General features: G+C 40.2%; 2 protein-coding genes across 9 annotated transcripts in view; one reads left to right on the top strand and one right to left on the bottom strand.

Moving 5' to 3' along the window:
- Nucleotides 1–36,485, bottom strand: part of VWA8 (von Willebrand factor A domain containing 8) — a 278,034-nt gene extending 241,549 nt beyond the window's left edge. Inside the window, exons 1-3 of one of the 3 annotated variants that reach the window (XR_012688656.1) lie at nucleotides 36,330–36,478; nucleotides 35,535–35,687; nucleotides 16,693–16,770 (exon numbers count right to left, since the gene is read on the bottom strand). Coding sequence is in view for 2 of the 3 variants with exons in the window: in XM_075199773.1 (XP_075055874.1) it covers nucleotides 16,693–16,770; nucleotides 35,535–35,676 (220 nt within the window). In the remaining variant the exon portion in view is untranslated. Of the gene's footprint in view, nucleotides 1–16,692; nucleotides 16,771–35,534; nucleotides 35,688–36,329 lie in introns of all 3 variants that reach the window. The other 2 variants (XM_075199773.1, XM_075199771.1) reach the window with 2 other exon arrangements.
- A 74,956-nt stretch (nucleotides 36,486–111,441) lies between these two features.
- On the top strand, nucleotides 111,442–268,726 carry DGKH (diacylglycerol kinase eta). Of its 6 annotated transcripts, XM_075199767.1 has the most exons (31): nucleotides 111,442–111,728; nucleotides 130,389–130,550; nucleotides 184,743–184,853; nucleotides 191,984–192,064; nucleotides 205,890–205,994; nucleotides 207,940–208,072; nucleotides 214,404–214,510; nucleotides 215,165–215,290; nucleotides 217,325–217,427; nucleotides 217,823–217,985; nucleotides 222,791–222,899; nucleotides 223,663–223,802; nucleotides 226,391–226,478; nucleotides 227,084–227,175; nucleotides 227,653–227,752; nucleotides 230,619–230,898; nucleotides 232,170–232,298; nucleotides 235,101–235,241; nucleotides 237,414–237,531; nucleotides 238,727–238,837; nucleotides 239,173–239,269; nucleotides 239,933–240,040; nucleotides 242,562–242,675; nucleotides 243,396–243,530; nucleotides 245,799–245,965; nucleotides 249,933–250,038; nucleotides 251,782–251,874; nucleotides 252,504–252,623; nucleotides 253,805–253,913; nucleotides 257,157–257,287; nucleotides 264,136–268,726. In XM_075199767.1, the coding sequence occupies exons 1-31, from the start codon at nucleotides 111,672–111,674 to the stop codon at nucleotides 264,223–264,225; spliced, it is 3,726 nt and encodes a 1,241-aa protein (XP_075055868.1). In that variant the 5' UTR covers nucleotides 111,442–111,671; the 3' UTR covers nucleotides 264,226–268,726. The 6 variants fall into 6 exon arrangements, with proteins under 6 accessions (XP_075055868.1, XP_075055867.1, XP_075055866.1 ...); XM_075199766.1 differs by lacking the exon at nucleotides 111,442–111,728 and having other exon boundaries at nucleotides 130,252–130,550; nucleotides 235,107–235,241; XM_075199765.1 differs by lacking the exon at nucleotides 111,442–111,728 and having other exon boundaries at nucleotides 130,253–130,550.
- Nucleotides 268,727–288,358: the final 19,632 nt, after the last annotated feature.

Raw genomic sequence — 288,358 nt, 5'->3', positions numbered from 1 at the left:
AGCGGATGCATCTGATATGAATAATCAGCTCTGAATGCGCTGTACACTTACGTGTAACTTCTCAAAATGCAGTTACGCTTAAGTTTGTGTTCCACTCTGAATCAGGCCCTCAGCGTGCTCCACATAACAGCTTGTTTTTACAGTAGAGTGCCTGGATGCTCCATTCAGGGCACATGGAGGTGCACTCCTAGAGGCACCTCCACATACTAGAAGTGTGCCAAGTGTGTGTAGAGGTGGTGCACTGTGCAAACATCTAAATGTCAAATCAATGACTAACACCCAGCACTATACAGCACCTCTTTTATACATCAACATTTATTTATATAGCGCCACTAATTCCGCAGCGCTGTACAGAGAACTCGCTCACATCAGTCCCTGCCCCATTGGGGCTTACAGTCTAAATTCCCTCACACACACACGGGTCAATTTGTTAGCAGCCAATTAACCTACCAGTATGTTTTTTTGGGCGTGTGGGAGGAAACCGGAGCACCCGGAGGAAACACACACAAACACGAGGAGAACATACAAACTCACAGATAAGGCCATGGTCATAAAACACTACTCGGTGTAGCCTCATTTCTGACAAGTCCAAGTGGACACTTGGACTTGCCTCTCCACCCAATAATCAATAGGCAATAAAAGCTAACTTTGCACTGCACCTCACCTGCTTTCACCTTGCAAATGGCTTCCATTGTGCTCAATACGTATATTATACACACATTCTGTCCCAGATCTACACCATACATCGTCCATAAATGGCCTCGCACCTACACACATTTTGAGTCTCTTACACATACACACTAACATATACTAATGCATCTGTCCACACATATAAACATATATACATTGTGTCCCATACAACGTGCCATCTCCTCCAGCACACATACATCATATACACTCATTCTGTCCAATGCATACATATATACTTCTAACTTACATGCACTCTGGGCATATATGTATTATGTAGGTACATGGATATCTTCCACACATGTGCATTCACCCCATAAATAGGAATACTGCCATATATATATATATATATATATATATATATATATATATATTATTAAAGTAATTCTATCGTTTTCAAATAAGCATTGCATAGGCGATTGTATTGTGTTTCTAACGCACAAAGTATTTATTTTAGCAGATGTAAATAGTTAACAATTCAAGACATTATTATATTATGATACAGTACAGTACAGCCAATACCAAAAGATACATACATACCGCTTGCGCTACGCTGCGCTAACCACGGGCACCAGTGAACAGTAGTTCACCTTTGAATTCTGTGATCAGTGAAGACTGAGCCTGATGCGGGTGCAGCTATGATTATATATAGTCAGTGTTACACAGTGAACAATAGAGATGACGTAGCTTGCTTCTATAGGTCCAGACCATGGTGGTTCCAGGGTAAACAGGTCATAGGCTGATTCAATCTAAGGAATCCAAAGGTGGGGGTCATCTGTCCAGGGGATGTGCTCCAGTTCATTAGCATATCACATTCTGATATCAATCTGGCTATTTATTCCCTAACATCAATAACTAGAGTAAGCAATATGCGATCTCTTCGAGGATGGAACCGGACAGCTGCTGATGAATAGGGGAATAGTATGATATCAGACATGACATTTCCCATAACCTGAACCTTAGATAACACTAAAGTGTACATATAATCATAATATATAAACTAATAATAAACCAAATACTGTCTGCTCATAAATTACTGTGTAATGGATCCATTAAGAATATGAATTACATAAATAACTAAATGTTGTAATAAAAGTGTGTGCGTGCGTATTTTACCGTGCGATCGCCGTATGCCACGTGTAGCGTGGCATACTGAGTGCAATCGGCCAATAAAACAATATACTTTCGTTCATCCAATTATGCGACTTCGACAAATATATATATATATATATATATATATATATATATATATATATATATATATATATATATATGCCAATACATAATACAGCCATGAATTCTCCTCGCTACAATCTCTGAATCTTACCTGAGCCCTGACAGCCAAGGCCACAGTGCTCATTAATCTCAATAAAAGCTGCAAATGTGAATACTATACTAAGGGATTAAATTAAAGGTTAATTAACATTATAGGGAGATTGCAAATAAAAGATCATGTGAATAATCTAATTAAGCTATATTAAAGTATCGACTAAGGTTATTTAAGGCATTGGGAAAAATTGCATTATTGACTGATGAAATAATCAATTATGGAACACTTATGGCTTTGAGCAAAATTAAATTGAAATAACTTTCATGCAGAACACACTACATCTTGCAACCCTTTAAGATGTTTCTGTGATTCTCAGCTACTCTAGAGACCAGTGATGTATCCACTGTATCCCCTGCAAACAGCAGGATCTGGGCATGTACATACCATAAAGTAGAAATGAGTGTAGGCACTTGTCCTCACATTTGTGAATGTATGTGTCTTGTTAGTACAATAGCCATACAAGTTATTATTAGAAAACTTTGAGCGACATGAATGCTCTACATTTCATGCGAGTCCCTCACTCATTGTAGACTAAGGAAGCTGAAACAAGACAAAATCATTGGCACTTATTCCAAAATCAAGTAACCCTTCACATGCAGCTTATCAGCTTAGACACCACTTATTATATTTTATTGGCGAGATTAAGTTTGGGAACCCTTTTTTTATTGCCGTACCTTAAAGTAATATGGTAAGCTCACATCCAGCTCACCACTTTAACCTTACTCTGTGTGTTTTAAGATAACCTTCTTGTCCTGTGTTTACTTAAAAACTCTCTCGTAACTGACAAATAAAGACTTGCTACCCACTTATGTCGTGTTAAACACCAGTGCCTCTGCATGTCAAAAGCATTTGGGTGAACGTCCTTCACCAGTGCTCAGCGTAAGGTAAGTTCAGGACACTCCATTGACCAAAATGAGTTCATATGCAGTGAGCAGAAGTAAAGGGAGCATGTAGCATCCAAAAACCAATGCCCAAAGGCAGGTGCTAAAGCTAGTGGATGTGGGGGTCACTGGAAGCAATGGGTTACATTCCCATACCGGTTTCCTTACCAGAGATTGTAATGCAAATATAGTATGTCTGAGCCAGCAGTGTAATGTATGCAATGGTGAAGCAAAGTGTCCAACACAGATGTCAAAGGATCATTGGTACACTGGCCTGGTAACCACCTAAGTAAAAGGTAAAAGCTGTCTATCTTTACAAAGTGTGTTGGCTAGACACGAACCACAAATGTTTCACACACATACACACACTAGCTTGACCAGAGACAAATAAAGTAAAAAAATAAATAATACGGTTGCAATACATTTATGGTAAACGTACATGGACATTTATAGACCTTGCTTTTCACTGTGTACAACAAATTCCACTTGGAATAACAGACACAGTGGTTGCTAAGAAATCTACTGAGAGGAGATGTATAGAAAATAGAACATCTGAGTTCTCTTGAGAGGATGCATTTAAAAAATTCTAAAGATTCTAAACATAAATTAATCTGTCTCAGAGCCTAAGTTTGGAATAGGCCTCGAAGCCCAGCTCTAGATAGACTTACCCCCAGAGAGGTGCAGAGTCTAACGGTAGAGAGGTATTCACCAGGGATCCCCACAAGGGAATATGGACTTAGCTGTTCTCTAGCCACAGGACGCGATCCTCTAAGAGGGATTAGAGCAGGGTGAGATGGAACCGTGGAGTGGAGCAGAACTGTTGGACGATAAATGCAGAGATTCAGGTGAATGGCAGTGAACCGAAGCATTGAGGTCTTCAGAAAGCGAATAACTTGAGGATGAGACCGATGATGAGGCACGAGGTTCTTGCAATAATACCACAGGTCTGGATCGTGGAACAGGTAACACAGGATACCAACTGAGAGGTGGTGAACTGCAGAAAACTGATGCACTGAGATCCCTGGAAAGCGAATAGCTTGAGGACGGGACCGATGATGAGGCATGAGGTTCTTGCAATAATACCATAGGTCTTGATTGTGGAACAGGTAACACAGGATACCGATGTGCAGATGGGAGCCAGAGAGAACAGCATCCTAACAGATAAGGAGACCTGAACATCTGGCAGCTTAGTAGAGAAGCAGGTGCTTTAAATAGACAGAGCTGACATGCAATTAGCCAATCAAGAGAATGCAGGAAGTTTTGAAAAGACCAGGTGTGCGCATGCTCAGTTCAGACCAGCAAGTGAAACAGGTAAGAACAGTAACAAAAATGCAGGTTGGCTGGTGCTATGTGTGACAATCTTTTTCAGGCAATGTCTTTGGGTTCTCAATGTGATTGATAGAAAAATAGTACTTTTGAAAAGTTCTCCATGTGATTGATAGTGGAGTTTTTTCAATAAAATAGAGCTCTAAATGCCATTTCTCAATGATATATGTTTGTTATGGTCACAGACAAGTTAATATGAAAAATGTTTTTATTGCCTCCAACAATCCCTTACATGGCTTCACATAACTACACATAAGAGCAAAACCAAGTAAAAAATTATAATGTCAAAAAATGTCATCTTCATATTCCCTCTCGCAACACTTGCTCCAAATAGACCAACTCCTCCTTAACCGCAATAACAAACCTGAACCACTTTAAGTAACTCTCCTCACACAATATTCACTGTCCTGTAAAATTTCCTTCCCTTCTTCTAAAAACACTCACTCTTTATATTGATAAATGTTATCAGTCAAATCTAATAAATGTATTATTTATGCATAAGCAGACGTCACTTAAGTAATCCTGAGCATGTAAGCTTACCTGTTATTTATATTTTTTATCTATGTCCGTTTAAAATCAAAAGTTTTATAAAAATGATAACCACACATGCAGTTATTGTAGACCTTTAAAATCATACATTGTAACGTGTGGGACCGCTAAAACAACCATCTGTACTATAAAAATCTGATCACATTTGATTGTGCAAAGGAAAAAATTCCAATCAGCCAATGATCCAAACTGCCAGGTCATCAGCCACCCAGAAAATATAAGGCACTACGTCATCTGCTCACTTGGAGATTGAGTAAAATGAATGTTACTTATGCAGCTTGCTGTGTTTATAATAGGTAATACCCATGTATATGAAAACAACAGTCAGCATATCTATTACCAAAAAGACTAGCAAAAAATCTCACAACTATTAACTTCCAATCTTTTTTCATCTTTAGACATATTCGGTAGAATGCTAGAAACATTTAGCTGATGTATGTTATTTAGTTCAATAATATTTCATGTATGTATTAATGACAAAGGGTGGTTATACTTGTTTTTTTAATGGTCGCATATATGCTGGAAGTAAACATTTGTGTGATGATGTAAGCACTGCAACACAGAGTAACAATAGATTACTCGTAGCACAAAAAACATTTTTGTAACTGTAAAATCAAAGAATGAAACAACAATAAAAACTTTAAAGAAACATTGTACTGTATGGGCAACACATGTTGTACTGTGGAATCTGTTGCAGACCGAACAAATGTACAGTATTCAGGACCATAGACAGCACCTTAATATGCACTGTGAATATACTGATTTCATGGAATGCCTTTCATCCATTCATTTGTGCCTATCCAGCTTCATGTTACTTGGTGTTTATTGCGCATGTATTAATATAGCAGATACAGTGCATCAGCAAGAAATGTTAAAGAAAGAACAGAAGTGAAACAGCTGCTCCTGCAGTACAATAAAGAGTCGTCTTAAAGTGAATCAAGTCTGGACTCTTCACATAAACTCAACCACAGCTACTATATGTAATCTTATAACAGAGGACCCATTTAATCAATTATGTATATACAAGTAAATATTCTAAAGATGTGAGTTGAATTAAAGAAAATGACAGTTACTTCCAAAAAGTTTCCTGTCACCTGACACCATGTGGAATGTATTTTAGGTTTTTCTTTGTAGAATTAAATAAAACTACAGTGCAGAATGACTGTAGTTATAACGTATTACCATGATATGCGTCATACGGCCAAAATATAAATGTAATTTTCAAAAAGTAGGTATATTGTATTGGAATGTTATTTTGAAGTGATTCTCAAAACAATTTCAACAAGAAGGAAGATTCAGAACCTGACTGTTTAAGAAACGTAAGTCCTGTTACGTGTAGCATTTTGCGCATGCTCAAAAACCACCTACACACCAGTGGACGCAAGTGCCTGCAACTCAAGTTCAAACGCAAATGACAATTCCGACTGCCTACCCTTTGAAAGGCAGAACGGGGGAGAATGGGCAATGTACAGTAAGAGTATTCCAAAGTCGAGCGCACGCACATGCATTCGATTCAAGCTCTAGACATGTCTAAGGTACTTTAATTGTAGCTGTATCACTTGCACCAGCTACAGGTCGGGTGTAAGTGCCAAGTGATAGTGATGATAGTTGCATATACATGCTAGAACATGTGCAATTAACAGCAACTGTAAAAATGCATTTTTGTACAGTAAACATTTGTAGTATCTTGATATGTATTTCATGCAAAAAATGTATGGTTTTTTTCATGATTACAGTATTAACAGGTGTAAATGTATATAATTTTCTTCCGTGTATTTTGATGGAACTTTATATATACATATGCATTGTGTATAGTGCAGTATATTGTGTCTGTTTGTATATGGCAAGAGCGTTCTTACACCCGTATACAAATGCAAACGTTTCCTCAGATCCGCTTGTACTATGTGTGTGCAATTTCTGTCTGTTTTAAAAAACGTAAATTGCGTTCACTTTGTGTTCCTTCATAAATCAGGCCCTCTATGTCCTTCTTCTATTGAGCATGTGTGGAAGAAAGTGCTATTGCAGTAAATTAATTACAAGCTGGGTGGCTTCTTCAAATAATGTGGCTTTCAAAAGTATATAGTTTGCCAGGGCTACCATGTTTCTGAAGATTTTCTAGATAACCAATAGTGGTTATGTGCCTAAACGAGCACTAATCTAACAAAGAACATAACCTATCACTGTTTAGGCCATAAATGTAACCAAACAGAAGCTGACCTATAGCAATGGCGGTGGGAATGTCCTATAGTAAGGTGAGTCTGGCTTCAAGTCAAAAAATATGCGGACAATGACCTGAGAAAATTATGACCCATTTACCCCACAGTGGGTAGTCAGTCCTTCCGCAAGGGCAACTGATTATCTTCAATTTAAGAATATAGTTAAGGTTCACTCTTTTTCCTCCTGCCCCTGTGAGCACCAAGGTTATAAATATGACTGTAAGAAAGTAGCACAAAGTACTAATTTTCTTTCAGAAAGTCATTTAGACCATCCTAAATATTACATAATAATTAGAATCCTAATAATTATTTATCACATAGCATGTACTACTTAGATAAAACCACATATTCTGCTAGCAAATTGTCTGTAACCATAATTTGTCAAATTGTTATGTACATTTATGTGATGTCTGCTTCAATAAAAGTAAATATATACTAAAACAATTAAATTTACGTCAAGACATAAACAGCAGAACTTGCACTGGGCACATGAGAAATGGTGTTTTAAATGTCTGGAAACTAAAAAAAAAAAAAAAAAAAAAAAAGAAGCGTGTTGGAGCCAAACAGAAAATAGAATTGCATAGGCACTAACAAAAGATTGCATTTTTATATGTTTTATGATGTATTTGTTTCCCTGTACGGTATGTGTATACTTTATTAAGCATAACAGGCCAACAAAAGTAAAAATGATCCTGCATACAGTACAAGCATAGATAATGCTGAAAGGACAGAAACAGAACAGAAAGAGAACAGAAAAACAAGGCACAAAGTTTGTTCGGCCCATACAATCCACTACTGTTTTATTTGATATGCTTTGGTAAGTGAGGGGCCTCTTTCCTTTAAGCATAATAATCCAGGTGCCTCAGGAGTCTTAATTACAGTAAAACCAAAATTTGGAGATATAGATTTCCAGTGTAAGGTGGTATTTCCTTTAAATGCAGTACTGCTCGGATGCAAGCACTGATAATAATTATGGTTCACATTGCAGTAATGCAGTGACTCATGATGGGACCAAAGATAAAAAGTGTAATTTGTGAAAATGTAACAGTTTAAAATGTGTTAAAACAATACATTTATTCAAAGACACTTATCTGTAGTAACATATCATTAGGCATTGTAAACAAGTGTTACAAGCTATAACAAACAAATCAGACAATAAAGCAGGAAGGAGCTGGGGGCCATAAGTGAAGGCTCGGAGGGCCACATGTGGCCCTAGGACCGCCTGGCGCCCATCACCGGTAGATTTCCTGTAAACGTTCTTATAATAAACTCTGTTGTAAGACTGTAGCAACCAACCAGATTCTAGTTATCATTTTCTACATTTATACACTGCAAGTGTCCTAATATATTTGCAAGGAAAAAGGTCAAAAAGAATAAAATTTTAGGTCACACTGCAAAACTTAATGATACAGAAATATAAGTCTGAGCTTTAACAGTAAGCTCACAAAAGAAACAGAATCCCAGCACGTCTCCTCAGAATAATGCCTGAGGGCTGTACCTGACTATCCCTCTTCTCTATTTTCATGAGAAGCTTGGTTAGAAGCCTATCATATATTTCTGATTAATATAACTCCATACTGATTGTGTCTGTAACAACTCTCCCATTTAATAGCTGCCAATTTTCCATAAACAAAATTTTTGGCCTTGAATGTTCCTTTTTCAGTACTAACTAAATGATCAGATTGAATTTTTAAACGTGCCTGTTCTTGTTTTATAGGCAGTGCAATTTTTTTATCTATAACATCTATGTTACCATCATGTCCACAGGTGATGACATATGGGGGCGTTGTCTATACAGAATGTACTGTATGCGACATGTAAATAAGCACATTGTGCAGTAAGAGAGCTAAGTCCTAAGTGCTTTAAGTATTTGTTCCCTGCTGGTTACATATGAATCATTGATATTTATATACTTTAAAGTACCTCTTAATTAAGCCTCACTTACAGCATTGTCAACAATAGTATTACTCTATATGTTAGTGGCATCATACAACAATTAATACCAAATCTGTATCTGAGACTGACCGTGATCCAACAACCAGATCAGAGTTTGAAATAAAATTTGAGTTTGCCTCCATTGGCAGACTGTGAAGAGGAAATCTGAGGATTTATGTAAATAATGACAATGCTTTATCCTTGACTATAAAGCGTTTTTACCGTATCCTATCCAATCACCATTGAGAATTCTTGTTATGGAGCGGTGAGAGAGGAAGATCAGTCCTGCAGCAGCATTTAGGATGGACTGAAGTGGGGAGACATGGGTGGTGGGAAATGTCAGATAGCAGAAGGTGTCAGTAGTTAAGACGGATGATAATGAGAGAATGGATAAGAGATTTGATTAGGTAAGAAAATGGCTTATTCTGGCAATGTTTCTAAGGTGGACAGGACTGGGAGAGAGTCTCGATGTGAGGAATAAAGCAGAGGGTGGAGACAAGTGTGACACCATGGCAGCGGGCTTGGAAGACTGAGGAAATGTGGTGTTATTGACGAAGAAAGAGATTTGAAGGGAAGTGGTGACTCTGGGAGGAGGGAAGATGATAAGTTCTCTTTCGGACATGTTTAGATGCCAATGAATATAGTTAATTTTAGAAGTACTATAAACTGGCGCATCATGCATGGACTTTTCCATGAGAGGGTGGCAGGTGTCGATTAGAGATGAATAATACTGGGCATCTCTTTACAAAACAAAAAGCAGAATAGACCAATGCAAATGACTCATTCATTCACCGACCCAAATGGGACCAATTCCAGCTGGTGGTTGCCTTGGCACACATATAAACAGAGTGTTTGAAAGGTTAATAAGGGGTGACTTGACCTGCAAACAGATTAAAAGAAATAGGCTGGTACACACTACAGAAATTTTCTCCCGATGCGATTTAGTTAACGATTTTACCAATGACTGAAAAAAAAAACAACATATTAGCATGCCGATTCATGTGTACACGCTAGAAGATTTACCTTCAGATCTGTGCTCTTTCTCTGTCATAACCATTGGCTGAAAATATTGTGATTCTGCGCACTCCATAGAGATCTATGGACACTGCCGGTGCTGAGTGCGCACACACTGCAGAATTGGAATAACGTTGTTGCATCATTGATTGAGATTTTTGCTTGGTTTAAAAATCAAATCAAATGATATGATGAGCTTTGGAATGATAGTCATTCATCATTGGAGCGGACACACTAATGCAATATGGGGCCGAACAGTTGTCTATCGTGTGATTGGCCCGATAATTGTCTGAAAATCCGGTAGTGTGTACCCAGCCTTACTGATTGTGTTCCACCTTTACCTTAGGCCTAATCTTTGTGGTGTGTCATGGAGACTGAGAAATAAGAAAATAGCTACATAGAAACGAGGAAAAAATTGACGGCAGATAATAACCACTTGGCCCATTTAGTCTAGTTTATTAACCTATGGTAATCTCAAACCCTATTTGGTCCTTTAATCTTTGTAAGGATATCCTTATGTCTATTCCAAGCATGTTTAAATTGCTTCACTGTATTAGCCAGAGCCGTAACTAGGGAGGTGCGGGCGGTGCCGTCGCCCAGGGCGGAAGCCCAGGGGGGGCGCAGCCGCCCGATACCTGCCTCTATACCCAGGCTCAATTGATTCACAGGTGCCACAAGCAACAGCTCATTCCCTGCATCAGAAGCAGTCACCTTAAGCAGCTTGTTCGGCATTTGGAACGCATACTTGCGTTCCAAATGCCGAACTTCCTGCTTTAGGTGACTGCTTCTGATGCAGGAATGAATTATAACCTCCCACAGGCGCTCACTCAAGGAGGGGGGGGGGGGGGGGGTAAAATTGCCAAGAAACCCCTTTCCCCTGTGCTTGTATCCCTACCTCTGGTAAACGGAGGTTTTTTACATTTTTTTTAAATCATTATTTTATAAAAGTGGGCGGAGCCAGAACTCATCATGACTGTAGGGTCCGTGCAGCCTATTACTGCAGCTCAGGGATCCTACTGACAGCCCTGCAGGAACAGAGGAGATCGTGGCTGCCACACACTACAGGAAACAGCAAGAGGTAAGTGAAAGTAATTGCTATGTAAGAAGAAGAGACAGAGGAACGGAAATGGGGATAAACTAAATGGGAGGGGGAGTAAAGAAAGGTAGAACTTAGGTTATAAGGGATATTTTGAAATGGGAAGGGGTTCCCCCTTCCTTTATACTTTCATCCATGTTTGCTAGTAAATAGAGCAGATCCACTACTCAGAGTAGCAGATGCCTGTCCTCTTTTAAACTTTTCAGCAGCCCAGTCCTGACTCCTGTCTCCCCCCCATGTTTGTGTGTACTGTGTATCAGTGTATCTTGCCACTCCCCCCTCCTAGTGTGTCTGTCTGTATCAGCTTCCTCTATCCCTGGTTGTGTCATCTCTTTATCCAAATTTGTATGTATAGCCCTCTTTCTCCCTATGTATTTGTGCCCCCCCCTCCCCCCTCCCTGTTTATGTGTGCATAGCTCTTCTTTTTGTGTGTTTATGTCCGTTTCTGCCTTTCCATTTGTGTGCCTGTGTCTCCCCATGTGTGTTTCTCTGTCCCCCTTTTGATTATATGTCTATTTCTACATTGTGTCCCCTTATTTTCCTCCCCTTTGTGTGTATCTCATTTTGCCATCTCATTACATATGTGTGCCAGGTGGGCACTTAGGGGTATTTTACAGTTGTCCAGAACCCCCTCACATTCAAATCAAACCACCCTGAAAGCAGTATCTGCATATGTATGCTGAAGCTGTCTGCGGTCGCAGAAAGATCAGCAAGAAAGAAAGGGGCGCATGCATGATTTCATGCCCGTCACGTGACGCAGCCTGAGCGTAACACAGCAGAGGTGGCACCCCTTATATCCCCACAACAGGGGCGACAGCATTTCTGCTGAGAGGTGAGTGGCTGTTACTATGCTATAAACTATATTTGAGACACTGGGGCCTATTTACAAATAGGGCCCCCAGTTCAGCAATATGTAGGAGTTTTATAGCTGTAAACTATACTAAGTGTTTAGGGCATTCAGTTACAATACTGTGGAAAAAAATAGGTTAAAAATATATATATTTATTTTAAAACCTTTTATTAAAAATGTTTTATTCAAAGAATAAATAGTTTTCAAACTATATTAATCTGTTGTCTCTATCCTGTGATGGCAATAACAGAACAGGTATTGTGGCGGTGCAATTACCACCATGATGCTTGTTAAATAGGCTTCCCCTTACAAACATTTGGAACCCCCCCCCCCTTTTGAAATCCTGCGTTTGCCCCTGCAACTTTCTACAACTTTCTAATTTACCGGTACCAGTGACTGCAATAGACAACTACTGAGGTTGGTACTTTTTTACCTAATAATGATTGGTCCTTACAGAACTAGCAAAGGCCCAAGAAAATGGCTGGCTGCACAGAGGGCTTCGGCTAGGAGGAGCAGCATGTTAGTGGAATGTTTTCAGTATGGTGGCACTGCTATTGTAAATATGTATTTTTGTTTTACATGCATGTTTTAACCTATTATTGTGAACAATTCAATTTGGTTTAATGATTTTAAGGGGACACAATTTATAAGCTTATATTAGTGATTAGATAGTACAGTACATACATAGTCTGTCACACCAGAAATAACACTTCTACCTTATAATTGTTTGAATTTAGGGAGATTTTTTTTGATTGGACCTCTGCAGTTTTGCACCATTTGCGATGTGTACAATCTTTTTTTTTTTTTGTTTTAAATTGATTTGCTTCTCCGTTGGGGAGAGGGGGGAGTGACAGTTGCTAAAGGTTTGGGGTTTCTCCAAAGCACTCTTTGTAAAACTATTTAAATTTACTGTTTACTATATGTCAGTATTGTCATTGGTGAGGAATAAATGTAGCTGGTGTCAATTTTACATCTTCAGGATTGAGTAATGCTTCTTGTAAGGCCAGAGCCGTAACTGGGCAGGTGCAAGCAGTGCCATCGCCACACCCCCCACATTAGGTTGGCCACACCCCCACATTAGGTTGGCCACACCCACTCCTTAAATGTCAATCCCATTTAGATGGGGGGCGCCGGTGCCCTGTCTCGCCCAGGGCACTAAAATGTCTAGTTACGGCACTGGTATTAGCCTCTACCACCTCTGATGGAAGGCTATTCCACTTATAAGTGGAATACCTTATTCCAGAACAATTCAATAAACATCAGTTTACATTTTATGAACATTTTATGAATATTATGCTCAGTCATTTTATCTATTATTCTGTTGCTTTATATCATCTATTCTTACACATTATTTCTAAATATGGCGATTATATTAATGATTGTAGGTGTGTAAGCCAAGTCTATGACGAACCAGAAGTGACATCTCGGAACTACCGGAAGTACGCAATTGATGCGTTCCAACACTCGTTGGGAACTATGAGGGCGGGAATTTGTTCTGGATTTGATTGGTCTAATAAGATGGACTCTACTATTTAAACCCATCAAACTATTATGGATGAAATTGACCCCTTGAAAAAGTCTTTGTGAAGACGAAACGCGTTAGCTTTTTTCGATTGAACTACGTCTGGTCGTTACTGCATACTTTTTCTCCATAAGGAGGACAGATAAGTGATTGTTTTTATATTTAATGTACGGACATATTACTGCTCTCACTGATTTTTACTCCTTATATTAAAATCTTTTAGTATTTATGAGCTTGAGCATTATTGAGATTTGTACAACCAGTGTTAAGGACATACTGCACTATTGTGGTTATCCTTTTGAGTTTCAGTATATACCTGGATTCGCTTCCTGATTAGGAGAACAAGGTTTCAACATTTATCAGATAAGCGGTTTATTAACTATTTCTTGGTACGGGTCCTAATTGGCACTCCTTCACTTCCCAATTAGTTTTAAGAAGAATTATGCTATGAGTGGCGCTACTTTTCCTTTTTGCTTTTAAAACATCAGTTTAGTTTAATAAGAATATAGCTGAGGAGACAATCTTTCCTTTCTGCTAGCAACTGGTAAATCTGTAGACATCATCCCCCCTCTTTGTACATTGAATATAACTTCTGGCGCCACATATATGAAAGTCAGTAGTTATGACAATCTAAATAAAGTTCATAATCCTTTAATAAAAATCTGTGTTTCACATTAGTTTGCACATAAAAAATGAAACCAACAGGATTCACCTGTGAGTCTATTGTACCAAATTAGGATCAATTGAATCAATATTGTCTCTAATATGCACACACACTCATCAGTGTTGTGCGATACTGAATGTCTTCGATTCATATACACGGTTTATATAAATCCTGTGATTACTCACATATAGAATGACAAGTTAACCCGTGCATGATACTCATGCATTCTAGTCAAATCAAGCTACTTAAGGTGTTAAAAAGGTTCTTGTCATGCATTTGGGCCATAGCCCAGGCCTCCTCAGGGGAAGAGCGTTACTTCCCGATGTAAGCGCCCTTTTTTAACATGGTTTTGTCTACATGTCACCATCTCATCATTCTTCTCCATCACCTCATCCTTCATTTTCATCGCCACATCTATCCAGATGTCTATCCAGACACAGGAATCTTTCTCAGCGGTCCTGAGTATCACACCACTCTCGCTCTGTCACCCCCGGCAACCACCAACCACTCCCCACTGTCACCCCCGGCAACCACCAACCACTCCCAACTGTCACTTCTCCTTCAAGAAATATATATATATTTTTTTAAAATCTTTATAAACACTTAACAATTAACAAATTAAAAACATCTTAGTATACCAAATTTCAGCCCTTTCTGATTTTTTTTTTACACACACACTAAGAATTTAGTAGGTCGGTGTATAACTCCGCCCAGCAGGTGGCGCTGCAGCTTGGTTTTATTTTTTCCACACACAGACAGACTAACACACGCCACTAAGCATTTATATTATAGATATTTCTTATGATGTCCTTGCAGAATCGCAGGGTCTTTTCCAAGCAGTTAGGGGCTATATGTCTGTCGTCCCATGTCTATTCGTAACAGTGTACTGCTGGATTGCATCGGTCCAATGCACTTCCTATAGTTTGGCGCGCACCCTGCATTTCAATTTCCGAACTTCCGGTATTCGCTGTAGTGTGTGGAACACACGCCAACTTTGGCGTTCCACAGCAATTACATGATAATTAAAAAGCTCTGCTTATCATGTTCTGTCAAATATTATGAGCAAGATCTCTTATTATCTCCAATATTCACTGTGCCATATAGATGGCATACGTAATTTGGCGTTCCACAGCAATAAGATGGTGGGGGAAGTTCTGCTTTTCGTGTCTTACAGTTATAGTGCAGTCAAAGAATGTATAGTGGAATCTCCTATTTCCAACGTATTCACCAGATTGGCTTCATCAGGGATAGGGATTCTCTCACGTCCTCTTCCTTAAATAGCGTTCTTGTTATCTATCAACCAATCTCTTTGGGGCTTGTCTCTGACTCTTAGATTGGCTTACCCAACAGCTTTTGTCTCCTTGCATTGCATGTATTTTACACATAGATTGCTGGAAATTTCAATTCAATATATACATAACAATAGAATAAGTATGAGTTGTCACATTGATTGTTAATGTAGAATAATAATTAACATGAACATTAGTAAATGTCACAAACATCTCTAATTTCACTGCCTCTAGCTTATAAATATACGTTTTGAATCTTTAAAATAATAGTCTCCAGTCATAACCTCCTCTTTTTTTGTGATAGCTATCTGTAGTACTTTCTTTTCCAGTATAAAGATAAGTGGATTAGCTAATATTTTGATAGATTTTCTATTATTCTAAAAAACTGTCTAATTCGAAATCTAAATGTAACTCCTTTGGGGCCAAGGTGGACATTTCAAAGATCCATTTTGTTTCCTCCCTTGAAATCCCCTCCTCTCCAGGGTTTGGTGATTCCATTTTTTAATAGAAATTTAAGGCTTGATGGATCTTCATTATGTTTTTGTGCATAATGATTGGATACATTGTGAATTTTATCTTTATTTAAGTTAGTGTTCACCAAGTCTCACTTTCAAGCTCCTAATGGTGCGGACAATGTATTGTAGGCCGCAGGGACATTGTAAGAGATAAATCACCCCTACAGTGTTACATATGATTTTCTCTTTAATAGCACATTTTCTCCCATTTGAATTAGACAAATTCACACGTAGGTTTTGTGCTTTTAACATTAGTAGTTTTACATGTATGACAATGATTACAATGGTAAAACTTGCATTTCTTTTTTTGTAGCCAGGTCCCTCCTTTATCTATTGGTTGTACAGATCTTGTTTTAGATTTTGACTCTTTCTGAACACTAGGTAGGTCTTTCTTGTATTATGCCCCCCACCCTCTTCGCTGTGGGGACATAGAAAACCCCTATATATCAACTGTAGCTAGGACTACCTGGGCAAATATGGGATTATCTACAGTGATTCTAATTAACCCACAATATGCTAGGGCTACATTATATTAAGAAATAAAGTACATATTTTTCTAATTTGCCATAATAATTTGCACAATATTAAACCTCAGAACATAAGGACTGTATAAATTTCCAAAAATCCATGCAAGCAATATATTCCACATACTCTGTACTTGTATGCTTATGAAAACTGATACAAATATGTGGGTAGAAGAATTAAAATGTACACAAAATCAAAATATAGAATAATTCTGTTTCAAAAACATTGATACTTCATATAGGCACTAAGTCTTCTGACTAATACTGGGGAAGAGAGTAGAAATAATGTCTTACAATAGTTCTGAGGTACCAGTTCCGGGTTCCTTGGGGCCTTCAATGTATAGGATATGTCTCCAATGTTAACAGTGTCACCTGTATTATAAAAAACAAACACATATAACATTTTAATAAATACATTTAAATGCAACAGAAACATTATATTCATATTTGGTGCTTTCACTAGGCAGATAATTTAGCCGCATTGGGTTACATTTTCTGACTCAAAGTCTGCGTGTCATGTCAACTGTCATGGAGAGTATATTCGCTGAAGCATCTTACCTGGTTGTCTATTTTTAACATTTTTAGTTTTCTTTTTCTTCTAGTACTCCTAGTTGGGATTTGCTTTGATAAAATCTTTTTTCAGGGGCCCAAGCTTGTTATTAACAGAAAAGCTTTTTCCATGTATAAGGCATAAAAAGTTAGAAAATGAATAATTGCTAAATTCTGCACTAAGCTTATTGTCACGATCTATGAGTCTAACGCACCCCGGTATCCATCAGGGAAGGGAGTTTGGGCTACGCTGCAAGAGGGTGCGCAGGTCGTGGTTCTCTAAGACAGCCACCAGAGTAGTAAGAGTGGACAGAGCATATTCAATCAATCCGGGTCAGAACCAGCCGGGAGGCAAGGTACAAAAGCTGGGTCAAAACTGGAACAGGGTCAGGACACTAAACGAGGTGCTGGAGCTGGGTGAGACCAATACTCTGGCATCCTAATGGTGCTAGAGACTCCTATCTATCCCCCTACGTGGTCCCCGATAGGTGGGTGGATTTGCCGGAAGCCGCCTGACGTCCTGTTGACGTGGGAGTAACTGCACATAGCGGCCAGAAGTAGAGAAAGCGTCCTGTTGCGACGATCGGAAGACCACAGATGGCCGCCTCTCACACCTAATGTCAGTGCGGTGGCGGCGCCTGACAGTACCTCCCTCCCCTATCCCTGGAATAGAACGATTAGCAGACTGGCCTCTGAGGAAACTGGAGAGAAAGCGGGGAGCGTGTAGATCCTTCTAGTCCACCCAAGATCTCTCTTCTGGGCCATAACCTTTCGAATGAACCAGGAGCGGTGTCCTACCTCGAAGAGTATGGGAATCTAAGATTAATTCAACCTCATACTCATCTCCCAGGACAGATTTGATGGGAGGAGAAGAAAGATGACTCTTAGAAAATTCATTAAGTATTAAGAGTTTAAGTAGAGATATGTGAAAGGAATTGTGTACACGGAGAGAGAGATGTAACCGGAGTGTGTAGGTAACATTGATGATGTGTGAGATCTAGAAAGGCCCAATATAATGAGATGCAAATTTTTTGAAGAGGGATCCACAAGTGGAAAAGGTGCCAGTGGAATCTTTCTGGAAAAGAACTGCCTCCACACCGACTGAAGAAGCATCTACTTTAAGATAAAACGGTTGATGCTAGTCCAGTTGTCTCAGAATAGGAGCAACAGAAAAGGCCTGTTTCAGGGATCTAAAGGCGATGATAGCCTCCTGAGGCCAGTCTCTCAACTGTGCTTATTTGCGAGTGAGGGAGGTGATAGGTGCAATTATGGAGGAGAAATTTTTGATAAACTGTCAGTAATAATTACAGAAGCCGATGAAACGTTGAGTGGTCTTGAGACCAAAGGGTTGAGGCCAATCAAGAATAGCTCCTGCTTTCTTAGGATCCATTTGCAATCCTGTACCAGAAATTAAATAACCAAGGAAGTGTTCTTGTGATTGTTCGAATAAGCATTTCTCTATGCTGTAATTTTGCAATACAGAGGGTTCTCTTGAAGGCGAATTAGAACGGCTTTGACATGTTCCCGTTGCAAAACAAGGTCTTGTAAAAAGATCAGCCTGTTGTCAAGGTAGACAACCACGGATGAATAAAGCAGGTCTCTAAAAATCTCGTTAATAAATTCTAGGAAGACTGCCGGGGCATTGCAGAGCCCAAAGGGCATGACCAACTACTAATAGTGCCCATCCCTGGTATTAAAGGCAGTCTTCCATTTGTCGCCTTGACGAATCCCAACCAGGTTGTAGGCTCCCCTTGACAAAGACCCCAGCCTGGGGTAGAAACGCGTTGGCTTTTGACTGTGGTACCATTGGTCCGTTCTTTGGCACAAGGAAGGAGTCTGACCCGTAGGAGTGGTGTTTAACAGCTGATTAACTTCTATATGCCTTTTTACTTGGACTTTGTGGTACGGACAATATCCTCACCTGTTTGAGGATTCTATTTCTGGTTTTATTTGTTTCTGTATTTACTACTTTTGAATTAAAACTTTAATACACGATTTAGTGTTATTTTCATTTTCATGTTGGCGGTTAAGAAGATGTTCCTGTAAGGACATTCATTATTTCCCTCAGATTGTACAACTTAAGTATAAAAGAATTTATCTTGTAAGCACATATAATATAGGATTTCCATTTAAAAAGTTTGGGTGTTGAAGATCTATTGGATTTCCTCACTTCTTATACTGGGAACTTTTGGAAGCCTGAACAATAGGGATACCTGGTTGCAACCATATTACACTATATTATTGTTTTTTCCTTGTATATGCCATCTGTTTGGTTGTAAGAAAAATCTATCACTTATGTGAACATCCATGAGTGCCTATGTACGTATTCCTTTTGTATCCCCTGAGATCTAGTTTAGTGAAAACTTGAGTTCCATGAATGCGATCGAAGAGCTCCGATATGAGAGGAAGGGATAGTGGTTCTTTATAGTTGAAGCGTTCAATTTGCGATAATCGATACAAGGCCTGAGAGACCCATCCTTTTTCTTGACAAAAAAGAATCCGGCACCAGCGGGAGAAGTAGATTTACAGATAAAACCGCGTTCAATGTTTTCGGAAATGTAGGCCACCATGGCCTGAGTCTCAGGTAAAGATAGCGGAAACACTCTGGCCCTGGGAATCCTTTTACCAGGAAACAGGTCAATGGGGTAGTCCCAAGGATGGCGAGGCAGAAGAGATTCCACGGCTGTCTTGCTAAATACATCCAGAAAATCTGAATAGGCTTTAGGGACGATGGGTTGAGAAATTGAGGCAAAACAAGAGATCGAGGTTCTGGCAGGAAGTACCGAAGACAGACATCTATGCTTGCAAGTGGGGCCCCAGGAGATGATCTGAGCATGGTGCAAGACAAATTGAGGTGAATGTGCCCTGAGCCAGGGTAGTCCCAGAATTACTGGGTTAATGGACTAAGGAAACGTATCCATTCAGAGTGGAGATCTCCTATCGACAGCCGTAATGAACTGGTAATGCTATCGATGGAGCCGTTGGTGAAGCGGTAACCATCTATCGCAGTCAGAGACAAAGGATGTGGAAAAGCATGAATGGAGAGATGGAGCTTGGAAGCCAACTTGGCGGATATGAAGTTTACAGCGGATCTAGAGTCCACGAATGCTGACAACTGTTTGGGACTATCCGGTGCAAAGAGAACTACAGGCATGAGGAATTCGCCATCTCTTGCAGAATAGGGAGTAAGGGACCTGGATCCTAGGATGAATCGCCTAACATCGCCAAGGATGGAGCATTTCCCGGTCTCTTGGAACAAGGGGGGAGAAGGTGACCAGATTCGCCAGAATAAAGACAGAGATTTCTGATGCGTCTGTCACGTTCCTCCTGAGAGAGACGGGATTGGCCAATCTGCATCGGTTCCTCGGACATGAAACTGAGGGGCCAGACAAGGAAATGATCGACGAGTGCGGTCCCTCTCCTGGTTACGTTCCCTGTGGCGTATATCTACTTTGCTAGAGAGAGAGATTAACTTGTCCAGGCTGGACGGCAGATCACCAGAGGCCAAATCGTCTTTGATACGTTCATTGAGCCCTTGCCATAAGGTAGCCACGAGTGCATCATTATTCCAGCGCAGCTCAGGCTAGGGTCTGAAACTGAACTGCATATTGGGCAGCAGTTAAGGATCCTGGATGAAGGGCCAGTAATCCTGAAGCAGCAGAGTCTCTTGTGCCAGAGACTCCTATTTATCCCCCTATGTGGTCCCTGATAGGTGGGTGGATTTGCCGGAAGCCGCATGACGTCCCGTTGCCTAGCAACAGGAAGCGGAAGTAACTGCGCATGCGCGAGCAGCGGCATGCACAGTAGAGAAAGCGTTAGTAGAGAAAGCGACGATCGGAAGATCACAGATGGCTGCCTCTTGCACCTAATGTCAATGCGGAGGCGGCGCCTGACACTTATACAAAGTTATCATGACAATAAAAATGGTCCTCTAGCAGGGTAAATCTGTAACCATAACATTGGTTCTCTCCAGGGCTAACAGTTGTTTATGGAGCTTTTAATGCTGCAGTCTTTCCTCCAGAGACAGGAAAAAGAAGAGAAAGCTGACTGCTCCTAGTGGAGAGTTAACTAGACCAGGACTACATGTCAGGAGCAGCTTTTTCAGAGGGATCAGATCATGAAGACATGCAGGAATGACAGTTCTGGAGTTAAATTATTAACTTTCCCAAACCTTAAAAAGGATTGATCAACAAACTCCAGCCCTGTGTCAACTTTTGCTGAGAGAGGTACAAATGGTACTACTACAACTTGGCCCTCTAAATATATATGTCACATCATTTTACAGGTAATGAGAAACCACTTAAATATGCTGACTAAATGTGATTGGAAATATATGTTAACTACGCTGTAATTGTAAATGAAAGAAATTAATTCTAGATCTATACTTTAGTAGTGGAAGGAAAAATATATAACTGGGCATAAGAAAGAAGGGAAATTCTGCTTCAGTTCTGTTCCAAAACTTGAGATTAAAGTAAATGTTTTACTTCATACATTTAGTGCACAGAAAGAAACCTCTCTTGATAGAAGCAAGAAAAGAAAAAGAGGCAAACTGCTTCATAATAAGGAATGCCTGAAATCATATATTCCACTGGATCCATGATTACATTGAAAAAATCGTTTATAATCCTGTATAATATTGGTGTCACTGTCTGGGTTTAAATCCTACAAAACATGCTAAACTCTTATTTGTCCAGCAAAACTAGCGACACTGTAAAGCAATCAATTTTATTGTGTCTTCTAAGAGTGCAAAAACTGAACTCAAATGTCAAAAATACATCAAGTGTATGATTTAAGTAAAAAGTACTATCAATCTACTGTAAGTATTATATGAAACTTAAGGTGCTACTCAAAACTAAAATTAATAGGAACAGGATTTTTAGACAACAGAGAAATACAGATAAGACTTAATAGATACAGCAAGTTATCTCCTTTTGAAACTGTTTTTCACTAATCACGCGCTTAACTTCAGTAATGGTCTGCATATGACTTGTTATAACTTCCTTACATAATTAACTGCTTCAACTGTGAAGTGGTTTTAAAACTTTCAAAGCTTTAAATCTATTTTGTTTCACTTATTTTTAGACCATTCATATGCTTAAAAAAAATGTAATAAAACTACATATGACGGAAGCTGAAAAAAATACAGTAATGTGGATAAATGATACAGGTTACCTATCCCCATTTGTACCCCTTCACAAGCATCCAGATGTTTCTGTCTGTTTCCTAAATTGGACGTAATCATAAAGACCAGTGTATTCCTGTAAGATGGAATGATCTGTGGCATTATAAAGTAAACTGGGTTTTTGTGAACACTGGTCCAGAAAATGTCCCATGGATTGTGCATTTGCTATACTTGTCTCTCTTTAGCTATTTGAAACTTACAAAAAAAGACAGTGTTGTGCAAAAAGTTAAATTATTCTCAATTTAACATATATTTATTTATAGCATAGTGCTATAACCTACCCTCCCCAGCAAGCTGCCATAAACTAAACACATCACTTAAGAGGCGAGGCAATTTCTATGATGGCTGCATTTGCCTGGAGCTTGTAAAAGTTGTTTGGCAGGTCATTTATTTAAACTCTTCATTTACAATTTTTCTATAACTTTTAGGAAATCTAATAAACCTATGGCACACTAAGTCTAATGAGTCTTAAAAACTATAATCTCAAATTACAAATCATGTACTTACCAAACATAAAACTACATATAAATATTAAAAATAATAGCGATAATAAGATTAATAAAGTATATATAACATAAACACTAAAAACAATGTAGATTGAAGAACCACAAACCAGCTATAATGAGCCAGAAACGCTGCTGGAAAGAGGCTGTGAAAACCACCTATAATATGTGTTTACAAAAACAGAAAAATCCAGCCCTGAAAATGGCTCAATATTATAATAATAATAAAAATATTAATTATTGATACAGTGAGAGACGCTCAATAATAGCAATACAATTTATTAGAACATTAACAAAAACAGGTAAAAAAAAAACTATGTTATTGAAATCACAGCTTGTAAATCTATAATAACATGCAAAAAACTAAATGGAATGTATGTATCAATAACAGGCAAATGGATCTGATGTCAATTTTAACATTTATAAGTTTCTAGAACCATCCCAAAGTTCTGATACAATCCTGTTTGGAAACATTGTGTAGAATTTGATGGAATGTTAAATTTAATTGCACTGAATGCTGTTAATGAGATATGGTCAAACGAAAGAAAAACACACAAGACAAGCTGAGCCGGAGGATGACCGCTCGGAATAGGCAGCAGTGGAGCAGCACCGAGCTGATGTACTTGGAAGGTTGTACTTGAACTAAATGAGCAGACTTACAATTCACTGAGAGCTGTCATATCAGACTCCGCCTAGCCTCTGATAACAGCCGTCAGGGTTCTAGTACCAAACAGCGGATGATACAAATCCTGAGAATAGGTGCCCGAAGGTGAAAACTCCTCCTATGTTGTAACCATATAAGCTCTTAGGTCTTTATGAAACTAACAGTGAATAAAACACATATGATCGTGCAAAATGCACAAAAGTGTCCACTTGACATAGGGTGGGATATTCCAAAACAAATAAAGTAGATTGCATAAAATCCTGACGTGTTCTTCAGAGGGGAAAAGGTCTAACCAGCGGTATGACAGCTTGTTGTATGTACCTCCTACAAATACCCATTAAATCATAAACCACTTAAAGCAGCTGTGACACTTCTAATTGCAAGCTGTTAAAAACCATCAAATATTATATATATATATATTCTAGAATACCTATCCAAACAAAAAAACAACAAAAAAATATTTAATGGAAAAAAAAAAACCTTATAAATTGACATTAAAAAGTTTACATAACGAAAAATAAGCTAAAGGTACCAGAGCAAAATCAGTAATAATGATTGTCAAGGTATTCATTTACAAATATGCATACAATATAAAATATCTATTCCATAACTTTAGGAGAGGAAAATAAAGAAGAAGTCGAAAGACGATTTATATTTCAAATCAATGTACAAAACAAGAAACACAAGTCAATGTGAATATATTTAGGTGCACCAATAGAAAAGAAGTGGCCCCTTCACTTCACAGAGAACAATGCACTTAGATTGAGGGGAAAATATTTTAAAATAAAACATGAAACACAAAAGGCAGCCCATGTCCTGGCTAAAACTAGTCCTAAAAAACCAGTCTTAACAGCAGTCACCCAGTCCAATATATCACAAATTACCAGAGGTTTAAGGGCTGATTTTACAGCACACAGCAAAAACAGAGGGCAATCGCATCAACGCGCTACAGCAGATGTTTTTCTCGATCTTGCAGTTAAGGGACTCTACTTAGAGTCCCGCGGACTCCCTGCACAAGCAATCGGGACTGAGACGCGGCTTCCTGAATCACAGCAACTGCTTTATCCAACCACTCGCTCCTGCGCCCTAATTCAGGCTCTTAACCGGCGACCCTCACCTGTAAACCAACACAGGGGCATACAGCTGCCACACCGCGAGGTATAGCAAACCACCCAACACCAGGAAGCTCCTAACACTAACAGCACTAACTATCATTGTGAGCATACACAAATTTAAGAATAATATTTTTGCAATAGTACATTTAACACCTTCAGCATTATAGAGTCTCAACTTGCTATATGCTTGTCCACCGAGGATTCTTAATAAGATGACTGGCTATATAACATAATAGCCATTATGACCCAAATATTTTAAATGTTGGGTCCCTGGGACCCACAAAATTATGCCCTCAGTGCGATCACTAAGCGCTGATGTGTAATCACACACCTCACCCAATCAGCTATCATTAGCCAGACTTCAGACAAATAAAACTGCTATAGTATTGATTGCTAAGTTTGGGGAAAGAAGGTATTAATATCACCTTAAGCAGTCTGCATCTCTTTCTCACAAACTGTGGACTATAAAAACATATACTTGTTCTAGCCCTCTGGTTCTCCATATTTGTCAGTCATATTTAAACTTGCATATATTCTATGTGAAAGTAGTTAAAATGTCAGCGCCAGAATGGTTTTCTTGCAGACTAGTCCATTGTTTCAGCTAGGCAAAAGGATTATTGTCCACTAGTCCTGTATGAATGTACATCACACCAGGGGGGTCTCATGTATTAAGATAGGGAAAAGGTCCACAGACAGAGCTCTACGTTAAATTACAGAGGACTACATAGTGTATTCAAAATGCAATGTGTCTGGATTGCAATCTCTCCTATTTATACAAACTCTGCTGTATAGCCACAGAACAATGCCTATCCTTAATTATATCAAGATTGGCTCATCTGCTATTCCTTTGTCTGTATGATTACATGTGAAAAGGAAAACACAGAAAAGGAACAATCAGGCAGGTCCTGAAATTATTGAGAAGGTAATTTATGGCTTTAAAAAGGAGCTCCAGAGAACAGCAATGGGGCATTCACTACCCAGTGATAGCTGAAGTCAGGCTGGTGTTGAGGTCTAGATCTATGCCCTGACAACAAAGGGACAATCGGTCCCTGGAGTACTGACTTGGCCCTGATCTACCTCTCCAGGTCTTGGGGAGCTGTGTGTCCGGCAAAAGCGGAGTGACAGTGACCACTACCTTACTGGTAGCCTCAAAGGAGAGAGGGGGAGAAGTTTGAATGGATAGACTGCAGTCCCTGAGAGTGGCTAGGATACTGGTGAAGTGTTTTCATTATACCCTGTACGTTGTCTGTGCCAGACTGTAGTGTTATTTGTTGCAAGTTATTATTTAAATATGTTTATTGCTGTTTGGTGCTATCATTTTGTTAAATAAACTTATTTATTTTATTTTGGATATTTGTCTGGGTGATCTTGAACCTTGGATAGGAACCGGGTAGGCCAGCTGTACGGCACAGAGGGTTACATTAAAACCGGTATCATCACACTAAGTATAGTACTTATTTCTTCTTTAAATACGTTAATAAATAAGTACCTTAAGAGTCTTTAGGAACAGACTTTGGAGAAAAGTGATTGCTATTAGAACAGGCACACACACAAACTGATAGACTTTACTGACTTAATAAAAAAAAAAAACCTCTTGCAAAAAATATCAAATAAAACTCCTGAGTATGGAGTGAATACATTTCTTTTATATAGTAGAAATGTCCATAGAATGAATTACAAATGACTTTTCTTGGGTCACATTGGTAAGTGAACTGAAGCATACTTCCTTGCTTTCTGCTTACATAAGAAGTTGGACTGATTTCTGAAGCTGTATGGGATGACAAACCACCAGCCACTGCCCTCCACTGAATATGCCACCAGCCACTGCCCTCCACTGAATATGCCTATGATCTTTGCACTGCACAAGTTTAAGTTTCACCTCATTGTGAAACTAATGATTTATGTAACCATCCTAAATTTGTACATATCTTGGTTTCGGCTGTAACTCATCATCTTTGATGTAACTTTTATCTACAACATCTTTGGTATGAAAGAGATCGGGAACTCTACGACTTTTATTTAGAACGTTGTTGTATAAAAATGCATCTCACTCTTACACTGAAACTGCTAGAGATATTTTACATTAATACTTATTTCAGGTACACCAACTTAAAAAAAAAAAAAAGCCACAGTGATAAGCATTATACAGAGAGATCATCATCATCATTTATTTATATAGCGCCACTAATTCCGCAGCGCTGTACAGAGAACTCATTCACATCAGTCCCTGCCCCATTGGAGCTTACAGTCTAAATTCTCTAATATAGGTACACACTCACACACAGACAGACATAGAGGGAGACACTAGGGTCAATTTTGAAAGCAGCCAATTAACCTACCAGTATGTTTTTGGAGTGTAGGAGGAAACCGGAGCACCCGGAGGAAACCCATGCAAACACAGGGAGAACATACAAACGCCACGCTGTAAAACACACATACTTGGTGCACCACAAAAGAAAATTATGAATAGTTTCTTCACAACATACCTGTGCAAAAATATAAACACTTTTTTTTTTTCCTACTAATCTGGTTTTAAACATTTGCACAGGAGAACCCCCATGTTGGGCTATCGGTGTTCACCGATATTCTATCAATTCCCTTCAATGTCAGTCAGATCTCCCTTGAATTTCAGTCGACTGGTGAACAGAAAAACACACAACACCTGTATGATATAATGCTGAGTAATTCTGATTCTGTTCCAATCAGAGTTTCCTTCAGACTCTTTATTCATACAGTTAAATAATAGGGGTATAAATACTACTTGAGAAATTGTGGGGAAGTTGGTACTCTTACACATGTTTTTTGGAACTGTCCTAAGCTACAACCACTTTGGGTTAAAATTTTCCAGCTAATTACTAAGGTCACTAAGGATGATTTATCCCCATCCCCGGCTATGGCACTTTTACACCTATATCCCCCTCATCTTCAGCGTCATAACCACTATGTGGCTGGGCACATTCTCATCTCAGCCAGAGCCGCAATAGCTCAAAGCTGGAAATCCCCCTTGGTTCCATCTCTTACAAAAATCATCAGCAAAGTACAAGACTGTTATGAGATGGAAACCATAGGGTTTAACTACACCTCAAGGGCTTCCTCACCCCTGTTTAAATGGTTTACATGGTACGAATTTTTCTTAGCGTATAGACCTGTGTCTGCCACCTAACTCTCCCATGCTGTATACCCCTCTGGAGGGTAGATGTCCTGTTTTCAAAATTTATTTTTATGGTTGATTGGGTTTAATACGGCCAGTCTCCGACTCTTGCCCCCCTGTCTGTCTCCCTCCCCATCCCCCTCCAAGTCTTTGTCTTATGTGTATTTGAATGTTTCTTGTGTTATTGTTTGTTGTTTCTTTTTTGATTGTTTGTTTATGGGCAGTTCTGACAGATTTATTGGATCTACATTATGCACTGTACTCTGTTGTAACTGCCATGTTTGTTACATATTATTTTACTAAAATCTTAATAAAAACCTTTTAAGTTAAAAAAATAAAAATAAAAAAAATAATAGGGGTATAGTAGTTCAACTACCAATTATAAGGCAGTAAATCATTAGAGGTATAGAAGCATCACAACCAATCATAAAACAGCAATTAAAAACAACAACAAGTTAATTATGCGTACTCTGCATCTTTCTCATTTATGTTTTTATCTTCTCAGGCATTTTGCCATCAGTCTTGTTACTTTTACATAGAACGGTACGTTCAGTTTGTGCACCCTTGAGTTGTTCATGTTCTCAGAGAATATCTTGTTGTAACATTGTTGCAAGGCTTCAATCTTTTTCTTTTCTAACTGAGTAAAATATCTGCTAATTTCTTTTAAGGCTATAGCACATTGCTTTCTAAAGTTTAGCACATGATAGATATTAAATCAATAATCATACAATTTTACTCTAACACCCACAATGATCTCGGATCTACTTGATTACCAAAGTGCCCCATGTTGCTTACACAGGTGATGCAACTAGAGGAGAACTCTTAGTAAACAACATGTCCAAAGGATCCTGACAGTGAAAAGAAATCCATGAGTATGCATGCAGATCACACTGTCTGCCACATGGCTGTTACTGTGTTACTAAGCAGAACCATTCATAACAATTTGCAAACAGCAGACAGTGTTCCAACCAATTCAAAGATTTACTGTCACACTCTAATTTGCATGGAAATGAGTATCAGGTTAATACGGGTTACAAAACATAGTTGTGCAATTCACACCATGTTATCAAAAAAGTATAGTAGACACTTTGGGCCTGATTCATTAAGACATGCAAAAGAAACGTATTGTGCGTTTTTTTGGGGCATACATGTGTTCGTATTCAACTACAAGCGGATCTGAAGAAACGCCTACGTTAAATACGAATCTAGGTATACTCTGCTCTGACAAACAGACACAATACACTGCAGGATAAGTTCAATATATAAGAAGAATATAAAGTTCCAGGTGATTGACAGAAAAAAGAAAAAAAAAATATTGTTACCAATAAATAATAGTCATTAATGAAAAATCATTAAAAACTAATATTTTTTTACAATTTACCAAAACAACTCAAGGCTAAGAACAGATTTGTCTTCAATGAACAAAGACTAAACTATATGCTTTTCTGGGACCACTTCACTCCATATACCATACCCACTTACACACATCTTATAATGACTGCATACCAAATCATTTACATCTTCTCTCAACCATATTATTTTTCATTCTTCAAAAGTGCAACATAGAAAATGTAATTTTCATCCCTCTACTTCCTAAGTCTAACACTCCATTTTCATGTGCTCAGATATGTAAATTACCACTATTCATCACCTCTTTATATCGAACGCTCTTAATCTGAGCCTTACTCCTCTACTACTCCTGCTGCACTCTGCTATACATTGGAGTGACACGTCTAGACCTAACAGACATCAATGAGGTGGAGTTGTGTTCTCCTGTCTCCATGCTGCTCATACTAACCTCTACCTCCACCACCCTCTCTTTCACCTCCTTTACTGTCAACACTATTCTTTTTACCCATTTCTATTCATGTAGCTGTCACCTATCTCCCTCCTGGCCTTTTATCATGTTTCGCTGATGATTTGACTTCCTGGCTCCATTACATCCTCTCTTCTGATATAACCTCTGTCATACATTAACATACGGTACTTATTAACATTATTAACCTTGCAGCAGAACATGTACATTTTATTAAGAGATTGCTGTTTTTAAGGGAATTTTTATTTAAGTACCCTACAAATCTGCCAGCTTTTGGCATGATGAGAACTCAGGACATTGGCTGTATAGCCTGCTCCTTAGCATATTTGCTTTTAAGGCTAGTTTTGTGACTCATGCTTACCTGGCATCTGTATGTGATCAGTTACTGTGTCTTAATGAGTCCAGGTACATCATGTTTCCTGTGTCATCCCAACATCATCCAGCCCTAAATAACAACTTCCCTGACGCAATAGCTTTTCTTCTTCAGCGGAGCTTAAGCTTGGTACCATTCTACATCTTTGGTCTGCTTTATTATGCGCTTTCTGTCACTTGTCTTGAGACCTCTGTTCCTTTTTTCCATAAACTTTTTCATTGACTTGCTTTTGCTTCTGTCTAGTTCTTGGTTGGTTCCAATAAGAGTGACTGCCTTCTTTTATAACCCTGTCTTGTTTTGGCTTCAGAGTCCAAACTCTATTTTCTTCTAGTTCTAATCTTGTTTCGCATTAGCTATATTGTAATTGTTTCCTGCGTCTGTGGTATTGCCCGCTGATCATTCCTATTCCTGCAAGTAATTGCTAGCATGCTGTCACGCACCAGACACTCAGGTCCTGTTACTTGTCCCTCCACTGTCTTTCTCGGCTGTCCCTGCGGTCCACAGGCTCTGCTAGTCTCAGATCTCTCTGCAGGATGCTGCCCAATCTGTCTCTACTCCAGAGATCCTTTCAAAACCAGTGCATGGGCGCCACCATCTTGTATCCTGACACATGCTCCCTCTCAGCCAGTAAGAGTGCTGCTTCACTCAGCTGACAGGAGCCTCCAATCAGCGCATAGCAGTTCCTATAAAAGCACTTCCTGGACCTTTAACCCATTGCCAAGCAAAGTCGATTCTTCAGACGCCAATCTGGCAGTCTGCAGTCTTCTCACTTAATACTGCCCAGACAATGCAGTCAGCACGTTCCAGTCTGGTCTCTCCTGTTACATCTGATCACCATCTTGTCCAGCGCCATTCAAATGTAGTAATCTCCTGAACTCTCAGCAACCTCAAACTACACCAGTTCTTTCCCTCTCATGCAAAGGAAAGTAATCAAGCCACCCAACTTTGTGTATATAGCCACCAAATCTGGTCCAGAGACACAATCCAGTCCAGGAACAGGAAAATCGACCAGATGTGACAGTTTCCACTAGTCATATGGTTTCCATCGGTGGTCTGCCACAAGGAGCAGGATCAATGCAAAGCATGGTGAATCGCCTTGTGAGACAAGAATCTGCACAGAGACAAATCATGCAGCTCCTTCAAGAGTCCTCTTGCCTGGAGAGCATTCAAACTACTCTCAGTGGTTCAGGTGACTCTTCTCTTCCTGCACAAGCTCAACAAGTTCCTTGTCTTCATCTGCCAACTTCTGACAAATTCTATGGAGATCCAAAATTGTGCATAAGGTTTCTGAATCAGTGTGAGATCCATTATGAGCTACAGCCCAGTAATTTCTTTACGGAGAAAGCAAAGGTTGTATACACTATCTCCCTCCAATCAGGACATGCACTAGCTTGGGCATCTCCATTATGAGAAAGAGCACATCCCCTGCTTTCTTCATGTCCTGGATTCGTAGCAGACTTCTGTTGGAACTCTGAGTCAGGCAGAACCACTTCAGCATCCTTAGATATCCCACGCCTTTGTTAAGGCTCTCATCCAGTGGGCGAATACCTGGTTCAGTTCCAAATACTAGCTTTTGGGTTGAAGTGGAATGATGAGGCCTTGATCGCAGCCTTCTGGAGTGGCTTCTCCGATGAAATCAAGGACTAATTATCCACTTGTGATCTGCCTTCTACACTTGATGAATTAATTTCTATGTATACCAAAGTTACACTTTCGGGAACGTTCCCTGTAGAAAAGAATAGCTGAAAGGGTTAAGTCGCAACACCAACTTCGGCCTTAGCCGCCCTCAATGCTGAGCGATGAGCCCATGCAGGTAAACATTCTTGCTTAACCCAGGAAGAACGTCAGAGAAGCCAACTGACGAATTTATGCCTTTACTGTGTAGCTTCAGGACACTTATTTGGTTCCTGCCCTAAGCGTCTGGGAAACTCCTAGAGGGCGCACCTACCCTCTGTCATTGAGACCAAGTCTCTGTCAGGATATATCCAGGAAAACCTTCAGAAGGGGTTTGTCCGTCCGCCTTCCTCACCTACCAGAGCAGGTCTCTTTTTTGCAAAGAAGAAAGATGAAGGACTCCGCTCCTGCATTGACTATAGAGGTTTAAACGATATCACAATTAAAAATCGTTATCCTTTTTTCGCTCATCACAGAACTGTTTGATCGTATCAGTGGTGCCACCATCTTCACCAAACTAGATTTAAGAGGGGCTTACAATTTAATTCAAATTCATGAAAGGGGCGAATGGAAGACAGCTTTTAACACTTGTGGTGGGCACTGCGAGTACCTTGTCATGCCTTTCGGACTGAGTAATGCTCCTGCGGTTTTCCAGCATAATGAAATTTTACGTGACCTTCTCTATAAAACAGTTGTTGTCTACTTGGACGACATTCTTATCTTCTCCAACAATCTGGCATCTGACAAGTGCACATGTCAAAGACGTTCTCTTACAATTCCGTACCAACCAGCTCTTTTGCAAATTGGAGAAATGCACCTTCGAAGTACCATCCATCTCTTTTTTGGATTACATTACATCTGGTACTGGCTTACAGATGAACCCAAAGAAGCCCAAGGCGATTCTCAACTGGCTCTTTCCAACCACTCTCAAGGTGGTTCAATGCTTTCTGGGCTTTGCAAACAATTACAAGATATTTGTTAGAAATTTCTCCACTCATGTGGCTCCTATAACAGCCTTTTTAAAAAATGGGGTCTGAATCATGCAATTGGTCTGAAGAAGCTAAAGCAGCATTCCATTGCGTCAAACAACTTTTCATTTCTGCTCCAGTTCTTTGCCAGCCTGATATGTCCTGACCTATTATCCTGAATGTGAATGCATCTGCAGTAGGTGTAGATGCTGTTTTATCCCAGCATTTCGAAGATGGATAACTTCAATTCTGTGGCTACTTTTCTCACTAATTTATGCCGGCAGAAAGAAACTACTCTATAGGAGATCAAGACCTATTAGCCATTAATATAGCTTTGGAGGAATGGAGACATTTGTTGGAATGTTCCACATATCACATCTCTGTCATCGCAGATCATAAAAACCTTCTGTATCTAACATCAGCTCAGTGTCTCAATCCAACACAAGCTAGAAAGGCCTTGTTCTTTTCCAGGTTTGACTTTAAGGTAACCTACTGGCCAGAATCCCAGATTTGGAAGGCCAATGCCCTTTCTCATTCTATGGTTCAAGATGAAGATCTTTGCCTCACCAAAAGAAGCCCCATCATCTATCCTGTGTCCTTTTCTATCACTAAAATTGTTCTTACTCTGCCTACGAGGAAAATTTTCGTAGCTTCGAGACTTCGCAAGAAATTGCTTCAATGGGCCAATTCTTCCCGCTTCTCCAACATTCAGGAGTTTAAAAACCCTCAAATTTGTTCAAAGATCCTATTGGTGGCCTACTCTCAAGCAGGACATCCAAAAATTCATAGCTTCTTGTTCCAAAAGTGCCCAGCATAAAATACCTCATCAGACACCTGCCAGTCAAATTCAACCATTGTCTATTCCTCACCAACCCTGGACTCATCTGTCCATGGATTTCATTACAGATTTAACAGTTTCTAATAGATAAAGCACCATCTGGGTTGTAGTTAACAGATTCTTAAAGATGGCCCATTTTACTCTCCTCACTGGACTACCCTCCACTCCAAAACTGTCTCAATTGTTAATACAGGAGATTTTCAGACTCCATGGCTTAGTATGAAGTAGAAAGCATACTCAATTCACAGATTCGCCATGGTCATCTTCAATATCTTATCGATTGGAGAGGTTACGGCCCAGAAGAACGAGCCTGGATTAAATCCACTGATGTATATGCTCCACGTTTAGTCTGTATTTTCCATGCAAAATTCCTCAGATGCCAACCTAGTTTCAAGCAGTCTGCAGTCTTCTCAGTTAATTCTGCCCAGACAATACAGTCAGCACTCCGGTTTCAGTACAGTCCAGCATTCCAGGTTCAGTCTGGCCTCCCCTGCTATATGTGATCACCGTCTTGCTATTCTTGACTATTTGCCAGTCTCCAGTGCCATTCAAATGTTTCAGTAACCTCCACCTGCATCAGTTCTTACCCTCTAGTTCAAAAGAACCTACTCAAGCCACCCAGCTTTGTGCACGTAGCCACCAGTTCTGTTCCAGAGACTCAACCCAGTGAAGGTATAGACAAATACTTAGGTGTGACACATGCATTCAATCATTACAAGATTCCTTGTCTTAGTCCATTCTCTTGTCCTATTCCCAAAGCTGATGTAAGCTCAAAAACACACTAAGAACAGCCCCCTGTTCTCTGTTAGTGGTTGTGTGCAAGACATAGTCCTCTGTCCATGAGTCCTGTTAGTTATTTGTAAGAGTTGTCTGTTAATTCATTCTGTATCTCTGGTTGGACCTCTTGCTTTGTCTGATTACCCACTCTGGTTCCTTGAGCCTTGGTTCTTGATTCAACATAGACTCCAGCTATCTTTCCATAACTTGTTTGATCTTTCGCTCTAGTTAAACTCTGCCTTTACCTACTCTCTGTTACTTTTGGTTTCTCTGCCACTGGCATCCAGTACAAGCTTCAAAGCATCACTCCCCCACTCTAGCTTCTGGTCCTTTATTAATTATCTGCCATCAATAGCCTTGGATTCAAAAAAATAATTGGGCACACTTCAGTATTGTGCTGCGTGTGACAAGTGCCATCCAAAAACTTAGCACTATGTGTGATATTACTACAGTATGGATTAGCCTCTCAACTCTCCTAGTTTTGTGTACAATTACTCCATATATACAAATAACTTCCAATGTCTTCACAATTCCAGTTTACTTGTTTGTTTTCATTTATAATCAAAGATTTCCTTCTATTGCTGTAAAATAAGTTTTAGTGAGCTATTGTTTACATATAAGCTATTTTCATACTTAAAATTATTCCTGTCTACCCTTCACAGATCAGTATGGTTTCCAATCAGATATGCAAATGGTTTGCTTGCCAATAGAACAACATAGGTGGACACAAATGTTTGTATGTTGCAAATTTGGTTTAGAACAAACCACAAATATTGACATTTCATGGAATCAAAACTTTGTGTACATCTAACAACAACAATATTAATAACTGCAACGGTCCAGTTTTTAAACACTAAAGTTTTGAACTGTTATCACTATTCGGGACATAATTCATAGACAAATATACAGGAGATAAAGAATCTTTGCTGTAAAGATTATGAAACATCGCAGAACATAATAAGTGATGACTTGACTTGGTGGCAAATGAGAAGTATGAAAGAGAGACAATTGTAAATAATATCATTCCTGATCAATGCTGTCCATTTATATATACACACAACAATTTTTTGGAATTTAAAAAAAACAAACATTGAAATCATAGGTAGTGATATCATTAAATATATTCTATATGCACAAAAAATAGCTAAATATAATAATAAATTTTAAGCATACACAGAAAAATTAGAATGCACAATCTTTCCAAAAAAACAGCAATAGGTTTGTGTTCTAATAGGCTATCAAAATGATCAAGCTTGAATGACACATTAGTAAAATATTACTTTAATTAACATTGTTTCAGATATTTGTTGTGCCACATACCCACTCATTGTTTGTTTGATCTAACTGAACCAATTGCATCACAAGTAAAACATATTACATATGTGGGCGCATTATAAGATACTAACAAAACAAAGTACAGTGTTGTGTATAGAAATCTGCATGTTTTTAGTTATTAAGACCCTGTTCAACCTTAAATTAAGCAAAAGGTGTTATCCATAAGCATACTGGTTTTCTTTATTCAGTACCTGCAGTTGTGGTGTGACTCTTGAGTAAGACTGGTTGTGGGGTAACACCACGATAGTTTAGTAACTGGTTGCACAGACACCGGACCCTCCGTAGAGAGGTGGCTGGGAGAGTCCCAGAAGGCAAACGAAGTAGGGACTGCATTGGGCAACGAACTGGGTACAAGGATAGGCAGAAACGGAGGTTACATAATGGAGATGATAATGTCTTTTACATTCAAAGAGATATTTATATCATATTGAACATGCAATTATTTTGAGGCGTTACTCGCATTCGTATTAATGAGTGCATTTAAATACAAAATAATTTGTAGGTAAAATGTGAGCGTTTGTTTTAATTTTGTACACACAGTATCATGATAAATAATTACGATACTTGGAATTTCCTGGAAACATGGCCACAAAATCTCAATATAACTCACTCTAGAGTCTCTCACAATATTTTTACTGACTTTCTCCTGTTAACATTACTTAACTTGTAATCATCAGTTAATTTATGAAGTACATAAATTAATGATAAAATAATGATGTACAATTATTATCTGTATCATGTATATTGCAAAAGGAAATATTTATGTATTATATGTACATTTATTCCAAGCATACCATCATTTCTAGTTTTAGAACCAGAGATTCTAAGAAATAAAGTGGGCTTTTTTTCGCACTAGAATAGGTATAAGGGTCAGCTTGTATGTACATTTCCGGACATGGTTATTTAATCAATAATGTTGGACTGGTGACATTGATCCTGACAGCTGACAACAGGGACAGAGCAGTGTGTGCAGAAGTGACAGCCACCTTGTATCCCGAGTGTGTTACTGCATTATAACCTCCCCAGCCACTGCTTCTCACGCTGTCACTTTCCGTGTCCTCCAATACGCCAGCTGCTGTGTGACCGGCGGATGAGCTGTGGGGGAAGGAAAAGACAGGTGCACACTGTCCGCCCGGAAACCGTTCCCTCTATCGTGTGAGATAGGAAGTAATGAGAGACTGTAGCGGTATCTGCCAGCCTTCAGCCTTTCTCAACGTCATGTGACCCGACACTCCAGTGACGTCACTGGCACACGTGCTGTGCTATTACTGACGTTTCAGCGGAAAGATTGAATGTTGAGAGGTAGAGGGAGGAGGGGGCTTATGGGCTGTGTGATGTTCTGGGACAGGGTGCCATTTAGTAGATATACAGTGGTATGGACATGTAAGGAAACTTCGTCAGATAACTGTAGAAAAGTAGTTGTTGCCCATGGAAACAGTCAGTGTAGCTTTTGCAACTGTTTCTCTAGTTACATATGGAACAATTTACATAAATAACCCCATTGCATCATTTTGATATAATGGGTGGGAGGGTGGTTCATACAATATTCATACTGTATGATATTTGGATTGTTTGATGTACTTTGGTTGCTGTTTATGTAATATACACAGGCCTTATGGGATGTTTCCAGTATGCAGTGGTTAGTACCTACCAAAAGTGGCTGAAGGATGGACAACCGGAGAACCGGCAATATGGTCATGGGCGTCCAAGGCTCATTGATGCACATGGGTAGCAAAGGCTAGCCCGCTTGGACCAATCCCACTACTGTAGCACAAATTGCTGATAAAGTGAATGCTTGCTATGATAGAATGGTGTCTAAACACAGTGCATCTCAACTTGCTGCATATGCGGCCGCAGACCGGTCATAATGCTCGTGCTGACCCCTGTCCACCAGCGAAAGCACCTACAATGGGCATGTGAGCGCCACAACTGGATCATGGAGCAATGGAAGAAGGTGTCCAGGTCTCATGAATCACGTATTTGTCACACGCCTGTGCTTCAGTCCCACAGTGGTATCTGCCCTGCAGGCTATTGCAGCTCCACCATTCCAGTGGTATCCATCCTGTAGACCGCAGACAGTTGCCTCAAGTATCTCTTGTGTTTCTCTCCTATTGATTACTCCCTGCAAGTCTCGCCAAGTACTCCCCAAGAGGGCCGCGACTAAGTCCAAACCTCCTTGCGGCAGGGGTGGATCTAGACTTTATGTTTAGGGGGGGCGATTTTGCATAATCACGCCCCTCCTTTGCTCTAATTGGCTGGCCTGCGTTAACCCCGCCTTCCACCCGCGATTGGCCCCGCCCCCTCCCGTTGTGGTCGCCGGCTGGGACCACTCTGATTGGCTGGCCCACATTTAGCCCCGCCCCCCGCTCGCGCTTAGTCCCGCCCCTCCCGTTTTAATCGGCGGCTGGGACCTAGCTTTTTGCTGCTAGGGGGGGCGAATGCCCCGATTGCCCCCCCCTGGATCCGCCACTGCCTTGCGGGGGTCCCTGGCAAAGACCTGCTACGTTAGATTCCGCGCCTCTGCAAGGAATAGTTTCTAACTTGACAGATCAGGATCCGATTTCCCCAGGTACCGTGACAGTATTTCTTTACATCATGTGGGCAACCGGGTGCATATGCACGGGTGACAGCCTGGGGAAGAGATGGCACCGGCAGGCACTGGGAAAAAGGCAAGCTGGCGGAGACAGTGTGATGCTCCGGGCAAACCTTGGATCCTAGCATTCATGTGGATGTTACTTTGACACATACCATCTAACTAAACATTGTTGCAGACCAAGGACGCTGATGGCAGTGGCCTCATTCAGCAAGATAATGCACCCTGCCACTCTGCAAAAATTCTTCAGGAAAGGTTTTAGGAACATGACAAAAAGTTCAAGGTGTTTACTTGGCCTCCAGATTCCATAGATCTCAATCCAATCGGCCATCTATGGATATGCTGGATAGGCAATTCTGAGCCATGGAGGCCCCACTTTTCAACTTACAGGACTTAAAGGATCTGCTGCTAATATCTTTGTGCTAGATACCACAGGACAGCATCAGAGGTCTTGTGAAGTCCATGCCTTGATGGGTCAGAGCTGTTTTGGCGGCACAAGGGGATCTACACAGTGTTAGGCAGGTGGTTTTAAAGTTGTGTTTAAATATATATACATGTATACTCAGAATGGTAAAGTAGTAGTCAAAGTTCCACACACTTTCTGATCACCCTAATACTAAATTAACAGAGACCTGCTCCCCGTGACAACAGCCGACTTATTCAGTATTGGTCACACTGAGCAATGAAAACAGGCAGGCTTTTATGCCCCTTCCACAGCAATAGCTTTATGCGCAGGTGACACTTCCACCTTCCCTTTAAAAGGGAGTTCTTATCAGCTACTCTGCTTTTATTGGTCCGACTGCAGACACACCATGCTAGCTTGCTGCATCTGTGGGAAAAGACATTTTCAAACCATGTAAGTTAAATTAGACTCTATACTATTATTTTGTCACACATATGTCCTCCACCTGTTTATCTTTACAGTAGGTGCACTGTTGAACAAATGTGTAACTCTTTTTGCATCCTTTCTTTGCAGATTGCAGCTAAGTACCTCCCTCTATTACTATATATGTATGTATATAGACGAGGGCTGTACAAAAAATGGGGAAGGAGTTGTTGGTATGTACAGAGGGTCTGTGAGAATAGGCAACATACCCTAACTACCTACAAAGAAGAGGTTTTGAATTGGAGCTAGTATCAGGGTGAACTCTTCATCGACGTCTCCAAGCCATGTTGATCTTATATAAACTTGGACCAGTCAGCAATGTCCAACCAGTTCCATGGGATCATGATACTAGATATTAAGGAGTTCTCGCACAAAATGTTTCTTCCCAACCCCCCTTTTGCCTTCCTAATCCTTTTGTGGCTGTGAACTATGGGCACTAACTCACATCTAGGTTCATTGTTGTGCATCTGATTAAGCTTTTTTTTTTTTTTGTACCATCATATGTTAAAGATGGAGTTTACTTCAAAACCTGTAGATTTCCCTATGATTGACTGTCCCTGTCTTTAGAAGGTCAGCTTATTGTATGCTGAGCTCATTAGTTATTTGGAATAAGAACCTTATTTCTGTTCTACTATACTTGTCTAACCTAGTGTCACTCTGGGATGTATAAAGTGCTTTAAACTTAGCAACATTTATTCCTGTTCCTATACTGATTATTGAGCATTGCAATGGTAAACTGCGGGTTATGGAAGCTTTAGTCTTAGCAAGGCATTCCGCTGCCTTACGTCACTCTTAATCAGTTTCTATTGTTATGTAACAATATGTTTCTGGAACTCAGCTGTATTTAGCATTTGTTTGTTGGGACCTGTGTTTTATATGGAGGTGTGTTCTTATTTTTTCTATATTGACATTTTGCTTTATGTTAGTAATAGTAATCATTTTGTTACAATGTTGCAGGACAGGTTTAGTGTATATACCTTATAGGTAGAAAATAGTTATTTGTAATATGTTGATATCTGGATAAACAACTGGCCTCTATATATATTAATCTTGTCATTCTAAAATGTCTCTTTGCCTGAAGGGAATATCTCTGAGCAGAGGTAATGAGGTATTAAAATGCACACACATTTACCAATATGACTACTTTGGACTTTCTAGGTCCGTAATTGGTAGTCTGGGTGTTGGGTGGGAGGTAATCTTCTGAGGGTTGTCAAGTGAGCAAGACACAGTGCTATGTGAATAGTAAGAGAAATGTTCTCATCATTCAGGTCTCTCTAGTTTAGAAACGCGCCTACTTAGGTTTGGCATTGGAATGTTCTTTCAACACTCCCTACTTCATATTTATATTTTTGTGTGGTCACCATTGCTTCTTTTTTATTCAAAATGAGGAAAAATATTCACATTGGATGAGTCAACATAAATAAAACTGGAAACGTTCTCATGCAATTGCGAAGAAAATTAACTTTAAATGTTGGGAACATTAATTAGCCTCTTCACCACTTTCAATTGCTGGCAAGGTATGCTGGGAGTTGTAGTTTCACAACACCTGGAGAGCCACAGGTTGGACAGGCCTGCTATAGAGCCTCCATATTAGAATTATGTAGAAAAAAACAATGTTTTGCTATGGAAATCAGCGTCATTAGAGATGTCCTGTTATCACACATCTCACCGGTTTAGTTCCATTCTGAGCCTTGTATATATGGGTTTCCCGTGGTTGTACAGCCTGGAGTTCCTCTATCCTTACACGCCATCTTGCCAAGCATTCTGCACATGTGCAACCATGGGAACCTTTTAAAACCTCTGCTTCACAGTGATAGGAGGATCACCAGCCAGTTCCCTTTATAAGGGTCCTCCTCCTTTCTATGGGTGTCAGATCATCAGGTCTCCTACCTGATAGGAAGTATCTCCTCTGACTCCCGTCCGTGCTCATACTTACCTTTGTTCCTGTCTTCGCAAGTTAGGCCGTTTGTTCATCGGCAGCAGCATTGGTCCTGTTCCAGAGTTATAACACCTGTGTGGATCTCAGTGCTTTTGCGCTCTCCGCAGTTCATCACTTTACGGCATTACCTGTTCAGCTTATTCCACAGTTAAGACCATGGCCTCTCTGCAGAGCATTGCTCATCATCGGTTCTGTTCCAGAGTTATAACACCTGTGTGATCTCAGTGCTTTTGCTCTCTCCGTAGTTCATCGCTTCACAGCATTACCTGTTTGTTAAACTCCGCACCTCTCTAGGGGTAGCTATCACTCAAGCAGAGATCAAGACCATTCCAACTATCTGGCTTTCATGATACCTGTAGGAGTTACTAAAGCTGAGTAAAAAGAATAACATTGTTATCTTTATAGAATCTATCAAAGACAAATTTTACTATGTAACAAATAAATTACAATAATTAAATATAATATTTCAAGGTGTGTGGCAATTTAATATAGAATAAATCAATTATCAATGTAGCACTGAGTTATAAACATGATAATATTTTAAATATTAATAGTTTTACACATATGGAAAAATATAGACGTGTGTGTGTGTGTATGTGTATGTGTACATATATATATATATATATATATATATTTATATATATATATATATATATATATTTCTCTTTCATCCGGTCTGGGGGACACTGCTTACCATGGGTTGTGGAGGGAAGCACGGGAGTTGGCACCTAGCTAGTTAATGTTTAGCACTGCTGACAGACCCCTCCCCTCTACAATTCCCCCCGCCTCTTCCTCCTCAGTGTTTTTTTTAGGTGCCCATGGAGTTGGGCTAGTTTTATTTAACTGCTGTTATTTTACTTTTTATTTATTACTTTTTCTCCTTTTGGTGGCAGACCAGGGAGTGTGTTCTATTATAGACAACACACTCCCAGCGTAGCAGCGCAGGCACTACCCTGTCAGATGAGAGCCAGAGGCTCTCACTGACAGAGAAGAAGCATAGGGTGCCTGAATAGCGAGTGACAAGCGGTCTCCCCGGACCGCTGTCACTCCTGGAGCCTCCCCGATAACCGGCGCTGCCACTGCAGGCATAGAGCGCTGGTTATCGGAGATTGCAAATGCGGGCGGCCATCTTGGATCCGCGGAGGACCGAGAACACGAAGGAGGCAAAACCAAGATCCCCCCCTCATTATAGGAGGGGGCATTGGGGTGCAAACCGCTGCGGAGACCTCAACTCGAGGTCTCCACTACTCTGCTGCATACCATTTCTTTTTTTAATTACAAAGAAGACAGACGATACATCGGAGCTGTAAAACAGAGAGACAGCATATCAGAGGGGGGGGAGCTAAAGCATATAGAGCTCCCCCGCTCTCCAGAGAGAAGTGGACTAGCCCGGTCTGGCGCCAAGCAGAAGCCGGGAAAAAGGACACATCAGAGGGAGCAGGCACCAGAACACTGCTGATGAACTTCTCCCCTGTTGGCCTATGAGCTAAGTATCTGACCCTTTTAAACACAATTTTTACTGTTTTTTGCTGAATACAAAGTGGGCTAGTAGAAGTTATTTTGTAGTTCTTCTACTTGCCAAGATATTATATTGTGTTTTAACATATTAAAAGTACAACTTTTATGTAAGATTAGTTGATTACTTGTTTCTTACACTATTCTCTCTACAGTGTCTCTCTCCCTCTCGCTCTATAACAGCTAAATCTTTCAATTTAAGTCTGTGTGTTTAGTGTGCCTTCCTTTATAAAAATGACAGATAACCTAGAGTCTCACACGAACTGGCCTGGGAACGTGACTTTGGTGAAACCCTTTTGAGCGAAGAATGGTCAGAGATTTATGAGAATGCTGCCTCCAGTTCAATCTGCGTTAAAATAAAGGAGAATGTCTATAAGGTATTGTACCGATGGTACTACGTTCCCTCCCGGATTCATAAAATTCTCCCAGACTCTTCTGATCGCTGTTGGGGGGGGGTGCCCCCATGAGGGTAATTTTATCCACATATGGTTGACTTGTCCCAGTTTAACAAATTTCTGGGCAGAGATTAAACACCTGATCCAATCGATTCTCCAGGTAGCGATACCATTAGAGCCTAAATTTTTTCTCTTGCCCTTGGGAGCTCCCACGGCGACTCGACACGAGAACAAGCTGGCTAGACATATCTTGTCGGCAGCTACCTGCCAAATTGCAGCAGACTGGAGGCAGCAATCTCCACCTTCGCTTCAGGCCGTTATTAACAGAGTTTGGCAGGTCCAACGCCTGGAATACATGACCAGCATCATCAATAGGACGTCAAGTACGTTCACTAAGGTTTGGACCCCATGGCTCCTATTCCCCTTTCACTTGATTTTATATTTACACATGTCTGTCCTCTTCCTTCTTTTTATTTTTAATTTTATTGTATTTTACAATCCCTTTCTTCCTTTCCTTTTCTGTTCTGTTCCTGTTTCTCTCTTCCCCTCTTTTCGCGTCATGCCCCCCTCTCTTGTGGCATTTCGCTCTCTCCCTCATTTCTCAAAAAAAAAAAAAAAAAAAACTCGGGTCAATATCGATGCACGTAATTTGGCCCCTCTGTATTGTTTCTTTTTTTGAGTTTCTCGCGATTTTATGTTGATCGTATATCATGCTTTTCAGTGAGTTGTATAAGGTCACTTTTACTGTATGTTGGTTTTGCTTGTTATTTGACCTCCCAAAAATAAAAGTTTAAAAAAAAAAAAAAAAGACAGATAAAGGAAAGGGCCCTATTGCAAAGTATTTCACATACCTTGTGGCCAGAAAGACCCGTTGGCGCTCTGCTCTGTCTGCGAAGCAGGGGTCCCCCCTGCGCAAACCCAGCATATTCCAGCCCCACTGACATAGGAAGCGGCCTGGGTAGCTTCCCTGACACAGTCGGTTTCCTCTTTGGCACAGATGGTCTCCCAATCGAATCAATTGTGGTCTCATGTCGCAGCGTCTGTGACTAATAATGCTATTACTCTGGTGGGGCTCCCTGCTGCCACGTTTTCTACTGAAACGTCTGTACCAGGACCTTCCCCATTGCTTACGGACCAGGCCCCTGTTCCCACAGAGCCGGCATGGTCCGCAGCATTTATAAAGGGTTTGGATAAACTAAACCAGTTACTTGAATCCCCAAACATTCCGCCTGCTAAAAGAAAGCGGCCTAGATCCGCTAATACCCTTATGATCCTTTCAGACTCTGAAAGGGTTTCAGAGGAGGAGGGGGAAATAAATTCTGATCCTGACCAGGTTCAACCTTTGGAACAGGAAGAAAACACTTAAAGCCAATTTATTGATGATTTGGTTTTAGCGGTGAGACAGGCGTTGGACCTCCCAGAACCGGAGGATCCTACTCCTAGAGACAGAAGTCTCTTTAAGAAGGCCAAAAGGAAGGTTATCCGTTTTCCCCCTTCTGTAGAACTCGGAGTTATTGCAGAGGGAGCCTGGAAACAGCCTGATAGAGGGTTCTCTGTTCCCAGAAGGTTCTCTTCCCTGTATCCATTGCAGGAGGAAGACGTGGCTCGCTGGGAGAGTATTCCTTAGGTGGATATTCGAGTAGCCCGTCTGGCCAGACACACTTTACTACCAGTCCCAGGTCCAGCAACTCTGCAGGATGCATATGATCGCAGAGTGGAATCCCAGCTGAAATTTATATTTGTGGCTACGGGTTCTTCCTTTAGACCCACATTTGCTTCAGCTTGGGTTGCTAAAGCCATGGAAACATGGGCAGACCAACTGGCAGAGGCCTTACAGGACTCTGACTTACTTCCCCTGGCTTTGCATTTGAAAGAGGCATCAGGGTACCTTTATAAGGCGGCCCAGAACACAGCGTCTCTGTCCTCCTCTATTCAGGCTGCATCCATTTCAGCAAGAAGAACGTTATGGCTGAAATCCTGGGAAGGAGATTCGCAATTAAAAAAGTCAGTTGAATCCATTCCTTTTTCAGCAGCAGGTTTGTTCGGCCCGGAATTGGATACTATGATTTCCCAGGCAACTGGGGGCAAAAGCACTTCCTTGCCGGTATTCTCAAGTAGGGGCCAGGCTCCTCGGGTCAGCTCCTTTCGTCAGCCTTTTAGTGGGAGCTCCTTGCCTAGAGGTCAGTCTTTTAGAGGTAGACAACCGAATGCTCGAGGCTCCTCTGTCAGGGGTAGATCCTCCTTTGCAGCTAGGCGCCAGGCCTCCAAGACACAGGAGAAGCCTGCGTCCTGACGACCACTGTACTCTGCCGGAGGTGGCGCCAGTAGGGGGACGTCTGTCTCTGTTTCGGGAACAATGGGCAGTGTCATCCCAAGACCCTTGGATTCGGGGCATTATATCAAGGGGGTACATGATAGACCTGCTGGGTCCGGTACCACATCGTTTCTTTGTAACCCCACTACCCCGAGATCCAACAAGAAGACAGGTGATACAGGCCTGTGTCACCTCTCTTCTTTCGCAAAGAGTCATCTGCAGGGTCCCAGATAACCAGAAGGGAAAAGGGTTTTATTCAAATCAGTTTCTGGGTAAGAAGCCGGACGGGTCCTTTCGACCCATTTTAAACCTAAAGAACCTCCAATGTGCACTTACGGGTGGACAGATTTCGAATGGAATCCCTGAGGTCGGTAATAAACGGCGTAGAGAAGGATCAGTTTATGGCTTCCATAGATATAAAGGACGCATACCTCCACGTCCCCATTTGGAGCGACCATCAGTCTCTCCTAAGGTTCACAGTGGGGTCCTCCCACTATCAGTTTTGGGCCCTTCCCTTTGGCCTCTCCACAGCTCTGAGGGTCTTCACGAAGATTATGTCGGTCATGGCAGCGTGTCTTCACTTAAAGGGAGTTCAGGTCATGCCTTATTTGGACGATCTGCTCATCAAATCCTTCTCAGAAATTTGCTTACGTCAACACTTATCACTCACCATAGCGGTCCTCAAGAGCCATGGGTGGCTGATAAACTTAAAGAAATCCCAGATGGTTCCATGTCAACGCATGCTCTTCTTGGGGCTTATCATGGATACCATTCGGCAGAAGGTGTTCCTGCCTACGGAGAAGATCAGTTCAATCCGGACTGTAACAACTCAGGTCTTGTCCTCTCCCAATCCCTCAATTCATTTGTGCATGCGGCTGCTTGGGAAGATGGTGGCCTCCTTCGAAACAATCCCCTTCGGTCGGGCTCATTCTCTATGTTTCCAGTGGGACCTGTTACAGAAATGGTCAGGATCCCACATACACTTGGATCTCCAGAGGATCTCGCTGTCCCTGGGGGCGAGAGAATCGCTCCAATGGTGGCTGAATCAGGATCACATGTCGGTGGGCAGATCTTTCGCTCCATGGTCATGGAGCATAGCCACGACAGATGCCAGCCTGAGAGGTTGGGGGCGGTAATCTTGCACCTCCGGCTCCAGGGACTTTGGTCGGTTCAGGAATCAGCCTTATCAATAAACGTGTTGGAGTTGAAGGCGATTCTTTTAGCCCTTCGGGGGGCCCAATCCCTCCTTCAGGGCCACCCTGTCAGAGTTCAGTCCGACAATGCCACGGCTGTGGCATATGTCAACAGGCAGGGAGGAACCAGGAGTGCAGCCGCAATGAAGATTGCAGCTCAGATTTTTGTCTTGGGCAGAACAGTATGTTCCAGCTATTTCGGCAGTATTCATTCCAGGAATAAAGAACTGGGAGGCCGACTATAAGTCGAAATCAAATGTTGCCGGGGAGTGGTCACTACATCCGGAAGTATTTCAGTCTCTAGTTCAGAGGTGGGGTCTTCCGGATATAGATCTCATGGCCTCCAGACACAACAAGAAAGTTCACAGGTTTTGCGCAAGGGCAAGAGACCCCTTAGCGGTGGCAGTGGACGTAATGACGATATCATGAGAATTCAGGTTAGGATACCTGTTTCCTCCGATTCCCATGCTTCCTCGCGTGCTCAGACAAGTAAGACAAGGGGGTCTTCCGGTAATTTTAATAGCTCCCTCATGGCCACGCCGAGTGTGGTACGCGGACATAGTCTCGATGGCGGTAGGACAAGGATTTTGTCTTCCGTCACGAGACGACCTTCTTCTTCAAGGTCCCTTCCGTCACCAGAATTTACCTCAGCTCAGTTTAACGGCATGGCTGTTGAAGCCAGCCTCTGGAGGGCTCGGGGTTTTTCCTCCAGTGTAGTGAACACTATGATGCAGGCTCGAAAGCCAGTTTCGGCTCGCATCTATCATCGGATTTGGAAAGCCTATATCAGGTGGTGTGAAAATAGGACATGTCACACGTCTTCCTTTCGTCTACCTCGCTTATTGGCTTTTCTTCAGGATGGGCTGGTAGCAGGGCTTTTGTTTAGGTTCCCTAAAAGTTCAGGTATCGGCACTTTCAGTCTTTTTTCACCTGAAATTAGCGGGTTTGCCAGATATCAAGACTTTTCTTTAGGGAGTCTTACATATTCAACCTCCCTACGTTCCACCTACAGCACCATGGGATCTTAACCTGGTACTGGATATGCTGAAAGGGCCTCCTTTTGAGCCTTTACTTGAGGCAGATTTTAGGTGTTTGACCTGGATGGTTGTTTTTCTTTTGGCAATTGCATCGGCAAGTAGGGTGTCGGAATTGGGAGCTTTGTCTTGCCGGAAACCATATCTGGTTTTTCACGAGGACAGAGCGGTTTTGAGAACATTCCCCTCTTTTGTTCCAAAAGTAGTGTTGTCCTTCCATTTGAACCTGGAAATTGTAGTTCCCGTTTTTTCATCTACTTCCCATTCTGATCAACAGTCTATGGAAAAGTTAGATGGGGTTAGGGCTCTCCGCATTTATGTCAAAAGAACTTCTCAAATTAGACGTACAGATTCTCTGTTTGTTCTTTATGATTCTAACAAAAGAGGCTGACCAGCCTCAAAACAGTCCATTGCAAGATGATTACGGCAACCATTAAGCAAGCTTACATTAAGGCTAACCGTCATGTGCCAGAGAGACTTACGGCCCATTCCACCAGATCGGTAGGGGCGTCATGGGCAGCAAGAAATGGGGCTTCTGCTCACCAGCTTTGCAGGGCAGCCACCTGGTCTTCTGTCCACACATTTACTAAATTCTATCAATTTAATGTATTTGCATCCGCGGATGCAAATTTCGCTCGTAGTGCTCTGCGAGCGGGGCTTTCAGAGCGGTCCCACCCTTAGGGGGCTGCTTTAGAACGTCCCCATGGTAAGCAGTGTCCCCCAGACTGGATGAAAGAGAAAAGAGGATTTATGTACTTACGTTAAATCCGTTTCTCTGATTCCGTCTGGGGGACACTGCGATCCCTCCCTTCTGCCTTTCCTCTGTATGCTCTTGGTTGATTGTCCTATCTCCTTAGGGCTTTTTAAATTAACTGAGGAGGAAGAGGCGGGGGGATTGTAGAGGGGAGGGGTCTGTCAGCAGTGCTAAACATTACCTAGCTAGGTGCCAACTCCCGTGCTCCCCTCCACAACCCATGGTAAGCAGAGTCCCACAGACGGAATCAGAGAAACGGATTTAACGTAAGTACATAAATCCTCTTATATATATATATTACATAAAAAATCAAAAAAGAATAAGAAATGGTGATCAGAGTCATTTCCATGGAGTCCCTGAAAATACAGAAAAAACACTAATTGTCAGTCGACTTTAGTCATCATGCAACAAATTCAGGGATTCATAAACCATTTGAAGAGGATCTATGCTTACATGTAAATTCCACAAATGAAATTGCAATGGTCAGAATGCAGACAAAATAGTGTACCTCTATCTTCATACTCAACATATATATTTGACTAAATATTTTATCACTCAGATATTAAGTTCAACCATGTCATTCACACCCTGTGGAGCAAGGGTCTTCATCGTAAATATCCAATATGCTTCTCTCGTGCCCAATAAACATAACAGTCCCCCCCCCCCCTCTCTCAGTTACTTGAATTTGTTCAATGGATTTCACTGTGAGACCCTTCATATCTCCATTCTGGTAGACTGTAGTATGTCTGGGTAAACTGTGTTTTAATTTTCTTTAATATAATACGTTGGTGTTACAGAAATCGTATATGGCTGGACCTAGTTGTCCATCCTATATTTTGTGCCCCACACTTACATTTGATTAGATATATTACATAGCTAGAACGACAATATTTCTCAATATAAAATGTCTTTTTGGATTTATGTGAAATAAATTCATTACTTTTATCATCAGCATAAGTACACATAAGACACTTGACCCTACCACACTTTGTCTACTTGATAACCAGGTCAAACTTATATCTTTATTATTGTTCCCCTCATCTCTCCATTAAAAGAAACTAGGAGCCAGTTTCTGTTTCAGACTCCCTGATTTTCTAAAGATAATATACCTATTTTTAGTAAGTGGTCCTATTAGTTCATCGAACTTCAGCAATGTTAAGTTCTTCTCTGTAGTCCTCCTAATTTCTGAAGTATATGTATTAAATTGTGTGATAAAAGCATTAGATCTTTCATTCTCAGTTTTATTTCCCTTATGTCCTAATATATTATCAAACAAAGCATCTCAATCTCTCTTCTGTACCTCAGACTCCATAGGATGTGCAATATACAGAAGTTACCAGACTTCTACCTTTCCAGAACAGTTTCAGGAAGACAAAGTGACTTTTCATTCTTCCTGGAGGATCCCGCAATGGATGTGCTCCATCCAAACTTACTTTGGTAAGATGGATTAGAGATGTTACTGCACAAGGGGAACGGGTGTTAAATGCCTGAGATGGTAAAGGCACATTCTACAAGGGTGGTGGCTACTTTCTGGGAATGCAAAGCTCAGGACTCAATGGACAACATCTGCAAGGCTGAGAGACCCATCTCTTCACAGCTTCACCAGACATTATCTTAAGCAAAGGAAATTAAGCTATTCCACAACTATACCAAAAAGTGCCGATAAAAAAAAATTGCCAACATGCCATTCTACACACGCAGTGGCAAAGAGAATGAGGCCTTCACCTTTGGCTATTAGTGGCAGATCCTAAAAAGTTACCGAGCCTACAATTGGTGCGCAACTACTGTTACGCGTCAAAGCCGAGCTGCAAGATAACAGTAAGGCATTAGAGGATAATGTTTGCTCTGATTCACAAATGACAAAAATCCCTGTGGAGAGTCCATCCAACAGTGGGATGTCTAATCGTGAGCATTCTGCTGATGTGTGCCTTAATAGCCCGAGTGTAGCCGGTGATACACAAATTGAGGATGCCACTTTGGAATTAGAAGAGGTTGAGGGGGAGATTTGTGTAGGCGACGAGGGCGCTAATGAGGATGTGGATGAGGTTGTTTGTGTAAGTCCTGCACCAGTGGCACATGACAAGAAAAAGGCCATTGTCATGCCTGGGCATAAAACAAAAAAATACACTTCTTATGTGTGGAATTATTTCTACCCAAATCCAGACAACAATTGTATAGCTATTTGTAGTGTATGTCACGCCACAGTCAGTCGAGGGAGGGACCATCTCGGAACCTCGTCTATGTTACGCCATTTAACGAGAGTTCATGGCAAAGTGTTGGGAAAAGCTGAAAGTTCTTCCCAAAAAATTACAAGCACTTCATCATCAGCTAAGACCCTCCGCTCACCGACATCCAGACGGCTACAAAATACACCCACCACACCATCCTCATCAATATCCTCAGTAGCGCTCGGAGTTAGCCCGGCATCCCACTTAAGGCTGGATGACTCCTGCACTATTATTGATTCCTCTGAAGAAAGCGTTAGTCCCACTGTTGCTGCTGCTGGGGGTGAATCGTCATCCCAGAGGCAGGTCAAGAAAATCAGCAGTCCTACATTTAAGCAATTAACTGTGAAACAATCATTTGTGAGGGGAAGCAAATATAACAGCAGTCACCCAGTCGTCAAGCGAATCACAGACGCCATGGCTGCTATGTTAGTATTAGATCTGCGTCCAATCTCCACAATAAACGCAGCTGGTTTTTCACAGTTAATTGAGGTTTTGTGTCCGCGTTACAGAATTCCATCGCGACACCTTTTTTCCCGTAAAGCTATTCCACAACTATACCAAAAAGTGTGTACAAATGTAGAGATTGCGCTGAAAAATGCCATTCTGCCCACTGTCCACTTAACCACAGATATGTGGACAAGTGGAAGTGGCCAAACCAAAGAGTATATGACTGTGACAGCCCACTGGGTTAGTCATTCACCATCACCAGCAGGAACAGCAGCAGCATGTACACCACTACGTAACATTTGTCACAGGCAGGCCACACTTTGTATCACCGGCTTCACTAACGGGCATACAGCTGACAATTTGTTACGCAAACTGAGAGATGTGATTGATGCATGGCTTATACCACTTGGACTCTCCCCAGGGTATGTCATTTCTGATAACGCCAACAATATAGTGCGAGCATTACAGCTGGGTGATTTCCAACACATTCCCTGTTTTGCTCACACCATCAACTTGGTGGTGCAGAGCTTACTACGAAATAACCGTGAGGTGCAGGAGATGCTTTCGGTGGCCCGTAAAATTTCAGGCATTCAGCCACAGCATGTAGGAGATTACAGTAGCTTCAAGAGCAGTTTAACTTGCCCTGCCACCAACTTAAGCAAGAGGTGGTAACTAGGTGGAATTCCACCCTGTACATGCTTCAGAGGATGGAGGGACAGTGCAAAGCCATCCAAGCATATTGCACAAGCCATGACATTGGGAAAGGAGGGGGGCATGTATTTCACTCTTGCACAGTGGGGAATCCATTCAGTGCTGTGCAAGGTGCTGAAACCATTTGAAGTTGTGAGGTGAGTGCAGACTCTGATAGTTTGAGCCAAGTCATTCCTTTAATTAGACTATTGGAAAAGCAGCTTGAGAAAATGAAGGAGGCGCTGAAAGCAAGCAATTCAGCAAAGTGTTGGCCTTGTTGATCAAGTACTGAATTCGCTTCACAATGATCCTCGAGTTATTAAGATCTTGAACTCGGATCAGTACGTTTTGGCCACTGTGCTTGATCCAAGGTTTAAAACCTACATTGAGTCTTTACTTGTAAATGAGCGAGATGTGAACTTTTGCAAGGAGCTATAGCTCAGCAAGTTGGCCGCTGAACTGGGCCTCGGCTTAACGACGTGTCCTCCTTTAGTTTCTCAAGCTGCTGCTGCTCGTAAAAAATTTAATTTCCCAAAAAGAAGCAGGGAAGACGCAGGGGGCAGACCAGAACAATTTAACATCTGGGCTGGTTTGAAGGATTTTTCAAACAAATGTGTCACTTTGCCCATAACTCCATCCAATACGAGTATAAACATGCAAAGGATGGTGGAGGATTACTTTCAAGAGGTAGTTGATATGGAAATGTCAGACAGTCCCTTTCCTTACTGGGAAGAAAAGCAGGCCATTTGGAAACCCATGTACAAACTTGCTTAGCAATACTTAAGCTGCCCACCCTCCAGTGTGTACTCTGAACGAGTGTTCAGCACAGCAGGGAACTTAGTGATCTCCATAGAAGGTTACTTCCCAAAAATGTGGAGAAAATGATGTTTATAAAAATGAACTACATCTTCCATGAGGAAGGCCTTCACCATCCAAGACATAATTTTTTTGTATTTTCGACAAGTGGAGGGGGGCCTTTAGAGCCAGAAACCAAACTGGCTTTGTCCATTTCAGTTAATATTGTACAGTCTATAACGGCTGAATTTTTTGTTTTTTTAAACAAGTGGAGGCAGTGCCGTAACTAGACATTTTAGTGCCCTGGGCGAGACAGGGGACCGGCGCCCCCCATCTAAGTGGGAGTGACATTTGCCAAGTGGGTGTGGCCAACCTAATGTGGGGGTGTGGTTAGCACTTTACTGAATGAATTCTTTTGTATTGCTGTGTAGTTGGTAGCCTCAAAAATACAGGTGTAACCTATACAAATTTCTCTCACTATAGGGAAGAAATATAAGAGCCCTTGGCTACACCTGTATTTTTTGCAATAGACACTATGTGGAGGAAAATAGAAATCATAGATTATGAATATGAAAATGACAAATTTTCTATTTCCTGTACTTTACACGACATACACTATATAAATTTGGATTTTTAAATACATATAAACCCAGTGCTGGAAGTGGGCTGCAGGATGACAAGTAGGAGGAATAGGGGAGAAGATGGTGCAAGGGGGTAGATGAGAGGGACAGGGGAGAAGGTGGGCCTGGGGACAAGGTGGCACAGAGGGTGTAGTAGATGAGAGGGCCTGGGGACAAGGTGGCACAGAGGGGGGTAGTAGATGAGAGGGCCTGGGGACAAGGTGGCACAGAGGGGGTAGTAGATGAGAGGGGGTAGTAGATGAGAAGGCCTGGGGACAAGGTGGCACAGAGGGTGTAGTAGATGAGAGGGCCTGGGGACAAGGTGGCACAGAGGGGGGTAGTAGATGAGAGGGCCTGGGGACAAGGTGGCACAGAGGGGGTAGTAGATGAGAGGGTGTAGTAGATCAGAGGGCCTGGGGACAAGGTGGCACAGAGGGGGGTAGTAGATGAGAAGGCCTGGGGACAAGGTGGCACAGAGGGGGTAGTAGATGAGAGGGCCTGGGGACAAGGTGGCACATGGGGGGGAGTAGATGAGAGGAACTGGGGAGAAGGTGGCACAGGGGGGTAGATGAGAGGGACTGTGGAGAAGGTGGGACAGGTGAGTAGATGAGAGGGACTGAGGAGAAAGTGGGACAGGGGGGTAGATGAGAGGGACTGGGGAGAAGGTGGCACAGGGGGGTAGATGAGAGGGACTGTGGAGAAGGTGGGACAGGGGGGTAGATGAGAGGGACTGGGGAGAAGGTGGCACAGGGGGGTAGATGAGAGGGACTGTGGAGAAGGTGGGACAGGGGGGTAGATGAGAGGGACTGGGGAGAAGGTGGCACAAGGGGGTAGATGAGAGGGACTGGGGAGAAGGTGGCACAGGTGGGGTAGATGAGAGGGACAGGGGAGAATACATAAATGCAAAATACCAAAAAATACAATACCAAAAAATAATCATTATACATTTTCATGTCCCCTGCCCCCATAGCTTTTGCTTCCCCACTACACTCCCTCAGTTTTTGCTCCTGGATGGAGCACCCTATTTCCTATTTTTTTTTTTTAAATATAAATTTTAATTACAATATAACATTTACTTACCTATTTTTCTTCCCTCCTGGATGGTCAGCATAGCAGTCAGCAGTAGATGCAGGGTACTCACTCTCTCTGCTCAGCAATGGCCGCTCCTCACTTTCTTTTCAGAGGGGGGGTGGAGCGGAGCACAGCATCCTGGAAGGGGAGGGGGCGGGTCCTGACAAATAACTTTATACACACTGTCTGAGAGACAGTGTGATCATTCTTTGACCAGCCACCACACTAGCCCCTCCCCCGACTCGCGGCACCCGACCCCCCCTCCCCCGACTCGCGGCAATCGACCCCCCCTCCCCCGACTCGCGGCACCCCCCACCTGCATGAGTCGCGGGCGGGGGCCCCAATATTTTTTTATTTTATTTTTTTTATATATTTTTTTTTTACTTTGTGCCATAGAGGGGAAGGTAGCGGGCGGTTGCTGCGCCCCCTCGGGCTTGCGCTCGGGGCGACGGCACCGCCCGCACCACCCTAGTTACGGCTCTGAGTGGAGGGGGGCCTATAGAGACAGAAAGCAAACTGCCTTTTTCCATTTCTTTACATATTTAACTATAAGTGTAGGGGGTGTAATATACATCCAAAGACGATGGCTGCATTGCCAATATGCATAGATGGAGAGGAAGACAATCTGTTTTGTGTGTAGAATAAATGAAGGCCTACCTACCAGGAACTAAACTGTTTTTTGGATGATTTATTACCTCTACAATTACATTACTTATCTATGAAACAGTTGGAGCACTAAATTGGGTTATTTTAGGCCCAAAAACACTGATTTTCCAACAAAATAGTAAAACAAAACCAAATTCAAAACACGATGGTAATCCAGATCCAAAACCAAAACACGGGGGTCAGTGATCATCTCTAATATTTATACACACATTTATACATACACACATATTTTTTGCAGGAATGGATTGCAAGAGGGGTGAGGACCCGGAAACAAAATCTTGCCCCATGATGTCTTAATCCAACTCTAGTATGAGAAGATGTGAACTGTCTTATTTTGACAAGTCAATGTGGTTTTATACCATTAGAATAGAAGCAATGGAAGAAAGCAAAACATTGATATCAGCTGATGATCTCTGAAGAGCAATGGCTAAATACAAGTGCTTGATAAGATGGAAAATCAATCAGTTGAGCGCATGTTTTTTTTTCTGTAATCCCAAATTCAGAGTTCATTAGTACTGGAAATTGCATGCATAATTTATAAGTAGGCATCTAAAAATATATTTAATGTGTAGGAAATAAGAGTGCTTTGATTCGCACCACAACCGTTACAAGTTTTCTACAGCTTCTTTATTTTAAATCAGACGTAGGTAAACTGTAGCTCTACGCCTGATCTGGAACTACAAGACCCATTATGCCCTGTTGGCCAGTGTTTCAGTCTCTGTTTTAGGTATTGTGCTTTATGTGGTTGGATGTGTGTGTGGGGTCTGCACATGGATTCTCCCTGTGTGCATTGTCTAGAGTTAGAGAAGATTTGTAAGGGACCATAGTGCTTTTAAGAGACGAACAGTGGGGCAAACAGCATAGAGAGATATAGAAGGTAGACCAAATAAATGCAAATATGAAAGCAACGAGTAGGAGCTCCCTGCTCATGGGTGTGCTTACAATCTAGTGTGAAAAGGGAAGAGCAGAAATAAGAGTAAGTGTAGTTCAGGGTGGAGATTGTAACTGTAGCAAGGGTATACCAGTGTGAGTTATATAGATAGGAATAGGGTAGGTTCTACTAAAGAGATTGGTTTTCAGAGAGTGTAGGCTTGTGGGGAGTCTGGTAAGGCATGGTAGGGAATTCCTGGATGACTGCGGAAATTGTGCTTTGTTGGCAATAGGTAGCCTATGTACAGAAACTAGTGTCCATGCAGCATGCCAATCAAAGCAAATTATATTAGCATCCCATTACGTTCTCTGTCCCAAACATCTACATGTGGACTGTATGCAGGTAGAAAGTATGGATCATTTACTTCGAGAATCTTTTTACAAAAGTATGTTTCCTAAAAAAAATGTTTACTGAGTGGCACATACAAGGTTCCATGTGAATCAATCATACATGGCAATAAACCACTTTCACAAAGGCAAAAGCACAGGAAAACCACTAACAGTCCAGATTTTCCTTGTGTAAAATATGTGGTCACTGTGAATTGCAGGTTTGAATAAGGGACGTGGCCAAGGTTTTACAAATATTCAGCTTAAGAGTTGTGTAAAGATCTTGTTTTTTTATGTAGTATAGAACAATGGAAAAAGTGTACACAATGTGGTATATCTACCATTTTATCAAATAAATACACTTAAAGGTGGCGGGTATGTTGAATAAACATTTTTTATTGAGTTTTACAAAGACAAATACCGTTTAACTGGTTATAAAATGAACGATTGAGCCAGACATACATGAAAAAGGTATCACTTCGAGGTGCAAGAGACAGCGGTGTATATTGACTAAACTGCGGGATTGAAAAAGTGGAGATGTTGCCTATAGCAACCAATCAGATTCTATTTCTCATTTATTTAGTACATTCTACAAAAATGACATCTAGAATCTGATTGGTTGCTATAGGCAGTTTAGTAAATATACCCCAGAGAATATACACATATGTGAGGCATCAAGAGATGCAAACAAAGTTATGTATGATCAATACTGCAATTAGAGAAAGTGAAAGGGGGAGGAAAGAGAAGAGAGAGGCAGGAGTAAGGGGGGGGAGTTGCTGTTCACTATAGAGTGTATTGGTATAAGTGAGTGATATGAGCAGAGTACTGACTATGTAAAGGGGCAAAAGGTCAAAACGAGGTGGCGGGTATGCTTTCATTGTATGAACAACTTGGATGTTAGTTCAGTTTGTAGGCAGGACTCCAGAAACGTCCAGTTATTTCATATGAGCTGCACTGCACAACTCAGAAGAGGGTTAGATCCAAAGCTCAGTAAATATTTTGATGTTATCCGTTGAGAAATAACAAAATTTGCATCTGTGACCGTGCAAATTAGTAATCCGTGTCAGACTTTGCCCCTCCTACCTAGCTTTAAAGGAGTTAAATTGGTAGTGTTATTTCCATTTAGTTCTGATACTGTCTTACTCTGATCACCCCTGAGAGCCTCCTTCCAGTATCTCTGGCCATTAACAGACCTGAGAATAAGAAGGATGCGTCTGATAACATTAAAGCTATTTCAACACTGAAAGCATTTCAGGTTGTGTTCAGGGAATATAAGATTTTCAAGTAGTTATTTTAGATAGCACTGTAAAACCTCTCTTATGCCAATCTTGAAATGGCATCAGTCCAGCACCTACATTACTCAATGATTCAACTAATCTAAATCACTTTATCATGAACACTCTTAATCGGTTTTTCCATTACCCAACCTACTTTCCATGGCTTATGAAAGTAAAAAGTGATAAAAAGGCTGCATGTTCTGACCAACTTTAGAAACCAGGCAACATTATACCATGCTTTTCTCTATGTTAGACAGGCTACGTACTACTCTGGGGGGAGATTCAATTGCTGGCAAAGTGGCACGCGGATATCACTCCGCGCACATTGCCACCAATTATGGTAGAAATCTCTGCTCATTTTCCGCCACACCTCAATGTGTGCGAGGAAAAATGGAAACAGGAAGTGGGGCAAGACACCATTGTCTAGATTGCCCTACTGCGCATGCGCCGGCACTACAAACCAGAAGTTCGGCTTTGCGCAGTTACTTACAGCCAGATCAGTGTTGGGGACAGTCTTAGCTTAGAGTGCTACGTGGCTACATAATATAAAGTACCCTAAAGTACCTCAAAAGGTGACCAGAGGCTCCCTATGTATAATAGGAGTCTGTACCCACACTAGCTAAGTACTGCACGGATGTGCAGCATATACAAAGACCTGCAACTACATATATGTATAAGAGTGCATTACAAGCAAGCCTGCATCTGTATACCAGCTATATACAAGTGTCTACTGCATAAACCTGTATTGTCTGATTGCTGCAACTGTACTACAAAGTGATGTGCCAACTGTCAGTACCTGCATAAATCTGTTATTCAAGTTCAATAAACAGAAACCTGTTTAAGTTCAAAAGCGTTGTGGCTTAACATCCACCATCAGAAGTTAACCAACAGATTATGTGCCAGGCACTGTGTGTTAAAGTAAACGCTTAAACGTAAAGAACGATAACAGAAGTACACAAGAATAAAAGGAAACTTATATACTACAGAATTGTCCTTTATTCAGTACACAAAGAAAAATGCACATCACAGGCACCAGTATGAACTTTGCAAAATTAAAAAGGTCTGAGAATTATGCAACGTGGAAATTTTCAATGCAAATGCAATTAATGCCGGAAAAGTTGCAGAAAATCACAGTAGATCCAGACACCAGTCCAAATGCTGATGAGGTGAATAGAACCATGGGAACCATTGGCTTAGTTGTAGAACAGCAAGTATACAATATCATTAATGATAAAGATTCAGCAAGTGAGATGTGGACCACTCTGAAAACTGCATACGAGGACAAAGGTCTGATGAGAAGGATAAACTTGAGGCATACACTGTAGAGGACTAAATTAAGTACTTGTGAGAACATGTATGAGTACATAGACAAATGCTGTCAATGTCCCAGCAATTGGCATCTGTGGGAGCACAGGTGGACGATGAAGAAGTCGCAATGGAGAACTGGTTCTGGCTGGGTAGCAGCTAGGTAGAACACTGGACTCAAACCAGGAAAATTGAGAAAGTGTTAGGTCTAATCTGTTGGTCACAGGAACGAAGCATCATCTGTGCAGTGAAGATATTTCTGCAGAGTTCCTTTGAATATTACCAAAGCTGCTGTGAGGGTCCCCGTTCACACTGGATCACCAGGGTAAGTGGTAACTGTATTTATCAGGTGGCCTGGTCACAGACATTTACTAGGATTAAACCCCATAATTTAAGACTACAAAATATAATGATTAAGATGTGCAGTATATTTATAGGTGTTAGACTATAAATCATGTTTGTGTATAGCCCTCCCTTCCTCCCTCCCATAAAACATTACCTCATTTTCTTTTTAAGAAGCTTTAAAATGATTTTTCAATAATTGTATATTTGAAAAAAAAAAATGTTGAAGTTTAACAAAAGGGATATTACAAAAGTTTTACAGAACAAACGACCATTAGCGTACCTAGCAGTAAAGCTACAAGACCAGGATATTAAAAAAGAAAAGTATTCAGGGTTACTGTAAAAAATGCAACCTGTGAGTCATGTGAGTAAGAAATAAATCACATTAGCACTGTTTTATTTAATAGTATAATATTTCCCTATTGATTTCTATTTTCCATTGAAACTAATGGCTCCACTCTAAATCCATTGAAAGGGTTCTTTTTTTGTCTGGTCTAAGCTGGCAAAACTTTTCTAGTGAAAAAGTAAATGATTCCTGATGATCTGCGACTTGATCACTAAGTGCGTCCTACAGTCACTACTAGGGCACTGATACACAAGGTAATGAGGGGGAGAAGCCGGGGACAGCACGGGGAACAGCTGGAGTTATATAAAATGTATTTTAGTAGAATTAAGGCATGTGCTCAAAAATACTGAAGAAATCTTATTTGGAAAACCCATAGGACCTAATTTATAGTAAGAAGCAAATCTAGCTAGAAGGGGCAAAACCATGCTGCACTGCAGGGGCAAATTTAAAATATGCGGACAGATTTAGAGTTGCGAGGAGGAGCGTATCCCAATTCAACTCTAAGGGGCTCATTGCGTCAAAAAAGTAAGCTCTAAATAACTGCATGTAGAAACAGTATGTTTGCACTCATGCTTAGTCGTACGCATCTCATGATGCCTCCAATTCTGCACCAGGTTATATTAGACATAAACACAATTAAAATTTTGTAATATTTGTTTTCATAGCTAAAAATACATTTACTATTATGAATATAATACAGGAGATTTAATACAGAAGTGGAAGTTCCTCAATCAATTTATAGGTAGGTGCTTGAAAAGGGTGGGTTTATACAGCAAGGAACAAATGAAGAGAAAAATCCCCCAGCACACTGCTATAACCAGCAAAGGAGCTGCTATTTCTACTTGTACATAAAAATGCAGAAATCTCAGTGGCACACCAAATGCATGGTAAGCCACCTGGCACTTCACGGCGCTCCTGCTAAAAGGGTGCTCCAAACTCTAAACAACGAGTGTCTCTATTTTTGGGCCATACATATATGTGTTTTTAAACTGAGAGCTAACTTACCAAAGGGTATCCCAAAAGGCCTCCAATGGCAATACAGCACGGGAGATATAATCTAGTGTACAATTAAAAGTAGCAGGAAAATCATTCTAAAATACGAAAGCAGTGAAGAAAGCACCTAGCAGCTTGGGAGGTGAATGAGCAATTAGCCAATTTGAAGCAGCTGGCACCAGCATCTCTGTGTGGTTCCACCTTGGTTTGCAGTGTTATAATTAAGCTGTCTAATATTTGTGTGCTACATGTACAAGGGCTGGTACTTTCCCTGCACACACAAATAATTGTGTTTGCACCTCAACATAGTTTGTCCAGTTGCATATTTGCAACCATTAGCTGGATTTGCTCTAAATGCGGCCCATAATATACAATTCAGTTTTAATTGATGATACCAAATCTGGTTACACTTCACAATAAAGTTATTCCCAGTGTAACTAACATAAGCAAGAATATTAAGTCCGGTGGTGTAACAATAGGGGTCACAGTAGTTACAATTGCACCAGAGGCCCGAGGCCCTAGAGGGCTAACCCCTTTCCTGTAAACTGCACTTCTATACCTATCTACCTGTTCTGACAACAGGGATTTCCTTGGAACACAACAGGAATGATATGGTGACATCATCCTACAGATATTTCTGAACCATTCATCCTCACTGTGGTCAGTAGAAAGAAACATGTTTCACTAGGGCACACACAGAGTTGCCATCAGAAATTGTGGGGTCCAGTACAGATGAAACAGACAAGGACCCACTCCAGTATTGAAGTGCCCCAAGGGAGGGGTGTGGCCAGCATGTGGAAAAGACAATAGTGTTTATCTAACAAACATCAGCTGAAAGACAATAAAGTTTTCACTTACATAAAGATTAATGGTTAGGCTCTGCTCTTTGTCCATTAAGTTGATCTCACTGTCCTGTGGAGTGAGGGTAAGATTGGAGAGAAAGAGGAGGAATGATGGAGGCAGGGGGGGGGGGGGTGAGTAAGATGTAAGGTAGATACACAGCAGGGGAATGGAAAGGACACTGAAGAAGGTGAGAAATAGAAGACAGCAATGGAGAGCGGGAGAAAAGGAGTAAAAGAGAGATTGAGCAAGAAAGGTTAGGAAATAAAATTAGGATGGTAAACTACAGGGCTGTTGTTTTCCCCTACCTGCCACTGCAGCTCCACAATCTGGTCCTGCTTCCTTGTCTGGATCCTGGAATGTGAGGGCTTCTTTGAAAATGTATAGTTACATGAAACATGGAAAGCCGAACAATAAGTGAGCATAGTACATAACACAGATCACACAGTATATAATACATACATCTAACTTCAAAAATGCTGCACATTACCCTTAATGTTCTAAATGAAAAACCACCAGATGCCCAACACACCTCCTTACATGCCCCCCAGAACTCCTTACATGCCCATCAGTCCACCCACATGCCATCAGAGTGTGTGTTAATAATCACAAGTGGAGACTCCAACACCCTCTGACTGTCCCGGAGATGATGCAGCCAGCAGTGATGCTCCTTCTTTCTTTTCACTCTAACACAAAGTGTTTATGCAGTAGCAGGTAGATGTTAGTGTGACATCACTATTACATCATCAGAAAAGGGCTCCACTATCATTACCATGGACCTGCCCTCCCGCTCCAGGGCTGGTGATTCCATCTGTCTGTGAATCAACCTAAAGCAGTTTGTGGCCGTTATATCTGTGATACTGCTGATGTGCAGCATTAGCCTATTATGATGGTGAATTGTGCTGGACGGCGCCCTCCATCATTGCCAAAACTCTGGGCAAGCCGGTGCTACACATTTTTATTAAAAATAAATAAATTTAAGGGGGGAGCTGGCAGGTCATGGCAGTTTTCATAGTCACTCGGGTCCCTTTAAGCTGTACCCCCCAAACTCCCAATGTTGACCGGGGCATATGTACAGTGAAAAGGGCTGAGGAATTTATATCACTAAAACACTTTAAGGTAAACTTGCTAACCGCCCGGTCCGATATGGCAAAGACTGGAGGGACACTGGTCAAGATACTTTTTAAGCTCTTCTGTCCTCTCAGATCCCTGCATTTCTGCCTCACAGCACTGGAGTCATGAGTTCGATTCCCGACCATGGCCTTATCTGTGTGGAGTTTGTATGTTCTACCCGTATTTGCGTGGGTTTCCTCCAGGTGCTCTGGTTTCCTCCCACACTCGAAAAACATACTGGTAGGTTAATTGGGTGCTATTAAGTTGCCCTTAGTCTCTCTTGGTCTGTGTGTGTGTAAGTTGGGGGATTTAGACTGTAAGCTCCAATGGGGCAGTGACTGATGTGAATAGGTTCTCTGTACAGCGCTGCGGAATCAGTAGCGCTATATAAATTGATGATGATGTTGATGATCCCTGGATATGTATTAAACCCATGCATTCATTATGTATATGGTTAAACCATGGATTATATTATGAATGTATACATTGGTTGTTAATTCATGTCTGTATTATTACCTGGTGTGGAAAAAAGTAATAGTCTGCCAATAGCTTATTGTGGAAGATTGAACACAATAGGTCAGATATAATTAGCTTCTTGTATCAGATAGGTAGGGGGATGGTGTTTTACCAACCATCACATTCCTGACTGAATACACGCCTGGGGGATCCTGTGTAGAATAGTGCCAATTATAGTTATTTGCTAAATTACAGATTACTGTATCTGTTTTTATATTATATTGTTATATATTATTTGAATCCCAATTTTAGATAACTCATTGCTCCCTGTGATTAGAGCTTCTCTCCAGCGCAACACAATAATATGTAACAATCTCTGTGTTATGATATGCTGTTTGTATGGAAATGAGATCCCATTCCTTGCAAAGCCAGGGAAGAAATGAACATAACATACTCATAAAGGCCTTGTCCGTTGGCCCAATCAAATCAAATCCTGATATGTTGGTCCAGTGCAGTTTACACCCTCTCCTAGATTGGCCACCAGGCTCAATTATCCACTAGGATTGGTGCAGTATTTCAAGTTCTTATTTGCATTTATACCAGGGATGGAGACTGGTTTTAGCTCTATATAAAAGCACATGTTGCTGTATTGGTGTGTATCACCTTATACAACTATGTGTTTGTGAGATGGATGTCAAGACTGGCAAGGGGTTATGGCTCCTACTGGACTGACTGAAGAATCAGAATGCTACATAAGGTTTACGAGGATCAGCAAGTCCTCTTCTTTTATCAGGGACTTGTGGATCTGTGTGACCTCTGAAAGTGCAGTGACAGGGAAGCAGGTCTGCTGCCTTGTCGGTAGCAAGAGGGGAGAAGCCAATGCAGCTTTGACACAAGCCTGGATCGGGTACCAGGGGTGGCCAGTATGGTGCTGTACTTTTATGTCTGATATATTTTGCATTTACTGTATTATGACTTTACTTCCCCTTTCTTAAAGTGCTATAATTGCTATATTTGTATTTACCCCTATCCCTAATAGTGCTTTATTCACAGTTGGTATTCCTTTTATTAATAAACCTTGAATATTATTATTTTGGAAATTTGCCTGGGTGTAAGATATGTTCCCTCATCCACACATCTCTAGTAGTTGGACTTTCAGAACATCGGGATAAGATTCTTCATTCAGGGACAGATTAATGGCCACATGGGCCTGGGGCTGAAAATTATAAAGGACCTGTTGTGAGAAGTGCCGTCCCACTGGAGGTGTGGCCAGTGATGTGTGTGTGTGGCCAGCATCATGGAGGGCACAGCTTCCACTTCCATCCGGCCACCTACATCTTACTCCCATCCTCCCTTATATAAAGAGTGCTGCACTAACTGGTTCACACAGCATGTATGTAAAGTAAAGAGTAGAAATACATCCCAGCTGTTCCTCATGCAGGGACAAGCTATTGGCTAATCAAGATAGTCCCCTAAAATCAGGACTATCCTGATGGAATCGGGACAGTTGAGAGGTAAAGGTATGTTATTTTATTGACCAATAAAGACAAAAATACAATGGTTGATTATTTTTATATATAAAGTACTTTTTTTTTTCATCAATATTTTTTATTGAAGTTTTTGATAAATATTTGGTGTACAGAAAAAAGAAGGAATCAACAAGATGGGGAGGGGGTTGCTCAATGAGTATTACAACAAATATAAAACCACACGATCTGAAAATAGAAAACACAACAAAACAAAAAAACATTGCAATGCACAACATTGAAACATAGAATGTCCAAAAGATGCTGTGGGGAGAACCACTAATCCTCCTGGGGGAAATCAATCTATATACAATCTGTGCCAATGTGACTTATGGGAGATATCATTGGTATACTACCTTATCTAGTCTTTTTGACAGGTGGATATTTTTGCATCTTAAATTCATGTCTGCTTTCTAACAGACCCAACACAGAATAGGCACAGGGAGAGAGATATATATATACATATATACCTATGCCTATAGTAGCGAATCTGTTTATTAAAACAGTAACCACAGACTATATAGTATTTGAATCCCTCTGTCACACGCCGGTCCCATAGCTAGGTGCCGGCATTGTGACTTTCCCTTTAAGAACTATGATTGTGCTTGCTTCTGCTTCAGAGACATTACTTTTTCGCAGCTGTTCCTTGCTACCTTAATTGGGACCTCCTCCCGAAGCTTATAGGTTCTAGAGTACTATTTTAACCTCCTGTGATTATGGACTCATTGCCTGTTCTTCGTTTTACTCATGCTGCAGTGGGTTCTGGCTGTATACCTGGACTTTCCGTTGTTCATTACCTGCTCTCTGGATATTACCTGCTGCCAAAGTTACCTGTTATCGTTACTCTTCATCGGCTCAGCTGTATTCCTCCCTGCTGTTCATCTACAAGCTGAAGTTACTTTCTGCTATTCATCTGCACACTGAACTATTTCGTGAGTTGTCTACTACACCTGTGCTTATATTTGTTGGCTCAAGTACCATTCTATCCGGCTGTCTATATTGCTGCACTACGATATTGAACTACAATCAAGTTGTTTGTCATCTGTAGTTCTACGTCTGGCACGGCTTATTATTACTCTGCCGTTTACTTATTGCTGGACTTTTACTATGAACTGTTTGCCGAGCCTGTAGCCATTTCTTCAGCTCAAGTTGTGTGCTCCTGTTCAGCTGCTGCCTATTGTAGTGAACTCACCTTGTACCTGTGAACCAGATCACCTGTGACCTGTAGTTCCACGCACGGTTCAGATACTCTTCACCTCGCTGTTACTTCTAGGCAACATCTTATTGCATGTCTCTATCTACACCCAAGTCTTTGGATGTCGTATAACGTTTACTGTTCCGCTAGATAAGAACTATTGTGATACCCGTAACTACATGCTAGTTGAATCATATTATCATTCCGGATCAGCCAAGGTCTACATACTATTCTAATTGGACTTTAGCTGTATCAGAGATTCACGTTCATCTGCTGTGTGTTTCCTATTGGATCCAAGTGTTCTACTTATTATCTCTGCGTTGAACTGTTATATTGCTTATTTCATGCTGTTGCCAACGGTTACCAACTTTGAAGTAACATCTGTGATTATTCCTGTAATCTGAGGAACTGCCGTGTGCTCAGCTCTGCTGGGGGGGGGGGGGGGGGGTGTGTGTGTGTGTGTGTGTGTATATATATTTTAATTTATGTTGTATCATCAACTAATATACTATGTTGCAATACTACCACCATCTCCTGTGTTATTGTTATCCGTGATGCTTACGAGTTAAGAACTTTAACCTGTGATTACCATCACTCTGCATGCCATCGTGCTCTATCTCCACCATCCTCTGCTGATACCATCTAAAATAGAGGCAGGGGATCCACAAATTATTCTGAGCCGTGACACCCTCATACCTGCATGTTAACTACATTACAAAACCTCTGTACCATATAGTCCATGGAGGGATTATATAGGTGTCAGTACATGGTGCATCCAGCCTAATTTTATTCTTCTTTGTTTTATTGGTAATATATTATCCTCTTATTTCGCTTTTTTAGATATCATTTAAGAAAAGTTATGTTTTAGATGGATGGCCTTAACATATAATAATCATTACTAGAGGATTCTGTGCACCTTATCTCTTAGAAGCTTTTGCTTTTTTCTTCTCAATTTGATATCATGTTTCAAGGTTGCACCCCGGTCACAAATCTAGTGAACAGTTGATATATAATCATCTATATGGGTAGGATTATCTACACTGGGTGATAATCCTATAGTTGGTGCGGTAGTATAACCTTTCTTTGCAGGAATCAGGTAAAGCCAGGAGCGAGTGGGTGGGCAAGGAGGAAGATGACCCTCTATTTGCACCTGCTCCCTCTGTAACATATACTTGCCACTTGAACCACTTCATGATAGGGGCCAAAGCAGAAGTGGAGTATGGCATGTCTATCATCTCCATTTCATAATTCGAGCCAGCGTAGGGGATTTATAAAGTGCTATAACGGAAACATACATGAAAAATGCTCATTTTCAGGATTTTAACATTGAACAAAGTACATGGTGCTGAAAACTTAAGAAAATTAATAAATAAATTTAAACTTGAATCTAAGTATAAATATATATATATAAAACACTGTCTATTGTATGTATCTATATTGATCACATGTTTTCTTTCTACAAACATCCTATTGGAACCTCTTCAATCAGGATTTTGCTCTCAACACTCCACAGAGACTGCCCTGACTAAGGTTGTCAATGATTTGATCACAGCTAAAACTAAACACCATTACTCTCTTCTATTTCTCCTGGACCTCTCTGCTGTATTTGACACCGTTGCCCACTCTCTCCTCATACAAACGCTGCAATCCCCAGGTCTTCAGCTTCAAGACACTGTCCTATCCTGGTTCTCATCCTCCCTAGCTAGTCGCTCTTTCAGTATTAATTTCTCTGGATCCACCATCGCTCCGCTTCCTTTATCAGTTCGACTACCACAAGGCTCAGTCCTAGGTCCTCTGCTATTCTCTATCTACATCGCTTCTCTTGGAAAACTAATAAGCTCCTTTGGATTTCAGTATCATCTCTATGCGGATGATACACAAATTTATCTATTCCCTCCTTATTGGTCTTCCCAAAATCAGACTCAAACCCCTACAATCTATTTTGGGCGCAGTGGCTATATTGATTTTTCCTTGCAAATCATCCTTCCTCTGCTGAACCACTTTGTCAGTCTCTACATTGGTTGCCTGTATTTCAACGAATCCAATATAAAATTCTTCTTCTCATCAACAAAATTGCACCAACATATATCTCCTCACTTGTCTCAAAATATCTGCGTCTCTTTTCCACTCTCATCACATCCTCCCATTCCCGCTTACAGCACTTTTTTCGTGCTGCACCCACTTTGTGGAATTCCCTCCCTCGCACAAGAAGACTTTCCTCTAGTCTTCAAACCTTCAAGCGTTTTCTGCAAACCCACCTCTTCAGGCAAGCTTATAATATTCCTCAACTACCCTCTTAATCCCAGTAGGTTACCATTTTACCACCCTCTACACAGGTAACACAAGATGAAAAACCTCTGACCAACAATGTTGTGTGACTGATCATACAGCCCACTAAATAATTTTCATCTCTGCATTCTAGCTGGACCAACATGCAATGTGATGTATCTCTTACCCTTGTTTATCAAACTCCCATTGTCCCATAGATTGTAAGCTTGCGAGCAGGGCCCTCTTACCTCTCTGTCTGTATTGTATATACCAGTATTGTTTTATTACTGTTTGATCCCAGTTTTAAGGTGCTACGGAATCTGCTGGCGCTATATAATGTTGGTGAGTGTGTGTGTGTGTGTGTGTGTGTGTGTATATATATATATATATATATATATATATATATATATATATATATATATATATATATATATATATATATATATATATATACACACATTCATTGTACACTTTGGCTGATTGGATATCTACATTAACCTTTCATGTGGAACAATCTCAAAGCATAAAATCGTGCGGACATGGTCAAAAAAATTCAAAAATTGCAGACCAAACACCAGAATAAAGAAGGAATGTGATCTAATACCACTTTCATACTGCCGCCCCGGCAATATCTCGGGTTGTTAACCTGGGATATTGCCGGGGCACAGGGCAGTATAGATAAGAAGTCGGGTGGGTTCATACTGCACCTGCCCGAACTGGGTTTTAGAAAAAAAAAAGTGAAAAAAAAGATTTTAATTACTAAAAAATACAAAACAAATGTTTACTTAACTTATTTTCAGCCAGCGGTGTCTCCGGTGTGTTGCCGGCTGTCAGGGGGACCTCTGGGTACTAAAATGATGTCATTTTAGTACCCAGAGGTCCCCCTGATAGCCGGCAACGCACCGGAGACACCGCTGGCTGAAAATAAGTTAAGTAAACATTTGTTTTGTATTTTTTAGTAATTAAAATCTTTTTTTTCACTTTTTTTTTTTTTTTTAACTTCCCAATTTTTTATTTTTTTTTACAGTATGAATGGTGAGACCCGGGAATTACACGGGTTGCACCATTCATACTGCAGGCGAGCGGGGTCCAACACGGGAATTACCCCTCGCAAAATCCTGGGTCTAAGTCCCGGGATTTTAGACCCGAGATTTTGTGGTTGGACTATTCATACTGCACCAAGACCCGGGTTTTTCAGCGTGCCTCTGCAAAAACCCGGGTTTTTGGTGCAGTATGAATGGGGTATAAGTGACTTTTATGGTGGAATGATTGTTGGTGTCATATGGGTTGTTTCAGTACCTCAGAAACTGCTCAACTCTTGGGATTTTTACACACAACAGTCTCTAGAGTTTACAGAAAACGATGCTCAAAACCATTACCAGGATGGCGACAATAACTCAATTAATCATTGGTGGTATGCAGAAGAGCATCTCTGAATTCACAGTACATCCAACCTTGAAGTGGATGTGCTACAGCAGAAAAAGACCACATAGCACCCTTGTGACCGCCACACAATACACTGCACCCTTGTGACCACCATACAACTCATAGCACCCTTGTCATGGCCACACAATATAGAGAGCAAACTTGTGACCTCCAAACAATACATAGGACAGCCATGACACCGCCACCCAATACAGAGAGCAAAATTTGATTTTTTTTATTGTTACAAACAAACTGTGCATTTAAAGTGTGAGAATGTGATTATCAGTTGTTGGTCATTTTCATACCTCCAAACACCTCAAATGGCCAAAGGGAAATGTCCAAGATTTGTTATATATAACAAATCTTTCTTCAAGTGTTCATACATCTGTGCAGACTTACACAATACTAATAGTCAAACCCAGTTAACTGTGAGTGGCACCAGGACATAATCTCTATTGAAAATGTTGGTAATTTTGTTGTAAGAAAAGGAACTTATCCCTATGTTAATACACACGGGCCATTCACACATGCATATTATAATGTCACATATCCCCTGTTGGGCCTGATGTCACATACCCCATGTTGAAAATAAATTGTTTCTACCTGTTGTGTTGAATGCCGCTGACCTCCGTCTGGGACTGGGTGGAAGATGGTACAGCACGAGTCACACACAGCCTCTGTAGATACAGCACCCACTCCACTCAGCAACAGGCAACCTCGCAAATGGCTGCCTGTTGCTTTCCAATGCCAGAACTGCCCCCTTCCTACCAGGGAAGCCTCTCCACACCAGGTGCCCTCACACAGAAAAATAATTATTTTTTTTTACTCCTGGCTGGCCTGGGCCTATCTCTGTGGAGAGGCCTGGGGCTACAGCCCCATCAGGCCCATTATTAATCCAGTCCTGACTGCATGTAGAAGATGGATCAATAGTGATTTCATGCAAGAAAAAAAATGAGAAGTTGGTTTAGATGTAGAAGGGAAAAGGCTAGGGACAAGGGAACTATCACCCCTGTAATTGTGTTGATTATTAAGTACACTTCTGTCCAGAAGGGTTTTTAGCACTTATGCCACAATTAATTTATTTATGCATAATATATTTATACATAGAGACCCTAATTTTTATTTTAGTTTTTGTCTGTTTAAGCTTTTATGATGTTTAAAAATAAAAGACTATTTATTTTTATTTGTTTAAAAAAACTGACAAAAGAAAGCTCTATGTTTCATAAAAAAAAAAAAACAATATAAAATTCCCTCTGATATCCCAACAAATAAAAACAAAAATAATATTTAATAGTTTGACCAGCAAATGTTACTGGTAAAAATGCAAAAATATCCCGGTCATTGGGAGTTAAGCGTTTCTCTGAAAATAAAAGTAGCTCAGTGTTAAATAATATGATCAGCTTTAATGCTGGGTCAATTTGAAACCACTTGAAATGGATACAAATGTAAATTCACATTAATATACATGCAGGGATACACAAGAAAAGATACACGAAGACATAATTGACACTTGTATACATATACACATTATTCAATACATATAGACACGCTTGCTACACATACGGGTTAGATTGGCGGTTCCCAAACTGTGCGCCGCGGCTCCCAGGGGTGCCGCGGCGCTGTCACTGGGGTGCCGCGGGCCAGCCCTAAAAAAAAGAAAGAAAACAGAAACTTACCAATCCGCGCGGCGCCGGGACCCAGCAGCCTCCTATCTCCTGCAGCTGTCACTGAATGACGTCAGTGACAGCTGCGGGAGAGAGGAGGCTACTGGGTCCCAGCGCTGCGCGGATTGGTATGTTTCTGTTTTCTTTCTTTTTTCTATGGTTGGCGCCTGGCGCGGGGCAGAGTGAGAGGGATTGTAGCAGAGGAGGGGGACAGAGAGCAGAGGAGGAGGAGGAGGAGGAGGAGGGGGACAGAGAGCAGAGGAGGAGGAGGAGGGGGACAGAGAGGAGGAGGAGGAGGGGGACAGAGAGCAGAGGAGGAGGAGGAGGGGGACAGAGAGCAGAGGAGGAGGAGGAGGGGGACAGAGAGCAGAGGAGGAGGAGGAGGAGGAGGGGGACAGAGAGCAGAGGAGGAGGAGGAAAGAGGGCAGAGGAGGGGGACAGTGTGAGAGAGGGCAGAGGAGGGGGACAGCATGACAGAGGGCAGTGTGCCTGGATGCAGAGGGGACAGTGTGCCTGGATGCAGAGGGGGCAGAGTGCCTGGGGGCAGTGTGTCTGGATGCAGAGGGGGCAGAGTGTCTGGATGCAGAGGAGCATTTTTATATACAACTAAATAAGTAGTTCTGTCGTGACCTAAATACTTATTACAATTTTTTGACCCAACTACTTCTAAAACAGGACTGCTCAGTAATTATTTTGGAGGGATGCCTTGAAAAAATTTGGAGACTCTAAGGGTGCCGCGAACTGCAAAAGTTTGGGAACCACTGGGTTAGATTCATTAAGGCATGCAAAACGAACGTACATATTGAATGCGCAAGTCCGTATTCAACAAGGAGTGGATGCAAAGATACATCTGTTTTTGAATACAGGTATAGGTCCATTCTGCTCTAACAGTGAATACAATGCAGGATACATCCAATATATATGTGGAATATAAAGTCCCAACAAAACGCACAGAAAGAAAAACAAAAAACTATTAATGTCACCTGTCACGAATATAGTCATCAATAACAAAATATCTTTTAAAAAGTTTTATTTTCTCATTAAGATACATTTATTAGGATGCTATTAATGACTACTGTATATAAAATCCATTTTTACAGTTGATCCTGATTGCAAACACATGTCCTAGCATGCATATGCGACCATCATCACTATCACTTGGCTCTTACACCGGACCAGTAGCTGGTGCAAGTAATATAACAGAAAAACACATATGTTTGAGATGCCCAAAGCTTGAATCGGATGCTGTTTCCTGCGCCCGAGCTGGGCACGCTCTTATTGTACATTGACTACGTGCATACGGCCATTCCCCTCCCTATACTGCCCATCAAATCGTAGGCTGCAATTATGGTCTTGTGCATTCAAAGAGTAATTGGATGTTGCTGCGCTCACTGGCATGTGGTCCTGTTCTGTGCATGCGCAGAGCGATTTAACGCTACATATGGCACATATTGGCATTTCTGTTCCTTAATGAATCAATAATATACTGTACACTACACATATGAGCATTAGCATACGCTAACAATAGGGATGACATCGTTTTTGACAATACGTTAAAAATTTTCAGCCACAATATCATACCAGGCATGTCCAGGTTACTTTGCTAGCAGAGATACTACTATATGGTACTTCTCATTTGAAGATACCATGAACGTGTAACATAAGCTTAGTGAGGGCTGAATAGAGACACAGATCAATCATCACCTTTCATAATTTCTAATTGTGTTGATGCAGAGGAAGGTAATTGCCCAGGGCAATTGCTGCCAAATTATCTCACAAAAAATCCTCCCAGACCCCCAAAAAGGCAATCATGAATTCCCTGGATTAAGCAGCGCCACCTCTTATAATTTCTACTAAGATTAGCCACATATGTCATTTCTTCTAAGAAAGGCATCAAATCCATTTTTGAATTTTGTTTTTCCATCACTGCCTCATGTTATAAGTAAGATGGTGAAACATGACTTCCATTCTCCACTGATGACTCCTTGTTCTCTGTAAGGTCCTTGGTACGAAACGTTTGCTAGAAAAACTTTGCACTGACCTATAATATATTTATAATATAATAATAATAATAATAATAATAATATAGTCATAAGTATTAAACCACCGCTAGTTTTTTTCAATGTAAATAAACTATAACTTAAACTGACCTTGCTTAAATAACTAGATTTTTTAAAATATTACTCTTGTTTCATTTGTACAGTAAGCATATATGTCAACCCATCCAACGAATACAGTTTATACTAGAGGAAAGATTAATATTTCAGAAGCTGTCCATATAAATCTAAAATAGGCAATAAAAGAACAAATAGGGAAAAAAATCAGCTTTACTTGTTTTCTTCTTTCTCTTCATCCCATCCAACCCCATCCAATTCTTATGCTGTCAACTGAAATGCAAAAGTACAGTTATATAATCATATAGGCGTCAATACACATTTTTTTATTGTTTTCAGATTGAATATGATAGAATGATGGGAATATGATAGAATAATGGGAATTATAAGGGACACAGCAATAACAACATCTGATTTTAAAATGTGATGCAATGTAACAAAATGTGCCAGACTTCCTATCTGAATTTAATTGCTTACAACTTTCACATGAAAAATGCTCTAGCCTACCTTGAAAACATCATTAATCAAAATCATAGCAAGACATCATTTGTGTCACAGAGAAGAAGAGGCTTAGCTTTACGTGGCAACAAATTGAATTTTGCTGAAAAAGAAAGACTGAAACATAAACTGTTGATGAAAGGGCAAGTAAAACCACTAATCGTCTATATATATGTAAATATATAAAAGAAGAAGCTTGTTTGTTTGTAGACAAATAACTTCGACACCCCTGCACCGATTGGGATGAAACCAATGCAAGGTGGTCTAGTTGGATCCTGGGCAGGTTTTAAGGGGGTTAGAGTGTCAGTTGGACCTCCCGATGGTGTAAGCTGGGCCGAACTTTGATGCAGGGAGCCTGTTCTGAGCTTTCCACTGGATGGATTTGGACGAAAACGTTACAGACTGGTAACATTGAATCCCGGAAGACATACCAGGGGGTTGTGGCACCGGTCAGACCTCCCATTGATGTGCGCTGGCCAGAACTTTAACCCAGAGAGCCTGTACTGGGCCGTCCACTGGATGGATTTGGATAAAATTCAATATGAAAACAAAAACAACACTGGGCAGCCACCTCATGGGTGTGTTGGAAGAGATGTTAAATATTTTTAAAATGTTTATAATTACATCCAACTCATTAATAACTTGAAGATTTAAACCCGGAAAATGCCGGGCATTTCAGCTAGTGTATGTATGTATATATATATATATACACATATATACAGTGGTCAACGTGGGCTGGTACATTATGTTGGTATGCCATACTGCCACTTATCCTACTGCCTTCATTGTATACTCAAATTCCATTCACTTACATCTTCTATACCGTCACTTATATATTTCCATTTTGACCACTGTATGCATAGCGGGATTAAGGCTCTGGGGGCCCCAAAGAACTTAAGACAGGGAGGGCCTTATGACATAATATGATTTAATTATAGACAGGCAATACTGTGAGCACTACTGTTAGATACACGCAGCTCTGCCTTCACGAGCAGTACAGTGTGAAGCAGGACACACCTCCCAAATGTCCTTGTAGTCGGACCAAATCCTGACTAAGCAAGACAGTCACCCAAATTTGGGACTGCCCCACCAGATTCAAGACAGTTGGCAGACTGTATTGCTCTCTCCTACATGTCCTTGTAGATTTTACCTGGTACATGTAATTTAAAAATCTCCAATTACCCCTGGTGTTAAATCAATAGCACCCACGTTTAATAATTAGGCCTCCCTGCAGCCCCAACATTAAAATAACAGTATCCACATTTGATAAATAGACCTATTTATCTCCAACCAGCCCAAATCTTAAGTTAATAGTACTCCCATTTAATAAATAAACTTGCTTGTTTCATTTCAAATCCATTATGGTGGTGTATATGTCACGGGCACTAGGAGTCTTTACCCAGGGATCACCAGGTGGTAGGCTTACCAGAGCAACGTAGGTGGTAATAGGGTACTCTGGTAGCAGGGTGATCACGGAACAGTAAATAGCAGATGATGAGATGCTCAGGAAAGTCTATGACTAGCAACACTGGTAATATGGAGGTGGTAGTACACGAGGAACTGTATGGACAAGGACACGTGAAGGTAGTCAGTGGTCTGCGATAGCAAGTTGTACCACTGCTATAGTGAGGAGGAATGTCCAACAGAAACGAGGAGGTGATGAGAGTCAGCGGTCTGCGGATAGCAAGTTGTACCGCTGTCTGAGTGAAGGAATGGAATCCAAGTGGAGGTATCCGGGGAGTCAGTGGTCTGCGATAGCAAGTTGTACCACTGCTATGTGAGAGGATACTGGAACAGGTGAAACTGGAAACAGGGATCAGTGGTCTGCTACTAGCAAGTTGTACCACTGAATATATATGTGAGGGGGTGCACGGGGACAGACTGCAACCCAGGGTAAACACGGCACCTTAACACGATCCACAGTAATATGCACAATATAGATATATGAATGACTGAACAGCACTGCGAATATGGAAAGTCTCTTGAAGTAATCCGGAACAAGATAGTACAGTCAATGATGGCAACAGACTCAGCGGATAGCAGACTCCAGAGGAGAACCAACACAGTCCAGCAAGATATGCAATACACCAGCACAGTCAATGAGAAGTATGCATACCGTGGTTCAGAAGCAGGCAGTCAGACAGGAGTGCAGCGATACCTGAGCGGCAGGAGGCCGGCAGGATGAGAAGTCCCTGGATGGATGAAGCAGAGGTCTAGTAGGTGCAGCGCACAGGTAAGTAAACCAACAGGGACACGAATCCACAGGAATCGGTAGAACACGGAACTGGACTCTTGGCGGACCCAGGAGAATGGTGATGATCTAGCAGCAGGATAGCAGATGAGACACGAATCCAATGCTGACAGGCGGGTAGAGACCAGCGGGACACAGGAAGGTGTGGAGAGCGGATCAGCAACAGATGGACGATTAGCGCTGGCAGCAGGAGCAGGACTCTGCGGACACACGGAGGTAACCAGTAGCAACCAGCAGGTGCAAATAGCGATGGAACACGGGTGAGCAGAGTAGACCAGGAGCTGTTGATCACGGGAGTAGCAAATGGCAATAATAGCAGCAGTCTCGAGGAAACACGGGAGAGATGAGATGAAGACTGCAGCACACAGAGGTAGCGGATAGGAATCAGCTCACAGTCACGATGTTGAAACACAGACGAGTTGCAAGCTGGAGTCTGTAGTGCACGGAGGCAGCGGATAGGAATCAGCTAACAGTCACGATGTTGAAACACAGACGAGTTGTACGCTGGAGACTGTAGTGCACAGAGGCAGCGGATAGGAATCAGCTAACAGTCACGATGAGGAAACACAGACGAGTTGCAAGCTGGAGACTGTAGTGCACGGAGGCAGCGGATAGGAATCAGCTCACAGTCTTGATGATGAACAGGTGAGTAGATGTGGAGAGTGGCTGAAGTGCACGGAGGCAGCGGATAGGAATCAGCAAACAGTCACAATGATATGAGATAGAGTTGAAGTGGTTTAGAAGACTGTAGTGCACGGAGGCAGCGGATAGGAATCAGCTAACAGTCACGATGATACACTTGATGGTAGAAGTGGTATGGGAACCACAGTAGTAGAAGTGGTTTGGAAACCACAGAGGTAGAAGTGGTTTGGAAACCACAGGAATCAGCAGCGCTGAATACACGAGGAAACACAGGAACACCTTCAGAGACTCATGGGGAATGAGACTCCAAGATCAGGCCACGTGGTGTTGACCACAGGTGCTTAATATAGGGAGTGTTGCCTGATCTGCCAATTAAGTTAAAGGGACATACACTGAAGGGTAGAAAAGGGCTGCGCATGCGCAGACCCTCAGGATGGAGGACGGCCACGGTTCCTAAATGTCCGGGAAGAGGCACTCACGGTCTGGTGAGTGACAGTACCCCCCCTTTTAAAGGTGGGCACAGAACGCCTGGAACCGGGCTTGTCCGGATTTTTGGAATAAAACTTCTTCAAAAGGGCAGGAGCATTAAGATCTTCAGCTTTGATCCAAGAGCGCTCCTCAGGACCAAAGCCCTTCCAATGAACGAGGAAACGCAGGACTCCTCGCGAAATTTTTGCATCCAATACCTCAGTAATCTCGAAATCCTCCTCCTGGTGAACTTGAACTGGCTGCGGAGCTGAGGGAGGAGTTGAGAAACGGTTGATGATAAGAGGTTTGAGTAAAGACACATGAAAGGCATTGGAAATCCGAAGATTCTTAGGAAGAAGAAGTTTAACACATACTGGATTGATTATTTGAATGATCCTATATGGACCAATAAAACGAGGGGCGAATTTCATAGATGGGACCTTCAAACGAATATTTTTGGTAGATAACCAGACACGATCTCCAATTTTTAGTGGTGGAATAGCCCGCCTCTTCTTATCTGCAAAAGACTTATATTTGTTAGATGTCTTCTTCAAACAGGTTCTGACCTGAGACCAGATATTTTTGAAGGTCTGACAAACAGTCACCACAGCAGGAACTTGGGTGGGCGGGAGGGCAGGAAATTCCGGAAAAGACGGATGGTGACCGTAGACCACAAAAAATGGAGTTTTGGATGATGACTCATGGTACATGTTGTTATGGGCGAATTCAGCCCAGGGAAGCAATTCTACCCAGTTGTCTTGATTGGCTGAAGAGAACATCCTTATAAAAGTCTCAAGATCTTGATTGACTCGTTCCGTTTGTCCGTTAGATTGCGGATGGTAAAAAGATGAGAGTGCTAATCGTATGCCCAAGGTTTTACAAAGAGCTCGCCAGAATCGGGAAACGAATTGTACTCCTCTATCAGACACAATCTCCGACGGACATCCATGGATACGGAAGATCTCTTTAATGAAATGTTCAGCCAGAATAGACGAGGAAGGCAAACCAGACAGAGGGACGAAATGAGCCATCTTCGAAAATCTGTCCACCACCACCCAAATAGTATTATGATTCTTACTAGGTGGTAAATCAGTAACGAAATCCATACTAATATGGGTCCATGGTTTGGACGGAATGGGTAGTGGTCGCAGCAACCCTGCTGGAGTTCTGCGGGAGGATTTGAACTGGGAACATAACTCACAGGAAGCAATGAACTCTTTGACGTCTCTCCTCATTGAAGGCCACCAGTAATTTCGAGAGAGAATCTCAAAGGTCTTGTGTTCACCGGCGTGTCCAGAAAAACGGGAGGCATGGAACCACGAAAGGATTTTCCTCCTTAGAGTAGGAGGCACAAGGGTCTTCCCAAATGGTAGCATTTTGGTGGAGGAGGCAGCCAGTGAGATACATTTGGGGTCTAGAATAGTATGGTTGGAAACCTCTTCTACATCAGAGGACGTCACAAAAGCTCTAGATAGAGCGTCAGCTTTTTTGTTCTTGGCAGCTGGTTTGAAGGTTATAATTAATTCAAAACGGGAAAAGAAAAGAGACCATCTTGCTTGACGAGGGTTCAAGCATTGGGCAGACTGGAGATATGACAAGTTCTTATGATCCGTGAAGATCGTCACCGGATGGCGAGCTCCTTCCAATAAGTATCTCCATTCCTCTAATGCAGCTTTGATAGCCAGTAACTCCTTGTCCCCGATAGTATAATTCCTCTCTGCGGGCAGAAGACCCCGAGAATAGAAGGCACAAGGATGGAATTTTTGCTGTTCCGAGCGTTGGGAGAGGATGGCTCCCAAGCCCACATTAGAGGCATCTACTTCTAGGAAGAAGGGAAGTGTCACATCAGGCTGTCGAAGAATTGGAGCCGAGGAGAAGGACTCTTTGAGAATTTGAAAGGCTTGGAGAGCCTCAGATGACCATTGCTTAGGATTAGCCCCTTTCCGAGTCAGGGCCACAATAGGGGATGCAATGGAAGAAAAGTCTTGAATGAAGCGTCTATAGTAATTGGCAAAACCTAAAAAACGCTGGATAGCACGAAGAGTAGTTGGCTGGGGCCAATGTAGTACAGCATTCACCTTGTCTGGATCCATCTTCAGGCCAACTCCGGAAACTATATACCCCAAGAATGGAATCTGGGGCAATTCGAATGAACATTTTTCTAATTTACAGAACAATGAGTTTTTCCGTAGCCTGGAGAGGACTTCTGCCACATGTTGGTGATGAGAAGGCAGGTCCTGTGAAAAGATCAATATGTCGTCCAGGTAGACGACGACACATACGTATAATAAGTCCCGAAAGATCTCATTGATGAAGCCTTGGAAAACAGCGGGGGCATTACACAGCCCGAAAGGCATTACCAGATATTCGTAATGCCTGTCTCTGGTGTTGAACGCTGTCTTCCATTCGTCACCGGAACGAATTCTAATTAAATTGTAGGCACCACGAAGATCCAACTTAGTAAAGATACGGGCTCCCTTGATGCGATCGAACAACTCAGTGATCAGCGGAATGGGATACCGATTCTTGATAGTAATGGCATTGAGTCCACGAAAATCTATGCAAGGGCGTAATGATCCATCCTTCTTTTTGACGAAGAAGAACCCAGCTCCAGCGGGAGAGGTGGAAGGTCGAATAAACCCACGCTGGAGGTTCTCCTGTATGTACTCAGATGTGGCTTGAGTTTCAGGTAACGAGAGTGGATAGACCCGGCCCCTGGGAGGAGTCTTGCCAGGTAGAAGGTCGATCGGACAATCCCAAGAACGATGAGGAGGAAGACGTTCAGACTGAGCTTTATCAAACACATCAGTAAATGAAGCATACTGAGGAGGGAGTCCCGATGAGGAAGATGAGATGGAAGATTGCTGTACTTTGAGAGGAATAACTTGGGAAAGGCACCGATGGTAACATTCAGACCCCCAAGACGTAACTTGAGGAGTGCGCCAGTCAATCTGGGGAGAGTGACACTGAAGCCATGGAAGGCCTAAGACAATCGGACTTGTCGTAACTGGAAGGATTAAAAACGATATTTCTTCATGGTGCAGGGCACCAATCTGAAGTGTTACTGGAGACGTACTCTGGGTGATGAGACCGTTGATGAGACGTGATCCATCTATAGCCGTCACAGTAATGGGTGTTCTTAACGTAATTACTGGTAGAGACCATTGATGCACTAATGATTTGGAAATAAAATTTCCTGCTGCTCCGGAATCAATCAATGCCTGTGACTCAAAGGTTTTGGTAGCAAAGGAAATTGTAACATCAAAAGCGCAGACTTTAGATTTCATAGAAGATGGAGAGGACTCCAGGGACCCTAACTTCACCTCTCCAGAACTAGTTAGGGCCTGGCATTTCCCGATCTCTTAGCGCAAGAGCTGAGCATATGAGTGGGATCAGCACAATAGATACAGAGTCTATTCTTGACTCTTCGTTTCCTCTCCTCTGAAGATAATTTGGAACGTCCTATCTCCATGGGAATCACAGAGGGTGAAACTGGACGAATTTGAGGGTTTGAACGAAGAGGTGCTTTAGCAGAAGTTGTTTTTTCAGCCTCTCTTTCACGAAATCTCATATCAACACGATGGCAAAGAGAGATCAGATCTTCAAGTGACGAAGGAAGCTCCTGGGTAGTCAGTGCATCTTTAATTTTATCGGAGAGCCCCTGCCAGAAGGCGGCAACTAGGGCTTCAGTGTTCCACTGAAGTTCAGAGGCTAAGATCCTAAATTGAATGACGTACTGGCCTACTGTATGAGATCCTTGTCGCAAACGGAGGATGCTGGAAGCAGCGGAGGTCACACGACCTGGTTCATCGAACACACTTCGGAATGTAGAAATGAATTTGGCACTATCTTGCAATATTGGGTCGTTTCTTTCCCACAGAGGGGAGGCCCAAGCAAGGGCTTGTCCAGAAAACAAAGAAATAAGATAGGCCACTCTGGAACGATGGGTAGAAAAATTTTGAGGTTGGAGCTCAAAATGGACTGAACATTGGTTAAGGAAACACCTACAAGTTTTGGGGTCCCCATCGTACTTTGACGGAGTAGGCAGGTGAAGCGTGGAAGCTGTAGACACCTGGGATGGCACTGGGGAAACGGAGGAAAGCACAGGAGCCTCAGTAGTGGCTGTCACAGTCTGTCCAGATGTTCCTTGGGAGGTTAATGATTGATAACACTGAAGTAACAGCTGTTGGCGGGCATCCTGTTGCTCCACACGGCTGACCAGATGCTGCAGCATCTCTTTGGCGGTAGGTTTCGTATCTGGGTCTGTCATGGCCTGATCTTACTGTCACGGGCACGAGGAGTCTTTACCCAGGGATCACCAGGTGGTAGGCTTACCAGAGCAACGTAGGTGGTAATAGGGTACTCTGGTAGCAGGGTGATCACGGAACAGTAAATAGCAGATGATGAGATGCTCAGGAAAGTCTATGACTAGCAACACTGGTAATATGGAGGTGGTAGTACACGAGGAACTGTATGGACAAGGACACGTGAAGGTAGTCAGTGGTCTGCGATAGCAAGTTGTACCACTGCTATAGTGAGGAGGAATGTCCAACAGAAACGAGGAGGTGATGAGAGTCAGCGGTCTGCGGATAGCAAGTTGTACCGCTGTCTGAGTGAAGGAATGGAATCCAAGTGGAGGTATCCGGGGAGTCAGTGGTCTGCGATAGCAAGTTGTACCACTGCTATGTGAGAGGATACTGGAACAGGTGAAACTGGAAACAGGGATCAGTGGTCTGCTACTAGCAAGTTGTACCACTGAATATATATGTGAGGGGGTGCACGGGGACAGACTGCAACCCAGGGTAAACACGGCACCTTAACACGATCCACAGTAATATGCACAATATAGATATATGAATGACTGAACAGCACTGCGAATATGGAAAGTCTCTTGAAGTAATCCGGAACAAGATAGTACAGTCAATGATGGCAACAGACTCAGCGGATAGCAGACTCCAGAGGAGAACCAACACAGTCCAGCAAGATATGCAATACACCAGCACAGTCAATGAGAAGTTTGCATACCGTGGTTCAGAAGCAGGCAGTCAGACAGGAGTGCAGCGATACCTGAGCGTCAGGAGGCCGGCAGGATGAGAAGTCCCTGGATGGATGAAGCAGAGGTCTAGTAGGTGCAGCGCACAGGTAAGTAAACCAACAGGGACACGAATCCACAGGAATCGGTAGAACACGGAACTGGACTCTTGGCGGACCCAGGAGAATGGTGATGATCTAGCAGCAGGATAGCAGATGAGACACGAATCCAATGCTGACAGGCGGGTAGAGACCAGCGGGACACAGGAAGGTGTGGAGAGCGGATCAGCAACAGATGGCCGATTAGCGCTGGCAGCAGGAGCAGGACTCTGCGGACACACGGAGGTAACCAGTAGCAACCAGCAGGTGCAAATAGCGATGGAACACGGGTGAGCAGAGTAGACCAGGAGCTGTTGATCACGGGAGTAGCAAATGGCAATAATAGCAGCAGTCTCGAGGAAACACGGGAGAGATGAGATGAAGACTGCAGCGCACAGAGGTAGCGGATAGGAATCAGCTCACAGTCACGATGTTGAAACACAGACGAGTTGCAAGCTGGAGTCTGTAGTGCACGGAGGCAGCGGATAGGAATCAGCTAACAGTCACAATGTTGAAACACAGACGAGTTGTACGCTGGAGACTGTAGTGCACAGAGGCAGCGGATAGGAATCAGCTAACAGTCACGATGAGGAAACACAGACGAGTTGCAAGCTGGAGACTGTAGTGCACGGAGGCAGCGGATAGGAATCAGCTCACAGTCTTGATGATGAACAGGTGAGTAGATGTGGAGAGTGGCTGAAGTGCACGGAGGCAGCGGATAGGAATCAGCAAACAGTCACAATGATATGAGATAGAGTTGAAGTGGTTTAGAAGACTGTAGTGCACGGAGGCAGCGGATAGGAATCAGCTAACAGTCACGATGATACACTTGATGGTAGAAGTGGTATGGGAACCACAGTAGTAGAAGTGGTTTGGAAACCACAGAGGTAGAAGTGGTTTGGAAACCACAGGAATCAGCAGCGCTGAATACACGAGGAAACACAGGAACACCTTCAGAGACTCATGGGGAATGAGACTCCAAGATCAGGCCACGTGGTGTTGACCACAGGTGCTTAATATAGGGAGTGTTGCCTGATCTGCCAATTAAGTTAAAGGGGCATACACTGAAGGGTAGAAAAGGGCTGCGCATGCGCAGACCCTCAGGATGGAGGACGGCCACGGTTCCTAAATGTCCGGGAAGAGGCACTCACGGTCTGGTGAGTGACAGTATAGAGCCCAAAATATGAGAATTGTGTCGATGTCCCAATATTTATGGACCTGACTGTATATGTATATATATATATTTACAGATAGATAGATAGATATAGATGGAGAAAGAGATCGATCAGAGGCTGTGTATTACTACATATGGTAAAACAAGCGTGCTTATCATAAACATGTCCATTACGCTTTGTTTCCCGCCTCTGCAGCAGAATGTCATGTTAGCAAGTAAGTGGTTCCCTAACAAAGCAGGCACACAATGATTTACAAGTTTACAAAAATGTGCTCTGTCTATTGGTTAATTCATACAAAGGGGCAGGGCCAGTAATATCACAGTTATAACTTTTTGACCTGTATTAGATGCTATCACGGATGTGGTAGGAGTTGTAGAGTAGTGGGAAGTGGAAATGAGGTGTGTGGTTTATTTAAATTTTGTCTTAGTGCACTACAGATCCCAGCAGGTCATGGGTGCCAGGGCATGCTGGCACTTGTGGTTCCCCAAGTGACAGTCACAATGGACCTCTTCCGCTACCCACTGCCTTGGTCACTCCCATGATCTCGTCTTCTCCCACCTATGCAGTCTTTCTGACTTCTCCATCACTCCCTTTCCACTGTTTGATCACCATCTCCTCTCATTCTCACTCTCCTCTACTCCTGTACCCCTACCCACGCCCAAATCTACCCAGCCCAGACGCAACCTTGACGTCCTTGATCATGCTGTTCTGTCCTCTTCTCTCTAAACACTTTTTGCAACAGGGAAAGAAAAATGTTTTCTTGCTGCTTAAAGCTTAAAGATGGCTTTTTGTCCACTGTCTGTTTATGGGAACTTTTAATTGGAAATGATAACATTTGAAGTGGAGCTAAACACAGAAAATTAAAATACATATTAATACTTAATGGCCTTCATGTCTGTGAAATGGATAAATGCATAATGTATTTGGGAGTTTTATTTTCCAAGACTTTGTCAAGAATGGACATAAAGAAGTATAGCATAGAATAACAGTATTGTACAATTCCTGGATGTAAAATCAACAAAACAGGGTTGCTTTATACATTTGCTCATAGATTTACAGACATTAACTTACTCAGGTTTCACTTTTAGGGGGTAATTTAATCAAGTTGAACCTGAATCAGGCGGTTATTGGACAAAACCCCCACTGCTTTAAGTGAGTGTTTCCGGCTGATAACATCCCATAAAGCCACTTTGGTCATTATTAAATTACTGCCTTAATGTGGACAAGACACTGCTTTTTCCAATTACACATAATAATACTAATTGGAATCATTCTTGAAACATGGGGTCTAATGACTGCCTTACATTACTTTCAGTTTTGATGAAAATGAGAATTTCTCATGCTGCATACAGAGGACTGACATTGTGTCACAATGCTGAGTATCTATTGTCTAACTTTTTTTTTGCAACACACAATAATTTCCTTGCCACTTCTGAGTGGTGAGCCGAGGTCTCCTGCAGGGCTCGGGCAATGAACTGACAATACATATGTCATTTTAACCATGACCTGTCAATTACCCCTTAATTATAGCAAGTGTTAAACAATCAGCAGCACAGGCCAGCAGTCGCTTCCTGCTACAGCACTGTGTAACAGAGTCAAACTGTTGCTTATGTTATGATTGTTACATTTAAATATGAACTGGTGGTTATATAATTGATTTCATGACTATTTAAAGACAGAACTAGGAATTTTACCTATATCTTACGGACAAATAATCCAACCCTGTTGCAGGACACATATGCACAGTTTAATATGACTCTCCGAGTTTATCAAGACCAGCACAGAGCCTCCAACATGACAAAATGCTCTGCTGCTGTACTGCGCATATAATATAATGGTGACCTGTGCTGTATCAAGTCATTGGTATAAATTAAACACCCTTATAATCAATTAATTAATTCAGCACTGGTAGCAATAATACATTTATGGGTAAGCTCAGGTACAAAGCATTTAGTACTGGGCAGAAGGGGTCACATTGGTGGCTCTGTGTTGGTCTGTGAAGCTGGAAAAGGCTATTTACTTGCTGTGTATTACCTAATTCAGTGCTGTCCTACCTGGACCCCAAAGGTCCTTAATGAAGCACATACTATGGAGAAAATACATAAAAAATGTTAGCTTATGATCTCTGGCGAAGAAATACCAAGGACTGTTGATATAGTGGTCACTCAGTGGTCTTAGTAAAACATAATAATCTCCACACAGTATTTTCAAATGTATCCAATATTGCATTAACTTTCTTTCTTACTTTAAGAGATTTTATCCAACACTCTACTGATTCCTGGTCAATACACTATTTTGTTGAAATATATATAGTATGTAGTGGGGGCCTTGGAAGGGGGAAGGGAGGGCAACTCAGCATTATCAACACTGCTCACCTCTGACCCCAGGCTACCACACTTCCTCTCTCACCTCTGACCCCAGGCTGCCACACTTCCCCTCTCACCTCTGATCCCAGGCTGCCACACTTCCTCTTTCACCTCTGACCCCAGGCTGCCACACTTCCCCTTTCACCTCTGACCCCAGGCTGCACACTTCCCCTCTCACCTCTGACTCCAGGCTGCCACACTTCCCCTCTCACCTCTGACTCCAGGCTGCCACACTTCCTCTCTCACCTCTCTCCCCAGGCTGCCACACTTCCCCTCTCACCTCTGACACCAGGCTGCCACACTTCCCCTCTCACCTCTGACACCAGGCTGCCACACTTCCCCTCTCACCTCTGACCCCAGGCTGCCACACTTCCCCTTTCACCTCTGACCCCAGGATGCACACTTCCCCTCTCACCTCTGACTCCAGGCTGACACACTTCCCCTCTCACCTCTGACTCCAGGCTGCCACACTTCCCCTCTCACCTCTGACCCCAGGCTGCCACACTTCCCCTCTCACCTCTGACCCCAGGCTGCCACACTTCCCCTCTCACCTCTGACCCCAGGCTGCCACACTTCCCCTCTCACCTCTGACCCCAGGCTGCCACACTTCCCCTCTCACCTCTGACCCCAGGCTGCCACACTTCCCCTCTCACCTCTGACCCCAGGCTGCCACACTTCCCCTTTCACCTCTGACCCCAGGATGCACACTTCCCCTCTCACCTCTGACTCCAGGCTGCCACACTTCCCCTCTCACCTCTGACTACAGGCTGCCACACTTCCCCTCTCACCTCTGACTCCAGGCTGCCACACTTCCCCTCTCACCTCTGACTCCAGGCTGCCACACTTCCCCTCTCACCTCTGACCCCAGGCTGCCACACTTTCCCTCTCACTTCTGACCCCAGGCTGCCACACTTCCCCTCTCACCTCTGACCCCAGGCTGCCACACTTCCCCTCTCACCTCTGACTCCAGGCTGCCACACTTCCCCTCTCACCTCTGACCCCGGGCTGCCACACTTCCCCTCTCACCTCTGACCCCAGGCTGCCACACTTCCCCTCTCACCTCTGACCCCAGGCTGCCACACTTCCCCTCTCACCTCTGACCCCAGGCTGCCACACTTCCCCTCTCACCTCTGACCCCAGGCTGCCACACTTCCCCTCTCACCTCTGACCCCAGGATGCACACTTCCCTTTTCACCTCTGACCCCAGGCTGACACACTTCCCCTCTCACCTCTGACTCCAGGCTGCCACACTTCCCCTCTCACCTCTGATCCCAGGCTGCCACACTTCCTCTTTCACCTCTGACCCCAGGCTGCCACACTTCCCCTTTCACCTCTGACCCCAGGCTGCACACTTCCCCTCTCACCTCTGACTCCAGGCTGCCACACTTCCCCTCTCACCTCTGACTCCAGGCTGCCACACTTCCTCTCTCACCTCTCTCCCCAGGCTGCCACACTTCCCCTCTCACCTCTGACTCCAGGCTGCCACACTTCCCCTCTCACCTCTGACCCCAGGCTGCCACACTTTCCCTCTCACTTCTGACCCCAGGCTGCCACACTTCCCCTCTCACCTCTGACCCCAGGCTGCCACACTTCCCCTCTCACCTCTGACTCCAGGCTGCCACACTTCCCCTCTCACCTCTGACCCCAGGCTGCCACACTTCCCCTCTCACCTCTGACCCCAGGCTGCCACACTTCCCCTCTCACCTCTGACCCCAGGCTGCCACACTTCCCCTCTCACCTCTGACCCCAGGCTGCCACACTTCCCCTCTCACCTCTGACCCCAGGCTGCCACACTTCCCCTTTCACCTCTGACCCCAGGATGCACACTTCCCCTCTCACCTCTGACTCCAGGCTGCCACACTTCCCCTCTCACCTCTGACTACAGGCTGCCACACTTCCCCTCTCACCTCTGACTCCAGGCTGCCACACTTCCCCTCTCACCTCTGACTCCAGGCTGCCACACTTCCCCTCTCACCTCTGACCCCAGGCTGCCACACTTTCCCTCTCACTTCTGACCCCAGGCTGCCACACTTCCCCTCTCACCTCTGACCCCAGGCTGCCACACTTCCCCTCTCACCTCTGACTCCAGGCTGCCACACTTCCCCTCTCACCTCTGACCCCGGGCTGCCACACTTCCCCTCTCACCTCTGACCCCAGGCTGCCACACTTCCCCTCTCACCTCTGACCCCAGGCTGCCACACTTCCCCTCTCACCTCTGACCCCAGGCTGCCACACTTCCCCTCTCACCTCTGACCCCAGGCTGCCACACTTCCCCTCTCACCTCTGACCCCAGGATGCACACTTCCCTTTTCACCTCTGACCCCAGGCTGACACACTTCCCCTCTCACCTCTGACTCCAGGCTGCCACACTTCCCCTCTCACCTCTGACCCCAGGCTGCCACACTTCCCCTCTCACCTCTGACCCCAGGCTGCCACACTTCCCCTCTCACCTCTGACCCCAGGCTGCCACACTTCCCCTCTCACCTCTGACCCCAGGCTGCCACACTTCCCCTCTCACCTCTGACTCCAGGCTGCCACACTTCCCCTCTCACCTCTGACTCCAGGCTGCCACACTTCCCCTCTAACCTCTGACCCCAGGCTGCCACACTTCCCCTCTCACCTCTGACCCCAGGCTGCCACACTTCCCCTCTCACCTCTGACCCCAGGCTGCCACACTTCCCCTCTCACCTCTGACCCCAGGCTGCCACACTTCCCCTCTCACCTCTGACCCCAGGCTGCCACACTTCCCCTCTCACCTCTGACACCAGGCTGCCACACTTCCCCTCTCACCTCTGACCCCAGGCTGCCACACTTCCCCTTTCACCTCTGACCCCAGGATGCACACTTCCCCTCTCACCTCTGACTCCAGGCTGACACACTTCCCCTCTCACCTCTGACTCCAGGCTGCCACACTTCCCCTCTCACCTCTGACCCCAGGCTGCCACACTTCCCCTCTCACCTCTGACCCCAGGCTGCCACACTTCCCCTCTCACCTCTGACCCCAGGCTGCCACACTTCCCCTCTCACCTCTGACCCCAGGCTGCCACACTTCCCCTCTCACCTCTGACCCCAGGCTGCCACACTTCCCCTTTCACCTCTGACCCCAGGATGCACACTTCCCCTCTCACCTCTGACTCCAGGCTGCCACACTTCCCCTCTCACCTCTGACTCCAGGCTGCCACACTTCCCCTCTCACCTCTGACTACAGGCTGCCACACTTCCCCTCTCACCTCTGACTCCAGGCTGCCACACTTCCCCTCTCACCTCTGACTCCAGGCTGCCACACTTCCCCTCTCACCTCTGACCCCAGGCTGCCACACTTTCCCTCTCACTTCTGACCCCAGGCTGCCACACTTCCCCTCTCACCTCTGACCCCAGGCTGCCACACTTCCCCTCTCACCTCTGACTCCAGGCTGCCACACTTCCCCTCTCACCTCTGACCCCGGGCTGCCACACTTCCCCTCTCACCTCTGACCCCAGGCTGCCACACTTCCCCTCTCACCTCTGACCCCAGGCTGCCACACTTCCCCTCTCACCTCTGACCCCAGGCTGCCACACTTCCCCTCTCACCTCTGACCCCAGGATGCACACTTCCCTTTTCACCTCTGACCCCAGGCTGACACACTTCCCCTCTCACCTCTGACTCCAGGCTGCCACACTTCCCCTCTCACCTCTGACCCCAGGCTGCCACACTTCCCCTCTCACCTCTGACCCCAGGCTGCCACACTTCCCCTCTCACCTCTGACCCCAGGCTGCCACACTTCCCCTCTCACCTCTGACCCCAGGCTGCCACACTTCCCCTCTCACCTCTGACTCCAGGCTGCCACACTTCCCCTCTCACCTCTGACTCCAGGCTGCCACACTTCCCCTCTAACCTCTGACCCCAGGCTGCCACACTTCCCCTCTCACCTCTGACCCCAGGCTGCCACACTTCCCCTCTCACCTCTGACCCCAGGCTGCCACACTTCCCCTTTCACCTCTGACCCCAGGATGCACACTTCCCCTCTCACCTCTGACTCCAGGCTGCCACACTTCCCCTCTCACCTCTGACTCCAGGCTGCCACACTTCCCCTCTCACCTCTGACTCCAGGCTGCCACACTTCCCCTCTCACCTCTGACTCCAGGCTGCCACACTTCCCCTCTCACCTCTGACCCCAGGCTGCCACACTTTCCCTCTCACTTCTGACCCCAGGCTGCCACACTTCCCCTCTCACCTCTGACCCCAGGCTGCCACACTTCCCCTCTCACCTCTGACTCCAGGCTGCCACACTTCCCCTCTCACCTCTGACCCCAGGCTGCCACACTTCCCCTCTCACCTCTGACCCCGGGCTGCCACACTTCCCCTCTCACCTCTGACCCCAGAGGCTGCCACACTTCCCCTCTCACCTCTGACCCCAGGCTGCCACACTTCCTGCACCCCTATCTTTATGTCCCTTTTCACCTATTTTATTGAATTCCTGTCTCTCTTACCCATGATGTGAGCAAGCTAAAAGTGCTGATTGTTCAATATAATGTAATCTGTATGTTGTATAAATGTTAAAAAATTTTTTTAATAAAATATGTTTAAAAAAAAAAAAAGTGAGCAGTACAAGTTCTGTATTGCACTAAGACAAAACACCCAGCAGAGCTTAATGTAAATATGGAGCAAGATATCTGCAGTTCCAAAACAACTGTAAATTAAGAAAAAAATATATTAATAATGCTCTAAGGCCCACCCACATACCCATCTGAGCTTATTTCCAATGTAGCTGCACACAAGTCAAACTAATTGATTGATCATTTTTTAATGCTAGGAACACAGAAAATCCAATCTGAGTTTTAGTGTTCGCATGCATAGTACTTCCACAGTGAGGGATCCAGCAAGGCCAGAGAGGCTTCATCCCATAGAAAATGACAGGTAACGCCATCCTGAGATAGTGTTTCAAAGCTTGATGCTTTGCAAAACGTCATAGTCCTCATTTATGGGGGCTGCGTTAAGAAAAGTTAAGTGGGTTATGGCAGGAAAAATGAAAGATTTCTCCAGCTAAAAACCCTTGATACATTTCCGATTGCCATTTTACAGAGAAAAATACTGTTTTCTCAGTTTTAATAGCTGATCACCGTTTCATACATAGACCCCTTACTAACAAAGTGCAGAAGTGCAGGTATGGAGTAACCCATAGGAGCCAATCAGTCATATGATAAATTTAGTAGGACTTAGACAATGAAAGACAAAACTTTGCTCACCCATTTACAGGTGGTTATTTTTTTATTTTCATTCTTGTTTGTTATACTTGTTCCATATGCTTCATAGTAAAGCTGTCCACATACCCAGCAATCTGGTTGTTTGGCACAATGTCTAACCACCAGATCAAAAAGGGCTATTCATTTACATTGCTCAATAGTGAAAATGTGCACTGATCAGCTATTAGCTTTGATACAAGTTAGACAATGAAAGTAAATATCTTATTGATTGCTAAGGTGTGAGTGCAGATTCACACCTGTGAGGTTATTTGTTAACATTATTCAAAGTGTGGCAAAAAAAATTCTAATACTCCTATATGGTAGCTTACATTGTTTGTCCCTGATCTTTCAGTCATACTTTATCAAACCAGATCCATTTTGATAAAGACTGCCCAACCAACATCTAATCAAATGCTCAGATATGGAAATTTACTATGGGATGGGCATACCTTGTAATATCAAATGCAGGTAGTATGTACATGAATATTTATCAAAATTGTTTTTATGACACATCTGCATAAAATTACTAATATATAACATCCTTTTCAACACACTAGACCATCCAGACCACATGTGGCTCTCCCACTGTGTACGACAATACAACTACAGACTGGCGCCTATCACGGAAACAGCCAAACACGCCACGTGCGACTGTTTTCCTCCACTTCTCACATGAAAGGAGAAGAAGGACACACAGGATCTGACTGAGCCACAAATAGTGTCACCACTTCTTCACTTCATAAAGGTACATCCAACAACCATACATATTACCCATTTACTATGGTAAGGAGTGTAAAAACATATAACAATACTTCCAGGTCATGACACTTCTATGCTGATAACCGCTGTGTAGTGACAAGGTTTACATGACCCATTACACAAGTTAAATCAGTGGCCACTGCTTATCTATTTGTTGTTTTTTATTCTTCTTATTCTTTTATTGATTTTGCCCCAGCAGTATTTTATACGCTGTAGTATTAATATTTATGTATGTGTGTCTGTAAACACACATACTGGTGCAGTTATGCCTTGTTGTGTCACTTTACTACATTATTTCCATCATTATGGTGGCACATGGGAGACTGTAGTGAGGGTGTCATGTCTGCCCTGAAAATTGACCAGCTGTGTAACTCTTCATACATAGTTTAAATATTTCCAATAATGCTCTACTTGAGGAAGTGTTCCTAAAAGCATTTTACTAGAGACATTATCAAACATATATAAGGGGATATGCCTTATGCCCACAGTTCACTGCAATGATTACCTCCCTAATATGGGACGTATTGATAGTATTAAATAATTTAAGTGATTTGTGTCTTCCTACACATCTAATCTAGAGAAGCAATACTGTATTATAAAGTATATTTTAAATGTAGACTGTGGCTTGGGTTAGCTTGGAGCCTATATGGATGACACAGGAATATAACATGCTGCAGTAGAGGAAAAAGATGTTTCTGAGATCGCCAAACGACATCCGTTGGCTGACTGTAACTATGAGACTTAATGGAGTAAGGATTCTGAGTTTGCATGGATTTCTTGTGGCCTGTGGATGGACTGATCTTTGAAAGATTTTTATGCAGAACATTAGTTAAAGCTGTGTTTCTAAGAAGTCTAGTATCGGTGGTCTGAGAGGAGATTAAATTATACACTGCCATCAGTAAATGGAAATGGATGCCATATTAAAGAGGAATTCCACACACATACAAGCTTTTGATATAAGCGCAGGGGTGTTTTTATTTGAAGAACCACTTTAACACAGCCCACGGCTGTTCTGTGTTGCTGACCTCAATGGAAATGTCCAGCTACTGCATTACTGTGACGTGATATAGGACAGGCCACTTTATCTATGCAGCACTTTTCGTGATAATCCTACCTTCAACTAGAATCTGACCTTACATGCCCGCTTCCTTGGTAATCAACCATAAAAGGGTCATTATGTTCCATTGTGAGTTTCCAGCATGAAAAGCACTTATTGGACTCTTTGGGCTAGATTTACTAAGCTGCGGGTTTGAAAAAGTGGGGATGTTGCCTATAGCAACCAATCAGATTCTAGCTTTCATTTATTTAGTACCTTCTACAAAATGACAGCTAGAATCGGATTGGTTGCCATAGGCAACATCCCCACTTTCTCAAACCCGCAGCTTAGTAAATCTAGCCCTTTGTTTTGAATCTAGAAGAAACTTACAATTATGATTTATTAAAACAGGGCAACTGGTGGTCCTCCTAAGCTTTTTTGTAGTCCTTTAAATCTCCATGGACTCTGTTGGGTGACATTATTTTTGTGCCCTCTTCATGGAAATACTTGGACAGCACTAACTTAATACATAACCATATAAGAATTCGGTAAACACAGTTTATCTTTTCATAAATATACTTATCATAGTTACAAGCGCTTTTGTTAAAGAAGATATTGCAGCAGATTTTTTACACTTACATTCCTAGATTTCATTGCTTGAGAAGATATTGTTAAAGAAGATATTACAGCAGAGTTATTGCCCTTACATTCCTCGTTTCATTGCTGACTATAAAGCAGAGTAGAACTGGGTTAAACTTCTGCAAAATTAGTGTAAATTAATCACACTTCATCCCTCTCTCAGCAAAGATAACATGGATGTTTTCATTATTTTAGTTAATGGAAATATAATAGAAAATAATGTGAACAACGATGTAATTGGATATTTAGCACACATAATGAAGAGACATACACTATCTGCTTTTACTTTATTGCAGTTTATTTTTCTCCCAATATAACAGACAATCATTTGGCAGAGGACTGCTTAGAGAGAAGTAGAGGGATGTGTCAGGTGAGCTAATGCCAGCAACATATTCGTTATTATTAATAACTTTCCATATCAGACATTTTGAAAGTGCATCAAGTGGAAGAAAATACATTTAATCACATAAGAACATACATTAAAAGCTATACATTGCCTGTTATTGCCAGTCTGACAATCCCAAAGATCAGGCAAAATTTGCTTTTACAATTTCCCATCTGGTCCATACGTATATTTCTTTTTCATGGCCCCTGCTTGACAATGTTAAATGCCAAAATAGAATCAAGGATACAGAGTATTACAGCTTACTTGAAATGATGTGTGCTGGGGGAATTTTTTGTGTGTTTGTTCCTTTTAGGATAACCTCACCCTTTCAAGCACCTGCTATGAGCCTATAAATTGATTGAGCAACTTCCACTTCTTTACAAAAACACAATTTACTTACATCCATGTAACATCTATTTATAATAATTGATTTAATCAAAAGTAGAAATGCAATCCCTGATGGGGGGGTTGGATCAGTTGGTCATGGCTTGGTAGTCAACTAAGCAGGATGCTTGTAACAATGGCTCCTGCAATTATAAGCTATATCTGTTGTCTCCCCTTACCTCAATAACTGACTCAGCCAATATAGTGGTGTTCATTGACAATTAACACCTTGAAATTAAAAGAATATTCTATCAGGGGTTTTATCCATTACCTCCCAGGACAAAGTCGTAACATATACTAGAAAGGCACAGCCCAGAGATTGGATCCCCCAGCAGGCACGCACCCATTGGAGGTTTCCTGGTGGCTGGAAAACCCTTACCAGCTCGGGGCGCGTCATGTTTGCCTCTCCCTTGCTGTGTGTACACAGCCCCCTCTGTCCCAATGTGCCCCCCTCCCCCTAACCCCTTTGTCCACTACTGCAATCATGTGTAGAGTAGGCAGCAGGAGACAAAGTACAGCAGCAGATGAAGAAAATAAGCCTGGGGTTGGGGGAAATAAATGTAAGAAATGTAGCTTGGTTTTGTTGTGATCTTCATAAAACAATAAAATAGGTAATATATATACTTATGTATGTACATTCCAGTTAAAAGTTATGGTTCCAGGGTTATTGTGGTGAAGCTGTATTAAAAATAGAGTCTGGCTTGGAGGAGCTTATAATGTAAGTGTAGAGGGGGGGGGGGTTGTCTTACTGTGCTGTGGGTGAGGTGTGAGATATTCATTTTATAGTAGGGTGAGAGTGGGGGCTAATCATTTAATGATGGGTGAGAGCTTTCAATTTATTGGTGGGGTGATGGTGGTGAATATTTATTTTTTGGTAGGGACTATTTAATTTGATAGAGGGATTGTGGCAGACCTATTAGTTTAGGGTGGGGTGATGGGGCTATTAATTTAATAGTGGGGTGGTTTGGGTGCTATTGTATGTGTGGCTGAGTTTGAGGAGAAGGAGGGTTATTTCTTAAAAGTTCATGCTAATTAATTAATGTTTGGGAGGAAATAGGTTTGTTTATTAAATGTGAATACTATTAATTTAATTTTTGGGTTGTTTGGGAGGAAATAGGTCTTTTTATTAAAGGTGAATGCCATTAGTTTAATGTTTGTGTTGATTGCAGGGCGGCCTAATTATTAATCATTGGCACTTTTGATTTAATGTCAGGTTGCTTAGGGAGAGGTAGGCCTACAGTGTTCAATCATTGCTATGTTTTCTATTTCTCATATACCTGTCCCTTTTCCATCAGGGACCCAACATGCCAGGATGTAGACGAGCAGCAAGTGAGCTTAAGACATGAGCAGCAACAAGTAGTGAAAGCAGCAAGAACAGGTAGGAGAGAGCAGTACAGTCTGCGAATTGTCCTGATTCTTGTGGGTCAGCCTGATTTTGGGGACTGACGCACTCAGTCAGGACATTGTCCCAACTACAGGGACAGTTGGGAGGTATGGCCCGTTTCACACAGCTCTGCTCCTGAAGGGGGAGCTGCATGCACTTAACAGTAGTGCGCCAGGCATTGCCTGTGTATTTGAAGGGGATTGGAAGAGTTGGAGCACAGCCTAACACTGTCTAAAATGATAGCCACACCCCTATGCATGCTGGTCATGCCCTCTCTTGGCATGGAGGGGAAACCCCTCTCTATAAATCCTGCGTTTGCTTCAGCCGGACTCATTCCTGAAAGATTCTTGGCCGAATCTTGGGTCATAGGCACTGCTTGACTCCCTTGCCAAGGTCCTCAGAGACTTTCCTACCCACCTGTCTCTGAAAAGCAAACTACAAGTTGTTTCAGCCGCTATGGTCTTTATCCAGTGTTTTAGCAATAAAAGGCTGGATATTTTAAGGGTAATGCATCAGGTCTTTTTTTCCTTTTTTTGTGCATGATGCATCACCTATATTGGTTGTTAAATTGTGCTATTTCTGGAGTCTGTCATTGCTCTCAGTTGGCACTGACGGTCCAATGGTGAGGTAAATATGCTAATAACCATTTAATAACTAATCTCATTAATTACCACTCACAAAGGGCAGTTGCCAGTTTAACCTAAGATATAATGATTCATTAAGGAAAGTAAGGTAAAAAAATTAGTTCATAAGTTAAATACTGTCTGGTTTTTTCATGTAGCACACAAATACTTGATAGATTTATTTGTACACTGAAACTCAAAGTGGATCTAGGACATGCCCTGCCCCAGGTAGATATCTGCCATCACATTTTAAATTTACATCCCCCTCAAATGCAACATGGTTTTCCCAAGGTGCAAAGTTACTTAATTTTTTCGCTTCACTTTCCTTAATGAATCAGGCTCATCTTTCTTATTTTTCCCTAAATCCATAGGACCAATATTTATATAGTAAACTTATGGTTATATTTTCAAGAAAGACTGCACGCAAGATGTAGCTTTATATGAAATGTTTTGTATTCTTAATTAATATTCTAATTGTAACACTCATATATTATAAACAGTTTCAATAAACAGAGTATATTATACAAACTCAGTAGGTTTTGTTTACACTATTAGCATAGGTGGTATAGCATAGATGTTCACACAATACATTACATTCTTTGCCTGTTTAATAAACAAATAAGTTATATAAGTTATTGTGTGTGTGTGTGTTAGCTATTGTAGTAAGGGTGTGTGTATATGCTTGTATTATGTGGTGGAAGGGTGTAGTATGAATAAGTGCCTATTGTGAAGGGTATTTGATGAGCTCTTGTGTGTGTGTGTGTGTGTGTGTGTGTGTGTGTGTGTGTTTATATATTTCACAGATTTAGTTACAATTCCTGTGTTATCTAGATTATTTTGGAATTTCTACATGATCGCAGCGATGTCCTAGCATCACAAATACAATGGACATCAGTTGCATCCAATATCATATCACTACTCACATATACATATCTTGCTTAATACAGTGTAACCACTGCCAGTGTACAACTCCTATCAGACCACTTCTCATTGCTTAGTAACAATAGTAAAACAGTAAAACAACAATGCTTAGTAAAACTTATTCTACAGACAATAACTTGCCAATGCAACATCACTACTTAGTAAAACTTCCCAGTGTAAAGTCGCTGTCAAGTGGCGTCCCTGCTGTTCCTCCACAAAGCGGGGACGGCCACCTGACGAATCAAGCTGGGGCGTCCTGTTGCTAGGCAACAGGCACGCAGCGTGGTAAGACCAAGTTCCTTGTACATTGGAAGGGCTACGGTCCAGAGGAAAGATCCTGGGTGGATAAAGTTGACCTCCATTCTCCTCGTCTCCTTGCTGAATTTCTGGAGAAAGGCAATCCTTCCTTGGGGGAGAGAGGGGGTACTGTCAGGCACCGTCCATGATGTTCCTACATGAAGCGTGGATGGCCGCCTGACAAATCCGACAGGGGACATCGTGTTGCTAGGCAACAGGCACGCAGCGTCCCCGGCCGTCTCCACGCCGCCGGGCACATGCGCTTTGCTTCGTCCCCTTGCTATGCAATGGGAAGCTCCCCTGCTCTCCTCCAATCACCCAGCAGCAGCTTCTATTTAAAACCTGCTCTGGCACTATTAGAGTGCCGGAGTATCAGGTTATCTGTTCTCCTGCTGCTTGTATCCTGCTCCTACATTTGGTTCTAACCTGGCTTCCCTGACTTCCCTTCTAGATTAAGTTCTGTTCCTGTTGCGACCTCGGCTTGGTTTGACTATGCTTCTGGATTCCGCCTCTTGACCTCCCGGTTTTGACCCTGACCTGTCTGACTGCTTTGTGGATCATCCATTGGTACCGCCTGTCTCCGTTTGGCTTCTGACCCGGAACGTCCTGACCATTCTACACTGGTAACTGTCCTGGAGGACCGCAGCCTGCGTACCTTGTGCAGCGAAGCCCAAACCTCCTTGCAGGGGGTCCCTGGTGAACACCAGCGGAATGTTAGACTCCGCTCCTCCTGGTTCAGTGGCGCTAATACCGGTTAGTGATTTCCCTACTTTGAGTCCTCGCTCCTCGTGGCCTGACAGTCACTACTTCATGTTGTCACGTATCACTGGGACGAGATGGCAGGCACCTACCAGCAGTTGTCGATACTGAGCAAGGAGGCGCGGAGTCTAAACATGCTCCTGGTTTTCTCCAGGGACTCCCGCAAGGAAGAGTGGGCTCAGCTGCAAGTAGCATGCAAGTCTTGGCCCTCCAAGTCAGTTGCTGGTTAGGTAAATGGTGAAAAGAGTAGTGAACAAGCCGGGTCAGTAACAGGTATCAATCAGGTCCAGTCAGCAGGCAAAGGATAGTGAACAAGCCGGGTCGGTAAAAGGTATCAATCAGTGTCCAAATCAGTAGGCAAATGATAGTGAAGAAGCCGGGTCAGTAACAAACGCAGGAATAAAGTAATAGTCAAGCCAAGCTGGAATCAGGAACCAGGATACAGGTGCTGGAGCAGGTAATGAACGAGTACTCTGGCATCTACATGCTGCCATAGTGAACCTTAAATAGAAGCTAAAGGGTGCGTTCAGTGACGTCACTGACCGCTGAAATGCTGGCCAGAAGTGTGTCCCATTGCTTAGCAACGGGAAGGCATGTGCATAGGGACCACCCAGCAAGCGGAACGGACAGCCAACAGTAGCGTATCGTTGCCTGGGCAGGGCAGAGGAAAACATCCATCCCTGCTGAGAGGTAGGCAAGCGAGGAGGGCGTCTGACACATGTATATTTATCATCCATTTTTTCCATACATTATATACACAGTCCCACGATTATACAGCCTTACAGGGTTTAACAAAGCATGGTACGATGTTGACCATCTTAAACAAAGCACAAGGCCTAATGATGGCCATCTTGTCTATTTTCTGCACACAAACTTATTTATTAAAACAAACGCACACATTATGCAATATTTAGCGCAGTATTTATACATTAAAATCCTAATTGCCTGTTTTATCTCAATATGAATCCAATCAGACCACTCAAGGTATTTGGGTTCAGTACACAGCATTTCAAATACAGTACAAATGCAGTACTAATCTACAAAACAAGAGCAGTATAACATTAACCCTTTATGCAGAGCCACGAAACCAGCATATTACACAATACAGTCCATATTAATCTATACAGCCAGTATTAGCAATATTACTACGAAAACTGTAACAGCATACAGCATTGCAAGGGATAAGCAACAAGCCCAATTCTTAATAAACTCCAGCCATATAGATTTACTGAAATCCCAATAAACCATATATTTCATCTTCTGCAAAACATCTATAACAGACTAAAGTAACAAGCAATAGAGTAAAGTACTCACAAGTCCACAGCACATCGGGTCCCTTTAACATTCCTTTGTGGGTAGGGGGAGCGGAGTGTCTACACATCTTTGTAAGACTACATTTTGTACATAATCCAGGCACATTGGGCCTGATTCATAAAGGAAAGGAAAGCAAAATAATGAGTAACTTTGCACCTTGGCAAAACCATATTGAATTGACAGGGGAGGTGAATGTAAAATGTAGGGACAGATTTATAGTTAGAGTAGGGCATGTCCTAGATCAAGTTTAAATTTCAGTGTAAAAATAAAACTATCAAGTATTTGTGTGCTACATGAAAAAACAGACAGTATTTAACTTATGAACTTGCACCCCTTGCATTACAACATGGTTATGCCCAGGAGTAAACATACTTTTTTTTTTGCCTTGCTTTCCTTAATGAATCAGGCCAATTATTTGCACAGTCAAACTGCTTATTCCAAAGTACAATGTAACAATATCACTTCTACTTCAATATAATGTATACATCACATAAATCACTATAGCCACAGAAACTATTTATATCATCCGTGAACATATAAAACACTTTACTATTAAACAATCTTTAACACAGTCTAACATAAAACACAAACACTGTACACAACACATTCACTATATGCTATTTCATCATGTTTAAATATTTAACCTCACCTCTCTCTTTCCATATCCCGTCACTCCCTTCACTTGCAGTTGATTCCTCTACTCCCCATTGTGCCTCATGTCTGTTTGCCCTCCCATTAGGATGTAAGCTCCCACGAGCAGGGCCCTCTTCCCTCCTGTCTCCCTACCTATTCTCCTGCTCCATCTCCACTATGTAAGCCATGTTGGGAGCTTTGAAGTCCTGGTAATTTTTGTTCATTGTTGTTTGGTTCTACCCTGTATGGTTCTCTGTCTGTATTCTGTACGGCGCTGCGGAGACCTTGTGGCGCCTTATAAATAAAGACTAATAATAATAATAATAATAATAATTTATCCATTATATATCCCTTCTTGATCAAATATTAACACAGCCCAGAATTGCCTGTCCATGGTGGTCAGAGAGTGAAATTAGTGTATGTCCATATCCAGCATATCTGAGAAGTGACCAACAAAAAGATATTCAAATTTGTTTTAAGAGATGTTAACGACAAGGGGCCTGATTCATTAAGGATCTTAAATGATGAGGATTCTTATTTCAGTCTCCTGGACAAAACCATGTTACAATGCAAGGGGTGCAAATTAGTATTCTGTTTTGCACATAAGTTAAATACTGACTGTTTTTTCATGTAGCACACACATATCAACTTTAAATTTCAGTGTACAAATAAGCTATCAAGTATTTGTGTGCTACATGAAAAAACAGGCAGTATTTAACTTATGTGCAAAACAGAACACTCATGTGCACCACTTGCATTGTAACATGGTTTTGTCCAGGAGACTGAAATAAGAATCCTCTTCATTTAAGATCCTTAATTAATCAGGCCCAGAGTTCTCAGTAGACGTAGCCCCTGTACAGGATTTGAGCCAGGCCTATTCAAATGTACCCAAAAGGTCTTTTAGTCAAAAACTCATTTAACAACTCTGTTTGGACAATGACCAGTATCATGCCATATAAGGTGGGGGAGGAGAATAATGTCCAGGGATTTACATGAATGTCTGCGTGGAAAATGAAATATTATACATGCTGCATTGGTCCGTATTTGTGATATACATGTTCCTGTGCATTAAAAGGAAGTAGAGTATATACTTCTAGGAGTGAGATAAATACACACACTTAGTAAGCACAAGCACAATAGGGTAAGATAATTAGCAAACCTTAAGTGTGTTGGGTAGCCTGTTGGGATCTAGACTTTATGAATATTTACTTACATTTCTCATATGTGCAGGTGAATATCATTATGTGGAAAATTCTACACTATATTTCTCTTTCATGTTTTTTTATTCATTGAGGTGGATTTTGAAAATACTGGTGAAAAGTCACACAAAGAAGAATTTCCAAGAGTTAAGTTTGGAAACTTTGATTTCATCTTTTTGAATGTAGTTGAAAGGACTTGTAGAAAGTGGGCATGCCAAGACATGTTCCTTTCTTTGTATGCTTGTATTTCAGTGGGATGACACTATTTGTTTACGTAAGACAGTACCTACAGTGTACCTGGGAAAGTTTATTGTATTCAAAGACAAAAGAGAAAACTATGTATATGTCAGAGGTGCACATATCTGGAAATCACTTGTAATAGCATTGTTGAAATAACTGACACATTGTATACGATTTCCACGATCAGGAATAAATTAAAAAAGTTCTTTATTGTTTATTCAAAACTTTGAATCATGATGCCAGCGAATGATGATTAAAATATGTAGGTGTAGTGTTTTAAAAGAAACACTAGAGACTAAATTTGATCAATAAAAAATGATAGTACCCCTTATAATAATTTTTATTAAATGACACTGATCCACTTAATTCTTGTCTTTAAAGAACATATGTGTGATCTGAAGTTAAGCATGAATATCGCGCTATATATATATATATATATATCAATGTAAGGGTTTAAGGGGTACATTTATCAAGCTGCAGGTTTGAAAAAGTGGAGATGCTGCATATAGCAACCAATCAGATTCTAGTTGTCATTTCTTTGGTACATTCTACAAAATTACAGCTAGAATCTGATTGGTTGCTATAGGCAACATCTCAACTTTTTTAAAGCTGCAGTTTGATAAATTTACCCCTAAATTAGATCAGTGTCGATAATAAGTATAAATGAAGCTATCAATGCTCCATGGTTACACAGAGTGTTTGAAAAATATTTAATAATATAATAATCCCACAAATATCTTCTTTAGATTTAGGACTCATCTGCCTTTTATATTTGCTTGTGTTGTATGATATATAACAACACACACACTGCAAAATGGCATGAGAGCTCTGCTCTGATGTCGGGCATTGAATAATTAATGCTTATAAGCAGTAAGTCAGAATGCTTTCGTATGTTGAAATATTGTAGCATTGTGCCATATACTTTCAAATCACAACTAAGTACTAAAAAAAAAAAAAATACAATTGTAAGTGTAGAGCTTAAAATTATAGCTTTTTATTTTCCAAATACAAACTGTGAGGTCGTGTAAGAGATTTTCTTATGTCAGGCAATAAATACTGAATGCCTGTAAGATAAGAAGTTAAATAACTTACAGGAAACAAAAGCAAGGAAAGAGTGATTGATATTATAGCAGAACACGGAGGCACTTTGTCAGGCAGCTTTTAATCATAACTTGATTTAAAGAAACTGATTATCTGGAAATGTGCGGAAAAGGTTACTATCTTAGTGCAGATCGGGACTTCTCATTATATAATTTAAGACTAGTTAAAATATTATCCAAATAGAGTAACTACCTGTCAGTATGTGCAGTTTTTTACATCTTTCAGTTAAATAATTGTCAGTCTTAATCTAATGAACTCGAACTGACTATTTGAATCTCAAAAACAGAGATACATTTTTTGAAACATGTTTTTCACATTTAGGGGCACATTTATCAATGTTCCCATAAAGTGAAAAATAATTTTCAATCCTTATCGCATTGACTATTTCTCAAATTTATGAAGAACCCAACACAGAAACAGCAGTTCTGATAAACTGCTGTTTCTGTGATAAAAAAAACATACTTACCCCGCCTCTTCGGAATGCACTGTCTTCGGATCTCCTACTTGTCCTCTTCGTTTTCCTTCATACTGCAATTGCGCATGTGCAGTTCGAAGAACATGCGCACAAACATCTCCGCTTGAGAGCGGTGAGTGACAAGGAGGGATCATGTGATCCCTCCACACATGCTCTTCGGAGCAGAGCTGACAGCACTGACATTTTTCAATTATGATAATGTACGCCAGCTTCAGCAGTCACCATACTATTGAATGGTGACTGCTCCCAAAAACTAAGCAGAATACAAAGCAGCAGATATCCACGATAACTGCTGCGATGCACCTTTCATAAATATGTGGCACACTCCAACTTGCGTTGGAGTTACGAAAAGAGAGTGAAACTGTGCTAGCACCACTTCATAAATATGCCCCTTAGAAACACATTTATTGATATTATCCACTCATTCTAGAATCGATATTAGTAGCATGTTCTGATATAGATAATTCTCAGATTTAAAAATATCAAAAGTATATTTGAAAACCATACTGAAAATGAAAAGAGGAAAGAAAAAGAGAATTCTACATAGAAAAATAAAACAAAATATTGCTGTGAAAAGTAATTCCACTTTATTTTATTCAAATGTGAACAGAGATAATTCTGTCATTCTAATTATTACAACCTAAAGTAGTGTACTGGGTACTGAGATTGTTCATCACACAGAATATGAGTGTGTGTGCCTGTGTCTGTATTTGTGGCTTTGTGTCTGTCTGGCTTTTGAGCCCGAAGCACGATTTGCACCATGCGCTCAAACAAGCCCTTTGTTCAAAGGATTAAGTCTTCAACAGCCATGACGTTCTAAACCGAGATGAAACATGGTCCTTGACTTAATAGGTCTGGCCAAAGTGGCAGATGCCTCGTCTGGCCAAACGCCGTGGAAAGAACTTTGGTGTACGAGGCCCGCTGAGGCCAATCTGGTGCTACTATAATGACTGGAATGCCTTCTCTCTTCATCTTCTTCAAGATCCTCGGAAGCATGGCTATCGGAGGGAACAGGGAAACCAGGTGAAGCCGTCAGGGAAAGGACAAGGCGTCTACCAAGACTGCCTGAGAATCTCTTTCCCTGGAGCAGAAGAGATCGACCTTCTGGTTCAACCGAGATGCCATCATGTTGACATTCGGTTGACCCCACCTGTCCACCGGATGTAGAGACCATTCCCCCGGGGTGAAGAGTCTGCCTGTTCAGAATATCGGCCTCCCAATTTTTTCGACCCTGGGATGAACACTGCCATGATGGACTGAACATGAGTTTCGGCCTATTGAAAGATCCTGGGTGTTGGCTAGTGGACTCCTAGTGTTGCCCTGGTGATTAAGGTATGCCACCGCTGTGGCATTGTCTGACTGTATATTCACCATCCTGCTCTGCAGCAAATGTTCTGCACTGAACAGAGCGTGGAACACCACTCACAACTCCAGCACATTGATTGGGAGCTTGGATTCCTGGAGAGTTCAAAGACCCTCAAAGCGGGCGTGAAGACACACAGCTCCCCAACCCCGAAGGCTGGCATTCGTCCATTCCCAGATCAAGAATGTGCAACCACTGCAGAGACTGTCTTTCTGCAGCCACCAAAGGAGTGGCTGACACACCCGAGGGGAAAGATGAAACACCTGACTGGAAAGACCCAAGTGAGAGATGTTCTACTTCAAAAGCAGTTCCAGCTAAAACTCCCTTGCATGATACTGAGCTAACTGGACCACCACAAAGTCAATACCATCTTGCCCAGAACCTTCATGCAAAAGTGTGCAGAATTCTGTCTGACAGCCAATAGAGATGTTACCATCTTCTATAACATTGAATCTTCTCCAGTGGCACGAAAACCTGCTGTTTGCGGGTATAGAAGAGAAAACCCCAAAATATCATCTGTTGGGACGGAGTAAATTTTGGACTTTTTGAAATTGATAATTCAACCATAGGAGAGTCTGTGCCATCACCTGGACCTGGGACAGAAGCATCGATGGCGACTCCACCTTAATAAAAAGATTGTCGGGGTAAGGGATGATCAAAACCCCCTTGGACAGCAATAGCACAGCCATGACTGCCATGATCTTGGTGAAAGCACGTGGAGCCGTGGCTAGACCAAAAGGAAGAGCTTGGCACTGGTAATGGTCCAACTGAACAGCAAACTGGAGAAGGGTCTGAAGGCCCTCCCAGATGGGAACATGCAAATAATTAAATAAATAAATATATAATAAAAATGGCTGCCTAGCAGCCTTAAAACAAAAATATGTCCTGACATGCTGGGGCAGTAAACTAAACTGAGGCCTAACCGTAGAGGGGTATAGAGGGGGAGGAGTTAGGGTCAAATGGCAAGTACTTAAAAGTGCCCACAAGCCTGGATCCCCTCCACTATATCCCAAAGTTCCCGGTGTCCCCCAATGTATGCTGACAAAAACTATTTATTAAAGTTCGGTAGATTTTTGAAAAATTGTCTTTATGTAACTGATTTTAAAATAAGAATGAAAAAAACCATTTTGGCTGATAATAGCCCTCCAAGCCCGGCATGTCTGGTAACAAAGGCATGCCAGGGTTGGGGTTGGGGGTATGGGCATACGGTGCCCAGAATCCAACTTAAGATCAGATTTAATGATTAAACTATGAAAAGAAACATAAGCATGCAAAACAATTACATTTTTATAGGGTTTTATGATCTGAAAGCTTTTATGCATATAATATTTTTGATTGTCAGATTTTGGGTATCAATCTGTTATTGAGAATTGCACAAACCTTCCAACCTTTCCTCAAGTGGCAGATTACACAGTGTACTCTTTCTGTGTTTTGTTTCTTAAAGAAACTCTTTTGCTTTTATATTTAAGTGTGTCAATTTGTAATCACCATTTTTATTCAATAAGCATTGTGACTTTGTCATATTAAATGACATTTAATAATGTTCAGTTTTTGTGTTCTTAAATAATTCACATGTGAAATAGGCATGGTTTTATAATGCTACCTTTATGCAGGGAATTGTGGTTTACGGTATCTTTGATTAAATTAGATTGTGATTGCAGTTTAGGATAAGTTAGGAAGTAACTTAAGACTTCCTAAAAGTGCCAGTACTGGAACTTAGTCTTAATGATGGCAGTACTTGGTGTTCAATATTGAGTTATATTTTTGGGGGGATTTTAGTTAGTTTTAGACCAGGTTGTTAAATTAACACTTTCACTGGCATATGTCACGCAAGCCCAGATGGGTCTTGTCATGACAGTGATGTTAAGGATAAGATATAAATATGTAGTGTGAAAATGTATATGTCAATGGGAACTTAAATTTAGTAGTTGCTGGGGGCACGTATCCTCACCCAGTTCCCTGAGGCCACGAGCATCTCAAAAGCGGGCTTGCATGGCTTTAAGACAAGAGGATGGGTCCCAGTGTGTGACAGGCATGCATCCCTTGCCTTGCTGGAATAAATCACACCCCTTCTATGGAGCAAGAGGGAGTTGGTTCTGACAGGCATCAAATAAGAGGGCAAGTTATTTGTGTAGCTTGCGCTGAGTCAATCTGAGGGGACTCGAAAGGAGCAAGTCTAAAGAAAACCAAGAGTAAAGACACGTATTGATGAAGATATTAAAACCTGTAAATTAAAAGAGACAAAATAAATGGATCAGCAAAATGTTTTACAGAGATTATAAGGAAATAAACATATGAGACTTTCTTGGGGGAGAATATATAACAATGAGAGCCTGAGACAGTTTGGAGAAAACCAGGCAGTGTTTCAGTGGTTGAGTACATGACAGATATTGTCCCTCAATTGAAAGAGAGGTTAATGTGCATTAGCAACAAATTAAAGTCTGCTTATCATTCCGTCACATAGATTAAAGACTATAAAACTATACAGCATCTTCTATAGAGATGGTATAGTCAGTATGAACAATAGACTGTGTAAGGATACAGCAGCATAAAAATAGATGGTATAATGTCAGTTACATGAAGAATAGACTGTGTAAGCAAATGCCAGTATATAGAGACTGCATTATGTACAGTATAGATTGTGTCATTTAATAGCAGCATCTGTAGTGTCTGGAAACTATTTAGCAAACATTGAGCAAAATGACTGCACTGTGTACATAGAGTGCAAGCACCATTTAGACACCAGAAGCAAAGGAGCAGTTACTGAGAGCACTAGTGTAGGGAGCTGTACAATAATTACTCTGCAAAAGGTAATTGTACGTGCTAAAGCTAGCCAATGTTACGGATTATTATAAAACAAACTTAGACTGGTATTCCGGAATCTATAGATTGGCTTACTGGTGGGGTTTGTAATGTAGTTTATTTATTTTTGTTAATATTTATAAGGGGGTGTGATTGGGAGGTATTAAAGTAATTCTATCATTTTCAAATAAGCATTGCCCAAGCGATTGTATTGTGTTTCCAAAGCACAAAGTAATTTATTTTAGCAGATGTAAAATTTAGCAGTTCAATACATAATTATAATACAGTACAGCCAATACCAAAAGATACATACATACCGCTGCGCTCGCTTTCGCTAGCTGCGTTCCCACTGGTACTATCGGACAGTACTTCACTCCAGAATACTGTGGTCAGAGAATGACTGATTTGGTATCAGTTAGAGCTGTATTATATACACTCAATGTTACAGTGAAAACAATGCAGATGGTGTGGCTTGCTTGTATTGGTGCAGGTATCAGGAAGGTCTAGAGTGCTTCAGGTCATAGGCCAGTTCAAACCAAAATATCCAAAAGTGGGGGTCATCTCTCCAGGGGTTGTGCTCTGACTTTTCCCGCCAAGACTCCAGTTTCAACTAGTCTATTTAGCATTTTATAGCTGGTATCACTCTGATCATTTATTCCCTAACATCAATAACTAGAGTATGCAATGTGCGATCTCTTCGGCGAATGAACCGGACAGCTGCTAATGAATAGTGGATTAAAATGATACTAAACATGACACATTTCCTGCAACCTGAACCTTAAATAACACTAAAGTGTACATATAATCATAATATATAAACTAATAATAAACTAAATACTATCTGCTCATAAATCACTGTGGAATGGAACCAATATAAATATGAAATATATATATATATATAACGAAATGTTAGAGTGTGTGTGTGTGCGCATTTTACCGTGCGATCGTGCAATGCGACGTGTTACGTGGCATACTGATCGCAATCGCATGACAAAACAATATTAACCAATATACTTTCGTTCATCCAATTATACGACTTCGACAGAGGATAAGGTAACAAAATATACTGTTATGTATTGATTAATGGGGTTGTTAATTAAGCAGATGTTTGTATATGGTTCGTTCCAACATTGGAGAGGTAACTTGACATTTAAAAAAAAAGAAAGATCAGTCAGTGATATTATATAATATCCCTTCATAATTCACTAAGCTAAATGCACTCAATAATTGAACATGTAAAAAAATAGTTATTCATCCAATTTGTGTGTTTTTTTCTGGGACATCTTGTGTGTGTTTTCCTGTCTCTCTGTGTGTTTAGGGTGGGTTGTGTCTCTCTCGTCTCTCTAGACAAGAAGAAAACTTGCAGAACAAGAACAAAGGATCTGAAGAAGGAAGAAGTTACTAAATGATTAGTTAAAATACCACACCCATATTCAAATTTCTAGTCTCCTGCTGTGAGGTTGTTATTTTATATACACATTACACCATCTCCATTACCAGGAACTAGGTATCACAAAAATAATATATGACAAATTAAATGGCAGTGAGAAAGATAAATATATGCGTGAAAAGTAAGGTAATTATTAGCTAATAAGGAAACAAAATGAATAGGACTATAATATGATTATACAATATCATATGGATGTCAGAATGAATATGAGTTAGGAAATAATTATAAATGTATGCATGATACGGTGTGGGGTTGAAGTTAGATTTTGAGTACAGCCCAGGGCTGGTTTAACCTACCACTTTGGTCCCTTTTATTACTATGTATTAGTGATTCAACACATGTTAATAAGGCAGCATTGTAATTGCTTATGTGACAATACTCTAAACATAGCTTGTTCAACTATGTTCAGTTAGTTTAGACGGAAATTTATTGTGAAACCCAGGACCAATGTATCTTGGTTGGAATGGTTCATTATAGCAGGCATATATTAAGTGTAGCTGTAGCTTAGTAGTTGTAACTGGGAAATGTTCAGCACATGTTGACCATACTTGTTGACTCTACAGGAATATCTGGGAGGATGCTTAAATAGTGGATGATCCCCCAGACTCCCAAGAGAGACTGGCAATCCCTTGTAGGTGTAGATAAGTGGTGGACGGAGCACAGCGTGGTGACGCTATTGTTTACACCACCACTTTTCGGCCATCACAGAGGAAACACTGGAGAGAATAAATACTGACTACATCAGAGTGGCAGACATTTTGTTGTAGAGCACCTTGTCCTTGTGAATAAACTTTATCAGGCACTCTGCCCCCTCTGCATCCAGACACTCTGCATCCAGACACACTGCCCCCTCTGCATCCAGACACTCTGCCCCCTCTGCATCCAGACACTCTGCCCCCTCTGCATCCAGACACTCTGCCCCCTCTGCATCCAGACACACTGCCCCCTCTGCATCCAGACACACTGCCCTCTCTCACACTGCCCCCTGTCACCCTGTCCCCCCTCCTCTGCCCTCTCTCACGATGTCCCCCTCCTCTGCCCTCTCTCACGATGTCCCCCTCCTCTGCCCTCTCTCACGATGTCCCTCCTCCTCTGCCCTCTCTCACGCTGTCCCCTCCTCTGCCCTCTCACGCTGTCCCCCTCCTCTGCCCTCTGTCACGCTGTTCCCTCCTCTGCCCTCTGTCACGATGTCCCCCCTCCTCTGCCCCTCTCACGCTGTGTCCCCCTCCACTGCCCCTCTCACGCTGTGTCCCCCTCCACTGCCCCTCTCACGCTGTGTCCCCCTCCACTGCCCCTCTCATGCTGTGTCACTCTCCTGTGCCCCTCTGTCACTCTCCTGTGCCCCGCTGTCACTCTCCTGTGCCCCTCTATCACTCTCCTGTGCCCCTCTGTCTGCCCCGCTGTCACTCTCCTGTGGCCCTCTGTCACTCTCCTGTGCCCCTCTGTCTGCCTGCTGTCACTCTCCTGTGCCCCGCTGTCACTCTCCTGTGCCCCGCTGTCACTCTCCTGTGCCCTGCTGTCACTCTCCTGTGCCCCTCTGTCTGCCCCGCTGTCACTCTCCTGTGCCCCACTGTCACTCTCCTGTGCCCCTCTGTCTGCCCCGCTGTCACTCTCCTGTGCCCCTCTGTCACTCTCCTGTGCCCCTCTGTCTGCCCCGCTGTCACTCTTCTGTGCCCCACTGTCACTCTCCTGTGCCCCACTGTCACTCTCCTGTGCCCCTCTGTCTGCCCCGCTGTCACACTCGTCTGCCCCGCTGTCACTCTCCCTCTCACTCCTCTGCCCCGCGCCAATCATAAAAAAAAAACAAAGAACACATAAACTTACCAATCCGCCTGGCGCCAGGACCCAGCAGCCTCCTCTCTCCCGCAGCAGCTTGTTACTGACGTTGATATTCAGTGACAGCTGCGGGAGAGAGGAGGCTGCCGAGTCCCGGCGCCCGGCGGATTGGTAAGTTTATGTGTTCTTTGGGTTTTTCTTTATGTCTGGCTCGCGGCACCCCAGTGACAGCGCCGCGGCACCCCTGGGAGCCGCGGCGCACAGTTTGGGAACTGCCGCTCTAGACAGTTATCCTAAGGAAACACTGGGGCATAGTAGACTGCTCTCTTGGAATGTCCAAGAGACTCTGGAATATTGGGAAACCTCCTGGACTTTTGGAAACGTAGGCATATTGAATGATCAGTGGAAATGAAAGAGTGAAGGGGTGCAGAGAGGGAAGGTGGAGGAGATAGACAAATGGGGAGCAGGGGCTGAGAGAAAAAAAAGAGAAGGGCAATAGGGGAAAAGAAAAGAGGTGAGAAAGTAAGAGCGGGAGGAGAGGTAGGAGTTAAGGGAGGAATTTAGAATTGGTGGTATGGAAATTTGAAGTTCGGTATGAAAAAAATGTAATGAAAAATTAAGCGAATGGAATTTGATAGTTTTAAAATGAAGGCAGTAGGAGAAGTGGCGGTATGGTATACCACCGTATACACCCAGGGCCATCTTAACAACATTATGGGCCCCCTGTCGAAGCAGTGTACCGGGGCCCCTACATGTGTATACATATATATATATATATGTATAGAGATACAGATATAGATATAGATATATAGAGATAGAGATAGATAGATGTACTTGCTCAGTGACTCTTGAAGGTTTTTTTCTTTTGCAGGATTATTTATTCTAATTAGGAGCCCTGCCTATGGGGCCCCGGGCACCTGCCCATCGTGCCCAATGGAAAAGTTGGCCCTGTATACACCCCCACTTTGATATCTCTCTCTCCTCTCTCATGATCCCTTCAGCATTTAGCAGCTCTATGTGCAGTGCCTAGTTCTTCCTTGTACAAGTAGTAGTAGGCAAGTATGATATTGACAATTTAATTCTACTCTGCTACTATGTTTCCCAATTAATTCCAATTGCAGTCACCTGCGTTTAATTAAGTGATTTACTTGGAGAAAACATCCACACTCATTCACTGGCACTTTTGGTTACAATAACTGTTAAATAGATGGAGAAAATGGAAACAACCAAGTAATCAAAGAAATGGGTCAAGTTGGCAGATGATGTGATTATTACAATTATACAGGTCTCTACGTTCAGTTTCTGTTGAATGATATATATAATAAGTTTGGTTTCCCCGCACCCAGTCAGGATTTAGCCAGGCAGTGCTTTGCAGAGGGCACAGAACAGAAGTGAGTGCAGCCTGCGATGTAAGGACAAGTATGGGGAAGCACAAGTGAAGTTGGATATAGGTGGCAAACAGGCAGGAAGCGACAACCAGTGAGTGGACGAGCGGGGGAGAGAGGCGTGGAGACGGGGGGAGGGAGGAGAGGCAGCGGGTTTGAAGAAGGGAAGATGATGTGAAGGAGTTTCAGCATTAGACTGGTAAGGAGTGGAGAGCGGGAAGCACGGAACGGTGCTGCCCCATATTGCCAGTGCTGTGCCCGGTACAGAAGACGTAACACGCACCATATCCAGGGATCGCTGCAGCCACTGTCCCCTTCTATTATCCCACTGTGTTGCCGGGACTGTGGCAATTGTTTCTTCCTGATCCCTTCGGCGACTTCCTGGGGGGATGATGGAGCATGCATATCCTTCCTACAGTAGCCGGAGCCCGGTGTGGGAAGAAATGGTGGGTATTGTGCACGACAAGCTAGTACGGGGTATGTGATCGTCCGTGTAGAAGGTGCAGTGTGCAGGAAACAATGTCTCCACCACCTCACATACCGGTACAGGTCATTTCATGGCTGGTTAATCGTGTCTGCTGATAGCCGCTGTCATACCAAGTTTCTTACTGTTTGTAGCCTTGTGATGGCAACTGACAGCCAGGCTGTTGTAAGATCGTTACTTGGAGCTCAGTTGACCTAGTTTTGTCTGCAAAGGGCGGCTTTCCCTGATAACTAAAGTAATGTATGAGAACTCGGCTAAATCACTTCTTACATGTTCCATTGTTTTTATTGGTACATTATGTGGAGTTACAGATCTGGTACAGATCTCTTCCTTTCATATATGTGTTTCTACACTGTCCATGTGACTGTTAATACATGTATGTCAGTTGTTTATAGCACAGACCAGCAAGGTCTGTAGTGAAGTAGAATGATCCTATAATTACTTTGGTTTAACTGCTCATATAATACTTAACCTGCTAGCAGGATTTTTTTTAAAAAAGTCTGTGCTATTCTTGAGGACTGGACTCAATGCAATTTTACATTAGCAATACTAAATAAGATCCATACTGATAACATTAGCAAGGGTGTAATGATAGTGACTCCCTATACTAAAACTAATATGTATTGTCAGTTTAACAAGATGACTTCTCAAGTAGTCTATCCAGACTTGACCTTCTTATATATGAGCACCTAAATTTTGTTAAGTGAGGGTAGCAAAAGAAACTAAATCTATTAACGTAGCAATGTGAGACGTTTTGGTCCCAATTTTCAGATATTCATGTACTGAGCATGGTCTATGTAACAAGAAAATAACACATATTGTGTTCTTTATTAGCATTATAAATTATTGCTTGTGAGAAACCTATCTGGTCAATCCAATTGTTATATGAGGAGAAGAAAGAACCCTGTAGTCTCTTGGATCCCTAGGGCTGGGAGTATTGGATGGGATGTAAACCCTATGCTCTGTGATATGAAATGCAAAGCTGTTAAACTTCTTTACTTACAGCCAAATATTGCTGATCTATTCATCTGCAATTCTGATACAGGATTATATATGTAGACCAAGTATATCTGTGGCCACACCTGCTTTATTCCATGTAATGCCAGCTCCACCTAACACTGTGAAGATATACATGCCTGGAGGAGGAATTACACATTCTCTTAATACAGGTTCTGACATACTCCATAGTAGTATGTGAGAAGCAGCTCTTACAAACACGCCACAAGTGGAGTAGTTGGGCCCCTCCCTCCCTCTTTTGACACATATTCTCCACTTATACCTGCCCGTGGTGCACTGTTCATTGCAATAAACTCTCCTTCTACTGTATAGCTGTATTCATATTTTAATGTGTCCAAATGTGTCTGATGTTAGTATCTACTGGTGATGAGCCTGGCTCGGCCGGATGGGAGTTGTTGTCTATTGACAGTTTAGCTTTATAATTGCACATAAAAGGTTTATGTAGTATGTGTCAGTATTTGCCCCATTCATTATGCAGGATCCTGAGCAATAGACTTGTTATGTGCTGGTGATAAATGCCAGTGATCCTTCACTTTCAGAACAAGAACAGGTCTCTCTGTATTTCAAATGGGGAAGCACAATATGAACTGAAGGGAAACTAGAGACATTGTTACATTTAGACACTAAACAAAGTATATGTTAGGTACAGTTAAACATCCATTTAGTTCTTTCGATAACCCCTATATACAAGACCTAGAGCACCTCACCCTCTGACTGGGTCAGAGTGAAACCACAAGAGGGTCTCAGGACTATTATAAAACCCCAAGTCATCTCAATATTTGGAAGGATTTTAGAATACAAATGTAAAATCCCTTTAAAGATGCACTTTAGAAAACAAAAGGCACCTGTTTTTAAATCAAATGTCTCCTCCCCATAATACATCTAGTATTGTATGAGATGGGCCAGGAGGGGATTGTTTAAATCAGGCCTGTCCAACCTGCGGCCCTCCAGATGTTTGTGAAACTACAAGCCCCAGCATGCTTTGCCGGTAGACAACCAGTTGATAGCTGGAAGGGCATGCTGGGACTTGTAGTTTCACAACACCTGGAGGGCCGCAGGTTGGACAGGCCTGGTTTAAATCTTTAGTCCATGTGTCCTTAGCCTTTTTATTTGTTTCCTTTCAGATAAATCTGTTTACGGTAAAGGATACTTTCAGACACCTTTTCATATTTGAAGCCTTTTGACTTTCAAATTCACCACTTAAACATATTCTAATTGACTGGGTTTAAAAAACAAAACCCTTTTGCCTACATTTTCACCCTGCTGGATATTAGTGGGAAAATGCATGGGATGTTTTAAAATAGAAGCCTCAGATGATATATAAGATATGATTACTTGTAAGGTTATGTTAGTACTGGGAATTGTACATTCATTTTTTTTATTCTTTAAGTCTTTTTTCCCCTTCCTTAATTGCTGCAACATAGCAGTACTTTAATAGAATGCATAGAGTATAAACCAGTAAATGTACTGTTGTTTGAACAGTAGTACTGTTTGCTGCTCTGCTATTTTATCAGTAACTGTTACATAATAGGAAGTTGCTCATTGCTGGTACTCAGAGCAGCCTGAAGTCGTTAATGCATGAACTGAACAGTTATCAAGTGTGGTACACTGGGGATGCGGCACATGTCAACTCCAGTGTTCCATCGTGTGGCAAGTTAGCTGGTGGTGGTTCTCTACACCAAGTAGTCCTTTCCAGGGGGTAAATGTATCAAGCTGAGAGTTTTCCAGCGGGTTTGAAAAACCAATCAGATTCTGGTTATCATTTATTTAGTACATTCTACAAAATGATAGCTAGAATCTGATTGGTTGCTATAGGCAACATCTCCACTTTTCAAACCCGCCAGAAAACTCTGAGCTTAATCCATTTACCCCCAGGACTCTACAAGCCTTATGGCATGCAAAATGATCTTATTAAAAAAGTCCATTCACAGATGGATACACTGACATTTTTTTTTTTGCTGGGATGCTAGTGATCTGCAGTGATGTTTAGAACCTGTTCCTCTGCCATCATTTAGTTATCAGTGTACCACAAGAACACACTCTGCATTATTACACTATCACTGTCAGTCTGCATTGTTGATACCCAGCAGGTTCTTCCATGAACTCCTGTAGTTTTTAAATTATCTCATTATCATGAAATGGGAGGGAATGACATCTGTCAGTCAAAGCAAAGTTTTCCTGATATACCAGTGTTTTTGTTTGTAGAAACCGTGTTCAGCTGTTATTTGTTTCCATCTGCCACTTTATCAACTGGCTGTTTCAAAATATGACCAATGTTGGCCGGATGTTATTTGGATTACTGTCCATTCTCAATACACCCATGATACTGTTGTACATAAACAGCCCACCAGTGTTTCTTACTAGTAGTGATACTTCAAGCGGAGCTACTTAAATGACCTATTCTTCCTCCGATGGGTTGTCTGCACATGTTATGCTATCAATTGCATGGTTAGGGATAGTCTGCAAAATAAACTGACCACTCCTTAATAATATAACGGCAAATCTGAAACCACTATAGGACATATGTTAGAGCTGGTTTACTAATTCCTTCTCCTAATAAACATTTATATTTTATTTATTATCCTATATTTATAAAACACCAACATATTACAGAGTGGTTAACATAGAATATGTAATTGCTTACTGTACCCCCTGCCCATTTACAGTGTAAATTCTGTACCACATGAACACACACAGCACAGTGTGGCAGCAATGGTATCTACTGTATGCACCATTCAACTAAATCTGTCCAGTTGTCTGTTCCATCCCCTTGCAGTTAAAAAAACAAAACACAAACACTTCTTTACCTCATTTCACTTTACAGAAGCTTGACTTTTAGTGATGGGCTTGTCAGGCTTTTGATAAAAATATCTGTGGATTCATATGTGTGTTTAGTGATATCCCTGCATGAAACTGAAATGCTATTATTTGTAATATAATTTTGTTTCAATAGCCTCTCATTGGAAATGGAGGGGGGATACTAAACCTCTCTTAGCTTAGATAAGCAAATGAAGAATAGGGTAAACATGTCTACCATTGTTAAGATTTAGGCTACTTTAAGAAAAAGAAATGTGTGGCTATATATGTATGTATATACTGTGTGTTTGTATATATGTGTGTTATATATATATATATATATATATATATATATATATATATATATATATATATATATATATATATATATATATATATATATATATATATATATACTGTATATTCCTTTGCAGTAAGGTGAAATGAATTTCCTTGTAGCTTGACTGGCACATACAAACAATATTGAATAAAGGTGTTGGCTATACAAACAAATCAAGACATGCAGAGCAACCAGAGCATAGTAAAGTGTGACCGCAGAGCGCACTGAAGAATTTTCATATTTGCATTTTAGTCAGTTATATTTTTGTGCAGTGGACAGTTGCAGCAGGCGTATAGGCCATGTTAACAGAGGCTGATAACAGTGCTGCATAGTATTGACAGAAACAGGAAATAAATGCAGATATGTACATATTTGTCAATTGTTTCGAAAGCCTCAGTAGACTGAAGGTTTATTAATATTAGATAGAACCTTTTATATTTCTGAAAAGTTTTTTAAAAAAATTGTAATACATTCTATATTCTGTGCAAGCATTGAGTAAATAGTTTAAATAGCATTCACGAACAACTGGATTTATTATTTGATTATAAAGGCTTAGAGGTGTGCAAAAAAAGTTGCATGGACCCTCACCCTACCCCCCCCCCCCCCCCCCCCAAAAAAAAAAAAAAAAACAACAAAAAAACCCCAAAACTAACAAACTTAGATTGCTTCAATTCAAAATTTGTTTTTACTTTAAATTGGTTGTCCACTTTTGGACAACCCCAATCATTTTATATCATACCACCCAGTTGAAGCAGTGCTCTTCTCGGTGTCCTTTCCATGTACCTGGTTTCAGCCACTCTTACCAGGAGAAGGTTCAGAGTGGTAGCCAGACCTGGAGAGATCTAAATCTATCTATAGCATTCATTGCTGTGGACCAGGAAGTATAGAATTAATGCTGCTTGTGACTGGACAGCAGCTATAACCAATCTAATGAGCTGCTGTGTTCATTAGACATCTCCTAGCCCAGAGATGTGGATGTATGGATTACCTGCTGAGGCTTGGCCATCATGACAGAAGCTCTCTGCCCTTCCTCCTTATTCCAGTTCTGCAGTCAGGGAACGGTAAGGATCATGCAACTTCTGTTCATCCTTTTTTTGTATTTGTGTAGAGTTGCTAATTTCATGATGCCTAAGGCAGCCCCAAATACAGGACAGATATAGGGATGGCATTAGTTTTTCTGTACAGTTTAGTTTGTGTTACCGTTAAACATGAATAAACTTGTTTTCGTGGATTTGTTCAATTTCACAGTCTTGGGCATAATGTAGCAAGCATCGCATAGTCCCTGACTTGCTGAGCAAGTTAATTATGTCTAAGCTTCAGTTTTCTAAGTTGTGAAATTGTCCTGTAAATCCAGTGTGAGTGAAACCTCTCTTTACAAAGCTTACCTTGTGCTCTGACACTAGTGCTTTTATTAGCTGAGCATCATGCAATATGATTGCACATAAGATAATTTTGTTGTTGTACACATGAAAGGCATACTTTCTACCGTGCCATGTTCTAGTTTAGGAAGTGTTGTCCATTAACTGTGGAAAGTACAGTAAGATTTTCATTGGAAGGTGGTAAGGTGAAATTGTCACTTAGACACACAAGCCTTTGTGCGAATATTGGCATGCTTAGACATTGCGGAGTGCAGTGATATGCAACGAGTAAAGGTTACACAAATGAATAGGTGTGGTTATAAGTGTCTTTAGAATATAATAATATGCAATAAGATGTTTACATTTCTGTGTTGGGTACATACCATTGCTGCAGGCAAACATAATTCTACAATTGGACACAACGCCTTTTTAATAGCTATGTCAGAAATATTATACATTCATTTCTAGTTATTTATACACATAGAAAAGGAAAACAAACAGTTTCTATGTCTTCAGTCACATGCCCACAAATACAATGGCATATTTTAATAATGTAGATTTTTTTTTTTTTTTTTAACCCTGGTTTGCACCAGGTAAATTTATAAAAGGTTTAATTATTTACTGTTAATTATTCAAATCGCATAGACAAACCTGTCAGCCATCACACCGATTATATTTAATCACTGCTTTGTGCCATATAAGGTAATATACCTGCTGCTTAATCCTGACTGAGTAGAATCCAAAATGGGCTTCCAAAACACTATTTCCTGCTACCATTTCTTTAATTGGCAAATATAAAAAACAAAGCAATATATAGGGAGGTATCCCCACCCCCAGCAGGAGCTCTAAGTGTACTGCGCCCACGCTCACTCCTTTCATTAGCAAAAGGCAAATTGTGAAAGACAGGTCTGGGTAGGGTGTGTTGCCATATATAGACCAATAGGAAGTCTGGAAGAGGCTCATTGGGCAGACTTCCATCCACTAGTAACCAGCCGGATATTGCAGATGCTTTTATCCTGGTACATTGCAGCCCTGGGGATAAAGCTGTCTCTTGGTGCACGTCCTGGACTTGGTACGGGCCACAATATGACAATCTGTTCCGCCTGCCTTGTTAAATATAGTGCTTTGTCTCTTCATGATGTTTGCCACAGCAGACCTTTGACTCAGTAGACTCCAATGACACCTAAGTCAAGGTATTATATAGGGGATGCAACCTTCAAAAGTTGCAGGAACTATTATGGGGGCAGCTATATTTGTGATTTGGCAACTTCTGAAAATTAAAGATTATCAGAACTGGTGCCTGATGGCTGACGCTATCTGGAGATGGTGTTGGGCATTGAAGTCTATGGAGAGAGCATTGCAGTAGAGAGATCTTTAGATCCCTCACCACATCTTACCTGCTCTCTCCTCCAGTGACGATCACAAAGGTGGCCACCATCTCTTCTATAGAAGAGATAGGCGATAGGTATTCACAGCAGGGACAGCGAATTTATTGTGACTTGTTCCGACTGAACACTTTTAATAAATGGTCATGATCTTTCATTCCTTTCCATTGTTGTAAGGAATGAAAATGTTTGTGGAAAAAAAAACGCATATTGTTAAATATGCCCCATAAGCTCTACTGGAACAAACATTATGTCCAATACAATGAAAAAGTGAGAAGTTTGAAGATGAAGAGTCACTTGTTCCATACAGTTAGACTGCCACACCAGTGGTCTCTGAGACTTCTCTACAGGAGGGTAAGACTCCCACAGTGCTCCTAGTGTTGGAACATGTTAGCACATGCTATTGTAATAAGAGTGAAAATGTGAAGATAAGTTATTATAGTACTAATCAGTTACAAACACACACATTTTCAGATACACTTTATGTGCCACATGTAACCCTAAAAATGTAAAGTCAGAATAAAATCTAATATATTTTTAATTGATTTATTCTGCTAAAGTACACCTCCAAACTGTGATTTTAGTCAGTAGAATAATAGATGGAGGTGAAAGTAACTATGGAAAGAATGAGAACGTTTATTAAATTCCTGTTTTCACTATATTATGCTAAAAATACTCCATTACTATACTAAAAACCCCATCAGAATTGGGAAAGTGAGCATATTCCCCTTTCAGGCTTTGCTGATATCCGTACTGGTGCCTTTTCTGCCGGTCTGTACATTAATTTCTGTTCTGTAGTAAGCTGCAAACCAATCTCAGATTAATTACGCTTTAGGCCACTCAAAGGTATAAAACAGGTGAGGAATATAATATATAATTGAGGTGACAGGAATACAGATAAGAGAAGTGCACTAGTGAGGATAGCTGTGCCAGGTCTTTCTTTTTAATGAGGAAATGTTGTTCTAGTGCTCCAGGGGACAAGTATTTTAGCTGTGACAAAGCATTAAAGACAAGAGCTCCATGGAGAATATAAAGATAGGGATATAGTGGTACGGAGCTGATCCCCTCCACAAAAAGATTCACAAAGCTAATAAACAATTTCTCAGTGGAAGTATCATCATCATTTATTTATATAGCGCCACTAATTCTGCAGCGCTGTGCAGAGAACTCATTGATAACGGTCCCTGCCTATAGTCTAAATTCCCTAATACAGACAGGGAGGGAGACAGGGAGGGAGGGAGGGAGACAGACAGGGAGAGACTACTCTATGGACCGCAAAACACTTTTTCTTTTTCTTTTTTTTATTTATTTTTAAGCCCAAATCCTAATTCTAACAAACTTGGCAGAGCCCCAAACCTGCAGATTCGCCTATAGCCATTCCTGGGTTTTCTACAGGCCAAAGAGGAATCTTCTATGTTCATAGTTTTGTACTTTTCATTAACCCCTCTTGTCACTCTTCAACTTCAATCTCAATTGAAGCAAATTCTGTACATATCCTTATATTTAAATTAACTAATTCCCAAACCAACTAGGAGCAGTCTTAAGCCCTCCAATTGTTCACTCATAGACTGGATTTTATCATCCAGCCCTAGACAAATGCTTAGTGGCATTTATAGTGACCCTGCAGTAGTGTATTGTATATGCAAAAACTAACGTTAAAAGCCAAGTCCAAATATCCTTTACATTAAACCATTAAAAAAGTTCAGCCTCTAAAACTTTCTTCATTTCCTTAACATAAAATCAACTTGATGCCTGACTGATTCTGCATTTTTTTTTTCTTCGTCTATGTTCCTAATCTATGTGACAGCAGTGCTTGAAAGCATTGAGTCAGAGTAGCCAGAATCTTATTATCTAAAAAAACATGCAGAATACATAGATAAGGAAAACAAGACAAGAGACCAATTTTACTCTGACCATTTTTAATAAAACCTTTTCAATTCGGCATGAGTCATAAATCATTTATTTGAGATCTTCTACAGTAGCCTATAAAAATCATAAAGAATCATGTGATGGCTAATACTGCTTTTGCTATTGCATTTAGCTAATACTTTGTGGGATGTGCTATTTTAATGGCCAAGCATATCGTGACCTAAGATGTGCTGATTGAGTGCACCCTTACTGCCTCCCCAGAATATACTCCTAAATTCATGTTTAATACAGTATGTGAAAATTTTGAGCCTCAGATGCTAACCGAGATCCAATGTGGGCCAGACCTGTTGCAATAAACGTTTCTGCACCTGGTTGCCTTTCCGTCACTGATGAGCCTATTGTTTCCTTACTAAACTTGTGTATAATATTTTATAAACTGTACGTGTTACATCAAACCTTGGTTGGATGTCCCTAGATTTCAAACACGTTTTACAAAAGATGCCCAAATATCTGTCCAGACTCCTTACACCTGGATGACTTATCACCTTTGATTCAATTCCGCAACATGATTCCTAAATTTAATAGACAATCTGGTTGTTCTACATTTACCTACTGGGCACAAAGGCCCTGATTCCTCATGGCATGTATTTTGTGTGTTTGTTTAAAAACACATATAAATCTGTTTTCGTACTCCTGAATTCAACAAGGAATAGATCTGAAGATACATGCTCTGATGAATTCGGGTGTAGGACATTTTTACAGTTGCTCCTGTTTATAAACACATGCTAAAGCATGCATATAAGACTGTCATCACTAGTACTCCGGACTAGTCCTGTAGCTGGAGGAAGTGATAAGGCAGAAAAAATGAGTAACTTAGAGATTCCCAGAGCTTGAATAGGATGTGGCTGCGTGCACTTGTGTTTGGCACACCCTTTGACTACGACCAAACGCCCCTTCCCGACCCTTTCACTTCCTGAAATTGTAGACTGAGCAGACATGCCTGCATTTACTGGTGTGTTGTCCGGTTCTTTGCATGGGCAGAGTCCTTTTTCGTATGATATGCCCAAAATCGATGTATAATCAGGCCCAACATTTCTAATCTTCATTTAATACTATAAATGTGTGTAATTGTGTGTAATTATGTACAATTTGGATTGTTTGTAACCAGAGAAACTTTATATGATGTACCCACAACTTCCATACTTGGAACTAATGTCTTCTTTAGGCATCTCATTGCTGAATAGAACAAATACATGTCCAAAGAACATTCCACTATTTTTCCAGCCAGGGCACTGTTCCACTGAAGATTATGTACGGTATTTAATTTCATCTTGGCATGCCATATGGCAAATCTCACATTAATGCAAACATACAGACGGATATTGCAGAAATGCTTATGTCCATATGCTTTTCTGAAGTTTTACAAAATGGCATAAATCAAACAAATTTATTATAAAAAATTTTTGTTTAATATTTTAACCAACGGCAAATTTGGGCTTGGCGACTACCAGCGTATAGATATATAGGGCCTGACACAATGTCCGAACTGAAGTCCATTTGCGTTCAAAGTCTTGAGTGAAATCGTTCTACGCAAGCACCAGAACGTGGCTTATGCCAATGAACATGCAAGCAATTCATGTCCGCACACAAATGATTTGACTGCCTACGTCTTGAAGGGAGGGGCGGGAAGGCGTGGAGGAAAGCAGGCGATGTATAGTAAAGCCACATTAAGGGTGTGCCACTGCAGATGCGGCTGAATCAAGTCCTGGACATCCATCTTTTTTTAGCTGTATCGTTTGCACCAGCTGCCGGTGTAAGTGCCGACTGTCAGCGTTTGTATTAAAAACTACACGTGTACTACAAGATACCGTGTATGCAGGTAAAAGACTATAAAATCGCATTGTGTATATACAGTGCGCACTAAGAACATCCTATTTTATGTATATAATGTTAAAAATTAAAACATAATTTAGGTTTTTTTAAAGCTCATTTGTATTAATGATTATAGTATTATATGGTGTTCATTTATTTGCAACATTTTGGGAAGGGAAAACGTTTTCTGATGTGACTTTACATTGGACATGTGCATACCGTGCACTCTGTTCTGTCTAACATGTAACGTGACTTCTAGAAAGAAAGCACTTGCACTTCTCTTTGAATCTGGGTGTATCTCAGGATCTGCACGGACTTGAATATGGACGGAATTACGGTCAAGGTCCATGGCCCTTCTGTCTAACTACAAGTTATGTTTGGATATGAATCTGGCCCATAATTTCATGAATTGTGAGGATCCCAATTTGCAACTAACTTAAGGGCTAAATGGTCAATGATAGAAAGTGTCCAAAAATAAGATGTGGAATGGCTAGATAGAAGTTGTACCCTAAAATGTACTCACTCCAAACACCCAAAATATTTTATTGATTGTACAAAAATCACTAAAAGCAAGGTAAAGAAGATGTGGGAAAATACACACATAAAACTAAAAGTCAATAGTATGTTCAAACATTACTCCAAACACATCTGATCTTGTGGCACATCTGCCATGTTATGTCATTGTTCCATGATGTTTTTACAGTACATAAAACTGAAATACTACTTACTAGAGTATAGAAACCCTTCCCTTTACCCCGGAATTCTTGTGACACAGTCAACCTGGTCTTGTGGCACACTGGTTGGCATCACAGTCTTCTAGCCTCACGATGTTATTACTCGTAACACAACGATGAATACTGGGTAGACTGCAGCCACTATGGGAAGCCTAGCCAGGCACTGGTTGTGTATGGCTGGTTCTCGCATGGACAGCTGAACTAGCTAATTTTTTATTTATTTATTTTTGTTTAACTTCATTTACTATTCCTTTTACACAGTAGCTTACATTCAGCTAAAATAAATACTGTAAATTTTATAAAACATTTACAATGCTTTTGAAGCTTCATAGGTTGCAAATCTTAGTGTCCCATATACATCATCATCAACATTTATTTATATAGCGCCAGCAAATTTCGTAGCGCTTTACAATTGGGAACAAACATTAATAAAACAATACTGGGTAATACATACAGACAGAGAGGTAAGAGAACCCTGCTCGCATAAGTTGTATATTTATTGCACATTATAAACGTTAATAAATGGCAAATAGGATAAGATCAACATTTGCCTGTTGAGGCAGCCAGTGAGCATCCTACTTATAGTCCTTTTTTAAGTCCCTGTTCTTGTCCACTATCATCATCATCATTTATTTATATAGCGCCACTAATTCCGCAGAGCTGTACAGAGAACTCATTCACATCCGTCCCTGCCCCATTGAAGCTTACAGTCTAAATTCCCTAACACAGAGAGAGAGAGACTTGGGTCAATTTTGATAGCAGCCAATTAACCTACCAGTATGTTTTTGGAGTGTGGGAGGAAACCGAAGCACCCGGAGGAAACCCACGCAAACACGGGGAGAACATACAAACTACACACAGATAAGGTCCACTAACCTCTTTGTCTGTAGCATTGATTGGAAAATAACTATTACTATAATATTGTGACGTGACCACAGTCTGTATTTTTATCTTCACCTAGGAATGACACAAATTAACTAGTAACACAGGGTTAATGATTTAAGGGCCTTCAGACATTTTGGCAATGCCCCCTCTCCCTCCAAAAACTGGTTATCTGCTGAATGCGGTTCCTTTGTCTTAGACCTTCCCTTCAAACTTTTACATATTTTCTTGTAATTGTCATATGTATCATGTATTTACTAACCTGTTTAACTGCATTATGCAAACCAAATAATGCACACACAAGAAGCATGGTAGGTAACTAGGGAAATGAGGGACACATTTGCAAGTACTTGTATTTAAAGACGCTTTCTCATCTTGTAGCATGTATACTATTAGGGAGTATGTAGATAGACAAGGGATACTTAAGCCTGTTAAATCAAACTCAAAATAACCATAAAACACATTCATACGATTTTAAATGAGGGCATTTACAGACATAATGGAGTGCTTGGGATATGTACATAGGTATTAGAAGTACTTAATGTAAGGTGTATTATTTTAAAATAAAGATATTGGGAAAGTTTTTAACCTGTGGGTTGTGGCCATAAATATGATTTCCCAATGGTCCCATTTTGATCCTTTTCTTGCGAAATGACTGTAGACGACCAACCACAGTTGTCTCCATAAGGTACTAGTTCTATAAACTCTCAAGTAGTGAGTCTAACTAACAGATATATAGAATAAGGGTTATGTTTCCAATTAAGCTGACCTTATTTATTTATCCTTTATTTTATTAAATTAAGCATATTAATAAAATCTGCATATGCTTCTCCGTTCCTTGTTAATCATAGAGGAGATTAGTTAAAAGATGATGGGCCGGATTCATTAAGGCACTAATGGAAGTTGTGTTTTTTTTTTTTTAATAACACGCACTTAAATCAGGTATAATAAGCGTATATGCATCTTTCTGCAGGTCTGCATGAGCCACGTTTGTGCAACGTACATCCATATTCAACTAGGAGCAGACCTGATGTAACATCTCTTGTTGAATACAGGTCTAGGTACACTCTGCTCTGTCAGACACTATACAGCAGGATACAACCAATACATATGTGAAGTAAAACTTCCAAACGCAGAGAAAAAAAATAAAAGTATTCAATAATTGTTACCTGTTAATAAGTCATTAGTCAAAAGGTTGGTTTTTCACTCCAAAACATTTATAATATTAATAATGTCCACTGTATGTAAGATTTAATATTAGTTGCTCCTGATTGCAAACACATGTTCTAGCTTACATACATACATAGCTGTCATCACTACTAATCAGCACTTACATCCGACCTGCAGCTGGTGCAAGTAATACGACAGAAACAGACTACCTTTTGAGATGCACATAGCTTGAATCGGACACTGCTGCATTCACTCAAACTTGGCACTCTCTAAGTGTACATTGACTACGGCCATTCACAGAGAAGAGAAAAGAGGCGATAGTTAGAGAGTGAGGTGGGGTCAAGATTGGGTTTTGAATGAGTGAGACAAGAGATTGTTTAAAGGATAAGGAGAAGATTCCAGTAGAGAGGGACAGATTAAAGAGGTCAGCAAGGTGGCTGTAGACAGTGGGGGAGAGGAAGCAAAGGAGGGGAGAGGGGATGTGATACGGGGGCAGGTTGAGGGTAGAGGGGATAATATAAGAGTATGGAATTTATGTCCCTGCGGAAAAAGCACAAGAGGTGGTGGTTGGAGGTTGGTTTGTTAAGGGTGGCAGAAGAGTGATGGGGAGGAGGATATTTTTTGTCTGATGACCTCAATTTTAGAAGTGAAAAAAAAGCAAAGTCAGTGGCAGTAAGGGAACGGGGGGTGGGTGTATCAGTGGGGATTGGAGGACTGAAGAGATAAGAAACTTGAATCAAGAGCATCAAGGAGGCTGATGATCTTGAAGTGTCATAAACCAGGCGCATGTAATGCTGAAGTTGCATATCAAGATGTGTAAAGCTCTATTTTTTTTTAAACGTAATCTACTCCCATTTTGCGACCAACTCTTCATCAGCCCCTATGTGCCTTATAGCACAAAAATCCAGCTTCTTTTAACTGTACTTCTGTATTTAAGTAGATATGCATTAGAAGTATCTGTTCCATAACCACAAAAAAGGTAGATGTAGAAAGTAAATTTTGTTTTTGTAAACAGAGACTTTCATTGCAGTTTAGATATTTAATGTTCTCTTGGTACAACAAGGTATATAGTAGCTCATCAATATCCGCTATTTATATAGCGCTACTAATTCCGCAGCGCTATACAGAGAACTCACATCAGTCTCTGCCCATTGGAGCTTAGAGTCTAAATTCCCTAACATACACTCACACACATACAGACAGAGAGAGACTAGGGTCAATTTTGATAGCAGCTAATTAACCTACTAGTATGTTTTTGGAATGTGGGAGGAAACCAGAGCACCTGGAGGAAACCCACGCAAACATGTGGAGAACATACAAACTCCACACAGATAAGGCCATGGTCGGAAATTGAACTCATGACCACAGTGCTGTGAGGCAGAAGTGCTAACCACTCAGCCACAGTGCTGCCATCACAACACCGAGAATAATTTTTTTTTTTTTTTTTTTTTAATCTTTTTCAATTGTATTATTATACTTTAGTTGTTTTATTGGCCACATAAAGGAATCTACTGGTAACACAATGCAATGTTTTTTTTGTGCTTACAACCTGGAAATAAATAACTTAATTAAGGCCAAGTATTTATCATTCACACTTATATTTAGATGCAAATATGCTAATATTCATTTCATAACTTGGTACACAGCACTAAGCAAATAGAAATAAATTTACTTAACTAAAATGCTTATTGAAAATATTTATATTTTGTAAAAGCCTTTATCCAGTGAACCATATGGTGGCAGCAGAGAGTATGATTGAATATGACTAAAAATTTGCCCTGATAATGTAAGGTGCACCGTTCAACTACATATTTAACAACACTGTAATCTTCAAAACAAGGTCTTGCATACGTGATAGTTTCTTTAAAACAAGAAAAAGTTTTTATAATCTGATATTTATCCAATATAATTTATCATGCAACCTTGCCTTGTGGGTGAAATAAATTAATTGTAAGAAAAGAAGCATTTCCATTTATAGTTGTGATTGTAGAAATTGATCTTGCCTGTCGGTTTACCTTGATTTATCTATAGTTTCAACTTATTTTGGTGTTTCTTTTTTTTCCTTTTTTTTTTTTTTAATATGCAATGAATTTTTTTTTTATAGAACGATGTCTTAATGTCTGATTTGCTATTATGCCATTTCCTCATTTTAAAATATGTTTTTCTAAAGACCTTTCTTTGTTCCTAAAAAGATGTTTTGTGAAGGTTGTGTTGCTTGCTGAAGCTGAGGAAACATTGCTTTTGATAATTTGGCCACGAGGGCCAGTTTTTCACTAAGGTTTGGCCATCAGCAGTGCACTAGTTCCAGCTCATGTTAACACATTTTACAAAGTAATGACCTTACTTATGTACAATGACTTATAATACTCATATGATTTACTGAAAAACAAAATCCACGTATTAAAAAAAACAACAAAGTGATTTTCTCTAATCTGAGCAATCAGTGTATGTCTCATGCATGTACATAGACTATTTCCCCCACTCCACCACCCATAAGGAAATATTTCCCACTCTCTAACCATTGTACCAGACCATTTAAACATCCAACCTTGAATGAGGCTTACTCTTGAGTGGACTGCAAAGTTATTTAAGAAAAGATAGAGAAAACCCTCAAGGCAGAGTAACAATTTTTGGTCACCTTGATCTGCTCTCCACAGTACTCTCCAGATAATATACCAGCTTTGGCCAAATTTTCCCCCCATGTTGCCTAGGAATGTGTGTGAACCCAGCAGGGGCCCCTGGATCTTCCAGTACCCAGTCCAATACACAGCAAATGAGATGATGCATCATAAACAGAGCCTTTGGTGCTGCTCGTTGCAGTGAAGGGGTCCAAGGGCCACACAGTTGAGGTTGGAGTGGGCACTGTGTTACTCCTAAGTTGGAGGACTACAGAAATCCAAAGTCTGGAACTCTTTTTGTTTTTTGTTTTTGTTTTTTTTTGAGTAGGACTTGGCCATGTAGCCTGAGAGAAGAATCAAGAGCTAGTGTTGTGGGTTATTTATGAAGACGATGGCAATAGGATAGATTTAATTCTGTAGGGAAAGTTATGCTCTGCCGTGAGCATTTATCAAATATTGCACAGCTTCAATATTTCATTTTTATTTCTTTGTGTAAAAGACTCAAAAATGTTGTAGATGTTGTGGCCTTTTGAGACGCGTTGACAGCTCACTGTCTACTGGTGATATACACGATAAAATCTCTGCCTCCAAACACTAAGGTGAGCGTGCACAGCTCTGACCCAAATCGCTCTCTACTTATTAATACCAACCGTGCTCTTCCACTGCTGCAGGCCCGCACGCTACCAAAAGAGAGTCTAGAGTGTCTTGTAGGTGATACCACAAGACCTTGTCAAAATTGTGTGTAATTTACATCTAGACACATTGATGCATGCCATTATTTTGTGTTAAAATCAGGACAAAGTGGAGTTGGTGAAACCCTTTATTAGCTGAATAAATTTAATTTGCACACTTTTGAGCCTACTCAGGTCTCTCTGTCAAGTGTGGACTCAATTTTGCAAAAAGTACTCAATGTTTACTATTTAACATAGGTGTGGAATTAATGTTATCACTAACTTTACTCCCTTGGTTTCAGTGACTTGTGTCATTACATTGTGCTGGTAAGGTAGCTTCATTGTAGCAAGGTGGCTTATAATATTGTCAAAATTTTCTTGATTGAAGCGACATGATTGGTGATGTTTCCAAGTCAGTTTAGCTGCTCTGCAAGGATTTTATTAAGACAATGCAACTGAATATGTAGTTTATTCCAAATCAAGAAAACAGTGAATAGCATTACTTTGACATTTTTAGTTTTTTGAACCTTGGTACTCATGGACAACACTCGGACATGGGAATAAGGTGTTATGCCTTTAAATATACTGTTTCATTATAATTATGCTGGAGCAAGGTTTGTTGCCTAATTTTACTCTTCCCAATATGACATTTAGCCAGATTCATAGGACCTTGGAGCTTGGATTTAATACCCTCTGTAGTGTATATGACCCTTTATTTGCTCACAGAAGACCTATTCCTTGTTACAACATCCATGATCTAGTGGTGGATCTCTGGGTTATAGTTGTTCTTGTTGAGTAATAACTTGATAGGGGGAGGATGAGCTCTGCCTTGGAGAATTCTGCTGCATGTAAAATGAGGATCGCACATGGCTATCTAGTATTATCTACAATGCTAGTAAATGTAAGATGATTACAGCCTTTTTCACTCCTATTAGATTTGCCTTTTAGGTGACTTTGCGTGCATTAAACAATAGTTAAGCATAGATATCATTATGCTCTTCTGCAAAGCTCTGCCGGACCAATAACCCCTCACCCTCACTCACCAAAAAGCAGGTGCAAGACATTTATGTATGTTTGTGTCTGGTTCCACTTTGTGTGTCCGTGCTTCGTACAATTTTAAGTCCCTACTAAACAACCCTTAAGAAACCTCCTATATAGGAAATGTATTTGTGGTGTTTATGGACTGTTTTGAGAAGCCACAAAACTATATTTAGTTGAGAAGACTTAATTCTACCCCGCGGTAAAAATGCTTCTAGAGTCTGTTCATCCATCTCCCCCAGTGCACGGTGCAGTGATGGCCAGATACAGTCATAGGTCATGTACACAGCACAGGACCGTGAGATTATAGGGTGCAGCGGTAATCCCCATACAGATTGTTGGTGTAAAGGCTGTGAGTGTGAGTGTGTGTGAGTGTCACTCAGGGTGTATGTGCCGGGGAGCAGTGTGAGCCGGTCTAATGTCTGTGTAACCTATTCAGGCTATTTATAGACGTACACTGTTTACTTCTGGCAGGGCTGTGATGCAGGACACAGCCATGGATGTGTCCATAGAGGACGGAGGAGCGGGCAGTGTACCCCTGTACATATAGGAGGCCGGGCGGGTGACATGCGGGGGCACAGGCTTGTCATGGGGGTGTTGGAACGGGAAGGAGCCGTTCAGTGATCGGGTGTGATAGTTTAGGGGCGGGGTAGGATGATGGAGGGGGAGGTATTGCTCTCTGTGTATGGTAGTACGGGGAGGAGGAGGTGGTGTTACTACATGGAAGGGGTACGGGGAGTAGGAGGGGGCGGTGTCGGTGGAAGATGGCGGCCAGGCGCGCCACTGTGCCCGGCACCTCCACTCTAGCTCCTGCCGGTAGGAGACCATTGGGCAGCCTGGCTGACACGGATTGGTTTGTTTTCTCCCGACAGGAGTGTGACAAGATGTCCGGGAGCGGTCTGATGAGAGATCCCCAGGCTGGGACAACTTCAGTGACTGCAGCGGGAGAGGAGTCCTCTGACAGCGAGGGGGAGCATGAGGGTCCCCAGAAGCTCATCCGCAAAGTGTCCACCTCCGGCCAGATCCGCAGCAAGGTATGAGCTTTACATGGTCATCTGTACAGCGAGCAGCTGGCTGCACGACTGATACATACATACACACCAGCTGCTGTCATGTCACATGTGTGTGTCTGTCAGGTGGGATTGTCATGATCATCATCTAAATTCACATGTTTCAGTTCATGGTGTCCTAGTTACATGTACAGTGCTTGTCAATTGTGGATGACATGCACATGTATGCAGTGCTGTCACTTATATACACCTGGTGTGTGTGGTGATGTCCCCAATCTGAACATGTAAATTAACTTGTAATTTCTTAATGGTCGTGTCAATTTAATTTGCACTGTGTGATAGATGTTTATATAGAGTTACAATTACAGGTAAATGATGCATATACCTATCTAAATGTTTGCTTTTTGTTTCCTGCTTTCTGTTTTACTGAGAGGATTAAACATGCTGTGAAATCTAGCAACAAGGGCTGATGCCTTTTTAAATCCAGCACAGGATCCACGGTTGTAAGAATTTAAATTAAGATTGAGTGCAAATGTTAATCCCGGAGAATATCCAACTCCAAACTAGACTATGGGTGGGAATTTCTCCAGTTTTTTGAGGCAAACTCTGTTTTGCTGATGTAAAAGTGCCTGAGAGTACAACACTAAATGTAATATTTAGAAGCTCCCGCCCTGCTACTGGCTTTATTATTTCCCACACATATTATTACATGACCACAATTTTAAACAATTGAAGGTTTCTTTTTATTATTAAACTTCTAACCATGCTTGCAAAAAATATACTGTGTATATTTTTTTAAATATAGTGTTTGCTTAGTACTGTGTTCACATTAAGGATTTTTATCTAATGCAAAGCAAACTTCCTGTCTTAAAAGGATCATCACAGGTAAAATAGATTATTATTTTTTTTATGGACCCTTCTGCACAAAACCTTTGTGCCCCAAAAGATACAATTAACAAATAATAGTTTCTAGTGTGACACCAGAACCTATTGTATTGTTCCAAGGCACACCACAATGAAGATCACAGCGCCACATTCCCGGTAATATTCCCTCTTGCTTCTACCATAAGGATTTGTGTCCACATGTTTGTTTGCAGTCTTACTTCAAGGGAAAATAGAGATTCCAGAATTAAAATGTATACATACCGTATTTTGTTTCAGGGTCCAGTAACTGCATTCAAACTTGTACAGCTATTTGGATCTCCTGTAATTTGGGAGTATAATTGTTTTGAACTCGTTATGAGTAGACCTATGTTTTGGGGAGAATCAAAGGTGGAAAAGTTCAAATTTGCTTGTAAAAATTATAGAATGTAAAGTAGTTCCCAATGAAAACAATACATCTCCAAAATCTAAAAAGTTGGTGATGTCAGCTTGAGACAAAAAGACTCGGATCATGAAGTATTTCAAGTGTACTTTATACATAAGTATTAGCAATCTCTTAGATCTTGGTAGCAGTTGTATAAATGGAAGCTGCACTGTTTTGAACCCAGATTCCACTGATGAATATATCCCTGTTCTCTGTATAATAATGCTTCCAGGAAGGATCTTTCAGCACAGGCTGTATTTGTGAGGGGTCTGGCTGGGGTAAAGGTGGACCAGGCATTTTTGTCACGATTCAATTGAATGTATAATATTTGTATTCTCCCCCCCCCCTCCCTGTGCTTGAAACCGTGTCTACCCTTGCACTATTGTACAGTCCCAGGATTGTGTCCGATTCCTCAGTGTTCTGTGACTTCTCACAGGTCAGCACATACTAATATATAAACAGTGGCTCCTTCACCTCACCTCTGATCTCTCTCCCTGCGGGGTAAATCTGCTGCAGGCAGGTCATGGTCATCTAATGACAGACTATTCCACTGGTGGACATCCTATGAAGAGAGACGAACTGCTGGTCTTGTACCAGATTTACCAGAAAGGGAGAGAGATCAGAGGTGGGGACTGATTTGGCTTTCTTGTTAATAGAACCAACCAGTTTATCTCCTAGTTTGTCTCCTGTGACTTCTCACAGGTCAGCAATGAGCAGTCCGATGTGTAGCTGTATATTAGAGAGAGAAGACACAGGGCTTCAAGCCTGAAACTAATATTCACCTGCTCACCCCATTTTAATGGTTGGACAAGTATTTTTACATGACTTATAAGTATATTGAATTATTGGAAGGCAGTGGAAAAGTAAATAAATTGAAGGGTTTACTTTATTACAACCTGTGCAGCTGCCAGCCTAAATATTTTTCTTTGGAATTGTCAGAGAGGATTTTGTCAAGTTATAGCTTTTGTTCTAGAATGTAATATTATGGGGTAAAGGCATCGTGCATCTAATAAAATAGCAATTTATTATTTGACTTGCATATCTAAAATTGACTTCCACATGAAAGTTTGATTGTTTTATTTTTATAAAAAGAGAAAAATCAGATCCTGATATTGTAAATTAAGCCTATTGGTATTGACATACATTATAAGGATGCACATCCTTTGGGATAAGGAGCAAAAGGAAGTAAAATGAATAAAAACGGCAAACAAACTTCCTGAAAGTTTTAGTTGACTGATGTTACCTCACCCCTCCTCCTCATGTACTCTGAGAGCTGAGTGAGTCTAAAGAGGAACGTTTCAGTCATGTGTCTATATTTTTTCTTTTTTTTCTTTCTTAAATGCCATTGTAATCCTTCTATTTAATGTGCACCATTACATGTACTATTTTTATCACTCTGCATGCTTATTTAGGGATTGCAAGAACATGTAGTATGCTCTTGTTAATCATATAAATGTACACTCAATCTTCAGTTGTCACTAGCATGTTTACACGATTATAAAAAAGAAGGGGGTGGGGATTTTATTTTTTTCCATTAAAGTGCGGAAATGAAAAGTTAGATTTACATATTGTAATCCTAAAATATAAACCCCAAAAAAAGCTAGTGGAGAATAAAAATAAGATGACCATTATTGATTTCCAGAAACACTTGTTACGGCCATTTTGTATTTAATGTTATTATTGGATGGGGTAGACGAATCTCTAGTTGTTAGATAGCCGTGGAAATTAACTGTTGCACGTAGCTAACATAGATGTTAAGGAGTTTCCGCACACCATCATCATCATCATGTTTATATAGCGCCACTAATTCCGCAGCGCTGTACAGAGAACTCATTCACATCAGTCCCTGCACCATTGGAGCTTATAGTCTAAATTCCCCAACACCCACACACACACACAGACTAGAGTCAAATTTGATAGTAGCCAATTAACCTACTAGTATGTTTTTGGAGTGTGGGAGGAAATCGGAGCATCTGGAGGAATCCCACGCATAAACGGGGAGAACATACAAACTCCTCACAGATAACGCCATGGTCGGGAATCCACCCCAGTGCTGTGAGTTGCTAACCACTAGATCACTGCAACTTTTAAAAGTTGACCCATGTATTTCATGGCTCGCTCCTGCACTGGAATAGATCCACACCTTTGTCTTGATCTATACTAGAATCTCTTTAGTTGTACATTTGTTTTCAGTTCATGGCTGAATGCTAGTTCCAAATACAGACTTCTTGTGTTGGAATGTGCAAACTGGAGTCTACTGAAGCCTCTCCATATGGTTATACGTGGTAAAGTTTTACATAGTGTGAGTACTCTTCCATTCCCATAGCCGTGTCCTGTACACAGCTGGAACATGACGGGTCTTAAGAAAAATGGCGCCTCTTGTTCTGGGAGTCTGTTATTGGAAATCTTTGCTTTATTGCACTTCAGACTCTAGTAGGATAATTACCGAGATTAAAGCCTTAGAAAATTTCACATCTTAGTTTCACGCAGTTTTCTTTATTTAAAAAAAGAGAATTCTACATTTGTGTTAATGAGATTAGGAAAAGTAAATAATAAATACTTAATGCAGGTCTTGACAACCTTTCATAAATCAGTTTAATTGTTAATCACCCCATATATTCCATTGTCATTGAGGCTTGTTATCCCTTCAGGGGTTTATACAGAGTCTCATGTTATTAGATTGGTTTACTTTTGTTGAGTGCTCAGGCTCGAACCCAGGTCCTGATGACACTCTAACATACATTTTTTGTTAACGTTATGACTAGAGTAAAACTTTAGGTCTCCAGCAGTTACCTGGTTATCATGGTTGCCTGTTGTCCTATATTTGTTAAACCCAGACCGTATATTCTGGTTATTTCTGTCATTAACCCTTCATTGTCTACAGTCAGAAGTGTGTCAGCAAACCTCTCAAAACTGAGGATTTTTCACACCAATAACGTGTTCTCTTTCAGCATTTTATCCAAAAAATAGCAAAAAAAAAAGCATAAAGTGGAATGCTCTAGTTCTGGCAGTGTGGTCAGTCAGCTGGTCCATACATGACTTGATGACGTTTGCTGTACAGGAAGGTAGAACTGTATCAAAGCCAAGAAGTGATGTGAAACCTTTAATAACTGTTAATTATGTTAACATGATACAGTCTACTGCTATTATTACCCTTCCTCATTTATATTTCCCTTTTTTGGTACATGGCACAATCAATATTTTTTTCTAAAAAAAATAAAAAATAAATAGTAAAAAATTATAATGCTGATCTCCGCATCCATAGTGAAGTTAAAGCGACATCCTCATGAGTAAGTCTTGTATCAAAGTACTTATTAAATAATGATTTCTGTTTTTGTTGTTGTAAAATCAGTATTTACTGTTGATCTTCAGTAACAAGCAGAGCAGACTAGATCTCGCATGTGCAGACTTTTGTCATGATTAGAATGTTTGACACTTGTCTTTTGGCTCCTTTTATTAACAATCTTTTGCATTACTTTCACATTTAATGTGTTACAATGAGAATTATACAGAGGATGCATATCATACTAATTTGTTCCACTAACATCTTCATTTCAAAATATTGAGCGATAAATCCATATCAGGTATGGGATATATAATATATATATATATATATATATATATATATATATATATATATATATCTCTATCTCACAAATGTTCAGAACATTGTTTGTCCTGTAATTTTAGCACCATGACTAATATATAGTAAATTACATTAAAAAGATTGTGCTGCTTGCCATGATCCCCATAGTATTATATATTATATTGTTCAGTCATGTCATTGGGTACTGCCGCTAAGTTTCCAGGGTGCACACTTTTCTTTATACACTGTTAAATTGAATCCCAGCGTAGTATTTTGTTTGTACATAACTTCTGAGACCAGCAGGCTGTTTTGGAGAATTTTAAATTCGAGGTAATTCACACCATCCAGGCAACAATATAATCCTCTCACATATGATGTAGCACACCCAATAGATGTCATTCATATAGGGCCTTCTTCTACACCGCTGTACCGAAGAGATGAGCAAATGGTATAGCTTTGTACACACCATTCATTCTATACATTTAACTCTCGTTCTTAAAGCTTATTAAACACGAAAATAGTCCTAAAATAATTAAATTAATGGATCTGTACAAACACATTTTCTGTCAAGTGTTTGCTTTGCCTTGAATTTTTCATGTCCATTTCAACATTGACTGCATTGCTAAGAAGTCTTACTGCTAGTTAAAATACAATTTACTTCTATAGGGACGCTGAATAAGCACATTTATTTATATAGTGCCTACATATTGTGAATGAGTAAATATTCTCTGTACAGCATTATTATTGCATATCGGTCCATTGGAGCTTACAGTCTACAGTATATTCCCTACTACACAGACGCATACACTGGGGCTTTATTTCCCAGAAGCCAATAACCTGCTGGTATGTCTTTGAGCACCCGGAGGAAACCCAGGCAAACACCATGAGAACAGATAAACTCCACAAAGATCGGACACTATGCTGCAAGGAAGGTTTTCAGAAGTTTTTATGAACACCCTTCAAATGCTCTGTTAAAGTCAGAACAAAGTACAATGTTTTTTTTGTCCGTGCTCCCACCTTTTATATATTGACATGTTTAGAGAGTTCTGCCTTATTGGGAAGCTACTTCTCTATTCTTGCCAGGTGGGTCCCAGAGCTGTTCTTCTCCATGGTTACCTCTACTATTGTTAAAATGATGCTTCCTGACAGTTGCTGCAGGAGATGCTGGCCTGATATGTTCCTTGTTCTGATCCTTGTCCAGTCAGCGGTATTGCCAATAATAGTTGGGCAAAAACGATGGATTCTGCTAGATTGTGCAACAACTGCTCAATAGAATGTCCCATCTGCTAACATTGGGGCACATTCACAAAACGGAGAGTATGACACTCTGCGCTGACCTCTCCAAAAACAGTCTGACACCTGACTCCAGGCCTTCCAGTACCAGATGTGGAATGCTAGATTGTAAGGTCTATTTGGAGAAAGTTTTGGTGATTAGGCAATATCAGAAATAGAAAACTTGGGATGCCATGTAGTCTATAGATGAACACCGAGCGCATATGAAAGGCTAACGGACACCAGGGCAAGGAATAAGGGACCTACAGAAACCTAGAATATGGGTGAGGTGGGCAAAACAAAAATGTACTTAGTGCTTTCTTTTTACCAACTATTTTGTTTTCATTTTTCTGGTCTACACCATTCACTTAGTTATCACTGTACAGGACATGCTCTGAAAAGAGCTTAGTTGGATGAACCTTGCTAACTTTCATCTGCTTGTAACAAAAGCAAACTAGTAAATTGGAAGCGGAATGTAGGAAACTGATATTTAGATAAAGATCACAGCACACAGGTCTGTTTCATTCAGAGGGTGCTGAATGAAAACAAAAGCAAACATACTCCTTCACTTTAGTTACAAGTCATATCTTTTCTGTTAAGTTAATAAGTCTGCTAAATAATGCACTTGCACTTTATTTTATTGTTGCCAATGTATTATTTAAAGAGGTTTTATTTTTAGGCGCACAGTTCCTGGTCATGGGTGGTGTATGTTTGCTATTGTAGCATAAGTGGATACATGAAACCACTAGTAAAGCAAAGTGCAGCAGCCAAACGGCCTCTTCATTTTATTTGTTCTTAAGATCTTGTAACCCTTTGTGGCCCGTTTTATGTTGGTTTAGTCTATATTGGTAAGTTTGTTCCGTTTTGAAAGAAACCACTTTTGAAAGCAAGTGCTGCTAAACATTTAAAAGTAACGTCTGGTATGTGCTACAGGTAGCAGAACTGGGTTGACATTTCGGCTTCTAGAAGCCTGTTTGATTTATGATGGGGTTTCAGAAAGCATCATTGTTGGGCCAGTATTGATAAAGAGCTTCAAGGTAAACCCAACATTGGGGAAGGGGAGGAAGGTTGAAGAAAAATACCTGGAATAAATTGATGGTTAGATACTCTCTACAGTGTATCTAACGACTCCTATGAAAACATTTCTTAACGAAGGAGATTAAAGGAGTATAGAATGTGCTATTCTTCAAACCAATTCGGGTTGCAAACGCTTATTGCGTAAAACTACTGGCACTGGATGAAATGCTTACTGATGTCAAGAAAATTCTGTTATTGAATTTGGATCTTGAAAATGAAAATATACCTTTTTCATTTTGCCTTGAACAGAAAGTAAAGGGCCACTATTAGAAGAAATTAAATAGTATATTTAGCCAGAGAGTTGTGCTATATATATATATATATATATATATATATATATATTTTTTTATTTTTTTTTTAATTCGTTTTTTTTCTGTTTTGTTTCTTTCATGTTCATTATTGAGCACTTTTAATGCTACGCCCACAACTCTATTTGTTACATGAAGTAGGCTTATTTATATAGATGGGCTTTGGACAGTCTCTATAAACTTGCCTTCTGGACTTTGGAGCTCTTCACAACATGCGTTAGACCACTTTATATTACAAGGGTGTCCACACTCAATAAAATGTTTACCCCTGAATGCCTGCTGATATTTCTATGCATAGTTTGTGTGTTTCTACCAAGCTAGTTAGACTTTTTTCCTTTTTTCTTCTAGTAACATTTATTTTAAATATTCTCTGGCAGTGTAGCCATCCCTTGACAATGCTCTCATGGTACAGTTGTCAACACTGCCTCATTCATTTTATTTTGTTTGACTGTCCCCATCTGTAAAATGTGGTCATGCTGGTAATAAGGAATTAATCCTATGGTCTTTCTATAACCACAGTCTTTCCTGCTGCAAATGGTAAAATAAGTGCTTCTGATGCGCAGGACATTATTGTGCCTCATACTGACTAATCAGACACCTAAAAAGCCCCTGTGTGTAGAAAATACTGAATTTCAAGAGTCAGTAGGGAACCCTGAATGTAGCCTCATGTATTTGATACATGTAGCATGAGCACGTTTGTAGGTATGATAGTGAACTTTTGATCTGTATTTAGAGCCTGTGGGCTAACTCTGGATAACGCTAGGTAATACCACATATGGGTTCTACCAGTTCCATGGGTATTTAAACATAACTTTTTGCCTTACTGCAATTATGGGACCATTTGTTAAGGACCTGGAAAAGCCTTTGTAGGACTGTAGTTTTTATTCTTTGTGTGCTCTTAAGACCATCATACTTGCTGTTTGTAATTTCCCTTCTGCAGATTGGAAGGGCTGCCCGTAAATCTAAATGGAGGTATCTGTATCTTAAATACATAGGTAGTGTTCAACATATAGCAGGAATAACACAGATTACCCCAAATTTACCTGAACCCCCCCCCCCCATCCTATGTCACATTGATGCTTGTTAGACATTTTGCTTTGGACAACAATAATTTGTTTACCGTAACTGGATGAATGTTTGTCTATTGTACCATAAGAAGAAAACACTTCCATACATCTATATTAATAGAACTCAAATATTCCATAAAAAATATTGTGATGGATTTCCAGTGTGCTGTCTCTGTATTTGACCTATATGTAATGGATGCATAGGGCAATTTTATTTAATTAAGTCTCTTAAAATGCATACTTGCGGATATATATTTTATGGTAATTACTTTAACATGGCTGATTACTCGTTGCAGCCTACACTGTGAAATAAACAGCACCAAACATCTACTAGGTTAAATGACTATCTACACGCTAAATAGGGAAACTATTCAGTTTGGTTTTTTCCACCCTTTCAACTGCAACATTGATGTTCATTTCTGTCTTTAAAGTAGTTTACAATGCACCACTTTTTAATGTACACTGGTTTAATTGAAGTGGGTCATGTATAATATTGCACTAGTTGTGTAAAATGTGTATGCTAGAATAGTACACAACTAAGCTTGTATTCCATGGTTGGTAGCTATGTAAAAGCATTGTTAGACATGCTGACACGTGTGTTTAGAATTCCTACCGCCTGAGTTTAACTAATCACTGAACAGCTAATGACATGTAATTTGGTGTGACGCTTCGGCATTTAACTGTTGGCATGAATATTTTTGTTTTGTGTAAAACCTTGGTGTCCCTAATCTTGTCAGATTACAGTATATCAAATTGCATTGCAGCCAATTCTAAGAAATTCTATTTCCTGAAGGAAATGTTCTTCCAGGTAGTTTCTTTGGTGCAAGTGCCAACTAATGTGATATTAAACTTGATCTATCGTCGTATTACTGAATGTTTTAAGAGGATCATAAATCACCTGCATATTGTCTTAACTGACGGCCACTGACTTGCAGTCGTGATATGACTTTATTTTAATGGAGTGGGGGGGGAGGAAATACTCTCTTAATAATGCTGCACTACAAGTTCAATGAGTAATTGAAAAATGCATTTTCCTTTTGAGCTTATAATATTAAAATGAAAACATTTGGTTTGAATAGTCTGTTAAAGCGTGCCTATCCCCTACACAAAACTGCGCGCTAAACGTATCTAAGCAGGCATCAATTGCATTTGAATGTGTGTTATTGCTCTATTGTTTGTTCTGTGTCCACATTTGTACATACCAGCATGAAGTTGGCCAGCTATACATGTGTATAAATGAGTGTGAGCATCCAATGTATGGATTGGAGCACATCGAGCATGCTCCAATCCAAACATTCTGTGACATCATCACGCTGCAGAAAATTGTTTCTGCAAGATAAGATTGTGATACCAACAGCGCTTGTGATGCAGAGAAAGGGGCACAGTGTTATAGCTGTCCCTCCGGCTCTTCATCCCATCATAATCATCATCAGCATATATTTATAAAGCGCTAGCAGATTCCGTAGCGCTTTACAATTGGGAGCAAACAGTCATAAAACAATACTGGGTAATATAGGCAGACAGATGGTAAGAGGCTCGTTAGCTTCCAATCCCAGAACACATCTTGTCATACCTGGCTACAAACCGTGAGGTGGTTGTTGTAAAGCTGCACAATTCTCAAAATGCAAAATGTAACTTTTTTTTTTTTTTTTTTTGGTCCTCATATAAATTGCTTTACTTGCACTAGAGAAAGTCCATCAAACTGAGACAATATCTTGGAACATCACCACAATGTAGATTTCTCTGTAATGCCAAGAGGAAGAGACCATTTGTGAATAAACCATACATATATGTATATTTTATGTCAGGCTTGTGAAACTACAAGTCCCACCATATGGTACCAGACTGTGGAAATTGCTGCACACTACTTAGTCTTTCTTTTCTAGCTGAGCTGATCTCCTACTAAACCATGTAAGTGTATTTGTTATTGACATTTATTGATCAGTTAGTAATTGTGTTTTATTGAATGAAGTGGCATTTGCTTGCATAAAGCTATTTATTTTGGGGATGAATTGTAGCTTGTAATTCATTCCCTCTTCTCTTTATATTTTTCTTCTTTATCAATATACTTGGGCACTTTTTTTATTTTTACTCTTGAACAAAGTAAAATAATAAATCTTGCTGCACAATAAAACTGATGTGACCTTACTATGTTGGTCAGTTTATTACATAGCGGCTTCTAGTAAATGGTGTTTATATAGCGATCCCTGTATAGCACAAGGCATACAGAACAAGAATATACAGGTCATTCCTAGAGAGCGACTGGCAGAATTGCAGTTCTGGAATTTGAGTAGCGGGTCATTAATCACATAACCCTGCTATTTGTATCACTAAGGAAAATGTTTAGTGTGTATTGGCCAAATAACATGCCCTGTCTGTGACCCTAGCACATGCAATCTGGAAGGGTACCCAGGGTAAAAGAATGGTGTATGTATATTGTGTGTGAAACCGCTCAACACTTCCATTCATCAAGTCTGTGCTAGGTAGCAAAAAATTGCATATAAAGTCATATCCCATAAATATTGTTCAAACCAGCACTCCTTTCTTTAAGTATATACTGCATTCCTTTATGAAATTGTTTCATCAGCGCTAAATAAAGATAAATGTACTCATCTTAGAAGCACGATATGGGCAGCACAGTGGCTCGGTGGTTAGCACTTCTGCCTCACAGCGCTGGGGTTATGAGTTCAATTCCTAACCATGACCTTATCTGTGTGGAGTTTGTATGTTCTCCCCGTGTTTGCATGGGTTTCTTCCAGGTGCTCCGGTTTCCTCCCACACTCCAAAAACATACTAGTAGGTTAATTGGCTGCTATCAAAATTTACCCTAGTTTCTCTCTGTTTGACTGTGTGTGTGTGTGTTAAGCAATTTAGACCTTAAGATCCAATGGAGCAGGGACTGATGTAAATGAGTTCTCTGTACAGCGCTGCGGAATCAGTGGCGCTATATAAATAAATGATGATATAAAGCGATTGTGTTTCGGTACCACTCAAGCACCTTTTATTAAGGGTATATACGCCTGTCACAAACACGTTCCCGGCTCCCGTGACTTTGGGTGTTTGAATGTTGGAATCATATGTAACCCCATACAGTAGTCTATCTCTTGCCTATCACACAGGTTATAGACCTGCTGAATCTCCCCGAAACAGCGCTCACACACACTTCAGTTTGGCTGCTACCTATTGAATAAAGGCAATAGTACCCCCAATATACTGTTTCACACTGGCACACTATGCTTCTTGATGTACACAGTTTAGCAAGGCCCACACCAGCAATCAAAGGTTTAACTTTTTAACTGTTACACAAATGTAAATGCAAGCACCCACTAGGCTTGTTAGTCAAATGTATTAATTCACACTGGTATTCAAGGGGTTAACATGGCCAAGCTATATTCTTCCTAAAAGGTTAATGGATTTGTTATCGTATCAAGGACAGAACTTATTTTTTTAGATTTAATATACAAAGGTGCAGGGCATTTAGATATAAAAATAAATAGCAATCAACATATAAAATGCAGTTATAAAAACAAATGGGATGAAAGTACAGAACATAACTTGCGTATAATAATCTGTATGCCTGGGGCAGCAGAATAGATGGACAGTCCTTCAATTAGATTGATCCCCAAGAGCCGATCCTTTCTTGTAGCTCAGGTCTCGGCTTTTTAAAGACACTTTCACCTTTCTCCACCTCCAGGGGGGTTATGGTCTTTGACACTGTTTACAACCACAATTTGCATGTTCCCTGATTTAATACACAATTCTACTATTTGACATAACTTTCCTGTGGAGTGTCATGCAGATCCAATTTTATTTTTAATGCATCCACTACCAATTTACCAATTTATTGATCCCAAACAGGCCTAGGTCCAGTGTATTAGTTGAGCTTCTACTCATTTCCTCAACTTCTTTGTGTACAGTATGCTTTATTTGACTATAGGTTGCTCTTCATCATGTTATTTATCAATATGTGGTTGATCACTACTATCAATTTTAAGTGATATTTTGGAAACTGAAATATATTTGCCTATACAAAATACACAAGGAGACCACGTGATGAATTGCTATAAAACCACAAGCTGTGAGCAGCTCCCTCCCGTGTGTCCAAAGTCTCTTAAGTGTCAATAAACCCTCCTATGTCAGGATGTAGCTCACCCCTAAAGATGACAACTCTTATCCAGTGACACAGGGGTGTGCAGAGCCACCAAATAAATACAGGTCATTTGAGAGCAGGGCTCTGCTTTGAAGTCATTTGTATTTGACTTCCAGAGAAAAAAAATAAATTATAAATGACTTCATTTGATACACCGTTTTTTTTTTACAATGCAGTTATGATTAGGCCTTATTCCCCACAATGATGTTATGGGTTAATCCTTATAACTGTAATTCCTCTATGTTCACTACAACGCCAATCAGTCACAACATTACAACCACCTGCCTAATATTGTGTAAGTCCTCCTTGTGCTATTAAACAGCTCTGACCTGTTGAGGCATGGACTCCTCAAGACCTGAAGGTGTTCTGTGGTATCTGGCACCAAGATGTTAGCAGATCTAATCCTGTAAATTGTGAGGTGGAGCCTCCATGGCTCGGACTTATTTTTTCAGCACATTCCACAGATGCTCGATCGGATTGAGATATTTGGAATATGGAGGCCAAGTGAACTCTTGTCATGTTCCTCAAACAATTCCTGAACAAATTTTGCAGTGTGGTAGGGCTCATTATCCTGCTGAAAGAAACCACTGCCATCATGGAATACAATTGCCTTGAAGGGGAGTACTTGGTCTGCAACATTGTTTAGGTAGACGATACATGTCAAAGTAATGCCAGGACCCAAGGTTTCCCAACATAACATTGCCCAGAGCATCACACTGCCACCGTCAGCTTGCCTTCTTCCCATAGTGCATCCTGGTGCCATCTCTTCCCCAGCTAAATGATGCACACTCACCTAGCCATCCACATGCTGTCGAAGAAAAGGTGATTAATCAGACTAGGCCACCTGCTTCCATTGTACCACAAACAACGGAGGCCTATACATGCAATGCCTCAGTTGTACAAGAAATCTGAAACTTCTTATGGCATTTACCTCTGGTGTTTTCAGGTAGAATGCATACACATATTATACTGTTTCTTTGAAACAAAACCTTTCTGAGAATCAATTTCTGTTTCTCAAACAAATCTGTCTCCGATACTTATAAGTCTCAAGGTATTATCAGTCCTCAGTCATGGTCGATTCCTCCATTGTTGGTTTACTCACAGAGGTAGATGTATTTCCACAAATTGTGTCCCACAGTCAGAGCTGCTTGTGCTGCTCTTCATCACTCACAATTCCACCCGTGTTGGAATCTCCGAAGAGTCAGGGATCGTGTACCCCACTTGAGGTTAAATCAAACCTTCTTGCTCTGGTCCGCGTGGGAAATCTTTCAAATGATTAGTGCTGATGTTATACCTCCATTCCATTCCAATAAAGAAAATATTTGTAGTATTTATTAAAATAATTTTTTTCTGATGCGTCTTCTGATGAAAGCCTCTTGATGTTTCCACTGATCACGTTGCACCTGTGCTGAAATCTCAGTCAGGTCTTGAATTCTACTGTGTAACCCACAAAATTCTGATATTCCTTTGGTATGTTAATCTTTCTGATATCCGAGTGGGATAATTTTCCAAGCTCTTATCACTGATAGTGCACCCAAACTCGATTGGAGATACCATCCATATGAAAAAAAATAATAAAAAAAAAATGTCCCAGTCGTCTAGCCATCACAATTTGGCCCTTGTCAAAGTGTCTCCAACCCTTACACTTGTCAATTTTCCAACACATCAACTTCAAGGACTGACTGTTCACTTGCTCCCTGATATATCCCATACCCAGACATGTGCCAGTGTAATGAGATAATCAATTTTAATCACTTCTCTTGTCGGTGGTCTTAATGTTGTGCCTGTCTCTCTCTCTCTCTCTCTGTGTGTGTGTGTGTATGTATATGTGTGTATATATGTATGTATGTATGTATGTATGTATGTATGGATAATCTCTCTTGTATGTCTGTCTGATTTCCCACTGCAAGCAAAGGGTCATATATCATTCTTCCCCGTAGGCTGTAGTGTGTGTTACTTGTTTTATGTTTCACTGTCACACTGTAAGTTTGTGAATATGTCCCTCTTATGCCGGACATTTCTTCATGGCAATGGCAGTAACGGATTGTTGGCTATGTAGATTCTTATGGGTATTGTAGAACGTTTTTATGGTTTTCCAACATAATAAGACAAACATGAGAGACTGGGTTAGCTACGCATAGATTATCATATGTTTTAATCACTCTTTCAGCAAGTGTGTAAAACATTCATTCATTTCCATCCGCCTCCAATGCTTTCGTTTAAAAAGTAGGTTACAGTATCTGGTACAATGAAACAGTTAGGATCCATAATTGTTATGTGCCTCCTTTCTACCTTACCCCACTAAAGGTGAGAATTGGTGTGTTCTGTGTTTGCTGATGCAGCTGTTACATGTATAGTGCCCTCTAATCATGACTGTACAGATTGCTGCTTCTCCTGAGGTCGTTATGTTTCTGATGGAGTGGAGCTGGAAGGATTGGGGCCTGCAGATTGAGTATAGATAAGGAGTGGGAACCAATCATTTGCTGGTAGTTACAATTATGGAGGAAACTGCAATTTACCGTATTTTAGGTTTGATCACATCTAATTACAGGCGGTGTCTGTTTGAACTCTAAATGGTGTAAAAGCTTGTTCTAAAAAGAGGGATGCATTAATGGACATTAGGAAACTGTAGGAAAATTCAATTAGCAAATTACATTTGCTGTGCACATCACATATACTCCAACCAGATTTAAAAGTCAGATGATGTCAAATTAAATTTAGCCACATATACATTACTTGCCTTGTGGACAAAGCTCCAGATTTGGGTGCGAGCGGAGAAACTTGGTGTTCCTCATAAATCTCCCTACAGATGAGACTACTTGGCAAGACTTTCCCTGCTCACTCTCTGAAGTTAGTGCCTCCCCATTTTGGTCCTATGCCAGCAATCCTTAGTATGCACGAGCCGGTCCTTTCTCATGCTGCTTCCATAAAGTACTTGGGCACTGCTCAGAGTTCCACATAAAGCTCCGAACTTGGGGCATATGTAAATGTGGGATCAAGCTATCCTTTTCTGGAATTCTTCCTCCCAGTCGGTCAATGTTTGCCTTGAGGTATGTAGTATGTAGTGGTATCTTCTTGATCAATGGCAGAGCGAAGTTTCTGCTCTGCAATTTGTACTACATCTCTATTGTACTGTTGCTTTTTATTATCCAAATATGTTTACTGAAATGTTGAGCGTCCTTTTAGGAGACTATCAGTCACTGTGCTCTTTATGCCTACTGTTTGCTCAAGTGTCTTTATTTGTGCAAATGAACAAGCCAGTCTGTATAAATTTGTAGAAAAAAGTTGTATGCCATTTTACTTTGTTTATATAGGAGCCCTATTTTGTATTTTTTGTATTTTTTTGGGTATTTTTTTTTTTTTTTTTTAGACCTGTTTTGAAAAGAATCGCATTCAACTAAATGTCCTACCCTCTCGTTTTTTCCTGAGCTGTAACAGCAGAACTTGAATTATATTTAATGAAATCTGGATGCCATATACATATACACTGCAGTTATGCTTCTTTTCCAATTTGAACTTAAGAGATCAACTTACTCTGGTTTGAAAAACTCCTTGATTTTGTGGAATTTAGATAATGCTTAAAAAGTGCTAGATTAACATGCTGTCAGATATTTGTAAAACCGATTGTAGTATGAGGAGGTAGAATAGTTTACTTTTTTTTTTTTTCCCAGTGCGATTTTAATAACTGTTAGAAAAGCATGCGTTGTCGGCAGGTTGGCTTATATAAGGCGATCATCCTCTACTAATACTACTTTTTTAAATCAATACTGTAATATTATTAAGCTGATAATGTTCTGCTATTGCTTTTAGTCTGCACAAATCTGATTAGTAAAATGCTACAACTGCATGGGAAAGACAGCCTCTTTGTGTTCTGAAAGAGGAGACATCAGTATAATGTAATTGTAATTCCAGAAAAAAGAGACATACCACTTCACTAACCTTTTCCTTACATATACATGAACTCTGGAACAATTTCCATGTATATACATTCTGTTGCCCAAATGTCAGGTCTGTGCTGTAACTCTTTGGAGTACTAGCGGCCGTGATATTGGAGTTCAAATTATATTGATCATGGTGCTTCTGTGCAAACTGTGCTGTTGTGCGTTTCACCCCCTCTCCTTATAAGCAGTTTTACAAAGTCAACCTACTTGTTTCTTTTACTCTGATCATGACCGGTGTGAAAACATTTTTCCCGTATATGGTGTGTTTTACACCATATTATTCCAGCAGAACTCTATATACTATTATTTAGTTTTAGTAAGAAGACTCCCATGTTTGGGCTCAGCGTGTGTTTGAATATTGATGTTGGGATAACTCCGCCACTTATTAGAAGGTAGCACATGCAGATGTATTTCATGCTTGTCTTCAGAGATATTACTGTAGGTTTTGCCCGTGGCGGTGAATGAGTGAGTCTAGCCATCTACATGTTAAAATACGTTTGGTATATTCGATAAATTGATTGGATGCATAAACGTAATATTTTTTTTTTTCTAGAATTGCAAGTTGGTTTTTACATATCTCCCCAACTTATATGTGCAAGGGTGCTCAGAGTCTTATCTATCCATCCTTGTAAAGTTCTGGGGAGATCACTTTTGAAATTGCTTAAAACAGGTGGATTTTAAAGATTATTGTTAAAAATGAATTTAAGATATCCGCCCAACATACTACCATTTGCTTAAAGCTGGAGCTAATTAGAAGGTAATGAAGTATGACAGGAAGTGCTTCCCAAATAAATAGCATTTTTAAAAATCCGACCTTCCAACATGCCTCCTTCTACCAGGTACAAAATGCTCTGCTCCCAAACTTCACGCTAAATTTACTATTGTATTTCCCAGTGCTGAATGACTTAATTGGAAGAGTTAGTGTGCTAGTTGTCTACCTGCAGTGCGTGCTGTCATTTTTGTAGGCTAACCCAATACTTTCGGTCAAGCTACAGAAGCTTCCTCCATTGTGTTGTAGACTGGTTTACTTTACCTAGCTGTTGTAAAAGTGTTTTTATTTAAACAGCTGTTTGATTTTCATATCTCTTTCAAGGAAGTGTCGTTCTCTGGAATTGTGTGCCGAACATTTTAGTTAAACCTAGATACTAAATTGAAGCAAAAAATATCCACTATCGTCCTTCAGCTTATTACAAACGGTGACCTCACTATGTTGTGATACGTACTCAGATTGTGCTTTTGATATTTCCCCTTGAACCCCTTGGATTTCAGCTGGTGCAGATAAACATCCAGACTTCTATTTAAGGAAGTAAATGGTAAAAGTCATGAAAAGCAACTAAAAATAGTAGCAGCTAAAACTTTCTTTTCAATCCAAATACAGATGAAACTTCCTTTTTGTATTTGCATGTCGATCTAACTACTGGAAGATAGATTAATATTCTAGTATGTAGCCTATATTGTTTCAGTAGTATGGTAAGATTTTTTTTTAGCTCTCCCCTCGTGAAATCCATGTATAACTCCTATATTTTTATAATTTATGCAGGGCTAATATTGTCAGGAATACATTGTAATGCATGAGACATTTTCTGAGACTGATGTGAATGACTTCATATTCTCTGTACAGCCCTGTGTAATATGATTGATTCTATATAAATACATTAATAGGATCCAGGTAGCCACTGTCCCTAAAAATTACTAATCGTCCCTAGTTCTTTTACAAACTAAAAAAAAATAATGGTTTATACATAAAGCTCTGGTATAAAGGTTGATTCTATAGGATTTACTACCGTGTCTGGGTGTCTGCACGTCCCCATTAAAATAATCTGTCTGAATGTCAAATGGGGGGAGGGGGGGGGGGAAATCGGTGATCTAAATTAATAATGATATATAATATCTCTTATTTATAAGGTGCCAAAAGAGTTCCGCAGCACCGTAAACAATACAAGGCAGTAGACCATACAGGGTATAATAGAACAGAACAATAAACAAGACTCCCGGAGCTCCAGGCATAGTAATTATAGTGAGGTTGGAGCACAAGAAATGGTAGAGACTGGAGGGAAGAGGACCCTGCTCGTAAGGGCTTATATCAGCAGGCACAAACGGAGTCAGTAGGGATCAAGCGCAGGAGGAACGAGAAGAGACTGGCAAGAGAGAGGTGAAGAGAACTACTATAGAGAGAGGTTTAGGTGGATGGCTGGTAGATTTGAGGAAGAGGTGAGTTCTAAGTGCCCATTTGAAGGAGCACAAATTAGGGGACAGTCAGATGGAACATGGGGAGTCATTCCCGTGGAGGGGGGGGCGACTCGGGGAAATACTTGGATTTGGGAATGTGAAGAAGGGATCAGGGTGGAGGAGAGGCGACATTTATTGACTGAGCGCGGTGGGAGTGTGAATGGAGAAGAGGTTGGAGATATAAGGTGCAGTTGAGTCGGAGAATGCCTCCCTAAATGGATGGGTTAAAGTCTAATGCATGGTATTTAAATAAACCCCCCCCCCCCTACCTCCATGATTTGCAGTCCTTTTTTTCTTTTTTTTTTTAATGGGTTCCGTCCCTGAGACTGTGTTTTGGAGCGCTAACATCATGATGTTTTGTTCTTGTTCGGGCAGCAATTATCAGTAGCAAGATAATTACATGAATATAATGGGCTTCTCTAATGTATGAAAGTATTTTTTTGCCAACTGTGAGAAGATTACGGAGTGGGCAGTATTTGCTTCTGTTAATACCACTGTTTGCTGCTTTGGACAGATCAAAGGAACTTTTTTTATAATTAACCAAGTTAGTGTCCAAGTGTTGTATATTTCAGTAGGCAGTGTTCCAGGTTGGAGTTCCGTGTGGATGGGCACTGATAGTTATAAATACATAAAATGGTATGGGTTTTTTGTATTAAAAATTGTCTGAGGTTAGAAAATCGAGCATTAAGTGGTGCAAATATTGCTTCATGTTCTGTTCCATCACCGGTTTTCAAAAGGTAATTTTATTTTTTTTTTCAATTTTTTTCCGCTTTTGCTGGGTGCTTATATAAGTTTAGTGGTAACTTGGCAGTTTATGCTTGCCCATTACGTTGCCAATTATGTTAATGTCATGAGTTCGATTACTGACCTGGTCCTTAGCTGTGTGGAGTTTGTATGTTCTCCCCGTGTTTGTTTCATCTGGGTGTTTGTTTCCACCCACCATCCATAAACATTGGTAGGTTAATTGTTTGTGTATGTGAGCTAGGGAATTTAGATTTTGCAAGCTCAAATGGGACAGGGACTAATGTGAGTGACAAGTATCCTCTGTACAGCGCTATGGAATTGGTGGCGATATATAAATAAATAATAGTGAAAATTTTGATCATATCTCCTGGATTTACAGAGCTATATGACTGTCGTCACACTAGTATATTCTGTTTTCATGTGATCTGCTCACACTTAAGGAAAGGATTGCCCCTGCCAAGCCCATTTTATATCCATATACTATTTTGAGACTGAAGATGTAATATTTAAGGACTTGTACATTGTCCTACTTGCTCTCTTACCTTTAAATAAAACACAATTTTTAAATGGCCAGTTACCAAAACACTACTGTAAAATGAGCGAACATTAAATCACACATCAAAATTGAATATTTTTTTTATTTTTTTTAATATCTGATGCGTATTACAATCACCAACTGGTCATCATAGATCTGTTTTAACTTTTCACAAAACTACAATTGGCAGTTGGCAAAAAGCTATAATGTCTTCATTGCTGGATTGTGTGTTCATTGGCTTTACTACTGCAGTGTTTGCTCTTGCTCCAGTGATAATGAGACATTTATTAATGTCGGACAGATTAATTGTTTGACTGCGGTTGCGGGATTATTTTTTTTACCTTGCATGCTTTATACCTTCAGCATTTAACAGCAGATACATCCATGTATTGCACCGTGCATCAAACTTGTGGACTGTTTATACATGCTTTGCCCATGACTCCTTTGCAATACTTGGGGAAACCCTCTCTGCACCCTTCCTCCCCCCCAAAAAATTACACTCACACTAACAATTTTGCGACTGATTGCTTTGTATAATACTAGATGGCCAATGTGCCTTATATCTTTTCCCTGTTGCCTGTCATTTTGGGGGTCATTTCTGCTCCTTTAAAATATTGATTCCTAGATTTGACTGTCTGAATTATTTTGGTACGACGTGGGTGTGGGGCATTTAAAACACACATGGACAGCTTGTGCTTTTGAATCTATCCGGCATCAGGCCTTGTTTAAGGTATGGAATGCATGGTACTCATTTACTTGGGACATGAACCTGTGTATGAAATCCATTTATTTTAAATAATATATTTATCTATTTCAGGGGGAACATTCAATATAGCATTTTCTTAGGTGAACTAGCAAATAGAACAATTATTCCTGGTGAACATACACTTTTAAAAACTAGTCTATTGAGGACATTCTTCGAGTCATTACAGTTTACTTGTCACTTTGACATAATGGAGGCAGCCGTTTTGTGAGCTAAGCCAATATTCACTATCCAATGACTAGGCCAGTGTTGGCTAACCTGTGACACTCCAGGTGTTGTGAAAGTACAAGTCCCAGCATGCTTTGCCAATATATAGTAGCTTATTGCTGGAAGGGTGTGCTGGGACTTGTAGTTTCACAACACCTGCAGTGTCACAGGTTAGCCAACACTGGACTAGGCACTAGTGAACTAAATATTTACATGGTGCTGGTTTTTACAACCTTGATAATCTGCATTCTTTTGGATAGTGGCTCAGGCTACACAATGGCAGCCTCCGTTATTTGTAGCTGATGAGTGTCCTACCTCTGTAGAGTGTGAAAAATGCCTCTGAAATTTCCTGTGCTTTAGTGTGCAAAACTCCTGTTAGAAGTGGGAAAATAAAACATGCCTTAGTCTAAAATCTTAAATATGACATTTATAATGTGGCACATGTAGCCGTGATCTACTCCTTTAAAAGTCATTAACTTTTTTTTTTTTTTATAAATCTTTTCTTTGTTCATGGGTAGAATGTGCTTTAAAACTGATGGATTCAAGCGAGCCTCTCTTGATTGCAAAAGCGCTCTAATCCTGGTGCCTGGCCCCATAGTCTGCACACAAAGATAGAAGTTGTGAAACAGTTTAGGGGTTAAGCTACATGGCCTATTTAAGCCAAGTAAATGTACTAAGGGTATATATTTTCTTTTGTTACACATGCACATAATTACAGTAGTGAAATACAGTAGATTTCCATGATGTCTGCAGATGTCTTAAATAAAGAAAGTTGGTGATGTGCCGTTTCGTGTTTCCTTCCAGCAGTCTTATTCTCATGGCTTATTTTTAGAATCAAGTTGTTCAGTACTTGCAAAATGGTTTAAATTAAAGTCTTTTTTACATGTTCTTTTTTTTTCGGGGTAAAGTATAAACTGTGCTTAACTTTGAATATACAGTAGGCAGAGTAATACAGAGAATCAGTCTTGGTTGGTCTCACCCCTGGAAAAGGGGATTTATCTTCCCCAAAACAGGTTCTGTAAAGTCCGTTTCTGTGTTTTCTCTCTGCCTTGTCAGCCATATCAAAGTCCACTAAATCTAAAATGAAATTTACTATAGATAAAAGAGCAAAGAATAACCTTCACGTCTTCTAACATGGCTCTCTTTTGACAAATGTAAATAAATGTGTAAACCTTGTCATATATTGAAGGTACTTTGACTATGGTTTTTCCATTTGTTGTGCAGCTAAATGCAAGCGATTGTACAAAGTTATCAACCATTTTCTGCTACAAGGGGCTAAGTTGCCATTGATGTGATTTCCTCTGTTATTGACTATTAAACTGCATATATAGCAGGTCTGCAATTTTGACACATTCCATTAGCTGGTCACCTTTATTTGTTACTTTGTGATTTAACGCGTCACATAAGAGCGATGGCACCTGTAAGCCCTCCATAATCTTCTGTGTTTACTGAGAAGCACGGTTTCCCCTTGGTGACAGGAAAGCCATATTTGGTTGCTCTCCCAGGTGACTGTAGTGCCTGTCCCTTTCTTAGGGGGGTACTGTAACCTCACCGGATACAGACGTCCTCATTTATCACACCGGGTTCTGAGATATCGTCCTGTTACCACACTACAGGACTCTGGTGGCATCACTGTACCCGCACCCTCCTGATGTAGAGACTGGAAAGGAGGTGGGATTAGCATGGTATCAACTGTATGATTTTGTTTTTTTATTTGTATTTTTTTTTTTATTTATTGGTCATTTTTAAATGGATGTGTAATAATATAAAGGACACAGATTAAAAAAAATGTTGAACTATATCATTTCTATGTATTATGCGTTTATATATTGGCCAAAACGAATATTTGTGTATTACAATTGAAAATGTGCCAAAACATTAAACTTTTAAGTTAAGGCGTTCTCTATAAAAGCAATATAACTTCAGTCTTCCCCTGTGTGTGTACAGTCTTATGGATGTTTCATAGTATCATTTTATGCTATAAAGTAGGACTTCTCGCTTACACTTTATTTTTTATCAATAAATCCTAACGTTCCAAGTGCTACAATTTACCCACATGTATTGCATTTAAATTACTGCTGTGAAACCTTGTTTGAGTTAAATATGTTCTGTTAAATACACTGGTGTATTTATAGCATTGTTTATGGCGGCAGTTATATAAACATTCCAATTCTGTAATCCTGTTTATTTTTAGCAGCTATTATGAAATAAAAGTAATAAAAACCTGCTCATTCCTTATCTTCCGACTGGAAGACCACGGACTTTCATCTTCTGCCGTAACAAGCTTTTCCACTAGTTTCCTTTTCTGTAAATATAACCAAGCTGTGACAATCTTTGGGAAAAAAAACATTCATGGCTGGCTGGGTGCTTGGACAGCTTCAAATGGCACAATGTTACATAGATGCAGACAACACTCCGATGTGTCGGGGGGGGCTGGCAGAATTGAGGCAATGTCAGTGACATGTGTTTTATCGCTCAGCCCTAACACACCACACTTTGTCGTTAATTTAGTTTGATCTGAAGGAAATTAATTGTACTAGTTTTCCTTACAGTTTCTCTCATTGTCAATTTGGCAGGCTACCACAGACTTGGGAAGGGTGGTTGCCTAGAAACAGGTTGCAAGCTGTAAATGTTAATTCTGCTTTTTTTTAACCCCTTGAGTTCCCCAATGTAGAACATTCTCAAAATTCTGTATTCAGTTTTATTTTTAAACAATGTTTGCATGGTTGGTGTTTCAGTTAATATGGATGAATGTTGTACCATTTAAATTAACTGGAGTGTCCTGTTAATTTGCTACTACACACAATAGACTGGCTATTTACAAAACCTCCTTTTGCTGCCACCACTGAAATAATGAAGTGGTTGTTTGTTGTTTTTTTTTTCATTTTTTTTGGTTTTTTTTTAAAGGTATTTTTATGGTTTTTGTAAAACACATTAATTACAGAATTCCGTTCAAGGTAGTGGTCTTCCATTCATAAGTCACAATCACTCCTCACTAATTGGTTATGCAGTTTAATATCAGAAATCTTAACAGTATTGGGAATTAACCATGGTCTAAAGATCTTCAGAAATGTGGAAGGGCAATCTGTGTGTAGAAGCTCATATGGACAGACCCTAATTATGTCTGTCAATCGGCTTGTAAGCCAAGGTAGTTTTTTAATAATGTATATCCTTTTAATTACTATTCTTTTTAAGTATGATTGTATTTAGAGAACAAATGGAAATTTAGAGACCTGTATAAAAAAAAAATGGCATATTTTAAATGGTTTATTAGTAGGCAAGCAGTTGTTGACATTATAACACGTATGGAGTCCAAGCCGATAAGTTCGGTCCGAAACAGTCTGGTCAGTGGAAAGTCAATGATTTGTAGCGGAGTCCAAGGCTTATACAATGTTTGAAATGTATATGTATATGTCGTTAGTCCTAAAATATACATCTACATACATGTTTGTATTAGGACCAACTGCATGTACATGCTAGCGCTAGACATCACTGTATAGCCACACATGAATCTCGGACATATATGCTTTTGTGGATTTAGCACTTGTGGGTTCCTACTGATAAGGGATAGACCCACCATAACAATAATAGGAAGACAACTTTACTGCTCCAAGGCAATTAGGGGCTATTCAGATTATTACTTATTGCCTTGTTACGATCCAACTTAAAGAGCTCACAATCTATAATACCGTTGAGCATATACAGTTAACCACTGATAATCACAAGCAAGCCCTATTGTTATGGTTATGCATAGCCATTCAATGTGTGTTTCTGTGTAACACGTTTACCTGTTAGAGGCGCTGTCTGGTTACTAGAAATAGATATGTATGAGAGACGCTACATCCACAAGAGTAAGATAAATGATTTCAAAGACGTTGAACAGTATATATTTTATGTTGCAATTTTGTATTTGTCATTTGAAAATGTTCAAAATGAAGAATTGTATAACACATTAAATCATTTCAAACAAGAGTTAAGATGTCAAGAAGGCTACTAGGAGCATAGAGGAGGTGCCATACATTCTTTATCGGTTTGGACAATCAGACTTGTCACTGCGTTGGTTTCAGATTTGCTTCCCTTCGATACATAGTTCCTAACACTTGTAAGCCAGTACCCACAAAAACTTCTAACCACTGTTGAGCGCATAGAGGAAATCTGCATCTGATGGGTGTTCTGCTGTACTGAGCGATCACCACATTCTGCAGTTTGATTTATGCTATTTTAATCCTGGATGTATGTAAATTACTTGATAATAAGTTGGATCCTATTACCCAAAGCTATAGCGCAATTACTCTTGAAATACAGGCTTATCCACATGCACAAAAGTACATAGGGGAGACAAATGGTGAAGCAGCCATTCAAAGCAAGAATCCCAGTGTGAGTATTCTTTCCTCAATAAGTGCACAAGCTGCAGAATCCTTTTATGTAGTCAAGTGTGAACAAATGGCATCATTTTCTGGTTTTTCAAGTTATACACTCTACAGTTATTACCATAAGACATAGAGTTGGAAGGAAATATGAGGAACTGGACTGTTCTGTTACTTGAATAGGACTCTGGTATTATTCTACCAAGTATCAGTCTTTTCATTGAAAAGGGCTGTTTCTCCACTTTTTTTTTTTTTGTTATTTCTTTTCCTTTTTCCATTTCCTATTTTTTTTCCTCTCAATTGGGACATTGCCATCTGTTGTTTCTGTTTATGCAGACATGACAAATGGACACAATTGCTACCTGTAAAACACATGTGCAAGGTGTAGCTTTTCAAAGCTTTCTGCACTGCTGCATTATTGTGGAGCCTGACATTCCAGCTTTTAAGCAGCTCCTGTGCATTTTGCATGAAGAACGTAAGGGAAGGTTAGAGTGCAGATTACTTCAGTACCTTTCAGAAGTAGTTAGAAATAATTAGATTTCTAGCAAGTAATTCTCCTTGCCTTTAGAATTGAACATACCTATGGTGAATAGTAGGTATTTACAATATTAAAATCACTCATTAAACAAGCTAGAACAGAGAAAATGTTTTGTGTTGCTGTGTGTACAACAATGAGCATGGATACAAGAAAGAAAGGCAGAGTATTAGTAACCAAGCAAGGACAATCTTAAGGCTGCAGATCTGAGAACTTGATGTTCCTATTGCCACCGTACTTAGTTTAAGACCCACGGCACTGTAGTCACCTTACCTAGAAAGAGAAAACTTTGTCAAAGATTGCAGGGCAGGATTATTGGAATGGTAGAGAAAGCACCTCGATCAACTGCCAAACACATTCAAGCTGACCTTCAGACATAAGGCACAACAGTTTCAACTTGCACCATCCATAACCAGCTCAATGACTGAGTGCCCAGGAGGGCCTCACTGCTGAGAGAGAGACCCAAGAAGCCTGATTGGAATTTTCCAAAACATTCCCGGACAAGCCGAATTCCATCTGGGAGAATGTCCTGTGGAGAAGTTAGAACAGTTCAGCGTTACGTACCAAAATTCTCTAAAGTGGCCATCAATGAGCCCAGAGGGTATATTTACTAAACTGCAGGTTTGAAAAAGGGGAGATGTTGTCCATAGCAACCAGATTCTAGCTGTCATTTTGTAGCATGTACTAAATAAAAGCTAGAATTTGGTTGCTATAGGCAACATCTCCACTCTTTTTGTCTGTTTTAAGTCTTCTTTTCAAGCTTTGGTCAAAAGACAATGCAGAACATGTTCGTGAATAAAATTGGTTCTTCAGTATAGCTATTCAAGAGGGTTAAATACAGCAAAGCTAATTTTCTAACAAAATTTGTAAAGGAGAAAAGGATAGGAGACGAACCAGGAAAAAAGGTGAAGAAATGGTACAAAAGGGGAAGGTGGTTGGGGGGATTGCAGAGATTGGGAGTGCCATGGGTCTGTGTTTACATGTTGCCTGGAACGGGAGAGACGTAAAGTCTATACCATGGGGTCCACGTCTTGTGAAATTTGTGGAGGGTGTTGTTAAGGAGGGCTGTGATATAATGCATGGATGAAATGTGCCAAAACCTATTTATCAACTCAGGTTTGGTAGGAGATAGCCAGAGCTTGGAAAAAGACTATCTGTAGTTTACAGACTTGACTAACCTATAGTATCAAACAGTATGTCGGTTTCCTTTTAGATGGGGTGGCTTCGTTAAGCAAAAATATAGCGGGGTCCCTAGGAAGATGAACAGCTGTGACTTGGTGGTGAAGGGTCAGTGCAGTATCCTCGAAGGAGTGAATAATGTGACCGTCCCACCAGATGTGCAAGTAAGTGACCTTTCCGCCACAGCCTCGCCAGCACTTGTCAGACATGGTTGGGAAAATATGGTGGATCTTGTTTGGAACTAGTACCGTCTCGAATACACTTTATAAGCTGTTTCCCTTAACACTCACATTGATAGATGCCTTAGCCACACGTTTCTGAAGTGCTGACCATCCCTCGCCATCCAAGGCCATTCCAAGGTCTCCCTCCCATGCCTCCTTGTGGGGGTCCAAAGGGGGGTAAGTACAGCAAGAGGAGAGGGTGGTAAAGCATTGAGCGTCATTAATATGTTCCCTCCATGGCCCACCAAGTAAATACAAAGGATAATAGTTGCCTGAGTTTTTTAGTACGCGTTTGGAAATAAATAAACCTACGGATCTGTAGAGATTTGGAGAGGCCGTGTCTCGCTGAGAGGTCAGCAAACTTCGGGGGCCAAATTCACCCATATTGTGGAGGAACCGATCTCTTTTCTGGATTTCCAGGGTACAATCATGGAATCTACATTACTTGAGAGAACTGGATTTTTCCATATTGGACATCTCCACTTTTTCATACTGGCAGTTTAGTATATCTAGTCCCAGATCTAAATTCTATAAACACCTGTGGTGAAATCTGACACTGTTACTGTAGTGTCCCTTAATCTTATCAGTTCCTCTTCAGATCTTCTTTTGAATGGTTCAAACTTAAGATCTTCCCAACGTACCTAGGTATTAGGCGCCTGAGTAAAATCATTATCCACAGGCTCCTCTGATGCGCCCTATAGTCATGGACATTAGCTCTTGTCCACCTTAATTGCTGGGTTGGAGACCTCTTCAGACTTTGACTCCTGTAACCAAGGAAAAGCTGTGGCACCCAAGAGGTGGAAAGTTCAGACTATAGAGTCTGCCCCATAGATCATTTGAGGTTCCAAATGAGGTAAACCTGTTAGAGGGACCTAGTCATTCGTAGCCTGTTTTAATATAGTAAATATATATCTATTATTAAAGAGCTGCTCATCTTTTGATTGCTGTAACAGGTCCAAAAGATCTTGGAAGAGATCTAGTTGAATTTGCCTTGCGCAGAGTGGCAGGATCAGCCCATATATGGCCGGCTTAACCATTACCTACTCCTGTTTAATGAAGTAGGCATTTATACTTAATAGGTCATTCAATTAATTTATCCCATAGGCAAACCGAGGGGGAGGGGGGTTCTTAGTGCCTGGAAACCCCCCTCCAAGCCTGGGGTACTGTATAATTGAGGTGGCTGGACCCTGCTCCCGCTTCACACGGCTCTGCTTGGAAAGGGAGAGCTGCGTGCACCTAACAGTAGTACACGCAGCATTGCCCATGTATATTATGGGGATAGGAAGAGTTTGAGAGCAGCCAAACACTGTCTAAAATTATAGCTACGCCCCCATGCATGCTGGTCATACCCACTGGCGGCGTGGTGTGGAAACCCCCCTCTACAAATCCTGCGTTTGCCCCTGCATCCCTTTTTTATACAAAGGTAAATTGGGCAGATTGTCTATATTTTGTCACACAGATATTACCTAAAAATGTAGGTGTGAGGAGGTTTGTTTTGTCTGTTCCTCTGACTGTCAAAGACAGACTGGACAGGATTCATCTACTACTGATGATGTGTCTACCATTGTGGAGCAGTGGTAAAATCACAGAGGTCCTTGGATATGGTACCACAAGGTGGTGGTAGGCTTTGCCAAAGCGTGGCTGGTTTGTAGTTAAATGTCCTTCTGAAGTAACTTCAAGCTTTCTGTGTTTTTGTTGTTGTTGTGGTTTTTTTTTTTTTTTTTTAAAGTGCAGTAGTTGTATCTGAGAATAGAATTGTACATCGTCTGAAATTGATCCATGCCCAGAAGAAAGAATCTTGCAAACCTGGAAGTGTTTTGTAGACTTAAGGGCAAAAGCTTTTATTATCCATAAATAAATAATATATAGATGGATATAATAAGATAAAACATAAATCTAACTTTGTCAAGCACTTTATGTAAAATATTGTGTACAGGATATAACACAACTGGTGTTCTTTCTCTTACAAAAAGACGCTGCAGATCCTGTATTGCTCTTACATGGTTTTGGATAAAGCACTTTAATATACAACTGCTGTTTATTTGTGTGGATCCTGGCACCAAACACTTAAGGGTAAAATAAACAGAGGCTTTTGTTATACCCAGTCTGCATGGGCCCTTTAGGTAAAGCAGCTATTTATAGCCATAAATTCCAGTTGCATTGGAATGGAAAGGGGTTCAGGAAAGGATATGATCTAGCAGAGAAAGCTGCACTGTTCATCTCTGTTACACTGAATGCCGGAGGGCTCTTTCCTGTCATTACACCAGAACAGGGCTTTCTTAACCCCTGCCGTTCCTGCCATCTCTTCACAGCCGTCATTTCTGCTGGAATAGGTGCATGTGATTGACTATTGGGTCAAAAAGACTAAAATGTGATTGTGTAAAACAAGACCCCTCTAAATGTACAATGGTGAAACAAAGCTTTTGTGTTACGAGTTTTTTGTTACCAAGTACAATTTCATCTATAGTTGTCATTGTATTCAGTTTTAGAGCATATGTGGTGTGTTTGTATATGTATAGATTAGATCTCTCGATATAGATATAGATATATAGATATATATAGATATATATAGATATATATATATATATATATATATATATATATATATATATATATATATATATATATATAATCTCTATCTCTACAGGAGTTTATACAAATATCTGTAATGGGTGAGCCCTGATATTGTTATTTCAGTGCTAATTAAGAAAGTGTGTTTCTTAAGGAATAATGTACCCCCGCTGTAAATTATAGTTATTACAAGTAGCTTTGCATTTACATAGGCCATGGCAATCCAAACGGCCTGTGTCCTCTTGTCATATGTTCCTGCAGCTCCTCTATGACTTATAATTGCATTACAATTTATTCATGTTGGTCTTACGGACTGTGTAAGCTCCAATTTAGCAGGGACTGATGTGAGTGAGTTCTCTGTAAAGCACTAAGGAATTAGTAGTGCTATATATATAAATAATTAATAAATAAAAATAAAATGGTAGTCTGTTTAACTTCTGACAGCTGCAAATAAGACTCTTCTCTACCAGGCTGTCACATCACACAGGTATATTTTGAAAATCATCCAGGTGTTAAGTCGTAATTGTATTTATGTGTGTATGTATGTGTATTTATTTTCTAATTTAAGGTCACATGCACCTCTTTCTATTTATTTGTCACCAAAAGGGCATATGTAGCAAAGCAAAGTTCTAATTATAGGGTTGTGCTTTAATTTAAAGTGTGAAAATAACAGGTTGTCTTGAAATGTTTAACACTGTTTTCTGACCCAATATAAGTTGTGAAATCTTACTTTAAATTTGGAAGCTTCACCAGCCAGCTTGTGTTGTTGCTGCCTTGCAAAGTGGCTCTGATGATATGAAGGTAGAGGGCTTTATTACATTACTAACGTGTGCTATGAATAAACACATGTTTTGGAGTTGGTTATTGATGACCTGTAGAGGTTGTAGTAATGTACAAGCGGCTGGAATAAGTCAAGGGTCATCTAACACACCAGATATGTAGTGTTCAGTAACAGCACTTGTTGCTGATATTATCATTAGTTTGCTGTTATTTGGTTACTTCATGGATTTTTGTCTGATATACTGAGCAAACCTTTTAATGTTTATTAAATTTCTCACTGGTTTGTAAAAGTGCTTCACAGAATAAAATCAGGTTATGCATTCTCTACAAATTAAACCATACTTGCCAACTCTGCCTGAATGTCAGGGAGACTCCCTGAAATAGGGGTGATCTCCCTCACTCCCTGAAGAGTCTGACATTCTCCCTGATGCTGAGCCAGTACAAGACGGGGTTGGCTTCGTCATCTGTGGCATGATGACACAGTTCAGAAATTGTGTCCTATGTCCATGCATTGATGCCTATGGAGGTGGCCATTTTCATGGAGACCAAGATTTAATCAAAGACTGAAAGGTAGGACAACATAGTATTAGTAATGGAGACAGAAATGTAAAAGACACTTCAGTCTCTAGAGATTCATTAGCTGCTTTTCTTTCACGCATAGTTGCCTACTCTCCCGAAATGTCCGGGAGACTCCTGCATTTCTGGGAGACCTCCTGGGAGAGAATGGCAACCTCCTGGTTCTCGCACCCCCGATAGATAAGTGGCGGGGGGCTTAATGATGAAAATATTGCGTCATCTTAGCCCCGCCCCCTGCTGTAATTGTCCAAAATTTTGACAAAATTATGCAATTCGTCAAGCCCCATCCTCTCCCTCTTGATCTCCCTGAAGCCAACAAGGAAAAGTTGGCAAGTATGAATTAAACTCATTGGATTTTTGAATTGTGGGTGATCAGTCTGTGAGTTGCACACTTTGACTGTATCGGGTACTAACTTTAACATTGCACTTTTATTTGTTTTTTCTGTGTGTGTGTGTTTTGTTTTTGTTTTTATTATTTTATTTTTTTTATTTTGTTAAAAAATACAAAGAAATACTGTGCATCTTGATATGGCACATTTTACATAATCAAATAATCCTTTGATATAAAATAGGGAGACCTAAATAGACTTTTGGAATAACAGATAATTCTGATTATCTTGCTAGGTTATAAAAAAATAAATTAAATCTTTGAGCAGATCATTGTTTTTTTGTGCAGATTGAAGTTCATGCTTTTCTCTGACACTAATATGTGCTCTTACATTTAGGGGCAGAACAGTCATTTTATTTCACATCTATGGATGCAACTTTTATTTAATTTTTTTTTTAAAAGAGTGTTGGCATGTGCTGTTGATTACACTGTTTAGCGAGTAATTCTCTTGGCTATTCTGTGCTTGGGGTGATTATTTATATTCCTTTCTAGCTCTTTTTAATGAATGTTACAGCTTTATGTGGTGCGGAAAAACAATGTGTAAGTAAATTGCACATATGCCACAAATGTCGAAAGACAATGGTATTTAAACTTATATGGTGTTCATGTAATTGTTGTGTCTATCACAATGTGTATCAATCGGAACTTTCTGTGCACCAAAATTCAGATTGCAGTTGTTTTGGTGTGTAATATTTTGTATTGTTTACTAGAGTGAGGTCTTCAGCTTTCCCTGGAGTAGACTCCTTATAAATGCATACTCACTGTCTCATGTTACAGCAGGTCACATTGCAACCTTGGCTCCTTGCTTCCTATGACTGCTGTGACTTCAGCTGTAAAGTGGGGATGTTTTATCATCCTGTCATATCCCTGCATTGCTGGCAGACCTCCAGCAATGGAGGATCTGCTTCTAAAAATAGCCCTCGCTGGAGTTTGTTTCCCCCACCGGGATATGACAGCATCAGCTAGGTCATGCCAAGCTGTCACTCTTGAAATGTTTTTATGCATTGTCCTAATTAGAGAGAGGGACTATGAGGAGCCCCACTGATAAATAGCAGGGTGGCACAGTGTGAAAGTTCCCTGATTTTATTTTATGGAGTCCTTGGTGAATGTTTTCATTATGTTTTTTGAAAACTCAGAAGCAATTAAAATAGAAATCCTAATGATGCTAATTATATATCCAGTCTTGTACTAGAAATAGCACTGCTACAATCATCATCATGAATGGTTTACGATGAAGTATGTGCACTAATGATATGGACTACTTGTAGCTCACATACGTTGGTTTTCCATGAAAGATCCACAAGTGCTCCAAAGGAAAATTATAGATATCTCTGCTGAAAGTACCTAAGAGGAAAACATGGCGAACTGTGTCTACAATTACATATGCAATCTCTGTTTTTGCTTCCAGTAGAACATCGCTTTTGCATTACATGTTGTTGTTTTGTTATGGAATGTCCGTCATCAGATGTTCGGCGGTATTCAGTATGTTCCACATCTGGACACTCAAAGCTCTTTACATAACTGCATAGTTACTACATTTTGCCAGACAGTAGAACAGTTATGTGCTAGTTATTTGATGCAGCAGCTTGAGCTTATAAGCCCTGCGCAAAATGTTTCATAAACACGTTTTGATTTTAATTTGTTAAACTAAGCGTAGTATTTCTTTTATTACTTTTATTTACTCTCTGCTAAGTATGTGGCCATGCATTGTATTTTTTTTATATTTTTTCCCCCCATCTTTTTTTCTCATGACTGTGTATTGTAATACATGATAGAGATATAGATATATATATATATAGATATATATATATATATATATGACTATCTGCCAGATTTTATTTTTTATACTGTTAAGCAACATTTTTTTGTATTTCTTTCTGCATGAAACTTCAAAATGGGTTGTGTAATTTACTAGTGTTTTATAGCTGGGAAATAGTTTAAAAATTGCCTTAGTGATCACCTCCCTCTTTCAGCATAGGTTTATTATGTATATAATATTAGCTGCTGATTGTTGCCTTGTTTTAATCCTTTTACCACGACAACAGACATTTTATTGAAGGGGTTTCTCCTATAAATGTCTGACCATCAACCAAATATGTACTTGTTTTTATAGCCAACTGGTTGTAAGTTGGCATTTTTTTTTTTTTATCTTTATTTCTACTGGGAGTGCTCTTCCTATTTTCCTTAATAAATTGTTTATGAAAAAGGTTTTGTAAATTAGAGAATGAGATGTTATGACTTGGAAAAGATTGCATTCTGTTGTGGATTATATGTGTGCCTTTTTTTTTTTCGATAATGGGCATTTGTTGTTAATTCTAGGATTATAAATGAATTTGACCTTCTGAAATGCTGGATGAAGTGTGACAAAAGGCACGTTGCTTTATTTAGTATCCTATCCCTGAATCTAAAAATAAACGTAATTGAAAACATCTGCTTTCTTTTTATTTAATTTATTTTTGTGGTTTGTTTTTCCAGTTTTAAACAGCTACATTATGTAGTAATAACGGTTTGTGCTTCAAAATACCTTCCAAATGCAAAGACAACCTCCTGGGTAGACATTGTTTGTTAGTTTTTTTTTTTTGTTTGTTAAAATATTGAAGCGCTCTTTAATATCTGATTTTCGTCTGTGCAATGCCTAATCCTTTATTATTGCATGAACAATATGGTGCAGTAGCAAGTTTTTGGAGAACACCAAAATACTAATTGGTTTTTCTGTTTTTTACAGATCTCATGCTCTATTGCAGGAATAGTGTATGAAGAGTTTTTTTTTTTTTTTTTTTTTGGCTGATCATTTGAGTGTAGAAACATTGTTTAACTTAGAGGAGTCAAGATAGGCTTCTTCATGAACCTTATCTTAAACATCAAATAAGCAAAAAAAAAAAGAATAATGTTATGGCCACCAGTGCTGCATAAACTCATAGAACAGGTTGAAGAGGTCTTCACCTATAGCAGCCGCCTTTCCCGTAGAGACTGGTTGTGCTCACAGGTACTCAGATGCCCCCAGGTCTTATGCTCAGAGTAGTACGAGTTTATGCTTACACGGTAGCGCACAGGTATAGGAGTTTGCACACAGAGTAGCGGCAGGCCAGACGTCAGCGGACTTGGCAGGGCACCAGAGGATATGTCAGGTATAGGCAGAAAGGTCAGGGTCACAGGCCCAGATTCGGGATCCAGGGACAGGCGTAAGATCAGGGTCACTAGCAGAGGTTCAGAGTCCAGGAACAGGCAAAGGACATACACGGGTAATCAATCTCGGGTTAAACATCAAACACAGGAACAAAATAGCAGGCAGCAGTATTGGAACAGGACGCTATAACCGGCAGTGAGGCTCAGACCTCACCTCACTGCCTTAAGTAGTAATAGGGACCAATCAGGACTAGGTCTTAGAGTAGTCACAGGTTTTGCCTAATGGCAGGAGTGCAAATGGCCAATAGGAATGCAGTGTTCCACTGCGTAGTATCTACTAATGTGCCCAAAACAGCTGATAATAGATAGCCATGATTGGCTAAACTGACTATAACATGCGCGCGTGCGTCTGGCTGTTAATCAGCTGGCCGGGCGCGGCGGCAGAGGATCCCGAGCGTCCCGACTGTTGCCCAGACAACCGGGACGCCGAAACTGGAAGTGACGTCCCGGTCGCCATAGCGACGGCCGGGACACCAGCAGGAAGGTAAAGAGAGTCTCGTCGGTGCCCGCGGCCGCCACGACTACTAACAAATACAAATGAATGCACAGATAACACATTTTATTCTTGATGACATTTAATTTATGTGTGTGTGTATATTTATTAAGCACTTAAATAACTTTTATCGTAGCTTTTCCTATTCAGCCCTTGGTGGCCTTCATGACTGTGGAACTTCTGAGTTCTTCAAAGTCCATTACCCCTTTTTGTTTAAATCTCTCTCACGAGGAAAACTACTATCTGAAAATTAAAAAAAAAAATAACATGATATAATGTATCCTGGAATGCTTGGGAAAAACATTTCTGGATAAGCTGTTTTTTCCCCTATAATTTTGAGCACCATGCGTAAACTAAGATAAATTCTATTCAAAAGCTTCATATCTTTCTCAACACTGTCATTGAGGTTCTCCCTTTGCAGTAAGGTAGTCATGCTCTTTACAGTGACTAGAGAAAGAGATTCGATGATCATGTCTCTGTGTATAAAGTTCTTACTGGAGGGTTGAACTTGATGGACCAACCATAAGTGTTCTATCAGAGTTTCTTACAAACTTCAGATAAACCTGTGGCCTGCATATCATACATGTTCAATATCCTTTACTGAGCTTTCAATGTATGGTTTCAGACTATATGCCAACATTGGTGTGGGATGAAGAGAGGCATAGACTATTTTTAGGAGAAGCCACGTGGCTTTATCACTTTCCCTACAGTGTACATGGACTTGGAAATTTCTTAGTTATCTGTGGTATGGTCCCTGCAAGGTGTTGACCAAGTGTGGTATTATGGCTAATGACCACCTCTCGGCTAAATCCAGTGATCACTTCTCTCTTTTCATACTTCCGGACCTCTATGCTGCCTTTGACACTGGACTGCCTTCTCCTCCTGTTGCAGACCCTTTTTCCCCTCGTCCTCTGTGGCTCTGTCCTCGCATGGTTCATCTCTTATCTTGCAAACCGCCTTTTCCCAGTATCCACTCCTGACTCTTCTTTACCCACCTCTGCCCTTCCGTTTGGAGTCCATCAGGGCTCTGTTCTTGGCCCTCTGCTCTTTTCACTGTATACCATCTCTGTGGGTGATCTCATCTCCTCCCTTGGTCTCCAGTATCACCTTTACGCTGGTGACTACATTTGTTCTCCTGCAATTTCCTCCTCCCTCCTCTCATGTGTCTGATTGCCTTTCCGACATCTCCTCCTCTTGGATGTCCTCACGCTTGCTAAAACTGAGCTTATTCTTTTCCCTGCCTGGGTGTATCCCTCGATTCCTCCCACTCCTTTGCCCGTACATTCAATCTCTTGCCCAATCCTGTCTCTTCCAACTACTTAACATCGCCCGCACCTGGCCCGTCCTATCTCAAGATGCCGCCAAAACCATTGTCCACGCACTCATCATTTCCACTCTGCCTTGCCTTGCACTGGCTCCTTTCCCCCTAAATCATCCTTTTTCAAACTCCTTCCACTCGCCTACAAGGACCTATCCCACTCCACTGCCCCATACATCTCCCACCTCCTCTCTATTTACACTCTCGTCTGTTCCCTGTGATTGGCCAATGACCATCGCCTCTCCTCCACTCTGATCCCACGCCAGAATTCAAGATTCCTCCCGGGCTGCCCCCCTCCACTGGAATGACCTCCCTTGCTCTATCAGTCTGTCTCCTATTAGGTGCACCTTCAAACGAACACTTAAAAATCATCTGTTCCTTAAAGCCTACCAACTATCCACCTAACTATCTCCTTGCTTGTTCTCCTCACCTCTGTTTTCCCTGTATGCGCTACTCTGGCACCTGTTCCCCCTCCATTGACTCCCTCTTGTGCCTGCGGTCTGTTTACCCTCCCTTTAGTATGTAAGCTCTTATGAGCAGGGCCCTCTTGCCTCCTGTCCTTACAGCTTTTCTCCTCCTCCAATTTCAGTGTACTTCCTATGCTTTGAGCCCTTAGAGTCTTGGTTTATTTGTTCACTGTTTTGTTCTGTTTTACCATGTATGGTCAACTGTCTGTATTATGTACGGGTCTTCGGATACCTTGTGTCGCCTTATAAATAAAGGATAATGAATGCATATGGTGTTTATATGAAGTGGCACCTTCCATGTATAGAGGGTGCCAGCTGCTTGATAATGTACAACCCAGTCAGTGCTTGGTTATGTCACTGCTACAGCAGTACCTGCCATTTAAATGTTTTGTTACACAGAGTGGTATGATCTTGGTACGTAGCAGCTGCTGGCTTTTCGTTAAGCCTGTCATGTCCCATCACTATATGCTGTGGGCATATAGCCATCAAGTTCTGTTTCTGGTGGATTGGATCACCAGTGACATGTTGCCGAATCCATCATCTGCCATTTAGCCTTGAGAATGTTTGTCACTAATAATCATCAGTTACTGCACTTCATTGGTTTCACTATTCCTGTGTTTGCTGTGACTGTCATCTGCTTTTTTGTTGTTTATTTTCCCGTCTTCTGACTAATGATCACATGGTTTTATCACATGGGTTGGGCGGTCCAGGTTATGGTGTTAACATTTGGTCACCTTCATTAGTATCTATTTAACATGCTGAGTATATAATTTGTATGCAAGTAGAATAAATCAAATATTTAGTGTACATTTTTTTTATTCTACTATATATTAATACTATATAATGAATTTGTTTTTTGCCACAATTCTTTAAAAGCTTTGAAATACTCAGTGATTTAAGTAGTCTGGAAGATGCAATGGTGAATACCAGGGCTATTTATTAAAGATCAAATAAAACAATGATTTATGGCTGTAGGACGCTGTAGGGGTATGAGCTGAAGGACTAGTTGGGGCTTTTGGTTGGTCTTCCCTCACTCTTAAACCCCCCCCCCCTCCCCCCCTCAGCAGCCGTATTAATCATGAATGGAATTGATTTGTTGGTTCTGTATCACAGAACCGAAGGGGTCCCAGGACAGCTGCTGGATGGTCCAGTCCCTGTGCCTCAGACTCGGGGAGATGTAAGGTGTAGTTGGGGAGTGCAGCTTTAAGAGGAGTGTAGACTGTGCGCAGATTACTGTATATATTACAGTTTAATTTGGTGCATGACGTTTGATTGCATAAAACAGGAAAATTCTTTAAACATGGCACAGTTGATAAATATGTCATTCTTTCTCTGGCCCTTTACCAGACCTTTACTGTATGTTTTCTTAAAGATATCCTCAAGAATGACCAATGAGTGGTATACAGAATGTGAGGTTAATGTGTTACAAAATCTATGAAGTGTTTCTTTAAACATCCCATTACAATAATTGGACAGTTGTAGATTCATGGACTCTTAGAAGTCTTTGCCAAAACACTTCTCTTACTGTTGACATCTTAAGCTAATAATATTTGAATTAAAATAAAACATTGCTGTCCAAGATCCTAGGTCTTATAAAACGGTCCTTTTAATCATAAAATGTTAACCGACACTGCTTGTACCACTCCTGTTTATAGAGGAGACCCACAACACAAATTCTCACACTAATGTCTCCCATGACCTACTCATCTGTCTTGTTTGCCCAAACAGCCCTGCTTATCACATGCGAGATATGGTTAAATGAAAACTTGAAAGGGGTAAATATTGAAAGCTTTGTTTTCCCACACTGACAGTTACAGCCTAGCACCCTACATTCCTAAACATCGTCTGTAGACCACAGTACTTCTCATGTCCGCTCCTTGTATGTTTTGATCCTCTAACTGTAATGACTTCAAGAGTTCTTCCATCCTACATACTCCTTCCATCAAGAGTGTAATTGTCGGTTCAAACTCTTGTCTAGGTCTTCTGCTTAAACACCTGCAAATCTCCTTTCAGGAAAGAACTGATGTGCGCACTTTATCATGTCCCATCTTGTTGCTAAGGATACAGGGATTATTCCGCCTCTTGTCTGCTTGGTGTCTCTGCCTGGTAACATAGATTATGTATAGCACTTCATTAGTGCTGAAAGTTTATTCAGTTCAGACTTTTATTAGCTAAAGTTGTTGTGCAACCCGTATTAAATATCATTGCAAGTCCAATTATAGTTCTCTGTTACGCGGTGTGTGTATGTGAGTGTATATGTGTGTGTATAGATATAGATAGATAGATATTATACATATACATACACACACACACACACACACACACACACACACACACACACACACACACACACACACACACATTAAATCTGTTTGTGAGAGGGGCAGGCAGTAAAGTGAAATAAGGCTCACATACAGTAATTAACAGACCTTGAGTTACTGAGACCAGTGTGAACAGACCTTGATGTTACTGTAGTCATCTAACATATTTAGGATTCGCTGTGCAGACTGCCCTTCAGTCTTAGCCCAGCCCTGAGAACGCTGTGAAGGCCTTATGAAGAAAGCTAGAAACTCGACAAGCATTTAAAAGAAGTTTTTGTTAAAATGTGTATATATAGAATGGGATTTCTTATTTTCAGTTTATTTTCATCTCCGATTTCAAGCATTTTCCTACAAGTATCTGGCCAAAAGCTTTATTTTCTATATAGTGCAGTGGTGAGCAACTATTTATTTATAATGTGTCCAAGGTTTACTGACAGCTTGCTATCCTAGGCTGATGAGGAAAAAGAATATGCCACACTTATAATTTTGTTTTTAAGCTATTTATTATCTATTTAAATTGGTAATACAACAACATAATGTGTATGATAAATATATATAGCTTACGTGTGACGGTGGAACTGACCGCCTTTAGTGCTTCAGACATGTTCTTCATTAATTTACCATTCTCTCTGACCAAAATTTTCAGTTTGATCCCCCTTGCACTCGCCAGATAATACACTTTGTGTATGAAGTACTAAAGCGCCAATTCAGTTCTGTTCACTCCAAAAATTCCCAATAAAAAAATATATGAACCACAAAAATGATGTTGAACAGGGCAGTTGTAATTAAGATAAGACCTAGTTCAGCAAACACCCACACCCCACATAGTAAATAGGGGGAACCCTTTTCTTCCCCAGGGATCCAATCTGTTACTTAAAGCCAGGAGTCAGATCACACCTTGCTCATTTTCCCTGCAGCAAACAGCTGAGTCCCACCATCCAATAGCTCTTGTCACATATGCACTTGTGCTTAACCTGAATCTAGCTATGCTGTCCTATCCCATATATTGACCGTGCATCAAGCACTGTTTGATCAGTGGTGTTTACCGCTGCATAATAGGATTTTTGCAGGAATATGGTGAGTGACAGGCAGGTATTATTAAATGGCTGCTTGTGTTTCTACGCTTTTGGAAAACAGACACAAAACACAATTTTCCTGTTATGGTCTAGCGGCCACTTCCTAATGTTGGAGTACATTTACGTGATTTGTTACCAGTGTTATAAAAAAGATCTTGTAAAGACGTTTGTAATTAAAACAATTTAAAATTATTATAATACTATCTGTTGATGTGAAGCTATCAGCAGAATTTGAAGGAAACTGATTTATGTTCTCCAAGATTTATTTTCAGAAACTTCCTTTTTTTTTTTCCTTTTTAATATATATTTTGGTCAGCTTTTTTGGTCTTGAGTTTCTTTGTGTCTCGTTGTGTGCCTCATCATATGGTACTTGTGTAATACATTACTGGGAATTTATAGATTACTTGTGTTGAAGTCATTTGTCAAATGAATGTTTAACGTAATTGAAGATAGAAACTTGCTAGCGTCTTTTCTGCTGATCATTTGTGCTGCGTCCTAATTGTGACGTTCTGCTACCTCCAATAGCCAAGTAGGGTAAGACGCTTGCATTGCTAGGTCTGCGTGGCCACCTGTTTTTAATTGACTGTATTTTACACAACAGCACTGGTATTTGTGTTTTTTAAAGTTTCAGAGATTCAAAGCTGTTGAAGAATCAGACATTTCCCATGCTAGTGAGAACTGCTCTGTCTCTTGGCAACCGTATAGTGATCATATCACCACATCCCAAAGCATCGGAGGTGTTTGCTCTCTTTTTTTTTGGAATGTAATGTTAATACTTTACTATGCAGTAACATATCATTATTTTTAGAACACAATTTAAGTTTTCAGTTTGTGGTCCCTTATCCTGCCTTAACACAAAGAGACACTTATAATCCTCATATCTGACAGTGCCAAACTGCAGAATATTGTTTATAAACAGCATCACTGAGATGGAGGTATTATGCTTTGGGGCAACCCCTACCCCTATCCCCTATGTCTCCTGGCTGCCGCTGTCAGGTACTGCAGTGGGACCAAGAACCAAATTGAAACACTGCAATTAAATGCTGTTTCTGGAGTCAAAGTACTGAATTGTAGAATAGTGGAGATAAAATTAAAAACTAAAGTTTAAATAAACCCTCAACATTCCGGCAAAAGCTTTAACTATTTGTTTTTGGGTTATTTTAGTTTCCCTATCCTTTGGTGTCCCCCCCCCCCCCCCCAAATACCCCTTCCTTTTTACCTCCCATTTTCCCATGACGTCTTTCACATCAGTCAACGACCAACTCTTACTGACCCTCCTTGATCTGCTCTCTTATAACTTATCTAGCAACGCTGCACTTCCTACATGTAATCTGACTGGTTACATTTCTTTCCTTTAATGTTCAGGGCCTAAACTACCCGAACAAACATAGGACGGCCTTTTAATCTTTCCGCAAACAAAACGTCATGGCTCGCCAAGAGACACATTTTTAGCCATTGTCCTACCTGCTATACCGCTAACGATCCCCTTAAACATAACTTAATTGGCACACTCTGCTCTTTCACACGTCCATCCAAAAATTAAAACACAAATGGTAGGTATCTTATTGTTGTTGGATCTATTGATGATAAATTGGTTGCTTCCATTCTAGACAGAGCCTGCTCTTGAAATCAATGGGATAGCCTGATAATTTTATACAGACTATTACTAAGCCGATACACTACCTCGTTATTTTTACAAATTACAAACAATTCAATTGAGACACTGGATCTCTACCTTATACCGTAATCCCCCCCCCCACCCCAACATCTTCCTAATGTTAATGAGGAGTAATGATAGAGCGAGTATAACATTTTGGTATAAATATAGAATGTCTGTGGATGACCCACAGAAGTCACAGGTTCAATTGAAATGGGAAACGGACCTCCATTGATGATTATTCTTTGTTGTGTGGGAGCATTTATTCCAGAATTCTTATTGTATGTCCTGGTGCTTCCACCATTCGTAAAAGCTTGTAAAGCTACTCCACAACTTATATTTCACCCCGGTAAAGTTACAAAAGATATGGTCTTCCCACTCTAGGTTTAGTTGGAGACAATGTAATATGGCTGGTGATCTACTTCATATTTTCTGTTCTTGTCCGATTTGTAGAAAACCTATGGAATGAAGTTTTCACTTTGGCCAGTGAAGTGATTAACATCTCTGTTTGTGTGTGTTAGGGAATTTAGACTGTAAGCCCCAATGGGGCAGGAACTGATGTGAGTGAGTGCTCTGTACAGCGGTGCGGAATTAGTAGCGTCATATAAATAGCTGATGATGTTTCCTCCGTCGCCCGAACTGGCACTTCTGCACATGTTTTGGGACATATTTTAATAGCAACTAGGGAAACTAATGCCTAACAGTGGAAACACCCACTGCAGCCTCCTTACCCTTATTTGAATGGTTTAGTTGGCATGTCGCAGATCTCGGTCTACCATCCTGCAGTCCCCATTACATACATCTGTTTATATGATTCACCTTGACCCTCTCAAGCTTAAATCCCTACTAGATTTGGATGGTCAGAAAGCTTTTTTAGATTACTTTAGGTTACTTTTTCTTTATGAAATGTTTTGTCTTCGTTTTCTTCTGTTCCTTTTTTTTTCTCATCCCTCATCCCATATCTTGATTTCTGTATCCCCATTGCTTTGCTAAATGTTTCAATAAAAATATTGGGGGGGGGGGGGGATAACCAAAAATATGAACTTTGAACCTTTTTAATTCCCTTATGCCTTCATTATAAAACACATGGTAGATGTTTCCACCCCTTATTTAACTACTTGCATCCATGTATTAAAGTAATTTTATTGTTTTCCAGTAAGAATTGTTTAAGCGATTTCTTGTGTTTCCAAAGCACAAACAATTTATTTAGCAGATGCAAAAGTTTTAGCAATTCAATACATAATTATAATACAGTCCAGCCCATACCAAAAGATACATACATACATACCGCTGCGCACTCTACTGGATCCAGCTAGAACAGTATGACTCCTGAATACTGTGGTCAGAGAATGACTGGCTAGCTGGTCCCAGGAAGCTTGTATAAATACACTCAGTGTTACAGAGAAAACAATACAGATGACGTGGCTTGCTTCTAAAGGTCCAGACTTCAGAAGGGTCCAGTGTAAACAGGTCATAGGCCAGTTCAAACAACCCCCTCCAAGAGTGAGGGTCAACATTCCTGATGATTCTCCCGTCCAGAAACCAGTTTGAGCTAGTCTATTCACAATACACAGTCAGTTAAATTTTAAACATTTATTCCCTAACATCGCTAACTAGAGTATGCAATGTGCGATCTCTTCGGCGAATGAACTGGACAACTGCTGATGAATAGGGGATTAAAATGATACTAAACATGATATACTTCATGCAACCTTAACCTTTAAATATCACTAAAGTGTACATATAACCTTAAAATATATATTTATATAACCATAAACTAAATACCATCTTGTCATAAATCACTGGGGAATGGAACCATTATAATATGAAATATATAAATAACTAAATGTGAGAGTGTGTGCGTGCGTATTTTACCACGTGATCACGCCATGCCACGTGTTACGTGGCATACTGATCGCAATCGCACGGTAAAACAATATTAACCAATATATGTTCGTTCATCCAATTATACGACTTCGACACATGTCTACTGCTTTCTAGATTAAAAGGCTCTTCATAGTTCCTTTTATTGACGGGGATATAGTTGGCATATGCTAAAGTCCTATATATGCTGTTCAGAAGAGATTTGTGGATTAATTATGCCATATTTGTTGTTCATTGCATTTTTTACTGCCCAAATATTGTCATATTTTTTAACAGTACCCAAATCTCTCCATCACGCTGAATTCTACTATATGTTTGCATGTCATTAATTTAATCCATTTTAAGTGACTATACTTAAGTAAGTGACCGTTCTACTCCTTTAGGTATCTGGTATGACTTTTTACAGGTTAATTTTTTTTCTCTATTTCTCATTATCTATTTGCCTATGGGCTACCTGCAAGAAACAAGCATACATAGGCATTTTCACAATCATTTATTTTATTGTTTCCCTTTTGCACAATTATAGTTATTGGCTTTTGTTTACTTTATTATTTAATACTTTTTGTGTTCATTTTTATTATAGCAATTTCTGGCAGATTGTTCAGGATCTAGATTACCCTTTGTAAGTTGGTGATAGATTTTTTTGTGAATCTGCACCTCACTCTGATACTCTGTATTTGTTTTCTTTTAGTAGAAATCTTTGTTGTTTTATTAACCTTTTTATCTACTTACAATGTTTAGAATAAGCATAGTCACAAAGCTGTGTGGAGTCTGAGAGCATACTTGCATCACCATACAGTCATGTGAGTACGCCTCTCCTCGCCTTTGTGGCGTTTTCTATATTATGATTTCATAGCACATCACAAAACCCTGACAATCCCTTTACCACTGGGGTTAGGATACCCATTCAGTGAGGATTTACTACGGATACACACTAGATCTTCATGTGCATTGCCTTTCTTTCAAGTATTAACTGAACCAGACTTTCCAGTCAAAAGATCTATTTAGGTTTACTGCAAAGTGTCAACTGTGAGACAAAACAACCTTTGTAGCAACATTTCATGCACTGGCTAAGTGCCTCATTGCTTGAAATACACTCCCATTGCCCCCAAGGTAAGTTTGCAAATATGTTCAAATAATTTTTCTCAGTTGTGAAATAAGTATTTGCATCTGCCAAATGTCTGAGGTTTAGAGAAATAGTAGACTTTAACATGTATATTCGAATACATAGAACAAATATTTAAGGTAACAATTTTTTTTTCTTTGTAATTGAATGTGGATATAAACTGGCTTAGGAAAGCAATGTACGTTTTTTATAAATGTTCTGTACAGATTGATTGTTGGATTAACAAATGTACATGCTCTACCCAAAGGTTAATACCACTCCACTTACTCTAAAATACATTTATTAATCCTATATATAATTATTTGTAAGTATGGGATCTCTTATCCACAAATCAAAAAGAGGGGAAGTTCATTGTTGGTGTGCAATCTATCTAACATTTTCACAGCATAATTTGGAATGGAAACACCCAGGGATGGGTTGTTTGAAACGGCAGTTTGTTTTTTTTTGTGTTTTTTTTTATGAGAACATCAAGCATAATCAGAAAGGTAAAGGTAACAAAGTTTAAAAGAGCAATGAATAACAGTAAACAACAGTAAAAACAATTGTGCACTTGTCTGTGTGTGTTAGGGAATTTAGACTGTAAGCTCCAATGGGGCAGGGACTGATGTGGATGACAATTTATTCTCTATTATAATTAATATAATTTCATATTCTAGAACAATATGAGTTACTTTGTCCTTCAACCCATTGTCTTCTAGCTCTGGGATGCACCTCTTTGGGTCTATGGGGTGTGGGGTGGAAGTGTGAGTAAATATCCCACTGGGCTTTACTTCTTAGCAAGGCTGCAGTGGATTGTCAGGGTAAGGACTTGTGTTGTAGAAGTGACGGACATGTGTCTGTTACTAGCATTTGGAGCTTGCTGTAGGCTCCAGTGATGTGTTCACCGGAGATATAATGACTTTGCATAATACAAGATGTGTTTCAAATAATGGAAAGATAGCAAATGCTAGTAACGGCAGTAGTGAAACAATGGTGTCTAATGTCATGATAAATACATTTTTACTAGCTTTTCAGTATGGCAGAAAAAAGTGTCGCACATCGGTGGGTCCGAGGCCTTAAGCTGTACTGTGTATTTTATCATCATGCTTCAAACAGGTAAATGTCAGCAATCTGTGGCTGTGCTTCAGTCCAGACTGTGCTGTGCAAAGGTGTGTTTTCTTATAATACTAGTTCAACCAGCAACTGACTATTGACATTAAACAAGTGAACATGTCTGTGCGGTATTTCCCCTGTCCTTAGCTACCCCACAGCTGAGCTCCGTCTGTACTAGCTGTTTGAAGAGCCCTACGTTTTATTAATGATCTTAAGCACGGAGGGTGCACTTGGGGAATACAGTGAGCTTTATGTCTTTGTTTGGGTAGAAGTTTGCATGGGAGCTTTCCATTATGTTTCATGATTATGCTATGTGAGTGGTGTGCGAAACCCAGCTCCCCACTGCTCCATCACTTATGTGAGCAGTATAAATGTTATGACACACTCCTATTTCAGCTAATTATAAGCACTGCTTTCTGCTCTGTTTTTAATCACAATGAAGAATAAAATCACTGTGACAGAATTGGCATTTACATATTTGCTGTGTGAGCTGCGTGATGTCCTGTGTCAGTGAAGTATTACGGGTGTAGCTGCTCACTTCAGGGCGGTGGACGCTGCGCTCTTCTTTGTGCTATTCTTCCTCAGCTTAAATTTTCCAACCTTTTTTAGTTATATTTTATTTTGCTCGTAATCAAATTGCAGGAAAATGTATAAGACGGCATGAGCAAATGCCAGGGAAAGTACAGCGAGTCGAGCACCGTGGTCTGTGTGGCTCATTTTAGTGACTCACCTGTTTGTTTTGTTCTTGTGGTATTTGTTAGTCATTGTAGCTTTCATTTGTCTCGCCCCTAGTTGTACTTTGCTATGGAATATGTTTATGCTATAGAAATAAATAATAAGCTTGGGGTTCTCATATGCTATAGAGCAACACTCACTGGAAGAATAAAATTACTGGTGTCTTTTTGTGGTGGTGGTTGTTGTTGTTGTTGTTGTTGTTGTTGTTAAGAATCCATACTTGTATTTCATCTTCTGGAAATACTTTACCATTCATTTATATTTTATTTCATTAACAATTGTGGATAACAGTGGAGAGTGAGTTTTAAATTGGACGGCTGTTTTTGTACTTAAGGGTCATTCTCCTAACCCAAGACATATATGGTAAATAATAGGATTAGGTTTTACACTTGCAGTGTGATTTGGTTGTGGGTCATTTAATTTCTTTGCATTAAGAGAACTCTTAATTCCAGATCATTTTGTTTGTTTTTATAGGTCATGTTTCGCAGCCCGACGCGCACATTTACACCTAGGTGCATGTAACAGTTGTTTAAAACCTGTGAGTGATTATGCCACATCAGGGTTTTTTAATTGAAGGTTACAGAAATTCTAAGGGGGAAATTAAATCCCCCCCCCCCTCCGAATTAGTGCAGTGTTAATCTGTTACCGTTATTACGGTAAATTTAACCTGGTTTCCTGCTCGCAGCTCAGGGAGCTGTGAGCAAAATGCTGGTGTTGAATCTACCGTAAAATAATGGTATTTAAGCTCACGATTACCGTAATGATGGTATTTCAGCACACTATTACCGAGCCGCGTTACTTTTTTACAGTAACACGGACAATTAAATCATAGTTGCCTACTCTCCCGGAATGTCCGGGAGACTCCCAAATTTTTGGGAGTTCTCCCGGACTCCCGAGAGAGCAGGTAAAAATCCCGGATCCAGCCGTCTCCGTTGTTGACGATGGGTGGGGGTGGGGCTAAACGCGGCATTGTGGCCCCGCCTGTACTGCGATTGGCCGAAATTGCATACGATAGGGGCAGAGCCTAACGGTGCACCACACGTGGCCACGCACCTTCGGACCCCCTCCTGGACAGCTGTCTTTAAAAGTAGGCAAGTATGAGTTAAATTCCCCCTTAAACTCTGTTACCAGGACTGTGCAGCACTTTTATCATGTTTCTTATTAATAGTTAAGCTTTTTATGTCTGTTGGGCTTAATTTAAATACAAAAGGTTCCATACTTATGAAAAGTTATTTAAGGTAAGGCTGTAAGGGCCTCATACCCACTGGCATCTATTTTGTGTATTTTCAGTGACCGCATACCCAATGCATTAAATGGCAATGGCTGTGATTTCCTGATTATTATTTTTTGGGGGGTTGAGAAATATTCAAGTCTGTTCAAGGAATGGTGTCCTGTTCAGCAACTCAACGTGTAAAATATACTTATGTGCTACTGATGAGCATTTCACAGAGCAGGGCTCCGGTCACTGAATTAGATGGAGCTCTTCTGCCTGTGCTAGTCTCCACATAATTTCCTTTGAGCTTCATTTCCTATACAGTAGATGTATGTGTAATACTTTTGCTCAGGGCCGGACTGGGACTAAAAATCAGCCCTGGCATTTCAAGCTACAGGCCCATCTCTGTTGATGAGCAGGACAAAACTGTGTGCCGCTGCGCCGCCAGGGGCGTGCCCACATTATGTTGGGGGCGTGGTCAACATGGGGCATTGATACATACATTATAAGAAAACATTACATTTATCAGGCCCTCCCTATCATACCACACCCCACCCCAGAAACACATTACAACACCCCCAGCCCACTGCACTTATCTATGCTTCTGATGCTGCTGACATCCAGCAGGGTAGGAACTTCCTGTAGAGTGAGCAGGGAAGCTCTTAGTCTCACAAGATTAATTAATCTCATGAGACTTAAAACTCCTCGGCTTTCTCTGCAGGCTGTGTCCTATCCAGGAACTGGGAGTAGCTATCCGCTCCCTCCTGCTAACCAGAGCTGGATTAAGGCTCGGGGGGCCCTAGGCACTTAAGACAGGGGGACTCCTATGATGTAATATGGTTATTAGACACATTTTCAACAAATACACAGGCAATACTGTGAGCACTACTATTAGGTGCACACAGTTCTGCCTTCACAAGCAGTACAATGTGAAGCAGTACATACCTCCCAACTGTCCTTGTAGTCAGACCAAATCCTGACTAAATGGGACAGTCACCCACCAAATTCAGGACAGTTGGCAGAATGTCCTGGTCTCTCTTACCTGTCTTGTCATTGTCTCCACTTGTGGCCGCTGGTGTCTTTAGATCAGTTGCTGCTTGTCTGGATCCTGAAATGTTGGGGCCCCTATTTGGGAAAAAAAAGATGGTTACATGAAATTTAGAAAACTCCAACCAGCAGCGGTGTTAAATCAATATAACACCCATGTTTTAAAATTAGGCCTTACTCCAGCCCCAACATTAAAATGATAGTATTCACATATGAGAAATACATCTATTTCCCTCCAACTAGCCCTGACATTAAATAGTATATAAATTTAATAAATAGACCTATTTTCCTACAACCAGCCCCAACATTAAATTAATAGTATTCCCATTTAATAAATAAACCACTTTCCCTCCCTGCAAACAACCCCAGCAAGAAATTAAATAGCATTTATATTTAATAAAAATAAACATTTCCCACAACCTTCTCAGGCATTAAATAATTTATCATTTCATTTAATAAATATACCCAATTTTCCCCAAACAGCCCCACATTCACTTAATAGCACACATTAGTCATATACTGTCCCCCACACACATTACAGTCATATACTGTCCCCCCACACACATTATAGTCATATACTGTCCCCCACACACATTATAGTCATATACTGTCCCCCACACACATTAGCCATTTTTTATTTTCCCCCTCCTACAGCCATAGCCCCCCATACAGACATTGTCACACCCCCCCTTCCCCCTGCAGCCATTGTCACCCCCCCCTTCCCCCTGCAGCCATTGTCACCCCCCCCTTCCCCCTGCAGCCATTGTCACACCCCCCCTTCCCCCTGCAGCCATTCACACCCCCCTTCCCCCTGCAGCCATTGTCCCACCCCCCCTTCCCCCTGCAGCCATTGTCACACCCCCCTTCCCCCTGCAGCCATTGTCACACCCCCCTTCCGCCATTGTCACACACGCCCCTCCCCCCTGTAGACATTGTCACTTCCCCCTTCAGCCATTGTCACACCCTCCCCTTCCCCCTGCAGCCATTGTCACACGCACCCTCCCCCTTCCCCCTGCAGCCATTGTCACACATCCCCCACTTCTCCCTGCAGCCATTGTCACACCCCCCCTTCCCCCTGCAGCCATTGTCACACCCTCCCCTTCCCCCTGCAGCCATTGTCACACGCACCCTCCCTCTTCCCCCTGCAGCCATTGTCCCACCCCCCCTTCCCCCTGCAGCCATTGTCACACCCCCCTTCCCCCTGCAGCCATTGTCACACCCCCCTTCCCCCTGCAGCCATTGTCACACCCCCCTTCCCCCTGCAGCCATTGTCACACACGCCCCTCCCCCTGTAGACATTGTCACTTCCCCCTTCAGCCATTGTCACACCCTCCCCTTCCCCCTGCAGCCATTGTCACACGCACCCTCCCCCTTCCCCCTGCAGCCATTGTCGCACCCTCCCCCTTCCCCCTGCAGCCATTGTCACACATCCCTCACTTCTCCCTGCAGCCATTGTCAATCACTTCCTCTGTGTATTTTTACTCATTCCCCTCCCTTGCAGTACCTGTCATTATCCCCCGGACACACCAACTCGCCTCAAGAACCCCGCGAGCTCAACAGACTGACGGCTCCTAGGCGGCTGCGTGACGTCATGACGTCACATCGCGCAGCCACGCAAAAGTTAAAAAAAAGAAAAGAAAAAGCTGCGGGACATGAAGAGCAGGGACCGGACCGGCCCATACAGCCATCGGCCCTTCTGGCAAATGCCAGAAGTGCCAGATGGCCAGTCCGGCCCTGCTTTTGCTGTATAAAACAATATGCATTGATCAGACTTGTTTCTGCATTAATTGTCTGTTATCTCATGGAAGTGCATTTCTGGGAAACTTTCAGAGAGAACAGTGTAAGAGGTGGCTCAGAAGTGCTGTTCAGGCTGCTGTTGCAGGCCTTTCCCCAATAATAAAGGGATGGTATTATCTCGTTCTTGAAGGATTTCAGTCTGCAGACGCTCTTTACCCACAGTTGTAGAATGCAGCATTATGTGATAAATAAACAGTCATAGTTACACTAGGCACTGATCAAGGCAACATAGTATTCAAAAGTTACTCAGTACAAACGGCCATTTTTCATAGCCAGAAACTTGTGTGACTAAAAACCTATATAAACGCTAAATCAGGCTTTGCTTTAGTTACCTATTTCTAGAACACACTTTTATTTATATTCATTCATTTTTCTTTTACTCTGAATATATAAAGCTCAATTCTACCCACGTCGAGCGAGATCATCAGAATCCTCTGCAGCACAATCATTACACATATTTGCGATGCTCAATTTCTGTGGCTGATTCTTGACTCAGACCTTCTCTTCCAACATCCTATCCAGCGTTTTAACTCAGGTGCAGAATGTCTTGTTCATTGCACGCTTGTTGTTGTAAAGTTCATTGCTCTTTCTGGTAACCCCATCCTGTGTACTCGCTGAAGAGCAGGAGACACCAATAATAGAACATGCTGCTGTCTGGTACATCCTGCTCTTATTACGTGTATATACCATGCTCGTACCATAGCGATCAATGATCTATATAATACCAGATGTTCCAATGAAGCGAAGATTAAAAAGCAATTGTTTGTGAGAGGCTTGGAGTCTGTCTCACTGGCATTTTACAGTACAGCGTTTTTCTGTCATATAATGAGGTACAGATCTTGACAAATGATGCTTTCTCTATTAAGATTTTTTAAATCACATTATGTGTAGGAACCAACAAAATAATAAGCACTTGTGCTGAGGCAATGATTCATTCAAACTTTATCCATGTTCTTCCCTAGAGAGGCATTTTAGATGCAAAATTTCAGGCGAAAATATCCATTATGTATGTTAGAGTATCCAGTAATGGCTGTTGCAAATTGTGCTTCATAATTAATGTTCACCATCATTAATCTTTATTTTTTTCAGCTCTGTACTGACCTGCAACAAAGTGCTCAGTTATAGAGTGTGTGTGCGTGTGTGCGTGTACACATACACCCACCCAGTGAGCTAATTGCAGAATTAGTATCCATTCAATGCTGTAGGTGGCTGGCACTCCTAAACCCCTCCATATCACTGCCTCGGGAACACTGGACCACAACAGTGGGAGCGGTGATTCGCAAGAAGATAATGGTTCCAGAGAGACTCCTGTGTCCATCAACAGCTCTCGCACTCTAATCGTCATTTAGTAGCTGACTGGTAGAACTATGACGTCGTTCAGATGCTCCTACCTTGCAGTTCAACCAGCACTGTGGCTAAGTGGTTAGCACTTCTGCCTCACAGCGCTGGGGTTATGAGTTCAATTGCCAACCATGGCCTTATCTGTGTGGAGTTTGTATGTTTTCCCCGTGTTTGCGTGGGTTTCCTCCGGGTGCTCCGGTTTCCTCCCACACTCCAAAAACATACTAGTAGGTTAATTGGCTGCTATCAAAATTGACCCTAGTTTGTCACTCTCTTTCATATTGAATTTAGACTGTAAGCTCCAATGGAGCAGGGACTGATGTGAATGAGTTCTCTGTACAGCGCTGCGGAATTAGTGGCGCTATATAAATAATGATATACCGGTTTTGCAGTTGGTAAACTGGATATACACGTTTGGGGGCCTCTACTGTTAGAATAGTAAGAAGTAGGAGTTTTATTTTTTGCATTGTTACTTCTTTTCATTTTTTGTTTGTTTGATCCTTCACCTCCTTACTGAGAACAAGTTGATTAGTTTAATGAGTCTCAATAAGGCTGTGTACACACCAAAGGGTTTTCAGCCAACTATTGTGCCAATCGCATGATAAACGACCATTCGGTCTGATATCACATTAGTGTATACGCTCCAATGTACGCTCCAACGATGAAGGATTATCATTCCAAAGCTCATCGTATTGTTTGAATTTTTAACCTGACCAAAAATCTCATTTCAACGATGAAACAATGTCATTCTAATTCTACAGTGTGTATGCATTCATGACTAGCAGTGTCCATAGATCTCTATGGAGTGTGCAGAGTCGCAATCTTTTCAGCTGAAGGTTGTGACAAATGAAGATTACAGATCTGAAGTTAATTCTTGTAAAATATATAGTATAAAAAAAATTTGACGAATAGCTATTTCACATCACGTATCTTTTAGGTTTTCAGAAATCGCACAACAAAACATACTAATCAATAATCTCTTTGCTACCTGCATTCATTTCTGATCTCACTCCATGTGCAATCTGTTTGAAATAGTGTAGGATCTAGGTAGACCTTGTTGCTCTATTAAGTTTTGACCACTTGATAAATAAAAGCCCAAATCACACTGGAATTTAGAATGCCATACTTTTCTCACAGAAACTGCAGCACTCTAAAAGAATACCGAGATATGCTCACTCAGCGGAAAATGGAAGTGTATAAGTAGCACCGTTCCCCTGTCACACCACAGTGATTCTGTCAAAGCACTGCATGCAGAATGCCAGTGTTGTCCATGTTATGCCGACTGAGCATTTCTCAACGTATCCACTCTTCAGAAGACTTTGGTTTCCTGCTGAGAAAAGCGCAGCATTCTATGTCCATGTGACCCAGTCATCCTGGCAAGCTGTCATTTATCAGCAAGACTAACCGTTTTAAACTAGGCTTTTCATTTTTTTTTATTTTTTATTATGAAGTAAATCATTTTTATAGATCCTGGAATGCAGGAATAGAACTTTAAATCATAACTAGTCGATCTGTATGTACACTCTTCTATATGCAATAGTTGGAAAGCTTTGTAGTGTAGAGTGCTGTAATGCGCTGCTGTCCAGTCAGACACTGGAGGGATAAGAAGAATGTGTTAATTCCTTTTTGACAATTGTGTTTTTTTTCTGTTTACTTTCCAGACAAGTATCAAAGAAGGATTATTACTGAAGCAAACCAGTTCATTTCAAAGATGGAAAAAACGCTATTTTAAGCTCCGGGGCAGAACCCTTTATTATGCCAAGGATTCAAAGGTAAGAGAATTGACATTTCGTTCTTTTCCAATAAGCAGTGTTTACATGGTTAGAACTTGGCTGTACAATGCCATTACTTTTTTTACAGTTAAATTTCAGCATCTTTTTTCGCAGGAGAATGTTTACTTATATCACAGTATTGGAAACTCAAGCTCTATTTTAATAACCTGACACTAGCAGGTCCCCTACGTTTCCTCCTCTCCAATTTGTCAGATTAATTTAAAGACCATAGTATAGAAAACAGTAGAAAAATCACTTCAATATTATTCTGCAGTCACAATTTGAAGTCTGCTAAATAAGTTCATCATTGTCATCATCATCGTATTCAAAAGCAGTGAATTTTCATAAAATACTGGGCAGACAGCCAGTCGGCATGTGTCCAGGTACAGAAGTACGGCAAAGCTGCGTAAAAATAAACAAATATAGGTATTGCCTTTATAATGTTACTAGTGATAACTATATACTTGATTTGGTTTGTATTTATCTGGTTTGTCTAGACTTGCAATTTTTGTTTTCTTCATAGGCTTATTACTCTGGCCTCTAGCATATAAATGAGTGGGCATGACATTGAAATTGTACCAGTGTTTGTCACCCCCTAAGCAAACAAATGCTATGGTAAAACGCATCCTCAGTCACTACTCCTTTTGGTGTACACTTGTGTGTCTGTTTTGGGATATTTCTCTGTCCGCTTTGAAGATACGTTTATATATAACATATAAATGGTTGTGATTAAAGGGTACCATTGGCGTTGAGGTTAAATGGTGGCTTTTTTGCACTTTTAAGTCTGTAAACAAATACTGCACTGATTCAGCACTTGGGAGCTGTGTAAGATAGAGCAGCTGAATAACATGGTTCTCTGTGGGGCAGTATTTTGAATGTCTGTTAAGCCCCTTAAAATGTGTTCTCGTGTTTAGTAAATGCTGGCGCTATATTTATTAAAGGGAAACTGACCTCAATTTGTATTTGTGTTGTGCAGTAAATTTTAAATATTTTTGACTTTTCTGCTCTATACTTACTATAATTACATTTGTATGACTTCTGTATGTCTGTACATTACTTTATACACAGCAGGTAGATTTGCTCCTCCCTCGAGATCCCCCTTATATATGTGTCTGATAGAAGGTAAAATACTTCTGCCTGTATTTGGGGTTAGCACCAATATAGGAGGAGGTCTTTCAGTGCAAATATTCTAAAATGTATGTACTTATACTTTATTAGCTTAAAATGGGGGTTAGATTGAATTTTCAATAAATAGAGAGAGTGTTAGACACTCTCCCCAACTAATGTAATCCATTCCCACCCATCCACACATTGTCATACACAGCAGATGGGCCATTTATGGCAGCCATGAAAGACAGGTTTGGATTCCAATATGGTAACCCGGTCTTTCAGTTCCTGGACAGCCAAGCTCTATACAAAGTGTATACTGGGCATAGAGAAACCTGTGCTTCCGCATACGTAGCAGGAAATCAGGGTGCAGAAGGCACAGGAGCTGTAAGGAAGATCTGTCTCCAGCCGCCCCCTTCTGTCCGGCTGATAAAAACAATGCAAAAATTGAAAAATGAGATCAGTCTAAATATCTCGGCCTCATAGCTCTGCCATACTTTATAGTATACGTGTTTGTTATTTCTATACCAGGAAACACCAGCTGATAAACCTGACAACTATGGGATTGCTGTAATTGGGTCTCTGTTACTATTAGAAGAATCATGGAACCTGTTTGTTTTTTGTTTTTTTAAATGGCCACTGTATAACGAACACATAGCAAAGACGAAACGTGGCCTGGTCTAGCTTCTATTTAAATCTGCATTGTAAGTGCGTTGTATAGAGTCTGAGATTTGCCTGGAAATTAATTTTCCTGGAAACTGCTATTTTGGTACAATAATTCACAGCACTCCGGTGAGAGAATAACACTTAGCAACTGTCACTTAATGGTACAGCCCGGTATACAAAGGGAATGATCAGCACATAGTTTAACCTAACCCACCACAAAGTAGTAAGGGCCACAAGTTATATCTTTACATATTTATTTATTTTTCTTTCTAGTACGTTTCTATAAAATATTTTTTTTCCTTAATAATTTATTTGAAATTATACCTTAATAGTCGCACTACTGCAGTGATCGGCAACCTGATGCCCTTCACACAAAGTGCGGCCCTCTGACCTTCAAACAGGCCGTACATTGCCCTTAAACTCTGTAGTAAGTTAAAACCGTACCTTTAATCAAAGAAAGAGACCTCTATCTGTAATAACAGATGGGCAGACATTTTAAACAAGTGTTACAAGCTGTAACATACTAATTTGGCAATAAAGCAGTAAGCAGCTGGGAGGAAGGCTCATAATCCTGCACTGGGGCCGCCTATTGCCTCTCACTGCATTATACTGTAATAGCACGCTGCACTGCATTATACTGTAATAGCACGCTGCCCTGCATTATACTGTAATAGCACGCTGCACTGCATTGTACTGTAATAGCACGCTGCACTGCATTGTACTGTAATAGCACGCTGCCCTGCATTGTACTGTAATAGCACGCTGCCCTGCATTATACTGTAATAGCACGCTGCACTTCCACTGCATCCATAGATTGTAAGCTTGCAAACAGGACCCTTTTACCTCTGTCTGTATGTATTACGCAGTATTGTTTTATTACTGTTCGTTCCCAATTGTAAAGCGCTATGGAGTCTGCTGGCGCTATAATAAATAAATGATAGTTATACTGTAATAACATTTGTACTGCGCTTCCACTAGATTATACTGTAATAATACTCTGTACTGCGCTTCCACTGCATTATTTAGTTCTAGTTTTATTATTGCTTGGTGCGTTCAGTAATTATCCCCATACAGCTTAAGGTACACTGCGGCCAGTATGTGTTTCATGATTGGCAATTCCTCCTGGGTACATCTTCTGCTCTGTATGTACTGCTAAAATAACAGCCCAGATTTTGTGTCTAGGGCTAGCAGTAGTTGGGACTTGTCAACACAGTACAGCTATAGCGAAGGCAGGTAATAAATACGTTCAGATATCAAGTGGGAAACCCCTTTAACAAGAGTCCAAGTACTTTGTTTTGCAGGGGTATCTCTTTTAGCTTCTCCAAAACAGTGTTAAAGTGACAGGTTCTCTCTTTATATTGTATGGCATTGACACTTTCTATTTTGATAGATGGTAAAACACCGCTCATGTGTGACATGATCTCCCCCAAGCTATGGTAAATGTTGTACAATGTGATATGATTTATCCTGTAGAATGCTGTGGTTACAAATATACTCTGAGCATTCCAGGTCAGATTGGTCCCAGCGCTGGGAGACATGGAGAAGCCACACATTTTTTCAGCATTTCTTATTTTAGTATCTTTTTCTGCAACTCCTATGGGAAATGTTATTTTGGCAGCACAATTCCAGATTACCACACACAGTACAGGGACATAGTGTTTTTTATTTGAGGCAGAAACCCACACTATTTTTATTCTCCCTGTTTGACGTCAAAGAGCACTGTAGAGCTGAATTTCAGTTTAACTGTTTTCCAATATTAAACCAAATAAGGTAGTTTAAACAGGCTTTTACTATGTGTCTATGCAGAGGGTGTAATCCTTGAAAATGTAAATATTGAGCTGCAGTGTGGTACCATACAAACCCACTAGCTCTGTCATAATATCCTTTTGGATTAGAGAAGCATTTTAAATTGGTCAATTAACACTTGCTAAAAGTACATTTTCTAAATAATCAGCAGAACTAAAACAATTAGGAATTATCCTAAATGTTTCAGTCACTGTCTCAGATAATTAAATCGCACTGGTCTGAGGCTCCTGGCGTTCCTGCCCCCTTCCAAGGGAACATGGCATTTCTATTCCAGGCTCTACCCAATACTTTTTGCCAAGTTGTTTTTATATGTGTTACTATAGACTGTATTCCACAGACATTCTGGTTTTAAGTAAATGGAAGTGGATTTAGACTTCAGATTTTTGTGTTTTGCATTACAAACCATATTCAATGTTTCCATGTATGAGTACAGCACTTGGGGTTTGGAACCGCTAGGCGTTACTTCTGCACCATTCCAGCCCCCTTTATAACTCCTCCATATTTCACTCGGGCAGGAATATGGCTGCCTTGGGAAGTTGGGTTATAAATGATTACCTTTCATTAGACATGCAGTAGTTGTGGGCATAATGAGGACTCTACATGTGTCCTTTTGTCGTAATCTGTTAAATACCTGCTACTACTAGCATTGTATCTCCCTGGCACAGATGGTGGGTATACTAAGTACATAGACATCATATGATGCTTTATGCGTGTCATACAACCTTTATTTCATACTTTATCAGTATTTGTATCATACCCTATCTGGGAGTGGGAATGATCTTGGATCGAAGTGTCTGAGACCTCTTTTTACTGGAACCCTTGGTCTTACATTGACTTAAAACTAAAAACTCAGCCCTGCAACTTTGCGAATATTAAAGTGTAATGGAGTACATGCTCCCCTCTCAATCGCTAACAAATGAGCGTGATCCCATTAATGTTAATGTTTGTCATTAATGCGTTTTAAATTTCCCAAATACTGGTATTGCCCTTTGGGTTACAGGATTTATCATTAAGTTGCAGTTAGTGTTGTTCTCTCATTGGGGTTCTGTGGATTATTGAACCTACATAGCAACTACCAATAGAGAATTACCAATTTGAAGGTGTTACTTTTCAAACCATCTAATTTCAGTTATAGTTGTGAAGACCTGTAAATATGTATAAACCATACAAAGACTGCGCCCTACACAAGGTATTTAATGAATGTAAAGAACTGAACACTTTGGTGCAAGAGGGATGTGACCACTTAGAGGATCAAATATGTTTTTGTTCACACAATCACCCAAAAAATATTATTGCTATTCTAGCTACATCAAGCTGTACTTTGTTTAAAGAATGTTCGCTCCACATATTGCAGTACATGTTAAGCTGACCAACTTACTCCAAAGTCTTCCCTTTCTGGCCAGTCCTACACTAAATGCAAACGTGAATTTAATCTAAACTTTAACAGGATCATTGCTATGCTTTGTAACTGTATTGAGGCTTACCTGCAAACGGCTTTTAAAAGCAAATCCACCCCATGCAATAGCAGCTGTTGGACACCGAGGGAATTATCTGACACAAGTTGGTTAAGGAGGGGAGCTACAGTAAGGGTTTGGTCACAAAATTATGTAAACAAAAAGCCATTTGATCCTCTGTGCTCACCAAATACATTATTAATTCTGTTCTAGCACAGTGCAGAGGATCAGATGTCTTTATTTACACCCACCGTGTACCCTGGTGGTGGTTGTTGATGATAATAATGATATCTTAAATTTGTAAAGCGCCACAGTACTACACAGTGCCATACAGTAGGGGCAAAATAATGCAGACATCAAAATAAAGGGTAGGGAGGGCCCTTCTCATGAGAGAGCTTACATTCTAAGTGGAAGTGGGCACAGCTGAACCAAGATTGGTTCATGTTGCTTGGAGTTGATATTGGGACAGTTGTGAGGGTGGGTACATTAGTGTGAGTTGTATCATCAGGGATAAGATGAGCTCTAATAAACAGATGGGTTTTCACAGAGCATCTAATGATTTGAAGGCTGTGGGAAAGTGTGATCGGGCATGGTAGGTAAATTCATAAGTGAGTAGTAACACGGGAGAAGTCTTGTAGGCGGGAGTGAGAGGTGGTTACCAGAGACAAGGCGCAGGTCAGAGGTAGCTGTGAGAGGGAGAGTTTTTTTCATGAGGTTTGAGATGTAAAAGGGGTGTTGAGGGCTTTGTAGGTAAGGTTGAGCATTTTGAATTGGACACGGAGTCAGTGTAGGGATTTGCAAAGTGGTGCAGCAGATGTGGAGCAGTGAGAGACGAAGATTAGTCTTGCTGCAGCATTTAGGATGGAGTGAAGCAGAGATAAATGGGTGAGGGGAATGCCAGATAGCAGGAGGTTGCAGTAGTCAAGGCAGAAGATAATGAGACAATGGAAGTTTTGGTACCATGTTCGGTAAGAAAAGGGCACATTCTGTCCACCTTTCAAAAGGTGGAGGAGACAGAACTAGGGAATATTCTGGAAACGAAAGTGTAGAGTCGAGGGTGACTCGAAAACACCATAAAATTCAAGCGTCGTCTTCCCATTCAGGTGAATTAAATCAATGTGAATTAGCAGCTTTAATAATATTTATTGTTCACAAACTTGTAATAAATGGTGTGTGTAGATAGTGAGGAAATATATAATTCCATCTCTTAATTACAGTAGAAGTATATTTTTGAATAAGGAATCAACACAGTGAATTGGTACTGTTCTTTTAGGTAAAATAATAGAGACCAGCTCCCTAGACACCGGCCACTGTCCGTCATCGGTCACATTGCATAAAAGAAAGACAGGTTTAATTAGTTTGAACTCCTCCCACAGACTTAATGGATAGATAACACTCCCACCTTAACTTTAAAAGGGTGTTCTTTGCAGGTGTTCTGTTTGATTGCAGACACACCCTGTCAATCCTGCTGCTTGCTGTAGAAAAGATGCTTTTTTAAACCACTTCAAAATATGTAAGTTAAATCAGACTCTTTACTTTATTTCATTTATATTATTATATTATTTTGTCACACATATTTCCCCTACCTGTATCTCTTTGACCTAGTAGCTCTACTATACAAAGGCTGCAAACAGAGTTACACATTTCTGTGCAGAGTAGCATTTACATACCGAACTCCTTTCTTAGGAGGCTGTGGAAAACCAAGCCGTTTTTCATAAATATAAGGAGGGTATATACCAATGCACAGTAAATGACGTACGGGCCAGGATCCCTCTCCTGTTCCGCCATCCAATTTTTAAACAATTTGGAGGAGATTCGTTCTGAATGGTCAGATTACTTCCTACTTATTCTTTGGGTCTGTAGTGGACCACACACATGTACTAATAGCAGTTCTATTCTAACTGCATTTACCAACATGCCCAATAAGGATCCTTCTGATCTCTATAGCGCATTCTCAATCATTCTCTATCTGCTGCCACATATATGGCAGAATTATGCCAGTTGCCTGATTTTGCACCATGAGGCCAGCATAAGGATTGTGATAAAAGCGTTGATCACATGACAAACCTAACACTGCTTTTTTCTGTCTTTCCTTAGTCTCTAATATTTGACGAGGTTGACCTGTCGGATGCCAGCGTAGCAGAGTCGAGTACAAAAAATGTCAACAACAGCTTCACGGTAAGATGCAACTCTAAAATGTTTGACTGTCAACTACAGGCCTTCACCCAGTCTAATGTAAAAGGACTTGGCCCTAACAGCTGCTGCAAAGCTAATATAGAATGCAAAAAGATTATCTTTTGTACTTCTCGTATATTTAGGTTAGAATGAATCCTGTGCTGTAGATTTATAAGAACATTAGAAGTTAGAAATGGATTTTAGATGTGTTTGGGAAACAAAGCTATTTTTAGAAATGGTAAAAACAAAGATGAAGATGAAGTGATGTGTGGTGGAGGAGGAGGATGTGTTGCAAATTGAGCACATGAAACATTAAATGTTTGGGGTTCTCTTTTTGCAAGAGGCGGCTTTTGCACATGTAGTATTCTGTTCATCTGTAGGTAACACACTTCCCCGTCTAATGTTACTTGACTCATTTTTATGTAGTTCCATTATTAATGCCGTTGTGTTGATAATTGCGTTTGCAATGTCATATTGTAATTAACATCTTGTAGCATGAAGAGCAAAGTGCGCTGTTGGCTTAGAGGACGGATGTAGTTGGCTGCTGTTAATAGAAGTTGTTTCATGTTCTTTGTAAATCTATCCATACATATATCACTGCTGCTTAAGAGAGAGAACGCAACGACTGTACCTATTGGCAAGTCCCACTTGGATATGAGGACCATTTTAGGAGGTGTGCAGTGAAGGAGTTAACATGCAGAATAATTTTAATTTGGCGAGCTCTGACTTTACAGCCCACGGATTATGGTTGATAAATATAATTGGTTATTATCTGTCCCCTAAAATATAAGATATTAGAAGTCACATTGAGCTCCATGACTATGTGACCATTGGACTAGTGCCTTTTACGTAGATCACAGAACTCCGATGTGACGTCTCGTATCTTTCTATATTCCTATTTTACAACTAGCAGGGAAGAGGAAAGGGGACATCATATATAACTTCCTGATACACCCACTGTTCTTATGCTTCTGTGATAGAGACCTGGAGAAGGAGATCTATGCAGCATGCAAAGTGTTTTTATATAGGTCACTCAACTCTGAGGGGACTTCTAGTGTTGTGGGCGATGTAATAATCTTAGACTGTAATAAATAAAATAGATAAAAGGAATAAAGCAGAGAAGAAATAAACAAGACTGTATGAACAACCTGTCAATCTTGTCGCTCTAGCCGTATTATGGCATACCTCATCCATGCCACTATAGTGACATCACTAGTCATCCTTGTGCAAAGCACCTCCAGCGATGTGTGGAGGCTGCACGTTCAGCCAGTGGGGGAGGGGCTCGAGAAGTTACTGAAAACCAGAAGAAAGCAATTGAATTGTTTCTTTTAGTCCTGATTGCTAAGTGCATCTCCCCGCAGTGCCTGAGGAACACTGCTCAACCAGATAAAGAGAAGGAGAATGACAGGGCTAGTGATAGACAAGTGTCTGCAGGGTAAGGGGTCTCTCTCCTCTCTCCAGTTTAGAGCGACTTGAGAAAAATCTACTGAAATATAGAGAAAATGACCCCAAATCCCAGCACTCTGGTTAGAAGTTTCCACTTGTGTACATACATTGTATATAGAGGGTTTTGTTTCTGTGTTTTCCATCCCATCTAAGTAGAAGTTAAACGCATGTCTCGATGTACCCATCACTGCCTCTTTCTGTAACAGTCCATTTTCCAGGGCTCATCACCCAGGAGGACTTTGTATAACTGCAGCAACCAGTTGAAGCTTATTGGATTGGCTTCTGTTTCTTCCTTGCTTGATTATTCCATATCTGATGATTAATCTGGAAGAACTGAAGTAAAACCTGTGGTCCAAAACTAGGATTAAAAATGGTTGTAGCTTCTCTTCTAACATGTTCCTTAGCAGTCACTCCTTGTGTGACAATGTTATAACCGCTGATTAGAACCATACCAGTCCGCTCATGCTATACATAGATACTTTGCTAACATGTTAGTTCATAGCTAAAGGTTTACTGTGTTTTATACAAACTGTTGTTTTTGGCGACTTCAATTTGTTTTCTGAAAACAGATGGACTTGTAAACTCCCGCTCTGCCAGTTCAGTGGTGTAGATGCCACGCTGCATATGTTACTTTGTGATGGCAGATGAGATATTTTTGGCTCTGAACAGATTGGGTAAGAAACTAGAGTCTCAGGACATCAGTTGGAATGATTTTAGAGATTTATTTTGTTTGTTAAAGAGAAGTAAACAAATACTCATGGGAAAGCCTTCAACTAAAGGCAACGGATACATGTAAGGCTGCCGAAATGGTGTTTTGTTTTATGTTGGTTTTTTTTCATGTTTGCTTGCAAGCTGTGATCTCACTACAGTCTGCATAGCTGGAGGGGACGTACTGATCGTCCACTGAGCTTTATGCACATTGTGCAGTGGAGCATTAACAGGCTATATAAAAAAAAATGCAATTTTTCTGTTTGCCGTATAGAATTTAAATAAAACTATCATTTTATTCTGCATGGTGTTATCAATTTATAACACTTTAACTTGGACAAAAAACTTTTTCTAATGAAACGTAAAGAAGAAAAATGTAAGAAACATTTGTTCTTATGTCTCTCATTTTATATAATACTAACATTGCCCAAAGGTGCATATCTGCACTGAAACCTCCGCAGCCAATCAGCTCTTAGCTGTTATTTGTCTAGTGAAAATGAATCTGCAGAAGAAAATAAATGATTGGTTGCTATAGTTTTAGTAGTAATTTGCACCTTTGGACAAGGTGATTAATTATCTTCCATAAGAGAAAAGACAGTTCTGTGATGACGGAAATTCTCGATCATTTCTGTAGGTAAAAATCTCTGATAACAAACATTTCTGCTATTGGAGCAATGTGGGGTGTTCTTAGTTACATTTAAACATTTTGGCTGCCAAGAGATCAGTGCATTTAAGCAGCTTGATCCCCTTAAAAACAAGATCAAGCTGTCAGAAGGACCATTTGATGACTGATTCTTCATATTTAAATGCAGAAAGTGATGATTGCACTTTGCTGTACTTAACACCTGAACATATTTTGAGCAGGACTGCCAGTGACAGCCGTGTTATAAGGCAAGCGGGAACTCTGACTGGGACAGACCATCCAACCATAGAAATGGTAATGGCACATAGTGATGCCAGATTCCCATCAAATCGTGAGAAGTACATTTTGGGAGGTGATCTTTCTGGAGCTGCAACACCACAGATTATAAATCCTTAGATTAACAGGACCTACTAATGTATGGTGTCAATAGCCTTTGCTTAATCTATACAATAGTAAAGATACAACATATTAATAAAGTGCCTTGATACAAATTACTGAGACAGTTCTCTATATTATATCCTCACTTGTGTACTCCTTACATCCTTGTCACCAAATATGACGTTCCTAGCGCAACAGGTTACATACGGCCCTTTAAAAACATTCAAATTAATTAAACCTGAAATTTGACAGTGTGATGTTATACAGTACTTTGTACTGTTTACATTTCAATGCCAGCTCCAAATAAAACATGCTTGTAGTAGCTAGCGCCCTATTTGGGCTGATAATTCCTAGAGCTATAAAAATGGTTGTAACTGCACTTCATTATGTTATTATTACTGTACCACTGCTGTGATCGCCTATCATGTTTCCTAGAAAACATTAAACCGAAGTAATGATGTTACTGAGCAGTGACTGTTTCCAAGTTGGTATAATGTATTAGGGTTTTGTTGGAGGGGATCAGGGAAACAGGTTTAGGTAGAATAATTGTAGATTGAGACTACTTGACATAGCTGTCCTCTATATAGGGGGATAATACATCTCGTACTGTAGATTGAGGTAGTCACTGTTCTGTAAGTATCCAGACACAATATTACATTTCCCATACACCTCCATTCACTTCTCTGTAAACGCACTTCTTGTTTGCTGTACATTAGTCCCAGCCACACTATCGTCAATATATTTCCTTGACTTTTTTTAAATATTTAATATTAGAGATTGTATTAAAAGATAACTTACTCATATGCGGGTAAGATTATAAGGATATTTGAAGTCATTGAGAAGTTTTAATGTCTACAGGCTGAGTGATTTTATACAGGTCACAGAACTCTGTTACCCAGATCTTGGATGCTGCTCTTTACCAGCTAGAAAAGCACAAAGGTCATGAGACCTGAATCGCTGGTGACAGAGTGAAGGGAAACGCCCCTCTGAAGACGCTGAATCACTAGAATGTGACAAGCGATTAGCGTTTCCCTCATACTGTAATATGTCACCACAGCAGCTAGTCTGCTCTTATAAAGCTGCCCCCCTTCGTTGTTTCTTCTCTTAAATGCTGTCCTTTCACACCAAGCAAATGACTGATGATGAAATGAATTGTACTGTTTAATTTATAATAATTTAGTAGTGTTACATTATAATACAGCATTAAGTGTCCACTGCAGGGAGGAGGATCCCTGAAGAAAATATTCGCTACTATTAATGAAAGATGTTCATTGTATGGTTACATCTTCTATCGATTTTATAAAGAATATACATTGAAGGCAACACGCACATAGATATGGGTATCATTGTGTGCTGAAGGGGCTGTATAATATAACATTGACTTGTGACTTCTACAGTTCTGTTGTACAGAAATGTGTAGTTATGTTCTTAAATATGTAATGACTCCTTTTCCAAGCGGAAAGAGGAGAATCAGTCTGTCCAATGACAACTGCCTTTGTTGATGCAATGCACAGTTTTTGTAGCTCACAGACAGTCAAAATGAATAAGTTTAATGGAACATTTATTATGCGGGGATGGCTTTATTTTATGACTCATACCTGCCCAAATGATGCAAGTTTTTGAAGTCTCTCAATTTTGTTTTACAAATTCCGCTTTTTCCCTTTTAATGAACTACTTCTTATTTCTATTTACCTAACTTTACTTGTTTAAAAGACCTGTTGTATATGATCTTTCCAGAGAACCTTTCCATCATTTGTGCCTCCTATTGGTCTGCATTTGTTTTCAGTATGTACTTCTATTGGTACTTCTGGCCTTGTGTGTCTGTATTAAGCACTTACTGTGTCTGGCTGTGATGATTTGCTCCACGTGTACTTCGCTGCATTGTAAAATAGCCGGCTTGTGCTTATATTTTAAACCATGTCCCTGGAATTAAGACTACGGGGTATTAATGTGCTTAAGGCACCTATTTCATCATGCAGCATATGTACTTCATTGTTGCAGCCCATATTTAAAAGCAATAATGATAATGGTCTGTTTAATGACTGCATTCTGCCCATCCACAAATAGAATACTACTTAGCATTGATTATTTTGCATGTTTATTAATGAAAGTGGATGAACATGTCATTATCCTCACCGCAGTGAGCCTGGGAACAGTGGCTGTACCATTATGTTGATAGAAAGTGCAGTAATCAATGGTTCACACAACCTTTTGCCCACTTCCAGAATTGTATCAGTATTCAAATGGTTGGTTTGCCTTACAGGTTCTGTATGCTATGGTCTCGTCATACATTTGTATGCTCTTTCCACTTGACAAACACAGAATTGTATGCATGTCGCTGTGATTGGATAATTCCACCTTTCCATATATTTTTTTCACTTTATTTTTATACAGACTATTTCTTTTTTCTTTTTTATGCAAAACTAGTTTTATGAAAGAAAAGCAAAGCCAGATTATCAACTTATGTAATATTTTATATGCATACTTGCCTACTTTCTCATAGCTCTTTCCGGGAGAGGGGCGTGGCCAAACGCGTCATTTTGGCCCTGCCCCTCGCGACGGAAATGGTGGTTTGTTGCTGGGGCGGGGCCAAAATGACGCGTTTCACCGCAAATCCGGGTCATTTTGGGGTGCCAGTAGCGGGATGCAGGAGATTTGCCAGCTCTCCCGTGAGACCGATCCGAATTTCGGGAGTCTCCCAGACATTCCGGGAGAGTTGGCAAGTATGATTTATACGTAGTAATAAAGTTTGTAATAGAGCAGAGATCCCTGCAACTCTTCAGTCAATGGGCTTCAGGGAATCTTTTAAATCTGTCACAAGATATTTTTATATCCTTTGTGTTAATTAGTAAAAACTTCTTCACATACATCCACAAAGAGCCATCTGATTTAATATGAACTTGCGTTAATGAATTGTGGGTGGAGACCTGGATATGACCAATCACTCTCTTCCCCACCACCTTCATTGTAATGCATACTGGTTATTGTAAGCTTTTATTACTTGTGTACAAGTGGGGATCAGCATCTGGTCATACCAGCAGAATTGCTAGATGAGACTAATAAAAGTTACTGAACGCGGTTGACACTTAGGTATGGGACATAATAAAAGGTATTTCATGCCTTAAATATTTTCTACATGGACAACCATATAATTTGCAGTGTGAACATTAACAGCATATGTTTTACGTCTACACTGAATGCACAACACTGTATTTGTGTACTGTTGGTCTCTATGGTTGTAGGGAATACAGGGAATCCTTCCCATGATGTCATATTATCCAACCTTGTGCTCCACATTGTTCACAATGGTAAACGTTGTATGCTGCTTAGTGAAGCTGGAATTACATTGCAGTTTATTGGCTCCTCTATGTTCTGGCTGCTGAGCTGTCTGTTGGAAAACAAAGTAAGATAGCAGTAATAAAACATGCATTTGGCTCCTGGCTAATGAGAAAAAAACAGTTTTTTGCATTAAGTATTTATTGTGAAGACAAAAGATCTGTTATTGAGTTGGCCACAGCCTGAAAGACGTCTGAAATGTAGTTTGTTATATCTTGAAATATCAAGGACGTGTTTGAATTCGTTGTGTTTGATTTCTTCTCCATTTTGGCTTTTGGCTTTTCCCAGTTGTAAGCACATTATATTTTAGAGAAGAAGGGCATGATGCTTAGTTTGTAGCAATTCGGGTGTAATTTAAGCTAAAAAATAGAGTATTTCTGCCCATATGCTGAGTCCTAGGCGTTTCAGGCTGTGTCCAGCTCTCTGCCTGCCGCATATATTTGCCAGGTTTATCCCAAGCTTGTGTCAGGCATACATACACCCAGGTACACCTACACACAAGAATGTCCTTAGCACTAGACAAGTTTAACATTTTGGTTTTTATACTGAAGAAACACAATCACTGTTAGGTTTTATATAATACAGTGGATAATAGTACTCTTGACAGAGAAGTGAAAGTAGCATACACATTATTTTTAAAATACGCCTACAAAATCCTAGAATATATGCACGATCAAGAAAGAGCATATCCACTTCTGAGGTGAGTTCATAATCATCCAATCAGAAGCAGCTGGCTAGTGCTGGTGATTGTTAGTAGTGTGTATTTGTACCTGCCCTATAGCAGGCGGCTAACCGGCCTATATGTGTCTCCATGTTTGTCTGCCTCAGCTGCATATGCGTGAATACTACTTTACTGTACTGTACTGTACTGTACTGTACTCGGCCTACCTTAGACCGTCCCTTCCCTCACCCGTTCCACCTCCCCAATCGTAAGTATGTGCAAGTTTTCAATAAGTGCAACTTTGCGTGTTAGCGCATTTGTGTTCTCTTGCACAGTGCAAATGCTTGCACACTGGCGTACGTTGAACTCTGCATCAGGCCGCAATTGGAAGTGCAGACCTAATTTAATGCATTCTTAAAGAGCAAACACGCTCAGTCATTACTTTATAAAAACACATTCTAGCAATACAGTATAAGTAAAATAGCTGAATAAATGACAAAGTATAAGTGTGTGTGTCTAATATTACCTGTTTCTGAAGTGTCCCCCCGCCCGCACACTGCTGCATCGTCAAATGATGATGGGCAGATGACCCAGAGTTGAGGCTTGGGATTATGGAAAGGACTGCATATGATCCCCCTCACATAGAGGTGATCCTTGAACGTGTAACCAACAGTTGAGGAGTGGCTTCAATTAAAAATAAGGTATTTCATGGCTTATTTCTGTAAATAAATAAGGTGCAAAGGTGAACTTATCCTTTAATTTACTCTGTCCATCATAGCGTCTGTCCCATCCAATTCAATATATAAGAAATGTAACCGCTCAACGTGGCAACTGTTATTCTGAATAGAACCAGTGCAGTGAATCTGTGCAAAGCCTGGCTTTTTATGCAGTGGTTAGTACCTACCAAAAGTGGTCCAAGGAAGCACATCCAGTGCTCATTGATGTGTGTGGGAACTGGACGTTAGCCCATCTGGTCCAATCCCACAGAAGAGCTGTAGCACAAATTGCTGGAAAAGTTAATGCTGGCTATGATAGAAAGGTGTCGGGACACACAGTGCATTGCAGCTTGCTGTGTATGGGGCTGCATAACCGCAGAGCAGTCAGCGCTTACAATGGACAAGTGAGCGGCAGAACTGGTCCATGGACCAATGGAAGAAGGTGGCCTGGTCTGACTCACGTTTTCTTTTACATCATGTGGACGGCTGGGTACGTTTGTGACGTTTTCCTGTGGAAGTAAGTGCATCCTGGTGCCATATGGAAAGAGGGCAAGCCGGCAGAAGCAGTGCGATGCTCTGGACAATGATTTGCTGGGAAACCTTGGATTCTGACATTCATGTGGATGTTACTTTTGACACCTACCACCTACCTAAACATTGTTGATGGCGAAGTACACCCCTTCATGGCAACGGTATTACCCTGATCTCAGGGGCCTCTTTCAGCAAGATATTGCACCCTGCTACACTGCAAAAATTATTCAGGAATGGTTTGAGGAACATGACATGGGTTCAAGGTGTTGACTTAGCCTCCAAATTCTTTGTGCCAGATACCAATGGACACCACAGAGGTCTTGTGGAGTCAATTCCTTAACGTGTTAGATCTGTTTTGGTGGCACGAGGGGAACATACGCAATATTCGGTTTGGGTTTTAATGTTGTGGTTGATTGTTGTATATAGGAATGAGTGAGGGGCAACAAAACAAGGTTGGAGGCAATGTGGAAATAATAATTTCCACCAACAGCTGCTATTCTGCTGCCTTTCGTATCAAGTGGCCACAACACCTCTCAGATTGTAAGCTCATCTGGCCTAGGCCTTCTTTACCTTATGTTTCATGTCTTTGTATTTTACTTTGTTATACCAGAATTTCCTGAATGTACAGCGCTGTGTAATATGTCAGCACTTTATAAAAAAGAAACTAACTTTGTATATATTCATTTATGGATATTGGGGAGTCTATTATATACCTTTTTTCCCCTTCTATCCAATTTGCAATATCTTATCTGCAGCGTTTCATTCTGATCATCTGATTGTCACACGGCTATCTACGCTCACTCATCGGCTATGTTTTCATCTGTCTGTGGGGATCAAGGAAGGCCTTTAAGAACAAAACGTGTTTTGCTGTTTCTCCATGTTTAGTGTAATAGTTTTTCCAGTTGATGATGTTTCAGAGCAGACATATTCAGCCGTTATGCCACCCACGTTTCAGTGCATCTCAATTAACTTTTACATGATCTGCTTCCTGTTATGGCTGTAATGAGCTCCTTACTTTTCACATTGCAGAACACACTTAATTGTATTATTTCCGTTTCTTCACTTTGTTCAAAAGTGACTTTTATAGTTTCATTGCTAGTCCATACAGCACTGTAATTTTGCAGCTAATGACTGTACTTAATGTTATTTTTAACAGCGCCGAACAGTCTTAAATGTAAAGTCTTTTTTTTTTTTCCCAAATGGATATGGCAGTTATACAATAGTTCTGTGACTTTAGTTGGTCCCTTCCCCCCAAACATTAGATACATGTATGTGTAAAACGTGTGATACTTATAAGTACTCAGATGTCACCACTTCAGTGTTCATTATGAAAACTTGGTGCTATAAGGATTAAGATGCTCCCAAGTAAATGTATTACAGATATTAGTCACATTGAATTCCTGTGTCTTTATACGGTCAAGAGCTGTTTTTTATTTTATATTTTACATTAGGGATATGTTGTGTATACTTTAGAATAGTGTGTGTATATGTATGTGTGTGTATGTATATGTGTGTGTGTGTGTGTGTGTGTGTGTGTATATATATATATATATATATATATATATATATATATATATATATATATATATATATATATATATAATATATATATATTTTATTTATTTATTTATTGCATTTGGTACTCCGTTATATGGATAGTAGAAGTCACTGAGGTGTTCTGTGACCGTACACAGGCATTCCGTGGGTGGAATTGTCTTAATGGACACTGCAGTGATGACATTAGAGTCGCTGTATATACACATTCAGAGTAAATGTATAACCACCGAGTTGTGATGTCGTCATGCTAGTCTTTCTGTTGCTGAGATAGAAGCTAACTAGACATGTTTTGTCTTCACGGACCGTTTCACATTCTGGTGAATTGTACTAATTCACAGGCAGGGAATCAATAGATTATGTGTAGAAGTACAAAATAACCTCAGCTACAGCCTTCATTACTGCCACTGTTCCTCCGCTTCCCTCAGTGCGCTCCATTATTAAAGGGACTGCAAGCCTATATTTCTTGTATATTACCATTTTACATTTATCTAAAGTAAATATTGCGAAATGAGTGTATAAGAATAATCTAGTTATAGGACTTTATCCACTACTATAATAGTGCTTATAAGTGCACTTGTGTTCAGTTTATTGCCGTTCCTATGACAGAGTCCTCCTGTCAAGACTTATTGAGGCAGTTTAATACCCTAAAAACATAATTGCTTTGGGGTGTGGCCTAGTAGCAAAGATATGTGACTTTATTGGGAGTGTAGGTTTTTGACAGAGAATTATTTAAGCAAACATTTACACATTATCTTCATTGTGTATGGCTTTTGTTTTTTCTTTTTGTTAAAATCCGATATGAATGACGCAAAAACAAGCAGTGTTTTAATGAGAAAATCAAGAGGGTGTTCCTAAAGTGTTTGTAGGAAGGGACTTTTGTATTTTCTCCACAATGTGCATTTTCCTTAGCACTTGCCTACAAGCCAAACTAGGCAAGGATGGAACATCCCCACCCCCCACCCCCTTGTAAAGCAAAGACCATAAAGTGGGTGTGCACCCACGTAAAAGGCCATTGTGTTTAAACAATGTCATTTTTCAGACTCCATTCTCCGTCCTCCATCTAATGTTAGGTACACATCGGTGATAGCATGAATCAGCCAACATCCAACCATTTGGTCAGATATCGTGTGAGTGTGTATAGTGACACGATGATCCAAAGTTGTCCCAAAGTGCCGATCATAGTTTCATTTGGTTGCTCGTGCTGTTCAATATTTTCTGACCAATCACCGACCGATCACGTAGCGTGTATGCACTCATGCTGACGCTTTCCATAGAGTTTACAGAGTCGTGTTCTTTTCAGCCGATGCCAACGATGAATGTCCTGGTGACTAAATGTAGAGTGCTGTAAAAGGAATAATTTATTTGTTCATTCTGAGACCGAATGTTTTGTTTCAGAGTCACAGAAGCTAACGAAATTTGTTAGGACATGTAGACAGCTATAACAAGGTGGTTTTAATCAGTGTGACAATAATGAATGGATATTGTACTGTTATTCTCTGAAGACTAGAAGACCAGATGAAGAGCACAGATCTGAAGGTAAATCGTGTCGGTGTGTATGCATGAGTCGTCAGACTGATCGGATTTTCAGTCATAGGCTCAATCATTTGAGATAATACATCAGTCAGAAAATTCTTCCGTGTGTACCTTGCCTTAGGTTGGGTACACACTACAGAATTTTCCTACCAATGTGTTCTCTACAATGAGTGTACTAACGACTGGGGGGGGGGGGAGGGGGGGAGTCCTGCCGATTCATGTGTCCACATTATAAATGGTTTAATAGGTTTACCCTCAGATATGTTCGCTTCATCTGTCATAACCGTGGGCTGAAAAGATCGTGACTCTGTACAGTCTATGGAGATCCTGATAGTGAGTGCATACACACTGCAGGATGGGAAGGATGTTGTTCCATAGCTGAATGAGATTTATAGTTCTGCTGAACAATCAAAGGAACTGATGGGGCTTTGGAACAACTATCGTTCATCGTGTACACACTGATGCAATATAGGGCTGAACGGTCGTTTATCGGGTGATTGGCCTGATAATTGGCTGAGAACATTAGTGTGTTTCCAGCCTCACACTGCTCACAATACACCCATGGGTAGTCCTAACCAGTGCGATCACTTCCTCATAAGAATAGTCCCAGAGAGCCACAAGCCTCTTACACAGCAAAGTTCTGTGACTGCTTCATTTTCCCTTATTTATAAATCATAACATTTTTATTTGGTACACCTTTTTGTTTAATTTGTCTGTCTTCCTTCCCCAAAAAATACTCATCCTGCATTATAAGGTTCAGTATGTCGCAGTCCACTTTGCAGTATTTGGGTGTAGAAAGCAACTTGGAGTTCAGTAACCTGTAATGTAGAACTCTGCCTTTATCCTTTACAGAAGGTGATCCATCACCATGCAGGAGTCCAATGCCCTTATATTTCACTAATTTTGTGTAAATTCCCACTCTACAGCAAAGTGCACATACTATTCCCTTCTTACAGCAACTATTTCTACAGGTAAACAATGTAATATAGTTTGAAAAGAAACGAACAAGAAAACAAATTAAATCCAATCTATGGCGCTTTGAAAAAATATTAGTATTAGAATGAGCGCTACTGCCTTGGGGTCCTTATTGTGCATGTTACCCTGTCCAGTGCTTTCTTCACAATTACTAGGGACTCAGTGGTTAGTAAACACTTTCACTGTAGCTAAAAAGTAAAGTGGAAAGAAACCCAGAAACAAACTCTGTATGTACAATAATTGCCCTATCTCACTGTATGCCTCCAAGCTGTATCATTAGCAAGAGGTATCATGTTGGTACAGCCAGGGCTCTGGCAGGTTGTCTTACAGGTTGGTGTAAAGCTGATTTCAGTCTGCATTTATAGATGCACTAGATTACTCTAGAACAAAACATAAGGAAACTGTTTTTACACTTCAAAGTCAGCGTATGTCTCCTATGCAGGCAGAAGGTTTAAACATGTTCAGTATATTTTCTCTACAGCTTACTTGTTCCGTCGGAGCCCTCCCACGCATTTTCGTTTGGATCCGTCCCTCTTGCAATGTTGCAGACACCTATTTCTAGTTTTCATGTGCTTTATCCCCATTAACACCCTGCTCTAGCTGGTGACAAGGCGCGATAAACTGTGTGCAATAAGCATCTCCACATCCTACAACTAGAAACGTAAATGTTTTTACCCCTAGCAAATATGCAATTAGACTAAAACCGTTCTTTCTATTTTTAGGATTTGAATATCATTACATCAAAGGTTTCAATGACTCCTAAAATGACTGTACGGATTCTAGACTTCTTGTTTTCTTGAGTTTGAATAACGGGAAATGTATAACTAATGTAACTTTGCTAGAAATCAAATGTATTCCAACAATTGATTTTCTTCCTGGATTTTCTATTCCTTAACATCACACCAGTGCACTTAGGTGTAAGACCAGGCTGCATGTTTTAGTAAGACTTTCCTAGCCACAGAGATAAGTAAGCCTCAAGAGTTGTATTAGAAAAATCTCTTTTCTCTTTTTTTTTTTTTCCCCTTTCCTGTAACAAAATCTGCTAATGAGTCTGCTGGGATCGGGATAAATCTTGCAGTGGTTTACAAGGAGATGAAAGTGGTCTTTTTCCTTCACTCTCACACACTTTTTTTTTTTTTTTTTTTTTTTTCCCTTCATCAAGACACAATATGCAAAGCTTAAATCATTATGCAGCTTTGAAGAGCATCTGATCAGTGCAATTGAAAGTCGCTCCCTGGATCTCCACAGTCGCTTGTAACACCACCAATACCTTAGTTCTGGGAGATCGGCATCCTTTTTTATTTATTTTTTTAATTTTCATTATTTTGTTTTTCATTTACTCAGATAATCACCCCTTTTAGAAGACTCATATTGTGTGCAGAGAACAGGAAGGAGATGGAGGATTGGATCAGCTCATTAAAGTCTGTACAATCCAGAGAGCATTATGAGGTAGGTGAATTCTTTCTATGATGACATGAAACTTGTGTGATTAGACTGGACATACTGGCTCTGACAGATGGATGCTAATTTATGGTGGTGGGTCCATGTATCTTATAACCATACTGCTGCATGCCAGTCTTTAATAGATGCTCAAATTATATGTCCACATCACAATATTAGGATCTAAAACAGATTTATTTTATTTTGTGGACTAATTTCACTTTTCACTACCTGAGGAGTAAATCTGCATATCTTTATCTTTTCTGTATTTTTGTTGAAGCAATGACATTGTCATACTCCAGCACATTTCTAATAAGTACATTTCAATTACAGCTATAAAACTATTTCTAGGTGCCTGCTGTGTTGGAGCCTGTAACATTTTGTCTATGTTTATTGGAAGTCATGTTTAACTATTAAATACATTATTCAGAAAACTTCTAAGCGTGTTTCAAAGGAGGCATGATTTTTCTTGCTTTCTTTCTTCATCTAACTTCTTATGTTTTTTGACTCGTACACAAGTGTGATGGTAAATACTTAGCAAGTACTCCCTTAAGTGTTTGTTTATACCAAGTACCCCTTATTCTGAGTAAACTTAAATCTCTCCTCAAAACTTGCATTTTGCAAATAACACATATTGGTTTTGTATATGTTGTTTTCTTTACTAATAAATGTTAATGTTGTTTTGAGGTCTATTTATTAGACTGTACCTAATCTATCTGAGGTACAACTTGGGGTACACACACACGACAGGTTGAGAAACAAAATTGTGATGTTTTATTTTGTAGGGTTTATATGATTGAATGGAAAGCACATAATTTTTAGAGCTGGAAAGTTTTGTTTTGTTTTTTTTTTATCCTGTAAAACACAAATTCAGGTTATAAACACTATTCCTCTGAGAAAAGTCGGTGCAAATGTTTTTGTGGGGGCTAGAATTGACTGTTGCAGATTTTCCACTTATTAGAAATATACTTTAGACATACAAGGCATTTGGGGTACCTGTAATCCAGGTTCCCTGCGCTTGCCTTTCACCATACACAAATGGTGTTTACTTGGTAAAGTCTATAGTGTGTAGCAGGGAAAACGCCAACAACTTTTTCCATTCTGGTTTACCAGGATCTCTAAATTTCCCCCCTACCGAAATATCACACAATGCAGGAATCTCACTGTGTTCTAATGATTGCCCCACACTGCAGTATTGGGTGATCCACCCAGTACTGCAACGTTTTGTCCAAAAATAAAACCCGTGCCCGAAGATTATGATCTGATTGAAATCGATGTGCTCATTATCGGACATGTTGGTAAATGCAGTCAGAAGATTACCGATTACCGCTTTTGGCGGCAGCTGCTCGTCCGGAGAACTAAACACTTGGGTCACACCCAGTTTGCGTCTTACGTGTTTTGTCGAATTAGACTGATACTTTTGTTTGTACTGTGTGTGACCAATGTTGGAAAGTAAGGCTGCATAATAACACTGCATTATGGCTTTTTGTTTTATTTCCCTTTTTTCCTTTTTTTATTTTATTTTTTTTATTATGTCTTTGACTCTTAGGGCTAGATTTACTAAGCTACGGGATTGAAAAAGAGGGGATGTTGCCTATAGCAACCAATCAGATTCTAGCTTTCATTTTGTAGAATGTACTAAATAAATGAAAGCTAGAATCTGATTGGTTGCTATAGGCAACATCCCCACTTTTTGAAACCCGCAGGTTAGTAAATCTAGCCCTTAAACTTTTGGTCATTTTTTGTTTACTTTTTTCTTTTGCTTGCCATTTTATGATAATAATTATATTGTATTTTTTGTGCTTAGATTCTTTGATCCCACCACTGTGGTTTTCATGAAATGAGTGGGCTATGTTTTACTCCTGCTTTGTATGCTTTTAGCTCATATAAATGCATGGAACTACTTTAGCTGTAGCTGTACTGCCAAATTTTGTCTCAACTTCTCCCTTGTTAGACCGCACAGTTTAATGTGGAACATTTCTCAGGAATGCATAACTGGTACGCCTGCTCCCACGCCCGACCTACCTTCTGTAATGTGTGCCGAGAAAGCCTCTCTGGGGTCACCTCCCATGGACTGTCCTGTGAAGGTACGTTACCCCTTACTGTCTTATGTAGCTGGTAATATTAGATACTGATTGAAGGTTTCAATATCACTGTGGACACCTTAAATAACGGCACCCAGGTCTTAGAGGCACATCATAATACATTTTATGCAGTTTAGAATTACACGGTACAGAAGGGTGCATCTTTAGCGTAAATGCAATATGTGAGGTGCTTTTTGCCTGTCGGATGTACAACACTAGGCGTGACAGAGGAAAACATAGGCATCTATGTATGTTTGGATTCATATAGTACAGGCCTGGAAAAATATACATAAAACTCAGTATTTAAGAGTTGATAACTGAAATAAAGAGAGTTTAAAGTGCTTCAGAAGAAATAAGATTTCTATAAATTTGTGTCTGTAGAATTTATTTTTTAATTTAACAATCTTGGTTTGCAGCCAAATTTAAAGGTCAACTTAGAAAATACAGTATGTAATCACAGTGAAAACTAAATAGTAACAATTAGATAGATAAAGAAACTGGGATATGTAATACTATTCATTTTATACATGTTATTGGGGAGGGGAGGGTGGTTGACACATAATAGGAGCAGTATTTAGTAAATGAGCTTAGGGCACATCTACTATGACTATTGTTCACAGGTCTAGCTCAGGGATAGGGGAACGAAGGCTACTTACATAGCCAGGGCCCCAGATCTGGTGAAATTTAGAATTTATTATTTTTATGGTACTTTGTTCAGTTTTGCATAGGCCAGAAAGCTATCATGTTGTCTGGGATCTGTGTGGGCTCAGTTGGTGTGTTGCAGGGATTCCCAACTAGTATGTTAGTACACATTTATGTCATAATACCAGGCTGAATGTGAATTCACTGGGGAGGGGTATTGGCGTAGGTTAAAAACTCTCCATAGGGTTGCTATTTAAATTATATATCTATCAAAATAATCTGAATTAATTAACATTTGATCAGATTTTAAATGTATTTTTACATTTTTTCCATTGCTTTTAGTTTTATTTATTACAATATTTAAAATTATTGTTTTAAGGATAAATCATGTAGCCGGCGTGTCACATGCGACTGGGTAACAAACTACTGGTTTGTATGGCTTTGCTTATAAGGCTTTTCATATTTCCCTATTGAGCTGGAGCAGTTAAATAAATATATATATATATATATATATATATATTTTTATTATAAAGTCAGGAATTATTACTTTTAATATCTATTCCCCCCCCCCCCCCCGAATCCTGACTGCAGACACATTATGATTACCAAAATTAATAAAAGAAATAGTTCTGTAACATCACAGGATTGACACTTTTTTTGTGTTTACCATAGGAACTAAAATGTAAGGCATTTATCATCATCACCATTTATTTATATAGCGCCACTGATTCCGCAGCGTTGTACAGAGAACTCATTCACATCAGTCCCTGCCCCATTGGAGCTTACAGTCTAAATTCACACACACACACACACACACACACGTCAATTTTGATTGCAGCCAATTAACCTACCAGTATGTTTTTTGGAGTGTGGGAGGAAACCCACGCAAACACGGGGAGAACATATAAACTCCACACAGATAAGGCCATGTTCGGGAATTGAACTCATGACCCCAGCGCTGTGAGGCAGAAGTGCTAACCACTGCGCCACCGTGCTGCCCGAAAGAGAAATAAATCATGACCTCAGGGAAAAGCAGCCGTATACAGCGATAGTACTTGTTGGTGTATATATAATTTCCCTGTTATCACGTACATTTTCTGAATTTAGTGAAACGATGGAATTGGTCACTTACTAATAAGGGAACCACATACAGCAGACCTCTAATGGCCAGGGTTTATCCTCAAATATGAGTTTCCTCCCACAATCCAAAAACACACTAGTAGGGTGTTTGGCCTCTGATGAAATTATCTTTTGTGTGTCAGAGATTTTAGACTGTAAACTCCAATAGGGCTTGATAATTTATAGGCACTATATAACTACAGAAGGATGATAATAATTTAGTAGTTTCCAAGTACATGCTAAACCAAAAAGGATAAACTATCGTTACTTATAGCCATTCAACCAGTGTCACTTTTTTTTTTTCATCTTTTTATATGTTCTTGAACGTAACCTTTTTATTACAGTAACAATATACTGCTTGGGGGTTTCATGGGGAACTTTTCCTGTTGACAGTCAAGTTTTTGTAAATCTGGATATTCTGCATTCTCTACATACATTCTATTGTGTGAGTTCTGTTATTGAGGGCTATGATCTTAACAAAAGACTAATTGTTGCTAGGTGTACATAGACATCTGGGGAAAGTCCAAGGTGTGTGAATATTTTTTTACATTTGTGTGTATGGTGTTAGAGTTTTGCTGTGTTTTCAGTCTATACGTTCAGATTGTCGGGTCTAGTTAAGATTTCTATCGCTTATCGCTGCAATAGAAAATCACTTATGATAATTTATTACTAAAATCTCACCGAGGCAGCTTGAAGATACTGGCTCGGAGTGATAAGAGTTAACTTACTGCATTCCCAGGCCGTTCTCAAGGGATATGCGCACGCGTGAGGCGGATCATGCATGTGAAGAAAAAAAAATGAGTTAAAATAGAAAACATTATTAAAACAACTGAAAAATATATTGGCCATTGAAAAAAATGCTTTATTCTAAGAATAAAGATTTTTTTTCACTGATTTTTAACTGTTCTATCCATCCTGAGATGGTGATAACAGGGATTGTGGCTGGTCCTTGTTAAATAGGCTTCCCCTAGCTTTATTGTGACCCCTTGTTGTGTAGGGTGTGTTGCTGAAGATAGGGCTTTTCACCCTATAATAGACAGAACATCATGTTTCTATTGCACTTGTCATGGTGCTCACTGATCTTAAATGTGGAGTTTCCATTCCCCCTGAAGTGAAGGCATATAGCTAGAAGGTTGTAAACCTAAGTCTTGCCTTAATAAAGGTTTGCCTTTACAGCTGTCCTCTTACTACTTCATCAATTTCTTTAGCCTAAATGTCTAACATCTGATCAGAAATATCAAAATACATGATAAGCTTCTGTTTAGTTTTGTGCCTACAAATGAGAAACAAGTGCTTGAAATAAACCATCCCAAGGTGCTGCTGGAGAGCCTGCTTCTGCCACGATACCGAGTCACTGAGACAGACAAGTCACTATCAGTATGCAGCCAATTACAAGCAGATAGAGCCTAAGTAATTGCTTGTCATTCAGTCTTCCTGATCTATGTACAGAGGAGAAGACGGCATGGTTGTATTACTTTCACTAGTAACCAATTTGCCTCATGGTGCATTTGCTAACACTCACGTTTTTCTACACCTCGCAAATACAAAAAATGGTTTTGTACTGTAGTGCAGAATTAATATATTTTAAAATGTCACATTTTGTTAAGCTTCTATTTAATTTTTTATTGCTATAATTCATATTTTAAGACTCCGTTTCTAAATTGGAAAAATAGGTCTGCTCTATAGCCATCATTGAATGTTAAACAAATATAAGAAATCTTGTTCTTCCACACTCTACAGAAAATCCGAACAAATGCTTAATTGATACCAGTTTCAAAACATTTTGTTATCAGTTAATATGGAGTAATTAAGTCTTTTCTCTAGTTTCATATGTGACCGTATTGAGAACCTTCAATGTTTTACTTTTTGTTACTTGTACAAAATACCAGAAATTAATGAATTTCTTACTACATTAGATGACTTAGTAGAATATGGTACTCCCTGTACGGCACTGGCTCAGTCTCTTTCCTAGTACAACTAGCTGCCCCTGACTGACTTTGGGAAATTAAATAATTGCCATGTGCATTATTGCAAAACATGCTTTATTGCTGAAATTGGATTAGCTTTTAATGTGTGTAACACAAAGATACAGTTACACCCGGAAGATGTTTCTGTAAAGTGTTCCTGCTTGGTAATATTATGTAGTCTAAAGCACATTTTTTGTAAAAAAAAAATGTTTGTTCCTTTATATTCTATTGCTCTTTTAGAAGGTGTCGGGTGGATCAGTCCTTGATCAAATAGGTCCACCTATGGTGCTGAAAGTCCTAGGGTTATATTTAGTAAACTGCGGGTTTGAAAAAGTGAAGATGTTGCCTATAGCAACCAATCAGATTCTAGCTGTAATTTTTGTAGAATGTACTAAATAAATGATAGCTGGAAAAAACAAACAAAACTTGTTTCAGCACCAAAGTGAAAGTGGCTTTTTGGTGGTGTAACCTGTCACCTACATGCTGCTTCCCGAATCCTTATGGTGTTGTAGCACACTGGTGAAACAGCAGCTATAGGATGAATTTTGCCATGACATGTCAAAGCTATAGTGTTGTCCTAAACAAGTTCAAAGAGTAAAATGAGAAAAGCGTTGCGAAAGTAAATTCTCGCTTATATTTTTATTGAAAATTAAAATATAGTTAACGTTCTAAGTGTATAATTTTAACTTTCAATTCTTGTGACGCACAAAGCCTGATACTGCTACAACCTACTTTAAAAGACACAGACTTTTGCTTCACAAATATGTGAAGATTTATAAATTTAAGTCTGTTTAAAGGGAGTAGCTCCTTAAAGCAGACCTGTAGCCACGGTGTCATGGTGATGTAAATACATTTCAGTTACATGCTACACTATATATAATAATTTCTTTCCTATGTCACATGAGACAAAATAGTGAAGGTATACGAGAAGACGGCTAAGAATTTGGATTAAGGTGGAACCAAGAACTTATTCTACATCAAACTTAAGGAACTTTAAATCTTCCCATACTTTCAGGCAGTTGATTACTAGTATTATTTCTTTACACATCACAAGTGCACACGACCTATTTCCCACTGTGTTTTATTCCTCAGATGTCATCTGTGCAGATCCTTTTTGGAATAGCGAAGCTGTACTGTGGTTATGTGGACCACTATTCCAGTGTTTCTGTGGGTCATTTTGAGTGTCTGAGTTTTTTTTCTTGATTTTTAAGATCTTTCCTGGACTTCAACAGTTTTCATTATTTTCCATTTCTTAATTATGTTCCTAACAGTTGAATCATGAAACTGGAACTTTTACATATTTTCTCAGTCTTCACCCGTTGTTGTAACAGTTTTTGTGTTTGTTTTGTTTTTTTTTAAAAAAAAATATTTAAAAGAAAAAAACGATGTGAAATTAATTTACATTTCTCTACGAGAACTGCTGTTAGGAAAACTGTGGGCATTGACTACTTCACGCTCAATGTAGTAGCGAGTCCTCTCTGGCACCATCGCAGACTTTTCCGGTTCGTTTTATAAGATGCCCTCTTGCTTTAAACCTAATTTTAATTTAAGGATTAAGGGGCATATTTATGTAATATCGCACAATATGAAAGATAGTTTTCAGTCCTCATTGCATAGATAAGGATTGAACTATCTTTCATATTTATTAAAAAACCTTCACACAAACAGCAGTTCAGAAAAACTGCTGTTCCTGTGAGGTGCAAAGCTTATCTTTCACTTGCCTCTTCTATTCTCCTCCCATGCAATGCTAACTGCAATGATGTTTCTTCCTTTCAATCCCTGTGCTCATGCGCCAACTGAAAACCTTGGGCATGAGCACAGAGATCCCAGACTGCAAGAAGGTGAGTCATGTGACAGGGAGGGATCACATGATCCCTTCACACATGCCCTGTGCAGTTCTGCTCTTCAGAGCTATCTTCAGTGAACATTTTCAGTTCTGTTAAGCTGGCGCACATTAACATGATTGAAAACGTAATTTCGGTCATTGGTTAATAACGTTACTGAGCACTCCCCATACACTTTTGTGGGGACTGCTCAGTGAAACGAAGAGAGATACAAAGTAGCAGATATTTACCATATCTGCTGTGATAATAAATCTGAGTTTTGGAGATTTAAGTGGGAATTTAAGTTTGATAAATAGGCCTCTAAGTAGTCTATCGAGGGGGGGGAAAAACCTCTGGGTCAACTGGGAGAGCACATGTTGCATTCAATGATTTTTAGGATTTCAGTTTGTTAAATTCAGTAAATAGTAAAATATCTCACATAAGTTTATACCCTGAACAGGTTGAGCTAACTTATTATCACTTCAGTGAAAAATGCAATTTTGCAAGTGTGCCCAAACTTTTGTATATATTAGATAGAGAACATGCTCTCCATTGTCTGCAGTTGTGCTAGGGATAGACCCATTTATGCTAGTTTAGGTGCATTCTCTTCTACAGTCGTCCCGAGCCAATGTAAATTAATGTTTGATAGTAATTTCTAGTTAAAAGTCAGTAACTTAAAAATCATTAAAAAAAACAGACTTCATGTTTGTGAATTGATGAAAGGCAAGTTCCTGGACATTATGGTTTCTAATTACTGTTGACAATACTTTCTGTTCATTCTAGTTTGTAAATTTAAAGCTCATAAGAGATGTGCTGTAAGAGCTACAAACAACTGCAAGTGGACAACGCTAGCTTCCATAGGCAAAGATATCATTGAGGATGAGGATGGTGTGAGTATGGATTTTTGCACTGTGGCTTCCTCTTCTGTGAAATAGGGAGCTGTTTTAACAACATAATTTAATTGAATAGATTTTTTTTTTTAGGACACAGACCTACATGTCTGGGTCAACTCTTAAGCCCAAAATTGAAAGTTTCATTTATGAACCATATAAGCAAAATATTTTTTTTTATGTTACACTGACCTTCCACTGCAGCTCTGTAATGGAACTGGGAGCTAATAGTTCACTTTTTAACAGCTGAAGCCCCTCCCACATCTTTAGGACTTTGTCCTAATAAGATCTGACATAAGTTAAAAAGTTGACTGCGGTAATTTGATCCACTGTGACATCACTGGCCACGTGTATAAAACCACCAATCCACACATTAAGTTTGCAAACCCGTCTGTCACTCTGTGTCTGCTCTGTTAGAGAAGCACCTCCCTCCCACAATAGCAACCTGATGCAGGGAAGTAAGAGAGAATGATGGATGTTTTTAGTTAATTAAAAACATAGACAATTATTTCATGTTCACTCTTCAGCTCAGCATTTATTAATGCCAAATAGATGATTTACTAACTCTTTAAATGAACCGTATTACAAGCGTGAAATATGAGTTAAACTCTGCTGTCTGTCTTATTTTTGTTTCTTACCATTTTCCCTCTTCAGATAGCAATGCCTCATCAGTGGCTAGAGGGAAACTTGCCTGTTAGTGCCAAATGTTCCGTTTGTGACAAAACATGTGGCAGTGTATTACGCCTACAGGATTGGCGGTGTCTTTGGTGTAAAGCAATGGTGAGAATGGCATCATTGATCTGTACTGTCATTATTCTAATATAATGTAAAATTCTCATTATAATTTGTTGTCTAAAATACTGAAGTGGTATCTCATGCCTATCCAGATATTTCTCCACTATAAATGAATCTTTCATCTTACACCATTGCCAAACATTCTTCAAATCTCTAATTTCCACTCGGTTGTCTAACCCACGACGTCTCTTTGCCACCTGCCATTCTCTTCTCTGCCCACCTTCACCTCATCCCCCTTCCTCCCTCACAGACCATGATTTTGCCACCTACTTCAAAGAAAAAAATCGACACCATTCAACGAGTTATTTCCTCATGCCAAATGTCCACCCAATCTACCCACCTTCACCTACACTACCCAATTCACCCTCAATTCATTCTCTCCAGTAACTGAAGACAAAGTCTCTACACTCCTCTTATCTCACCCTACAACCTGTCCCTTCGACCCAATTCACTCCCAACTTCTCTGCTCCCTCTCCTCCACTCCATGCCAACCTCTAGCTCACCTCTTAAACCTGTCTCTCTACTGGCACTTTTCTGTGCTCCTTTAAACACACCTTCATCTCACCAATGCTAAGGAAACCACCTCTCGATCAAGTCTCTCTCCAACTAGCGCCCTATTTTTCTCCTCCTCTTTTCCTCCATACTACTTGAGTGATTAGTGTACAAACGCCTGTCTCACTTTCTCTCCTCTCTCTCCATTCTTGACTCTCTTGCAATCAGGCTTCTGTCCCCAACATTCCATTGAAACCACTTTCACAAAAGTGATTGATCTACTTACTGCAAAGTCTAAGGGTCATTTCTTCATACTGGTTTCCCTGGACCTCTCTCTGCTGCTTTTTGACACTGTTGAACACCCACGTCTCCTACACACCCTTGACTTCATTGGTCTTCGTGACATAGTTCTTTCCTGGTTCACTTCCTATCTATCAAACCGCTGCTTTAGTGTTTCTACCTCTGGCACATCCTCCCCTCCACTCCCACAATCTGTTGAAGTCCCACAAAACTCTGTTCTTGGCCTTTTTACTTTTTCATTGTACACCTCTTCTCTTGGGGCACTAATTCACTCATTCATCCTCCAGTACCAGCTCTACACTGATGACACCCAAATCTATATCTCTTCCCCTTCTGTACTATCTTGTGTAACTAACTGTCTTTCAGCTATCTCTACATGCTGTCAGCACTACCTAAAGCTCAGCATATCCAAAACAGAGCTCACCATCTTCCCTCCTGCCAGAGCCACCACCTCCCCTTAAATCTCCCTCACTGTTAATAAAACCACAATTTCCTCAGTCTCTCAAGCACGCTGCCTTGAATTCACACTTAATTCTGCCCTACACTTTTCTTAAATCCAGAGTCTTTCTTGTGGATTCCACCTTAAAAGCATTGTCAGAATATGCCCTTTACTTACTCAACATGCTACGAAAACTCTTATCCATTCTCTCATCATTTCCCGTCTTGACTTCTACAACCTCTTGCGATCTGGCATTCCCGAAACCCATATAGCCACACTTCAATCCATTCTAAATGCTGCTGCAATACTGATCTTCCTCTCATGTCTGCACCACTTTGCAAATCTCTACACTGGCTCCCTGTGTCCTCCAGAATCAAATTCAAATTACTCACCCTTATCTGCAAAGCCCTCATCCACACTACCCCTACATACATTTCAAATCTCATATCAAAATACTCTCCCTCCCTGCCTCTTATATCTACCTCTGACCTACGCATTGTCTCGCCTCTGGTAACCACTTCTCACTGCCGTGTACAAGACGAAAACTATTACAACTATTACAAGTTGATTGCTTTTGCCACCAAGGTTTCCTGTTTTTTACTTAAATAAGCCTTTTAAATGCAAAAGTTTGCCCTCTGTATAAATGAACTAAGCCACAAAGTTCTTGGATCTATGCAAATGGTTCATGTAAGCCTCTGACCTTTTGACCTAAACGTGTTGATCTGACATCATTAGTATTTATAGGCCTAGTCTGTATAGTAATGCAAATATGCAAAATGTTTTTTTAGGTACACACTGCTTGCAAGGACCAATACCCTCGAAAGTGTCCCCTTGGCCAATGCAAAGTGTCTATTATTCCTCCAACAGCACTCAACAGCATAGATTCTGATGGTATGTACCTATGGGGAATCGCTTGTTCTTGCTAATCGCACACATTTATGCAGTCTGTTAGGTATGCTCACAAAGGTCATTTATTTTAGCTTTGTATAACCTATGTAAAATATTAATTATTTGCTATCTAGCACATTTGCTGCTAATTCATTATTTTTCTTTAAGACCTTGCAAATGTGCACGTGTGTATATCTAAGGGCTATTTGTACATAGTTGAAGATAATTGTTAACAATGTACAGGCATAATGGGGTACATGCAAAGATTGGTGCTATGGTGCAGTCACTCCACATGACAATTATTCTGTGACTTGGGGTAGATCAGTTTATTGCACAACAGCAGAGGACATATAATGAATATGCTGTGAACCTTTATGCTTCTGTTATTGCTGTGCCAGGGTTCTGGAAAGCGACATGCCCTCCCTCGTGTGCAAGTCCGCTGCTCGTCTTTGTCAATTCAAAAAGCGGAGACAATCAGGGTGTGAAATTCCTCCGGCGATTCAAACAGTTGCTCAATCCTGCTCAGGTGTTTGACTTGATGAATGGAGGACCTCATCTAGGGTAAGGACTTACAATTTAGTCTTGGATTGATTTAGAGCTAATAGTTGTGTTTAAGTAAGCACAATAAAGAAATAAAAGACTCTGAATGAAACATTGTCCACATAAAATGTCTACCTAGTTCAGTTATTGGTTCATACCTTTATGTCCTATATGGTCTACTTTCATACATACTTTCTTTTATATTGTCTGTAATGGACAATGACAAAGCTGTTTTCTCCAGGTTGACAGGTCTAGGCCTTCGCTAGGAATTGCCGAATGAGCTATCCCATGCAAGGCATTACTATCCGATCCATGCTTACATGGATCTAATAGTAACCCCTATTGTAGTTGCCAATAAATCCAGTTTAAATCGTGTCTGTTAGTAATATAGATGATAATTTGGGGTGGCGAATCGCACATCATTTTACCAGACAGGGGATTTGTGGGAGATGGGGGGGCAAAATGATTTACAGAGGATCACAACATTGGGGACCCCCATACTGTGCTCTTCACTAGGAAGTAGGCAGGTTGCGGGAGACTGGCCTGCTCTCCCGGGAGACCTACCCAGAATAAGGGAGCCTCCCGGACATTCCGAAGAGTGGACAAGTATGATGTACTCATGTGGTATAACTATATCCCTAAATATGGAGGGTATATGTGTGTAAATATAAATTATGTGTGTTTGTCTAGCTTTCCCTAATCAATGGATGTGAAATAGAAAGCCACCTAGTTCAGTATGGTCCCAAAAGAAACCCATGTATGTCCTGAGAAAACAATATGACTTGCTTTGGTAAATTTAGCAGTTGCAAAGGAAACTGTGGTAAAACCATACAACATGAAACTAGGTCTGGTCTTAGAGATATAAACCACTTCCGCTCTTTGTGGGGTTATTAAGGAGCTTACTTATGTGCTTTATACCATGTATTCCTGACAGCCTCTTCATGGTTACCATTTAGTTATTATGCACCTGTAATGAACATATTGGGTACTGCATCCAGTGTACCACACAAGGGGAGACATACTGTAAAAATGGTCAGTTCTAACATATAGGGCCCTTATCAGATATAAAAGGTGGCATCTATGCAGTAATGGGCATAACTTTTTGCATGCAGTTTTTCTCATAAGCTGAAAACATAGATATATAGAAGATTGTGTATAACAAAACACCCACAGCTTCCTAATGAAAAAGTTGTCATTCCTACAATGCTTCCATAATAAGACCCTTTTCTTTTTCTCTTTTGAGGGACAAGTGCCATGAAAAAAACACAATTCTGTTGTTTTATATATAGTTTTATAGTTTAATATGTATATTGAGCTTTTGACTCAATATTCTTTATAAAACATGTCAGTCAGTAATATTGCATGCCTCTCCTCCCTGTAGTGCCTGACTGTCTCAGGATACTCACCGTGCCTCTCCTCCCTGTAGTGCCTGACTGTCTCAGGATACTCACCGTGCCTCTCCTCCCTGTAGTGCCTGACTGTCTCAGGATACTCACCGTGCCTCTCCTCCCTGTAGTGCCTGACTGTCTCAGGATACTCACCGTGCCTCTCCTCCCTGTAGTGCCTGACTGTCTCAGGATACTCACCGTGCCTCTCCTCCCTGTAGTGCCTGACTGTCTCAGGATACTCACCGTGCCTCTCCTCCCTGTAGTGCCTGACTGTCTCAGGATACTCACCGTGCCTCTCCTCCCTGTAGTGCCTGACTGTCTCAGGATACTCACCGTGCCTCTCCTCCCTGTAGTGCCTGACTGTCTCAGGATACTCACCGTGCCTCTCCTCCCTGTAGTGCCTGACTGTCTCAGGATACTCACCGTGCCTCTCCTCCCTGTAGTGCCTGACTGTCTCAGGATACTCACCGTGCCTCTCCTCCCTGTAGTGCCTGACTGTCTCAGGATACTCACCGTGCCTCTCCTCCCTGTAGTGCCTGACTGTCTCAGGATACTCACCGTGCCTCTCCTCCCTGTAGTGCCTGACTGTCTCAGGATACTCACCGTGCCTCTCCTCCCTGTAGTGCCTGACTGTCTCAGGATACTCACCGTGCCTCTCCTCCCTGTAGTGCCTGACTGTCTCAGGATACTCACCGTGCCTCTCCTCCCTGTAGTGCCTGACTGTCTCAGGATACTCACCGTGCCTCTCCTCCCTGTAGTGCCTGACTGTCTCAGGATACTCACCGTGCCTCTCCTCCCTGTAGTGCCTGACTGTCTCAGGATACTCACCGTGCCTCTCCTCCCTGTAGTGCCTGACTGTCTCAGGATACTCACCGTGCCTCTCCTCCCTGTAGTGCCTGACTGTCTCAGGATACTCACCGTGCCTCTCCTCCCTGTAGTGCCTGACTGTCTCAGGATACTCACCGTGCCTCTCCTCCCTGTAGTGCCTGACTGTCTCAGGATACTCACCGTGCCTCTCCTCCCTGTAGTGCCTGACTGTCTCAGGATACTCACCGTGCCTCTCCTCCCTGTAGTGCCTGACTGTCTCAGGATACTCACCGTGCCTCTCCTCCCTGTAGTGCCTGACTGTCTCAGGATACTCACCGTGCCTCTCCTCCCTGTAGTGCCTGACTGTCTCAGGATACTCACCGTGCCTCTCCTCCCTGTAGTGCCTGACTGTCTCAGGATACTCACCGTGCCTCTCCTCCCTGTAGTGCCTGACTGTCTCAGGATACTCACCGTGCCTCTCCTCCCTGTAGTGCCTGACTGTCTCAGGATACTCGCCGTGCCTCTCCTCCCTGTAGTGCCTGACTGTCTCAGGATACTCGCCGTGCCTCTCCTCCCTGTAGTGCCTGACTGTCTCAGGATACTCGCCGTGCCTCTCCTCCCTGTAGTGCCTGACTGTCTCAGGATACTCGCCGTGCCTCTCCTCCCTGTAGTGCCTGACTGTCTCAGGATACTCGCCGTGCCTCTCCTCCCTGTAGTGCCTGACTGTCTCAGGATACTCGCCGTGCCTCTCCTCCCTGTAGTGCCTGACTGTCTCAGGATACTCGCCGTGCCTCTCCTCCCTGTAGTGCCTGACTGTCTCAGGATACTCGCCGTGCCTCTCCTCCCTGTAGTGCCTGACTGTCTCAGGATACTCGCCGTGCCTCTCCTCCCTGTAGTGCCTGACTGTCTCAGGATACTCGCCGTGCCTCTCCTCCCTGTAGTGCCTGACTGTCTCAGGATACTTGCCGTGCCTCTCCTCCCTGTAGTGCCTGACTGTCTCAGGATACTTACCGTGCCTCTCCTCCCTGTAGTGCCTGACTGTCTCAGGATACTTACCGTGCCTCTCCTCCCTGTAGTGCCTGTCTGTCTCAGATTACTCACACACCACAGTTGTACAGCAGGTCATACACTCCTCTGCCCCTGACTGCAGACCTGCTCAGAATGAATGTTCTCTCGGTGCTGTAGTCTGGGAAATGTTTCAAACCGGTGTCTGAGATTTCCTGACCCGGGCAGCCCCTAGGGCAGGAATCCTAACCTCTTCCTGATTGGTGGAGAGGGACTTTCTTTGTTTTTTATTCTGAATGTGTCTTTTTAAGAGCTTTTTAGAGCAACTTGGTCTCACTGGGTGACATGTCTTGCTCTGTTAGCTTACAGTGGTAACTGTAGCAGGAGCCAGGATAACTAGCGATAATTTAGACCCCTGTTTACAACACAGGGAAAAGAAATTAATGGGACTTGGGAGGACAAACAGCGATAACAACTGCAGCTCTATAGTAGAAAGCTGGCTGCACACTGGCCGACATCCAGAGATCCGGCTATGTGACTCCATGGGTCGAGCAGCCAGGATGATTGGGGCCTGTTGGTCTGGTCTAAAGATGACCACATGCAGGACGAAAGTGCTGCTCTGCACTGATTTACAAACATATACCATAATCCGATCAGTTTCTGATGGCTCAAAACTTGCCATGTTTCCTGATAACCACACGTTCTGCGGTATAGGTCAGTTGCCCAGTGTCTGCTGTAATGTCACCTGTGTCACCAGAAAAAGTCAATTAACAATGTACTGACTACAGTGACTTCCTGGAGGTCAGAGTTTGTTGCTTATGAAGCTCAGATGGATTTCCAGGGGTTATGTAAACTAATGTGAATTAATTTGCAGACAGGTTATATAGACAGACCAAAGAAAGTGCAAATTGCAAAAAATGTTAATTCACTATTGGACTGCGTTCAGTTTTTGATGATGCATATTATCACCATTAGAGCATGTTACACTGTTTATTCTACTGTTGCTCCAATTGTTGCTTGTTCTACATTGTAATTAGAGTGTTCAATAACTAAAATGATTTTGTGATAATTTAATTAGGAAAAAAACTGACATATTTAAACCCACAAAGTAAGTAAAGCAGTACGAGCTACACTCAGTGGCTACTTTATTCATGTATACATCTTTCTAGTACTGGATAGGGCCCCGCTTTTTCCCAAGAACAGCCATATTTTGTGTGGCTAAACAATGCTCAATTGGTATTAAGGGGCCTAATGTGCGCCAAGAAAACATTCCCCACACCATTACACCACCGCCACCAACCTACACAAGGCAGGGTGGATCCACGTGGTTTACTCCAACTTTCAGCTGTCCAGTTTTGGTGAGCATGTGCCCACTGTAGCCTCCGTTTCCTAAACAACAACTCAACCTCTTGACCATGCATGTATGCTTCCATATATTGAGTTGCTGCCACATGATTGGCTGATTAGATATTTGCATTAATGTGCAGGTGTACCTAATGTAAGTGGCCAGTGAGTGTTTACGTGTTATAATATCCTATTACACTATATGCCTTCTAATGCAAATTGCTTTTATTTTCACGGTTTGGTGTTTTCCATTTACCAATTTATTTTCCTTTTTTGTTTTAGTTTACGTTTATTTCAGAAGTTTGATAATTTTCGAATACTTGTATGTGGCGGTGATGGAAGTGTTGGCTGGGTTTTGTCTGAGATAGATAAGCTTAGCTTACATAAACAGGTCAGTATCAATGACAAAAGGGAATTGACAAAAACTTCTTTCCATATTGATTACTGTATTCAATTGTCATCTCTTAAACTACAGCATGTTGGCTGCGCTAATGTACAAGATGATGTACTGTAATTGTATGCTCTCTGATAGATAAATAAATGGTTGTATACCACAAATATTAGTTATGTGGATTTGTAGCACCATATATTTATCCAGCAGTGATCTTCCACTATTTCTAGTTAAGTCTTTGCATAATGCTGGAATGACATCAGGATTGTTCAGTGACGTATTAATGTGACCTGGACAAATTAATTTTGTACATATCTTCAATATTTAACTTTTTTCCCGACTATGATCCTGGAGAGCTACACATAACTATGGGCTAAGATAGTATTGCCGCATATAATCTACAGACATTTATCATAGATTATATTTGGTAATACTATCTTGGTATATAATGATCTAATCTGTAGACATTATATAATATAATCTATAGACATTTGTCATAAATGGTAGAATTTGTATTATTTACTTGTATGTGCACAGTTTGTGGCCTGGGCCAATATTTATGAGAAAGCTGCCTATAAATTCACTTGCAACCAAGAGCATTACTGACAATTAGATGAAACAAGAGTGCTTTACTGATGAAACTGCTCCCTAATGAATCCAGCGTTCTCATGCATATTTATTCAGCGCTCATGGCTGTCTCCACTTCAATATCCATGTCTAGCCTGAAACCCGAATTCTGTATAATCTATATTTGTATCCACAGTGTCAACTAGGAGTGCTCCCGCTGGGTACAGGGAATGACCTGGCACGGGTACTTGGTTGGGGTGGAGCTTGTGACGATGACACGCAGCTGCCTCAGATTTTGGAAAAGTTAGAACGGGCAAGCACTAAAATGCTGGATAGGTAAGATGCTGATCTTTCATGGGCGGAGGGGACCACTTTTTCCCAAATGGGTGTTAGTCATGTGGGAGAAGATGAAGTCAGCAGTACCGTGTGCCAGAACGTTACATTATGCTGTAACATCTCCCCACAACAAGCCTTATCCTCTGCATGCTGGAAACTAAAAAACAAAACAAACGGCTTAGTCTGAATACTTTTGTGAGTTCAAATTAACATTATATAAAAAATTGCAGTGTCCTGTTTTAAAATAATGTGTAAAATCAATTTCTAGGAGGTGGTGCTTCTCCTTATACTGTGTGTTACAATTATGTACAATCGAGAATACCTGTATAAAATATAAAAATACATTCTTCAAATCTGTAATATCCATCCAGTCTTCTAACCCACGTCTCCTCTTTGCCACCTTCAACTCCCTTATTTGCCCACCTGCACCTCCTCCCCCTTCCTCCCTCACAGCCCATGATTTTGCCTCATATCAAAATAATCACCCTCCCGCCTTCTTAGATCTACCTCTGACCTGCGCCTTGACTCGTTTTTGGTAACTACCTGTCACTCCTGTCTACAAGACTTCTCCCGGAAATACAATAATATGGGTCCCTAGGCGCCTGAAAATGTATATCTTGTATTGAAGCACAATAAACAATGGCTTAAGATTAATTAACCCTCACAGCTGTTGGAATCTCCACTCTACGCCACACTCACTCCTCTTGTTTCAGCTGTGCCCTCTTCCACTTACAATGTAAGCTCTCTAATGAGCAGGGTCCTTCATATCCTTTCTTATCATGTCTGCCTTGTATGTCCTTGTTTTATGTATGTACGGTTTTCCCTACTGTACGGACCTGCGGAGCACTGTGGCACCTTACAAATCTCTGCCAATAATACCTGATGCTCGATTCCCCAGTATGGAGTAAGTTGTGCTTGAGTCATGACAACATTGCACAAAGACCTTATTGGGCTTCATCTCACAACTGCAACAAGGTTTATTTCATCACAGTAGGGCTATGTTCAATTTCTCGTAGCTTAATTTCAGCATTTATTTTTCTTTTAATCATTCCCTTAGAATACTGGAGCCTCTTCCTCTTGGTTTTTTAAGTTTACTTCATGATCCTGTACTCATTATGAGGAACAAAAGAACAATGCCCGTCTCCTGTATTTTGTATCTTCAGTTGTTAAAAGCATATATAGTAGAAAAAGAATAGGACTAAATCATATTCTATAAATGATCCAGTAGCAAAATACTGACACTTGAGGGAATGAGTGTTTACATGGACATCTGTGGAAGTGGGTTTGCCCACAGTTTTCCAGCATTTGGCACATTCATCAAGTCGCACAATCTAATTTCCCGAGCTGTCAGTGAGATAATCTGAAAGGGAGATTGTGTGACATGAGGTTCACTTTCTTCTCCTGTATGCTAGGGGACTTCCTGATCATAGAGGTAAAGTGTGTGACCTTAACAGATATTAAATCTGTCTAAATCTCAAAACTATCACATCCTTCAAAGAAATGGAGTTTGTCTGAGATTAAATGGGTGTCTGATTAATTATTGAGTTGTTTACAGTGTTCTGTTGCTGTTTTAGCTGAGTTATTGATTATGTTGTAGTCATCCTACAGCAGTCGTATCACTCATAACATTGCTTCTAATCTTTAATGCGGTGATATTGTTGCGTCACTTCCCAACCCCTGGCATATCTTCTATGTGTTTTATTTAAGACTGTGACATACAATATGTTATTGTTCTCTGTACTTTATAGCATAGCAGACACTGTACAAGCAGCAGAGATGGAAATGTAACCTTACACATGGTCACTTGCAGGGGATTTCACCTGCCACACTCAGTTTGCTTATCTTCAGATTTTATGATGGAGGCTTTAGGTATGTTGTTTTTTTGGCAGTTTTTCATGAAGTTGATGGTAATTAAAATTAAGCCACAGTGGTCATCTTCACCCCATGTTGAAGAATTTCATTTTTGATGGAAAGCGTGTCTTTCATAATGACCCACCAGGCACTGAACCCAATCATGCATTTATGGGGTTTTCTGGAACGATAAGAGACAGTGTTTCACACCATTAACAACCAGGCATCAGTTCAGTGACCTTCATCTCTCCTGCACATTGCAAGACATTGGTACACACCATGCCATGGTACCCTATTAAGTGACTCTAATTTTAAGAATGATCTAACGTGATCATCTAGTGTTACTTTAGTTTCAGTGGATTACGTGGGCACTTTCATTGTAGCTTTATTGTGGATGGCCATTGCTACATTATACATTTTGTTTTTAAAAAAGATCATTTAAGAGAACTACTCAAAATGTTACTTGATGTTTATGAACACACCATGGATCTTTAGCGGTTTTTCTCTAAAGTACAATCAATCTTTGTTTTGCGAACTGTGTTGGAGGACAGCTTGTCTAGGAGCAAAAATTAGCTATAATGCCATTAATTGCCTTGTATGTGTGGAGATTTAATGCATGCATTTACAAAACTGCTTGAGAGCGTTTTACGTTCCCAATGTTTGGAAAATTTTATATGATTATTAAAAAAAATGTAAATTTAGAAAAATACTTTATCATTGAATATGTTGTATTGTAGATGGAGTATAATGTCATATGAGCTGAAGTTACCATCAAAAACCTCTATTCTTCCTATATCTCCTGAAGAGGAATCTGAAGAGTGCCAGGTTAGTGTACATCCATTCTTCCACCCAAATTCTTGACTTGCGCATAAAGTGTGGATTGACCATGTATTGCAAGGTTTAGGAGCCTAAAAATTGTCCTTTCATGTAACTTTAATATATATATATTTATAAAATTATTTTTTTTTTAAAGTTGAGTTGAACAATTTAAATGGAGGCATGGGCAAATAGTGATAGATAAACAACTAGAAATTAAACTGAAAAATATGCATTTTTGTCGGTCAGCTGAAATACTTGCAATTAATTGTTTTGCTTTTACTCTGATAGCAAACTTCTTTTAGTCTGTTGCTCTTGTCTACCCTTCATATGTTTGTTTTGCCAAAACCAAGCCTTTTTCATTCTTATGGGCTTTTTTGTTCTTCAAACTCTTTCCCTTTGACTCCACAAAGCAGGTTCCAGTTGCTTGTCTCCTATGTCCATATGCACTTTAAAGACATGGCACATCATAGAAGGATAACCTTGTATACAAGTCTCTAGTTTATCTTCACAAATCAGCAATACTGACATTTAATTGATGGATAGACAGATGAAAACAAATGTTTGTTTTATTACTAGAGGTTGAGTTAAACATATTAAGTTTCTCTTACCAGTTTCAGATATCTGCATATGAAGACTCAGTGGCCACTCACTTGGCGAAGATTCTTAATTCGGACAAACATTCTGTAGTCATATCCTCTGCAAAGTAAGTCATTGTTTATACAGCCACCAGGTTGGTGTACAATTAGCATCATTCGTCCTTTGAAAGCAGCAAGAGGACAACTGAGATTGAGTATTAGTAATGCACCTTGATGGACAATAAAAGCTATAATGTTCTAGTAAGGACGTTGAACAACACAGACATTGAAATAAGAGTAGTTACAGCCTAAGCACTCTTTGTGCCAGGTATTCAGCATTTCCCTTTAAATGTAATGTGGAGCTTCAGTCCGCTCCAAGACCCTGATTTTGTTTTCTGATTTCATTGGTAAAGAAAGCACCCATGTTACATCAGCCTTAGGGGGTAGAACCTCTCCCTCTTTGTTTATATTTCATTTTCCTCCAATATGATTTTGTTAGCCATCCACTGTACTTCAAATAAACATTTAATTCAGCTTTTTTATATTCTATTGTGATCTGTGTTTTTGTTGCCTATCCTCATTTACTATTGTTTTTCTACCTGAAGGGTTTTGTGCGAGACCGTAAAAGACTTTGTAGCAAAAGTTGGGAAAACGTATGAAAAGCCAATGGAGAATGCAGAAGAGGCAGAGACGATGGCAATAAAAGTAAGAATTGTGTTTTTTTTTTTTTTTTTGTAAATCTCTTTTTTATTGAAAGATTGAACAGCTTTTACAAACATATCTATTTTGCATAGAACAATGCATTAAGGATATTCAAAAATATTACATAAAGACACATATACATGAACATGATTCGACAGTAGTTCAGCATAAAAATAAAGTACCATTTAGTATTCAATAATACATCATGTAAGGATGGGGGCAAGACAAAGAGGGATAGAGAGAGGGAGAGAAAGGTAGAGCGGGAGGGGGGGGGGGGGGAGAGTAAGGGGGGTTCATTTATTCCACTGAGAATATAGTGGTGAATCCTTGAATTCGAGCCACTCAAACCATATGTAATGATATTCCCTGTATTTGTCCTTTGAGGAATAGAGTATGTCGTCCATTATTCTATAGGATTCTATTCCGGCAAACCACTCTCTAATGGTAGGGATATTCGGGGATCTCCAATGTACTGGAATCACGGCCTTTGCCGCGTTGCTAAGGTTTTTAATTGTTGATTTTTTGTATTTAGAGATTGTCATTTTATTATAATTCAATAACCAGTATTTGGGGCAATTAGGTGGTTCAACGCCCGTTATTTCTTTAGTAATTAGAAGGACTGCATCCCAAAAAGTTCTAAGAGCTATGCATTCCCACCATACATGTAACGGAGTGCCCGGCGAGAATTGTGGTTTTGATTCATTTAGGTTCCTTTTTTTCTTGCCTATGTACAACAGTAAATGTGTACAACTATTTACAGACTTTACTTTCAACACACAGCTACATGGAGGGATCTGAATATTAACGTCTAAGTCTGTCTTCTTTAACGTTTGTTCTATAATAACTATAGAACTGTAACTATAGAATTAGAACTATAACGTTCTATTATATGACCAAGCAAGACAAATCTATGCACGAGACCTCTTTTCATGGCATTAAAAGTGATTAAATTAGTGATTGATATTGGTATATGATGCAGTCAATGTCTTAAGTCAGTCGTCATGCCCAAACATATTATCAAATCCCAGTTCATGGTTTTCTGCCTATGCTTCTGGGTCAAGCTATCAATATTTCCCCAGCTTGCAAAGCTGGAACCACAACCATTCTTGATAAACTTACCCCTGGTAGTACCTATGGAGGTCTAAATCTCACAACCTGGCATTGGGAAGGAATAGCCTTCAGTTGTCAGTTTGTGGAAGAGCTAGATCAGTCGGGTGACTACGGTTTCTGCAAGAATTTACTTTCAAATTCCAGATTGTGAACTCGGGAGCATCAATAACTGCAGACACCATCAGCAGTAAGGGTCTCCCAAACAGTGGGGGAGAACCCATATTGAGCACTGCGGTTGTAGGTGGGGGGAAGTTTATTGCACAGAATGAGTAGATATGATTTAAGTTTTACACCCAGTGTCAAGTATAGACCACATGGAACAAAAAGCTGACTTCTGTCGTTTATCATAGTCAATGCTGCTTTCAAGATTGTTTTAAATATGCTGACTTATTGTATAGTGGAAAAGTTCAATATTCTGGCCCAAGCCTGGTATCCATACTACTGAATATTACTCTTATTATTGTTACAGAACTGTACAATATCAGTATAATTCTTTTCAATATGCCAGAGGAAGCTTTGCAGAATGGAAAACATTCTATTATGCTGTAAAATGTGCTATAGTAATTCTTCCTGGCTGATGGGAGGGGCTCTGGGAAAAGAAGAAGGAATGGCTGCAGACATTGGTTTATTTTACGTGAGATTGGACTGCACTGCAGTGTTGTGCCGCCTTGAAGATATTGTGATACGTTTGGTGCTCTTGGCACTTAGGGTTGTCGTGCGGTTTGTTAGGCTAGTTCTGTAACCTATATATGTAGCCTTGTGGTGTTATGACTGTGGGGTCTGCTGTGGTCTCCTTTAGGAAAATAAAATTCTACATTCATTTTGGATAAAGCAGACATGATAAAATAATACAACTAAATGACAGATGTTTGTTTCATTGTCCAGTGATATGATAAACATTAGTGACAGTTGCTTCAAGTGTTTTTGGTTCTTCCCTTGTTTTGTTTTTCTCTTTAATCACATTGTAGAATCGCCACATAGTTTCCAGGGCTTAGCGTGATACTTAATCTGTTTACAATGGAAAAAAAAAACTACATGTTCTTCCCTCCTAAATATAAGATCTTAGACTGTTCATTATGGTTATCGTGACATCAGTGGATGTGCCCATGTCTGTTAACACAATAATCTGTACAGTTCTGTTATCTAGAAGACTACATGGTGTAGCCACTCACATTCAAGACAGAAGCTCTAGCCTACCGACATCATAGGAAATCTAGAATGCTGTACAGGTGTATTAGTATTGTTTACTATTATTTTATTATTATGCTTTGCAACATATTTAAGCTTTAGCGAATTATGATGTAGGAGTGGATCTAATTGATCAGATTTCAGTGCAGTGATAAGTAAGATCGCATTTTATCTTCATGCTTCACACTCAAAATGAATCAACCTGACCATGTACCGGAACGCTTCTCTCTTATAAGGCAAACGGAGGTAGCAGCCGGGCTCTCGTTTTGTGTGCATGATGATCCAGGGAATTAAATGTAGTTAGGGATAGGGATCAGTTCTTGCCTCTCTCAGCATGGTGCCTTTAACATTACCAGGAGTCAGTATCATACGGAAAGTGGATGAAGGGCAACAAGAAAGATAACATTACTTTTATGGGGAGCATTGTGCAAATGTTGTGCAGAAGGATGTAAGCCTGTATGTGTTGAACAGTTATGAAGAGAAATAAGCATGGTTTATAAATCTGGCATATGTCACCTAGTGCTGTGTTTTACAGACCGTTGCTCGATCATTGTTACCTTTTGTATTCTAGTGTTCTACATTGAATGAAAAGTTGGACCTGCTGCTTCAGACTCTCCATGCAGAAGCCCAGGCTGCACCACTGTTGGCACACTTAACACCACCTATTGTGGAGGAAGAGGTGGAGGAGGAATTCTCCAGTGAAGACTCCCTATCGGAGAGCAAGGAGCAGTTAACGGACAGTGTCACAAAGTCTTCCACGCCAAAGCTCTTCAAACCACGGGAGCAACTTATGCTGCGAGCCAATAGCTTAAAAAAAGCAGTCAGGCAGATCATAGAACAAGCTGAAAAAGGTGGGTGTTTTCTTGAGTCAAGATGTTCTAATGAAATGTGTCACAATACAAGGGAAACTGCTAGTTATGTGGAAATCTGTATCATATATTTAAAACTGTAGTAATCCTGGTAGTGTACAATTAGCTGTGCTAGATCACCTAACATCCAGTGGCTGTTCCTGTACCATAAATCCCAGAGACCTTGGGCACTACCCAGCATATTAACATTCTGTAATATTTAAAGCCACATGCACAAGCAGTGTGGTTGGGTCCTTTATCCTTGCCAATAAATGTTTCAATTTGCAAGGCAATGCTGCCTGGAGCACTTGCATTGTTGCTGATGGTACAGAATGGTGGCGCCTAGTTGTATGGTACCTGAGTAACTATACAAGTTCTCCAGGCTGCAATATGTGGAAAATAGTTATCAACAGGGGTTCATTATAACAGGTTAGCTCTTAAGAGGTACTTCCCATGCTGTTAAACAGGAAGAGCCAGAACTTTTATGGGTAAAAGTGTATAACGGTGGCCATCCCTATTAATTCAAAGTATCTTCTGTTGTATACACTCACTGTTGTGTTCTGTTAAAGCTTAACTAAGCTCAAACAAGTTTGATGTATGAACTTTGATTCATATAGAGATTATTGTTGTTGTTAATGATTTGCACTATGTAAACATCAGCCACTGCCCCATTGGAGCTTATAGTCTCAATTTTCTACCACTCGCACCCTCTTGGGGCCATTTGCCCCTTGTTGCCATCCCCTCATTTATATAATCACATGAGTGGACAGGTCACTGGCTCTTACAAGGTCAGCACACTCCTTGTTTGTTGCTGTAAATATTCTGATCAGCTGATTGGCTATAGGTTGTTCTGTCCTCACCCCAAACTGGCACATCCAGGTGATTTAAGAAATGAAAACTAATGCCAATCAAAGAATGCAGAAGACTGATCTCAGGATACCGAGAGAATAACCTCATACATCCACATGCATTGATTCCTGCTGAAATATTGTGGTACTGGCACTCTTCATAATTTGTATGGTGTGGTGTGCACAGTTTTCTTAGTCTTTGTAGTATGGCTGGAATACTGCTACTTAGTAGAAAGTCCTATCATCCCTGGTTGGTATTGTTGTACACTTTTTGCATTGAACTAAGGCACTGTTACAAGTGTGTCTATCCGCTTATCCTAGAAGTTTGCGGTGTTTGTATGGTTATCACCTTCCATATTATGCTTTTATATTGTGTATGAAGGAATTTCTGTGTAGTAAAAGCAGATTGTTTGTATTTTGTCTAAGTGGTGGATGAGCAGAACGCACACACAGAAGAACAAGAGAACCGATCCATAGAAGAATACAGGAAAGAGTTAGAAGAGTTTAAAGAAGACGAGAAAGATGAGGATACCAAGGAATTAGATTCTTTATCGGGTAAGTGCCCAGGAATTTTCACAATGTATCATTTGTTAGAGTAAGAAGTGCACATAGTGGATGTACTGTTTGTATATGAATGTAATCTCAGGCAGTTCACTGGATCTTTTGTGTTGATTATGGTTACATGTCTTACTGGGCAGGTTGTACTTGTACTAAATGTTTTGATTTCCATTTATAATTTTGCGTATTGTATAAATGCCTAAACCTAAAATACCAATTGATGCTATGTAAAGTGGCACCTCCTGGTGTTTCTGTATATACTGAGAGAACACAAGACTTCACACTTTCAATGTTCAAGCTGCTTATACAATGAGGCAATGGCAGCCTGAACTGACTGATTAGTGCTCTCTTATGGACTTATAATGCTGTAGGTCCACAAGGCTTCCGGAGCTCCCTCTGTTGTCCATGCGGAACCAGGGTGCACAGTCATTGGTTCTTTAGACACACACGGTTACAGATTACAACTGGCATTATTAGGGCATCCTTTTACACTGGTTAACCATGACATTTCAGTTAGTGCACTAATCGGTGCCTACTGCTTATGAGACTTTAGACCTCCATTGAAACTATTTGATTGATATGTTGGTAGAAATCCATTAAAATGCAAATTTTTATCTACTTGGCTTAAATAGTCATCTTTCAGCATTTTTTGCTTTGTCACTCGTCCAAGTCATTTGCTTTTCAAAAATGGCTTCTTGTTGATGTTTGTCAATAAGCACATATACATTTTATTAAACTAATAATGATTAAGTGCAATTTTTGACATTTTGCACTTTATAACTGAGATTGTGATTAATAATTGGAATGATGTCTTGTGAATTGAGCTACCTGTGCTGTAATGAGAACTACTAGACTGAAGATAAATAAAAATACTTGTAAAATAACTTGTAAATAAGATCTAAAATTTTGCCACTTTATCCTGTGATCTTCATTTAGCCACTCTCTCAGGCAGATTCTTATGCCAGTGTTAAATAACTATTTTATAAGATCAAGGAGTAGATCTATCATGCTGCGGGTTTGAAAAAGTGGAGATGTTGCCAATAGCAACCAATCAGATTCCAGTTGTCATTTATTTAGTAAATTCTGCAAAATGACAACTAGAATCTGACTAGTTGCTACACACAAGGTGTGGAGTGAAGACACAATTACATAAAAGTAACCGACTGCCCAACCCTTTCAGACACTTGAAGCTGTCCAACAATGAAACTGGTGTTCCAGTTTAAAAGTGAAAGAGTTGTTTATATACAGTCTTGTGTGACATTAATAATACATTGCCACCCCTAATATAAATTGTAAGGATATTAGTGGATCATGCGGAGTTTGATCGTAAAGGCAGAAAGATACAGTATTTCTAACGTCAGCCCTGGATAAGAACAGTACAACCCCAGAATATCACATCTGAGATTCCGTAAGCTGTTTCTGTGTATAATCTCATTTCATGTTCTCCCTCTGTGAACGTGCGGTCCTAATACAGCTGAGTTATTAATAATAACACCGCTTGAAAGATGTTGAAAGAGCTGATTCCCATGTATTTGAGCTTGGAACTGTATAAAGCAGAGCCTATGGTAGGTATCTGTGTAGAGAAGTGCTGCCAGTGTCAGCTGGTGTTCCAGGAGGAATAATGAAATATGAATTCGGGTACCTGCAACAAGACATCATTTTCAGTCATTAGGACTCTGGTTTTTATCAGACCATGAACAGCAAAAGGTTATTTTTAATGTATCTTAGCCCCAGGAGTCCCATCTGTCATAATAAAGAGCAGCTGTTATACAGAGTATGCTTGTTTTGTCACGGAGTACAGATGAGGCAGAAGATGGCACGGCCAGATTAGTCCACCGGTTACGTTGAACGGGAATAATAGTTTCAGTGGCTTTAATGCCCTTTCATTCAATTAGCAAATCATGAAACATTTTATATAGTTATTTTATTTTATCCATCAGTTTCATAAAGCAGAGATTTATACCTACTGTAAAGGGAATAAATGCAATATGTGTCAACGTTCTTCTGTCTTGTACTATGCTATTTATATGCAGAAATTGTCTCTAGCAGAGAAATAGTGAGACAAATGTACATCTGCAATTTTGTTGCAGCAGCTCCAGCTTATTACACATATTATCATGAGAAAATTGGTAGAGCACTTTCCAAAAACTTTTGTTTTAAACAAGGCATCTTTAATACACAAGAGGGCAAGTGCCGAATGACAGATCGGTGGCCAAACAGGACAGGCCCATTTCAGCTGGGGTTCAAATTCCTCAATTTTCATTCTTAGATATTACATTCAGGAGCCCACATTACAGCTATACCTAGAGGCAGGTGGAGCAGCTTTGTTTCATACTAACAGCCCCATTCTACAGGAGGGTTATTGTGGCTCCTTCTGTATACATATGTATGTATTGTTTGTATTTGTTATCGTAACTGTTCTTAGCTCTCATATTTTATTACAGAAGCGAGAGAACACTGTATCCTGTTGATACCAGCAGATTCACTAGTAATCCTTTTTGTGCTTTAAGGAAACCACTTAACCAGCAAAGTGCAGAAGGCTGATAGGAAATGTTCTTTTATTATATACTGATGTGAATGAGTTCTCTGTACAGCGCTATGGAATCAGTGGCGCTATATAAATAAATGGTGATGATGATATGACATACAGGCCACAGCGGAGAAAGAATCCTTAGTGTATTTGTAATGTGTTTGTCCCCTCGTCATCTTCTTATACTCTGATGTATGAACCTGTTACTGTTCTATGATGTGAACATGCTGATATATTCCTTGATAATAAAGCCTGTCCATTTCTATCAGTAACAGTGAGAGCAGCTCCGCGTTCTCCAGACAGACGCGCCAGTCGCAGTGCTCACTCTCACACCGGCTCCTTCTCCAGCCCGCCGTTGTCATCTAGCAAGGAGAATCTTCCTGTGTTAAACACTAGAATAATCTGCCCAGGTGAGTAAATAACCTTGTTATATTGTCATTTTCTGATACCTGAATTCGTCCACACGTCTGCTTGTATGTAATGTTTAGTAGTCACATACAGTTGATCTTAAGCAACCCAAGGTCACAGAAGAGGAAATGATCTGACTCTCGGCTTTTGTGAAGATCTGTTTCCTTTTTATGGACTTAAGAAACAAGGTTGGTTGACCTTTGCTTAGACAAAAGTTAACGTTTTTCTAGTCCGTAAAAGTATACAGAGATTCATTGTCACTTGTTATTTCAGCAGACAGTGTGCAATATCTTGTGTTTATTGGGAAGTTAAACAGATTTATTTCAGTATTTAACACCCTTATTAAAGTGCCAGTCATACAAAGTTTATGTTCTTATTGACAAGCTGTTGTATCCTTGTAAGACTGGGCAGGTGCTCCCATAGCTATTATCCACATTATATAATGTGCCTGCACCCTGCCGTTCTGTTACCCAGGTTTCCAGTGACAGTCCAAAAATCACCTTAAGTCAATTTACTTCTCACCCTAATGACGCCCAGCACACAGCTTTTAAATCGAGGGGGGGGGGGGGGGGATATTTTTCCTGAATAATACCCAGACTTTATTTCAAGACCGTATCTCTAAGTATAGGGCACTGTCTGCTATATATGTTTCTACAGGCTTTCTCTTGCTCCAGTCATTGCATGTGGCTCAGCTAATGAACACACTAAGCATCTCTTGACTGCATAAGGAATAGTGATTGGCCATTGCGGCTAAGGGAGACCAGCTGAATTAAACAGCTGCTGCTCTTTGGTTGGAGTACTTTTATAGTGTACTTTAGTATTTCAGTACTTTTAATTACTCCCTAATAAAGCAGTAACAAGAGGTCACTCAGATTTATTTTTGTTATGTGCAATTGTGATGCAGATTTATTTGCCCCAGGCCTATTTACAATAATGTTATAATTGAAGATCAAAAAAGTACTGTTTGCTAAAGATGGGAATGTTGTGGGTTGTTTAATGGCTGTTGGTAATAACTTAAAAGAAAACCTTTTGGGTGGAATTATGTATTACTACGATCACCATGCCCAACAGGCAGAATGAGGGTCTCAGATGAAGGACCCACACAGTTGGGGGAAGTCACCCCTGTAGCACGCCAACACTACATTTTCTGGTGTTGACAACCGGAGAATTCACACACAAATAATGCTGTGTTCTAACACAATTTCTGAGTGGAACGAGCTAGAAAATGACACTGATGCTTGTACCTCCCCTTCTATGCAGTAGCGGGATGAGATTTCCCAAACTGAAAGATCCCAGACATATCGCACCCACAATTCTGCCGTTAGTTAATAGTTAAATGGTTGGGTTACCCTTTTATGAGCCATACGTGGTTACACTGCAATAGGGAAGCCAAAGTTGTTTTCCTAGACTCGCATTACAAATGGGTCTGAGAAGCAATAGACAGGTTGAGAGTTTGTTTTTGGTAACGAGCTTTATTTACCTAATTGGGAGTATGAAAATTTGTGTTGGTAATATTACAATGAAATATAGTAAAATTTAGTTTTTTAATGAATGCAGAATTTGAGTTTAGCGCTTGCGGTAACCTGTATCAACCTTTAGTGAATCTCTTCATATGATTTTATAAGCACAAAGTACTTTTGTATTTGTATTGTTTGATTGCGTTTTTCTTTGTGTACAGTTAATGCTAATGTAGTTAAGGTGAAAGCAATATTGCAATATAATGATTAATAAAATATATAACAATGTTTCGCAAAAAATATACATATATCAAGTAAAACTCTCATCAACACTAACTACCTGTATTTTCTATTGGGAATAGCCCCAGGTAATCTTATTGTGATGACAGTTCCCTGGCAGGAATTGCTGTAAAATGGAGGATCGTGTTAATATGTAGTTATGGCTTTGGATGGTTTTGATTTTTCTTGGACTTTTGTGATTAAATTGCGTTACATACTTTACCAAGCCTCCAGAAAGACTTTCTGCATTAATGTAACTTTCAGATCCAGCTTTTATTTTTTTGTTTAAACTTTGCCGTACATCCATATACACACACAATAGAATCTTCAAATATGTACTGTAATATATATAGATAGATAGATATAGATTTAATTAGTTCTTTTTCTAATGTGCGTTTTTTTTCTTTCTCTAATTGCTACTTGTGCTTATTCCAATAGGCTTGAGAGCTGGATTGGCCGCTTCCATTGCTGGTAGCTCCATCATAAATAAAATGTTGTTGGCAAATATAGATACAATTGGTGCTTCTCCTTTTATTGATCCGGATTCAGACTCTTTGTAAGTTATTATTCTGCTTGCGACATCTATTGAATTCACACTATTGCTCTAAGTGCTGTGTAAAGGAGGACTGTCTGTTGCTGATACCACGTGTGCATCTATTTTCTACAAAGTGGCAGAAGCTATCCATGAGATCACTGGTGACTGCCTCCTCTTTAATATTGCCTTGGTGCTGTTTAAGCACAATCGCTGCTTAATTTTTATAAATGCAAATAACATTGCATATAGAAACTTAAAATAAATATACTGTATATATGCCATCGCTCACTTGTTCAGCAGCAGCAGCTGTACCTGTTTTCTGCATGAGACCAGTAACCCTGTATGCCTCAAGGTCCTATAGTGTGAGCCGTATATAAACTTATATTGGTTTTACTGCCATAGCTCATTTGTTCAGCACCAGACAGGACCCTATTTTCCTCTCGTGTACACATACATAACATGGTTTAGCTAGAAGAAAAGTTACTCCTCCTTTTTTTTTTTTTTTTGCCTTACTTTTCTTAATGAATCAGGCACATACTGTTTGGACTGCCCAAGAAGATCACATAAGAAGTGAAGTTTCTTCAAGTAAACAGGGAATCCATTGTTTCTGATCGGTGGCTAGAGAATGTTGTGCAATGTATTATTTTAGATCCTCTACTTCCCTTATGTCATACATAGTACACATTATAAGTTGTACTAAGTGTTTCTTATTTTAGGGGCAGCCAACATAACCGTCAGTAAACAGGGGTGCTAGACATTTAGAAATGCTTATAATATACTCCTAACATGAAGTTACGGTACATACCTATATTTTTGTAGGCAGGTGTGAGTGTATTGCTTGCAGTTTCCACTTGTTTACCAACAATTTGCTAAATAGTGTTGTTTGTTTTTTTAGTCCATATATGCACAATTCAGAAGTAGCATTTTACAGACAGAGAGAGCAGCTTCTTGTAAGTGGAACAATTAACTTGAATTGAATCCATTACCATCCTCCTGTGGATGCCTCAATCACTCAGCCAAATAAGGAAAAATACAATTTATTATATAAATTCTTAATTCACAGAAGTCTGCCCCTCATCGGTGATCTTTAGTGCAACGTACTCCCATTGGTACTTGTGTGTGTAATGGACAACTACCAACAGTGATATATATTTTTGTATACTTTATCTTGACATGTGCATTATGTATAATGATTCCTCTCCTTTTACCTTAACAGAGAAGGTTATTCCGAAAAATGTGTGATGAACAACTACTTTGGTATCGGTTTAGATGCCAAAATTTCTCTTGAATTTAACAACAAGCGCGAAGAACATCCTGAAAAGTGCAGGTAGTAGGAACGTTCCAACCTTGCATTTCAGTCTGTGTCAGTGCTTTAGGCAACATACAGGTTCTTCTTTTATATGGTAACTTAGTCTTGGTAAATCACTGCAGTTTCCTCAACCTCATATTTTACCAGCAGGAAATAAACATTTACAATCTGAGAAAACGATTGATATTTCTGAAATTATTTGTCTGGTTTTAAAATGTTGAAAATGAAAAAGGTATTTGTTATTATAGATGTAAAGGCACAATTGAGATTTATATATTGACCTTCTAGAATTATCTTTTTTTTATATATATTATGCTGCCATATTAAGTTTTAATGTCACCTCTTTATCTCAGAAGCCGGACTAAAAATATGATGTGGTATGGAGTGCTCGGCACCAAAGAGTTGCTGCAAAGAACCTATAAGAATTTGGAGCAGAAGGTTCAGCTGGAGGTAACCTTACAGTGAGGCAATGTGATATGCTTAAGCTGATTTGCACCATGCATGGCTTCTTACTGATTGGACTTTACTCACCTGGGTTGGCCAGTTACCTTCCTCTGCTCATTAAAGCCACTAGCCTTTCCAAAAGCAGCAGGGAATGCATAGGCACCAAGTGCAATGTGGTCGCTGGTTGGTGCTGTCTGGCTGGATATGTACAGTTTGACCACTTACATGCATGGCCAAATTACTTGTGGAGTCGTCTTGGATAGTTTTAGGGTCCATCCAGTAAGACCGAATAGTGAAACATTCATTGGAAGAATGCTTACACTGTTGAACCTATGGCTATTTTACTGTGTGTTAGGATGCCTGTTTTAAGAATCTGGCCAAGTAATCATAGTTTGCTAAAATACAGATAAATATGTTTGCCCTAAAAATTTTTTTAAAAAAATGAAAAAAAAAAAAATGTTTGCTTAACGCTTGTTTAAACAAGCATGTATACGCCCCAAATAACTTGAGGAATGTTATTTATCCTGTTTGTTGCTCAGCAAGGGGTTAATTTTAGTGGTTAGTTTCCTGGCTGTATGTGTGGCCTGCATATTACATCACATACCTTCTCGTTATGCAAGTCTTTCTTCATGTTCTCTTCATTGTTCTCCATTGTTTTCATCTCCGCAGTGTGATGGACAGTATATCCCCCTTCCAAGCCTCCAGGGTATTGCAGTGTTAAACATTCCTAGCTATGCTGGCGGCACCAATTTCTGGGGTGGAACTAAAGAGGATGATGTAAGTTCAGCAGCACAGAGGAAGCCTCTGTCAGGTTTTGCCTATAAACGGTTTCTTTCCTTTCACTGTCGTATAGAATCTACTCACACGTTCTTTTCCTCATAATATTTTTCTTGTTGGACCAGAAATACACTACAGATTCCAGATATTGTCGCTATTTTAGGCGTGGGAACTTTTGTTTAGCCAGAGCAGGAATCTTGTCGTACGAGAAAAGAAACATTTCCTGGAACCATGTGAAATGAATGGGAGATTACATAGTCAGATAACCGAATGGTGGTGGTCATTCATATTATTTAACACTGTTTTTCCACCTCATCTTTTAGGAGTACTTAAATTCTTATTCAGCTTACAGGGTTGTTGGTTACCGCACACATGTGAAAGTGGCAGCAGAGAGTCCAAACAGGGTCGACAGCAGACCGTATCCCTGGCTATTGCCTGGAATAAGAAGGGTTTTTACTCAGGTCTATGGTCGTCACCATGGGCTAATACCATACTGTCTCACTGAAACAAAGCAACAGGATTATTTGAACCCCCTGATAGAGCCCTCACAGGAACTGTATCAGGAAACAACTGCTGTGAGGGCACAGGTTTCCAGAATTATTTTTTATGTTTGCTTAAAAGCACAACATAAATCGCATTTCATATAACATTGACCTGTTATGATCAGAGTCCCCTTCATCAGGAGCAGTGAGTAAATGGAAAACGTTTTTTCTCTTATTTATTATGACCTACGGTACGTGCTCAGAATTCTTTTTTGCAGCTTCCTCACTGTCCATATTCCACACGGGACTCTGGTATAAGGGACCAGTGACTAGACAGCCCTCTCGGCATCTCTGTATGCAGAGCTAAGTTCCTGATGTCACTAACCACTGTTCTCAATACTAAGCTAAATGTATTCAATATAGCACTTGAATTAAACACATGAAAAAACATCTTTCATAGACGTAACCCATATAGATAGCACATGTAGTGTGCATAGCCCACTCTGAAAATGATCATTTTGCACTATTGCAAAAAGCAATTGCTGAAATATAAATATGAACTGGCATTTTCCAGCAGGCGCTAGCAGTATTTAATATTTCCTATAGTTTGCCCTGCAAAATATTTCCCAGACAATGGCGGAACTACCAATGGGGCCGGCTGCAAGGCAGATGCAGAGGGTTGGGGGCCTCGGTTCTCTCCTCCCTGTGCCAATAGTCTATTTAAAATAAGATCATTAAATTACTTTTACAACAGACAGAGAGGAAAAGAATAAAAAGGAGCAAGCCTGTAATAATATTTACTCTAGTAGTAATTTTATGTAGAGATTTTAGTTTAAGATTAACGATGCACAAATTCACATTTTTCGTTCAATGTTTCAATATTCCTATTATGTATTTACAGACCTGGAGCTCTGTTCTGTTTTTTGAGATCTTAGACCTGTGGCCTTCATTCTCAAATACTTCTTGATTTTATTGATACAATTTCAAGTTGGGCTACAAATAAGATCACTAATAATCTTGCAAATAAAGAGATTGGTTTAATTTCTTTTTTTTTTTTTTTTAAATCTAAAAATGTTTAAATTGTTTTTCAGTTAAATTCAGAATGAAAAGAAAAGCTCTTGATGAATTTGCTGTTTTTTTAAAACTTAATAAGAAAAAAAACATTTATATACCTTAGCAGAGTGGACAAGTTCTTTAAAACCTACTATGACATTCTCTTTTATTTTCAACACTGTGTCCCAACAGTAATGTCTCTAATTAAACATAGCTGTCATATCCGTCCCTAGCCTTTATTGACACACTTGCCAATCCCTTGCACATCACATGTTCTGGACCTCTACATAATGGGAGATTGTCACTTGGCTATGCCTACGATGGCAATAACTTTGTGAGTGGTTGATAGAAGTGACCAGGTGCCAGGAATAGTCTGTGACATGGAGAATGTGTTGGCCTTTCAGTTACAATATTTTTTTTCTTTTTGGGAAAACTAAAAGTTGTATGACTTCAGTAAGCTGAAAATAGTGCCCTCTAATGTCAATTGTTTAAATAGAAACCAACAACTTCCAACATAAATCATTGTAGATAGACGCTTTGTTTGTCATTTTTAAGACGTGATGAGGAAAAAAAGGCATTTTTACCCATGTATACCAATTACAATTTTTAAATTCCTTTTGTTTGTTTGTTTGTTTTTTATTTAACTGGTTTAAGAATATTTTAACCCAAGATTTATAAAAAATAAATAATTGTTTTCTATTAAGCCAAAATCCCTGAGCAGCACCAAATACCCATATTTCAGTGTTGCTATTTCCAAAGAGGGAGGACAACCCTCAATTGTTTGGGTATAAGCAGCAGCTTTAACGAGCGCCCATCTCTTGCATCTTTCCACATTTCTATTAAGCTATGTCCATTCTAGAACTCTGTCAGACTACTATTAAAAATTGCCAAGCAATAAAATATAAAAGTATTTCATATATTATTTTCCCCTTGTTTGGTTGTGTATGGGGAAACACATTTAATTCGGTAATATTTGTGTTTTTCAGATATTCGGTGCTCCCTCATTTGATGATAAGATCTTGGAGGTGGTTGCTGTATTTGGGAGCATGCAGATGGCTGTCTCACGGGTGATCAAGCTTCAACATCACAGAATAGCTCAGGTAATCCTTGTACTGTAACTCGCATGTATATCTCGAGATCAGCTCCAGACTACATCAGCGGTGCATATGTTTGTCATACAACGTCTGTTATGTCACTTTGCAAGAAAAGCTGTGTCTAGGTTTAGATGTATATTGAAGGTTTTCTTCAGTTTAGTGTCCATTCTTATAATCACAAATTCTTTGCAGCATTTGCTGATCTGTAGTGTGGAAGCACAACACTAGTCTTTCTACTTTTCTTTTCCTTGTTTTGCTTTGTTGTTTTGTTGTTTATCTTGTGTTTGTGGTTATCTTGTCAAGATTGATTTCTGCGCTCAGTAAATCAATGTGAGAGTTCTTCTATTTAGCCAGAAGGTATGGCTCTGTCGGCACAATGACTTTCCTGACCAATGTCTGCTCGCAGATGGAATGTACCTGCTTACGGTTCGTACCTTCTTGAAATTTAATTTCTGCCTCTCTCCGTTCCTTTGTACACGGCTTGTAGTATTTTTTTCAAACACTTAAAACAAATGTCAATGGATACTGACTGTTCAGTTTCCATTGAGATCAATAATCACTATGATCAGATCGCTCAAGTTGTGGTCACCAAGTGGGAAAGAAGCTTACCACTGGACTGGAACCACAATTAAATTTCAAGTGGGTACATACCCTTTTCTGTATTTACAGCACAGGGTGTCTCCGCCTAGATTAGACCATATATATTATGCATTTCTTGTTCCCCAGTGTCGTTCGGTGAAGATCACCATACTTGGGGAGGAAGGGGTTCCTGTACAAGTAGATGGAGAAGCTTGGATTCAGCCACCTGGTGTGATTAAAATTGTTCACAAAAACAGGGCTCAGATGTTAACTAGAGACAGGGTAAGTCCAATTAACATAGTTGGGAAATGTGTTCATTATCCTTCATTACGTATGAGTTTCATTAATATTTCAGATCTTTGTGGAAGTTATTGACATTTTCCCTGAAAGTGTTTTTGATTGCAATATCCTCTATTTAAATAATGCATGAATGTAATGAACTTGTTAAAGACGGGAATTTAAAAACAAAAAGTAACATGGTAACATTATGATTCAGCAGTTATCCTCACTTCTGGAAATGGATTGGTATGTGCAAGATTACTTATTGCCTTGGTTTAGAAGTAATTTCAGCACCCTGAGGGTCTAGACCATGCTTTTCTAGTAGATAGCCAGGTAATAACTAGCAGGGCATGCTGGGACTTGTAGTGTCACAAACATCGGAGAGGCAGATATGGGCCAGGCCTGATCTAGACGTTTTAGAAAAATCAAAATGTAGAAATGAAGCTTATTCATTAAAATAGCATATTAATTTGATCAATTTGCTTATGAAACACTCCTTGTGTGGCAAAAAAAAATATTTGTATGGATTTTGGAGAAGCGGTCATGATATTTTAGCTTTTCAGTGTATGATTCCTGCCATTTAATCTGTCGTCAATCATTGTGAGACTGTAATTCATCCCTTCTCCGTGCACTTGTATTGGCTATTTGTCACAATGTGTGCGATGTAATGTCATCTCCTGGCATGGTGGATGTGTGCAGAACTGACATCCTTTATACAGTATTGACTGAAAGTTATAAGATAAAGTGAGTATTCTAAAGAATGATAAAAGTAAATATATGACTGGTCAGTGGAATGTATCACCGTGAGTGACAGCTGAGATAAGCTCAGAGTTGTGGGTTTTCTGTATTGAGAATAAACACTGCTGCACTTCTATAGCAGGTCAAGTAATAGACTGTTGCGTACAGTTTCAGTAGGCACAATAATACTGCAGTGTGGAAAAGCAGGGGATTGTGTTTAGGAAACAGACAGAACGGGTCTATTACATTTGTTTATTACAAAGAAGTCTGCAAAGGTGAACATATCCTTTAATGCATTTTATGGATTTCAAATGCGAACGACCATAGCAAAACAGGGTGAAAATTGTCCACAATTTCTACAAGTTACAGTAGAATTATGAATAGAATTCCTGGATATCATTGGGTAACACATACAGCGATAGATAATGACTCCGGAAATAGGTGCATTTGAATGGTTTCTGATCCTAAAAATTGAATCCCAGCCATTTTAGATACCATCAGTATCTCCAGCTGTTTTGCTGGATATAGAATCAACATTGATAAATCTGAGCTAATGCCAATATCAGGGGCCAAGTATGACACTAGCCTCTGAGACATTGTAACCCTATTTAATATCTCCCCAAATAAGCTCAAATATTTGGAAATGTACCTCCCAGTCAGACTTACTAAATCTTTAGATATATAACCCCCCCCCCCCTCCCTCCAATAGATTAACTCACCTGTGCATGATTAAAGAATCCTGAAAATATGTTGGTAGCCCATGAGGACCGAGTTTGGGCACATCTGGTCTAGATGAACCTGCCGGTTCTTTTCTGCTTAGGATTATCCTTTTCTTTACTCCAGTGTGTTATCACACTTCTGACTTCCTACGGATAAGAGATAGAAAGTGATAGGAGCATGATGCCCAGTGAGATCAGACTTTATCAAACTGGAGTGAGAAGCAAGTCTTTGAAATGGTAATAGTGGCCCATCTGAACCCTAGCGAGGAGTGATATCCACTCTATAATGAATATGGTGTGCTGGATATTATATAAGAGATGGAATGGAAATGTTACGTAACATGTTACGATTGTCCTTTTCTGTACTCCTAATTTTATAACGCTGTATTGGGGTTTTTTTCCCCACCACTTCCATCTCTTCTGCTAATGAGTTAGGCCGTACTTGCCAGCATAAGAGAAGCAAGGGGCGACGAAAGAAGAAATATTTACAATACTTGGTAATATGTTGGCGAGTTGTAATAAAGCTAACGGAAGTCTTCTCTAAAACTTTGCTGAATTACATTCCCATCTTGTCCCCTCATGAAGGTTGCCCACAAGTAGTAAATAACCATTCTTCTCAAACTAAGTTTGGAAACCATGAAACCTGCACCTGTAAGTGTAAGCAGTTTTTTTTTAATGAGTATTATATTCCGTAATTGTTGTTTTGAACCCAATTGTGTTACTAGGTATATGGTTGTAGAAGTATTTGAAATGGCCATGTTTTACTGGGTCATTTTCTGTTAATTCCTATGATTATGAATTATTTTGTTGACAGGCTTTCGAAAACACTTTGAAGTCCTGGGAGGACAAGCAGAAATATGATTCGTGTAAGTCTGTCCTCCGCCTTCACCAGTACTCTCCACAAGCTGTGGACTTGGCTTCAGATGAAGAGGTCGCACTGATTCATCTCTGCTCGCAAGCTGCAGAGGAACTTATTACAAGGTGGGTGACCTCCATATCTGGCTCTATGGAATACACAGAGTTTGAATCATCCACAACTTCAGGCTTCTAGGAATGAAGTATTGACAATTAAAACAAACACTCTACTTTTTTGAAAATTCAATCTTATACTGAAAGTTTTGCTGAATGTCAGGTTTATCAAAAAAAGCTCTATAACTGCTTTACTTACCAAAGTGACTTTTGTTTTGTGTTTTTAGAACAAGTATGATTTGTTAACATACTGAAATGAATATTATTTTTCTTTAGCTTATATAAAGGAAATGAGCCTAAGTATTAAATAATTGCATCACCTAGGAAAGATCTGTTTTACACCATCTGCTGGGTATATGCAGATTCTTCGTTCATTAGTCCCAGTCCCCAACCGTTTACATACTACACTGGCATTCTGTTATTTCCCCAGGTAATGTAATATTGTAATGGAAGGGTGAGGGGAGCACTAGAAATATCCATAACCAGAATCCAAACTGTTTAAGTGAATAGATAAATCTGCTGATAAGCTGCATCTCCCAAATCTAGATAAATGTGTCATTGACCCCAGTGTTTGGGGCTGCCATATATACTTGTATGTCACAAATGGTAAATCCTCTGGAGAACTTGGCTGGTATAGTACAGTGACAATACAAGGTAAGCTGGTGCTGGTCCAAGTCTAAATAACAGTCAGGGCCACCAAGCAGTCCATTTAGCATGCAAATGAGGGAACCACCCTACATTGTCTTCTGTGAGCATTCTAGATATCCCTCTTCATCTCTGGGACCTGGTGTGCCAGACAACTCTTCATTCTGTCTAATACAAGCTCTGCAGAAGTAGGAAAAATGCCTCCTGTTAATGTTGTCTATTTCAATTCACACCTAGATCTCCGTTGTCTGTATAACCTTTCAGATTAGCTTCCTCTCTGTTCAAGAACCTGTAGGTTAGTTACCATCTCCTCAAATTCAGTCTGAGATTGGCTAGAGAACTATGGTATATGGAGCGCAGAGCTGCTGTATTGTATGCTAATCTGGACAAGCAGCTGGTTTTTAACCTAGCTGTGGAATTTGTTGAACAGTTGTATTGTATTATATATTTGTTTTTTTCTGACTTGGGTTTTAGTATTGTCAAAATATATATATATTTCACATCAAATGACAATTAACTTGTTACTATAATGTAATGTATTTACAAGATTTAATTATATAAATCTACATATTTATCACTTTTTTCAGATTTAGCAAGTAATTTGGTCTTTTAACAGCACTCACACTTGGTTATTCTATTGACATGTATACTATATTTGTAGTTGGACTGTATTCATACGTCCCCTTTTCATATACACGTTCTACTGATCATTCTCTAGTGTCCTTGTTTCCTTTCCGTGTACTCTAATTGTAATACTTTGAGGACCTCTTGTGGTGTTATTTAGGCATTGCTTTTTTTAATAAGTTGGCAGTGGGAAATACACAACTTTCTGTTATCTAGATGACTACTACTTTATCTTTCATCCTAATTTTCTCTTTGACTCTCAACCCACCCTCCCTCCTCTTCATCATAAGGCAATGGGCTTTAAATCAAACAGAATGTATAGATGTGTTCACAATATGGAGCATACATTTTCTATAACATTTAATAGACATCAGAAAATAAGAAAATTAGAACTGGGTGCTTGAATAATGTATTGCATTCTACATATGTCAGTAACTTAAGAATATAGTGAATGTGCACACGACTTTGTGAAGGTCTCGATTAGTATTGCATATATGAGTTGATATAATATATACATCACACCAATCTGTAAATCATCATCATCAGCAGCTATTTATATAGCGCCACTAATTCCGCAGCGCTGTACAGAAATCTCGCTCAAGTTCCCTAACATGCACACACAGACTAAGAGAGACTAAGGTTATTTTAATAGCCGTCACTTAACCTACTAGTATGTTTTTGGAGTGTGGGAGCAAACCACAGCGCCGGAGGAAACCCACACAAATATGGGGAGAACATACAAACTCCACACAGATGAGGCCATGGTCGGGAATCAGACTCATGACACCAGTTCTGTGAGGCAGATGTGCTAACCACTAAGCCACCGTGCTTCGTGTAAGCACCACATTTATTATACAGTTAATTGCTTAGGTAGATATCAAATGAAAGCACATGGTGCAACAATTTTGCCAGATACAAAGGAAAAGAGGATGTTGGCATTTACAAAAACTCCTTTATCTTGATAGGTGGAAATGGGCTTAAAAAATAAAAACAGTGTTTGTAGGCGGTAACCATCTTATCTTTGACTGTTTGCTTTCACAAAGTTATGCGTACCATAGAACGCTATGAAATGGTGTCACGTGTTCACGTGCTACGATGTGACCATCAAGTGCTATCATAACTCTTTTGCATGCTGCATCTTTAAAGATTAAGAACTCTTGTGCAATGGAGGAGGAGGGAGTATTTACCACTGTGGCGTTTCTACTCTTGTGAGTGCTGAACTTTTCTAGCTGGAAAAGTACAGCATTCTATTGCTGTGGTCTATTCCCACCTTTAATGGGCACAGATGGGTTTCAGTACTAGTGTTTGTTGATCTTTTTAATATATTAATTTCTATATGTCTTTGCAGGAGTGACTAAGTGTCTATTTCTGTAGTAACGTATATATGTAATACAGCTACTTGTGGCAGTTTTAACGGAAGCCAGGACCCTGATGATTGTTTACCTGTAGCATGAATTTATAGTGTGTGTGTGTGTGTGTATATATATATATATATATATATATATATATATATATATATATATATATATATATATATATATATATATATATATATATATATATATATATATTATAAATGTCTAGTGGCGTGTGTTAGTCTGTCTGTGTGTGTGTGTGTAAAAAATAAAACCAAGCTGCAGCGCCACCTGCTGGGCGGAGTTTTACACTGACCTACTAAATTCTTAGTGTGTGTGGGGAAAAAAATTCAGAAAGGGCTGAAATTTGGTATACTAAGATGTTTTTAATTTGTTAATTGTTAAAAGTGTTTATAAAGATTTTAAAAAAATATATATATATATTTCTTGAAGGAGAAGTGACAGTTGGGAGTGGTTGGTGGTTGCCGGGGGTGACAGTGGGGAGTGGTTGGTGGTTGAGGCCTGGGCTATGGCCCAAATGCATGACAAGAACCTTTTTAACACCTTAAGTAGCTTGATTTGACTAGAATGCATGAGTATCATGCACGGGTTAACTTGTGTGTGTGTATATATATATATATATGTGTGTATGTATGTGTGCGCGTGGGTTTTCTCCGGGTGCTCCGGTTTTCTCCCACACTCCATAAACATACTGGTAGTTTAATTGTCTGCTATCAAATTGACCCTAGTCTGTGTGTGTGTTAGGGAATTTAGATTGTAAGCTCCATTGCGGCAGGGACTGGCGGGTTCTCTGTACAGAGAATTAGTGGTGCTGCATAAATAAATAATGATTGTATGTGTGTGTGTGTATATGTATGTATGTGTGTGTGTATATATATATATATATATATATATATATATATATATATATATATATATATATATATATATATTAGTGTGTGTATATTATTATATAGTGTACACCACTGAGAATTAACCAAGTTGCTTTTACTGATACTTTAGTTACTGTACAGATAGCTACAATAGGTTGGGTATAAAATGTTGACAGTAGGAATGTCAACTTGTTCATTAGGGCGACCGTGTCGGCAGAGAGCATTAAATTAAACTAACAGTACTGTCAGCACCATAGTGAAATAAAAACAACCTTTTTGTTAAATGATTGTAAAGTTTCTTTGTAACAGACGTTTTCTAAGAATACAATGGAAATCTGCTGTTGTAATCCTAATCTAGGATCCACACAGACTTCGGGGAAATAGAAACTGCCTTAAAATAAAGGAGCCTTAAAAATAAGTGAGAATAATTATACTTTTGTTCCTTTATTTTTTTCCCCCCAGAATATGTGAAGCTGCAAAAATCCACAGTTTGCTGGAGCAAGAGCTGGCCCACGCCGTGAACGCCTGCTCACATGCACTAAATAAAGCCAATCCCAGGTTTCCAGAGGTAGGTCATCAACAGCAAACATTAATGCAAAATCGTCACTCATACTTACCTGCAGTGAGTCCTCAGAGCCATGGCCTAATATAAATGGGCATGATTTCAGTGCATCAGGGCCATGACATAATTTGTTCTGAGTTTCCAAATGGGAATGTTAGCACATAGTCATTCATGCTGTCAACAATTATAGGAGCAAACAAACATGTACATAAAAATGGGCTGCACACACTTGTTACAACTGTTGTGTTACTTTTTATATTCATTTTTTGATATTCCTGCTTGAATTTTAGTCCATCTTGTGGGCAGGTTTATATATTCAGATACCAATCAGAGGGATCATCCCGTGTACTGGCAAGAGCATGCCTGCTGTGTGTCCTGTCAACAGATTGTGTGCACCCCTCCACATAAGTGGTACAACCCTAACTACACTCTCAGTATGTCACTTCAGTTTCACGTATATGACTTAGAGCCACTCCCACTATTAATAAAGATATGTTTAATAATTAATATTAAGGCTTCTAAAAAATAAATCCAATAGGTTTTTTTTTTGGTTTTTTTTATTATGTGGCTGTGTCCAGGAGCATGGAAAATAAGTGCATTTTTTATTTATAATATTTCTGTTTAACTTTCATGTCTACATAAGTAGGCTGGTGTGCTTGTAATGCCACTTCTTCTTTTGTGTGTTTATGGGGCCGTATTGCTGGTTATGAAGGGCCCGTTTATAATCTCTTCTCTTTTCTGGGGCCACTATCGCTCCACTGCAGACAGTACTCACTTATGCTGGACTCCATGCTTCTGCCTCTCTCAGGAACTTGTTGCTAACTAGAAGATAACCGTGGCACTGTCTGTTATTATAGCGCTATGATTGTACTTCCTATATTGAAATCCAGCCAATTTGACTGGAAATAGTTTTTTGTTTTTTTTTGTTTTTTTGTTTTCAGTGTTTTGGTTTTTTGTTTTGTAAACCATGACAGCGTAAGGTTACTTTGTGTAATCTGAATTACAGCACCATATTTTAATTATAGAAAAGGGTGCATGGATAGTAAATACAGTACCCTGCTTTATTCCAATGGAAACCAAGTGTAGTTCTTCCCGGATATGTATCACTTGATGAAACACTACATCTACTGCTTATATTAATCTTTATATATTCTAGTAAAACTATGAACAATTATGTGCAATATGCAGTCTATTTCTAGGTGGTCTCTTATCTGTCTATATAACATTTTGTAGGAATTTATAAACAGTCACTTATCTTATCTCTCTGATGTCGGTGATGAGTTGCAAAATCTTAACTATATGAGGACTCTTACATATAGTGACAATACAACAATTCATGCATACAATGTTTACTAAGAGAAGATATATGTACATGTATAAATATGTACTGTCATTCTATTTATACCTGCACTGGTTAGGTAATGTATGATAAATACATTACACCGTGTGCTTAATATTACATGTATTGTGTTACATCTGTAACCTTAGTCTGTTTAATTATGAATCTGTCAATTAAATCTCTCCTGTTTAAAGGGTTGAACACTCATTGGCCTACAAATTCTCCACCAGTGATATTCAGTTTTGACCAGTTATGACAAGTGCACATATGGTAAATTAGTTGGTCAACCAGTAAAGAGAATACTAGATTTTTTTACACAAATAAAGGTGTTCTTTTAAAACCTAATTTATGAAAAATGTCCTTACAATTTGTGAACACATTTGGAATACTTAATACCGTGTTTCCTCTAGAATCTCACTAGGAGCACTGCCATAGAGGTAACAGTGAATGTTAAGGCACTGCACAATGAAACGGAGTCTCTCTTGGTCGGAAGAGTCCCACTGGTAAGATCCTGAAATACTCTGCACGTACTTTCTAAGAACATAGTCAGCAATTGCTTCATTATGAAATGATGTTGAACATGTTCATTATTGTTTTTTTAAGTTTTAAGGCAAGGATTTTAACTATTATATAATTCGTAAGACTGGCTACCAGGTTGGTCCTTGAAAATGTGCCACATCTTCTCCCCATTTTAATCTAGTGCCATAAAGAGTCCCTTGGCCTTAATGTGAATTCAGAGCTTCAACATCAATATATAAATACTTGACAACATATTTTGTTATACAGTCCCTATGGTGCGTATAAATACAGCACAACATTGAGCCCCATGCCCAGTATACCATATTTTAAAATCTTTATGGACAGTATATTATAGACCTTCACATATTTAAAATATAGCCATGCATTAAGACTACCATACAGCTCCCATACCCCCAATATACTGCACAGCTGCCATGCTAGTGTGCAGTACAGCATTAGTGAGCCTTCTCTACATTACAGCTCCAAATTAGAGCACAGCTCCCATTACTCCAGCATAGAGTACAGTACAGAAACCCAGAAGTCACTTCACAAGATGGCACATAGCTGGTGTTTTTCTGTCCACTTTTCTAATGATATACTGTTTTCATTGCAGCAGCTGGAAGCCCATCATGAAGAACTTTTGTCCAATGCACTGCATGATGTGGAAATTGAGTTAACAAAGCTTGTGGAGATTCCGTGGCTATATTATGTCCTACAGCCAGATGAGGAGGAGGTATGTAGACCTAAATCTTTAAGCATTCCAATTAAAAACATTTCTGTAGAGTTAAATGACAGAATTTCTGAAAGATCTAAGACAGCTGTCAGATTAAGCGAAGCTAGATAAAAGGAGGAAAACCACTGGGATTCCTTATTGAAGTTAGGAACCATTAGTAGGCTTCTGGAGGTAGATCGTAGGTGATAAGTGCCAGAGATATAAGAGTCTATTTGGGCAATTCGGTAAAACAGCATTTGAATTAGGAAGTGATCTTTGTAATCTAGACTCCATGGACAGCCAGCACAGATCTGACAACATAGCAGCAAGAAAAAATGGGCAGTTGAATTGTGTAATGTATCAAGCTTGCTATGGTGATTCCGGGGGGGGGGGGCACTTTGGTGAGTTTGAGGGACCATAATCTACATGCCTATAATTGCCATTAGCATTTATTGTGCAATGTGCTTTCTGGACATAGTAATTAGATAGGATTGATTTCTATAGAGCAAGCCTAGTTTGCATATAGTCATCCTGTCATCCACAATTTATTCCAAAGCAAAGTTTTTAAAATCAAGCCATATCCCCAATATTTATATTTGTATGCCGATGTCCAAAAGATTTTTGTGTGTTTTAATCTGTAGATTAGGTAATATTTACGTTGCAAATTTAGCCATTGTCCCAATAACCACTAACATGTATACTGTTTTACCAGTGTTCATTAAGTTTGTTTTGAGTTATCTAATGTTCCACCTGACAGAAATCAGTTTGAAGTACATTTTTAAGGTTAGATATGTATATATTAATAGTTTGGCAATAATAAGCACTGCATATGTTGGGAGAGTAAATGGGTCACGTGTAATGGATCATGGATAGATTGCTTGATTTTATTTCTTTGAAGTAGATATCTCATGAAAGAAATCAGGTGTATTTTTTTTAATGTATTTCACTGTGGCCGGTTATAAGAAGAATGTTGGAATTTCCCATTTCCCTTGCATTATTTCTTCAGCCTGCTACTAATGCTAGAAGATGCTGTCACGGTAGTCCAGAATAATATATGTGGGATTGCAGCTTTAAGAATACAGAATGTGTTTCAATACTAAATAATCACATGTCTGCGTTGCATGCCCTGCTATTGCTAGGATTTTTTTGTGCGCGCTAACCTTAATATTAATAAGTGATATTTTTTTTCTCTTTTCAAACAGGATGCTCCTCTGGAATATACAAAAAGGAACAGTAGAAGCACAGTATTTCGTATAGTGCCAAAGTTTAAAAAGGAGAAGGTTCAAAAGCATAAAACCAGCCCTCAACCTGGTATGTGTCAGCCAGTCCTAGTAGTGTAGAAGCCTATAGCACTGTATACTTATAAAGTCTCTTGTGGTAAAAACAGTACACGTAATGGCAACTCTTTTTACTGGTTTAGCATGTTATTTGTCTTGAGTTGTATTTTACCGTGGAAGTGTAGATTCTACTTATAGATTGATATTATATCCGGCGGCTGCACAGAATCACAGTGATAAAGTTAGTGGATACATTGTGATCAAAGGAGGAGAACAGGTTTCTTTAGCACTTTCAACTTTATGAACAGTAAACTATGGAATTCGGAGAAAAATAATTTCCTGTGTGTGCATTAGGATTTGAATTGAGATCCTTAGAATGTCTCAACAGAGAAATGGAGGAACTTCTAGAGAGGAGGCTGATTTTTTTTATTTTATTTTATTTTTATTTTTTAAAAAAACACCTGGCACGTTCATTGCTGCATTAGTTTTTGCTGTTTCTAAGATTTTGAATCAAGACATTTACATTATTAAACTACGTTTTCACTAGCCTCAAAATTAAAATAAGACATGGGGGCTTGTTGACATTTTAGTAAATGGTGTACATAGTCTATCATTTTATTTGGGCCTTTCTGCTGGAATTTGTTACACCAATACTGGCATGAGTCAGAAGTGGTCACAGAGCTAAACTGTACTGTTCTGTTAATATACTCAGCTAATATATCCAATCCATTTTGTTAATTGGATAATTGTATTACACAGCACAAGACAAATCACTACACCTGCCCGATTCTGATTGGTCACTGAGAGAGAGAAGTCAGTGGCTGCACTATTTTGATGAATCTTGTTTATGCTCATGATTATTAATGTTACACAAATACTCGTACCACACATGTGGTCTCAGTGCAGAATGAAAGACCACAGTCCATTCTCTGTACTAGTTTAAATACAAAGACATACTAAACAGGATAGTTCTGCTAATACTAAATTTTCACTCATTTTCATAAAAAAAAAAAAAAAAACTTTAAATAATAAGGGACTCATTATTTTAAAAGAGAAACCCCAAGCTTAAAATGTAGCATGCTAAACATAAATATGTAGTATGACTTGTGGTGCAGCTTTCCTGACCTGGCCTGGCCGGTCCCTGAAGCCTCAGTCAGTCAGACACCACTATTATTTTTTCTTGCATGTGTCAGGCAGACAGCAGAGTTGTCATTGTCCCTCCCCTGTGAACTTCCATTACTTAGATTATATTAGCATGAGTGGGCTGTTCACTTAGGGGAAGGGGAGGCATCAACAACATACAGCTGCCTGTCTGAAACTGGCAAGTTGTAGCGACACCAGACCATAGAAGGCATTGGGGGTCCTCACAGACCAGAAGAGGATCATAGCACTGGTTTTAGCTTAATATGCTGAATGCCACTCAAAGAAGAACTCGACTCAAAATAAAAGACAAACGTTTTTGGGTTAAGATAGATGTTCTTTATGGCCTGTCCTTACATTTATGTTTATAACATTCGTGATTGAAAAATGTGGACGAACTTGTCCTCTCTTTCCGATTCCACCTAACTGCACTTATTAAGTTGAGGCCACGCTGTAATCGGCCTCCAGGAGTTCAGCCTGTCATGCAAAATTCTGGATCGTTGGGAGACCTATAGTAATGCTACATTTTAAGACGCCAACAAAAAGTGTTTCATATTATAATAGAAGAGTATATGTATAAATAGGTTGTTTTTTTTCTAAATTCCTTGTTTATTGAATATTCATTTAGGTGAGCAGATTTGTGTGGACTAGGAACTTGGCAAAGGATGGACTTTGTATGCAGCCCCAGCCAGTGGTGTTCATAGGATAGGATAAGAGATTATGTTGTCCCTGCTCCCTCCAAACAATTGGTTTAGGACCGCAAGCTTTTTTAGCTCCAGCAGGAATGGAAAAACACTGCTAACTTAAACTGTATCGGCCATTGTTAGAAGACATACCACCACCACCTCCCAAAACACTTCTCCACTTGGAGTACTAATAAGTGTTTTGTGCCCTGTATTGTAAATTGATTGCGATTAAACTGCCATTCGACTATAATACAATACAAGTCCATAAAATGCTGATCCGCAATAACCTTAATACTATAACCAAGCTAACCAGGTACCAGAATACTTAACCTGTCTGCTGTTTGTTTGTTTCTTTTGTAAAACTCTGTTTTAGGCCTGCCTAATAGCAACCTTTTATTCCATTTTGTTCTATTTGTAAATTGGCTTAAATTGTCCATAAGGATGTATATTGCCAGTGTGCATATTATATAACAATGTATTAACAAGAACCCATTTCAGTGTTAAAAGACTGCTCACAGCCTGGGATTATACTTATCAAATCCAAACCTATATTTTATAGTGTAATCTTACAGCCCCCATGGACTCGCTAGAATATATGTTTGTCAGGTACAGTTCTGCCCTATGTAGTTCTCCCAGAACGGGCCACAAATAGACGGCCTTCTGACATGGAAATTGTGCTTTTATATGCTGAACAGCTACCTAAGCTTCATTTTTGTATTTATTTTTTAATATTTCATTAGGTATTACTGAGGACAGATTTCATGCAGCTCAGACTTTAAATGAATGTAATTTCTTACCAAAAGATACGGATTCTCAGTTCTAGCTAACACATTTTATAAAGATAACGAGTATTCTCAGTTCTAGCTAACACATATTATAAAGATAACGAGTATTGATAGTACTATGTTTTAAGCACTTACAAGCGTTCTATCATAAGACCTGAGTGCCTCCTCCCTGCTCTTACTAGTAATGCTGTAATGTGTGTGTGGATAACCTAATATCATAATCTGTATGTCATAACACTGATTTTAATGTTTACAACCTGAGTGAAATATAGAAGAAATTGGTTACTTAAAGTTTGTACAATGCTGTTCTTATTGATGAAATTTTGTAGACTAGATTAATACCTTGCACCACTGATCCTAACTGTAGCGCAAATTCCTTTCACGGAAGGTTTAGTATTGCTAGAAAACATGCTTGGGTGGGAGATGAAGCTGAAAGCACGGCTGCAAAGCAACGAACCCAGTCCTTGTACAGACATTTGTTTGAATTATTGTTGATTTTAACCTGCATGCACAAGAAATCAAACCATAAGATCTGTTAAGGTGATACCTTTTCTCTTTTCCCTTTGCTAGCACTGCATTTCTGTTTTCCACTCTTTGGCCTAACCTATGCTTGTTATGCATTTGTGCATGTACAAATTAAGGGGGTTTTGCTCTTAACTTTGGTAGTTCAAAAATGGGGCACAGATGAAGTTGCAGCTTGGCTGGATCTGCTCAGTATGGGAGAGTACAAAGAAATCTTCATCCGTCATGACATCCGAGGTTCAGAGCTAGTACATCTGGAAAGGCGAGATCTTAAGGTATTTCCTTTGTGCTACTTTTTCCACTCTCTACGTTTTTCCTTCTTGTGGGAATTAAAACCTCTTTCCTGTCCCCCTCTTGTTATGTGCTTGTAGCTTGGCTTAATTGACAATCTCTCTGTAAACTAATGTGCACTGTTCTGTGGCCTGCACTCCCTTGTGTGTTACACTGCAATTGCAGCCTAAAACATCAGCGATATTTACAGCCATCAGTGTGATTTGTACTGAATAATACACTTGTATGTGCTGGCTGTATAAACTAATTTATACAAAACCTGCGTTTTATGCTAAAAAAAACAAAAGCGAAAATTGAGCAATATTTCAGATAAAATGGGATCAGTGTGGAAGGTGGCAAATCAGAATGTTATTGTCTTTTATGTAATGCTTTAATTTAGAGCAAATTTTCTCAATCAAATAATTTATCCCTATTAGGTTATAACTTGACGTTTTCGGCCTTATTCCTGCATTGACATTCTCCTGCATCTCCTGCATCTCATGCGACTGGGGCTGGTTATTACCGATACTGAAGCAACAACCACCATTACACCTTATCCACAGACTACAAATAAGCATTTACATTGCTTGCTTTGAGTAGTACACAGTGAAATAGTAAACTGACTGCTGCTAGATTGGTGAAAAAAACAAAGTCTGTATTCCTGTGGACATCATCTCTGCAGATTAAAGAATACATAAAAAGTAGCACAATGGGTAGTGGTGGTGGCTCTGTTCAGCAAGCTGCAGATCATGTCCTGCTATGTCACTAGATACTACTCACGGGCAGTACTTGGTTACTTTCTTTCATGTTATACGGAGAACCTCATATAACCATAGTTAATGCTGTCCTCATTATAGGCACAGCCTGGCAGAAGTGTCCAGAGGTCATGCCAGGACCAGACATATTTAATATTATCCATGACTGTGTTAGGTGTAGCTTATGTTGATTTCCTGAACCATTAGCTATGGCACACGGCATCTTTTATAGAGTGGCTGATTGGTAGAGAGCTCTTTGAAGGCGGAGCTATTAGACCTGCACACGATACACCCTCTGCCCCCTGCAGTGGGTGATTCTACATCCGCAACAACCAGGAGAATGTTGAGCCACAGCTTCTCCGAACATATTTTGTCTGACGGCTCCGCACAGCGCTGTTGGCTGCTGCACTATTCCCCACTACAGCTACTGCTACGATTTATTGAGATCTATACAAACTTTATATTTAGTTGAGCAATGTCCTCCTTGTTCTTTATTAAGACAATGCTTTTGGTCGTCTGCCTATCGACATTGTACTAGACTACTAGCAATTATACCAGATTTGGTGGGACAGAGGTGCTTAAATACTAGATTTATTTGGAGGTATCTAAAGGAAAGTCTGTCATATTAATATACATATAATTCATAGCAGATGGCAGTGCTTTGTTTTAGACTTAACTCCTGCACTCTGTTTTTTTACTATTAAAATACAAACCTACCTTTTGACATGACACTGCCTATTATTTTGCACTATTGACCAGCATCATAAGTGAGATGCACAGTTCGTCATTGCTGTTTGATAATGCATGTTTGTGGGCTTATAATGGTATATTTACAGAAGTCCACATTGAAGGGTTTTACTCAAACTTTTCTACTTATTGCATAAAGAGTAAAGATGACAAATCTCAAACAAGTGCACAGATATACATAAAAACCCACATATTTTTTTTATTAACCCCTTAATTACAAAGTTAATTTGTCACCTCGTGACCACTCATATCATTGTTTAACCAGCACATAGCAAAAACTCTAAAAATCTGACTCAGTCTTGCTTGGGTGTCAGTGATTTTTATTTTTATTTTAGTTTGTTTTTGTGGAAGGGCTTTCTTTTGGTAGCATTTCTAAATGTTAGGGTTATAAAATATAAACTAGGCAAAAAAAAAAAAATATATGTATATAATAAAAAATGAGTGCACAGGTAGGGGACAATAAAATTGAAAGGCCAATATAAAGTAACTTGATATGACGCTGGACTGCCATGTTTTGGGCAGTACAACCTGGATGTGCCATGGAATGGAGTATGCAGACTTCTAGAATTGTGCAGGGCGGAGGCTACATCGTTCATCCAAAAAAGTTGACAGCGGTGGAAAACGCTGTCTTGGGTATAGTCTCAAAATATGCCATAAATGCTCATTTGGGTTCAAATCTGGTGACTAAGAAGGCCATGATGCCTGGATTACATCCGTGTGATACTTATCAAACCGCTGGGCTACCCCAGTCTGGTAGAGACCCTCAACAGGAAAGAAACGATGCACCATGGGGTGAAGATGATCAGGAAGTGTGCCCCCAGAACATATGGGACCAACAGAACTCTTCACTGTTGGGGGAAAAGCACTCGGGGCTATAAAGGTCTCTACAATGATGCTACAGGTGCCCTCGTCCTTTTGTCAAGAAGATGGTGAAGGAAGGTTCATCCGAATATTATACCTTACTCCACTGCTTGACTGCCCATTGCCTGTGGTCTTACATTGCCCGGTGTGATGGGAGATTTATGTACTGTACACAGACTATGGTAGCCTGCTTTGTGGAGTTCTCATGTGACCGTTTAGTACACTGTCTGTTCACACCACATGATATGCTGTTTTGCATGTCAAATGAATGCATGAAAATCACAATTTTGAAATCTGCACTTTTCCCACAGTTCCCTGCTGACATCACCTCGGACACTGTTGCTCATAGAGCATTAGCAGCGGTCTGGTCACTAAACACAACCCAGCAATCACCTTTCTTCAAAAATGACTGAGATCACCTTTTGCAGCCATGCTAGCCATAACTAAAGACATCCTTTTTATACATGACGCCGACCACGCTGGGAATCTGTCCATGGGTTACGTCTGTGGAAACCCTTGTATTCAATATGATTGGTATCCCTCATTTAGCCCATGTGTTTCCATTTTTTTGTCCACTACCTGTGTATGTATGTATGTGTATATATATATATATATATATATATATATATATATATATATATATATATGTATATGTGTGTAAGGTTTTCACATACATACCTATAATCATAATAATCTATCAATTCGGGGGTTTGTACTGTGTACAGTGGTTATTGTGCAGATAAATAGTGACTCCATAAGACTATTATGCTGCTGAATACCAAGGCATGAAAGCACAGATCACTGCAGTGACCATAACTTACAGTAGGGGGCACATTATTCTTTATAATACACAAACCTTCCTAATAAACTCTGAAATGATCAAATCACAGATGATCGTATCATACAGATATTTCCATAAGCTACTTCATATATTAGAATCGCTTGCATATGATAATGTATAAACGTGCTCCTTTGTAATTTATTGTATATTGTAACTGCAGCTACCTCAGTGTTTAAGTTATAGCAGGCTATGTTGTCTATAGCTACTAGAAGTACTACTTACCTGCAGCATTGCTAATGTACATAATATGACAGCTGCAGCAGTGTCATCCTTGCCATGGGCTCCTGTATAAAACGTACGGCTGTTACTAAAACACGACACAATAGACTGGCTTGTCATATAGGGTTCCTTTTAGTTTTCAGCGGCCGTTACAGTATGTGCCAAAGTCACTCCTCCTGTACTGATTGTCACTGTACCAATGGGTGGGTTATTCCTGCATCGCTGAGGTATTTCTCCTTTATGATAAATGGCAGCAGCTACAGGATTATAGCCTACAAATTACCTGTTTAGGGCAGAACTTGTTTCCATTTTTTTTTCTCTCATCCTTTTCATACAGTTATCCATTTGTGTCACATTCTGTATGTGATCATGTCAATATTTCTATAGTTTTCAAGTGGGACACAAGAAGAGACAGGTTCAATAGAAACATTGCAAATTGTAACTATTATAAGTATGTAATCCGAGGTCATGTACAAATAGAATAGGCCATACATGGGCTGCACTTATCTGTCCTGTGTGTTGAAGGCCTTCTCACACATGGATTAATTACAAGCGTTTAACAGGTATTCTTAAAGCCTACTGTCCAGGCTTTGGTGTTAATAAAATATAAAGAAAGCGAAGGGACCTGTACACACACACTTTGTGGTTTAAGTGTTTGCTTCAATTTTGCCATTACATGCGGTGATCAGAAGTGGTAACACTCTTTATACAATGCTGTTCTCTGGGAATGCCCTGTACTGCATGGAAGTGTTACTTCTAATGCTCTGTTAGAGACAAAGTACAAGGTGGTGGTTATACTTTAATGTTGTACACACAGAAGATGAACAACAAGTCCTAATATAGACGTTCTCCTGACCATGTTTCTGCTAGTAAAGCGCTCTTTTAATGGCTTCACCGCCTTTACATGATTTTAATTTATTGGATTGTATATTGCATATTCTGCTGAATACAGTAAACCTAGTTTACAGCACTAAAGCCTATGCCTTGATCTGCACTGGTGCACCTAGATTCCCCCAAACTCGATGGGTGGGAAGAGCAAGATGGTTACGTTTGCTGAAAAGATGCTGCGGCCGGTGGAAGCAGTGACACGGAGCACCTAGTTTTGAAGACCAGAGGAGAAATACAATTTCATTTGCAGAGAAAGATTATTGAAAGTTGTTAAAGGGTTGGAGAGGTCACTTTTTTGTTTTTTAGGGGCGTGTTTCTTTGTATAAGGGTGCACATTTATTTTTATTCTGTGAAAGGACATGGCGTTTGCACCAGTTCAGAACTTTCAGACATCGCGTCTCGTCCTTTTCCATTTTTTTTGGATTATTTAGTAAAAGTAGCAGCTACGTTAGATTTTGTTACCCCCCCCCCCCCCTTCCTACATATTAATGTGTCTAGTTAAATTTTAAATAGTTTAGAATATAACAGGATACATCTTATATGGTTTCTTGTTTTACCCATCTTATAATTACTTACATTAACACTATGTTTAATTTCATGCAAAAACTGGTTAAAGTGATAAGTGAGGGTTTGTTCATTCATGTCTACACTGTGGTTTATCTATGATTATGTCACTGTCAGTACATGCCCCATGTCCATTTCCTCAGTACTGGGAACATATTTCACAGCATTCTCTTTCCTCTATGGTGGGCACAGCACTACATGCAAAGCTCTATTTAAACTTACGGTATGTTTAGTTACAGAAAGTATTTTGGTGGCGGTAATGTACATTTGTAACTTTTGTCTCAAAGATAGTCTTTCTAGTTGTGTGAATTTCTGGGGAAACCTTTAAATCTACCGAAAAAAGTTGCCTTTCAAGTGAATTATTTGGTCATTTAGAGTCTTTAATATCTCATGCAGCATTTCTCGTGTACAAACCAGTCCATGTAGCCAGGAGAAATATACTGCTGGTTCACCGGAATGAAATTCTTAACTTTCAACTGGTTGTATAAACTGTAGGGAAACTGGAAACCGTAGCATGCTGTGTGCTCTCTATTTCATTCTGTGTACACTGTACCTGACTATTTGCTAACTGGTTTTTATATAGCGCCACTATCCTTTAGAATTTTAATGTAGGTATTCACACAAACTTGTAACAGACAGAAGATTAGGGTCCTATTCAATATCTTCCAATCTCCTGGTTCATGAGGAAGATTTAATAACCATTGTCATACACTAATTTATAAGAAATCGGCTAAGCCTCTCTACAGAGGTGTGTTTGGAGTAAGCGCTAAAAGTTGGAAGATTGGTGCAAAGTCTGTAAAAGTTGAAGGGTGCTGTATAAGCGGTATTGGGAGATAGAAAACATTAGTAGTTCTGTTTGCAAAATTGTGTGTTGCATAAAGGGAGGAAGTGGCTTAGAGACACACTGTGAAGGAGTCTAGAGATGGTGACAGATTCAAATATTGTCATTTGCCTACATCTGATATTGAAGCAAGTTTGAGTAATTCATTCTGTCAGAGGAGAATGGCTAATGACACGGTCCTGGCCTCTGCCGTGCAGCAAATGATAACCGCACTGGTGATGAGATGGCGCTAGAGAGCTGACTAAATGAAGCTGTCACGATGGGTAACATTAGAACCAATCCAGTACAATGTCTTATCTGACCTGCAGATCCAGACTTATCCTATAGTGGGAACCAGTGCTACTTAAGTAGAACAAGGAATGTATCCTGTATATTCTGTGCTGCTTGACACCAACAAACTGGGTTTATACATCCTGTTAAGAGTGCTGAAAGCTTTGCCATGTTCATTTCCAAAGTTGTAAAAGCTTTTTCTTATCTACTTACTGAATGTAAATGCATGTTTCTCCATTGCTTTGTCAGTAGTAATAAATGTTTCTGTGCCATAACACACTTGTATCTTATCAGCATAATTGTATCTTATCTGTACCATAATAATGCTTCCATCATGCAGTGACCTTTTTATTCCCATTGACTAAGCCATCATCTGAATGCTCATCAGCTTGCATTGTTCTGTCACCATGACACTTATCCCTGGACATAGCTTGTCTATAAATAGAACCGTTTGTCTTCATTTACTGCCATTTCCTCTCCTAATGGGCCCTTACAAACAATGCACAGCCCAGACTGCTCATTATACACATACAAGTACAAAAACACATCAAGAAACCAACATAACAGCCGACAAAATACTAGTTGCTTTATTTTCAGCATCTCACAAGTTTTTTCTGTGTATTCACTGCAGGAGAAGCTGAAAATATCTTATACAGTAAAATATCCCAGATAACTCAGGTGTCATACGAAGATGTGTCAATATAATCAGTGCATGAAGTGACTGAGGCAATATTTTGGGGAAGCTTAACCTTGATTTTGCTAGTTGTTTATGAATTGTCTGTGATGTTTCCTCATATGCCAACAAACATAATTTTTTTTTTTTTTCTTTTTAAATGGCTTGGAGTAATTCTTCGGTTTTCCTTGCAGGATCTGGGGATAATGAAAGTGGGTCATATGAAGCGAATTCTACAGGGAATTAAGGAACTCTGCAGAAATACATCTTTAACTGAGGCGTGAAGGCATTGGTGGTGTCCCTATGTGGAGCAAGGCTTGGACGGCGGCTCACAGTTGTTCAGTGGCACTGTGCTGTTTTAGTTTGCTGTATGAATGAGTAAGCAATTATATACAGCTGGCGGGGCAAATTCTGAAGTTTTGCTAGTTTGGTTATTGAGTTAGCAGTTTGGTGCCAAAAGAAGCAAAACAGTTTTGAAAGCATTGGTTCTGCACAGCTTGAAACATATATGGTTTTACTTGTTCAGAAATGATTGCGCTGGTTAAACAAATCTAACCTCTGATGGAGACGGCACAGTAATAAGTGTCATCAGAATAGTGACAACATATCATTTTATGGCAAATAGTTACCTAGCTTGCTTGTATGAGACACAGACTTCCAAATACCGGGGAAGGCCAAAATGCAATTGAGCCAAGCCTGATTAGGTAGTCTTGGTTCACGCTGCCTTAGGTACCGTTCATTCACTGGCCAAGGAGTGTGATTAAAAAAACACTTTGTATAAAGTGAGTGCAATCTAAAATGCATGGAGTGCCTGTTGAAATTGTATTTTAGTTGCATGACATATCTGATACGAAAAAGATATAAAAAAAAACAAAAAACTTGAACAACTTTTATATTGATTTTAATAAGGTTTAATTTATTACTACTGACGTGTCTGTTGGTTCAAGGCACTTTTCTATTTGTTGTTGTTGTATATTTTTGCATGATTGTGTTCAGTGACGGGGGATTTGTGGATGTGAACATGTAGCCTATGTGCCATGTGTCTTCAGAAAATTCTGTGCATTATGTATGTTCAACATATTTATTATAGCTAGTCATTATTGTTTCGTTATTGATATGGATACAAATAGCGTATCAAAAATGATAGTTACCTCACAAAATTAATTATCTTGGAAATTCATGAGGACTATTGATTTTCCAATGCCTTATATCATTTTAGATATATATTACAGATATTAGGGAAATTTAGCAACAAACCTGAGAGTAGCGATAAAATAAAAATGATCTAGCAGCTGTATGGTAGCATATACACCCCACAGGGAGGCCATGGTGTTTGTGCTACACTCCTCTTTGCCGTGTTTTGTATGGAAGCCCCCTCTGGGTTTTTAGGCAATCTTTTACATTCCGATAACATTTTTCATCCGTATCATCTAGGTATATTATTTTCATCCGTGTCAGGTATATTATTTGCAAACCTTTTGACATGCCAATTTCCGCATACAGTCAAGCTTTGCCTTTTATAACATGTAATCAAAATTTAATTTAACTTTTATGCAATTATGCACTGCCCCTTTATATGAAATCGCCAGACTATGGCTATTTTTATTTAACACTCAGCCGCTCAGTAAGCGGTACTGTCGCCCTCATCTGGCCCTTCATTACACCTGTTCTGACTTTTATTTCTTCAGAGATTTGCTATTTAAAGCAGATGGTGTTTGGGAGTTACCAGATCACAGGAATGCCAATTTGAAGTGCACCTGCCATTTAAGCTGGGTACACATGCCAGTTGCCTGATATTGTATCTTGTGTCACCCAAAAAAAAAGTAATTTGTTGATGTGATTTAAAATCAATCAGATCGTTATCAAACATGTTGTTAAATGCAGTCAGATGATGGCCACTATAGCTAGTGTGTGCAGCCATCTTCTAAGAGGTCTAACAGGCCCCAGTGTATACTGGGAGTGATTGGGCTATTTGACTCCTGATAAAACAGCCAGATATCCTATCCTGTCACAGGGTGTTCAGGCTGAGGGACATGATGGTACAGTGTGTGGTCATCCTTACAATCAATTGAAGCAAACCATTTCTGGGCTTTTCCATATTCTTGAGGCTACAACACATCCATTCAGGAACTGGTGTGCTAAATGCATCAGTGATGTCGCTTGTACCTATGGAGCTGATAAGCTGTCTTCTCATGACTATTGCTTTGGTGTAAAAATGGCTGCCTCCATTGTGTGTGGGTGCACTTGAAGTAAATGCTTTGACAGTGGCACTAAGGGCATAGCTGTGACTGGGAAACAACTTATCAAATAGATAACCCTTTGTATTTTCCAGCCTTATTATCAATAGATAATGATATAAAACACTGTACTTATAAGACTAGTAAATATAGATAAAATTGCAAGTACAATACTTTATGTATTGTGGAAGTGCAATTGGTACATCTAGCTGCTTGCCTATTAAACAGATGCAGTGTATGACGGCTTAATATTCTATCGTTTTAGCACTGGTATTTAGTCATAAAGTGTTAAATTACAAATATCTGGCAGTCCATTAATACTTTGTCTTGGTCATTTTTGTAATGTAGATTTCGCCCCATTTTAATACATTTTACCTATATAAAAAAAAGTCTATGTCTTTATATATTGTCAGAGAAACACTGCATATTTTCCAATCAAATTGTGTTTTCTATATGTTGTCCCCTCCAAAATGAATGATTTTGCGTATTAGAATGACTGTTTTCTGGAAAAGCAGGAAAATCTTTGTGCAATATTTATACATTAACCAGAAAAATGAAAGTTACCAGTGCACTACTTTAATACTGTATCTGTTTGACATCTAAATATCTCACTGTTGTGCAGTTGATCTGCATATTTGTATATTATGTTTCAGCACTGTATAAACAATTTTATGAAAATGTAAGTAATATTATTTTTTTTTGTTTCTTGGATGTTAATTTTCAGTGTTGATATTTGAGCATTTTGCTTTATACCATTTTACTATAAATTAGTGTTGCCTCACAAAATTTGAATTAGCTGGTATTATTTATTCTGAGCTATCATTAACTTACTTTTACTAATCCCAGCTTAATTTATACAGGGGGAGGTAGAAGTGTTTTTAGCTTGTGGTGTTTACTGCCGCTGCCACTAGAAGAATTTGGCCCTTACTTTCATCATATCTGGGAAATTAATTACAATGGCACCTTTGCTATTATTATGCCTATATGTGCCAGTGACGTTTACAACCAAAAGATGCCACCCATTATACTTGGTAATCCTTGGCATTGAAAGAAATTGTAAAGGGTTTTTACAATATTGGACAACTACACCTTGTTGTTTTGTTGTCTAATGGACAGGACAGTTGCCTTTTGACTTTGGGAGAATATCCCCTTTTCCTGCTGTGTACTACCACAACTGGTCAATGCAGTGCTAACTCTGGTATAGCATGTATAAAATTATACCTTGTGGAGGTCAAAACCTGCAAAGTAGTAGAAAGCTAAACTAACGGAATGTGAAGAACCGCATTATCTCCTCCAAGTTTGCTTTAAAACTAGAATATGACTTCCAGCTTTGCTTTAGCGGAAGAAGAAAGTGTTATTTAAACATTACAAAGGTCAATGAATGATCAGCTTGATGAGACATCTGCATGTGTATTGCCAAGTGATTTTGTATTAATGATTTAAGCGGCTCACTGGATCCAAAGCTTCCAAATCTGTGTTTTAGGTGTAATTCAAAAAGTTCTCCTATAATACTATAATGGTAATTGCCCAGAATCTGGTCTTCCCACCAATTAAACGGGTCCCCATTGTGTGTTATGGTTCAGCAATGCGCTCACCTCTCCTAGGGTGGTGGGCCTTTATCAAACTGACTGCTCTGTTGCTGATGCCCTTCTGTGAGAGCTTTCCCTTTGCATAAATGAGACGTTTACAAAGGAGGGCAATCAACAAACCAGACAGTAATAGGAAGGAGGAGTGCATATCTGATCCATTACAGCTGGACCCAAGCTTGGGATCAATTGGTACACTAATCTCCACTTGTGACTTAATTTTCAGTTTGACTGAAATTCTAATTTAATTAATACTTTGAATAGATTGAATAATGAGTGGTTTTACCTAGATTATACTCTATAACCTGGTATATGTTATGGTAGTAATAGCCTGAAGTGAAACCTGGTGGAGAATCGGACATGTCTGCTCTTTGCTGGCACCTCCAGCTGATGTACAACTAGTACAAGCATGCTCTGCATGTTCAGCCTGGTGCCAGGTAGATTCATGTTGTAGCTGTGAGCTCTGTTTTTGTTTCATTCTTCGCATCATTCACATCCTTGGTGTAGTCATTTAATGAATAATCTGGTTGTCATGTTGCATTAATGTATAAATAAGTAATAACTGGCCACACACATCTTTTTCCATAGTTCACTAGTTGTGATCTACAGCCTGCACAATGTGGGATAGACTCAGTTGTATCCAATACATTTTCCAATCTAGGATTTATAATCCACTTAGTTACCTAGATTTAATTGCAGCCAACTCAGTATGCGGCTAAGTAATTGTATGACTACCTATTCAATGCAGAGTGCCTCTGAGAGTCACGAAGGTGCTCCGCAGCGATGTAACATTGCGGATTTCTCTTCTCCTGCCCCTCACCCCAAGGGAAGGGAGGGGGGGCGAGGAGAAATCCGCTATGTTGAGGTACCGTAATACTGGGAAACGTTCGCTGCTACGATGTTTCTCCGTACATCGCAACTAATTAAATATGCCCCTTAATATTTGGATGTTTTGGGGTTTTTGTTTTTTTTTTCAAAGCATCTTAATGACAAAGTGTTTTTTAGAGCAAATTGTTGTCTGTGTGTGACCAGATTTTTTTTTATCACTTAACATCAATTTTTACCAGAAGTGTAGACTGATCTGTAGCTGCTCGTTTGATGTATTTCTGCTTTGTCATTTGATATCTAACTTTAAAGTTACCTTTTATAAAATAGCTACTAATATTTGTCTCAAGGAATTCAAACATTTTAAAATATTTGCAACGAGATGTTTATTATTATATTTTATTCTGCTGTTGAATACAAGCTATTATATACTGATATCAGCTATTTCAACCAAATAGTACGCATGTCTCCCCATATTTTCGTGGGTTTCCTCTCACAGTCCAAAAACCTATTGATAGGTCAATTGGCTTCTGACCAAATCGATCCCAGTCTTTGACAACACGGGGTAATATGATTAGCACTATATAAATAAGCAAAATAAATTAACATAAATATCCTGTTAAGGACATTATTTTTAAGGAGATTTTTTTTTTTCCCCTGGATAAACTACTGCAACGTTTCTTTGTGACTATTAGTAGCCCTTATGTAAGGAAACTTGTATTTTAGGTTCATGGTTCCTTTAATATGCCATCTCTGCTGCTACAAGTGTGTTTTCTTATTATGACGACTTGTGCCTATATTACGGAGACCCCCAAAAGACTGATAAAGGCTATACATTGTTATACCTCTCCTCTGATTAATAGAATGTGCTATGCAATACATGGATACCTGGGAAGTTTGGGTTTTTTTGGTTGGTTGAAGGGATCTGCTTGTAGGTTTGTATTAGACAGAAAATTTGGTTCCCAAAGAAGTTGCGTACAATTATAATTAGTGAAATAATCATGTGCTAGTCAATGTGCATGGAAGATAGTGCAACAAAACGTGTTTCTGTATGCAGACAATGGAATAGTGAGACATCTTGTGCAATTCCAGTCTAATAAAGAAAACTGAACACAGATATTGAAAAACAGATGTTGGGACATCGAGTATAATGGAGCAGATTGCTCTGTAAAAGGTCCAGATGTGTAAGCAACTTTACCAAAGTTTAGTCTTCGATTGCTCGTACATCTGGGAATCTTTCCTCCCTGATGACATAACACAAAGTCTTACAAGTAAGACATTCAAGATTTTGTTTCACAAAGTGTTCGATAATTTTATATTGATTCTGTACATATTTAATGCAATATGTACCTAATCCTGGCACTTGTGACCAATTCTAAAGCTGTTATCTGCTATATACCTAGGACCTGCCGCTTTGTATACAGAGAAATAGGGTATCTGCTACAGTGCCTTTTAAATTAACACTGCCAATATAATTAGGAAGCGCTCTCAATTAAAAACAAAAACATTCCTAATTCTTGATATAAAGACATGCAGTGTTTACCATAGGTATGTTTACAGGGGGAGAAGATAATAAACGGCAGTATCAGAATTACCCATCAGGTTTTTGTACAATGCAATTCTTGGACTATTCTAGGACAAGATTTATAACTTATAAATGCTTCTGAAATCCTCTGTGTAACCCTGCTTATTGTACGTCTTTAGAGCCTCACCTTATGGATCAGGGGAATACATACAGTCCATTGGGTTTACGCAGTCACATAAATCTGTTTAGTAAAATCGTAGCTCTGGTCACTACTAGTCTGCCTTTTATAGGCCAGTTATCCATTGGTGATGAGAAAACATTACATATGGTATGTGATCAGCTGACACGTGCAGTCAGTGTGAGGAAACTCCATTACATTCACTGACAGAAAATGTATAGACCAGGGGGTAAATGTAGCAAGCTGAGAGTTTTCCAGTGGGTTTGAAAAGTGGAGATGTTGCCTATAGCAACCAATCAGATTCTCGCTGTCATTTTGTAGAATGTACTAAATAAATGATAGCTAGAATCTGATTGGTTTTTCAAACCTGCCGAAAAACTGTCAGCTTGATACATTTACCTCCAGGTGTGTTCCAGACCACTGGTGGAAGTGGGTATGTGGTCCATCCCCACTTACATACTTTTACTGATGTGGGGGACGCGGGGGGGGGGGGGGGTTAAAGCTACCAAAAGCCTGTTTTTAATGCCAGTGGGTAATGGCCATACTTCCAGTTTAGTACATATTCTCTAAAGTTACTTATCAGTCAGGAATATCATTACATAAAATTGTAAGTCGGTATACACATGCTACAGGAAGAAAGCAGAAATTAAAATGTCAGAGGTCTGGTCAACACGTTTTACTTTACTTTAAATGAAAAGCATCATGAATTGAAAAGATGATTTGTCTTCACTATTGTATGAACAGTCACCCTTACAAGTGATCATTGTGTGTTGCGTGGACTCGTATATTCACCTAGTTGCTGAGTTGCAGGCTTTACTTATTAGTGGTAGCTTATTCTGATGGAACTTCCATATAAATATGTCCTTTTATTGCTTGTTTATCAATATTTACACTGATTACATTCTAAATAGTTTCACTTTTGTTTATCTGATCAGTATGTTTGTTTTAAGAGTAGATTGACCATAGTTCCACATGAGAAGCACGTGATGCTGTAAGCCTATTCTATACAAGTCAAAGCCCAAAGCCTTTCATCAAATCCAGTGTTGTGGTATTTGTAACGGTTAATGCTGTGTTTTTTAATGGTGCTGCCATTTCTAATCTTTTCTTGAACATGTTTTATATAATTACTATGTTTTCTAACTGTTTTTATACAGCTGTATTTATTAGTCAGGATTTCTGAACTATTTAAGCATTTGAAGCCCACGTGTTTCCACACACAGACTGACACTGCAGATAAATGAATTTATACTGCAAAAACGTTCATACATCTTAAATGTAAGCAGATCATTCTGTTTTTTGTTTTTGAAGTTGACAAGGAAACAACATCTGCACAACTAGATTTTGCAACTATAACGATCCCCGCAGCAGTCAGAATGTTGTTCAAATTCTTCTCTTCTAACTCTTGTTAAAATAATTAAGCAAAACTGGGTCAGATAAGTAGAAAGTACATGCATTGAATGGAATCATTTGTTTATTTATGAATAAGCACATTATGGAAGGAAATTTAATTTTTAACATACATTTCCCAGTCATGTTTCTGATCTTTACATCTCTCAAATGATCCACTTACCAGTCAACATCACTAGGAGAACGTAAGCCACATAATCGGACAGTCCCATTCCATCTATAGGCAGTTGCAGAGTTAGCATTGATACCATCTACTTTCTAGTAGAAGTCTAGGCTCCTTGTACCCTGTCCAAGATTTTCCAGGCACTAATGACAAAATGGAGTCTTGGCTCTCAAGAGAGGGCTGGTTCCCTGTGGTCAGTCCTTCAGTTTACCGAGACTGCTTTGGTGCCACAATTGAATCTAATCTTTTAGTGTGTGTATACATACTTAGAGTAGACCTGTGAGGTATGTGGCTTGCTTTTTTATTTTATCACCATTAAAAACTATGTAATTCACAAACCGTAAAAGACAAAACATGCTACAAAATACAAGGCAAAACACGTCCACCCTATGACAGAAAGCAGCCCAGTTCAAGTCTGTTGTCCTCTAATGCACTTTCAGTATACAATCCCTGAAGACTTTATAGAGCCAGAGGACAGGCAAGACTCTGGGAAGCCCAAGCATGTTTGCCAAATGTGGGAGACTTTATCTGGACACCCTCTACTCTTATGAGCGGACAGTAGTGCACCATTAATCTAAGCCTTCCACCCATGGAGACTTGGGGAGAGGGGTTCTTATATCTGAGCGAGATCACTTTGTTCATATAGAACAGTGAAATCTAATACACTAATCTCCACAAGATCTTCAATCACCCCCAGCCGGAAGACCAATGGGGCATAGACAAAGCGAAAAGTTTTCGTTTGTATGTAAAAAGCCATCCAAAGTTATCAAATCAGTAATGGAGCTGTATATAATATGATGGTAACCAGTCCTTTTTAATTTATTACTACTTGACTAATATTTTGCTATTACAGTTTCCCCTCTCTTTTAAGAATTCATCATACTCTTCCTGTTCTTACCCACCCACCTTTGACACATTATCTTCACCATTGTAGTGATTTTACTTGATTTGTGAATATGCGGGACACAGAGCAAACCCAGGTGAAGCATAGAAAACAGCCTCTATCGTAATTCAGTAATGCTGTTTGTAAAGTCCGCATAGCTACATACGTGGCCATCATGAGTCTGGAAGAATGTTTTTCATTTATTTAATTTTTTTTATTTATTTTTTATTATACCTATAGCCATTAAGTAGCTATACGCAGCTCCATGTTCTCTATGGAGAAGATGTAATGCTGCTCCAAAGCACATAATATACATACCAAGAAGCCATTCATTCGTGAGATGTGCGAAATGTAGGTTTAAACAATAAATTAATACTTAGAAGGCTTAATTAATAACCTGATATAGTGTAGAAATGTGGCAAGCATTGATACCCAAATAGGTATTCGCTTTGATCAATCTACTTCAAGTGAAACTAATGGTATTATTACAGCACATAAAGAAGTATTTTTCCTTTTGCTTTACATAGCAATTTGCTTAGGGCACTGTGTCAATGTAGCTACATGATTATTACCCAGTTACTATCGTTTCCACATAGGGTCAGTTGCAATGATCAGTACATTATAGTCAGAATGGCTTACTAGCTTAGATTTCCATTGCTTGTACATAAATCTTTGTTTAAAGCGTATACATACCACTATTAAATAATATATTACACTGGTCATATTTTGGAACAATCAAGGTAAGTGATTTTCCTTTAGGTTTTTCCAATAAATAGTATTTCCAGCATACTTAAGTTATATATGCAACTATTCCTGTTTTGATTAGAGCTTCCTAGTAATTTTTAGATGTCATTTTTCTTATGTCTATTTGTGAGTGGAGGGATTTTTTAATGTTCTTTTTTGCTAACTAACTTAACGGACATATTCTGTGCTCTTAACAGAATTGAAAAGTCTGGTTCCAGATGTAATTGGCATTATATTCTGTTTCAGAAAACACATACGATTTTAAAATCATCAGTGTTACCAATACTAGATAAGGTAATTTGGAATAATGTGGCTAGTACTGAAAGCAAGACTCCTATCGTGGTCAGTGGGACTGTCCAGTTGCACTACCACACTTAAACAGACATGTTCCTTCCACAAAGAAGAGGCAGCCATGTTGTGAGCTGAACCAATATTAATCTTATCAAATCACAGAGAAGCAGTGACCCCACTAAGGCACATGATGCCTGATTTTACAGATTTCTCATTAGTTTCTAGTGATGGGCTGCAGTCTCTTGAAGATATTGGTTTACCTCATAAAATGCCTGCCTCAGAATCCAATTATTTAAGAACCCGCAAAATGAAAATGTTCCTATTCAAGTGGGATAACTGATTCAAACGCAAAGTATTTTATATAAATCCTTAAATGGTAAAATGCAGTGTAAAGTTCAACATAGTTGACTACAAATAAAGTGCAGCATTCAATTGCATTTCATTTTACACAGCATACTTATAAATCTTATTTTTGATAGTTTTCCTTTCAATAATCTTGTACTCTGGAACACCTCTCCCATTATCTACTTTACACAGAGGAAGTGCGCTACTCATAAAATAAATATTTGCTAATCATGACTACAGCAATACTGTCCTGCAGAATACGTTCTAGGCAGGAGCCTAGAAACTTCCAAATCCTCTTCATAGAACTAAGTAAACTAATGCTGGTAGATTAGACCAAAGTTACAGAAGAAATAAAATAAAAATGAAAGTTATTTAAGGGTTAACTACTTATTCTCCTTCGGAATATCTTATAAATGTTGTATATATTTTCCAATGAAATGCTCATTCTCCATGTCACGTTTGATCATTCGAGTCTTATTAAGCCGTGCTGCAGAGTGCAGCAGTGAGATAAGAATGCATTGGGGCACTGGAATCATTGACCCATTTTTTTCTTCCAAGATAAATCAGCTGCTCTCCTTATGCCTCTGTGCATTCTGCCAGTGTTGGCTGTTGCTGCATCGTCTTAGTGGGTATGTGATGGAGCATTATTTAATTATTCATATATTCAATTTTAATTCCATCACCCCACTGAGCTTAATAACTTATACACCTGATAGAAAAGCAGAATTCTATATAGATTGCTGTTAACTTGCACTACTACAAGGCACATCTGCCACTGGTGTAAGAAAGCATACAGTGTAACTTTTTGGCTTTATTTAGAGATGATGTTAAGAATAAAGTGAGTTTTGTTTGTTTACATACTGTTTACAATGGCACCGTTTTTTATTTTTTAATATACTGTATACAAGTTTAAGGTATTTATTGCATATGATTTAAAAACAAAACCATGTTTGGTTACACCTTTGGAATATAATGTTACATTTCTCTGTACAGATATTGGGTGGCTTTGTTAATGTAGTTAGTAATTTTTATGACTACTAAGTGACCAGTTTTCTGTGCCTTTTTCTTTTCTTTGTTAGATGCATCATATCCTATTTATTATTAATGTATGGAAGTCACTGAGATGTGTATTTTTGTATTCTTATGGGGACAATGGTTGGTTTTGTTGTAAACAATTGAGTTGCTGCCTTTTGTTTGGCACTCAGTTGGGATCTTCCTTCTCAAATAAACATAATACATTCACTGTACATGAGCCTTGTGTTTGTGTCTGGATATTATCTCATAAGTAAAACTATGTATGTTAGCTCATCCATATTATTTTTTATTACCGTCAAGAGCAGCTTTGTGGGTGAATAAAAATAAAATGAATGAAATGGGTAATGCCTGGCAACACTTGGCCTTCCAACTTGTGGCACACCGGCCTTGTCATTTAGTCCAGGTGTATTTGTTTATATTATATCCATTTGACAAATTCTGCAACTTCAATGTGCTCAGGGGTGGTCTGTCAACACCCCCCCCCCCCCCCAACATGTCATGTTTGTGTTTTCTAATTTTAAATTGTAGTAGTGATCAGTAGTTCCTAACTGCAGCCCTCTAGAACCCTTGACCGTTTCAGGATTTCTGTGTATCATGACAAGTGGGATAATACTGACCCAGCCAAATGGTAGATGATTAAATAAATCCATAAAACATAACCTGTTGAGGACTGGAGTTGGGAAACAATGACTTGTACAATGTATACCAAATTGTGCACGTGGTTTACAGTCTACCCAAAGAATCTGCAAATGGTGTATCATTGGAAGTAGACCCAAGACTGTGATAAAATCTGGTTCTATGGCACAGTGAGAAAAAGCACCTCTCAAATCTTGATTTTGTCATTTTGCCATGCAGACTGATGCATAATTTGTATTTGGTTCATCATCCCCCTGCCCCCCCCCCCCACCCCCAGCGCGCACACACCTTCCAGAGTGAAAGTTGCTCCTTTGCAGACTCCCTCTTGCAGCATAAATCGGCAAAGCTTGCCTTAAGCCAATGCACACCGAAGTATGAACAGATGTGATATAGGAACAAAAATAAAGTATTACTTTTAAAGATGGTCTAGAAAATATTTTTGTTTTTAATATATGTTGATGGGCCTTTCTGATTCCACAAGATTATTCCACAAAGTAGGCCTTATGCAGTTGAACATTATGGTAGTAATATTTTTAGGAGATTCTCTTGGAGAAGAATTGAAAACCTTCAAGTGCAATGACCATGAACTCTCGCAGGTAGCCAGGAACCTTTAAATGTAGTGTAATGTGTGTCAGACCAATGTTTGTCTCAACTCGATTCGTTTTTTAAATACAGGAAAAAATCTATATAATGAATTTGGACAAAACAGAGTGCTCCATCATTCATTTATCAGTTAATGTTTCCCAATTCTGTCCGACATATGGAAGCAATAGTTTTCTTGAAATAGCTTTTTATTTTACTATATCACCATCAACTAAATGAGCATAATTTTATGATCTTGAACCATCTTACATTCAAGAGTAGATGGTATAATTACATAATGGTGCTATGTATGCAGCCAATTCACTACTTATCTCAACGCTAGGTACACACCTGTCGGTCGGAAAATTCTTCAAATGATTGTACCTATGACTGAAAGTCCGATCAGTCTGATGATTCATCCATACACATCGACACGATTTACCTTTAAATCTTTTCTCTTCATCTGGTCCTCTAGTCTTCAGAGAATGACAGCATAATATTCATTCATTATTGTCACACTGATTAAAACCGCCTTGTTATAGCTATCCATATGTCCTAACAAATTTGGTTAGCTTCTGTGACTCTGAAAGGAAACATTCTGTCTCAGAACAAACAAATTAATTAGTCCTTCTACAGCACTCTACATTTATTCACCGGGACATTCATTGCTAGCATCGGCTGAAAAGAGCCCGACATTGTAAACTTTATGGAGATCGTGAGCATGAGTGCATACACACTACATGATCGTTGGGTGATTGGTCGGAAAATATTAAACAGTATGACCAACCAAATGAGCCAACAATCGACACGTTGGAACGACTTTCGACCATTGTGTCGCTATAAACACCAACCCGACTTCCGACCAAACTATCATGTCAGCTGATTTGCCAGATTTATTGGACAAAAATGCTCCAGTATGTACCTTGCCTAACAGCTGCATGTAATGCCAAACCACAATTAGCCTATGTGTTATGTACTGATTGGTCAGTCTAAATGAATTAGTTGGAAATGAAGTTTCAGATCAGTCATACTGGAATCATAGGGCTCTAGGATTTCTAAAGAACTGTTGACCTTTGTGCTAAAGTAGACAAAGAACATTCCAAAAATTCAGAAGAGTCAAATCTGGCTTACTACCCAATCAAAATAAAGTGGCAGAAGAGGATTCAATCCAGTTTGACATGCCAAAAGTAAACATCAGTTACTTTAATGTGGTTTATAAAATAGTCATAGAGTCCAGATAGCATATTATTTAGCAAATATCTTGTTTACAATGAGCACTCATCCGAGAGTCCGCAATTTTCACTAATTGCTAATGCATTTTCTAAAGTAATAACCCATTATGGTGGCATACTGATTGTTGAAGGCCTCCAGTGCGCATACAACACTAATATGAGCTTTCGGCTTTACTCATGCTACGTGTTCTCTTAATAGGGAATGGCTTGGATTAAAGTAATGATGTACTCTAAAGACATCATTAGATAATGATAGAAGTTTGTAAAGCATCTGGTGACATTACACTATGGATCAAACTGAAATGTGAAAGAAAAAATGGCTTTTAATTAAATATAAAAAATGTTGCTAATTGCTCCAAGACTTCAGTCGTCATCTTGAAAATTGGTCTGAACATAATTTAAGAGGTAAGGAAAAAAAAAAACCATTGTGAACGCACTATGGAACATGAAGGAAGGCCGTCCACATACAGATCCGTCCTGGCTTTACAGTGAGTGCTCATGTATTGACTGTCAGATTTTATAGATTGATACTGCATATGCAGCTTTCATTTCTTACCTTTTATATGAACATCTTAAATCCATGTAGTCCAACAAAACATCTATACATCCTTGTGGCTTTGCAGGTGAATGCTCTGGTCGAGGCCATTGGGAACCATTCCATGTGGTTATAAAATGAAATGTGTTTTGTGTATTGTATTAGTGACTGTTACTACATGCAATATGCTGAGGGTTGGGAACAATGTGGAGAAGGCAGAACTGGTACTTCAGAGGCATCTTCATTCTGTCATGCAAGAACCCCAAACTCAGGACAGCAGTCACAAAAGCTGACCTCTATTTCCAGTGCTTCACAGGTTCTTATTACAGTATCGGCTACCACAATGGTCATTAGTAGATTTTTTGTTTAGTTGGGAAAATTCACTGCCATATTCATATTCACACTGTATATAATCATGAGACAGGCTGGGTTTATTGTGCAGCCTGTAACTACTAATTTGTTTAGACACTCAAACTCCCATTTAATTTTTCCAGCTGAGAAGTCATGTAGCAGTCTGGGCCCTTCAATCCAATCAAGAGGACACTATTCAATGTTTTCCAACCTGGTTAAGTTAAGCAAACTTTTGCATTTCACTGTAGCAAAGTATTTTGCTAATGAGGCAAAATTCCAAATTATATGCCAACAAAAAGGGAGGGAAAGAAAGTGTATGTGGGGCACTCCTGCGATTTTAAGAGTGCCCCACATACACTTTCCCTCTCTTTTTGTTGGCATATACATTTCTATCAGTGTAGGGTTCACCCATCGACATAATGATACACTTGAATTAATAAAGTGTTTAATTTCCAAATACCTGGTGCGGTCTGTTTCCCCCTCCCCTTTTTCCTTACCTTCACAAAATCCCAAATTACTCTGAAATATAGCAACCAGTTTCGACCTTAACCTAATTAGAATAATGTTTCAGATTTATATTTTAGATTTAACCTGTTTTTTTTTTTTACTGGACTTGACTCTCCCAAATGTGTCCGGTCTCATATACTAGAAGAGTGGTCACCCTGATTTTCAGTGGTCCAGTAGGGTAGGGTTGAAATGGTAGCGGACCAGCAGATGATACTTAATAGTGGAAACCATACTTCCCAATTAACCTCACTTAAGTCTTTTCCTTACAATACCAAAGCAAGGCATTCGGGGCCATCAGTACTTCTAAACCATGGGCAGAGAGAACCATCTATGATGCTCCCTTCCTCCCATTCTATTCTTCTTGCCTCTACCATCACTCCTAAGAGGTAGTGACATCTGAGGAATTTATGTTGAGCCCAAAGACTGGAATGCTCTACAAAAATTGCCAGCAATATGTCAGCAGTTAAACTTCCTTAGTCCTACCAGATCTGAGAATACTTAAGACTTCCACCTTAACCTCTTTGAGACAAAGGCATTCAACTTGTCTCTCCTGGATACTACAAGTGACTTATTTAAGCCTGACATTAAGTGGCTAATAACGAATAATGAGAGTCGAAAGACCATATTTTATCCACATGCTCAATTATGCTTCCCAATTATTGTATAAAATATATATTTGTAATTACCTGCTAAGCTAGGAGAAAGTATGCAACAGAGCGCATGCCTCCGGAACAGGAGGACCAAGTTCAAAAGTGTTCATAGGCCATAACATATTACCCTCTGTGCACATCTTTTCATGGAGGACAGAAGGCATGTAGAAAGGAATGTAATCCATGTAGCATGTCTATTTGTGATGCAAAGTAACAACTGTTTATAAAAAAAAATAAAAAAAAAATCTAGAAAGCTTTTAGACTATAAAACCCCTTTATTTTATCTAAGCAAATGCAGAGGAAAAATATTTCTTATTAACAAAGCAAACAGGATGTTACAAGTATTCGGTTGAAAATTTGTATTTAAGTACCACAGGGCTGAGACATAAGTGGGATGGGCATAAAATCGGGGGTCTTATCTTTAGTACTATCTAAGGGAGAGGTGCACTTTTGAGTGTGAGCTGTATAAAACTATCCGGAAATACATGGGACACCTAGGCAAGCCCTATACCTAGAGATGTTCCTATATGAAGTCCAGGGTTGTTTACCTAATTCCATATGTAGGTAGCTTAGATGGCTAAAAGATCGCTACCCTGAACACTGCAGCATTGTCACGGGCACTAGGAGTCTTTCCCAAGGAATCACTAGGTGATAGGCTTACTAGAGCAGTATAGATGGTAATATGGTACTCTGGTAGCAGGGTGATCACGGAACAGGAGATAGCAGATGATAGAGATGCTCAGGAAAGTCTATGACTAGCAGCACTGGTAATATAAATGTAGTAATACACGAGGAACTGTATGGACAAAGGACACGTGAGGGTAGTCAGTGGTCTGCGGTAGCAAGTTGTACCACTGCTGTGAGAGGATACTGGAACAGGTGACACAGGGATCAGTGGTCTGCCTCTAGCAAGTTGTACCACTGAATATATATGTGAGGAGGAGCACGGGGAGAGACTGCAATACAGAGGATACACGGGCACCTTGAACTTGATCCACAATAACATGCACAATATAGTAATGACTGAACAGCACTGCAATTATAGAAAGTCACTGAAACAATCCGGGCAAAAGATAACACAGTCAATGATGGCAATAGTCTCAGCGAATAGTAAACTCCAGAGGAGAACAAACTCAGTCCAGCAAGATATGCAATACACCAGCACAGTCAATGAGAAGTATGCATACCGTGGTTCAGGAGCAGGCTGTCAGACAGGAGTGCAGAGATACCTGAACGGCTGGAGGCCGGCAGGATGCGAAGTCCCTGGAGGGTGAAGCGGTAATCAAGTAGGTGCAGCGCACAGGTAGGTAGACCAGCAGGGGAACAAATACTCAGGAAGCAGTAGTATGTAGAACTGGACTCCTGGAGGACCCTGAAGAGTAGCGATGGTCTAGACGAGACGAAAGCAGTGAGGCGCAGATCCGATGCAGACTGGTGAGTAGAGACCAGCAGGAACACTGAGAAGCACGGAGAGCGGATCAGCTGTTGTAGACACGAGTAGAACTGAGGAGTAGCAGCCAGCAGGACTCTGCAGGTACACGGAGGTAGCGGATAGCAACCAGCAGGTGCAGCCACGATGAAACACGGGAGAGCAGAGCTGAGCTGGAACTGTTGAGCACGGAGAGCAGCGGATAGGAATCAGATGTAGCAGTCTCGAGGAAACACGGGAGAGATGAGATGAGCTGAAGACTGAAGCGCACGGAGGCAGCAGATAGGAATCAGCCAAACAGTCACGATGAAACACAGGCGGGTTGAAGTGGTCTGAGGACTGTAGTGCACGGAGGCAGCGGATAGGAATCAGCTAACAGTCCCGATGAAACACAGGAGAGTAGAAGTGGTCTGGAAACCACAGGAGTAGAAGTGGTCTGGAAACCACAGGAATCAGCAGCGCTGAATACACGAGGAAACACAGGAACACCTTCAGAGGCTCATGGGGAATGAGACTCCAAGATCAGGCAACGTGGTATTGACCACAGGTGCTTAATATAGGGAGTGTTGCCTGATCAGCCAATTAAGTTAAAGGAACAGGTACTGAAGGATTTGAAAGGGCTGCGCATGCGCAGACCCTCAGGATGGAGGACGGCCACGGTTCCTAAACATACGGGAAGAAGCCCTCACAGTCCGGTGAGTGACAGTACCCCCCCTTTTAAAGGTGGGCACAGAACGCCTGGAACCGGGCTTGTCCGGATTTTTGGAATAAAACTTCTTAAGAAGAGCTGGGGCGTTGAGATCTTCAGCTTTGATCCATGAACGCTCCTCAGGACCAAAGCCCTTCCAATGAACGAGGAAACGGAGAACTCCTCGTGAAATTTTTGCGTCCAATATATGAGTAATCTCGAAATCTTCCTCCTGATGAACTTGAACTGGCTGCGGTGCTGAAGGAGGAGCCGAGAAACGGTTGATGATGAGAGGTTTGAGCAAGGACACATGGAAGGCATTGGAAATACGAAGGTTCTTAGGAAGTAGAAGTTTAAAACAAACTGGATTTATCACTTGAATGATCCTATATGGACCAATAAAACGAGGAGCGAATTTCATAGATGGGACCTTCAAACGAATATTTTTGGTAGATAACCAGACACGATCTCCAATTTTTAGTGGTGGAATAGCCCGCCTCTTCTTATCTGCGAAAGACTTATATTTGGCAGATGTCTTCTTTAAACAGGTTCTGACCTGAGACCAGATATTTTTGAAGGTCTGACAAACAGTCTCTACAGCAGGAACTTGGGTGGGAGGGAGGGCAGGAAATTCCGGAAAAGACGGATGGTGACCGTAAACCACAAAGAATGGAGTTTTGGACGATGACTCATGGTACATGTTGTTATGGGCGAATTCAGCCCAAGGAAGCAATTCTACCCAGTTGTCTTGATTGGCTGATGAGAACATCCTTATAAAGGTCTCGAGATCTTGATTGACCCGTTCAGTTTGTCCGTTTGATTGCGGATGGTAAGAAGATGAGAGTGCTAATCGTATGCCCAAGGTTTTACAAAGGGCCCGCCAGAATCTGGAAACGAATTGTACTCCTCTATCTGACACAATCTCAGACGGACATCCATGGATACGAAAGATTTCCTTAACGAAATGTTCAGCCAGAGTAGACGAGGAAGGCAAACCAGACAAAGGGATAAAATGAGCCATCTTCGAAAATCTGTCTACCACTACCCAAATAGTATTACAATTTTTACTAGATGGCAGATCAGTAACAAAGTCCATACTAATATGGGTCCAGGGCTTGGACGGAATGGGTAGTGGTTGCAGCAACCCCGCTGGAGTTCTGCGGGAGGATTTAAACTGAGAACATAATTCACAAGAAGCAACAAACTCTTTGACGTCTCTCCTCATCGAGGGCCACCAGTAACTTCGAGCGAGAATCTCAAAGGTCTTGCGTTCACCAGCATGTCCAGAAAAACGAGAAGAATGGAACCACGAAAGGATTTTCCTCCTAAGAGTAGGAGGCACGAGGGTCTTCCCAAATGGTAGCACTTTGGTGGAAGAAGCAGCCAGCGAGATACATTTGGGGTCTAGTATAGAATGGTTGGAAACCTCTTCAACGTCAGAGGACGTCACAAAAGCTCGAGATAGAGCGTCAGCTTTCTTGTTCTTGGCAGCTGGTTTGAAGGTTATGATTAATTCGAAACGGGAAAAGAAAAGAGACCATCTTGCTTGACGAGGATTCAAGCATTGGGCAGACTGTAGGTATGACAGGTTCTTATGATCCGTGAAAATCGTCACAGCGTGACGAGCTCCTTCCAATAAGTATCTCCACTCCTCTAATGCAACTTTGATAGCCAGCAACTCCTTGTCCCCGATCGTGTAATTTTTCTCTGCAGGCAGGAGACCCCGAGAATAAAAGGCACAAGGATGGAATTTTTGTTGCTCCGAACGTTGGGAGAGAATGGCTCCTAAGCCCACATTAGAGGCATCTACTTCTAGGAAGAAGGGACGTGTCACATCAGGCTGTCGAAGAATGGGAGCAGAGGAGAAGGACTCTTTAAGAATTTGAAAGGCTTGGAGGGCCTCGGATGACCATTGCTTAGTATTGGCCCCTTTACGAGTCAGGGCCACAATAGGAGATGCAATGGATGAGAAGTCTTGAATGAAGCGTCTATAGTAATTGGCGAAACCTAAAAAACGCTGGATAGCACGAAGAGTGGTTGGCTGGGGCCAATGTAATACAGCATTCACCTTTTCTGGATCCATTTTTAGGCCAACTCCGGAAACAATATACCCCAAAAATGGAATCTGGGGAAACTCGAATGAACATTTTTCTAGTTTGCAGAATAATGAATTTTTCCGGAGTCTGGAAAGGACCTCTGCCACATGTTGGTGATGAGAAGGCAGGTCCTGTGAAAAGATCAATATGTCGTCCAGGTAGACAACGACACATACATTTAACAAGTCCCGAAAGATCTCATTAACGAAGCCTTGGAAAACAGCGGGGGCATTGCACAACCCGAAAGGCATTACTAGATATTCATAATGCCCATCTCTGGTGTTGAACGCTGTCTTTCATTCGTCACCGGACCGGATTCTAATTAAATTATAGGCACCACGAAGATCCAACTTGGTAAAGATCCGAGCTCCCTTGATGCGATCAAATAACTCAGTGATCAACGGAATGGGATACCGATTCTTAATAGTAATGGCATTGAGTCCACGAAAATCTATGCAGGGGCGTAGTGATCCATCCTTCTTTTTTACGAAGAAGAACCCGGCTCCAGCGGGAAAGGTGGAAGGTCGAATAAACCCTCGCTGGAGATTCTCCTGGATGTACTCAGATGTAGCTTGAGTTTCAGGTAACGAAAGTGGATAGACCCGACCCCTAGGAGGAGTCTTGCCAGGTAGAAGATCGATCGGACAATCCCAAGAACGATGAGGAGGAAGACGTTCAGACTGAGCTTTATCAAAAACATCGGAAAATGAAGCATACTGAGGAGGGAGTCCCGGTGAGGAAGATGAGATGGAAGATTGCTGTACTTTAAGAGGAATGACTTGACAAAGACAACGATGATGACATACAGCTCCCCAAGACGTAACTTGAGGAGTGCGCCAGTCAATCTGGGGAGAATGACATTGAAGCCATGGAAGGCCTAAGACAATCGGACTTGTCGTAACCGGAAGAATTAAAAACGAAATCTCTTCATGGTGTAGCACACCAATCTGAAGCGTTACTGGAGACGTACTCTGGGTGATGAGACCATTGATGAGACGTGATCCATCTATAGCAGTCACAGTAATCGGTGTTTTCAAAGTAATCACTGGTAGGGACCATTGATCCACTAGGGATTTAGAAATGAAATTTCCTGCTGCTCCAGAATCAATCAGTGCCTGAGACTCAAAGGATTTGGTAGCAAAGGAAATCGTAACATCAAAAGCGCAGACTTTTAGTTTCGTAGAAGATGGAGAGGACTCCAGGGACCCTAACTTCACCTCTCCAGAACTAGTTAGGGCCTGGCATTTCCCGATTTCTTAGGGCAAGAACTGAGCATATGTGTGGAATCAGCACAATAGATACAAAGTCTATTCTTTACTCTTCGTTTCCTCTCTTCTAAAGATAATTTGGAACGTCCTATCTCCATGGGAATCACAGAAGGTGAAGCTGGACGAAATTGAGGGGTTGAGCGAAGAGGTGCTTTAACTGAAGTTGTTTTCTCAGCTTCTCTTTCACGAAATCTCATGTCTACACGATGGCAAAGAGAGATCAAATCTTCTAATGACGTAGGAAGCTCTTGGGTAGTCAGTGCATCTTTAATTTTATCGGAAAGCCCCTGCCAGAAGGCGGCAATTAATGCTTCAGTGTTCCACTGAAGTTCAGAGGCTAATATCCTAAATTGAATGACGTACTGGTCTACTGTATGAGAACCCTGACGTAAACGAAGAATGCTGGAAGCAGCGGAGGTCACACGACCTGGTTCATCGAACACACTTCGGAACGTAGAAATGAATTTGGCACTATCTTGTAATACAGGATCGTTTCTCTCCCACAGAGGGGAGGCCCAAGCCAGAGCTTGTCCAGAAAACAATGAGATAAGATAGGCCACTCTGGAACGATGGGTAGAAAAATTTTGAGGTTGGAGCTCAAAATGAACTGAGCATTGGTTGAGAAAACCCCTACAAGTCTTGGGGTCTCCATCGTACTTTGACGGAGTAGGCAGGTGAAGCGTGGGAGCTGTAGACACCTGGGATGGCACTGGGGAAACGGAGGAAAGCACAGGAGCTTCAACATTAGCTGTAACAGGCTGTCCAGATGGTCCTTGGGAGGCTAACGACTGGTAGCATTGAAGTAACAGCTGTTGGCGAGCATCCTGTTGCTCCACACGGGCGACCAGATGCTGCAGCATCTCTTTGGCTGTAGGTTCCGTATCTGGGTCTGTCATGGCCTGATCTTACTGTCACGGGCACTAGGAGTTTTTACCCAGGGATCACCAGGTGATAGGCTTACCAGAGCAGTATAGATGGTAATATGGTACTCTGGTAGCAGGGTGATCACGGAACAGGAGATAGCAGATGATAGAGATGCTCAGGAAAGTCTATGACTAGCAGCACTGGTAATATAAATGTAGTAATACACGAGGAACTGTATGGACAAAGGACACGTGAGGGTAGTCAGCGGTCTGCGGATAGCAAGTTGTACCGCTGTCTGGGTGAAGGAATGGAATCCAAGTGGAGGTATCCGGGGAGTCAGTGGTCTGCGTTAGCAAGTTGTACCACTGCTATGTGAGAGGATACTGGAACAGGTGACACAGGAAACAGGGATCAGTGGTCTGCCTCTAGCAAGTTGTACCACTGAATATATATGTGAGGAGGAGCACGGGGAGAGACTGCAATACAGAGGATACACGGGCACCTTGAACTTGATCCACAATAACATGCACAATATAGTAATGACTGAACAGCACTGCAATTATAGAAAGTCACTGAAACAATCCGGGCAAAAGATAACACAGTCAATGATGGCAATAGTCTCAGCGAATAGTAAACTCCAGAGGAGAACAAACTCAGTCCAGCAAGATATGCAATACACCAGCACAGTCAATGAGAAGTATGCATACCGTGGTTCAGGAGCAGGCTGTCAGACAGGAGTGCAGAGATACCTGAACGGCTGGAGGCCGGCAGGATGCGAAGTCCCTGGAGGGTGAAGCGGTAATCAAGTAGGTGCAGCGCACAGGTAGGTAGACCAGCAGGGGAACAAATACTCAGGAAGCAGTAGTATGTAGAACTGGACTCCTGGAGGACCCTGAAGAGTAGCGATGGTCTAGACGAGACGAAAGCAGTGAGGCGCAGATCCGATGCAGACTGGCGAGTAGAGACCAGCAGGAACACTGAGAAGCACGGAGAGCGGATCAGCTGTTGTAGACACGAGTAGAACTGAGGAGTAGCAGCCAGCAGGACTCTGCAGGTACACGGAGGTAGCGGATAGCAACCAGCAGGTGCAGCCACGATGAAACACGGGAGAGCAGAGCTGAGCTGGAACTGTTGAGCACGGAGAGCAGCGGATAGGAATCAGATGTAGCAGTCTCGAGGAAACACGGGAGAGATGAGATGAGCTGAAGACTGAAGCGCACGGAGGCAGCAGATAGGAATCAGCCAAACAGTCACGATGAAACACAGGCGGGTTGAAGTGGTCTGAGGACTGTAGTGCACGGAGGCAGCGGATAGGAATCAGCTAACAGTCACGATGAAACACAGCAGAGTTGAAGTGGTCTGAAGACTGTAGTGCACGGAGGCAGCGGATAGGAATCAGCTAACAGTCACGATGAAACACAGGAGGGTTGAAGTGGTCTGGAAACCACAGGAGTAGAAGTGGTCTGGAAACCACAGGAGTAGAAGTGGTCTGGAAACCACAGGAATCAGCAGCGCTGAATACACGAGGAAACACAGGAACACCTTCAGAGGCTCATGGGGAATGAGACTCCAAGATCAGGCAACGTGGTATTGACCACAGGTGCTTAATATAGGGAGTGTTGCCTGATCAGCCAATTAAGTTAAAGGAACAGGTACTGAAGGATTTGAAAGGGCTGCGCATGCGCAGACCCTCAGGATGGAGGACGGCCACGGTTCCTAAACATACGGGAAGAAGCCCTCACAGTCCGGTGAGTGACAAGCATTGTTTTTCATTTGTCAAATTTAATAGTTTATATAAATTTTTCATACATAATTTTATACGTTTGATTTTAAGATCGATATAAAACGTATTATCAGAGGGTACTCACACTGTGGAAAAGTAGACTGATAAGCTTACAATACAGGAGCAAGAATGTAAATTCCAATATTGAGAAGAAAGAGGGAGAAAGAAAGAAACATTTTAGATTAATGGATTTGCCTGAGTCCGTTGCACCCACAGACATTTCATCTACACTATTGCAACTGTTTAAGGATAGCTTGTGTCTGATATTGTCATTGAACGCGTTCATAAAGGATATTCTGCAGATCGTATAATGAAAGGAGAATATACAAATGGTTGTTCGAAAGTTGTTTGAAGGATAGAAAATTCAGGTTTTCTTAGATCTTTCCTCACTGACTTCAAGTAAACAAAGACACACTTGTGTCACTCAGGGACAAACTGAGGTAACTAGCGATTCATACAGGTGAGGCTTTCCCTTCATTCTAGTGGTGCAGCACAATGGAAGACCTTTGCTTCTGAGATCAGCTGAAGATGGCCCCACTTTTGTGGAAACATTTTGATTCCTGGTTAGGAAATAGTG

The sequence above is a fragment of the Mixophyes fleayi genome, chromosome 2 (genome assembly GCF_038048845.1).
Source record: "Mixophyes fleayi isolate aMixFle1 chromosome 2, aMixFle1.hap1, whole genome shotgun sequence".
Lineage (NCBI taxonomy): Eukaryota > Metazoa > Chordata > Amphibia > Anura > Limnodynastidae > Mixophyes > Mixophyes fleayi.
The sequence above is the reverse complement of the archived record's forward strand: the minus strand, read 5'-3'. Positions and strand labels throughout refer to the sequence as shown.

Bases quoted from the DNA above. Each gene is read 5' to 3' on its own strand.
- DGKH (XM_075199765.1), top strand. From the start codon at position 130,281: ATGGCGGCCAGGCGCGCCACTGTGCCCGGCACCTCCACTCTAGCTCCT. The intron at 237,532-238,726 runs GTAAGTTATTAT...TTACCTTAACAG, and splicing joins GATCCGGATTCAGACTCTTT to AGAAGGTTATTCCGAAAAAT. The intron at 238,838-239,172 runs GTAGTAGGAACG...TCTTTATCTCAG, and splicing joins GAACATCCTGAAAAGTGCAG to AAGCCGGACTAAAAATATGA.